Source organism: Lagenorhynchus albirostris, chromosome 18 (genome assembly GCF_949774975.1).
Source record: "Lagenorhynchus albirostris chromosome 18, mLagAlb1.1, whole genome shotgun sequence".
NCBI lineage: Eukaryota > Metazoa > Chordata > Mammalia > Artiodactyla > Delphinidae > Lagenorhynchus > Lagenorhynchus albirostris.
Genome location: NC_083112.1, coordinates 78,146,956 through 78,419,783, shown reverse-complemented (window position 1 = coordinate 78,419,783; position 272,828 = coordinate 78,146,956). Strand labels below are relative to the sequence as shown.

The window sequence follows — 272,828 nt, the reverse complement described above, 5'->3', positions numbered from 1 at the left end:
TGTGTGTGCACCCGGAGGAAAGGGGCTGGGGGTGTGTATGCATGTGTAGGCACACGGGGAACAGGGGCAAGGTGTGCAGGTCAGTGTGTATGCACACGGGGGCCAAGCGATGGGTGTGCACGTACGTGTGTGCATAGCCAGGGGCAAGGTATACATGTGCACACGGAGGACAGGGGTCGAATGTGTGTGTGTGTGTGTGCGTGCACGTGCAGATGTGCGGACTTGGAGGAGCAGGGTTCCAGTGTGTGCGCAGCGTGTATGTGTACTCGCGGAGGAGAAAAGCAGGCTGGGTTTGTGCCCGTGGGCGTGTATGGGCGGGTGCATGTGTACGTGCACAGGAGGGAGAGGAGGCCAGGCGTGTGCCTGTGCAGGTGCACGGAGAAGACCGGGTGTGTGCGCACGCCGCGTGGAGGGCCCTGTCCACTGGGTGCTCTCCTGCTCCTGCCTTGCCGGTGGGCTCCACGCCCACGCCCGGCCTCTGGCCAGATTCCATGTCCTCGGGGCAGAAGGGTGCGGGTTTGCTCCTTATCGCCGGGTGGACTGGACCTAGTGGATACTGAGCCCTGGACACTTGTCCCTCCTGTAGCCCACCACCGGCAGGGCCAAGGGCATGGGGCCGGCTGCCGGAGACCCAGCAGAGGGTGGGCGGGGCCTGGGAGCCAGTGCAAAGGTCAGCGCCTAGTCAGAGGACTGGAGGGTGGATAGAAGGCCCCTTCCCTGCACCTAGGGTGTCGCTGCCCCCACCCAGGACTGGGAGCGTTTCACGATTAACCACTGTTACGCTGATTATGCCCACACCAGCTGGCAAAGCCACTCCAGTCTTTTTTTTTTTTATTTATATGATTGCACGGGGTCTTGGTTGAGGCTGGGCTCCTTAGTCGGGGCACGTGAACTCAGCTGCGGCATGCGTGTGGGATCTAGTTCCCTGACCAGGGATCGAACCCCGGCCCCCTGCATTGGGAGCGTGGAGTCCTATCCCCTGCGCCACCAGGGAAGTCCCACCGCTCCAGTCTTGAACTGTTAATGCCCTGGTTAGCGTTGGTTTCTTGAAGAGCAGAAATCTTCCCATTCTTTCTGCTGATTAGTACACTGCACTTAGAGAAACAGGGATGGAGAGGAGAAGGGGGGAATAAAAGGCTTCAGAGGGACAGTCCTGCTTTCCTGCGGGCAGAGCACCTCGCTTCCCTGTGGTGAAATGTACACAGCTCCCCAACGGTCACCAGGGCCCCATGGTGTCGGAACCTACAGCCCTCCGTTCTGTTCCTCAAGTGGTCATGTGTTACTAGCCCCACAGTTCTTTCCCAGGAATTCTTTCTTGTTTACTATATTGGAATCTTCCCCCCCAGATGGCAGGTGGAAGCCCACTCCCAGCCCTTGGACCCAAGTGCACAGCCAGCAAGCCTCTTGGTGACGGCTGGGGGCTCAGAGTGAGAAAGAAACGCTGGGCCAGAGTACGACTCTTAGACCTCTCCCTACAGAGTCAAGATTCCAGGAATTCAGCCACATTGACACGGATAACTAGCTCTCATATTCAAAATAATTTCTGCGCAGAAGTCACTAGTGAAACATTCTGAACTCGCAGGAGCTAGCGCAGCACTAAGTCTGCTGAGGCTGGTCCGTGTGGAACCTCCCTGCCTCCATAGTCAGGTGCCCCACAGAGCCCCTGTGCCTGTGTTAAAAGGTAACAGAATACAATTAGGGGTTGAGCATCCAAAGGCTTTTTGCCACTGCCTCACCTTAAACCCCTAGGCTGGCAGAACAGTAACCTTGGTGTGCGGTGAGCCGCACGCCCGTGTTCATCTGATCGCTCCACGTCCAGTCTGCGTCGGGGGGTGTACAGAAGCACAGCCCGTAGGGCCGCTTCCGTTCAGTGCTGACTCGCTCCTCCTCCCAGGGGCTGTATCACTGCTGTGTCGTGCAGGACACCACAGGAAAATGGTGCTATTCTGTGTTTTATTAGAAGGAAGTGACCCGTCCTTCCCAGGAAAACGGCTCACCTCTCACAAGCTTCCTCTTTCTTTGGGCACCTGCTCTGTTGAGTCTCGGAGTGTGATATAAAGCCTTCCCCCACCCCCCACTAAACTCTCCTTTAAAGAGAGAGAAAGTTTTCTAATCCCTTGAAAATCTGAATTCTAAATCTGTCTGTTAGATATCCAGTTTGTCTTCGGTTCCCTTCTCAATGACTGGCCTTTTCTCCAGCAGTTTTCTGTTTTCCACCTTCTTGGGTAACCATGGCAATGGTGACATCAAGAGGTGGGAAGACAGGGAGGGGGGCAGGGGCTCATGGGACTTACGGGCGGGGTTCTGCATATGGACAAGTGACATTTTCTCTTTCTTTGGCCAAATATCAATAACGGCATCTTTAGAAAATTTTTCTCTACTTATTTGTGTGTAACATGAAATGTAAGTGAATTGGGTGACTTGTTTGCAAACCTCAGGAAAAATCCCCTGGTCCTCTCCCCACGGAGGTCGCCACTTCTGAGCCCCACCCACCGCCCAGACACACGAAGACGTCCGTGTTTCTCCCTTCCTTACATCACGACTCCTTTTGAAAATTTCTGGTCAAAGCCAAGTCCCCCTCTGGGAAGGAGGGTCAGTCCTCGGCCTTCTGGCATTACTATGTCCTTAGCACCTTAAACACCTGCACAACCACTTACAGGTTGAAGCCATGGTCCTTCGAAGAGCTCCCCTTGGATCCGACAAATTTTAGAAGATCACGGCATCCAATCTGACTCAAGCCCCTTTCATTCCTTTGCCCATTAATTCCGCAATTCACCCCAGTGTTCCTTCTGGGTGACTCGGTGTTGCTCCGGCTAAGATGACATCCAGGTTGTTTTCCACGGAATCCGACGATGTAAGGTTGGAGGCCCACCTCTCCTATGTCATGTCCTTCCTCGACAGAATCCATTACCATCAGCCAGGAGGAAAAGCGCCAGAGCCCACAGCACAACTTTAGGGAACTTCACTTTGCGTAGAACCAAAAGCCTTTGCTCATTTCCCCACTGCTGTCCGCTTACCTTGCTGATTCAGAGAAGGGCCCTACAGCCCAACCTGCTACGATGGGCTGAGATGAAGGGAAGTCAAAGGACCCTGGACAAGTAATCTCAGCCTCTCCGATGCTCAGATTCCTTTAGCTGAGAAAGAAGTAGATAAAAATATAGTTCTTTGATAAGAAGACAAGCCACAATTTCAGAAGCTTTACCTGTCCTTCATTCCTCACTCACCTAACAGTTCTGAGGCCTGAACATGTGCCAGGTAGTAACTGAGTGCTGACACTGCACAGATTAATAAGACACGATTAGAAATTCCCTGGCGCTCCAGTGATTAGGATTCCGTGCTTCCATTGCAGGGGTGGGCGGGGGAAGAGTTCAATCCCTGGTTGGGGAACTAAGATCTCTCAAGCTGCACGGCACGGCCAAAAAAGAAAGAAAGAAGATACAGGATTGCTGAGAGTCGAACGGGAGAGACAGACTGCCACAAATGAAATACAACGTTCGGGGGCAAGGCTCCCTTCATGATTGGAAACTGGAATTGTGGAAGCACAGAGCGAGGAGCGATTATGTCCCCTGCAGGCAGTCAGGGAGTGCTTCGCAGCAAAGGTGACACTGAGATGGGCTATGACCAGCTGAGGTGTGTGTGCGAGCGTGCATGTGCACACATGAGTACGTGTGTGTTCCTGCACATGCAGAAAAGGACACATCTTGGAAAATGCCTGTAGCTGCTTACATCTGTGTCTCAGGCAGGGCAGCTACAACCAGACACGACAGACTGGTGGCTTATAGGCAACAGAAGTTATTTCTCATGGTTACGGAGGCCGGAAGTCCAGAATCGGGGCGCCAGCCTGTGCCGTTCTGGTGGGACCCTCTTCCTGGCTCACAGACGGCTGCCTCGTTACCCTCACAGGGCAGACAAGGTGAGCTGGCTCCCTGGCCTCTTCTAACACGGGCACTAATCCCATCTGTAGGGCTCTGCCCCATGACCTCCTTACCCCCTAAAGACCCCCACCGCCAAACACCGCCTGTAGCAGAAGAAAAATAAGTTCCCCTCTATTCTAAGTTCTAGGCTGTGGCCCTTAGATCAACAAGAGAAAAGCAGAAGGTGAACGTGTGTACCTCGTGTGTACAGGGGAGCACCTAGCGGAAGATGAGTAACTCCCAGAGTGGCTTAGAACTCAGGCTTAAAGACCACGTCCAGCTAAAGACAAAAGAAAGAAGGGTGCGCAGGAGGTGACAGGGAAATGCAGAAGACAAGTAAGGTGCCTGTGCAGGTTACACCCCAGTCCCCTTCACTGACACACATTTCTCCTGACTTCCTCACCTACGTCCTCCTGGGACAGAGTTCCTTTACACATGTAGCTTTCCCAGGTGAAAGGGTAAGCCTCTGCCCTGTTCCCAGAGCTTCTCCCGAAGGAGTGGCATGTCCTGTCACCTTTCACACCTCACTGGGGCTGCAAACATTCAGACCATAACAGTCCTACTGGCTTAGCTGGGGCCACACCTGGCTGTACGTGATGCTAGAAATGCAGTCATCATTCTGGGTCCTTTACCTGCCAAGCATTTCAAGCTCTATAAAAAAAGGGGGCAGAGAGTGGGCGTGAGGAGACAATTATCAGTTTGTTCTGAACGATGAAGAGAGATTTGTGTTTCAGAGAAGTAAGGCACGTGGTGGGCAGAGGAGAGGTTGCAGAGCACAGCTCTAGGGACTGACCGAGAAGGGCCACAGAGTCAGGGGTCACTTGAGGTCTGGACTCAGAAATAACAACAAGGGCCGAGGAAGCTGGGCGCCCTCGGACGCCCACCCAGCAGCACCGGCGCACAGATGGGGCCGCGGAGGCTGGAAGGGCTTTGGAGGCACCCAGCCAGAGCTCCTGATCCAGAGTCAGAACTGTGCACATGTGCCTCAGCCTGGGTGGGCCTCCTCTACTCTCCAGCTCCTGGTGGCGGTACCTCTCGGGCTCCCAGGGTGGGACGTGGCACCCGCCTCCTGCCAGTGTTAATGAGGGCACATTTCCTCACTATAGGGAGTTGCTTCAGACACCAACAGCCTCCAAAACGCAGGTGTTTGCTACCAAGAGCTGCACCGGTGGATGCTGAGGCAAGGGGTAGGGGCAGCCCCCGGCCCAGATTCACAGGCGCCAGGCGAGGACCGGGAAGGTGGATGTGGGCAGGCTGGGCAGCTGGACAGACGGGATGGGTTAGGGAGGTCGGGGCAAGCATTCCTGACGGTCGAGTTGCAGAGGAACATGACAGTGAGACACGGACAGACGTTCAGGGCACAAGACCAGCACCCGGACACGCTCGGGTTGAAAACGTGCCCGCGCCGTGGGCGGCGTGCAGGGGCTGGGGTGCTCTGGGAGCTCAGTCCCCAGAGGAAGACAGGACGCACTCCCAGGACGGAAGACCTGCTGGTCCTGCCCCATCCCCACCTGGTCCCTGGAGGGCTCTTCCCACCCCTCCCCCACCCCGACCTGTCGCCCTGCGGTCACTGGACCCTCTTCCTCCCTGGCCACACTGGCTGGTGGCTGCAACCCCCTCTGTCCATGGCTCCTGCAGGGCCCCTCAGCTGTGCCTCTTCCACGGGCCCAGGCCGGGTGAGTAACCTCCTCCAGGTACCCACCACCTCCTACTGCAGTCAGTACCACCACCCACACCTCTGTGCACCTGCCCTCGCCCCTCACTACAGACAACGGAAAGTAGATCATGACACTTCCTGCTTAAAATTCTCCAGTGGACTGCCCCTGCTTCTGAGCTGGTGAGAAACTAGGGGCGCCTGAGTAAACAGACTCCGAGTACGACGCATTCTTTAACGCACTGTCGTCTCACAAAGTGGAGGTGACGTCTCCAAGGCCCCAACTCTGGTGAATGTTCCACGTGCACTTGGGAAAAATGTGTATTCTGCTCTTGTTGGGGGGGGTGTTCTACGTATGTCAGTGGGGTCGCAGTGCTCTATAGCGCCGTGCTAGTCCGCTGCTTCCGTGCTGACCTTCTTTCTGGGTGTTCTATGCACTATCAAAAGTGGGGTGTTAAAATCCCCTATATTATGGTATGCTGCCTATACTCCAATTTTGTCAGTGTTTGCTTCATATATTTAGAAGCTCTGATGTTTAGCATATGTACATTTATAACTGTTATATCTTCTTGGCGAATTTACCCTTTTGTCATTGTGACAAGTGACAAGAGATTATATTACCATTATTATAATCATATAATGTTCTTCGTCTCTTGTAACAATTTTTTACTTAAAATCTCTTTTGTGTGATATTAGTACAGCTACCCCTTCTCTCTTTCGGTTACAAATTGCAGGTAAAGTCTTCCATCCTTTCCCTTTCAACCTGTGTGTCCTTAGGTTGAGAGTCAGTCTTTTGTAGACAGCATATAGTTGTATTCTACTTTTTATCCATCTGCCAATCTATGTATTGTGATATGGGAATTTAATTCATATTAATACATATTTATACATTATTTTTTCAATAACATTTATATTTATGCATTTGCCATTTAAGTCATGTAGGAAAAATAAAAAGTGGAGTTGAGAATCAAAAATACAACAATATTGGCTTTTACATTAGCCTGTGTATTTACCCTTCACGTAGGTCTTTACTTCTTCCTATGGCCTCTGGTTATTGTCTAGTGTCCTTACATTTCAACCTGAAAGACTCCCTATAGCATCTTTTGTAGAATGGGTCTAGTGGAAATGAACTCCCACTGCTTTTGTCTACCTGGGAATAGCTTACTTTCTCCCTTATTTTTGAAGCACAGTTTTGCTGGATATAGAATTTTTGATTGGCAGGTTATTTTTTTTTTCTTTCACTACTTCAAATACGTTATTCTACTGCCTTCTGACTTCCATGGCTTCTAATGAGAAACTGGCTATTAATCTTACTGAGAATCCCTTGTAAGTGATAAGTCACATCTCATTGCTTTCAAGATTCTCAGTCTTTGTCTTTTGAGTTTGATTGTAATGTGTTTCAGTGTGGATCTCTTTGACTTTACCCTACTTTGAATTCATTGAGCTTCCTGGATTTGTAGATTCATATTTTTCAACGTATACACCATGACCAAGGGGAATTTACTCCAGGAATGCAAAGATAGTTCAACATAAGAAAATCAATCGATGTAATGTATCACATCAATAGAACAATATATATACACACACACAAGTAAATCTGTTAGGTACTTGCATGCTCTGACCTGTACACTGGACTCCAGTCTGTGCTTTCTCTACTGAGGGCCATGGGGTATAGAGGCGTTCTCAGGTCGTGCCTTAGCTGTTTGCCTACATATCCATGCAGACTATCCCAGACGGTTATGTTAAAGCTGATGGCATATCAGTGCCCTCAACAAGGTAAAAACTTCTCTCTTCCGTGTGGGAGTCTGGCCAGACTGCTAAGGGCTGGTATGATGCTACATGGTCACACCTTCCCCCCTGATCTAAGTGCTCATCACTCCTGGGGATCCTGCCGCAGCTAGTCTTTGTTCTGTGGTGTGGTTGTTGTCTTATTGAACACCACGATGTTAGTTCCAGGTGCACAAATAGTGACTTGGTATTTGTGTGCATTATGAATTCATCACCACTATAAGTCTAGTTACAACCTGTCACCAAAGGTATTACATAGTTATGGACTATATTCCCCACCCTGTACATTTCATCCCTGTGACTCACTTATTTTATAATGAGAAGTTTGCTCCTCTTAATTTCCATCACCTATTTCACTCATTCCCTCACGCTCCTCCCCTCTGGCAACCTGTTTGTTCCCTGTATTTATGACTCTGTTTCAGTTTTGTCATGTTTGTTCATTTTTAAAGTCCACATATAAGTAAAACCATACAGTGTGGGTTTATTTCTGGGCTCTATTCTGCTCCACTGACCTATGTGTCTGTTTTTGTGCCAGTACCATAGTGTTTATTGTAGCTTTGTAGTATAGTTTGAAATCAGGGAGCATGACACCTCCAGCTTCGTTCTTCCTTTTCAAGATAGCTTTGGCTATTTGGAGTCTTTATGTTTCCACAAGTTTTAGAATCATTTGTTCTAGTTCTGTAAAAAAAAAAAAAATGCCATTGGTATTTTGATAGGGATTGCATTTAATCTGTAGATTAACTTGGGTAGAATGAGTATTTTAATATTAATTCTTCCAATCTATGAGCATGGAATATCTATTTGTGTGTTGTCTTCAATCTCTTTCATCAATGTCTTATAGTTTTTCAAGTACAGGTCTTTTATTTCCTTAGTGAGATTAATTCCTAGGTATGTTATTCTTTTTTTGATGTAATTGTAAATAGGATTGTTTTCTTAATTTCTCTTTCTGGTAGTTCACTGTTAATGTACAGAAATGCAACAGATTCTGTATATTAATTTTGTATCTTTCCATTTTAGTGAATTTGTGTATTAGTTCCAATAGGTTTTTGGTGGAATCTTTAGGATTTTCTACATATAGTATCATGTCATTTGCAAACAGTGAGAGCTTTCCTTCTTCCTTTCCAATTTGGATGCCTTTTATTTCTTTTCCTTGTCTGATTGCTGTGGCTAGTACTTCCAATAATACATTGAATAAAAATGACAAAAGTGGGCATCCTTGTCTTGTTCCTGATCTTACTAGAAATGCTTCCAGCTTTCACCGTTGAGTATATTAGCTATGGGCTTGTCATATATGGTGTTTGTTCTGTTGAGGTATGCTCAATCTATAACCGCTTTGTTGAGAGTTTTTATCATAAATGGATATTGAATTTTGTCGAAAGCTTCTTCTACATCTATTGAGATGATCATGTTTTGTGTTTTTTTTTATTCTTCAATTTGTTAATGCGGTATATCACATTAATTGATTTAGATATTGAACCATTCTTGCATCCCTGGGATAAATCCCACTTGATCATGGTGTATGATCCTCTTAATGTGTTGTTGAATTCATTTGCAAATATTTTGTCCAGGATTTTGCAAATTCATTTGCAAATATTTTGTACGGGATTTTGCATCTATGCTCATCCGTGATATTGGCCTGTAATTTTCTTTTTTTGGAATATTGTTGTCTGGTTTTGGAATCAGGGTGATGCTGGCCTCACAGAATAAGTTTGGAAGTGTTCCTCTCTCTCCAGTATTTTGGAATAGTTTCAGAAGAATATGTGTTCTTCTTTAAATGTTTGTTAGAATTCACCCATGAGGTCATCTGGTCCTGGATTTTGTTTCCTGTGGGCTTTCTGATTACTGATTCAATTTCATTACTGGTCATCTGTCTTTTCATATTTTCTATTTCTTCCTGATTCAGTCTTGGGAGAGTGTACATTTCTAGGAATCTATCCATTTCTTCTAGGTTGTCCTTTTTATTGGTGTATCATCATTTATAGTCATCTCTTACAATCTTTTGTATTTCTGTGGTGTTGGCTGTAACTTCTTTTCCATTTCTGATTTTATTTGGGCCTCCTCTCTTTTCTTCATCTTTTCTTCTCTCTTTCTGCTCTTTTTCTTTCCTTCTACTAGCTCTGGGGTTTGTTTGCTCTTTTTTCTAGTTCCTTTAGATGTAAGGTTAGATTGTTTATTTGAGATTGTTCTTGTTTCCAGAGGTGGGCTTGTATCACTTTAAACTTCCCTCTTAGAACTGCATTTGCGGCATCTCATAGATTTTTGGATCATTGTGTTTCCACTTTCATTTGTCTTCAGGTATTTTTTTTTAATTTCCTTTTTGATTTCTCCAGTGACCCACTGGTTTTTTAGTAGCACATTGTTTAGCGTCCATGTGTTTGTGTTTTTGCAGTTTTTATTCTCATGGTTGCTTTCTAGTCACATACTGTTGTGGTTGGAAAAGATGCTTGATATGATTTCAATTTTCTTAAATTTTGGCAGACTTGTTTTGTGGCCTAGCATGTGATCTAAATTGGAGAATGTCTTGATTATCTGCAAAACTTCATTTCTCCTTCAAATCTGAATAACAGCGTTACCAAGTAGAGTATTCTGAGTTGTACGTTTTTTCCTTTCATCACTGCTGGGCCACACACAGGCCCAGAGGAAATGGTGATGGGTCAATGCTGGTATCTGGGAGGCAGGTGGTCTGCAGCCCCAGGTGCGGGGGTTAGAAGGGCTCTGAGCCTTCTGCGAGTCTGCAGGTGAGGGGAGAGAGAGGACAGGGGTTGACAGAGGGCTCTGTGAGTTCACCATGGGGGCAGACTGGAGCAAGTTTACAGATGGTAAGGACCAAGAGAGGTGAGGGCGAAGACACCGGTGAGTAAAAGGTGGCGAGGCCAATCCTGGGGCTGGAGCAGAGTGGGCCTGGTGGGGTAAGCCCCCACGGCTTTGGGGAGTCCTGATGGTCTAGACCTCTCCAAGGAGCAGGCTGGAGCAGAGTGGGCCTGGTGGGGTAAGCCCCCATGGCTCTGGGGCGTCCTGATGGTCTAGACCTCTCCAAGGAGCAGGGCTTTTCTAACAGCATTTCCTCTTGTCACGAAGTTGCATCTTTATTAATTACTTCAGTCTCACAGAGTGATGTTAGTTCCACATTTCAGGGAGAACTTTATGTCAGCACATCAGATAGGTTTCATTCAACAAAATTTAAGAGGTCCCAGCTCTGCTGTGGGTGCTGGAGATACAAGAGAAAACAGAACAACGCCGGAGGGAGAGGCACACGGACAGACACGGTGCAGGGTTACAGGCAAGGCAGGAGGGCTTGGTGCCTCAGCTAACACCTCCCACTCCGCCCAAGGATCCCGAGGGAATGGCTCCGTGTGGAATGATTTAAAAATGAATAGAACCAATGCTAGTTTCTAAAAATAAGCACGTTTACATCATTTCTCCATTGATTTACTTCAGACTAGATACAATTTACTTCACCTTAATGTGTTTTAGTTAGTATTACTGCAACCCATAATTTACATCTGCGATCCGTAATCACACCTAACATCTCTGTCCCTCTACACCAAGTGTTCTGGACAAATCATTGGGCCCTTAAAGGCAGTATTTATAGGAAAACTCAACTTAGGTGCCCCTTAGGGAAATGTGTGTAAGGATCAGATCTTCAGCTGTGTGGTTTTCTAAAATGGGGCACACTTTGGCCGCAGCTGTGGCTGTCTTGCCGCTCTGTCTCGTCAGAGCTGGGAGACAAGGAGGCTGTTGTAATTGCTGACCCCACTGTGAGCATGTGAGACTGGATAATATATGGAATGAAAAAAAAAATCATCAAAAGTAAAAAAAAAAAAAAAAAAAAAGGGCACGTAATCACCAACACACTTTTTGAATTCAAAGTCAGAACTCAGCCTGTACAAGCAGCTCTGCGTTCATTTAGCCTCTATAAAAGTGAGGTAATAGATGACACACCTTAATTTTCTTTTTCTTTTGTTTTTTTTTGGCCACACCATGCTGCAAGCGGGATCTTAGTTCCCTGACCAGGAATCGAACCTCCACCCCCTGCAGGGGAAGCATGAAGTCTTAACCACTGGACCGCCAGGGAAGCTCCCGCCCACCTTTTTTTTGCATCTTAATTTTAAAATCTGACAAAGATTAGTTCAACATAAAAATCTAATTAAAAAGACAGGTTTTCAATAAATTTCAATTAATTATACTGATCATAAATGATATTTATTAAGGAATGCATAGTCTTGTGATTCAAAACCAAATATTTTAAAAGAATGATTTACCTGATAAAAACTGACATGAAAGTATTGTTTAAAATTGTAATAAAAAGCAAAAGACATTTAGAAGAACTTGTCTCCTTTTAGAAAACATAGACTTTAAGGATTAAAAGTAACTTTCCAAACACATTCTGAGAATTAAAAGCTCACGTCACAGAAACATTTAATAACAAACATCGACCAACGGTTTACAAGTTGTACAATAAATAAAAAAGCCTCCTAGTTTTTTTCCTTACCAAAAAAACATGAACTGATGAAATAACAATAGAAAGTTGACATTAATTTCTGAAGAAAAGGCACATCCAGGCAAAGGAGTCAAGGCGATTTGTAAAACGCAGAGTTACATGTACACGGTGCATAATCACTGCGCGCAGAGGCGGGCTCCGGGAGCCTCTGAGGTCCGGGAACGCGGTGCCAGTTCCGGCCGGTCGCCTGGCTGCGGTCCTCAGAGGCTGGACCTTCTCTCGGGCCGCGGCGCACACCTGGCGACGGCCGCTCGCCAAAGCAGCGGGGCCAGGAGGAGGCTGAGCGTGGTCACACTCAGGATGAGGAGGTACACCTGCCGGGGGCGGGGCGTCAGCGCGGCCGGGGGCGTGTCTCCGCATCACGGCGTGCGAGCCTCTGGTGCCCGGCCTGGACGAGGGCGCCCCCTTCCCCAAGAGGTCCCGGGGACTGGGGCGCCCCCCCACCCCAGCCCTACTGCCCCTAACAACCCCGCTCCACCAGCCGGGCAGAGACTCACCTCCCGAGAGATGATACGTGCTCTGCGCGCCCGGCTCCCCAGGACCAGAGAGAACTCGCTGACCTGGGCCAGCCCCGCGGCCACGATCCACTTGACGTACTGGCTGGTCTTGGGCAGCAGCAGAGACAGGACCAGGGCTGCCAGGGCGAACTGGCAGAGCGGCAGGTCACGCTCTGCCAGGCCGGGCCCGGAGCACCGCCCGCAGGAAGCAGGGCGGGTCCGGGGTGGGGGGAGGCCGCCCCAGCACCGCGTGGGAGGACGCACGGAGACACCCCGGGGAAAACCAAGGCCCTCCCGCCAAACGAGTATCGTGCAGCCTTCAGAATGGAAACTTTGTTTTCAACGCAACGTAAAGAAAGCGGAGGAAAGCAGCCTGCGGCGGGCAGCGCAGTTCAGCCGCCATCGGGGCACCGCCCCTTCTCATCCGCCAAGCCAGCGGCCACTACCCAGGCCACGCCCACTCCCAGAATCCCACGCTGACACGGGCACCTCAACAATTTGTAGTCACAGAGATCAGACAAGTGGAAAGTGGCGAAATAGTTCTCAGTGGCAGTGAAAAGGTACGTTTGCGTCACCAGAGCCGGGTTGCGGTTCTTTAGACTCACTTAGAAGTCAAATTACAGAGCAAGGGTGTCACTGGAGGATCCAGAGAGCGGTTTCTCCAGTCCCAGCTTCTGAAACCCCCGTTTTCAACACAAACTGAGCCGAAGGGCCATCCCGATCCAAGACGCCCCAGCTGCCGGGCTGCGCTGGGCGGGGGGCACACACAGGCAGGAAGCGGGGCACGTGGTGTGACAGGGGAAAGCAAAGGCAGGGCGGACTCGCAAGCAGGGGCCCTACCTTCATGGCCACCACCGAGAGCGTGAGGGCCAGCAGCACGGCGAGCTCGCGCAGCACGAAGGTGGGGAACACGTGAAGGCCTGGGGGACAGGCACCGGCGATCGTCTGGGCTGGGCGGCCGGCCTCCCTGCCGCCCCTACATCCACAGGCTCCTCCGCCAGGACGGGAAGGGGCAGGGTGTCTCCCACCCACTCCACCCCGAGACCCTGAGCAGAGGGCCGGGTGACTCGGTGCTCCCCGCCCTGTTTCCACGGGCTTCAGAACCTGCCCCTCGAGGCACCCAGAGTCTCTGGGGCTCTTGGACCCACCGAGCGGTGCAGGGTGTGAGCGAGAGGCCAGATGGCCGTGCTGTGACCGCGAGTGGGACCGCCCCCCTCCACGGGGACATTCCCAGGGCAGCAGCCTCGACACACTAGTTTGATTTTTTGTATTAAAATTAGAATTTCTTCCTGCACTTGATGTGGACGTGCTGAAGTGGGCCTGCCACCCTGCTGAGCGGTGGACCCTCAGGACCACCAGTCAGGAGCCCCCGTCCCTCAGCTCAAACCTTCCCTCCTTCTAAGGTAGAGTCCCTCAGACCCTAGTCGCCATGGGGACTGTTTTTGCGGCACACGCTAAGTAGAAACACGTGTGAGCAGATGAGACCCAGTGGGAGTGTCACCCCTGGAGGAGGAGGGTCACCTATGGACGCGAAGAACACGATGGCCAGGAAGTCGCGGACGGGCTCCACGCAGGACACGACCTCCTCAGCGACCACGTGGCCCTGGGAGGACACCAGGGCTCCGGCCAGGAAGCAGCCCAGCTCCATAGACACGTCCAGGAGCTCGGTGACCTGAGGGGAGGAGGACACAGGTCACGCCAGGTGCACCCGCCAGTGACTCTGCTGAGGACACACGAGAGGGCCTCTCGGACGCGGCGGGATGTCCCCATAAAACTGCGACAAGCCAGCTTCCCTGCCCCCGCCCAGGCCCCTGCGGCGTCCCAGGAGAACCCCACAGAAGGCACAGCAGGGGACGTCAGCTCACTGACCACGAGCGAGAGGAAACGGTCATACAACAGTTGCAACCATCGTTCGTGTAGACTGCTGCAGACGTTTTGAGTGGGACTATTTCCCAAGATCTAAGAATTTGTGACACACTTTCTTTACCCTGAATCAATAAACAGCCCAACTCCCCTGGCATTAAACACGTGGCACACAAAACTATTCCCCCACCCCCACCCTGGCCAGCACCTAGAGGAAGGAAGCGGACACGGTGTTTAACTCGGGGAGGTAAATCCAGTGACGAGAGCAGCAAAGACAGATGGACGATGTTCCAGGAAGCCCTGCTGACGACCGTGTCAGAGCCCATCAGATGCCTGGGAGCGGATCCGACACAGCGCTCGCTGCCGCCGCACACATGACACAACGCCGGGCAGCGCGGACACGGACGCGGGGAACCAAGGGCGCCTAGCGTTACGGAAGCAGTCACAGAACTCCCTGTGCCTGGAAGCCGACCAGCTGAACCCATCCCCGTGACCCAGAAGACCACGACCAGACAGCCTGCAGAGAGGGGGCCGGGCTGGCCGCCCGCCCACCTGGGGACAGCAGGGCGTCTGGGCCACCCATGCTCGGCCACGCGGCTTCTGTGCTATGACCTTCGACTTCGACTTCACGGGGGTGAGGAGACGCTCGTGGAGAACAGGTCCTGACCACGGCCATCCACCCCGCGCTAACTCGCCTCCCGTGGATGGCAGGTCTCAGTGAGAAAAGAAAGCAGTGCGTTTCCAGAGGACAACACACAGCATCTCCGTGACCTGGAGCCGGAAAACACATGTCACGCAGGACCCTGAAGTGCTGCCCTTAAAGAACGATCACAGCACCACGCTACAATTAGGAACTTCCGTTCAAAAACACGTCGTCAAGAGAGTGAAAGGCAAGTCACAAACCGCAAGACATTAGCAAAACTGTATCTGACAAGGAATACCATTCAGCCGTGGGAAGGAATGAAGCACTGGCATGGGCTACAGCTTGGGGTCAGCCTCTGAAACGTGCTGGGCAGGGAGAAGGGCACGGCCACCCGGGGAAACCAGCTGCGGTCACGCAGGCCCACACGGCCCGGGCCTAGACCCGCACGTCCAGCCTCACTCCCACGGCCCGGAACGTCTAAGCACAGACGGCACGAGTGAGCGGCGGCCTCGGGCGCTAGATGCCTCCCCCAGCGCCCGGAACCCGCGCAGGCGCTCGGGACACACGGGCCGCAGAGCGAGGCTGCTTCGGCTCAAGTGCCGCTGGGCAGCAGCACGGAGCGCCGGGTCAGAGCGCTCTGCTGGGTGCCATTCCAGAGGACACTCCAGATGGGGCGGAGCAACGCACAAAACCCAAGTCGGTCACATACGTGAACGGCTCTGAGCAAAAGCAAACCTCAGTCTTCTCCCAAGATTACGAGACACTAGCAGGCAACGCAACTGTGTAAGGAAGTTCTTTTCCTCAGTGTCCTTTATAGGATTAAACTTTTCTCTTGACCTAACTGTAGGCTCATGTGCAGTTCTACGAAGTCATCCAGAGACCCCGGTACCTTCCCCCGGGCTCCCCCACGGCAGCATCTTCCCAAGTCACAGCACGAGTCCCGTGGATGTGACACCGTGGAGCCACGTGGGCCGCCCATGACCTCCGGGGTCCTCCCCACCGCCCTCCCTCCTCAGCACCCGGCCAGCGGCCTTCCCCCATCTCTGATCTGTCTTCACGAACTGCACGGAAGTGGAGTGACATAGCTCCTGACCTTGGGGACTGGCTTTTCGAGTCAGCACAGCTCTCGGGCGACTCACAGACCCACGGTTCAAAGCTGGGTGGCTGCCCTGGCGTGGAGGGCCATGGCTGGCTGAACTACGCGCCTGAGGAAGGCCATCTGGGCGGTCTGGGCCGATGGGAGCACAGCTGTTGTCACGCTCACACGTCAGTTTCCACGTGAACACGGGTCTTCACTTCTCCGGCGCACGTCGAGGGGCGCAGCTCTTCCGTGCAGGTGATGCCCCCAGAGCTGGGACTGTTTACGGGGTCTCCGGCCCCTCCCCTGCTCTCCCATGAGAAGCCTGTCCCTTAACTGGGACGGCCGCCTCCCAAACAAGCCTCTATGGTGAGCTTTTCACGTTACAGTGAAAGAAGTTACGCTGCTCACTAGCTTGTTCTCATCAAACAGAACAAAAAGTCGTTTTAAACTGTGATTCTTGCTTCGGATGCAAAGCGTCTAAGACACACTCGCACGGTTTCACACTCACAAACACCATCCCAGCAGAGAGCCTAGAGCGCGGGCAGAAGCGCCAGGCAGCACGACTGTGCGCGGATAAAACACCCACAAGCGTCTCACGGATGCCAACTGTTAGTAAAATGAAAGAGAAAGGACCGATCACAAGCTCTCGGTGAACAGAGGATGAGTCAGGCGATGTAAGCGGCGGGCATTTGGGGCCTTACCGTCAGCATGAGGAAGGTGAAAGCGGAGATTCCCAGGATGAGGACCTCCTTGTTCCCCTTGCTCTCCGCGTGCAGCCTCCGGCAGTACGGTCCCACGAGGTAGGTCCTCACGACAAGACAGAAGAGGAGAACCGCAGCAAGCGAGAAGAGGACCTGCCCGACCAGGCCCAGGACCCGCAGGATCTCCATGGCGACGCTGGGAAAGAGAGGGAGACGCATGATTCTCCTCAGAATACGCTCAAGTCCAACGAAATGACCTTTCATTCCTTTTTAGCATTACAAAATAAATGACCCAAATCGCAGACGTTTTCATTTCTAAATGTTAGAATAAAATCCATCAAACATTAACCTCAGAAATTAAGTTACTTGAACATAGAATCTGAATTGTGTTGCAATTAATACTTTGGAGTAAGTACATTTTATAGGATGTAATGACTCGTGACTGACAGCTCATGTGTCTCCATCGATGACAGATGATAAAAGTCCTCACTAGGAATTAACCCTCATTTGAAATTCTTTGTAAGGCAACAGTCGCTCTGTAACACGACACTGCAGGCTCCCCACCCAAAGCGTGACTGGGGGATGCCAGCGACTTTCAGAAAAGCCTTCCCCTTATCCCAAGCCAGAACTCTGAATTTTCTGCTACTTAGTCACGGAGAAAAGGCTTCTGCACGAAGCCCTTTTTAGAATATGCTACTCAGATCTCAATATATTGTTAAGATCTCAACCTAATGACCTTCACAAGATAGGCATTATTGTGCATCTGTCGTGTTCATGGTAACATACACAGTTTTTAACCCCAGTTCCCCATCACATTTAGGAAACCCTTCAGTCCAAAATTCAGGTTTAAGAGCTCTTGATGGAAGAATATAAATCAGGTGGTAAGAGAGGACTCGCCCCTGCAGCCAGGCCTAGACCAGCAGCCCAGACACGTCCCAGGGTGTGTGATGCCTCAGGGCGTCACAGCAGAGCCTCTGTGAACACCCATGGCTAAGGCTCAGGATGACAGCCCAGGGGAGAAGGCGGGGTCTGTGGCCTCGGCAGGAAGAGAAACCTGCGCGAAGTCCCAGCCAGGCCCCCAGAGCCCGGCAGCTGACGCCGAACTCCTCACCCACCGCCCGCGACCCGGACCCTCAGGGCTGGCACCGGGCACCCCTTCCCCCTGTACCCCAGTGACCCCTGACTCATCCCATTCAGTGGGCTGCAGAGGCCAAAGCAACACGTGGGGATGCGGTCTGACGTCTGTGACCCGAGGGCCGGGGCCACGTCTCCTGGGCTGGACCCGGGAATGGGTCGTCCAGGCTCAGCCACACTGGGGGCGGCGTGTGGGGGAGCTCGTGCCCGTCCACGTCCACCCTTGACAGACGGCCCTGCCCAACAGGGAGAGGCGCCCCCGGACTTCCTTCCGTGGGGGGCAGGGGGCGGGGTGCTCTCCCACTCGCTTGTTGCTGAGTTAGCCGCTCTCAGCGCTCACCTGTCTGTTAACTGCGTTAGTCTCGTTTTTCTCATTGATTTGTAGATCTTCATGAAATGAGAAACTTAACCCTGTCTTAAAATCAACTATACTTCGATTTTAAACAATAAGACAGAACGTGTACACACATCTCTTTCCCATTTGTCTTTGGCCTGCTTACCTAATGTGTTCGTGTACATGTATGTGCACGTATACGTGTGTGCACACATGTATGTGTGTATATGTATGTGTGCAGGCCTGTGTGTATCCATGCGTGTGCGTGGGTGGATGTGTGTTTGTGTGTACACAGACATGTGCATGTATTTAAACATTCAAAGTATGAAACTTCAGTGACACTGATCGCATTTCTTGTCCTTTATGGCTTCTGGAATTTGTGTTCTGCTTGAACATCTTCAATATTTGGTAATGCATTCATCCATACTTTCTTCTAGAACTTTCATGTTTTTGCAAGATTTTAATTCTAGTAAAATTTGAATTACTTTATAATTTTATCATAGTCTCTGTGTTCTGTCCTTTACCTGTGAAATATTTGGAGGGAAGAAGACAATTCTTTCCTTTAGGAAAGATCAAGACGAGTTCTGAATAAAGCTGAATTAAGAGGCAAAGCTTATATGAACATTACTATTGATTTTATTTAATATTTTTTACTATAAATTTTCCCTGGTTATCAAAATTGGAAAAGAGGTTTTCCCAAATTATACAGAAAAGTAAATAAAGTAAACAGTAAACTCACCATAATCTACTCCTCTACTGGACACTCTAATACACATTTCTAGCCCCCATCTTCTCCTTTATGCAGTTAAAATAATATTGTATGTAATTTTAACAGCTTTTTTGATACATGTCTCATTTCACACAATTCCCCCATTTGAAGTCTACAATTCAACGGCTTCTAGTCACAGAGTTGTGCCACCACCACAGTCTCAGAATGTATTTCATCCCCGAGAGAGCCTGCGCCCCTTACACTCACTCCCCAAGCCCAGCCCCCAGCCCCACCAGCCTGCTGTCTCCGTGGACCTGCCTGTTCTGGACGTTTCATATAAACAGAATCGTTTGTGGGAACCACGGTGTGGGCTTTGGCGTCTGTGCTCAGGGCTCATCCGCGCCGTAGTGTGTGTCAGCGCGTCATTCCTTTTTATGGCTGAGTGACATTTCCCTGTATGTTTTATTCACCTGTCTGTTAGCTAATGGACATTTGAGTTGTTTCCACGTCTTAGCCATCACGACGAATGCTGCCATGAACATTCACGCACAGGTTTTTTTTATTGTGGTAAAATATTCGTAACATAAAATTTACCACCTTCCCCATTAGTGTGTAACTCATGGCATGAGGGGCATTCACGTGGCTGTGCCGCCTTCGCCCCCCCAAAGGTGACACCTGTGGACAGGTGTTCCCATTCCTGTGGGGTACACACCCTGGAGCAGAAGAGCTGAGTCACGTGGCAGCTCCATGTTTCTCCTTCTGAGAAATACTATATGTGGTCTTGACTCTTTTTTACAACCTAACACAATGCAGGGCACTTTTCCACGTCATTAAAATTCTCGGTAAACATGGCTTCTCATGACAAAACAGGAATTACGTCAACAGGACCAGTACCAGTACTGGATGAAATTTTAAATTAGGAAGATAAAAAGAAAAGCTTTCCAAGTCTTCTGCCTGAGCCGTACCTGTCTACCTGGCAGGGGGCCTGGTTCCCAGGTGATACCCGTAGTTCCCAGGGGGCCCGGACACTCTTGGCCGCGGTTCGGATTCTGCCTGGGAAAGGGGGTTCCCGCCTCTCCCGGGAAGGACTTACTGCACAGCCCAAGCAGAACTCAAACGACTTTCAGCTAAAGTTACAAATCCTTTTTCTGTCTAAATGTTTTTTCAGTTACTTACCCTGAAAATCTGTAGCCAGAAGGACTAATGCAACAAAGGTCGCTTTTCTGACAGTTAAAGACCTTTGGATCAAAGAAAAATGACAGACAAAGGGCCTTCCTGACAAACGGCCTTTAACAGCTGCACATACGAGGGGCGTGTCAGGTGCCTTACGAGTCTCTCCTGTTGACAGCCAGCACACTGTCCAGGTTCCACCTTGTTCCCATCCTACAGGTGAGAACACAGCCCGCAGGGTTGGCAAATGGAGAGCTGGGGCTCCAGGGTGGCCACACACCAGGGCCGGAGCCTTCACCTCTGGGAATCTCAGTTAAAAACCACTCCCTCCTTCTACTTTCCCCACCAGGCTGAGCTTCCTGAGAGCAGAGAAGAGATCTTGATCACTTTGGATTGCTGAAACTTATTACAATATCTGGCAAAAGGCAAATACTAAAAATACAAAACGCTTCCACTCCGCCGGTCAGCAATGAGGCAGGCTGTCCACGCTCCCCGGACGGGGCTCAGCAGGAAGATGAACACACACCCACCCTCAACCACGCCTCAACATGGGGCTGCTGGCTTTAAAAAATAATGAAAGGATCCAGAGACTTATGTTATCAGATATAAAATGTCCAGGATACGACTGGAAATCACTCAGCACACCAAGAATCAGGAAAACCACAACCTGAATGAGACTCCAACATCAAGACCCGTCATCATTAGGGTTATCTGACAAAGATTTTAAAGCAGCCATATCGTAAAAATGATTCAATAGCACTTAAAAAATTCTCTTGAAACAAATGAAAAAATAGAAAATCTCAGCAAGAAACAGAAGTTATAAAAAGAAGAATCAAATGGAAATTATACCACTAAACAGTATAATAACGCGAGCAAAAATCTTGCTGGATGGGCTGAACAGTAGAGAGATGACAGAGGATGGGACCAGTGGACGTGAGGACAAACGGACAGAATCTACCCAGTCTGAACAACAGGCAGAAAACAGACCGAAAAAGAAGTGTCTCAGAGCCCCGTGGGACAACAGAAGAGCCACGTGCGCATCACTGGGGTCCCACGAGGAGGGGGCAATCGGGACTGAAAAAACACACCTGAGGAAACAATGGCCGAAATTCCTAAACTAGGAATAGACAAGAGACATAGAGCTACAGCTTCGAGGAGATGAACGAACGCCACACAGAACAAACCCAAAGGTATTACGGGCCGGAGGTGTGTGTCCCCCCAGAGTCATCTGGAGGTGGGGCCGGTGCTGGGACTAATGGCCTCTATAAGAGAGACCGGAGGGCTCTGCAGCCTCTCCACCTCCCCTACCGTGGAGACACAGGAGAAGACAGCTGCCTGAGAGGGCACCAGCACCCTAATCTCCGGCGCCCAGCCCCCGAGGCTAAACGTCTGCTGTGTAAGCTGCCGCATCTGTGGTGTCTGCTGAAGAGCCCAAGCTAAGACACCAAGACAGCGTAATTCAATTTCTGAAAACTAAAGGCAAAGTCTTGAAAGCAGCCAGAGAGCAGCCTTGCGTTACTTGTGGAGAAACACAGATCTGAACGACAGCCGGTTTATCACTGAAGCCGTCGGAGGCCAGGGAGAAGCAGCACAGCACTGCCAGGCACTGGAAGAAAGAAACGTCTGCTGCGGACCAACACCCGGTGGCCACGTCCTCCAGCGGGAAGGGAGATAAGACTCAGAGGAGGAAACCGAGAGAACCTGCCATCAGCAGCAGACTAACCATGAAAGAATGCCCAGAGCCCTCCAACAGAAACTGGAAACAGAGCAGAAGAAACCTTGTACTTGAGAAGGAAAGGAAGGTCGGTATTTCGATAAACAAATGATCTGAAGCCAGAAAAACAGACCGTGAACTGAAGTACGGCAGCAACCCTACCTGGCGTGTGCGCCGGCTCCCGCCTGGATGAGCGTGGGCAGGACAGCCATGAACAGTCCCAGCTGCACATCCTGCGTCACCAGCATCCCCAGCAGCACCGCGCCGTAGTCGATGTCGCCTGCTTGGGGAAAAGTCACTAAGAGCGTGTGGACTCAAGTCGGTTAACCCTGACACACGCTCAGAACGCGCGGCCACCTACCTTCCTTGTCGCTGCGAGCGCTGCCCACAAGGAACTTGGACACCAGGGGTGTGCTCGACAAGGAGAGGCAGGTGGAGATAAAGACGCTCTGGGTGGGTCTGATCTGCAGAAGGTGGCCCCAGAGCAAGCCAAAGGCCACCACGAGCAGAGTCATGTAGCAGGGCCCCTGCAGGGAGACCTTCCACACCTGGGAGAGAGCACGGGGGAGCGCACACCTCAGTGCCCGCGGCCCCGCAGAGCGCGGGCACGCCTGCCCAGGAACCGGCCGGCCCCGCGGCAAACACACCAGCGCGACACCACGGAAAGCGGGGGCGGGCACACGCGTCGCCGAGCGCTGGGCGTGGTTAGGGACGAAGCACGCCCTCCACACTCTCCGCGTCGTGCACCGCCATCCTCAGAACACACCTGGAGCTGGGGACCCCTCCGCCCCCTCTTCCAGCGGAAACGGGACACACCTGAGCGGCCCAGGTGATTCACAGATAAACGACAGACAGTCGAGGGCGCGAGCATCCTCGGTGACAAGGCCCGGGAAGGATCTCGCAGACTCGGGCGTCTCTGAACTGTCTCTAATCAGGCCTCTAGGAGATTTCACAGAAGACTGAGAGGGGCCTGCCAGCAACTGCTGACACTTCAAAACCCCGCCAAGTAACCTCCCACCGTGACAGGGCCACACGGGTACCCCACAAGGCAGGAGAGCCACCAGTACCTCAGGGTGCGCTAAAGCTGTCAGTCACTTATCGCTGAGAAATAAAAGTGGACTTACTAGCATAGTTATCAATGGATATAAACTTTCTGCACGCCGAGCCCATGGGCCTGCCTACGAAGGGGCGGGATGCCCCTTCAGGTGCAGGCGCTCCAGGTGCAGGTCAAGGGTCAGGGCCGCCAGGCGGGGAGCAGCCAGGCTCGGTGGCGCTCAGGGACATCGGAGCTAGGGGACATTAGAGACCCCAGCTCGCCCCAGACCCAAAGGCATCCAATAAGGCCGGTCCCCGCCCAAGCCCCTGCCCTGACTTACGACACACACCTGCTCCCACGAGCCCTGCCTCAGGCTGCATCCCCAGGCGCAAAATCCCTAAAGCATCACAAAAACGTATCACACTGATGCGGGCACGCAAACATCATGGTGAATGACGTTACTTCCTTGTTTAATCCTGAACACCACAGTGCTGGGGAAGACAGCTATGAGACTCTGGACCCAGAGGACACCTGACTCTTCCCAACCCCTCCCAGCCCAGGTGAGAACGCGCCAGCTGACGGCTGCACCAGGGACGCGGGGGGACCAGACGCCCTCCCTCCGCACTCCTAACCGCAAGGTAACACCGCTGCTTGCTGTGAACGTCTGAACGCACGTGAACACCGAGGGGTGCAGGCTGCGCTTTCACAGGACTGCCTGGGAAGACCCTCCCGCTCCCGGGAGACCCCACAGGTCCTCGCCAGGCCCCTCTGGCCCAGCCACAACACACACCTCAACGGAATTCACAGGAAGAATTCGGCCACTTCCCTTAGGACCAAGAGAAGTGGCCGATCTTCTTCACACTTTAGACTCAGACGTTGACACGCGGAGGCGACTGTGCCAGAAGGATGAGAAGGGCACCAGGAGGGCTGGCTCGGGGCACGGGGGCGGGCCGCCTGCGGGCGGGCACGTGGAGCCTTAGGAGGAGAGAGGGGGCGGGCTTCCCGGGTGGCACGGCGGCTAGGAATCCGCCTGCCAGTGCAGGGGACACGGTTCGAGCCCTGGTCTGGGAGGATCCCACACACCGTGGGGCAACTCAGCCCGCGCGCCACAACTACTGAGCCTGTGCTCTAGAGCCCGCGCGCCACAACTACTGAGCCCGCGCGCCACAACTACTGAGCCCGCGCGCCACAACTACTGAGCCCGCGAGCCACAACTACTGAGCCCGTGCTCTAGAGCCCGCGCGCCACAACTACTGAGCCCGCGCGCCACAACTACTGAGCCTGTGCTCTAGAGCCCGCGCGCCACAACTACTGAGCCCGCGCGCCACAACTACTGAGCCCGCGCGCCACAACTACTGAGCCCGCGAGCCACAACTACTGAGCCCGTGCTCTAGAGCCCGCGCGCCACAACTACTGAGCCCGCGCGCCACAACTACTGAGCCTGTGCTCTAGAGCCCGCGCGCCACAACTACTGAGCCCGCGCGCCACAACTACTGAGCCCGCGCGCCACAACTACTGAGCCCGCGAGCCACAACTACTGAGCCCGTGCTCTAGAGCCCGCGCGCCACAACTACTGAGCCCGCGCGCCACAACTACTGAGCCTGTGCTCTAGAGCCCGCGCGCCACAACTACTGAGCCCGCGCGCCACAACTACTGAGCCCGCGCGCCACAACTACTGAGCCCGCGAGCCACAACTACTGAGCCCGTGCTCTAGAGCCCGCGAGCCACAACTACTGAGCCCACGAGCCACAACTACTGAGCCCGCGCGCCACAACTACTGAGCCCGCGCGCCACAACTACTGAGCCCACGCGCCACAACTACTGAGCCTGTGCTCTAGAGCCCGCGCGCCACAACTACTGAGCCCGCGCGCCACAACTACTGAGCCTGTGCTCTAGAGCCCGCGCGCCACAACTACTGAGCCCACGCGCCTAGAGCCTGTGCTCCGCAACAAGAGAAGCCACCGCAATGAGAAGCCTGCGCACCACAACAGAGTAGCCCCTGCTCGCCGCAACTAGAGAAAGCCCGCGCGCAGCAACAAAGACCCAACATGGCCAAAAATAAAAATAAGTAAATAAATTTATTAAAAAACAGAAAGAAAGAAGAAAAGGAGGAACTGGGGAGAGGGGTGGGCAGGGCCGGGCACAGCTGCTCCTACGGCAGCGCAGGCTCAGGCCGAGCTCACTTCCCTTCCTGCAGGAAGCACGCTGGTGGTCAGAGAGGACTTGGAGAGCAGCACCCACGGGTGTTTGGCGCTTCTGGGCTCCTTCTGTGTCGCCACAGTCACACTATACGCTCACTTTTTCTTCTGAAGTTCAGCATTTAACATTTTTCTCTTTGTTACTGCACATTCTTATAACACTTTTAATGGCTACGTAAGAGTCCACCCAGCAGCTACATCCCAGCTTAGCCTCAGACACTCAGCCTGCTGTGGATCTTCCATAAAAATGCTACAGTGAGGAGCTGAGTACCTTTTAGGGGCTAATTTTAAAAACAAAAACCAAAACTTGGGCTTGACTCTTCCCTTTGCCTAGAAACCCAGGAGCAGAACCACAAGTGAAGGACGTGAACCTGGCAAGGCTCTCGAATCCAACTGCCGGACTGCTCCCCAGAAGGGGCACGAGCTGTCACTCTCATCAGCCTGGTGGGAGGGCGCCCAGTGACCACCCACAAAGTCACTGAGACCCCTGCTGGCTCGACACTAGTGTCCTGTTAAGCTGGTGGCAAACGGGGCCTGGATGGAGCTGCCCCTTCCTGTAACCAGCAGCCTCCCTGTCATTTCCCACACACCCCCATCTGCTTTCTCATCAGCTTTCTCCTCTTCTGTGAGCTGTCTGTTCAAACACAAAGTAGCTTTTCATGAATTCACTTCCAACCTAACTCCGTTTCCATTCTCGAATATTCCGGCTTTCAAAGTAATCATTCTAAAAGTCAACAAATTTAGGAGGAACTGTTGCTTCCACTATTTTAACATTTATTCATACATATGGTCTTAAATACTATTAACCTTTCAGATATTTTCATCTTACAGTGACACAGCAATAATCAAAATTTGCCACTTATTTAGGAAAACGAGGAGTTTTTCCCCAGAGTAACACACTGAATGTTCCATCCCTATGATATTTCGGCCTCTACCAGCGTTGGACCCTCTTGGAGGGACTCAAAAATCAGTAAGTTTGAACACAGCACTTCTCAGACCCGGTTTGGAATTAGCCACTGAAAGCTAATTCCATTTATTCACTGAATTTTCACTCTTTTTTTTTAAACATTTTATCTTCTGGAGTTTATGTTCCAGAAATAACATCAAACTACAACACCATATTCTACTCTAAACAGACCTCATCTGCTGGGCAAGTCTCCAACGTGGACGGTGGTTGCAGGGCACGTTAATCTCAGTGGGGCAACGACACAAGCACACTGGTGGACTCACCTTTCTCAGCTTCTCTGGGGAAAATTCTAAGCCAACGAGGAAGAGAGTAAAGAACACGCCAAATTCTCCCAACGTCTCCACCTGCACAACTGACTGAGAAACAAGAAAGTTTTAAAACCGTAAAACTGAACGTATTTAAGATATCACGTGTACTTCACAGAACCATCTTGTCCTAACATACTCAGTGGGACTCCACCAAAAAGCCCAGTATTTAAAACAACAAACAAACAACGATCTGAATTTCCTCTATATCTGAGATACTCTGAACTTCCTGACGGTAGTGCCTTTTTTCCTTTTTCTTGATTAGCTGGAGGAATATTTTTATTTATTTTCTAGGAAACAACTCATGAATTCACCCAAAGTTCATTAATTTCCACTGGTACTTCCTTCCATTAGCTTCCTTTGGGGACGGGGAGGCATTAAACCTGAGTTTAACACTTAACTAACAGGAGTGCTTTACTTTCCTTGGGTCTGGGTGAGACTGAGTGTGGGATTTTCTCCTGGACCCCATCTGGCCACTCCCCACAGGTCCTGACGTACAGTGCCCCTCATTTGCTTTTTACCATCAACGTTCCTGCACTACAGCAGACAGTGTTGTTCGTACCAGTACATTTGGTACTACTTATATTATTTACAGTTGAGGTTTGCATTATGGCCACTAACTTTTTGATTTTTTCAACGTTCCCTGAATACGTGAAAACAGAGTCCAGGCCTTCGTGTGTCGGTGTGCCACCCAGGCCCCGCCGTGCACCTCCTCTGTCTGCTGGCTGTGAACACCACCGATTTGCCCTCTTTCTATCAGCGCATTTCCTCCTTTCACTCTCAACCTTTTAGTCACTTTATTTTTATTCAATCTCATTTGCTGTACTTTTTTTCCTGACACCATCTGCAAACCTGTCTCTTTTCATACAGAAGTTTATTCCACATATATTTGCTATAAAACAACGTTTGCTCTCAATTCTTTTATGTCTTCTGCTTTTTATGCTTCCTTACTGCTACTATTTATTTTCCCTTTTGAAAATTAGGCTGCAACCTGACTTCAAAGTAACATACTTAAACCTATACTTCTTGACTTAGAAAATGAAAGCCTGTTAACTCCCTACTATGAAAAGATAAATACTGAAGTACAATTATATACAATTAGACTCTCTCCATTAACCACTCCCACTTTCGGCTAGTATGATCTTGCATTTTTAATTTGGTAATTTTATCTTGGTATTTTTGCTCGTTTGTTTGGGGTTTTGTTTTTGTTTATGTTTTTTGTTTCTGGCCACACCATGTGGCATGCAGATCTAGTTCCCCGACCAGGGATGGAACCTGGGCCCCCTGCATTGGGAGCGCAGAGTCGTAACCACTGGACCGCCAGGGAAGTCCTGATCTTGGTATTTTTATCTACTGTAATTATATTACTTTTCCATGGTATAGGTAATTTATTAAGAAATGCAATATTCATAGTATCCAGTTGGATCTATTACCTAGTTATTTAGCCTTAATTCTTTGCTTATGAGCTATCTTTGCTGTTAAGTAAAAAGGAAAAGGAAGATACATTTGTGTCTTCCAGTGTTTGCAAATGTTCTGGAAAGGGAGGGATGGGACAAGGTCAGGCAAAGATTTTTCACCTACAGCTTTTTATACTGTTTCAATCACATAAAAACTACCTATTTAAAAAGCTGAGAGAAAACCATAATTGAAAAAGAGTCATGTACCACAATGTTCATTTCAGCACTATTTACAATAGACAGGACACGGAAGCAACCTAAGTGTCCATCGACAGATGAATGGATAAAGAAGATGTGGCACATATATACAATGGAATATTACTCAGCCATAAAAAGAAATGAAATTGAGTTATCTGTAGTGAGATGGATGGACCTAGAGTCTGTCATACAGAGTGAGGTAAGTCAGAAAGAGAAAAACAAATACCATATGCTAACACATATATATGGAATCTAAAAAAGAATAGTTCTGAAGAACCTAGGGGCAGGAGAGGAATAAAGACGCAGATGTAGAGAATGGACGTGAGGACACAGGGAGGGGGAAGGGTAAGCTGGGACGAAGTGAGAGGGTGGCATGGACATATATACACTCCCAAATGTAAAACAGATGGCTAGTGGGAAGCAGCCGCATAGCACAGGGAGATCAGCTCAGTGCTTTGTGACCACCTAGAGGGGTGGGATAGGGAGGGTGGGAGGGAGACGCAAGAGGGAAGAGATACGGGGATATATATATATGTATAGCTGATTCACTTTGTTATACAGCAGCAACTAACACACCATTTTAAAGCAATTATACTCCAATAAAGATGTTAAAAAAAAAAAAAGTTGAATTAAAACCAGGCTTCCCAGAAGCCACCCTGCTGGGTAGCGGCTACACTCATCTCCTCACCAAGGTCCAGGCTCTCAGCCGGCAGCATCCAGGTACTTCTCACCTGGCAACACAGTCTGCTGTGAGGATCAGTCAGTGTGAAGGCCGCCTCGACCCCCCCCGTGTTGTCCAGCGGGGGGATCCCTCAGGACCCTCCAGACCCGGTGCGGGTGGGCTACGCCGAGGAGGGGATGAGGCTGCAGGTGGAGCCCCCGCTTCACCGACTCCCATGCTACCCAAAGGGAAGCATCAGGCAGGGCGGGGCACACCGTGGCCCCTTCCCACACCCTGCACTGCAGGTTCCGCTGGGGTGGGACCCGGACACCTCTACATGGCACTCTCTTTCCCTTTGTCCACATTGCGTTTTCTTTTCAAGGACCCAGCTTGAAGCCCACAAGGCTTGGGACTCTTTCCTCACCGTCAAAAGCGCCACCAACACAGGACAATGTTCCCCTCAATCTGCTCAGCAAACAGCCTTCAGCAGGAGCAGCCTCAGCACCCGCATCCTCCCGGGCCTCCAGACACCCACAGCCAGGCTGGGTCACTGCTCACTACTTTACCAGCTTCTCAGGGTGTTAAGCGTGGTTTTTGGTTTTTTGGTTTTTTTAATTTTTATTTATTTTCTTGCTGCACTGGGTCTTCGTCGCTGTGCGCGGGCTTTCTCTAGTTGCAGCGAGCAGGGGCTACTCTTCGTTGCAGTGCACGGGCTCCTCATTGTGGTGGCTTCTCTTGTTGCGGAGCACAGGCTCTAGGTGCGCAGGCTTCAGTAGATGCGGCGCGTGGGCTCAGTAGTTGTGGCACGCGGGCTCAGTAGTCGTGGCACGCGGGCTCAGTAGTCGTGGCACGCGGGCTTAGTCACTCCGCAGCACGCGGGATCTTCCCAGACCAGGGCTCGAAGCTGTGTCCCCTGCCTTGGCAGGCGGATTCTTAACCACTGCACCACCAGGGAAGTCCCAAGCATGTTGTTTTTTTTTTTTTTACGCGGGCCTCTCACTGTTGTGGCCTCTCCCGTCGTGGAGCAAAGGCTCCGGACGCGCAGGCTCAGCAGCCATGGCTCACGGGCCCAGCCACTCCGCGGCATGTGGGATCCTCCTGGACCGGGGCACGAACCCGTGTCCCCTGCATCGGCAGGTGGACTCTCAACCACTGCACCACCAGGGAAGCCCTCCAAGCATGTTTTAAAAATACATTTAATCCAGGATTTTTAGTTCCTTTCAGTGTCCGAATAATCCAGCCCATAATATTACTGCAAATAGAATCTTTAAAACTAATATAATTTTAAAGACACGAAGAGGATCATTTGTCTGGTCAAGCTGCTCATTCATTAATGAACAAAATGACTTTCTTACACTTTAGAGATTCCTCAGTTAACTTTAAAAGACATCTTCTTTGATATGATTTATAAGAAACTGCTATCTTCATTAATTCAAGTTCAACAGACACTAAACAGTTCAATTTTGTTCTTACCTTAATACTGTTGAGTCCGGAGGGCCCCAGAAGCACGCCACAGATGATGTAACCAAACATGGTCGGCAGTCCTATCGTTGTACAGAGCCAGCCGCATGGTAAGGACAACATCCCTATGGTGACGATGTCCTAACAGAAGGATAAACAGACAAGAAACACACACATAAGAACAGGCAGCAAGAGAAAGGAGAAGGTAGGGTGGGACGGTACCCTGGCCTCACTGAGGGGGCAGAAAGGCAAGTGCGGGAGCCGAGGGAGGCTTCTGGGAGCAGGTTAGGCTCGCTCCTCAGCGTCTAATGATTACAGCGATGTGTCTGTCTCGCGTGGACCCCGTGACAGTCCTCTGAGAACTGTGAGTACGAGGACTCCTCTCAGGGCTCGAGTCCGGGAGCCCTTCCCCACTGTGCTCCCACGGCACGAAGGCGACCTAACCTTCAGGGTATGAACCGGTCCAGAAGAGACTCGTGGACGGTGCTAAGGCTGCTGGCCCGAGGGTGGCGAGGAATGGGGTATTCACGTGGCCTCAAGATGCCGCCCCAGAAGCTACGCTACGTACAAAGGGGAAGGGGGGCAACTGCGCAGTGGAGAGACCCTGCCCCTCGCCAAGGGCACAAAGTCGCGTTCTCAGACTCAGCCCCTCCCAGTCCCCACGTGGTCAAAACCAAGGAAGGCCACACACGTGCTGTCTTTCACCTCTGGATTCGAGACAGCAGTTCAGGGATCAGCCCCTCACACGGGACAAGCCCGTGGGGACCGCATGTCTACCTGCCCCTCGGCTGTCTGTCCTGGCAGCACCTTGAAGGCTGAGTTCTTTGCCTCGGTCTCTTCTCCTGAACAGATTCCAGCGTCAGGGAGTTTAGCTGGAGACCCAGCGACTGATGTGGCCCTGCGCAGGCTGCACTCCCTCACTCTCACACCTGTCACTCACACGGTCCAAGTCCAAACAGTGATCCCGAACCACAACCCTGTCGACCTCGAGTCTAAAGAATTCCACGTCCCCCCACTAGACCGGCTCCCTCCAAGGGTGCAGGTGTGCACCTCAGGCCGCCCCCACGTCGACACAGGCCACACGTGAAACCACGGCCAGGCCCTCTCTGCCCCTCGAGAAGGAGCTATTCTAGCGAAGGCAGCTTTTAGGCAGCGGACGTGGGTGCCAGGCGGAGGTGCGGGCTACCTTGATGAGGTGGGGGTCTGCCCGCGGGATGGTGGCGTCCCTGGGCTTGGTCAGGATGTACTGGTTATTCTGGGAGTCGATGAGCATGCTCAGGCCCAGGTCCTCCTCGACCTCCCGGTTCGTGAGGTTCTGCTTGGAGCCGGCCTCGTCCTCTTCCACCCGCAGAACTGCCTCAAAGTTGACCCCTCTGACCTGTAACAATGACAGTGTTGTGTCACTACAACCAATTAGACGTGTTTAAGTTCAAGGTCAAATGTTAGAGAGTAAGTCCCACACAGAAGAACGACAGGAACGTTCTCAGCATTCTGTCAAGTGTGACCGAAGACCGATAAATTAGAAAATTCGAAAAAGCCTTTCAATTGAAAAGCGATTTAAGGATGGAAGTGTTCAGGATTTCTATTACTTCCAAACACCTACTCTACCTGATTCAGGGCGTGGCGCTGTGATCTGTAACAAGAAACACATATTTGGTCTTAGACCCCTTTCCTGCCCACAGCCCCCAAACCCGCAGGACTTCCTGAGTGATAAAGAGCGATGCAAACATCTTGCCCTATATTGGGTCTTTTGGCCTCGGTTCCCGAATCGCTCCAGAGCAGCAGAGGTGAAAGGAGTGTGCTGTCCTTCATAATAAGCCCCTCGCGACCTCACCTGCCCTCGGGTGAGCGAGGGGTGGTGGAGAGCCCCCGGGTACCCACGGGAGGGGCTGGTCACCAGAGGAGCCGGCCACATGATGAGGGCTGAACTCGCAGCTCCACCACGGCCTCTGGGAGGGCAGAGGGGCTCAAGGCCGAGTTTGTCAGGAGCCTAAATAACGAAGCCTCCGTGAAGACCCTTCAGTCACGAGCTTCCGAGAGCTTCCAGGCTGCTGAACGTGTGGAGGTGTTTGGGGGAGGCTGCCAGGCCCGGAGCGGGCCGGGGAGCGGCCACCGTCCCCCACACCCTGCCCCTGTACCTCTTCCGTCTGAGCTGTGTCCTTCGTGCCAATCTGCCAACCTAGCAAACAGACTGAGCTCTGTGGGCAGCACAGCAAACGCCAGAGGGAGGGGCGTTGGCATTTGGAGTAGGGGCCGTCTTGGGCTGGGCCTGTCCCCACGGGGTCCGCGCCAGCCCCACGGGGACGGTGCCAGGCTGAACTGAACCACGGGAGGACCGGGGGAGGGCCAGTGTGGAAGAGCCCGGAGCCGCGGAGGGCAGAGTGCCTGGTGAGCGGGGTAAAAGCAAGGACACTTTCCCCAGGCGCACGGCCCTCACACACCCAGAGCCTCCCCCGCCCCGGGGTCACTGCGGGCCCCACTCCCCTTCCCTCTCCAGCCTTGCTCTGGTTTGCTGTCATTACCTAACCCTTTCCTGAGTCCGTCCCAGGACTCACTCTGACATGCTGCTTGGGACCCAAAGGTGGTTTCCTGTAAGGAGCGAGCCTCTCCCGGGCAGATCTGCACTGAAACGTGGCCATCCAGGGCCAGCTTCCTGAGACCGGAGCCAAGGCCGGGGAGACAGACGAGCTGCTGGGCGCGGAGCAGTCGGGGCATGGGGTGGGGGGGGCGCTGACCAAACACGGGGCCGGGCGGGAAGCAGAGGAAACGGGGCCCGTCTTCAGGGCCACACGAGTGCGTCAGCCTCATCTTCGTTTTCAGCCTGCACTACCGTACACCCGCAAACAGTCCCAAGTGCACGTCCTCTCAGCGGCTCGGCAGGCGGAGGGGACCTTGCTGGGGACGCTACTCACCGACCTATTGTCGTCGAAAGCGCGTTCCTCCGTCTCCTTCTCCAGACGGTCTGCCGCCTTCCTCACGTCCTCAAGGATCTCATCCAGGAGGGATAAACTTTTGTTCCGATGCTGCATGCTTTTAAGAACTTCAGCCTGATGTTTTTCTGCTGCCAGAAGTTCCACATACTCCGTCTCTTCCTATTCATTTGCAAGAAATGAAGGGTGGTGTTTATGACGAAGGAAACCTGGACGACCTGCCCGCTGCGGACACTGCAGTGGAGGCAGGTGCCCCAGGGCACTGCAAACCCCGCAGGAAGGCTACTTACACACGGATGTAACACACCAGCGTAAAGAGACGCCGAAGGTCCTCTCTTCACACGAAAACCACCCGCCGACCCTGATGCGGTTGCAGCCACTGTGCCGACTGCATGTGAAGCCCAGCTGCGCACCTGACTATTTAGCTAGACATTTCTGAGCGGAATACAGTGGACTTCCAAGTTACGAAGGGGAGATGTTCCAGGAGAATCTGACAGCATTAGTTACGTGCACAGTTGATGGGTGGTGCTGGGAACAGAGTTTAACACGTGTAGAGCACACAGCCATGCTCAAGCTCGAGCTTGAGCTCAAATCAAATCCCTCTACTTGCTCACGTTCGAGGCGGAGTGGGCGCCGAGCGGAGGGCGGCCCCAGGCACAGGCTCGGCCGTTTCACAGCCTCTACTCAGCGCCTGGACCGCCTCAGACCCGTGAGGCCAGAACCAGCAGAGAGCAGGCGGGTGGGGTCAGCGCCACTCAAACTCATGTTTGTTCTCTGTTCTACCGTTAAACTACCGCAAACCGACACCCCTGCGACTCCCTCTTTAACGCCAAGGAGTTTAATGTCCCACCCGTGCGAAGGACCTGGTGAGACGGTGATCCCGCTGGGAGGGGGCGGTCTGTTTCCAACAACAGGCAGGACGCCCGAGTCCAGGGGGCTACTTACCCCATCACCACATTCCTACCCAAACTACCACACTTGGGCAAAACAAAGTTTAATAATTTGTATCTTCTTTACTTTTTAAGCTGTATAATATTGCCATAGCCTTTCCATGAAGACGAAATGATACTTCGTATATTTAAAGTGCCTGGCACACAATAGATGGCTTAAATGACAGCTTTAAAGTATTATATAACTATCACATCTGACGTAATAATAGTTTCTTCTCATCATTTTAAAAGTATCCTTCAGGGTAGGGCTTCCCTGGTGGCGCAGTGGTTGAGAGTCCGCCTGCCAATGCAGGGAACACGGGTTCGTGCCCCGGTCCGGGAAGATCCCACATGCCACAGAGCAGTTGGGCCCGTGAGCCATGGCCGGTGACCCTGCGCGTCCGGAGCCTGGGCTCCGCAACGAGAGAGGCCACAACAGCGAGAGGCCTGCGTACCACAAAAAAAAAAAAAAAAAAAAAGTATCCTTCAGGGGCTTCCCTGGTGGCGCAGTGGTTAAGAATCTACCTGCCAATGCAGGAGACACAGGTTCGAGCCCTGGTCCGGGAAGATCCCACATACCGCGGAGCAGCTAAGCCCGTGCGCCACAGCTACTGAGGCTGTGCTCTAGAGCTGGCAAGCCACAACTACTGAGCCCACGCGCCGCATCTACTAAAGTCTGTGCACCTAGAGCCTGTGCTCCACAACAAGAGAAACCACTGCAACGAGAAGCCCGCGCACCGCAACAAAGAGTAGCCCCAGCTCGCCGCAACTAGAGAAAGCCTGTGCGCAGCAACAAAGACCCAACGCAGCCAAAAAACAAAAATAAATTTATTTAAAAAATAATAAAAATTTAAAAATAAAATAAAAGTATCCTTCATCAAAATCCTTAATTCAAATGTATACATTTGTTTAAAACTACCTTTAATATTTTTGTTTTCAGTATGTGGGCCTTGAAGAAAGTCAGCCTTCACACTAAAAGTGATTCTTATCAGAAGCTCAAAACCCCGACGGCAATTACAATGGGCTTATTTCCACGTCAGTTCACTGGGGGAACATGAGTAACTCTTTTCAATACCCAGGGATCTCCACCATGGAGAAAGCATGAGAGACCCCTAGAAGTGCTCAAATGTGGCTCTGCTAAGTGACTGTGCCAAGGGAGCGGCTCTCCTGCACCTGCTGGGTCAGATCGGAGCCCCCTCCGCGGGCGCCCCGCCCCGCCTTGGACCCACCTTGATGGCTGCCTTCCGCAGGGCCTCCAGGCGCTGCCGGCTGCTCTCCTTCACGTTGGCCACGTCCCTGTAGTCGCCCTGCAGGGCTCTCTGGAGTCCATGGACGGCCTGGAAGACTGAGTTTTCACTTTCATTCAGCTCTTTCTGGAAAATTTCAAACATGTGCACCTGAAACAGCTTCTCTTCATCCGAAAGGCTGGCGTCTTTTTCCACTGCTCTGACTGCACTTTTCAGTTTGTTAAGAACCACAGCCTTTTGGCGAAGAAGCCCAGAGAGCTTTCTGCAACCGTCCAGGACCCACTGTCTCCTCTGGGTGACGGCCGCCCCTTGGCGCCGGTGCAACTCGATGGCGTGTCTCACCGCTTCTTCGTGCTCCGCGCCGCTGGCCAGCAGGTGAAGGAACGGGAGCCACACCCACAGGTGGCTTCTCCCCAGCACCTTCATGATCCGACTTTAGGGACAGGGCAAGGCAGTCCAAAGACTCCTGCTAAGTCGGGCTTGCATTTGAGATACGCATTTTCAGCTGAAAAAGAGATTTATTGACACATATATTTGAACGATGACTCATTGCTATGGAGATTAAAGTTTTAAATAATTACTAAAAACTATCACTTCTCCGAGGAAAATGTTATTTTTCGTAGAACAACATCTGAACTATCTGCTGCACTTAGATCACAATCAAACACTGAATTTAAGGTATGGTGCCTGATGAAGAGCTGAGATTAAAGATTACATCTGAATTTAAAAGCAACTTTTTAAAGTGAAACTCAGCCTCATATACCTACTAAATCTACCACGTACAAAAGACAAAAACCAATTCCATTTCATACGGTTCACATATCAAAGGCCAGGAAACACCACCTGCTACCCCCATCACACATGAGGGGCCCTGGAACCAGGTCCGAGGGGCTGGGAAATGGAGCCGAGCTGGCTGAGCCGTACCGTGTGCTTTCCTGAGTCACCTGGAATTCCGTCAAATTTCCAATGTCAGCCTACCTTTACGTGCTAACAAGATGTCAAGGAGAGAAAAAAAATTACAAACTACAACCACACTCATACACTTTCTATCATGCAGATTCAGGTTCCTCCTCTTCTCCCTTAAGGAAGACTTCAAGCAGCGCCTGGGAGCTCATCCTGGCAGCAGGGCGCAGACAGGACCCCGGCCCCAGTAGCGGGGGGAGCTGCAGCTGTGTCGCCCAGAGGAGGGCTGATCCAGGCGCAGATGGAGGCCGGGTCAGCAGGGTCACCAAGAAAGAATGACCTCGGAGGCAGGAAGATAGAGAACAAAGACGAAAGAGGTGACAAATGCAGGAGAGCCCAGTAAGACGCACCCTGAAATACACCCACTGAGCCTGGCAACTAGGCCCAAGTCCTTATGCCAAAAAGAAAAGGAAACAAAACAAAACCCACCATTTCCAAGGAATCATATTATTCTAGAATATATATTTTTTCATTTCACTGGTAATCCCAATTCTAACGAGTTTAATCTGGTTTCCCAGGTAAAGTAGATTAGCAAAACTAAGAGTGTGCACTTCTAGAGATAGAATGCTGACCAAACCAAGGAATGACAGCCAACAGAAAGTGGACACCAACAGAGCTTACAGAGACACACATGGGAACGCAGCGAAGAGCCCCAGCCGGAGGTCTGGGGGGCCGACTGCTCCATGCACCTCAGCAGACCCTGCAGAGGCGACCGCTGAGGGCAGAAGAGCCACCGTGTTCAGAATGACAATCAGAAGTCACCCATTACAGACTGCACACCGGCTCACTATTCTGGGTAAAAAGTCAGGAAACTGTGCGATTTCAATACTTGTTTAGATACTCTGGGTCCCAGCATCTCCCAGAGGATCCACGGACGCAGGACAGCGCGCTTCCTAACGAGGTGGGGTAATCGCGTGGGGCGGGCCGAGTTCCTGAGTTCACGGGCACAGGTTTAATACCACCTTAAGTAAACGTTACCACCTTAAGCAAACAAACCACTCATCAATCCCACAGACAGCCGGCACTATCACTGGTCTGTTATTTTATTGACTCAGTTGCTAAGCTCCTACTGTTTCAAGGGAAAGAAAGAATTCAAGCACTACTTCAGACATGCACACATGTAGTATTCTTCAGAACCAAGACACAAATTCCAGGTGCTTTGTTAACTGCACAGACCTAGACATGCACATTTTCTCCAAAAGATCTCAGAAAGTGATTCTTCTACAGATTTCAAACTTCAGGAAGATAAACTGCTGCGCAGCTGGTATGTAACACCCCTCCGTCCATCTCGGGCCCCTCCCTCAGACAAGCTCCTGAAGTTAGCTATCCCTCTCCCCAAAACACCGAAGACAGCTATTCACTTTTATGAAAAACCTCTGAGAATTTTAGCTGTAGTCACACTAATATTTCCACTGAAAAGAGCTTTTACCGTGAACATGAAGTTATTTACAGACCTTAAGATATGAACCACTCCTTTTTCATAAACACCTCATTTTACCTTAAAACTCGGCTACCAAATCCTACAGACTACTAAACTGTAACATGTTTTTTTCAGTAAATAGTGTTATTTTGTTATTGTTATTCTTAATTATAAAAAAAGACACTCTGGATTTGTTGTGGTTTTATAATGAATTCTTAAAATTTCCACATCTTGAACGACTGATGCAGTAACCCGGGTGACCTCAAGGCCGAGAAGAGCCTGCCACGCTCACGCATGATGCCATTTACACAACTTCTTTTCTTTCTTCTTCTTTTTTTTGGCCGCGAGGCTTATGGGATCTCAGTTCCCAGACCAGGGACTGAACCTGGGCCCTGGCAGTGAGAGTCTGGAATCCTAACCACTAGGCCACCAGGAACTCCCTACACAACATTCTTAAAATGACAAACTGCAGAGACGGGGAAGGGACAGTGGGGGTCAGGGCCCAGGGAAGGGGGAGGCGATGGCTGTGGACGTAACAAGGCAGCAGGAGGGACCCTGTGGGGTGGACGTGTTCTGTGCCCTGACAGTGGTGGTGGCCACACGCGCGTGCACGTGTGACAGAATCACACAGATCTACACACACACGAGTGCGTGCATGTGCCCTGGTGCACCCGGATTGGGCAATGGGCTGTATCTCTCCCAGCTCCTGCTTAGGATACAGTTTTGCAAGAGCTCCCGCTGGGGATACTGGCGGAAGGGTCTATAGGATTTCTCTGTATTTTCTGAATTTATCTAATTCTTTTATTTAATTATTGGAGTATAATTGCTTTACAACGTTGTGTTACTTTGTGCTGCACAATGAAGTGAATCAGCCATATGTATACCTATATCTCCCTACCTTGGACGTCCCTCCCACCCCCACCATCCCACCCTTCTAGGTCATCACAGAGCACCGCACTGAGCTCCCTGTGCTTTATAGCAGGTTCCCACTAGCCGTCTATTTCACACATGGTAGTGTATTTATGTCAAACCTAATCTCCCAATTCGTCCCACCCTCCCCTTCTCCCGCTGTGTCCACATGTCCGTTCTCTACATCTCTATTCCTGCCCTGCAAATAGGTTCATCTGTACCATTTTACTAGATTCCACATATATGCATTAATATACGATACTTGTTTTTCTCTTTCTGGCTTACTTCACTCTGTATGACAGACTCTAGGTCCATCCACATCTCTCATAATGACCCAATTTCGTTCCTTCCTATGGCTGAGTAATATTCCATTGTATACATGTGCCACATCTTCTTTATCCAGTCATCTATCATTTGACATTTAGGTTGTTCCCGTGTCCTGGCTATTGCAAATAGTGCTCCAATGAATACTGTGGCACATGCCTTTTTCTTTTTTTTTTTTTTTTTTTTTTTGCGGTACGCGGGCCTCTCACTGTTGTGGCCTCTCCCGTTGTGGAACACAGGCTCCGGACGCACAGGCTCAGCGACCACGGCTCACAGGCCCAGCCTCTCTGCGGCATGTGGGATCTTCCCGGACCAGGGCACGAACCCGTGTCCCCTGCATCGGCAGGTGGACTCTCAACCACTGCGCCACCAGGGAAGCCCTACATGACTCTTTTTGAATTATGGTTTTCTCAGGGTATATGCCCAGTAGTGGGATTGCTAGGTTATATGGTAGGTCTATTTTTAGTTTTTTAAGGACCCTCCATACTGTTCTCCATAGTGGCTGTATCAATTTACATTCCCAGAAACAGTGCAAGAGGGTTCCCTTTTCTCCACACCCTCTCCAGCATTTATTGTTTGTAGATTTTTTGATGATGGCCATTCTGACCAATGTGAGGTGATACCTCATTGGAGTTTTGATTTGCATTTCTCTAATGATTAGTGATGTTGAGCAGCTTTTTATGTGTCTCTTGGCCATCTGTACGTCTTCTTTGGTGAAATGTCTATTTAGGTCTTCTGCCCATTTTTTAATTGGGTTGTTTGTTTTTTTGATATTGAGCTCCATGAGCTCTTTGTATATTTTGGAGATTAATCCTTTGTTCGTTGCTTCATTTGCAAATATTTTCTCCCATTCTGAGGGTTGTCTTTCCATCTTGTTTATGGTTTGCTGTGCAAAAGCTTTTACGTTTCATTAGGTCCCATTTGTTTATTCTCGTTTTTATTTTCATTACTCTAGAAGGTGGGTCAAAAAAGATCTTGCTGTGGTTTATGTCAGAGTGTTTTTCTTATGTCTTCCTCTAAGAGTTTTATAGTGTCCGGTCTTAACATTTAGGTCTTTAATCCATTTTGAGTTTATTTTTCTGTATGGTGTTAGGGAGTGTTCTAATTTCATTCTTTCACAGGTAGCTGTCCAGTTTTCCCAGCACCACTTATTGGAGAGGCTGTCTTTCTCCATTGTATGTTCTTGCCTCCTTTGTCATAGATTAGATGACCACATGTGGGTGGGTTTATCTCTGGGCTTTCTATCCTGTACCATTGATCTATATTTCTGTTTTTGTGCCAATACCACACTGTCTTGATTACTGTAGCTTTGTAGTATAGCCTGAAGTCAGCGAGCCTGATTCTTCCAGCTCTATTTTTTTCTCAAGATTGATTTGGCTATTTGGGGTCTTTTGTGTTTCCATACGAATTGTAAAATTTTTTGTTGTAATTCTATAAAGAATGCCATTGGTAATTTGACAGGGATTGCACTGAATCTGTATATTGCTTTGGGTAACATAGTCATTTTCACAATAATGATTGTATATTTCTCCATCTGTTTATGTCATCTTTGATTTCTTTCATCAGTGTCTTATAGTTTTCTGAGTACAGGTCTTTTATCTCCTTAGGTAGGCTTATTCCTAGGTATTTTATTCTTTTTGTTGCAATGGTAAATGGGATTGTTTCCTTAATTTCTCTTTCTGATTTTTCATTGTTAGTGTATAGGAATGCCAGAGATTTGTGTGCATTAATTTTGTATCCTGCAACCTTACCAAATTCATTGATAAGTTCTAGTAGTTTTCTGGTGGCATCTTCAGGATTTTCTATGTATATTCTATAGGATTTCTCTGTATTATTTTTTAAAACTTTATGTGACTCTATAATCATCTCAAAATAAAGTTTTTAAAACTCTATATAAGTGCTTCCTGTTTCCCACTACACCCTTATTGTGTGTAATGTGCACCGTTTACACTGCAGAGCATGGCAAACATGCCTATGACATTTTAATATTTTAAAGTAGGAAACGCCCTAAAACCAAAGGTTTTCAGTATGACTCAACTAAAGTGAAACCCAAGGTTACTTTTCATTTAGTGTGATAGCAAAAATCAATACTTTGAGTACAAACCTTCCCTCCTACAACTTTCTGTTTATACATATTCCAATATTAATTAAAATATATCTCCCCAACTTTGCCAAATTTCTAGGAGGTTTTGCTTGTTTTTATAAAGGCAGAACAGGAATCCCAAAACTAACTTTAAAATCGATGAGATTATTTGATTAAGAAAAAAAATTTGTAATAAATGATTCAGAATAAAAAGGCATATGGGTTCATTATTAAGCCTACTCAAAAACAAAGAAACTTCCAATAATTTTACATAAAAAGTCCAAGATCTGGGGCTTCCCTGGTGGCGCAGTGGTTAAGAATCCTCCTGCCAATGCAGGGGACACAGGTTTGAGCCCTGGCCCAGGAAGATCCCACATGCTGCAGAGCAACTAAGCCCATGAGCCACAACTACCAATGCCTGCACGCCTAGAGCCCATGCTCCACAGCAAGAGAAGCCACCGCAATGAGAAGCCCACGCACCACAAGGAAGAGTAGCCCCCGCTCGCTGCAACCAGAGAAAGCTCGTGCGCAGCAGCACAGCAGCAAAGACTCAACACAGCCAAAAAAAATGTAAAAATAAAGTCCAAGACCAGGTTTTTTCAGAGCAAAGTCACCAGGTTAAGATTTCTCTCTCGCCTCCACTCTGAGTTCTATCAAGACTGCAGGGTGTGCAGCACTCTCCTGGGACACCCGCTGCTGGACCACAGAGCCCTAGACCATTGCTGGAGGCCCTCCGGAGAATGGGGGGCGGGGAGGCAGCGCCCCTGTTTTTCTACTTTACACACTAGGCTAAAATAAAATGCGAGAACCTGGCAGCCCTGCCCCCCAGCCTCCTGCACACGTGTAGCCAGAGGCCCCTCCGTCTCTCTTCCTCAGGACCTTCCAGACCCACCACCTCAGATTTAGCAGGTCCAACTGCTGAAAGTCAGTGTGGTTTATTGACAGCAGCCTGTCTGTGGGCAGAGGCCATCAGGACCAGGTGGGACACAGCTCCCGGGACAGCCCACCCTAGGGGCCAGCCGTCTACCCAGCTGAACCCAGACCCTAAAGCGGGGAGGGTGGCTGACCTGGTATGGGAGCTCCAGGCAGGAATTCCAGAGCGAGTCGCTTGGATGGGGCAGGATCAGGGTTAGCGGGTGCAGGACCTCTGGAAAAAGGAAAGCAGGAGGGTTGTTTGCAGTATCTCTTCCTGATGCCGACAGAACTTCCAGGCCAGGCACAAAACGGGAAACAAAGGGGGGAACTTGTGGAAAGATCCAAGGAAGCAAAGAAACCCCCAGTGGAAGCGATCTACCTCAATGTAATCTGTGGAGGAGTTTACCTGAAAAGCCTATTTCACACTTTAACAAGTTAGATGACGTAAAGTCTATTTCTTAAAAGATAAAGCACTTATAACCACTTATAAGCACTTATAATACAATTTATGGTTCACTCTTCTAATCAGTAAAATGGGAGAATGAGTTAAAAAAAGGGGGAGAGGAAGGAAAGAAGAAAATTCTTACTGACAATAAAAAGTTTTAAAGTATTTAATGTTAATTAAGCTGTACAAAAATCCAGTATTCCGTTAATAATCCAATCACTGAGACACTGTCTTTTCAAAAATTTATATTATAAAAGAAATTTGGGATCAGTAAGACAGTATGCCGCTCTGGCCGAAAAAATGATCAGAAAAACGTATAAAAAGGCTGTGAACTCAGTTACGTTATTCGCCATCCGTTCCCCCATGGGGTGCCGGGCGCACACAGCGCAGCCCGAGGGGAGCGCAGACCCAGAACGGAATGAGGCCTGGCGCTTTGGGAAAACAGGCCCTTCGACGGTTACACTTTAGGAACAACATTTACAGACCGGATCCTTGCATCTTCCCACCCTTAGGAAAGCGCTAGAGGCATTCACGGGGATACTTGTCCCCGTGACAGGCAGCGACCCTCCACGAGGCCCCCCCTCCTCGTAGCGGCTCCCCGGAGCTGGATGACGGGCTGTCCCCGAATCACGCGGAAACTCGGGGCTCACGTCGTGCGTTCTTTTCCCAGGGGACCTGGAACCTGGCGGGGCCGCCTGACACCTGGACGACAGCGTGAACGGGGACCACGGGTGAGGTCCGACGGGAACTAGGGAGCGGCTCGCAGAGCCAGGACCCCCAGGGGCTCGTGGAGGGCCGGCTCCTCCGCAGATCTGACCCGAGGATCAGGCGCCGGGAGAGTGTAGACGGTCCAACCGAGTGGCCCGCGGTGTCTGAAGCCTCGCCAGCTCCCGCCCGCACCCCCATCGGCCCTCCCCGCAACCCCGGGGCCGCCGCCAGGTGCGGGGTCCGGTAAAGGGTGCTCAGGCAGCACCGCTCTCGGCGCAAAGCCCGGAGGAGGAGAGAGCGGGCGGGGGCTGAGTGAGGCCAAGAGGACGGAACCTCGAGAGAAGGCGGAGAGACCCCTGGAAAGGAGGAGGGGAGACCTCTAGGGAGGGGAAGGAGAGACCAGACACCGCCCTCCCAGGGAGGGGGAGAAGACATCCTCGGGAAGGGGACACCCCCGGGGAGGGGAGACCCGGGAGGGGGATGGGAGACCAGACTCCCGGGGAGGGGGAGAAGGGACTCCCAGGAAGAGGAGACCTTGGGAGGAGAGACCCCGAGGGGAGACCAGACCCCGGGGAGGAGAAGAACTGACACCCCCGGGAAGGGGAGACCCCAGGGGAAGGGAGGGGAGGAGAGGGAAGCCCCGAGGGCCGCGCTTCAGGCCGGACCCGGGGCCCCGCGCCGAACGCTCACCTAGACGTTCCGGCCGCGCCGCGTCCTGGGCCCGGCTTTCCAGAGGGGAAGACCTTATCCGGCTTATCCGCATCCCTTTCCGGGAGGCGGGGACGAGGACGGGGACGAGGTCGGGCACGGGGAGGGCCCAGGAGGCCCGCAGTGCTCTCTCGAACGCCCTCTGAGCCGACGCGGCTCAAAGGCAGTCGCGGCCCCTTTAAGGAGGCGGGGTGTGGGTTCCGTCCACCCCAGGGCGGCGCGGTGCACGCCGGGAGTCGGAGGCGCCGCAGGGCCTGCATCCCGGCGGCCCCGGGCGGCGCAGTGCACGCCGGGAATTGGAGTCCCGCCGGCCCGGACTGACCTGTTGCCGGCTTCCTGGGCGGGTGTCCCGGGGGCTGAGGACGGTGACGGGGATGGCGCGGCCGGGCCGGGGCGCCTGCGCAGACGGCCGGGGCCGGCGACAAGCTGGGGAGCGCGGGGAGTATGGTAGGTGGCCCGCGGCTCGCCTTCCTCTCGGCTGCTCCCGGGCATCCGGGACTGGGGGGCGGCGAGGCGCTGCTGGGGCCGAGGGTTGGGGTCGGAGGTCGTGGGTCGGGGACTGGCGGTCGGGGCGCAGGGCCGGGCGCGGAGTCCTTAGGCGCGGCGGGGAGCACGCAGGTGGGACCGGACCGGTGACCCAAGTGCGGCGGTGCTGCTTGACGAGACGAAGGCACAGAGCGGGCCGGGGACTCCGAGCACTGCCTCCTCGGGAGCGCGAGCAGCCGGGTGACCCCGGAGGGAGGACGTTCCGGGCAGGCGGGCGTCCTGCCGGGAGATGCGGTGGACCGGATCGCGCCTGAGCCTTGCCGCTGGTTCAGAGCGGCCGGAACGTGGACTTCAGGGTCGACAATGGCAGGGCTCCCGAGCAGGGTCTCGTGTTCCCCGTCGAGGAGGGCAGAGTCTCCCAGGAGAGAGCGGGAGCCTGGAAGGTCTTTGAGAAGGAGGAGTGTGTGCGAAGCGATCGCCTTTTGTCCGGAGAACAAGACTTGGATGGGAGGGGGTCAGGACTGCGGGTCGGGGAGGCCAGCTAGGAAGCGGCGGTAATAGCTCGGCAAGAAGAGAAGACTTGAACGAAGACTGTCGGTAGGAACAAGGGGCATGAGAGGAGGGAAAGGTGGGGAATTTCACAGAGCCGTTCAGAAAAGGAGGAAAAGGAGAGGAAGGGCTGTGCAGGCCTGGCTGGGGCGTCTGAGCAGACGGTCATGGTATTGACCAAACTAGGGATTGTAGAAGGAAGCGCAGGTTTGTACGGAAAGATGATGCTGTGAGGAGGGGGAGATAGCGGGATCTAGTTGGTTAGAGACGTAGATCTGGAGACTAGGAGAGGGCGGGCTTTCTGGAAACGTACAGTTACTTTGAAACGTCGTGGAAACCATGGTAGTTGAAGGGTTTCAGTGTTCATTCAGTACATTCAGTGGCTTCTGCGTGCAAGCGAGGTGGTGTGCAAGGTGCCGGGGCTTCGACGCTGAGCAAGCGGACGTGGGTTTGGTACTGATGGAGACGATGTCCCAGCAGGAGAGACGGGCACTGAACACGCAGCTACATTATTACAGGTGGGATAAGTGCCAGGGAGAGGCACCGGTTCCAGGCACCCGCAGGGTGGGGTGTGGGGTGTCAGATGCCCAGCCAGTGAAGGCTTGACCGCGGCAGCACGGTGTGAGCTGAGCTGAACTCTCGAGAATGAGTGGGAGTAGGGCAGCCAGATGTGCGCGGCGCACGTGTGGGGTGGGAGGGACAGGAATGGGAAGAGGGCCCCGCGGAGCCCAGAGAGCCAGGGGGCAGCCGCGGCGGGAGGCTGTGATGGGCACTCATCTGGTCACAGGGAGGAATGGCAGCCTTTGTCCTCGTGGTAGTGGGAGGCCGGGGAGAGATGGTCCAGGAGGAATGTGCCAGGAAGAGGGGAGGCGTGAGAACCAACCTTCTGGGTGGGAAGAGCAGGCAAGAAAGCAGATGGAGAAGCGCCGGTCAGAGGAACGTGAGGGCTCGAGAAGGTCGTCCCAGAAACCAGGAGCGGGCTGTCCGCAGTGCAGCCGGGAGGCTCGTGCCGGCCCCGGGGCAGCAGCTGCACTGCCCGGCCGAGTGCGCCCGCCTTAGCCGGTGAGACCACACGCCCCAGCTCTTAAGGGGAAGGTGCTGGGTGGGCAGGAGCCTGACTTGCTGAAGAGGTTGGAGAGGAAGGAGAGTGAAAGGGGGCACTTTGGTGTGACTCCATGCACCACCCCCGCCTGCTGTACCTGAAACCGTCAAGGCGACTGAACTGATGGCACGAACTGGGTCAGTGTGGTTGCCCTGGCAGCCCCTTGTAAGTTGACCCTAAGAGGAGATTTTGTTGTATTCAGTGTCTCTGGAAGGGCATTTTAAGGATAACATTTTCATTTTGTATGTGGTCAGTTTTGGTGCCCAGATCACATGGGTGATTTTTTACAAGGTCACAATTAAAATGTTTGAGACTTTTTCCAGAGGTAGAGAATTTATCTGATGTTTTTCCTGGAGTGTCCAGATTTTTTTTTTTCCTTTTTTTTTTTTGTGGTACGCGGGCCTCTCACTGTCGTGGCCTCTCCCGTTGCAGAGCACAGGCTCCGGATGCGCAGGCTCAGTGGCCATGGCTCATGGGCCCAGCCGCTCCGCGGCATGTGGGATCTTCCCGGACCGGGGCACGAACCCGTGTCCCCTGCATCGGCAGGCAGACTCTCAACCACTGCGCCACCAGGGAAGCCCATGGGTCCCTTTTTTTACAAATTGCAACTTGAATCTCTTTGTCCCTTTTGGGCATGAAGCACATATAGTCTTTAGATTTAGCTCTTGGTTGTTGTTCTAATCACCGTAGGGGTAACATTGAATCATTGGAACTTTACTGACCATCCCCTCCCCTTTCATCCTGGCCAGAGACCTGCTCTGGGCTCGGCTTGGACCCACGGCTGCGGTTGCTCATGCAGAACCGGCACCTTTGTGCCACTTCACGGTTCCAGGGGGTAGGATCTGTCTTGGGATAGACAGGTCCTACCACCTGGAATAGATTGATCATCTGCACTTCCCCCACTTTGTAACTCACACGGTGACAATTCAGAGCGCTCTGGGTGGCCTGGGGCCACGTGCTCCTCCTGCCTCCCTCCTCCTAGGCTTCCCGGAAAGCACTCCCCGTTATACTGTCGTGTAGCCGCTTGGCCGCGGTTTAGGAGGGGCTGCGGGCGGCTGCTGTCAGGAGAGGGACCTCGAGATGGGACCTCGTCCTGTCCTCCAGGTGCTGGGCAGCGTCTCCTTGGCGGGGATCTGCCGACTGAATGGTTGTCACCTGAGCAACCGTTGCTCTGTTGGCTCATCTTGGAGAGTCTCAGGGTGCTGAGGTGGATTCTTTTGAGGTGGAATCACGTACCATAAAGTTAACTGTTTAGAAGTGTACAGTCCAGTGGTGCGTAGGACCTTCACCGCGTTGTGCTACCGCTGCCTGTGTCTAGTTCCAGAACACTTTCATCCCCTGAAGGAAGGCCCACACCTGTCAGCAGTGCCTCCCTCCCCCAGCCCCTGGCCACACCGCCCGCCCTCCGTCTCAGGACTTGCCTGTGCTGCACGTTTCACGCGAATGGAACCTCACAGCGTGTGACCGTTTGTGTCCGACTTCCTTTGCTCAGCATGATGTTTTCGAGGCCCACCCACATCGTAGCATATATCAGTACTCCATGATTTTTTGTGGCTGAATTTCATTGTATGTATGTACCGCATTCTGCCTTCACAAGCCTGACAGAATGTTAAAATCTAGCATTGATCGCAGTTTCCATAGTGAACATGTCATGGGTCTTCTGAACGGTGCACCATTTTGGGGTCGAACACCTGTCACTGTCTTAAGGTGTCTGAGGTAAGCCTTGGCTTTGCCCACCTCCCTTGGGGAAGCCATCGGTGTCATCAAAGATGCCAGCATTGTCTTTTGTCAGTTTACTGTCAAAGCCGTTGGCATCTGACCGCACTGAGCAAAATTTAATCTTCCCAGAGAACAGAACCTTGAACTCTTCGGTTTTTCTCAAAGGCTCAATTTCAGGAAATAAGGTAGAGAATATGCACTCTATGTGTGCCCCTGGAACCCGGACTGTAGGCTGCAGTCGCTGGGTAGCTGCAGGTTTGTAAATGCAGCCGCGTGGAGCACAGTTCGCCCACCTGTCTGCGCGGTGCTCTCACCGCGGCAGAGACCAGCACCTCCTGACCTAGCTCCGGGGTTCTTAGCCCGAGTTCCACCTTCCCCCAGCCTCTGAGAAGCCAGGATGGTCCTAAAAGGTCCATGAAAACCCTGAATTTCTGTGCCAAACCATATGCCCACATGTGTACCGCATACGTTTTCCAGGAGAAAGGATCCATGCTGTCATCAGATTCCAGAAGGGACCCAGGACCCCAAATGATCAACAGTCATTGTTCTAAGTAGCCAAAATATTAATTCCCTGGGTTACTCTAGATCAGTGTTTCTCAAACTTCTAAGTCCCAGCCCCCCTATACACTTTAAAAAGTTATTGGGATTGTAGCCATTGGTATTTACCATATTAGAAATTAAAATGGAAAGTTTAAAAATATCTGTGTTTAAAAATAACAATAGTAAACCCGTTATATATTCACATTACATTTTTGCAAACATCTTTAATCAAAGTTAGGTTCTCCAGTCTTCTGTGTTCAGTCTGTTGTGATGTCGCCAGTCAGGCAGCCTCTGGAAGCCTCTGCTGTGCCCCAGTGAGAGTGAGAAAGTGGGTAATGGCTGGAGGCACTTGGAGATACCTTTGTGACCGCGGAACCCCTGAAAGGTCTTAGGCCCCCGGTGTCCCCAGCCACACTTGGGGAGCAGTGTGTGTGGACTGCAGTGGCGTAACTTCCGCTCAGTTGTCCCTGCTCTTCTGGCACCAGCAGGCACTGAGGGAGGCCTTAGCAAAAAGCGTTGCAAGCTTGCTCTGCTGTTCACTGGTGGCATTTGGTGAGGAGCTGGTCTGGTACAAAGGGGACATTTCATGTCTCCAATTCCTTCCAGTCTCAGCGCCAGGAGGGGCTGGGCCACTTTTGGGCCACTGGTGGGTCTTTAAATCTTATGAAAACAGATTTTCCTCTTTTCTTCTTCACGTTGGCAACTGAGAAGCTCAGAGCCTAATTTTCAGCTCACTTTCAACTCATATATATGGGGTGCGTGTCTGTGTCTTATCTCTGGCTTTCTTTTTCCTTATTTCCTCTGCTTGATTTCCTCATCTACAGTTTGTTTTCCAGTTACATATTTCTGTAAATTATAATTTATTCTGTGTGCTTCTATAAACTCATCTTTTTTTTGAACAAGACTGGGTATAAATCATTTTAAGTAAAACTTTTCCCCTTATCATATTATTGTGTAAAGTATCTTTTAAAGTATTAGCACCCAGTAGACTACAGTCTGTTTTGATTTACAGAAATTAATGAATGACTGTCATTTCTGCTGTTGTTTTCATCAGGCTACCTTAGATAAATAAAACCTTAACCATCCGATACCTGGAAACATGAAAATGCTATTCGGTTTCATTATATGCTATATATAGTACTGTTACATGGCAGTTTTGTTATTTACTACCTACCGACAGCCTCTGCCCTGTCTTTCCGTCTTATTTCTGTCTCATGTACACAGACATTCTCATTATTAGTATCATCTTCATTTAACCATAACAGGCTTTTTGCGCCTGCTTCTGGAACTTGTATAAGTTATTTTTCACACAATTCTTTGTTATGTGTGTTTGTTTTCATCAGTGTTCTGCTAATTTTAAACGGAGAAAAACTTAAAATAATGATGTTTCCAACCATGAGGTCCTCCTTCTGGCCGTTAGGGCCTGAAATTAATTGAAGCCAAGGAGGACCCCCAGGTGGGCTGTGGTGATGTGGTCAGGCCTCGGGTTAGCCGCATTTCATCAGAGGGTACATATGTGTTATAAAGAGGGATTTCACTGAGACTTAGAAAAAAATTAACATCCTACTTCTTGCAAAGTGAACCAGATAGAGATCAAAATGTATTTTGTATAAAACATTGATTCTTCTAATTCGGGGGAGATGAGACTTTGTATATTTGTTACTGTGTAGATGCTGTCGTTTGAATTTTCAGAAGGCTGTGCAGTCTTTTTAACTGATGAAAAACAAGGCTTTGTCTTCCTGTAATTCTGAAGTGAAGTCCGGTCACCCAAGGAAAAGTTAAGTCCAGTTACAATATAGGAGTTAGTGATAGAGCTGAAACAGCTCTCTGGACTGGCCTCATTGGCTTTCCTGCTTCTTTTGCTTCCCACAGCATAAGCTTAAATCATCTCAGAAGGACGAGGTCCTCCAGCTCATGGCATTCACTCAGGCTGGTGAGAGAACTGTCATCCAGCGCTCAGCCCAAAGTGAGTGGAAACTGGACGCGCCACGGACAGCTTCTTCCAGAACCCGGCCTCGTTCCACAAGGACTCCATGCGAACCTCCGTGGACAGGAAGATGCTGGAGCCGCTGTATAACCGGTACAAAGGTAGGGGCGCAGTGGCGAGTGCGTGCGTCTCCAGGGAGCAGGGTGGCTGTGCTGGAGTCTCCGTGCTGTGTCCCAGGGCCCCCGACGTGCATTCCCTTCCCGTGCAGATGTTCAGCTGCACAAAAGTCTGAGGACTGATGAGCAGCGAGCCCTCCTGCACGTGGCCTGGGCGGAGGCTCGTGTGCCCACGGTTGGCTGCGCACGGTCACTGCTCGGAGGCTTGGTGTCCAGGCCAGGTGGCTACACTTGTTAAGACAGTACTTCTCCCCAGCGCTTGCACGTAGGCAGGAATACGTGGTGAGAAGGCCATTCCAGAACGATACCGACTCGTAAGAGTAATTCTGATGCGAGGGTACAGGTATCCTGCCCTTAACACCGTGTGCTGGTGTTGGAGCCCTGGAACAGCTCCAGCTGCAGAAGCTTCTGGAAAAACTCTTGGCAAAAAAACCTTTGTGTTGTCAGCTGGGGACAGTTGTTATTTTCATTGAAATTGGCACTTAGAGTGGAGCTTTCCCTATCAAAATGCAGTCATGCGGCAAAAATAAGTCTGCGTGATGAGTCTGTGCAGATCCAGGCTGCTCAGCAGGCTCTAGATTCCACATCAAATGTCAGGTCTGTGCTGTAATGGGAGAGGCGGCAACGATTCAAGAGCTGATTTTTTTTTTTTCCTAGCAGTTTCTAAGGTTAATCTTATCTTTCCAAAACTTAAAAAATAAAATCCCTCATTTAAACAAGTATTAACACAAACAGAGTAACTCCCTTGGCTTTAAGTTCTTGTTTATTTATTATTTTCATTTTTCACTTTTGAAAATACTGTGTATAATCTGTCTATCTAGATCCAAAAAATCAATTGAAAATTGCATTCCATTAAAAAGAAAAAAATCTTGGTTCAGAAACATGTTCTGTGGTTTAAAAAACAGATTTGTACTTGTTGTAGTTCTCCAAAAATGAACATTGTTTTCAGTGTGCTTTAAATTTTTTTGGCTAAGTTAATTACTGAGCTAATTTTGTAAGTCATATGCTATGCAGATTCTAAAAGTTATTCAGATATGTGCAGCTGCCTTTGGAAAAATATTTTTATGTGAAAATTATCTTTAGTCTTTAAGCTTCATCCCTTATCATTTAATTTTATTCATGCAATTCTAGTCATTTAAAGTAGACATATGGTACAGTCATTTTGGCCCCTAAACATAGATGTATAGTTCAAAGCCAATTGACAAATAGAACAACTGTTGTTACGCAATGTATACAAATGAATGAGTGCTTCCAGACTACTTTAAAGCATTCTAAATTATTATATATGAAGTTTATCAGGACGGTTATCAGGTGAGGGCATCGTAGACCCATTTTTCTGTTATCCTGAAGGTCTGTTGTGTTAGGAGTGCAGGCTTGAGTCAGGAGGTGTGTGGGAACCTCTGTCCTATGAGCCCACGGCGGCAGGTTCTCACGGACACAGGAGCGTAGAGTTGGAAGGGTCTGTGTGATTCTGCTCATTTAAGGTAGGTCAGCAGTTCTTCTTTGGTAACAACATATGTATATATAAACGTGGCGTTGAGCACTTAAGAGTTCGATCTCGTGTGATGGAAGAAGAGTTTGTTGCACTTAACCTTCCTTTGCGGGAAGGTGCCGCAGGCCTGCTTCTCCCACCTTCTACGGCAGCAGGTGGGCTGTCATTGTGATGCCGGTCAGGAGACACAGGCCGAGGTCACAGGGCCTCGCTTGGTGAGGCCTTGCTGATTCTTTTAATGGATTTCACGGTTTGATTTTCCCATGGAGAAATGCTAAGTTCCTTAATTTTATGTCTAAACTAGAAATTGCCGGGGGGGGGGGATGGGGGGGCGGGGGGAACCTGAATTTCTAAGCTGTTAAACGTGGATGCATAAACTAAACAACTGAAGAATGAATATTGTGCAGTAGTATTAGCACTGTAGCAAATGAAATCACTTTTAAAAGAAAAACATCTTTCTTTTGCTTTGACAAGGTGGTGATAAAAACTTAAAATATTTTGAATGCTTTACAGTGTTTTTCGTCGCAGTTTGCCTTTGGGCAAGGTAAAATTCTGTAAACTTGAAATTTTATTTTACTTTAGGGAGATTAATTAATTTTTTCTTAATGATGAAGTCTTCAAAGAAGTTTCAATGATTTCCCCCCCCCCTAAAAACCCAGGAACCTAGATTTTAAAAATAAAGAATATTTTCTGGATAAATCATTATTTATTGCTATTTCTTTCACATATGGTAGAAAATTGCAGTGCATTGATTGATGTATTTGAAACACACTTGCCAAAACTATGTAGTAGAGGTATGATTCTTACCACCCATTTTAGTAATGCTTTTCAAAATATCCAAATTTTTAACTTGTTTTCCCCTTAACTTTAACTACAGACCCACAAGATGAAAATAAAATTGGAATTGATGGAATTCAGAAGTTTTGTGATGATTTAAGCCTAGATTTAAGCCTAGTATCACCGTTTTGGGTATAGTGTGGAAATTCAGGGCCACGACTCTATGTGAATTTAGCAAAAAGAATTTGTAGATGGCATGACAGAGCTTGGGTAAGTAAATTGGTCTCAGTTTAAACTTTTTCAGAAAGGAAAGTACTTTCAACATTAATTATGTTTCAGCAACCTGTAAACTTCATATCAATTATGTCCTTTGAATAGTTTACGAATTTCTTATGCATTTGTACTATTAAACCTTTGGTTTTCTTTTAAATTCCAGTTAAAGTTTTGTTCAGTGTTTTTATTCAGATTAATTTCTTTTGTAACACTTTCTCCTTTTAATTTTTTTCCTTCCAGTTTTGAATTGACGGTAGACATCCAGGTGTTTTTGCTGGTTTGTTTTCAGCCATTTAATTTATCTCATAATACTGTGTGCTCCATGTATAATTTGTTGTGTTGCTGTATTAAGCATTAATAAAATGTCATTCTGTCTTTTTGCTTGTAACACCTCCCTGTTCTACCTACAGGGTTGGGATAAAAGCTTCATCCATACCGTAACGTGTTTCTGACTTGCTGGATGAGTCGGAGAGGTAAATGAAAGTACATAAACTTCTTCTAATCACTGAGCTTATTACTGTTTCAGGAGGTGTGTAAAAGCTGACTTGCTGCTACTCTGATAGCTCAGTGTTGACAACCTAAACTCACTTATTTTTAGCCCCGGAAGGAGCTCAAAAGCCTTAGGTAAACATGTTGTGAGGCTGTGCTGACAGCGTGCTTGTTTTCACTAAACCCATGTGTCTGTTGTGACGTTAAACTCTATGAGACTTTATTTCTAATATCTCACCACATTCCTGGTATTGAATAAAACCAACCAAACGAAAGGTATCATTGTAACAATTTGTAACAGCATATGTGTTCCGTGTTCTTTTCACCTAGGAAAGCCTAGATGAGTTACCAGTAGTTTTAGAATAGGAAAGACCTCTTAAAGAAGCGTTCCCTTGGCATTGGACTACAGGTTGTCCCGCCTGTTAAAGTCTCCCCAAAATGGGACATTTTGGAAAGAAGTGCTTCTTATAGAGACGGTTGATGGCATTTCTTAGACGTTGTCTAGAAATATGCTGTACAAGTAAAAATTTTTCTTTTTTTTTTTGGCAGTAGGCGGGCCTCTCACTGCTGTGGCCTCTCCCATCGCGGAGCACAGGCTCCAGACGCGCAGGCTCAGCGGCCATGGCTCACGGGCCCAGCCGCTCCGCGGCATGTGGGATCCTCCCGGACCAGGGCACGAACCCGCGTCCCCTGCATCGGCAGGCGGGCTCTCAACCACTGCGCCACCAGGGAAGCCCACAAGTAAAATTTTTAATTCCTATTATCCTATAAAGTATCATAACTTAAAAAGTATATTTTAAAGATTTTGAGAGTGAATCTTCCCAAAATGTTTTAGATCATCTCACGCCCTCTTATCTGGAGTATACAGAACATAACTTTAGCTTACAAGTTAATGATGGTTGGTGGACTGCTCTCTCTCTACACCGCAAGGAGCAGTTAAAGGTGAAACTATTTTTCAAAATATTAAACAAAAGTATTATGAATGTATTAGTGAACTATATTGTGGAGATAACCTTGTTTTTAGAGATGTGAAGGACTTTGCTTCTAGTCTGAACAGCACTAACCTCTAGAAACACTTTGGCTTTCGTGTCTGCTCTGCTGTGATTTCTTCACATGTTTTCCTGCCTGCTAACCCCTGACTGGTTAGAACACCTGCCTTTAACAGTTAATTCTACATCCTTTCTTGGGGGGCTGCAGGATTCTTAGGTAAACTGAGTAAACTTTATGAAATACCTTGACATCTTTTTAAAGACAAAACACTGTGTGGATCTTCTCTCCTGTATTCCGTGGGTCTTTTTATCTGTCTTTAACCCAACACCACATATTCTTAATTGCTGTAGCCTTAGAGTAAGTCTTGAAATGAATTAGTGAAGTCTTACTACTTTGTTCATCTACTGCAAGATTGTTAGTCAGCTTTTATTATTTCAATGGGGGGAAAAAAGAGCCTTGTCAACAAATGATGCCAAAGCAACTGGGTAAAGGTGAAAAAATTTAACCTCGGTCCCTCTTTCACATCATATATAAAAATTAATTGGGGCTAGATTGTAGACCTGTACAAGATACTGACAACCATAAAGTTTGAGACAAAACATTAAGAGACTATCTTTGTAACCTTGGGTTAAGCAACACTTTTTCAGGGAAGACATAAAATGCACTAGCCATAAGGAAAAAATTGATAAACCGGACTCCATCAAAGTTAAAAACTTCTGCTTATCAAAAGATGCTTTTAGGAGAATGAAAAGGGTAAAACAGTGGGAAAATATTTGTTCGCTCTTTGTATATGTTATAATGACTATAAAAACAGTAGGAGAATTATAATTTATATATAATTCCTAAATAAGAGAGCAAGGAGTAAAGTTATTTTAAAATTCAATCCAAAAGAATCCAAGAAAAAAAAAAGCACACAAGGAAAATTAGTTTATGGCAGGACAAATAGCACATGATAAAATGGAGGATTTAAGCCTGAAAATGTCAGCATTTACATAATTATATTAAGTGTAAGTGACTTAAATGTTAGATGGATTGCTTAAAATCAACTACCGTGGGGCTTCCCTGGTGGTGCAGTGGATAAGAATCTGCCTGCCAATGCAGGGGACATGGATTTGATCCCTGGTCCGGGAAGATCCCACATGCCTCGGAGCAACTAAGCCCGTGCACCACAACTACTGAGCCTGCGCTCTAGAGCCCGCGAGCCACAACTACTGAAGCCCACGTGCCACAACTACTGAAGCCCACATGCCTACAGCCCGTGCTCCACAACAATAGAAGCCACCGCAATGAGAAGCCTGCACACCGAAACGAATAGTAGCCCCTGCTTGCTGCAACTAGAGAAAGCCCACGCGCAGCAACGAAAACCCAACGCAGCCAAAAATAAATAAATAAAATTTAAAAATTTTTTTTAAAAAGTCAACTACCATGTGTACTGTCTACAGTAGATACAACTAAGACATAAGGGCACAGAACAATTTGAAGGACAGAAGCTGATACATTATGCAAACATTAACCAAAAAAAGGCTGACATGGCTGTTAATATTAAAACAAACTTTGAAGCAAATAGTAATTCTAGAGATAATGAAGGGCATATCCTTTTCTTTCTTTTTTTTTTTTTTTTGAAAAAATAAAAGGTGCTTTATTCAGGAAGCCAGCAACCTGGGAAGATGGTGGACTAGTGTCCTCAGACCATCTCCAAGTTGCTGGTTAGGGAACAAAGATTTTAAAAGGGAGTCTCAGGTGTATACAGGCTGGGAGGGGGGGCTACATGCAGAACAGCACAGTCAGCTCCAATAATCATCTCAGACTGGTCCTGCAATGGTCTGGTCAGCATCATCTCCATGGTTTTATGCACAATTAATCTTCTATTCCAGGGTGGGTCTGCTTCCACCTTCTTAAGGCCCTGGAATTCTGTGTTCCTGGTCATTTTCAGCTGTGGATGCACATCCCCTGAGTTCTCAGTTCCCCCAACTCCAGCCCAAGGCAGGCAGAGCAGGATGGTATTTAGCAACGGGTATCACATTTCCAGAAGACCTCACATCATGTCTCAACTAGAGACATTTTGACAAAGAGGAACCAACCAGTATATACATGGAGGAGACAACAAGGAGGAGAAAGTTATGTGTTAATGAATTAAAGAGCAGAGGAGAGGGGGAAGGAAGGAAGGAAGGAGGAAGGACAGGAAGGAAGGAGGGAAGGAAGCGAGGAGGGAGGGAAAGAAGGAAGGAGGGAGGGATGGAGGAAAGAAGGAGAAGCAGGAGAGGAAGGGAGGGAGGGAGGGGGAATCTGAAGGACATTTCTTAATGATAAAAGTTTTATTTCACCAAGAGGGTAATAGTTTATTTAAAGCAGAAGTTAACACTCTAAAGAGAAAGAGACAAACTCCAAGCAAAGTGGGGAATTCTCACATCTTACCAACTGGTAGAATAAGTAGATGAAAAATCAGTAAGGAAATAGAAGATTTGGAAAAGGAGATAGAACTTGGCCCTTGATGTTGAAGAATACATATTCTTTTCAAAAAGACATAGAACATTTATAAACATTGACCATAAACTGGGCCGTAAAGTAAGTTGAACAAATTTCAAAGACTTGAAATGATACAGAGCATGTTTTCTGACCACAATAGAATTAAACGAGGAATATAACAAAAAGATAGATTGAAATAAGTGTGGATATTACACCTCTGAATAACCCTTGGGTTGAGAAAAGTTACAGTGGAAATTAGAAAGTATTTTGAATGATAAAACACTGCATATGAAAACTTGCAGGATCCAGCTTCTTAAATGCATATTTTAGAAAGAAAAGTTGAAAAGCAGTAAGGAAAGCATCCATCTTAACAAGTAGAGAAAAGAGCAGGAAGGTAGAGTGTTGACAGAAGGAATTAATTTTTTTAAACAGGCAGTCATTTCATGAAATTTTTTAAAAGTTGTAAGTAGAAAGGATTTGTAAAGCCAAAAGCTTGTTATGTGAACACTTGTAAAGTAATGAATAACAAATAACCAATATAGAGTGAAAGGGGGACATCACTATAGACCCTACAGATTAAAGGATGAGAGTATTATGAACAACTTTATGTTAGTAAATTTGAAAACCTGAATGAAATAGAGATGTTCTTTTAAAAATGACAACTTACTGAAATGGGCACATGAAGAAATAGTTCCATAACTCTTACAGAGTCTAAACCCATAATTTAAAATCTTTTCAAAGAGAAACCTCTTGGCCAGGATTGGTTCACTGGCACATCCTACCAAGCTTTTAATAAAGAGAATAGCACCAATTTCACACCACCTCCTCCAGAGAATAGTACAGGAGGAAGCACTCCGCAATATGTTTTGAGGCCAGCACAACCTAGATAATAAGGCCTAGAGAGGACATTTTGAGAATGGAAAATTATAGGCCACTCCCAGTCATAAGAATCAAAAGATGCTTATGATGAACATAAGATCCAAAAATCCTAAACAAATTTTCAGCAAAATAAGTTAAGCCCCCAAAACAAATCAACCAAAACACCAGGCTAATTTGTCATGACAACGTTTGTTGTAGTCCAGGAATGCGAGATTTTTTTAACATTACAAAGTAGATCAATGTAATTGATCACAGTAACAGAAAAGTGAGCGGGTGGATATTATCTCAGAGCATAACATGGGACTTTTCAAGCTACAGTAATTAAGAGTACATGACATTGGGGGCCAGATTAGATGAATAGGCCAGTGGAGCAGAATGGAGAGCCCAGAAACAAATCCGTGTTTACAGGAACACTTGATTTATGGGAAAGGTGGCCCTTTGGAGAAGCGGAGAAGGGACAGCTTTTCAGCAGATGGTCCTGGGAGAATGGTCTGGTCGTATGGAAAAAATGCATCTTGATCTCTGCCTCACACCATACATGAAAGTCAGTTCAGGTGGGTTGTAGATCTCAGTGTGAAAGGCCAAAGGCAGAAACCTTTAGAAAATAATGGAGGAGAATATCCTTATGGCCACGCAGTAGGACGGGTTGTAAAACGCATGAAAAATCACTGTAGAGAAGACTGTAGAGTGTGCTACGCTAAAATAAGAACTTCTGACCAAGAAACAGCATCGAGAAGTGAAGAGGCTTCCACGTGAGGGGTGGGAGCCATGAGATACTCAACTGACAAAGGCCTGTGTCCCTGATATGTAGAGAATTCCCGCAGAACAACAAGAAAAAGATAACCTAACTGAGAATGGGCAAGAGACCTGACCAAGGCCTTCACGAAAGATGCATTCCATATGGCCAGTGAAAATACAGGCAGGCGCTCAGCCTCATTCATGGCAGTGTGCACATGAGAATACACAGCTCACTCTTCCAGGACAGCTCCAGAACGGCGCTGGTGGGCAGTCAGCGTGGAGAACTGTTTAACAAGACTCATGAAATCATGGGTGGGTGTCTGCCTCAACACGTTCACTTGTGTGCCAGGATACATGTCCGGAAACCATCTAACAACATTCTTTGTGACCAGAAAACAAGAAACAGCCCGAACATTTACCGTCAGCAGCGCATAGAAGTTATAAAATATGAATACGGTGGAGTGCTGCGTGACAGTCTCAATTCATTACCTAATTGAAAGTTTTAAAATTTACTTTCTTTCTGCATGAATAATTTCAAAGAAATTCAGTATGAGGGTACGGAGCATTTTGAAACACTTTGGCAATACGGAGCCTAGTACGTTTAGCCTCTATTTTAAATAGATCTGCCGTAGCATGAGGCAGCACAAAAGGTGAAATTTATAGTTTATCCTGTAATTCCTTTACTGAGGAAAAAATCATTGTCTTATTTATTTTTATGCCTATAGACACTTAAATAACATGTTTATAAAAAATCATTCACTAGGGACTTCCCTGGTGGCGCACTGGTTAAGAATCCTCCTGCCAATGCTAGAGGACACGGGTTCGAGCCCTGGTCCAGGAAGATCCCACATGCCATGGAGCAACTAAGCCCGTGCGCCACATCTACCGAGCCTGCGCTCTAGAGCCCTCGAGCCACAACTACTGAAGCCCGTGTGCCTAGAGCCCACGCTCCGCACCAAGAAAAGCCACCGCAATGAGAAGCCCATGCACCGCAGCAAAGATTAGTCCCCACTCACTGCAACTAGAGAAAAGCCCGCATGCGGCAATGAAGACCCAACGCAGCCAAAAATAAATAAATAAATTTATTTTAAAAAATCATTCACTAGAGAATTAGAGCAGTTACTGATTTTGTTTCTTTGCTTCGTGAGACTAACTGAAGGAATATAAAATGGTTAGATACCTGGACATTTCACATACATTTTATTTCATAAGGTTTTCTGAGGGCTTTTTTAACAAAAATAAAGCAAGATGAGGAACTTTATGGCTGCAAACCCCAAATGGAACAATTGATTTTACAATTTCCAAAGTATATTACATGGTCTGTCCTCTGAAGGGTTAAATATAAATTAAAGAGATTGATACAAGTGTTCCTATAATTCCTAGAAAAAGCATGGACAGCAGTGGAAAGGGGTAATCAAAAAAAAACCCACAGATGAACCCTTCCTTTCCTTCAGGTTTCTGTGTCTGCTTATGTGTGTGTTAAGATGTGCATGTGCTGTATGGTTTTGTGTGTGATGATTCCTTAGCCTGTGCTTAACTGATAGGCTAAAAGAGGAGATAATTAAAGCTTGACTCCGTGTTTTGAGGTAAGAAGCCTAGCATGGTTTTATACTGGCTAGAGTCTGGAATCAGTTGGCTTTGAAAAATCATAATTTTTGAGGAAGTAAAATTTCATGATTATTAGCTAATTTTTACATTGGCCCAAAGACCCTTTTTTGACAGAAGGAACATCTTTATGATCTAATTCTAAAGGGAGTATCACAGATAAAAATTTTAAGTAGGAGTACCTTCTAAACATTTTCTTACTCAGGAGGTAGGATTTTAAGAGGTTATTGGAAAGAATATAGGTGCTGTGAAGATTCCTTTTATGGTCACTGGAGTAGCTTTTATTCTTGATTTCAGCTCTCAAGTTCTGTAATTTTGAGTTTTGTTGTTGTTGTTCTGCAAATGGCCAGGTCCATCAGGACAGCACTCGGCGTGTTTACGTAAGTGATGCTAGGTCTCTGAAAATGCACACTTCTACTTTAGTTGTGTGGTTTGCAAACATACAAATCGGGAACTTTATAAGAAGGGTTTCTCGGACCAAACGAACCTAAAAGTAACTAGATTTAATATCTGCCAAAAAACTTATTTTTCTTTCTCCCCCAGGTTTACCTCCATTTCTCAATGTGACACTTTTCATCATTAAGATGCGTTGAGTATAGATTTCCTAAGTGATAAGGATGCGGACTTAGCAGGACGGGACTAATCATCTAGGCGTAAATGCCGAGGGCCCCGTAGGTAAGGTCCAGCCAGCCTTCCCTTCTACCAGCTCCTGCAATTTCCTGACCATTGCTTTCTTTCTGATTAAGACTCCAGGTTATTTCAGACTGAGAACATCTCATGCACTTTAAACACACAGGGAACAGAGGCATTTTATTTAAACTTGGCTGCTACTCATAGATTCTTTTGCTCATCCAGTGTTAACGATTGACCCTGGAAAGCTCAGGTCAGAGCTTTAATAGTTTTTTGTCCAGGTGGAACCAAACCAGATTTAGGTAAAAATCTGAAAAGTGTTTAGCTGAGTATTTTGCATTTAAAGGAAGTTGTTACCTTAAATGTTTACTCATCAGCTTTTCACATTAATCTAACTGGTGTGCACCCGTAAGCATTACTGCAGTATGACTGTTTGGTCATCCGACAGTGATGAGCGCTCGCCGACATGGTTAACTGTTGTCAGCTTTAGGAAGTAACCTTCTCAGCCCCTTGATGTACTTGTGTATCAATCATATAGAAAGAAATCAGTACTAACCTTGCAGTGAGCAGAGAATGAGTCTGTATTCCAAGCACGGTGGGTCGGGGAGCATCCTCTACTGCAGCCCTGAAATGGCGTTCACGTTGCATTAAGACACCATCTTATGATCGAGCCCCACAGCGTCGCGTTCATGTTGCATTAAGACACCATCTTACGATCGAGCCCCACAGCGTCGGTCTGTATAGAAGTTGTGAAATCATCGCTACCTTCCAGCCAAGGAAAAATGAAAACTGAGGACGTTGAATTTGACTAGTGACCAAATAAACATGCTTAATTGTCTTGACTTTAAATTCCAAGTCTTTTTTTTTTTAAGCTTGTTGGGTTTTTTTAATAAATTTATTTATTTACTTTTGGCTGTGTTGGGTCTTCATGGCTGCGCACGGGCTTTCTCTAGTTGCGGCGAGTCGGGGCTACTCTTCATTGTGGTGCGTGGGCTTCTCATCAGGTGGCTTCTCTTGTTGTGGAGCACGGGCTCCAGGAATGCAGGCTTCAGTAGTTGTGGGCTTGGTAGTTGTGGCTCGCGGGCTCTAGAGCACAGGCTCAGTAGTTGTGGTGCACGGGCTTAGTTGCTCCAAGGCACGTGGGATCTTCCCGGTCCAGGGCTCAAACCCGTGTCCCCTGCATTGGCAGGCAGATTCTTAACCACTGCGCCACCAGGGAAGTCCCAAGAAGTTCCAAGTCTTTATGGTACTTATATGATCGACTTTTGAATCAGATTCTGTTTTAGTTCTTAAGTGGCAAGACAGGTCTATTTGGAAAGCACTGTGTCCCTTCCTTTCTAAATGAGTTTTTAACTTGTAGTTCATCACTTAGAAAGTGCATTGGGCTATTTTTTAAAAATAAATGATATGTGTTGATAGTATCCAGGTCGGTTCAGCTTTCAAGGAAGCCCAATACATAAGAAAATGAGAGTCTTTGAAATGGTTTAATTAGGGGATACTTACTTACATGTCCAAATAACATAGTACACAAATCCTTTTTTTTTTTGGCTGTGCTGCGTGGCTTGCGGGATCTTAGTTCCCTTACCAGGGATTGAACCTGGGCCACCGCAGTGAAAGTGTCAAGTCCTAACCACTGGACCGCCAGGGAATTCGCAACAAATCCTTTTTAAGAGACATTTCCCCGGAGTTACAAAATTAGATTACACACAACTTCAGGAACACTTCTGAACGCATTAGCCCTCGTGTCACTCCTGGGTAAGGTTGCTGATGGTTATTGAGTAAGTGAACACCAGCGCGCTGAGAAGTGGTCACTGTGCAGCGGAAAAAGAAACTGGGATTCACTAACTGCTCTTTCCCTTTTTTTGTCAGACTTAGAAATGGCCGTCGCATATTGGAATTTGGTATTTTCCGGAAGGCTTAAGTTTTTAGATCTTTGGAACATCCTTTTGTTGGTAAGTGGCTTCCTGCTTGCCGGGGCCCCGCGGGAGGGCTCAGTGGGTGCGGTGGCCTCCGTACTAACTGAGGGCCTGACCGCGGGCACTGTGGGGCCAGGGCCTCGCGCAGAAGTCACCAAGCAGCAGACCCGCGGCCACGCTCTGCCACCAGCTGAAAGCGGCACCCAGGGGCTCTGCCCCGGCTGCTCCGAGGCTGCGTCCTCTGGACTGCCCACCAGCGGCCCCCCCCCAGCTGTGTTCACGGGCTGGGGCCACCCCGGATGTCCTGTGCATCGCTCGGGAGGAGTGGGGGGCTCAGCTGGCCCCGGGGGGGCGGGTCCTTCGGGCCGGGGTCTCGGCTGCGGCTGCGGGGAGCGTGCAGGGTGCGGGCCGCCCTGACCTCGGGCGGTGGCCGTGCTGTCCTGCTCAGGCGCCCACTGCGTGCGAGGAGCAGCCCTTCCACCGGGTGGTGGGGTGGGGGCTGTGTGGGAAAGCCCTCCTGGAGCAGCCTGGGGAAGGACCCCAGAACGCCACGCGGCAGAGGGACACAGGGCTCACGTGGGACGGCAGGTGCAGAAGAGCACACTGTGCTGGTCACGCACGTGTTCTGAGGTGTGAGACGAGCTGGCAAGCCGTCTGTGAACCGTGTGCCTGTGACGTGTGCAGACGGGCCCACAGCGGCACCTGCTGCCTTATGAGCTGGGAGCCTCTGGGAGATAAAGGGGAGGCCGGGCCGGGGCCGGGGCTGCCCGTTGAGCTGCGGGCGGGTACCCTGCACGTGTTCGCTGCACCTGAAGTACCGAGGAACTACCGAGGCATTTCCGGAAAAGTGTCCCATACCACTTCAAAGAACTCCCCGGTATTTAGGAAAATAAATGTATCAAAATACTACTTGCCCGCCCTGTTTCTGAATTGGTTTGGGGCTTAGGTGAAGAGATTAAAAGTGCTGCCTCTTGATTTGAAATAAGTTTATAATTTTTGTATTTTTAAAGTTTTATTTTAATTTGTGTTTAAATAAGTCTGCTTTCTACATCTGCACATTGGCATTATGTAGCTCGTAGCGTTTACCCAAAGCGCTATTATTATTTTAACTTTTGACAATATTGTTCCGGTACTTATTCCTTATCAAATTCTGTTCTGAGATAACCAGGCCAGTAGAACTCCTGAGAGCTAAGTCTGTACCGTAAGTCTGGTGGGTTTTTTCTCTTGTGTATTAGGAGCATCGCAAAAGACCAATCCCAAGAAACACTTGGAACCTTCTGCTAGATTTTGGAAATATGATTGCAGATGACATGTCCAGCTATGATGAAGAAGGTACGAGAAGTAGTCGGAACTCAGGCGATGGCCAGAGGCACTGACGCGGGTGCGCACGTCTCTGCCCCCGGACCACGGGTCAGTGATGGCAGCGCAGGCCCCGGGGCGGACAGCACCTGCTGACTCCTGGCCCGACCCCGTCCGGAGACGGGGGTGGTGATCATAGTGACTAGTAGTCACTTTATTATGTCTTGTAAATCACACAAAAGAAAATACAGCTTCATATTTAGGTAGAGTCAGGAAGACAGTTGTCCGAGCTGAGCCGTTTCAGAGTGGACGTGCAGAGGCCCTGAGGCAGACCTCAACAGGACAGTCGCCGGGGCCCGCTGCCCCGCGTGTGGGTGCAGCGGCTGCTCCGTCGCACGGCCGGAGCTCACGGAAGACCGCAGCCTCCATTTGCTCACCTGAGCACGCGCGCCTGCTGCGGCCCCCACCCCGAACATCTCAGGACTCGGGGAGCGTTCGCCTGCCTGCTGAGCGTGGGCGCTGCCCCGTTAGGGAAGCATGCCCGCCCCCGGCCCCGCCCACCGTCGGCTCCCTCTGCCCGGCCAGGAGGTGGCTGTGCACACTCCCGGCGGGGTCAAGGGTGGGCGGTCCTCACAGGGCCGGCTCCACACAAGCACACCAGCGCTTGCCAACCCTGGTCTGGCTAGAGCAGAAGAGGGTCACTTTAGCCGATTCTTTAAGTGGAGCACAGGCTATAGAAAGTTAAAATCATTTGAGTTCTTGAAATACAAAAGCTGGATTGTGAAAAAATGCTTTGAATGTAAAAATACTGCTCTAAGTCGTTGATTTTTTAAAAAAATCTATTTGCTCTCCTTCAGGAGTGGGGCCTGTTCTTATAGATGATTTCGTAGAATGTGCACGGCCAGTGGTCACGGGTGGTTAAGGCAGCCCTCTCTAGGCAGAAGATCGAGATGGATTAAGGTGAAAAGGGAGCTGCCCTGCAGGAGACACTGGCCAGCCATGCCCGTTGCCCATTTTGGAAGTCATCCTGACCAGTCGTGAGACTGGAGACCCTCTCCTGCTGCTTAGAGAAGACGCCGCTGACTGTGGACGCCGCACGGAGACCCTCTGAGCTCGCTGCTGGGGCGCCCAGAGACCCAATCATAAGAGACCTCCGCATGATTTCCGCGTTTACGGAGGAGCTGGGGCCTGTCTGCAGGCTGCAAGGTCGCTGTTGATCATGACCCAAAGCGAAGCTGTGCTCACCACACTCGCTGATTTGTCCGTAACCGCCCCGAGAAACTCCAAGTCAGGCTGCTGGAAACGTGCCCCAAAGAGGACGCGTGTCGTGGATGCTGGCGGTTTTGAACTTGGTGCCAGGGTTAAGATTTATATTTTTTGAATCATCAAGTGTCTGGATTTATCAGCTCTATTTTCATTTCACTTTTCTCTGGATGCTCATCTGGGAATCATTTTACAGGTTAACGCACCGTTGCAGTTTGCACAGCGATGGTGTCATCGTGATTCCAGAAAAGTGTTCTTTTAAATTGCCTGCAAGTCAGTGGGTCTGCTTTACTTATGATAACGTCAGCTGAGCTTCCTAAGAAGCGTCATAAAGTATGCTTTTAAAAAATGTAGTTAAGGGCTTCCCTGGTGGCACAGTGGTTGAGAGTCCGCCTGCCGATGCAGGGGACACGGGTTCGTGCCCCGGTCCGGGAGGATCCCACATGCCGCGGAGCGGCTGGGCCCGTGAGCCATGGCCGCTGAGCCTGCGCGTCCGGAGCCTGCGCTCCGCGACGGGAGAGGCCATGACAGTGAGAGGCCCACGTACCGCAAAAAAAAAAAGTATCTAAAAGGACATTTTTCCGTGAAAAATTATTTCTTTCATGATAAATTATAGATTTAAACATCAGCGTTCTCTCCTTTCAGCCGTCTGTAATATGAGTGCTGTTCACCCACCCGCCCTCCTACGGTTGTCACATTTGGGAGGCAAAATACACATTGTTGTCCCAAAACCCCACACCGGAAGCCACGTCACGTGCAGGTGGACGTGTGTGTCCGCGTCTCGTTGCCCGGCCTCCTGGTGCCCCCCTGTCGGGGGGACGCTGTCCAGAATCGCTGTGTGGACCCCACCTCGTACTGGGAACGATCTTCACGCCACAGGCGTGCTTGCTGCCCAGCCCGCAACCCCGTTCGTGAGACAGATAAATCGGGGTAATTTCACAGGAGAGGGGAATTCACTCAGATTTCCAGAAAGTGTGCCTAAAATGTGTAGTTGGTTTGGCGTTCAAAAATGTGACCCACTCAGGTCTGGGGCCTGGAGACCCAGTCTGGGCAGGGTCGGCCCGTCACAAGGTGCAGGGCCAGGGAAGTCACCTGATCTCTCCCAGGCCCCGCTGCCCCGTCCTCTACCTGTAAGACTGGAGTTCTAAGAGGCTTTAATAGAAACTTCACCAACTGTAACACGTCGTTCAAGGCCTCGTGGGTTCTGACATGTAAGAGTTCTGTTCAGAGAGGTTATGGAACTCGGACGGGCCTGTGAGAATCATGAGATCTGTGGCACTGTTTCATTCTTGAGGTTTAAAGTTATGTAGAGAAAAGGTGTTCTGTGGAGTTGTTTATCAACAGATATCAACAGATACCAAAACAGTGACAAAGGCTCTTCCAACACTTGTAGGTTTCCCTTCTATAATACACGTTTAAGTCGTGCGTGCTGTGAAAGTGCTGAGGACTCTGGAAACACTAAAATTCTCTTCCTGGTGTCATGGTGCCTCTCAGGTCTGTCCTCGGACGCTCGGCCCTGGATGTCAGGGTCCTGGATGTCAGGGTCCTGGATGCCAGGGTCCTGGATGCCAGGGTCCTGGATGTCAGGGTCCTGGATGTCAGGGTCCTGGATGCGAGGGTCCTGGATGCCAGGGCCCTGGATGTCAGGGTTCTGGATGTCAAGGCCCTGGATGTCAGGGTCCTGGATGTCAGGGTCCTGGTCCCACGTCAGGGGAGTGGCCACCACACTTGGGACCCTCCCAACCTGTGTCCCTGCCGCCTTGTTACAGGATCACGTCCCACACGGACGGCCTGGGTCACATACTTTCCTTTCTAGGTATCACATAGTATCTGCTAAATACACCTGTTCCACGTGGGCGGTCACAGATCTCATAATACACGAATTTCCTTGAACTGGCGGGAGTTACGTACCTAACTGATCCACTGAAACGCAAACTATACATACAGTGAAGACATGCGGGTTAACCAAATGTGGGAGGTTTAACACACGTGGCCTCCCCGTGCCTGCCGGGAGTTCCTGGGCTGGACAGCATCACCTCCTTCCATGTTGGTGACATCGCACGTGTCAGTGTGTTCTTTTACCTTAGTAAACGCTTAAGTGGGATATTACATATGTCTCCAGCTCCAGGCTCTGTGGGGACAACCATACCCACGACTCGTGGCACACGGCCGGGGTTTGGCAAACACTGCAGGAACGATGCAGTGGGCTCGCCTCACCTCGTCCTCTCGCTGACGTCGGCCAGATAGTGTGGGATTGCTCTTAGCGTCTTGACGACAGTGTCTGCTGCCTCAGATTCAGCAAAAGAGACCAGCCGAAGACGGTACCTCTGCCTAGCGATAGCCGGCTTCTGCCCCAGGGTGCCTTCCTCCCCCCGTGGGTGGCTGTCTGAGGGGCTGCCCTCGGGGAGGGAGCCTGCACCCTGGCAACCCGGGCCAGCTGCCCTGGTCGTAAAGGACTTCTGCTCTAGGACCTCTCGGACTGCGCCGGCCAGAGTCGGGGTCCAGAGCTCTCTTTTAGGCAGTGCTGTGATGACACTACCCATTCATTTGCCTTTTCCTGCCACGCCACGCGGCGTGCGGGATCTCAGCTCCCCAACCAGGGATCCAACCCGTGTGGGGTTGTAACCACTGGACTGCCAGGGAACTGCGACCCGTTCATTTAAAGGCATCTTAGTATCTTGTTATCGAAAGAAACTTAAGTTTTATCAGACGTGTTTCTTACATCCCGGCGTGACGCCCTCCTGCTTGTCCTGGTCTGACGTGGGACCAGAACCTGGGGGACAAGGGGCCTGGGGACAGAGGTGGTAGCTCTCCTGACCCCTCTTTTCAAGTCAAGGTCCCTGGTTTGCAGGGCTTCCCCCCACTCTCAGCCTCAGCACGGCCGTGAACATCCTCCCCGTGGAACGGGATCGGTGGGAGGACGCTTAAGGTGCGTGAGCCTTCACGGGGCGCCCTCGCCGGCCCCTCGGGGCTCCGGGCTCTGCGCACGCACGGAGCGGCCGGGAGGCTGGCTGTCGGGGAGCCTTCGCTGACGCTGGGCCGCGGGGACGCCCGTGATCACGCACGCGGCGGCTCCACGTGCTTTCCCCCTTCGCACGTGGCAGTTTTCTACCATAAACACGCTTTATAATCAACGAGTCCTCCGGAAAACAGAGCCGTGCGTGTGACAGCCGAGTCGCAGCGTGGAGGCCGCCGAGCGCGATCCCGTGTAATTGAAAGTCCCGGAAAGGCAGAGCTACAGAGACCAAGTGGGTGGGTGGAGGCCCAGGGAGCAGAGGGGCCGCGGCTCGGGCGGGCTCTCCGCCTGGGCCGCGTGACTGGACCGAACGCAGTGAGCCCGACGGTGCGCGAATTACACCTGGAAGCTCTAGAAACGTGTGCATCTCCCCAGCGCGCCGTGCAGACCTCCCTCTGAAGCGGCGCTCTGAGCCGCAGGTGCCCCCACTGAAGAGCCAGCCCTGGGCAGACGGCTTCCTCATTGGTGCCGACCGCCCGCCCGGGACAGAAGAGGGCGCCTGGCCGATCGGGGAGGCTCCCGACGGCGACGCGGCGACCAGAACAGGGGCCGGCGGGGCAGGCTGAAGGCTGGGCACCCGGCAGCTGCCGGCAGAGATGGAGAAGTTTCAGGCTGCGATGCTGCTGGGGGCCGTGGGCGATGCACTCGGGCACGGACACGCCTTCGGGGAGGACAGCGCCTCGGGCCCCAAGGTCCAGAAGGAGCCGGGAAAGGTGGGGGGACTGGACCACCTGGTGCTCTCTCCAGAGAGGTGGCCGGTGAGCGACAACACCATCATGCACATGGCGACGGCAGGGGCCCTGGTCACAGGTGAGGCTCAGCCCCAGCGTGCCGGCGGGCGGGAGTGCGGGATCCCGCGGTGAGGGGGGGCCCGGGGGTCACCCGCTGCCGCTGCTGAAACCAGCTTGTCACACCCGGGTCCCCAGCAAACCGGACGTGCCGTGGGTTGTGTTCCCACGCAGCCTCTCGGGTGACAGTATCACTCTCTGCTCATCTGCAGCCCCAGGTTCTTAAACCGGGACTTTCACTGTTTTGTAAACATTCACTCGGCCGAGCCTCTGTCTCTAGGGTTAAAACCAACCGAACGGCTCGCTTCGGGGTCTGGAATGAGGGCTCAGCTTTTCACTGCGGGTAGTAAGCCTGCTTCTGAGTTTATTTCAACAATACATAAAATAATAAGCCAGTTTGAAGTTTGGACCCACTACGATGAGATTTGGGGGAATTACTTCTAAATTCCAATGAACTGTGGTTAAAACGCCACCTACCAAAATAGGATTTAGCTCGGAGAGTTGCTGCAGTTTCCCAGTTGTCCTAAAAAGATGCTATGACTTGAGGGGAGACACGCTTCCTTAAGGAGCAGGTTGATTTTCGGAGCAGGTCTTCACTGAGTTTCAGAGAAGCAGCGGGTGTCTGTGAGGCACACCTTCCCCACAGGTATCGAGTGGTGAGCTCGTCACTGCAAAATTAGAGCTTACGGCAGCTCTGAAGTGGCTGGAGCATGCGCGTCACCCTGTGCTCACCCCGCGGGCCGGTACCAGCAGCCGGGTTTAGCTCTGCCGTCGCCACGCAGGAATGCCGTCTGCTCCGCCGGGTCCCAAGTAGCCGGGGGGGGCCTAAGGCACCTCAGATAGGACAGCGCCACGGCAAGCTGGTACAGCAAGTGTCTTTCTGAGTCTGCAAACTCCGCAACCGGGGGCAGCGGGGGCTGATTGTGAGGCTTTCAGGCAGGTTCCCGTGTCCCTCCGTGTCAGTCCGTGTGCCCTTGTGTTGGTCCTCACCTGGCAGAGCCCACGGCGTGTCTCGTCCTGTGCGGCGGCCCCAGGACAGCTCCCGGCTCGGCCCCCGACGAGAACGTGCTCCCCCAGGTTGGATCAAGTCCTGTCCCCTTGGCAGGAATAGGGCGGAATCCGCCCCGGGTGAGGACGGTGGCAGTGGGCCCAGTTCCGATGGCTGCGGGCGCAGCTGGACAGACGCACGCCCTCTGGCCAGCAGGTCACCAGGGCGCGCTCGGGCAGGCCTGCGCCCCCAGAAACTCGGCAAGCGAATGTGTTTTCAGCTCCCTAAACATACAAGTTGGAATTTCATTTACGTTTAGTTTTCAAACAGCCCAGCTTTTTTCTTTAATAACTTTGGAGGGTGTGTGGCCTCTGTACACCACGCTGTGGATTCATTTAATGGCAGAAGTGCTCAGGCTTTGCGATTAAAATCCATTGGCCAGCTCTGGCCTCGGCAAGTGACCGCCCCTCGCTGAGCCTTGTCTGGGAGGAAACAGTAGACAGACAGGAGCCTGACCCTGCAGTGATGGGCGCGTTGTGGGGGGGGGGCGTCACGTGAGGTCACCCAGTACAGGTCAGCCAAACCCAGTGCCACCCAGGTGACAGCCTGGGCGCCCCTGTCCTGTGGCCCATGGTCTCCGAGGGACTCGAGACCACGCTTGTCCCCAGAACGCCTTCCCACGAGGAGGCAGTGGGGACGGTGGGCAGCGGGCCCTTGGCCGCTTCGCTGACAGGGAGATGGGAGAGGGTCAGCTCCCTGTACCCTGCACGTGGGTCCCCGAGGGCCCGAGGAACAGCAGGTTTCGGGCCAGTTGGGCGTCACGGATAGAACCGCGAGCCGTGTGTGAGGATCCTGGGTTTTCCTAGATTCTGGTGTGTAGCTAGAAGAGGCACAGCAGCAAACCACAGCATCTGAAATTCAATGAGATCCACAGCGCATCGTTCGTCTGCGGTCAGGTTTCTCCGGGGAGCCAGGGTCCTGTGAGCCGACCCCAGACTCTCCCTCCTCCTGGGGGGATGGGGCCGGACGGCGGTCGTCGCTTCCCTTGTCGCTGCCTTCCACCCGCCCCTTGTCTGACCCTGCCCCCCACACACACCCCCTTCCGCCCCAGACTTCTGGTGCCTGGACGACCTGTACCGTGAGATGGTGCGACGCTACGTGGACGTGCTCGAGAAGCTCCCGGGGCAGCGGGTAGACCCGGCCACCGTCGAGGGCTGCTCGCAGCTGAAGCCCGACAACTATCTCCTGGCCTGGCATACGCCCTTCAATGAGAAAGGTCAGAGCATGAGTTCCTCTCCCTCCAAGGCCACGGGGCTACAGGGCCCCGCGACACTACCCTGCCTGTCACCCCACTGACCGGTCGCCCAGGGAGCCAGCCAGCCTGGGCGCCGGCTTCAGAGTCACTAGGATGCCCAGCTCCTCTGTCACCATCCCTGGTTTAGGAACATTTTCCCACTGCTTTCCCTTTAAATGTGTTATTTTTAGCCAGTGCATCAGGGAAAGCATACACCACCTGCATAAATGTCTGTCTCTGTGATGCTCTCATGTGTCCTCGGGGTGATGTTATCAGGCAGCTGCAGTCTCTGCCCCCAGGGCCTCTGCTCCTGGGGTCCTGGACATGCCCTCCGGGTTGACTCTGAGGGCATACCTGTCCTTCTGGGTTTACCTTGAAGGATGCCATCAAATCAAATGCCATCAAATCAAACGCCATCAAATCAAACGCCATCAAATCAAACGCCATCAAATCGAACGCCATCAAATCGAACGCCATCAAATCGAACGCCATCAAATCGAACGCCATCAAATCGAACGCCATCAAATCGAACGCCATCAAATCGAACGCCATCAAATCGAACGCCATCAAATCGAACGCCATCAAATCGAACGCCATCAAATCGAACGCCATCAAATCGAACGCCATCAAGTTACTGGCACATAAAGAAGCAGGAGCCGTGGTCCATAACAGAGACACAGCAGTAAATCAGAACTGACGAACCCTGACGCAGTCACTAAAGTTACCAGGTAAGGATAGAAAATAGCGTGGATTCGATATTTCTGCAAAAGGTTAAATAGAGACACGTAGGTGTAAAAAAGAGCTACGTCACAGTTCCAGAGAAAAACAGTGCAATGTCTGAGTTTAAAAAGCCACTGACGGAGGGGCTTCCCTGGCGGCACAGTGGTTGAGGGTCCGCCTGCCGATGCGGGGGACACGGGTTCGTGCCCTGGTCCGGGAAGATCCCACATGCCGCGGAGCGGCTGGGCCCGTGAGCCATGGCCGCTGAGCCTGCGCGTCCGGAGCCTGTGCTCCGCAATGGGAGAGGCCACAGCAGTGAGAGGCCCGCATACCGCAAAAAAAAAAAAAAAAAGAAAGAAAAAAATTCACTGACTGAGATTAACAGCAGATTAGACATTTCAGAAGAAAAGGTTAGTGAGTTCAAAGGCACAGCGATAGAAACTATCCAAAATGGGACATACAGAAAACAAAAAGAAGCGCAGAATGTGGAAAGGGCACCAGGGAGCCAAAGCGCAAGTCAAGGCACTCACGCACCTACAGCTGGAGCCCTTAAAGGGGGGGGGGACAAAAACGATGTGGAGAGATGGTGGCCAAATGTTTCCAAATTTGACGCAGAACGTAAACTCACATGCCCAAGAATCTCAATAAATTCCAAGCACAAGAAACACAAAGCAAACGACACCAAGGCACATGGCAATCAAACCGCTCCAAACTAATAATAAAGACAGGAACACGCCTGCAGTGCCGACCACCAAGGCAGAGACGGCAGGTTCTCGCCAGAGGCAGAGCCATCCGGGTGCAGAGAAAGCACCAGCCAGACCGACACCCAGAGGACGCCTTCCCGAGTGAAGGCCAAGTGGCCTTCGCAGACAAACGAACTGAGGAGTTCATGCCGGGCAGGTGCCCAGGGAGAGATGCCCAGGACGTCCTTCGGGCAGGAGGACACCACCAGTGGGGCAGGGAGGCGGTGGAAACGGTGAGGACGCGGGTGCTGACTTATTATTTAACCCTCTCTAAAAGATGTGGCATTAAAAGGAATAACGATGTGGGCTTCCCTGGTGGCGCAGTGGTTGAGAGTCCGCCTGCCGATGCAGGGGACACGGGTTCGTGCCCCGGTCCGGGAGGATCCCACATGCCACGGAGCGGCTGGGCCCGTGAGCCGTGGCCGCTGAGCCTGCGCGTCCGGAGCCTGTGCTCCGCAGCGGGAGAGGCCACAGCAGTGAGAGGCCCGCGTACCGCAAGAAAAAAAAAAAAAAGAGGAAACATATCGTTGAAAGCATACTGTGCGTGCAGTTCTCTCTCCTACGTTTCCCAGAAGGAGCATTTCCTCATCCCGTCAAAAATCCTGTTTTTAGTGGCTGCTTTGCAACTTCTTTCCTCTCTTTTCTTTGTCAGGAATGTGGGCAATTTCCCTACTTCTGACTCATTTAAATGACCCTGTGATAATCATGGTAGCACATAGTTTTTGTACATCTTCATCTGGTTTGTGAGAGCTAGACTTCCAGAGCCGGCGTCCCTGGCACAGAGGTCTAAGACCAGGTATCCCACGTTCCACGCAGGCTCCGGGTTTGGCGCTGCCACCAAGGCGATGTGCGTGGGCATGCGGTACTGGCAGCCGGGGCGGCTGGAGACGCTCCTCGAGGTCAGCGTGGAGTGTGGCCGGATGACACACAACCATCCCACAGGTGAGGCAGCCGCGGGCTGCAGGGAGGCGTGGGGAGGCCGGACGGGAAGGCCTTCTCCCCACTTCAAAGTCGGTCACGTCACAAGAAAAGCAGGACGGCACCGGTTCCGAACGAGCCTGGGGTCTGGCTGGAGCCCCGGGAGCCGGCACTTCGGCTGGGCTGTCCAGCGGGGAGCCGGCGCCGCCGTCGGGCCCCGTGGGCGCTGTGCGCCGCGCCCTGGCCGGGTCCGGTGGCTGTGGCGGCAGAAGCCGCTCTCCCCGTGTGTCAGGACAAAGCGCTCGGGGTGCGCAGGGGGCCCACACTCGGGCTGGCCCCCAGGGTCGGGCTCCAGAGGGAGGGCGGGCCTGCCGACCCAGCGCCTGCCCGTGAGACGTGACCGGGGAGCAGCCAGCTCAGCTTCAGGAAAGGAGAACCCTCCTGAGTTCTGGCTGAGCTCGGCTCCTGGCCCCCGGGGTCGAGGGTGTCAGCTGCTCTCGGTGACTCTGCTCCTTTCAAGGTCACCTGCAGGGTCCGGGCTTACTGGTGTTGCCCCCGAGCCGCGAGGGCCACCCTGTGCCCTCCAGGAAGCAGCCGACGCGGGCGCCGTGGCACCTGAGTCCACAGCAGGCGCGGCCGCTGAGCCACGGACCCCACGGATGAGCCCGTCAGATCTCTGAGCACAAAGCCATGTAACTCAGCTGGGCGGCAACGTCCGGGTGGTGGAGAGGAGTTTGCTAACCCCCGACTCAGCAGAAGTGAATTAAACATAAACAGCCTTCCAACAGGAAAATGTTGAACGTTTGGAAACAATGCCATGAGTACGAGAGCCTGGGGTGAGAGTTTAAACATCTATAACATTGGTTAATTTATTGCCCACTCTTGTTGTGGCCTCTCCCGTTGCGGAGCACGGGCTCCGGACGCGCAGGCTCAGCGGCCATGGCTCACAGGCCCAGTCGCTCCGCGGCATGTGGGATCTTCCCGGACGGGGGCACGAACCCGTGTCCCCTGCATCGGCAGGAGGACGCTCAACCACTGCGCCACCAGGGAAGCCCTGCCCACTCTTATTAAAGAAATGTTGTTTCACATGTTTAAGAGCTGGGTAATTTATCTATTACTAGGCTGGTGACTAGGGTCGGACAGCACACACTTAATACCGGGAAGCACGTTTTAACTCCGCTCTCCTTTGCAATTTTTGAACTGCCTTTGGAGGCAAGTGTCAGTTTTTCTTACCTTTACTGCCTGGGAGCGTGCGTCCCAGATCTGGAGCTGAAGCACCCCATGACGGGAGGTGGGCTGTGGCAGGTGGTCAGGACGGCAGCTGGACCCCGGGCGCGAGAACCAGACGCTCGTCCCTGCCCCAGAAGTGGTTGCGGCTGACGCCTCCCTGGGGTCCCGCTTCCCGTGGCCACTCGTGGGGCAGCTCTGCAGGGGCTCACCCGGGCTTGGATCCCGTGCCCACAGCAGCACTTAGAGGTGGGGATCGTGCTCTCCCCACCCCGCCTCTGCCCCCTTGCAGACGGTAACTGAAGGTCAAATTGGCAAAGCCCAGGGACACAGCGTGTCCAGCACCTGGGAGGGGGCGTGGCTGGTGCCAACTTTGACCCTCTCTCCTGCCACCCCAGGCTTCCTCGGGTCCCTGTGCACGGCCCTGTTCGCGTCGTATGCCGTTCAGGGCAAACGGCTGGAGCAGTGGGGACGAGACATGCTGAGGACAGTCCCGCTGGCCGAGGAGTATTGTAAAAGGACCATCCGGCACCTGGCAGGTGAGTCCAGCCTCCCTCCTGACACCCTCCCCCAGCACCTTAGAAGGAGGTGGGCTCCAGACACACCCAGAGCAGACTTGGACAGACTGGGGGGGCCGTGTGACAGGCTGACCCCGCAAAGAAGGTCTGCAGTATTGCCTGGCCAGAGGGCGGAGGGTCAGGCGAGCACGGGGACCCCCTCTGGGTTCTCGAGACGCGGGCACCCCCCCGACACACACACCCGTCATCCACGAGCCGTTGCAGCTGCTGCTGCAGACTTTGCAGCAGCGTCCTCCTAAAATGACTTCAGAAAAGTCGCTTCAGCGCCTCTGGAGCTTGGAGGTCAAGCTGCTAGTTAGGGATAACGAACGTCCTCTCTCCTGACTTCGCAGGCACAGTGTTGAGTTAATAAAAATACACAGGTTCAGGGCTCCCCTGGTGGCACAGTGGTTAAGAATCCACCTGCCAAGGCAGGGTACACAGGTTCGAGCCCCGGTCCGGGAAGATTTCACATGCCGCAGAGCAACTAAGCCCGTGCGCCACAACTACTGAGCCTGTGCACCACAACTACTGAGGCCACGCGCCTACAGCCCGTGCTCCGCAACAAGAGAAGCCACCACAGTGAGAAGCACGCTCACCACAACAAAGAGTAGCCCCCACTCAGCAACAAAGACCCAACGCAGCCAAACATAAATAAAATTAATTTTGAAAAATACACAGGTTCAGAATTTTCAAGAGAAGCCACTTAAAAATAAAAATACTGCGATCGCTGCCTTAGTTCAGCGCATTGTCAAGCAATTCTTTGGGCTGGTTTCGATCTCCATCTTCCTTGCTGGTATTTCAAAGTAGCTACAATGTGAGCATTTTCGAATTTCCCGAGCCTTAGCCGAGGCGGAGGGCGTGGGCTCTGCCTCCTCCCTCCCGCCCGCTGCCCACGGCGCCCAGCTGGACGGCCGCCACAGCCCGCTCACCTGGCCTCTGTGTTTAGAATACCAGGAGCACTGGTTTTACTTCGAAGCTAAATGGCAGTTTTACTTGGAGGAGAGAAAAATCAGTGAGGACACGGAGAACGAGGCCAGCTTTCCCGACCGCTACAGCGCGGAGGAGAGGGACAAGGTAGGTCTGCCGGCGACGTGGGTGGCGAGCAGGAGCTGTCGGGGCCACCGCCTGCCGCCCCCGGCTGTACGGGACCCCGCGGTGGAGGTGGGCTGAGGGAGCAGCTGGCAGGCGGGGCCGTGGAAGGCTTTTCGAAGGAAGCCCATTGCAAATGGATGGTGCTTTTATCTTTTCATTTTCTCTGATTATAAGCACGATTTGTGCTAGAAAAGTTGAAAATGTGAAAATAGTCCATCTCACTTCATCTCTTCTAGGGACTGGGGATAGAAGGATGAATAAGTCTGTGCAAGCCACCGGCATTCCCCATGCTGAGAAACCCCCCCAAGTGGCTGAAATTGTCAGGATCGTGTTTGGTAGCATAAGAGAAACCGCTGTAACTGCGGTTTAACCAAGACAGAAGTTCATTATCCTCACGTCAAGGGAATCAGAGCTGAGTCAGAAGCCCCTTGCAGTGAGGAGCTGAGGATCCTCTGTCTGGCTGCTCTGCTGTTCTGCGAGCACGCCTCATAGTCCAAACTGGCTGCTCCCACTCCAGCCAGCACATCTGCATTCCAGGTGTCAGGAAGGAGCAGGGGGAGAGGAAGGGTCCACCCTTCCCTTTTTAGGTGCTTCCTACCACCCTTTCATTTATCTCTCATGGGCCCCCCGACGCAGAAAGACTCAGAAACACCGTTCTTCTTCCTGTGGAGATGCTGTTGCCCCAGACCGACACTGACTCTGCTGCTAAGGCACAGGGGTGTGACCTGCCTGCGTCCACCTCCCCGGCCCAATCTGGCCCCTGCCCCTCGTCAGCCTTCGCCACAGACCCACAGGGACCTGCTCTGAGCCACCAGCTGCTCAAACCACCATGGCCTCCCCAACCATGTCCTCCAGCCGGCCTGCGGCCCTGACCACACGCGGCATCCCTGCCCGGCCTCGCGTATCCCTGTGCCCCACGCAGACCTCACATCACGCAGTGGCGCCCAGCTGTGCTGTCACAGCAGCCCCATCACAGCGCTCCAGACCCCCTGATGGCTGTCGCTGCCCGGCAGCTGGCATGTTTGCTTATCTGCGGCACGGCTGGCGTGAGGCACACGGGAAGCCAGTGCCCACCCGCAGCCCTGGGGCTGTGCACGGTACACAGGGGCGCCACGTCGGCGCACAGATGAACCCAGAAGCTCGTGCCCTAGCGCACGGGACGTGGTTCCTGGCGGCCTCTGACCTGTGGCGCTTTCTCCAGACCTACAGGAAATGGAGCTCGGAAGGTCGAGGGGGCCGGCGGGGCCACGACGCCCCCATGATTGCCTACGATGCCCTTTTAGGAGCCAAGGGCAGCTGGACGGAGCTCTGCCACCGGGCCATGTTCCACGGAGGTGAGATGCGCCTTCTCGTGAGTGTGAAGTAAGAGGCCACCAGCCAGGCCCTCCTGCCGGGCCCCGGGCTCCCCACCTACACTGCTGGGACCTCCGGGTGCCCAGGTGTGGAGACGCGACACCTCCCGGGGCGGGGGAGTGGAGAAGGGGCAGCGGGTCAGGGCCGCCGGCGGACGGGGTGGGCAGGAGGCTGAGAGCCTGAAGCGGGGGCGGCGGGGGTGGTGCGCGGCGCGTGCGCAGGACCCGCGGGAGGTGCTCACCGAGCGCACCAGGGTGTGCGGCTGTCCCAGGAGGGGAGGGGACCCCCCGCCCCCGTGCCCGGCACCTCCCAGAGCAAACCTGGGCTTCGACTGAGGCCAAGGGCAGAGGCTGAGGTGGCCCGGCCTCCTGGCGAGGGGGCAAGGGGGCCAGGGGGCCAGGGACCGCCGTGCAGCCCTGAGGGCCGTGCATCGTTCTAGGTGAGAGCGGGGCCACGGGGGCCATCGCCGGCTGCCTGTTTGGGCTGCTGCACGGCCTGGACGCCGTCCCCGCGGGCCTGTACCGCGAGCTGGAGCTCAAGGAGCAGCTGCGGCGCCTGGGCGAGGAGCTCTACCGCCTGTCCACGGAGGAGAAGTAAAGCCCCTTCCCCCCCCAGCCCCTGGCGGCCCGCTGGTGCCTCTGGGGCCCCGGGGGGCCCCCCGCAGCTCGTGTGACATCTTAACTTTCCTCCCGATTTCAGAGGCCTAACTGCTGTATAAAACACATCGTTTGTCCTATGAGAATAGTCTTCCCGCCCTGGCCAAGCCTAGTGCCTCACTGACGTCCCTCTGGACGCAGCAGCCCCACCTCCAAACGCGAGGCCACGGAGGGCCTCTGGGACACTCGGTGTATTTTATCCTGTCGCAAAACTAACGCATCTGCTCACTGATTCCAATAGCACCCATAAGCACGATGGCTCTGCTCGGACGGCCTCCTCTGTCTGCAGGGCGCCCAGCACGGTCTCTTTCTAGCTCTTAGGCGTGCGGTCCGACACCTGCACACCTCGGGCCCCCAGCCTCACGGGGCCGCACCTGGCGCTGCGTCTGCGTCCTCGCCGCCGCGTGCCCAGAGCAGCTGGAAGAGTGGCCAGCGCCTGCGCCTGCGGGGCCGCGCGCTGTGTTTAAGCTCCAGCCACGTGTGTCATCTCACTAGATTTAACGCCAGCCTCTCTCAGAACGACTAACTGATGCAGCCAGGAAACGGGGGCCTCGTGCGGCCCGCATCCTCCCACGTGCCGCCCTGCCCCGGGCTCGCTGACGAGGACAGAGCTGGCCCTGTTCCCCGTGGCCGGGGCTTCTCCACACTTGCTCTTGTTAAAAGTAACCCTGGACACAAATCTCTTTGAAGTAGTCTCTGGTGTGAGTAAAGTAGCGGTTGGTGATTGACGTGTAACATGTGCTTTGGTGGCTTGGCTGGGCCCGTCTTGTGACCGCAGGCCCCGCGTGCTGAAGGCTTGCCTTGGCGCACAGCCGGGCCCGTCCCTGCCGGACACGCAGACACTCAGCCCCGAGGCACCTCCCGGCGTCCTGGGCGAGGGGACGGGATGGGCATGTTTTCCACAGAATCCATCACTTTGCACTCCTTGGGCAAGGGAGGCTCTCAGCTGTGCTGGACAGAAACCTTGGGCCATCCTGTACATGGTAACACAGTGGGCTCCACGCCGTGTTTCTGAATAACTGGACTAACCTTTGCTGCTCAAGATGCTTTGCAGTCAGAAGAGGCAGAGGGGGGGACGCTCCACCACGCGGGGTCCAGATAGGTTTAGGGGGGCTGGGAGATTAATGACAATTGTCTTCCAGGAACAGAACCCAATTAAGGTAAGTCGACACTTTCCCAGACACACACGACAGGCTGGGCTTCCTGTGTGGAGTCTGTCCTGTGTCCCCGGCTTTCCCTAAAAGTGGCCCTTCACGATCTGCTGCGCGGAAGGGAAGTGATCAGAGGAATGGGGGTGGCTGCATTGGAGGCCACTTGGTCTCCACCTTTAGTGACGATGTAGGAGAATTAAACCCATCCTGAGAATCAGGGAGTGAGTCTCCTTATAGACTGATTAAATTAAAACACATGAATAGAAATTCATCAGCATCATAACGTAAGAGTGGAACTATCTCCCCATTTCCTTTTCCTGTTCCAGAGAAAGGCAACAGTTGAAAAGAAAAACAAAACCATAAGAAGTACTGACGAGAATTCCATACCTACTCAAATTGTTTTAAAATTTAACACCTGCTGATTTCATTTTTATTAGAAAAGTGATAACCTGCACACGGCTTCAGAAACTCAACCCCGTAAACGGGGCATGTGGGGAACAGGGTTCCTCCAAACCCTCACCCGACTCACATCACCAGGCACCAGAGAAACCATGGGTCACGATCCCTTCCTGTCCTTCCAGAAAGTTCTCTACACATACGGCCGGGAAGGGGGGGTGTTTGCATACATGCGTTTGTGTTATACACACACACACACACACACACGACTTCCCTCCACAAATAGGAATGACCCATTACCTGTGATTTGCTTTGGGAATTTTTCACTTGACGGCTTTCTGGATACTTTTCTGTGTAGTCACACGTGTGCCCCTCGGGATTTTTAACTCTTGCCTGGAATTCCGTTGTTGACGCGTGAGCTATCATGCTGTTTTCCTCCTGCACCTGTGGCCACGCCCCCGCCTTAGCGGCGCCCGGCGGGAAGGGTTTGCGTCCCCAGGGACAGGTGCACGGCCCTGCCCTGTGGCGAGCTTCCAGACTTCAGGCCGATTTCAATTAATTCCTGTCCCCAGACTCTTTGCTTAGAGATTGTGCATTAGATTTCCCAGCGTTTTCATGTCTGGAAGCCAGATGATGTCCCCCCCAGCCCCCCCCAGTCGGGGGAGCCACTCGGGGCTGAATCGCGGGGCAGGACCAGAAGGGCCCCCTCGGAGGGTGCAGCGGCCCCACCACCAGGTCTGCCCCTGAACCCGGGCCTCCTTAGCGGGGGGCTCCGCGGCGGCGCTTGACCGCCCCGTGCTGTGGGTTCAGGGGTGGGAGAGGCCGTCCGACAAGGCACTCCCTGAACGCCCCGCCGGCCTCCCGGACCCATCGAGGCTTCACCACAGCCCCGAATCTGCAGGCAGAGCCCTCGGTGAGCTATGAACCCAGCACCCGGAGCAGACGGGATGGGAAAAACGGACCAGATGCCACGTGATGGAGCAGGAAATACCTAACTTGACGTTTCACCCAAACACGGGGTTTAAAAACCTCATCACCGAAATTCACCCCAAAGGTGGGAGTAACTCTTAGGTAAGAGCGCGGACACCGTGACCACTTGAGTTAAAATCTCTCCCGTGTTGGCTCATCTCCAGTTAAGAAGTAGAAATATAAGGCGAGCACCCCTGATGTTACAGGGAAAGACCAGCGTGGGGGAAATGGCAGCCTCGAGGCTTTCGGGGCTCCACGCGCCCCCGTCACTAAGGGCGGCTCCGGCGCGGGGCCACACACTAGGCCGTGCCTCCCCTGGCCGGCGCTCAGGCTCTGGAGCCCGGTGACACCCAGCCAGAGCCCACGCCTGGCCCCAGGGGCATCTCCCCTCAACTGCCAGGCCCCCGGGGACACAAACGAGGAAACGCTTGCTAGCTGGAGCCTGACCACAGGGCCCTCAGAACTGCACCCCCCCTGGGGGCACAGGACCAGGGGAAACCCAGAGACACCCCCCCAGGGTCCCAAGTGTCCCCACTGGCCCAGGGCCATCTGTGCTTTCAGGCTGGCTTTGCTGCATCCCTGTCCCATCTTAACCGTTTGTTTTCAAGTACTTCAAACACACAAACTCACAAAACAGCTCAAAGAATCCGTATACCCTTCATCCAGTTTTACCCACTGTTGCTGTACTGGGCCCCGTTTGCTGCATTGCTTTCTCCCCCCTCACTACACGCAGACACACAGAGACACACAGACACGCACAGACACAAAGACACGCACAGACACATAGACACACAGAGACACACACACAGAGACACATAGACACACAGAGACATGCACAGACACACACAGACATGCACAGACACACACAGACACACACACAGAGACACAAATAGAGAGACACACACAGACACACATACACACACATACACACAGAGACAAAGACACGCACAGAGACATGCACAGACACACACACACAGAGACACATAGACACACAGAGACACAGACACACGCACAGACACACAGAGACAAAGATACACACACAGACACACAGAGACATGCACAGACACATAGACACACAGAGACACACACACACAGAGAAGAGACACAGAGACACAGAGATACAGACACACACAGACATGCACAGACACACAAAGACACACACACAGAGACACAAATAGACACACAGACACACATAGACACACATACACACAGAGACAAAGACACACGCACAGACACACAGAGACACAGACACACACACAGACACATACACACACACACATAGACATGCACAGACACACAGAGATACAGACACACGCACAGACACACAGACACAGAGACACAGACACACACACAGACACACATAGACACGCACAGACACACAGGAACACACACACACAGACACACAGGAACACACACACACAGACACACAGACACACATAGACATGCACACACACATACACACAGAGACACAAATAGAGACACACAGAGACACAGACACAGACACACAGACATGCACAGACACACACACACACACAGACACAAATAGACACACACAGAGACACGCACACCCAGCAGTAGTTGTCACTAGACATGAGGGGAGTGTCCGCAGAACACTCTGCTATTTAAATCCCGGGTCCTGAAATAGCATCCAACCCCCAGGGCCTCAGGCAGCCCGGTTGGATGGATGGCCCTCTGTCCACCATGACCAGGGCCAGGCGGGAAGGAGCGGGACCGTGGGCCCCGGCCCAGAGGACGCCCACCAGCCTTTATCCAGGTTTATTTCCAGGAAACACAGAGGTTCAGGTTGTCAGGCTCTGATGCGTTGGCAAGTTTCAGCCGGTAGCTCCCTGGCCACTAAAATGTACAGCGCAGTCGACCCATGTGCATTTGTGCTTCGGTGGGGGAACGGCTACTGATGAGGGATGCGCAAGCCGGAGCCTGCAGTCAGCGTGAGAGCCGCCCGCCAGCTCCCCGCCAACGGCCTGCAGAGACGGGGGACGACAGCCTCTCCTCCTTCCCGTCTCTTCCGAGGGGAGGCGAGGCACTTACGGAGCACCTGCTGCGCGCAGCCCCACTTGGCGCTGGGGGAGGGGTGGCTCGGAAGGTCGCTGTGTCCTCCTGGCCTTCGCGGCTCCACGGGGACGCGGGAGGAACCGCAGCTGGAAGGACAGAGTGCGCGGTGCGTGCCCCTTCCGCACCCCGAGTGAGCGGCCACCATCTCTGCCCCAGGCCGGGAGGACGAGGGGGTGACGTGTCCCTGTCTCTGCCCCCTGACCCCCAGGCCCACAGCTGGGGGAAGAGTGTTCGTGAGACGACGGTAGATAGCATGGCCGCGTGGCAGATGTGAACTCACTGTGTGTCCTGGGGCAGCACACGTGCTCTCGGGGCACAGGGGATCGGCCTGGAGGGAGGTCACGGCCGAGAGTGGGGAAGGGGGTCTCAGTGCCGCAGAGAGTGCCCCTGCCAGGGCGGCGGGACGGCCAGACCTGTGCCCCAGGAGACCCCGTACCTCAGTGGGGACACGGGGGCCGGGGGACATCCAGTCGCTGCCCCAGGACATGTGCTGACGCGTGGTAGAGCAGGCCCAGGCCAACCAGGCCCTCGATGAAGCAGGACAGGCTGCCCCCGTGGAGGGGACAGGCCCCCAGAGGTGCTGGACGCTGCTCCCGTTTTAGGACAAGGATGGAGTGGAGGACCTCTGCTGGGAACGCAGGGTCTGCGTCCTGCCCCATCTGTGACTGCCAAGGGGGTCCGGTTGGTGACCGGGGGTGGGAAGGGGTGTGTTACCAACAGTGACTCTGATGTCCCTGTATTTTCAAGTGACCTCTCGGGAGCCAGAGTTACTGACGGGACTAAATGAGGAACCTTTGCTGCAGCGCTACTGTTTAGATTGGCCCCTAATGTTCCACTCCTGTCCCGGGATGGGCTCGGTCACGTCCATGCCGCCAGGGGCTGGACATGAAGCCACGGGCCCACCGGTCCTCCAGGCGGTGCTGACCAGGCCGAGATGGGCTGGGCCGACCCCCCGTGATGGGCAGGAACTCTCACCCAGGCCCGAGGTGCCTTGGGAGCAGGGAGGTCCCAAAAGAATGTGCTGGGCCTGCCTTCAAGTCTGGCCGGACAGGCAGACTTGAAGTCTGGACAGAAGGACCTCGCCTCCCCAGGGGAGCTCGCCTGCCGTCCACTCTCAGTGACTTCGGGGTGCAGAGGTCAGGACTGTCACCCTGCAGGAGGCACTAAGAGGCCTCACAGGACCAGTGGGGACAAGGCATCCGGGCCACCGGGAAAGCAGGGTCCTGAGGGATGGATAGGAGCTCGTCAGGAGCGTGGCTGTGCCGGGCCGGAAGGCTCAGCGCGGGGAGAGTGTAGAGCTGGAACAGAGCCCAGCACAGCCAGAGTTTGAGGGGAGTGGAAGACGGCAGGGCAGAGAGGCTGGCGGGCGTGCGCAAGGTGCAGCGTGGAGAGGCGCTCAGGGGCGCACCCGGCGGCCAGGGCCCTTCCACAGGTGCTGCTGTGAGCCCTGGGAAAGCAGGGAAGGGACGGTCTCCCCGCGCAGAGGCTGTGTGCCACTGGGGGCCACGCAAAGCCACACTCCGCGTGCTCTGTGCTGCACCCGGGCCTCTGGCAAGGATGAGACGTGCACAGCGGGAGGCACCCCAGGGACGTGCTAGGGGCGGCGCCTGGGAGCTGTGTGCTCAGGCAGGGACCCCAGCAGGGGACACGAGACGCCCCGCGCGCAGGCTGCTCAGGCCCTGGGGTGGGAATGAGCTGGGACCAGTCGAGGGCCAGTGCACCGGAGCCTGGCTGCCCAGCGAGCCCAGGGCACATCCCCCTCTCGCCAGGGCTCAGCACAGCCCGACCCCTCAGATGCTCGGCGCGGCCCCAGATTCAGCGGTCATGTGTTTTCGGCTGTGGCCATCCGGCAGCCGTGCCGGCCCTGCAACCTCAGAGCTCAGTGGGTTCAGGTCTGGGTTTGTTTGCGGAGCCTCGTCCGCCACGTCAGGGTCAAACCCACAGTGGTCTGAGGCTGGAAAGTTCTCGCTCCATGCCAGCCATTCTCAAAGTGGCTCCCAGGGCCAGTAGCTACGGCCACTTAGGGGACTTGCTGCAAATGCAGGTCTTGGGTCCCTGAGACGTCCGAGCTGGGGCTTCTGGTGGGGTCACCTCACTGGGCGTCCAGGTCCTCCGGCATCTGAGGATAATGGGAGCAGCTGCATTCTGCGTGGGTTCACTGCGTAGGAGTGAATTTGGGGTTCTACAGAAAATTCTGCGGTTACATTCACTCCCCTTCGCTCCTTGAAAGGAGTAATTGTCCGTCCGGGATCCACTCCCAGGCAGTGGACGGGCGCCCGGCTCACCCAAGGGGCTCACCCGTCAGGGGGTGAGGCCAGCAGGGGCCCCATTGCTGTCCTCCCATCACGGAAGCGCTCCTAACGGCTCTTAAAAGAAGTTTGTGTGCAGCTTCCAGAAACAGAGCTCTCTCTCCTGCGAAGTACAGAAAGAAAAGTATGTTCGCACGTTCCCTTCCAGCCTGCTTTCGGTCTGTGTCTCCGCCGGCTGCGTCCTGAGCACTTTCCTGCTGTAGATTGCCTTCCCTCAAACTCAGACGTGACGTTTCTTGAGGCCCCTGCCCCGTGTCAGGCACTTAGGATGTGTCCCGTTTTCAGTGTCACATGCAGCACACTAATCTTTGCTCTGCGACCTGATCGTCTCTTTGGGATGAACAGCAAGCCGTGCTGATGGCTGGGCTGCAATTCTGGGCACGTCTTTGCCAAACTACCGTCTGGAGAGGTGGAAGCCCCAGCTGGGAGGAGGCTCCGGCTTTGCCAGTGCTGGGCAGACGCGCCCTCAGGGGACAGCCTCTCGGCCTGGACCCGCTGGGCTGGGGCGAAGGGGTCTGGGGACAGGGCCGTGGAGGGTGAGGGCTCAGGCCCCTCAGCCTCGGGGTTTCCCTGAGAGCATTCCCGAGGGGGCTCAGCAGGGCAGGTCCCGGCCGGTGCCCCCAGCCCTCTTCCCCTCTGCTGGGCAGTGAAGCCCGCGCCCTCCTGCTCCGGGGGCCGCGCCCCAGCTCCCGCCCCACAGCTGAGTCTCCCGCTGCCTGACCCGCCCAGGGCCTGGGTGGGGACGGTGCCCTTGGGACTGAATCAGAATATAATGCAGTACAGTTAGAGGAAAGCAGAGAACACACAGAGAAGGTGAAGCCTTTATGCTTTTCTCCTAATTTATGCAAGAAAAACATGCCCACTACAAAAAAAAAAAATGTAAATACCTTACGCTCTCCAAAGCCCTGCAGAGGGTACAGTTTAGAAAACATGGCCAGTTAACAGAAAAGGAAATAGTGACCCAAAGTTCTAGGCGGTGGGCAACCCTGACTCTCCGAGGCTGCCACAGGGATACCCTAGAACCCAAGCCGCTTGGCGCCCAGGCTTCTGTTCCTGGACTTCTTGGGCTATTTTAAATGGGATTGTCCCATAAGAAATGTTCCAAGGAGCCGCCTTGGAAAAAACGATGATAAAATCTGTGACGATTTTCTTTTCCCTACAGCCCCAGGAGCGGCAGGATTTGCAGCAATGAGACGCCCATCGATGTCCAAGCCCTAAAGAAGAAGGTCAGCAGGGTGACATGCGGCCCCGCGGCCCGAGCCATCCTCAGCAGTTTGCTGCTCTACACCACCGAGCGCGAGGACGGGCCCCAGGGGCCTCCTCCCGCCAGGAGGGCAGAAGGCGGGCTGAGCAAGACCGGCCCGGTGCCGGAGCCCCAGGATGCCCCGCGGCGACCCACACGCTTCCAGCTCCTCAAGGCCAAGTTCATGGGCACCGGCCGGGAGCCGCGCCTCAAGAGGACCCGGGAGGTGGGGCGGCTGATCTTCAAGGACAGGCAGGGCCCCGGCAGGAGCCTGGTGACGGCCACTATCCACAAGCTCCTGGAGAAGACCAGGGAGGGAGCCGACCGCCCCCCACGGGACCGGGAGCCGCTGGGTCGCGAGAGGCCCCGGGGGCTCCCCGCCGGGAGGGGCTCCGTGAAGAGCATCCTGAAGGTGTTCTTGGCCGCGGAGGAGAAGGAGGCCGCGGAGAAGCCTCCCGCGGAGCTGCCCAAAGCCGCCAGGGGCCCTCCGCCCAAGGCGGGCGGCAGGCGGAGCGCCGCGCTGGCCAAGCTGCGGGAGACGTTTGAGCGGAGCGGCTGCCGCTGTGCGGAGACCGGCCTCCTGCCGCTGCGCGCGCACGAGCACAGGACGAAGCGCCTGCCGCGGGGCCCGCTGCACCGGCCCGAGCGCCGCGTGCTCCGCTTGGCCACCTTGGCCAGCACCTGCATCCGGGCGCCCCCCGCCCGCTTCCTGGCCGGCTCGGCCGAGCCCCTGCTGCCCTTCAGCATCGCCACCGTCGTCTGCGGCCCCCGCAGCTGGATGTCCCACGGCGCCAGAGTCACCCACGCGGATCTGCGCCGCGCGCCCAGAGGAGAAACGGGCACGGCCCCCCGCGCGCGAGAGACGCCCGGTGGGAGCCAAGCGCCAGGGTGGGGGCAGCCCCGGCAGCCCTCCGCGCCCCGGGCGACCGCCCCCAGGGACGGCCCGGAAACACTGCTCCCAGGTACGGGGCCCGAGTGTGTCCCCAGGGCAGTCCCCTCTCCCGTCTCCCCCTGGGGTGAAGTCCTTCTTGGCTGCGAGCCCGAGCTGAGCCCACGGGGACCAGCCAGCCCGGGGGGCACGGCGGCATTGAGAGGCGACAGGACGGGGGCTGCCCAGGGGAAGAGGGGAGCAAGGCTGGGCCCCCCGCCGGGGCTCGTGGGGGGCAGAGCAGGGGCTGCCCCCGAAGTCACCCTGACCGTCTGCAGTTCAGAGGATGAAACGGAAAGAATGACTGCAGACTCGGAGCCAGACCCCCTCTTCGCTGTCCAGGAGAATTGCCCAGAAGAGAGAGCGCCAGGACAATTCCCTCCACTCGCGGCGCACGCAGCCCAGGCCGCGCAGCGCACACAGCCAGCCATGGAGCCTCCGCAGGTCGCGGCCAGACTGCCAGCTGTCCACAGGGTGCCGCCCCCTCCTGTCACCCTGCAGAGGGCAGCGGTCCCTGAAGACCAAGGCTGGCGTCTTCTGGGAGGAGAGGGTGTGACTGGAAATACAGGAGCTTCACCTCCCACTATGGCCGAGGGTGGAAGCAGGGGCGCCCCGTCGAGGGCAGGACGGAGCCCGGCAGGTCTGAGCCCACCCACCCTGCCACAGCAGGGCCCAGGGGCAGAGCCAACGCTCACAGCGCCTCCGCAGGATGCTGCCTGCCATGGTCCAGACGTCCCCGAGGCAGTTCCCACGACGAAACCGCAGAAAAGTTCCCCCGGAGGAAAGGAAACCAGACGCAGCCCTGGGACTTCACACAGGCTCCAGAAGCACCAGGACACCTGGGGAGAGGACGCTTCCCAGCTAAGTTCTAAGACGCCTCTGCTGCGGGGACGGGAGGAAAGGCCTGTTGATGACGCCAGCACCTCATCACATCGGTCCGCGGCCTCGGAAAACCGATGGAGGGGACTCACTGGCTGTGCCCCCGGCGGTCAGCAAGTGCTGGCGCCCAGGGTTCCCAGGAGGAGCGAGGTGAGTGTCTCCATGAGGCCAGAAGCACCGGCCCAGGACGGGAGGAGGCCTGAGAATCTGCCCTCGGTGGACAAGAGCCCCCCTCGTGAGCAGGAAGGACACAGGGGGCCCCCGTCGTCCCCGGAGCCAGCCCGGCCCCCGCTGACGGCTGAAGGGAGCGCCAGCCGTGATCCTGGTGAGAACAGAGCGAGCTCCTTAACTGAACGAACACAGCCGAGGAGTGTCAACGCCCCCGGGCGGGTGATGGCTGCAGGGGCCTCCAAAAGCCCCCCAGCCCTGGTGCCAGGTGACGCCCTGAGCCCCGGAAACAGGGCGGCCAAGGAGCAGGAGGAAAGGGGCGCCGCCCGGCCCGCAGGCCCAGGTCTCGCGGCCGAGGAGCCTGATCGCCAGCCCGGGGGCGGCAGCGCGTGCAGAGCCTCGGGGTCCCCACCCGCCCCGCCTCGGGAGGCCGCCGGCACCCACACCCTGCCTGTCGAGCCCCGCGTGGCAGCTCCAGGTGAACTGGCCGCAGGCGAAAGGAAGGTGGCAGCTAGGGGCAGAATCTCGGGCGCTGTGTGGCAGAGCCCTCGGGGGGGCAGCCCAAAGCCCCCGACTCCAGCCCCAGATCTCCCGGTGCCACAGGGGAGCCACGTGGCGGGGACTCCAAGCCGCGCTTTGGGCACTGGGCCACCGCCTTCTGGGGACCAGCAGGCCAAGGGCGGGACGTGCGTCTTACCCGGGGAACAGCTTCCTCCCAGTACTGGGCCTTCCCGCCAACCTCCCCCCACGTCCACAGCAGCGGATGGGCCAAGGGCGGACCGGGTGGCCCAGAAGCGCCTCGACCTCCAGGCCCCCAGGGAAGTCGCGGGCGGGGAGAGGGCCAGCCTGGGCGGCGGAAGAAGTCACCGTGCGCAAGAGGAGGGGCCCCCGGGGGCTGCGAGGCTGGGCGGTCCTGGAAGGAAGGGAGAAGGCCTTTGGGGCGAGAAGGCCCACTCGAGTGGGGCCGAAGAGGCTGTGGACGGCGACCCGGCGGCCCCGGTGGAAGCTCCCGCCCGGCGCACTGGGAAGAGGCCAGAGTGGCCGCAGAGGCAGCAGGCGAGGCACACAGAGGGCCCTCCCCGGGGACATGGGGCCCCGGCTGCAAAGACCCCAGCTCCTCCCCACCCAGGGAGCCCGGCACACCCTGCCCAGGCCCAGGCTGGCAGGACGGCCCCCCCTGACTCGGCTCAGCCTGAGAGCAAGGCAGCAGAGGTGGCGCCCCCCGCAGGCAAAAATGAGGCATCCCGGAGACCAGCAGCCTCCAGGGGTGGTCAGGGGGCTCGCGGAGAGCCATGCGGGCAGGGCGAGAGCCCGACGGCCCCTGGCCCCCGGCCAGCACCAGGCTCTGCAGTGCCCTCGGCCGCGCTAGGGGGCTGCCACACGGCCCGCGCCCCCGCCCCGGGGGGGCCCCCGGACACCCCCGGGGCAGGGAGGGGCACACAGGGACGCGGACGCGGCGGCAGGGGCGCGCACCTGTCCAAGTACAGAGCCCAGAGCTTCAGAGACCAGAGGTCCTTCGAGCTGTCCTTTAGACCAGCCATCCTCAGGGCCAACGACACGTTCACGCTTCCAAAGTGAGGCCCTCACGGGAGCCAGCGGCCCGAGGCCTCACTCCCTTTCCTTCCTCCCGGTGACCCTCGGCTCTGAGCGCCGGCGCCCGGTCTGCGGGGTCGTGTCCTCTGTCGTGAGTGGCCCTGGGAGGACGGGAGCCCTGCGGCCAGTACACTCCGCCCACACCTGGCGTCTTCACGGGCGTCAGGCTCACGCCCGTCTCTGCACAGGAAGTTCTGACCTTCGGTGCTGGACTTCCCGTGCATCTGTCCCGTCCCCTCCTGGGGCGTGGCCTTGGGTTTTGAGGGCACTCTGCCTCTTGCGGGGTCACCAGCAGGTGCCGACATGACCCCTCCCGGCTCAGACACGGCCAGGGTGGTGAGTGGCCCCGACTGGCCCTGCCGGTCCTGGAAACAGTCAGAGGGCTTCAGTTCGACATGGCGACCACCGGGGGGCGGGGGGCTGCGTCCATGACCCCACAGCCGCCTGACAGTCAGGGAGCCACTGGGATCCGGGTGTGGCCTCTCTGTCCACCCAAGCCTGGCCGGAGCCAGCGAACCAGGGGGAGTCGACTCCAGAGAACAGCGACCGTCAGAGCCGCGAAAAGGCTGTTTTCAGGTGCACGATTCCCAGGACGGTTTCATTCAGAAACTGGTGAGAAAAGTAACCCAGTCTCGTCTGACCCGCCATCATCACAGCAGCCTCTTCGGGGTCTGCAGGGCCTGCAAGGCCCTGGACGGGGCGCAGGTCGGTGACGGAGTGCACACTCCAGCCCCGCCGCCCTCCCGCACAGCGTCCGAGTGTTTCCCGCCAGAGACGTTGCTCAATTGCAGCCCTTTCCGTCACTTAGACGATGCGCTTTCTGTCTAGAATATTTGAACACTGTACAGAAGGACAGGGACGGAAATAAAAACCACTGGTCGGGCATCACACGGCCTGGAGGTGACTTTGTCGCTGTCTTGCTGTTAGTTCTCCGAGCGGTTCCCTCAGCCTCTGTCCTGAGGCACAGACACAGGGTCACACCGTGTGCAGCTGAAACCTTAGTCGCAGCCATGAGGCAGACTGAAACCTGGCGTGGGGGGCGCTTAGGGGCCCCGGGGGTCCAGGCCGAGCCGGGTGGGACTCCCCCAGCGCCCAGGCTGCTTTTGATGACATCCCTCTGCGGAAAGCACGCCCTGCTCTTGAGGCTCCGCGATGCTTGCGGCCCTCACAGCTGAGTGACTCCCCGGAGGATCCTGCTCGTCCTGGAGCAGCTCCCCTGACGGGCGCCCACCCTCCCTTGCTCTCCGATTTGAAGGTTCACTTGCAGAGACAAGGCTTCTGACCTGAGCTTTCATAGGCACTGAGTAAGAACCGGCTCTGTCCCATCTCCTCCCAGGACAGGTCTGCCTAGGGTATGAACGGGCGTGGTGGCCCGAGTGGCCCTGAGCTCGGCAGGGGGCCAGGTGGAGGCAGGAGGTGTGCAGCCAGCTGTGCTCTGTCCAGGGAGGGGCTCACCCCTGCCGCCCCCCCTTCTCCAACCAGGCCATTAACTTAACATCCAGCAGACTGGAAACGTCCTCAGCATCAACACTGGGCACGTTTGAGGGTCGCAGCTCCAGGGGGCCTCCCTCGGTCACCCCTCCAGGTATGCGTCCCCCCCTCTATAGAGCAGGCAGTGCTCGGGGCCCAGCCAGGGGTGTCTGCAGCCTGAGAGTTACCTGCACCCACAGTGCTGCCCCGTGTCCAGTGTCTGGGCAACTGGATGAGGACCCCAACTTCTGGGATGGGGACCCTGGGGTGGGCGTCTCACCTGCTGAGTTTCACTCCCACCAGTTGAGAGCTGGAGTGGACAGGACCGAGGTCTCTGGCTCGGGGGCCGGCCCACCTCCAGGAGGGTGGTCAGCACGTGGGCTGCGGGGGTCCAGACTGCCCCCACCCCAGGAGTCTCGGGAAGCCTACACCAGGCTTGGGGTCGGCCGCTGGAGCTGCAGAACCCAGGATGCTCCTTGGACAAAGCACAGGGAAGGGTCCCAGCAGAGGCCCGGACCCTGGGCTTTTCCGTCGTCCCTCGACCACACCTGCTCACAGCCGGCATCTCTGCTGGAGCTGGAGTTTCCCTTCCCGCTACCTACTGCACCTGGCGGCCCCATCTGGTTTATTCTTTTTATTTATTTCTACTTTGTGGAACAAAGTATTTGAGGCAATGTTTGGCAAAGAACGTGATGACAGATGGAGGAGATAAAAGTACTATATTCGCTGGGTGTTCCCTTTTTAAATAGACCAGAACGTCCACGGGAGATGCAGCCGGTGGTCTCACTTCAAGTGGTGGAAACATGACCAGAATCCACCCGGGTCGCAGCCTCGGAAAAGGTGTACACGGAGCTCCCCTCGACGTTGGCAGGCACAGGGCGAGTTTGCAGCCCCAGGGGCCAGGTTCCATGATCGCGGCTGCAGGTTACACCGCCCTCCGCTTGCCCACGCCTGGCGACCCCCACAGGAAAGAACCGAGAGCGATTTTTCCTGAGGATTTACTGGGAGGTCAGCGTGCGTCACATTGTCCTAGACCGTAAAGTCGGAGAGTGACAGTCTTCTCTACAAAAGAAAGGTCCTCGAGCCCCCCGGGTTGAAACAACTGTTGCAGAAGTGGGTGGGCTGATGTCTATATCAGCGTTTTAGTGGACGTTCACTTTCGCGTATTTGAGTCGCTCGTTGACCTTCCCCTCGATTCAGTGCTTTACAGCTCCGACTGTTTACAGACCCGTCCGCGAGCCCCGCCTGTACACACGTGCAGCTCACAGAGGAGACACCATCGCCGGAATCACAAGAGTGCGTTTTATTTCAGACGCTCCATCGGGAACAGCATCGTTCGGAAGTTTACAAACTCAGCATCACTTCTTATTTTTGTAATGAGGGCGTCTTTGCCATTTGGTCAAGGTCTTTTAATCATTTGATTACGTATAAACCCTCGGCTGTTGATTCAGTGTTCCTTGTTTTATCCTCCTGTGTGTGCAAATAACTCTACAATGATTCATTAGACAAAAATTACTAAATATATTTTGTGGTATTCTCTCCTTTGAGAATTCAGCTGGAAATAATTTCAAGATAGGAAGTAAAATGTGTTGCTCATCGCACACCTCGTCCTTGCCTCTTTGAGGGCTGCACGAAGCGGGCAGAATTTCCCGTCAGGAAGCAGCCGTAGGGCCAGGAGCTGCGTGCAGCGAGATTCGGTCAGAGGCCTGCGGGGAGAGCCCCTTGGGTGGGCTTGGGGCGAAGCCAGCGGCCTCCCAGGACGCGTAGGTGCCCGGTGGGTGGGAGCAGAGCTCCCCGGGGAGACGCGGGGCCGCCACGCGGACAGGAGGCGGGGAGGCAGGGCCCCAGCACGGCCACCCCCGGTGCCCGCTGCCCCCAGGACGTCCAGGGAAGCTGCAGCAGGGCCTGAGCGTCCGGAGAGGCGAGCGCCTTGGCCTCCGGGAAGGGCAGGGAGGCCGCCGGCGGGGGAGCCACGCCCCCAGAGCAGCGCCGCTCGTGGGGGCGGGGCTGGGGCGGTCCAGGCTCCTCTCCTCCTGACACGCTGCTTGGCGTACGGAGACCCAGGAGATGAGGTCACCGTGTCCCCTCCTTCTGCCCAGGAAGGACTTCTCAGAAGAGCAGAAGGGCCGATCCCGAGCCCACAGCCGTGTGTTTCCTTTACTGCGAGGACTGGTCGGGCTCAGGTGGGCGTCGCTGGATACGGGTTTGTGGATCCCCCTTCGACCTGTGAAAGCATCGGGCATTTTCCCTGAGAGAACTAAGAGCCTAAGGAAATTGCCTTTTCTTATGTCGACAAAAAACCTATTCAGTTATTGATCCAAGAAAGAAATGGAAAATTCTGTGTGAGCCAACCCAGGGGAGAGTCTCAGAAAATTCTAAAGACTGTTTCACCCGTTCGAGGTCAAAGCGCAGTTAGGTTCGTTTTTGAGACGAAGGGTTAGAGTCGAATGACATATTGACGGTTCACACAGTCCAGGTCTGCACGTCCAAAGTGAGTAGTGGGTTATTGTGGTCCCCGCACACAGTCAAGAGGGAAGGTTCTCTCCTAGGAGGTCTGGTCAATGCAGATGCACAGCACAGACTAAAGAGGAGGGAGGAGGCCCAAACGGGCAAAGAAAAATGTTATCTTTAAAGTTTTCTTGTCTTGCCATAAAATATGAATTCCATTATATTTCATCACTTCTCACAACACTCTGACAGCGGACGTGCCCCCTGTTTCCCTGGACACCAGCCGGGTCCTACGACTGTAGGACCAGTTCAGTTCGGACACACCATCCACCCCACAGATACAGGCTCAGCCCCAATCGCAGTGGTGGGTCCCCAGGTCGCCCCCACTTCTATCTGATGTGGCTATAAATCGGGGTTCCCACAACCCCTCCTCGGGTTTGATAATTTGCTATAACTGCTCCCAGCACTCAGAGAAACACATCCCTACTGCTACCAGCTTATTACAAAGCTTACAGATGAACAGCCGGGTGAAGAGGTCTGTAGAGTGAGGTCCCGACAGGTCCTGACACGGGGGCTTCTGTCCCTACGGGGCTGGGGTGCGCCACCGTCTGGCACCCCGATGTGTCCACCAACGCAGACGCTCACTAAACCCTGTGTCTAGGGTTTTCATGGCGAGCCCCTTACCAGGCAGGGCTGATTGAATCACTGGCCATGGGTGGTTAACTCAGCCTCCAGCTTCCCCCCGCTCCCCGAGGTCGGCGCTGAAGCTAAAGGTTCCAACGCCCTGATGAAAGAAACGTTCACATGCTAGGCGTGGGGAGGTCATCCTGGCTTAGCTGTGAGTTAACGCGAATTTTATGCAACTAAAGTAGCCTGTTTTTGGCCTATCAAACATACATTGTACATTTGTTTAATTATTAGAGAAAAGGGCACAGCGACCGGAAGTCAGGAATGTCCACGTTAAAAATAAAGATGAAATGCCTCCCTTCCCGGTCCTCCTTGGAGGGTGAGTCCCTTCCCAGGTGCCAAGGCCACGCTGACTTGATGTGCACGTGCTGGTCTGTTGTTTCGGGTTTTTCCAGACGTGAAGGAAGGGATCCCTGACTTGTTTGATGTCCTTTGTCCGGACAAGACATAAAACCGTGCTGGCAACCCTGCTTCTCCGGAGCAGATCCTCAGAGTAACCTGCGAAGCTGTGTTCTGGGCCACAGTCCTCAGTTTGGCTCGCGGGAAACTCTCTTCTGTTCCTCTTACAGATTGTGTGTTGGTTATTTTCGACACCGCTGACCACGGGGTTGGTCTCCCTGGCAATCAGCCCTCAGCTCTCAAGTTGCCGCCTCGAGGTCCAAAGGGGCTTCTCACGAACGACAAGAGCAAAGTCCGCTCAGAGCCAGGAACTCGGACCAAATACGCGTGTGTCGCGGGCCATGTGGGGTCGTGTTTTAACCCCAAACCTGCAGGAAGTGTGGACCTGCCAGGAACCCACAGCCAGAGGAGAATTTTAAACCTTTCAGAGACAAGGCTGAAGAAATCAGCCGACCAATGCTGTTCCCGTGCTCGCCCCGAGGGTGGATGACAGCAAGTAATGAAATAAGCAAGTCCTGACGCCTGTGGGCGCTGGCGGCTGCAGCAGCGGCGACAGTAGAGAATTGCAGGTACTTTTCTTGTTCTCGTTTTTATGTGTCACTGTTTCCTAAGTTAATCTAAACGCATCTGAGACACTTTTATTCCTGTTTCCAAGCGCCAGGGGACAGGGGAGGAGCTGCCCTGCTCGAGTCCTGGGAACCTGGCCCCAGTTCCCACACATCCGGGCCGCGTTTGCCCGTCCCCGAGTCGCGAGGCCGAGGTCACCGGCTGGAGGGCTCCAAGCCGTTTGGGCACAGACTCGCTCAGTCCTGGGAGTGACGGCCGGCGTCACCGGGGCCACCAGAGGGCACTGCGGGCCCGGGAACCCGGCGCCGGGATCTGCGCGTGCCCGAGGTGTGCAGACCCGGGCCGGGAGAACGGGGATGGGCGCGTGGCTCAGCTGCTCATCACGCCGAGGCACCCCCCCGTGTGCCAGGCGGGAACGCGGGGCCCCCAACCTTCCCGCACCAGGGCCCGGGTCCGACCCTCCCCTCGGAACCAGGATCGGCTCCCGCCTGGGCAGGGTCCTCTCCTGGGTGGCCGCGGGGCGGGGGGTGCGGGCGCGGGCGGGGCTGGAGGGTGCGCACAGGGAGGCGGAGCCGGGGGCGTACAAGGCCGCCTCGGCCGTCTCCACCCCAAAGGGAGCGTCGCGGCACCTGCCCCTCCACAGGTAGCACAGAGTTACTGCTCCCCTTTCAGTCACTGTGGATTCGATTCTTGTCCTTAATCGTCACGTAGATGAACCGTGCAGGATGAACTCTCGGGTGGGGTCCTCTTATCGAGCACCATGTGTTCAACTGCAGGTTTTAACTAAGGTACAAGGGAAGCAGCTTACCTAGCAACATGTATTCCTGCTCTTAGAGGTGATAGAAAGGGCAGGACTGGGTCACCGAGTGAGGGTGGGTTGAGGATTCAAGGAAGGCTCCAAGGTTACGTGGAACGAGAGCCTTAAAGAGTGTGTGTGTGCGCGCGCGGTGTGTGTGCACACGTGTGTAGGTGTGCATGTGTGTGCACTGCATGTGTGCACACGTGTGTGCACACGTGTGGTGTATGTGTGTACATGTGTGCGCTGTATTGTGGGGTGTGCACACGTGTATAGGTGTGTGTGTACATACGTACATGTGTGTGCACGCATGCGTGCTGTTCTATTGCCTACACAGGTTAGAAGGTCTGGAAGGAGATGTGCACAAAAGTGTAACCCGTCGGAGCCCCTGGAAAGCAGGAGTAAGAAAGCGTTGTAGAAAACGCAGGACCAGAGCCCACAAAGGGCTGGGGTCTGGGCGTCGGCAGGTATTGGAAGAAGGAAGGTGGTCTCAGAGCTACTGGAAGCTTTAGGCAGAGGCATCGCTCCCCTTGGACCGCGAGTCTGTGCTCCCCAGTGGGGCCGCCTCCACCCAAATCCCCAAGCGGCACGCCAGCCTCACAACAAAATGAACAACCAAGCGTCTTCTAGCCCAGAAAACCTGTCCAGAAAGGCGGAAGGCAAAAAAAAACAGTTCTCCCCTCCAACGAGCTTTGGGCAGAACGTACACCTCCCTGTAATCCACTGAGCTCTGGGAAGCAGACCCCAGACGGCACCCTCGACGCGTGGCAGGAGAAGTGAAACTCCTGTCTTCTCCACAAGAGGAAGTGGCATCTCGCAAACCTGCTCCTGGCTGATGTTCCCCAGAGGGGACTCTCCTCCACATCCACACTTCAGAGACCGCCGGCCGCAGCCCAAGAAAGACGTTGCGGGTGCAAACCTGCCTGGAGGCTTTAGAGTTTTAATCACATCAAAGAGGGAAGGGGCGCACCCTCTTTGCACTAGGGAAATTTTATCTCATTTATTTTTTATTTAAAAAATTTATTTTAGGGCTTCCCTGGTGGCGCAGTGGTTGAGAGTCTGCCTGCTGATGCAGGGGACGCAGGTTCGTGCCCCGGTCCGGGAGGATCCCACATGCCGTGGAGCAGCTGGGCCTGTGAGCCATGGCCGCTGAGCCTGCGCGTCCGGAGCCTGTGCTCCGCAGCGGGAGAGGCCGCAACAGTGAGAGGCCCGTGTACCACCAAAAAAAAAAAAAAAAAAATTATTTTATTGAAGCATAGTTGATTTACAATGTTGTATTAATTTCTGCTGTACAGCAAAGTGTTTCATGTATACACACACACACACACACACACACACACACACATTCTTTTTCATATTCTTTTCCATTGTGGTTTATCCCAGGATATTGAATAGAGTTCCCTGGGCTCTACAGTAGGACCATATTGTTTATCCATCCTATACATACTAGTTTGCATCTGCTCATCCCAAACTCCCAGTCCATCCCTCCCCCACAGGGAAAATTTTAAATTAAAATTTATGGTTTAGATTTGCATTCACCTTACAGTGATCACAGTGTCTTGGATGAAACTGGGTGAGCGACGCGCTGCACACAGAGATCCCTCAGCAGTCTGCTCATGCTTGAATAGGATCAAACATGACACCGTTCCGGGTCTGGCCTCCGGTATTTACCTTAAAGTTAATATTGTAAAAAGCGGCCTCCTAGGGTGGGCTGTTGACGGGCATCTTTGTATATTCAGAACATTTCCCACGGTCTCGAGATCCTACGCCTCACCACTTCCTGACCTGGGCAGTCCTGAGGCCTCACCCTGAGCCCCGGTTGCAGAGCAGAATGGAACCCGCCTTGCATCGAAGGCGGAGGTGCTGTCAACTCTGTGGGCGACAGAAGCTGTGCTCAGACTGTCAGAAACAAAGGACGCGATTGTTCTTCCTGGGAGGACAGCCTCGAGAAAAATTCTCAAGGGGAAAAGATCTCCCTACCTCTTGTTCAAAGGAAAGCAGGTCACAGTTTCATAGGATTTTGGGACAGCGTTGCCAGCTGGAACGCCGGTCACAACTGAAGTGCAGACACACGTGAACACGTACACGTAAGTGTAAGCATGTCCCACACTGGGTGCCCCGAGTGTGTATTTTATTTGCGGAATCTGTCAGCCCTGTTTCGGGCGGAAGTGAAGTGGGTTTCTCTGGATGTGTAACCTTTGGAACGTTTTCTCTTTATTTTATTCTCTTAAATCCCAAAGTTGAGAGTGCTGTTATTTTTCAAGACTAGAAATATTTTTGAACGTGACCATATTTGGAGACGGGGCCTTTAAAGAGGTGATTGAGGTCAGATGAGGTCACTAGGGTGGCCCTAATCCCACATGTCCTAATAAGAAGAGGAGATCAGGACACAGACACGCACAGGGGATGACCACGTGGGGACACGGGGAGGAGACGGCCGAGTACGGCCCAGACATAGAAGAATCTGTCGCCACTGTGGCCTTGGGCCTCCAGCCTCCAGGACGGGGAGAAATCAACTTCTGTTGTTTCAGCCACCAGCTGGTGCTGGGAGGTGGGGCTTCTGTTACAGAGGAAGGGGACAACTGCCCAGCCTGGCATCCTCCAGTCCTTCTGCCTGTCTGCCTGTCAGTCCCCTCAGGACAGGCTCCCAGCTGCCCCCGGGGGCCTCCTGCCCCTGCTGTCTGTCCTGTGTCACGGCGTCTCCTAGGAAACCTTGTTGTGGGGAATTCACTGGCCGTCCAGCCAGTGGTTGGGACTTTGTGCCGTCACGGTGAGGGCCCAGGTTTGATCCCTGGTCGGGGAACAAGACGCCACAAGCCACACGGCGCGGCCGGAAAAACAAACACAGGAACTTATTGTGGCCTCTGTACACGCCCGGTGGCTTCACAGCCCTTGTTCCGCAAGAGGCTCATTTCATCTTATGATAAAAATGTGTCTTATTTACAGGTTACACTCTCATAAAACTGTCTCCTGAAGCAGACCATAAGCTTCCTCCGATCCCAGAGCCTGCAAAGCGCCTGACGCTTGAAGTCGGTATTCAAGGAGTGGGGAGGCCAGACACACAGCAGGCGTGTGAGGACAAGCGGCCCTGACTGCCTTCGTGCTCTAGCTCCACGCCCTCCCCACGGGGTAATCCGTAATCACCCCGCCCCGAGCGGGAGACTTTGGACCTGCCGTCCCCCTAGACCTGTTTTCTTCTTCAAAGGACAGGGATGTGACTTCCTGCGGGGCACACGGGGCCCCCGGGGGTGGGGGTCCTCTCAGCACTGGCCAGCAACCCCAGCACCAGCTGAGCCCGAGGTTTTCTCCCTGAGCCCTTCTGTGCACTAGGTGGCACAGCCCGGCCAGGCTCGCCCACCTACGGGGCGAGCCTCCAGGACCCGATGCCCACCCCTGCAGGCATGGGGAGGCCCACATAGGGTGATCATGTGGCCTGGTGTTCCTGGGACTGTCTGGTACCAGCTGTGGCCCCTGCCCGGACCTCACCCAAAGGGGTAAGGGAAGGGCAGGGCGATGGAGGGGACATGATGATGGAACCGCCCCGAGACCCAGGCCTCCTGCACTCGCTGCTGGCCTGCGTGGGAGACGTGGGCATCTGGCGGGGTCACTAGAAACCTCAAGACCTCCCCACGTGGGTCATTTCTATGCCCCGCCCCCCCAGGTCCTTAATTGTGTACCCATGACTCTGCACGTGGCCCTGCTTGCTTTCCGGGAAGGGTAGGAGCCGTGTAGGAGTGGATGGCCTTGTGAGGACCCTCTGAGCACATTAATCCCGCTGTGCGCATGGTGGCCCCTGACCAGGAGCCCAGGCGGCGCACAGCGGGCGGACTGTGCGCCATTTAAAACTAATTATCGGGCTTCCCTCGTGGTGCAGTGGTTGAGAGTCCACCTGCCGATGCAGGGGGCGCGGGTTCGTGCCCCGGTCTGGGAGGATCCCACATGCCGCGGAGCGGCTGGGCCCGTGAGCCATGGCCACTGAGCCTGCACGTCCGGAGCCTGTGCTCCGCAACGGGAGAGGCCACAGCAGTGAGAGGCCTGCACACCGCAAAAACAAAACAAAACAAAACAAAACAAAACAAACTGGGCTTAGTACTTCACTGGAAACGATGTGAGCAGTTCTGCTGCAATTCGGACCGTCCATCTGACTTCCCCGTGGCGAGGCCGCAGTGCCTGGAGGCCGGCCCACCCTGACCCTCAGTGGCCACCAGGTTTGGATGTTGTTACCATGGTCCTTTCATTACCCTCAGGTCTTCACAGTGATAGATGACGTTGCCTGGACTTTGCATTAGTCTTGGGGGGGACCGGCACCCCCAGAACTGAAGAGTTCTGACGGCACGTCTTACTTCAAACGGCAGCAGCTCTTACAATCAGGCGACGAGAACGGGGAGTCCCTGCAGGAAGAGGGGCGTCCGATGGGTGCTGAGTGGACACTGGGCTGGGGGTGGCCAGCCCCCCCCGAGGAGCCGGGGCCCCTGGGCGGGTAGCTTTAGTGCTGCAGAGCAGGCTCCTCTAGCGGCCTGACGGGGGGCAGCGGGGCACCAGGAGCGGCGGCACCCCAGACCGGGCCTGCCCTCGCCCTGAGGGGCCGTGCCCAATTTGGTTCCCTTCCTCTGGGTGTGCCCTGCCTGTGTGGACACCCACAGGCTGTGGGGGAAGGGCATCTGGCCGGTGAGGGTGCCCGGGACGCTCAGGGCACCGGGCGTCTGGAGGTGGATGGAGGGGCACCGAGGACACAGGGGTCCGGCTGCCTCTTGCTCCCAGGTGGGGGGCTTGGCAGACGCTGCGAGGCGGGGGCCAGCAGCCCTCAAACCGCCCTCTGGCTGCGGACCCTCCTGGCCACCTCGGACACGGGTGCTTTCTCCCTGGATCGTCACTTCCACTTTCCTGGAGGGCGGCCCCCTCTTATCTAACGCTCGCCCTCGTTTCATGTGGCCCCAAATGCCCTCGGTCGGGGGTACGGCTAGCACACTCAAGTCCAAGTGCCCGTATCCGTGCTCTGTGTTTCCTGTTGGGGCCGGGACCAGGGAGCTGTGAGGACACAGTGGGAGACGGAGGCTGGAAAGCGCCTGAGAAGGGCAGGAGTTAGGAAACGAGGCCGTGGGGGAGCAGGGAGTACCCGCCAGGCCCGCCAGGCCAGGGGAGCTGCTGGGCTGGGCCAGCGGGGCTGCGCGCTGGGCTACTCTGGGGCACGAGAGGAGTGAGGGCAGCCGTACCGGACATGCTCTTGGAGACAGGGAGTAGGAAATGTGGTTTGGGCCCCAGAGAAAGGCCGGAACGGGTGGGGAAGTCACTTGCCGAAACTGGGAGCAGCCCTGTCCAGGGTGGCAGAGGCGGCTGCCAGGGAAAGGGGCGGGGCAGAGACAGGAGGGCGGGGCGCCGGGGGCGGGGCAGAGACAGGAGGGCGGGGCGCCGGGGGCGGGGCAGGGCTGGTGCTTGATGATTTGTAAGACCGGCACCGCGTGGTCACCGCGTGGGCCGAGGGCCACCCCCGCGCTGGTGGGAGGGTAAGTCACCCTGCCTGCGGACTGGAGTCTGCAGAAGGAGGCGCCCTGTTGGCAGGAGGGCCAAGGAGGTGGATCTTGAAAGGGATACTGTGAACTGAGCCGAGGGCTTGGAAAGTCTCCCCAGAACCAGCAAATGGGGGGCATTTGGGCTCATGTTCAGTGGAACACTAATTTCCTACAGACTTCCATGGAAATGGACAGACAGACGTCCCCAGCTTAGGGACAGGTATGTTCCTCAAATTACTTTCCAGGCTCCTTGCTTAGCCCTCAGATGGAATGTTCCGGAAAAACCAGTGTTAAGGGCCAGGCTGGTTCACAACAGCCCAGGTAGATTTGCAGCGGATGCTGGCAATCCCGTTTCCACCACGCCCAGCCGCGGCTTATAGGCACTTGTCACGAGAAAGTACATCTAGATCCCCAGTAAGACACTGTCTCCGAAGTTGCCAGGCCCTGGTGGAGTGGGCCCTGCACAGCCGGGTGGCCACGTGACGTCTGCAGAGATGGTGTCTTTTCTGATTTGCCTGATCTGCCTACGGTCTGAACTCACTTCTTATAAAGGACCCTTGGCGCGTGGAGGGTTGAGGCTAAAAAAGGGCCGTAAATCTTAACTTTAAAGAATCTTAAATCCCCTTTTACCTCACCACGTTTCCAAGGCAAAATTCAAAATGACAGTTTGGGCAAATCCTCGATGGCCTCCCAAATACGAAAAGCGGTTTAGACATGGTTTTCACGCCACGATATTGAAATGTGGGGACAGTGCAGTGGTGAACAGGGACCTAGAAAGATGCTGTCCTAAACCAGGGCTGTCCTGCAGTATCAAGGGGAACAGTGGACACTCAACATGGTAACCACGGTGCTCACATCTGCTGGTGTTTCCCTCAAAGTAAAAGGCACGCAAGGCTGGGATCGCATTTCTGTTCAATCGCGGGCGGCGCACAGAGGTGACTCATGCGGCCAAGATGTGCGCAGAAGTGGAAAGAGGCAGTGGGAGGAGGGAGCCCCTTTGGGGAGCAGAGCAGACGTGTGGGCTGTTAACCCCAGGTCACCCCAGATGGCAATTCTGCAGGGCCCAGCCCACCCTCCATCAACTGGGCTGGAGGAGCCCCAGCCAGCCAGCTCTTTGGACGTTGTGGTCCCGGCAGGGCTTGGCCCAGGGACAGGGTTGGAGGCAGGTGTCTGTGGAGGGGCTGGACCTCCTCCCCTAGTCTGGTTTGGGGAGGCGGGGAGGGACAGGGCAGATTTCCCTGGGGGTGGGGCTGCAGGGATGAAGATCCACTTACTTGGGGCTTCTCTGGTGGCGCAGTGGTTAAGAATCCACCTGCCAATGCAGAGGACGCGGGTTCGATCCCCGGCCTGGGAAGATCCCACATGCCGCAGAGCAACTAAGCCCGTGCGCCACAACTGCTGAGCCTGTGCTCTAGAGCCCGCAAGCCACAACTACTGAGCCCGCGAATCACAACTACTGAAGCCCGTGCGCCTACAGCCCGTGCTCCGCAACAAGAGAAGCCACTGCAATGAGAAGCCCACGCACCACAAGGAAGAGTAGCGCCCGCTCACAGCAACTAGAGAAAGCCCGCGCGCAGCAACAAAGACCCAACACAGCCAAAAGAATAAATTAAAAAAAATCCACTTGTTTATGTGTTGCTCTCAGGTCTTAAGTGTAGGTTGAAAAAGACCAAGTAAAAAATAAGACGACCTTTTTCTGCAAAAAGAACATTAAAATAGCAGTCATAGGTCAGAACGCCGGCCTTTGGACCTGCGGGTCACTGAGGTTTGGAGTGCTGTCGGAAGAATCCAAACTGGATTGATCTCCTCCAACCTCTGCTCCAGGCCCGAAAGGTCAGGGGGTGGGGGATGAGGGGTGGTACCCGCCGCACCTGTCCGGCCAGCCTTGCCAGGTTGAGTCCCCAGTCCCGCCCCAGGTGCCGCAAATCCCACCCACCCCGGTCTCCCCATCCCGCCCCCGGTCCACCATCCCCCATCCCGTGCCTCCTCCCTCCCGGCCTCGGGCTCCTCCCGGCCTCCTCCCTCCCAGGCTCCGGGCTCCAGCTGCTCCTGGCGCAGGAGCAGGTGCAGCCCCTCCCGCCCCCTCATCCCTTCGGGCCCCGCCCCGTCCCTCCCGCGCCAGCCGCGCCCCCGCCCTCCCCCCCCCTGACATTCCCATTCCTCCCCCCCGCCCTCCTTCCCCGCCCCTCCCCCGCCGCCAGCCCCGCCTCCCGGCGCCCGCGGCCCGGCGGAAAGACCGGAGGCGCCCCGAGTCCCGGGAGGTGGACTTGGCACCCCCGGCCCCGCGGCCCGGGCGCCCCCTCCCGCCCCTTTCGGCATGGAGTCTGCGGGGCGCACGCAGGCGGCGCGGGACCGCGTCCCCAGGTAGGCGCACGAGGCCCGGGCGCTCCTGGCCCAGCCCGGGGTAGCGGGCGCGGGTGCCGGTGGCGTGGAGCCGGCGGGGGCGGTGGTGCCCGGCGCCTGCGCGCCCCTGGGCGGCCCCTGCGCTGCGCACGCGCCCGCGCTCGGCCCGCCGCCCCTTCCTGCACCCGGGAGGGTGGGGGGGAACACGGGCCCCCCACGGGGGGCCCCGGGCGCCGGGCGCCGCAGGTCCCACGTTCCACGTGCGCGCGGAACTTTACTCTGGGTCTTTTTGTGTCGTAGGATCGATCCGTACGGGTTTGAAAGGCCTGAGGACTTTGATTATGCAGCTTATGAAGAGTTTTTTTCCACCTATCTGGCGATACTCACCAGAAGAGCCATAAAATGGTCCAGACTGCTAAAGGGAGGCGCTGGTGTCCAGAAGAGTGTGACACGTGAGTTCGGAGCCTGATCCTCCAGGCGCGCAACAAGTGACCCGACCGACGGGTGACGGGCGCGCCAGGGGGGGGTCAGGGCTTGGGGTTCCTTCGGGTCTCGGATCTCGGGGGGAAGGTTGCCGCGAGCCCGGCTCGTATCCCGCGCAGGCTCGCAGGTGAGGGCGCTGCACGGTCAAGGTGCAGGCCCTCCTTTCTTCCCTCCGGCATGAGGCCTGCTTGTCCTTTGAGATGGATGGAGACCATGGCCTTCTTTCCAGAAGAAGGTGGATTTCCTGCTCCTCCAAATGAGAGTGGCCAGGGCTGTGCCCTCGCGCGGTTCTGGGCAGAGCTCTCCCTGACCCCCGCAGAGTGAAAGCGGGGTCCTTCCTGCACCCCCCCACCTCTTCCCCTGCTCTCCTTGGGGTTCTTCCCCAGCCCCAGGCTGTGCCCTCGCCTCCTTCAGGTCTGGATTGGAATGCCACCTCCAGGAGGCTTTCCCGTCTCACCCCACAGCCCCACACTTCCTGTCCTTTCTTTGCCTATTTTCTGTTCCTCCCTGTCTTATGCGGTGTGGGTCCTACTTATTTTATCCTTTGTTTCCCCTGCTGGGATCAAAGACCCCTCCCTGCCGGCTGGCTTGAATGGATGATTGCTTCAGTGTTTGTTGAATGAATGAATGGAGTGTTTGGCTGCAGTGTTCCTCGCGCTGTGGATAGAGGGTAGACCGTGGGTACCTGCGGGCAGGTGGTGAGGGGTGGATGGGAATGTGCCCCGGGGAGCTAAGGAAACTCAAGTATGTGGGGCAGAGGGGCTGCTGGGGCTTCCTGACCTGGGACATTAATGACAATTAAGGGGTGAGGGTGGGGGTCCCAGCCACCAGGTACTGAGTTGTGACCAGAGTATTAGGGGTGTGGTGAGGAGGGCCCGGCGGTGGAACAGGGGCCCTGCACCAGGTCACAGGTGGGCACACGTTGCACCACCAGGCAGAGAGAAGTCAGTGTTTAAGCAAGGGGGTGACAGGTCAATTTTTGCCTTTAAAGGGGCCCCCAGAGGGGCCCCAGTACACAGGAGATGCTTGGGAAATACTAGTGGGATTAACACGGGGGGGTGGGGTGGAGGCAGGTGGACCTGGACCTCGGCCTCACCCTGGGCTTCACCCTCAACCAGGCCCTCCCTCCTCAAGCCTGTTACTGGTGGGCAGTGTTTAGTAAAAACATGGGTAAACTAGTGTTTCATATAATCATCAGCCTGAAGGGACCTCAAAGGTTGACCCTTCTTGCTTTCCAGACCCCGAAGCTAATATCCTGCATGATTGTACGCCGAGGTCCATCCCTGCGTTGCTGCTGGTGTTAACGTGTTTCCAGCAGACCTCGGCTTCATTTTTTCCCTTTTGATTTGTTTTTAAACATTACACACAAATATATAAAAATAAACTTAATTTTTGCACATGGGAAAACATCATAATCACACTAAAAGATGCGAATTGAATTGAGTTTCTCTGCTGCCCAGGCCCCAGTCTCCCGTAGAGGTGACCGTTGGCGACTGTCCCACGTCCCCCCAGGAACAGGGCGCACTCTCGGGCTGTCGTTTGCTTTTTAATGCAGGAGAAGACTTCCTGTCCAACCTAGACCCAGGGGTCCAGCTGACCCACAGGTCAGTTAACGCAGAGAATCATGGCAAGATGTACATGTGCGCATGAGCCTTTGTTTTTATATGAAACACACGTGCATGTTTATTCCTCTTTGATTTTGTCATTTGATTCTATCCTGTCATCTTTTCTTTGAACAGGGAGGGTCCACCAATTCTGTATCTTTCCTGCCGGAGCCGTACTTAACGCGTTGTATCTATTTTCCAGTGTCGGGGTCTTTTTTTCCAGGTGGATCGGGAGTAACAGCACTCTGAGTGCAGAATCCTTCCAGATCTCTAGTCTTTTCCTCGACTTTTGAGGTTGTCTGATTCAAAGGTTTTGTTTTGTTTTTGCTTTTGCCTTTTGGAGCACTTATCAACTTTTTCTGAAAATTTAACTTGCTTTTATTGAAGTAACAATTATTTCTTTTTCTGCTTTAATATTTTTTTTTTTTTTTTTTTTTGTGGTACGCGGGCCTCTCACTGTTGTGGCCTCTCCCGTTGCGGAGCACAGGCTCCGGACGCGCAGGCTCAGCGGCCATGGCTCACGGGCCCAGCCGCTCCGCGGCATGTGGGATCTTCCCGGACCGGGGCACGAACCCGCGTCCCCTGCATCGGCAGGCGGACTCTCAACCACTGCGCCACCAGGGAAGCCCTTTTGCTTTAATTTTTAAAAAATATATGCAACCTTCGTTAAACTGTCTGATCATGGCGGCGAGTATACTTGGCGTGCAGGTTTAGGAGCAAATATACTTGATTCCTGGTGAGCCTTTGGCCTGGGGACGGGGTTCACCGTCGAGCTGAACCGGAGAGCATAGTGACCTGAAGTTCTTTCAGGAAATCCAGCGAGAGGCATGTGGGCTCGCAGGGTTCTGTGGGCCAGGGCGTTGCCACTGGAGCTGGTGTGGCTTCCGGGTGTGACGGCCGGGGAGGCTGCAGCACCCACAGGGCTCCGAGGGAGGGGCAGTCGGCGTAGACAGCAGTGGACGTGTGATCCAGGAAATGGACATACAGTTTTTTCCTGCCAGACGTTCCGGGCTGGCCGTAGTGTCGTCGGGGGTGTGGCATCCCAGGGAGGGGAGGCCGTGTGAGGGCTGTGGGACCCAGCTTACGCGGTCAGAGCCAGGCAGCCGCGTTTGGAGCCCTGCCCCTGACACCAGCAAGCACGCCCGAAGACCACCTTTACTCTCGTGCCTTCACCGTTTCTGGCTTTTTGGGTCCTACTGTGTTCGTTCTCTTTTTTTGAGAGGACTTTGGTCTTGTCTCCAGTCACACGATTACCCACGAATCCTGGCATTCAGCAAGTCTTCAGATGACAGCTGAAACTCACCCTGCTTGAGGACGCTAGCTATGGATACGATGAAGCTTTTCTTCTTCTTTTTCTTTGTCTGTGGCGAGTATCCACCGGGAGCCTGAGATCGCTTGCTCTCAGTGCTCGACCTGGAAGCTGCCTTTACTTTCCTTTCCGCCTTGGTGTAAAGGCACTTGGTGAGGGAAAAGCTCTGTCCCGTTTGCTTCTTCTATGTCTCCTGCCTGGTGGGCTAGGGTATTAGCACCATCTAAATGAGAATGAAGTTGCAAAACATATTTTAAAGACAAATATAAAAAACCTGGGAATCTGCTTAACTTTTTGGGGGCAGACGGCTGGGAGTTAATTCTTTGCGGTTTTTACCATATATTTTACACTTCTCCAAATGGCCAGGAGGATGCATGGGTTAGCCCTGCCCTTGGGGAAGCGTCAGTCCCTGAGGATGGGAAAACCGTTTTCTTTCTCTTCCAAAGAAACTTAGTAAATTCAGATAACAAACAACGAAAATAACAGAAGCCTTTATTCTCTGAAACTTCTGGGTGTTGTTCCTGCTCTTAAGGCAGCCGAGAGCCCCGAGTCCTGACTGTGTTTCAGGCACTGGGCTGTGCTTTGTTCCCATTTCACAGGTTAAGAGACTGAGGCCTACTCAGGGTTGGGGCTGGTGAGGCACAGTGTGAGGGGTTTAACCAGTGTGCGCTTTCCTTTTTATACTTTATATTAATTTTTAAAACTTTGCAGTGACATTCGCTCTTCTTGGCGTACAGGTCTGTGAGCGTAGACAACTGCACAGTTAGGTAATCCCCGCCGCAGGTGAGGTTCAGAACAGTCGGTCGCCTTCAGGAGCCCCTCCTGCGCGATCCTGGGCAGCTGACCTGCAGGCCTGGACGTCGGCAGAGGCCTGGGTGGGTGTGGCGGCAGCTACAGGGCAGCGGGAGGGACCCTGAAGGTGTATTGGCGTCTCTCTCCGTTGATGTAGTTCTCTGATTTCTCTTTGCAGATGTTTTGTTAGATTTATACCTAAATATTTCTCCTTTCATTTTTGGTGCTATCGTAAGTGATACTGTCTCAGTGTTTTTATTTCAGCGGTTTGCTGTTCATACGTGGAGTTACTGTTGATTTCTGCGTGTCCTTTCCTTTTGCTCCGTCTCAGTGGGAATGGCCCCTTCCCAAGTTAGGCCTGACCTGTCCGTCCCCTTGCTGTTGCGTGAAGAGGATTAATTCACTCTGGGTGCGGCTGGTCACGCTGACCCCTGAGGGCTCCTGTAAATCGTACTAAGTTGGAGGGTAGACTTCAAAACGTCCCGTCCCCATAACAGAATGACCAGACCAAGCCACGCTGGCCAAGACGTTCTGGCCCAGACGCGATCCTACGACATGCTTCTAAACTGGCAAAGGGTTTCTCGAGTTTTCTTTGCCTTTGGCGGATGTTGTTAAAATCTGTCCTTTCCTTCCTCCGGGCATCCCTCGTCATCCCGCATCCTTCTGCACACGCTTGCCGTGCGTTTCCTGTCCCACACGCCCTCCCAGGAGCAGGCAGTGCTCGAGGCATGGCCTCCGGGAAGCCTCTTTTCAGGTGCTCCCGTACAGGTGACCGTCAGTTTGAGTGACAAGATTTTAGCGATACTGCTTTTCTTGACCACAGCCTATAACCTTTTTCTGTTAAATACGGCTGGTGCCTCAGCGTCCGGCACAGGCCGAGGAGTGGGCAGGGTGGGGAACGGAGGTGACCCTCACAGCCCGTATTCTTGTGCTGACAGCGAGCTAGAGGTAGCAGGGCTGCTGCAGCCTCCGGACTGTGCTTAGCTTGGGGACGGAGAACGGAATTCTGTAACGAGCGCATGTATCAATTTGGTGGAGGTGCGTGACGTTTTGCACCTTTTTTTTTTTTTTTTTTTTTTTTTTTTTGCGGTACGCGGGCCTCTCACTGTCGTGGCCTCTCCCGTTGCGGAGCACAGGCTCCGGACGCGCAGGCTCAGCGGCCATGGCTCACGGGCCCAGCCGCTCCGCGGCATGTGGGATCTTCCCGGACCGGGGCACGAACCCGTGTCCCCTGCATTGTCAGGTGGACTCGCAACCACTGCGCCACCAGGGAAGCCTTGCACCTTTTTTTATGTCTGATTGAATGATTTCGGCGAGAGCCAGAAGCAAACTCTGTGGTTTCTGGCCTCGGGAAGCGCCCAGCGGTCTGGGTAAAGCTGCCCCTTCCCTCCGTTTCAGTGAAGCGCTACATCCGGAAGGGCGTCCCGCTGGAGCACCGGGCCCGCGTCTGGATGGGGGTGAGCGGAGCCCAGGCCCAGATGGACCAGAACCCCGGCTACTACCTCCATCTCCTCCAGGGAGAGAAGGATGACAGCCTGGAGGAGGCCATCAGGACAGGTGACGCACGGGGTCCGTCCCCCGGGATATGGGGGCTGGGCGCCACCCCCAGAAGGAAACTGTGTTAGCACCCGGTGATGCTGTGATGTTGATGAGGAAAGTTACGTGGTTAAAGCTGATTTCAGTTTTCTGGAAGGAAAATCAAAACTCGGGCATTCACGAGGGGAGGAGAGTGATTTGAACCGGCTCAGGAAATATTTGTGTGTCTAGCTAGGTGGTAAGGAAAATGGTACCAGAAAGACCACATTTCTGAGAAGAATCCCTCCAGGAACGCGAGGCCGCTGAGCTAGCAGTCAGTACAGGAGGGACGTGGGCTGGGTGACCCCCGCGGACTCGCAGACACAGCTGCGCGCGTGCAGGAAGCCACACACCAGAGACCTCTCTTTATGTCACACTCTGAGTGTCCAGGCTCTTCAGAGTTCAAAGTACTCAAAGAAATGTTTAACCTGGATTGAATAATTAGATTTTTAGGAAATACATCTGCCTTTCTGACTGTAACAGCTTTTGAGAACTACAGATTTAAACACAAATACTTCATTTAAAAAATTTGATTACTTTAAATGTCAGAGAGGTTGGACTGACTTGTAACGTTGAGAAAGTGGTGTGTCCCCAGTGTGAGAGCTGGAGACGGGGTGGGGGGCACTGGGGCGCTGAGCCTGCTGGCTGCGCCCTGATGCCACGGCAAACCCCGGCCTAAGGGCTCAGAACAGACGCTGCCGTGGCCCTGCGGGCACACGTGCGGGGGTCCCTCCGCAGGGCCAGACGTGCTGATTCAGGGCGGGAAGAGACCTCAGGTCCAAGCGAAGGCCGATCGTGTTAAATAAGGTAGAATGTGGCTGTTTGTTTGAAAAATGAATTTTAAAGGATCTATTTAGTGCAGAGTTTTTGGATACATAAAATTGACCTTTCTGTCTTTCCAAACTGAACCTCTGTCCCCATTAAACACTAACTCCCCATCCCCTCCCCCGCCTCCCACCGTCCACTCTCTGTCTCTATTGACGCCTCTAGGGACTTCATATGGCTGGAATGACACAGTATTTGTCCTTTTGCGTCCGGCTTATTTCACTGAGCGTAATGGCCTCGAGGTTTGGCCTCAAGGTTCACCCACGTTGAGCGTGTGTCGGGATTCCCTTCCTTTCTGAGGCTGAACAACGTTCTGTTACGTGTAGAGACTGCGCTATGTTTATCCGTCATCTGTCCACGGGCACTTGGTCTGCTTCCCCCCTCTGGCCACTGTGAGTTATGCTGCATGAACGGGGGTGTGCAAGTGATTCTTTGAGACCCTGCTTTCCGTGTTTTGGGTACATGCGCAGAAGGGGAATTGCCGGGTCCTGTGACGATTCGAGGTCTACTTTTGAAGGGTCTGGATCAGTCGTTTTATAGGGACAGTAGAGCGGGTGCTTCGTGCCACGGAAGTGCAGACCAAACGTCCCGCTGCGTCTGCCTCTAGCATGGCAGTGGGGTAGGCGCAGAGAGATTTCAAAACACGGAGAAACGTCTCATCATAGAAGACGTTACGTGGCCACGAGCACTGATCACTCGAGTCTGAATTAGTGAAAAGCACACAATTCCCTGTGGTGGATGCCAGTTTTTGGAAGGTTCAGAATTCCAGGAAAAAACTCTTCTTTGTAAAAAACATACAATGAAAACTTACGTGCTTTGAGGCAGGCAGTGTGCTGTTCAGCTCAGAGCTGGTTTTCGTGGGCAGAGACCAGGCCTGGGCCAGAGCCCGGGGGCAGAATTCCTGCAGCGGTGGGGAGGCCTCCAGCCGTCAGCTGTGTCCGAGAGTCCCGCTGTCACGTGGACACCATTGCTCTGATCCAAGCAGGGCCAGCGGTTGTTAGTTGACCCCCGCCCTCCTTGCTCTGCCCGCGTCCTCGCTTCACAGGATCGCAGCTCCTTAAGGCAGGCGTCCGGCCCGGGCGGGGAGGGGGGCCAAGCAGCAGCAAGAGGCGGCCGGACTGTCCTGCAGACAGAAGCCGGCGGCGATGAGCTTATCTCGGGCTCAGTTTTCCCTTTTGTCTGTTTCTCTCTAAACGGGAATCTCAGGGTGTCCTGCCTCCTTATGTGTTCAGTCTTCAGAACTGGGAAAATTCTCCGAAGTTTTATGTAACCTGTTCACCTGTCACCCCACCTCATCCCCGGCTAAGCGGGGGGCGCGGGGATGGCAGGAACCGCCAGGGCCCGAGCAGCCCGGCCTTATCCAAGGATCCCGCTCTGTCGTCCTTGCTGACTCCAGAGGAAGGGCTGCTGTGCCCACCTGTGTCCCCGGGCCGGGCTGCCGTGGGACAGGGGCCCCGGGGGGCCGCCTCTGCGCCCCCGAGGCCGGCTGATGGTGGAGGTCAGGAAGGCTCCGGGTCCGTCGCAGAGCCGTCTCTGTCCCCAGCCCTGAGTGGCCTGCGCCGCGGATTTCCTCACAGACATGAACAGGACCTTCCCTGACAACGTGCGGTTCCGGAAGGGCTCGGACCCCTGCTTGCAGAGGACCCTGTACAACGTGCTGCTGGCCTACGGGCACCACAACCGTGGCGTGGGCTACTGCCAGGTGAGCCCCCGGCGCCCGCAGCCCCGGCAGGGACGTCAGCCTGGTCCTGGGCTGCCAGGTCCTCCCCGACACAGGCTGGGACTTCACCGTCTCCCAGCAGTGCCAGCCCGTGGAGACGGGGCGGGGGGAAGGGGAAGCAGCTGAGTGAACACGGGCTGCGGTGACCAGCATCCTCTCGTCCTGGTGCAGATGCTGGGCACGTGTGTGTGTGTCTGAGCGTGCACGCGTGCGGTGGGCCAGCCCTTCGAGGCTGTTTCCGGAAGCTGGATCAGCCGGCACTAGGAGGTGACGGGTCGTGCTTCCTGCTGCGCGGAGCTGCCCGTCAGGTGGCAGGAATCAGTTCTCGTTCCTCCCTGGAGACTCTCCTTCTGGAGCATCGAAGGGACAGTGTTCACGGCCTGGAAAGCGAGGGGAGCTGGGTCGGGAGGCGAAGGGACCGCGCCCTCCTGCCGTGCACCCCGGAGGGTGCCGGGTCCCGGCGGGTGTGGGCAGGGGCCAGGGGCTGCGGCTGGGGGCTCCTGTCCCTGCGTGTGAGGCCTCTGTGCCCCCCGAGCCGGAGGTCAGGCCAAAGCGTCCCCGAGAGGAAGACAGGCCCTGGGCGGTAGCACCTACGGCCCCCGCTGGCTCCAGGGCTGGGACCATGAGCGCCGGGCCGGGGGCAGGGGACACGGATGCCTACTCGGGGCGGCCCCGGCAGCTCGTGTCCCATGTGGACGGCACGTGGTGTGGCCTCGGCTCCGGGGGGACGGGGGGTCGCGGGAAGGAGTGAGGCAGGAGCTTTGAAAAGACCAGCAGCAAAGACACGTGAGGACGCCGTTCACAGAGCGGCCGGTGTGATCCCCAGGTTGTTTTCAGGCCGCTGTTCCGCAGCGGGTACATGCGGGAAAGACGCAGCTGGGCGGATCTGTTCTTCCGAGGTAATCCCTGTCGCTGTCACTTGTTACGACTGCCCTTAACATCCTGTCCTGGGGCAGGAGCTGGCCTTCAGGAGTCGGGGAGACAGGGCAGCTGAGAAACTGTCCTTAGATTATTCTAGCTGCTGTTCTTGTGGGTCTTAAAAATAGGGTTAAAAAATAACCCACACAATTTTAAACATGAGCCTGGTGCCAAAACTCTGCTGGCTTTTGGGAAATACACGCATGTATGTACACACACACACACACACACGTATGAGCTTCCTGTGGGTGCCGTGACATCGTGCCGCCGGCTGAGAGGCGCACAGGACAGGAGTCGATCGTCTCTTAAGCCCCGCAGGCAGGAGTCCGAGGGGCGGGGATCGGGGAGCTGGCTTCTCCGTGGCTGTCTCGCTGGTGACCCGTAGCCTCTGTGGGGGGTGTGTCTGGGTCCAAATTCAACTCGTTGGTTGACGAGAGCTGGATTTTCCCCTTATTGGTAGAGAAATACGTGTTTATTTTAGAAGTTGTAGAGAAGCAGCAAAGAAGAAAGTGGAAGTCACCCGAAACCCAGTCTGGCAGGAGGGGCGCTGACTCGGCGCTCAGCCACCGCTGCTACTTTCCGGGTCCGCCCGCCCCTGGCGGCTGAGGGTCCTGAACTGTGTGTACATGGCAGCGTCTGCCCCCTTGGCGCTGTGCACCCTGAATTTCCCCAAATGGGCTCTATCACGAGATTCCACTTCAACGTCCCCGAGCGTCAGACCACGCGCCTTACCGCTCTTAGGAAGTGTGGTCACTGGTGTAGTTTCCCCCCAATAGTTTAATGCACACGAGGCCCTGGCCTGCTCTAAGTCAGGAGTCGTGGGCCCAGCTACACGTGTCGCTAGACGGCAGAGCCTCGGACGCCGTCGCTCCACTGAAGGGTCGTTCCAGAACCAGGCAAGCTTTAGGGAAGAGCCAGGGACACGGAAAGTTAGCCGTTAGCCGGGCGATTACAGAGTCTGCGGGTGGTCCCGACCTCAGTGAGTTCCTTTGGTTCTTTCGTCTAATTTCAGGGAATGAACTTTCTAGCGGGCTATCTGATTCTGGTGACAAGAAGTGAAGAGGAGTCCTTTTGGCTGTTGGACGCCCTCATTGGCAGAATACTCCCGGGTACGTTGAGTCCTTGCGGTAAGAGCGGAACTGTCGCTTTCTGGTGTTGCCGAGACGATGTCACTGACAAGTCAAGACGTGACGAAACGGAAGGAACTGTCTGAGAGTCGAGGTCGAAAACCTTCTTGCAGTTGAGTTGAGATAGGAGCGCGATAGCTGCAGGTCCCAGCAGGCGGCGATGCGTCTCGGGGCCCGGACGTGGCCGAGCGGGCTCTGAGCTCCTCGTCCGGGTCTGCGCCTGGACCGTGGGGACTGTGGCGGCCGTGGTGAGCAGGCCGGCGAGCGGCCGGGCTTCTGTAGCCTTCGTTGCTGGGCTCGTGAATGGCCGTGGGCGCAGTGGCCGCCAGCTCTTGAAGCTGCTGCCTTCGAGGTGAAGATCACCCTCGCGTGCATTTCTACTTTTCTGTTTATTACTGAATGTCAGTCGTTTTAGTGAATAAACCACCACCGGTTTCTGTGATGCGCCGCGTAGACGGTGAGCTGCAGAGTAGGGTCCCTTTGGGACAAGAAGTGGCCGGAGCCGTCTGGGGTGGGAGAGGACTTGGGCAGATGTGACCCCCACAGCCGCTGGCAAAGTCCTGGTGACTGTGGACGGGCTCCGGCTGCCCACGCGACGAGCCCTGGAGGTCTTGTCTGCTGTGCCCGCCTCCCCCAGGACCACCCGGGAGAGCAGCCGCCCGTCCTGGAGGCTGCGTGTTCGGATGCGAGGGCGGCCGGGGCCCGTCCAGGCTCCAGGCTCGCCTGCACCCGCTCTCGTCCGGTCCGTGGAGCAGCCACACCACACATGCCAACCACCGAGTCCCCTTCACGGACGGCAGCACGGAGGCCTGGGCTCAGATCCACAGCTCTGGGCCCCCGGGAGGTGAGCCTGGGCGGTGCCGTGAAGAGGGGCCCTCTCCTCGGGCCTGTGCCGCTGTTAGCAAGGGCTGGGGGGATGCCGCCCGCGGGGACGGAGGACGGAGAGGGGCAGCTGCCCCGGCTTCATGGCGGAGCCTGAACAGCTGTCGGGGAGAAGATGGACAGGCTTCCAGACAAAACGCCAGCACAGCTCCGTGGTCGCCGTTTGCTCAGTTAGGCCAGAGGCTGCATTTTGATGAACGTTCCCACCGTGACCGATCCCAGGGGCTCTTCGGGGGTTTGGGGAAGCCTGGTGGCGACACAGCAGCGGGACCGAGATCAACAGAGGCCGTAAGGGCCGACCTAGAGGAACAGAAACGCAACAGTGGCCCCCGGGGTGGTGCGTCGCACAGGCTTATTTTAAGGCCATAAAGTGTCATTTCTGATGATTATTAGGTTCAGTCAACTAAACTACAATGGAAATAGGCCCATCCTTCTGCAAGGACAGGGCATCGTGGCCGGGCTTAGATCACAGGATGGCCCAGACCGAAAATGGCTTCTTTTACGTCAAGATAGTTATGTCTGGGTCTCTTCCTCGGGGGAACCCCTACCCTATCTGCCCTCAGACTGCCGAGCCTGCAGAGAAGGGACGGGGGGTGGGATGGGCTGGGCCAGCTTGGGATGTCACATTGGTGATGAGTCAGCCCACTTATGAACGAACACGCTTGCGTCCTGAGAGCTGGTCTGACCTGTTTCCCCTTGAGACACAGGGGAGCCGGGCGACGATTGCCCCTCCCGGGAGCAGCCCTGCTGAAGCCAGAAGGCGTGGCCCAGACAAGGGCGGGCAGGGCTCATTGTGGGGGCGACAGTACCCGGGCCCCCCGGGCCCACCTGCCCCTGCAGCAGTGCTCCCCTCTCCACGTGCTGACACAGCCATTGGGCTGTTTGCAAAGTGAGGCGACCCCGGGAGAAGGCCTGGCTTCGGGGAGAAGGCTCAGGCCTGTGGCGGGTGTGGGGTGTGACCTTGACTATTTTGGGAGCTGCCCTAAGCCTGTCTGTAACCGAGAACGAGGCCGTGCTGTGCTCACGGCTCCGCAAATCCGCTGTCTCTGCCGCGCTCTCCTGAGACGGCTCAGCACCTGCAGGACGGGAAGCGGAGCCTGCCCCTTGCCCCCGGGACCAGAGCCAGAGCGCTGCTAGTTGAGAGGACAGGACAGCCAGCGGCCCTAGGGTTTAGGAACAGAAGTGAGAGGAGGGTATGGGAGGGAAGGAAGCTTCAGTCCCAGGTATTTATAACTGAACAGGCTTCTAGTAACTGATTTCTGGGGTCTTTAGTACTGAGCATGGTTTAGTGTGTGCACGCGCTCTGAAAACCGGTGGTGTGACTGATGTCGTGTCGATACTCATAATGATTCTATTTTAACCCAAATACTTAATTAACAAGAACGTCTTTCCCTTTGCTGTGGTGAATGACCAAACTGTGTGGGCAGCGGGCACAGAACGCGTACCAAGTTTTCCTATTTTATTATTTTTTAAAATTATTTATTTTATTTATTTATTTTTGGCTGTGTTGGGTCTCCGTTGCTGCGCGTGGGCTTTTCTCTAGTTGCGGCGAGCAGGGGCTACTCTTCGTTGCGGTGCGCGGGCTTCTCATTGCGGTGGCTTCTCTTGTTGTGAAGCACGGGCTCTAGGCACGTGGGCTTCAGTAGTGTGGCCTGCGGGCTCAGTAGTTGTGGCTCGCGGGCTCTAGAGCACAGGCTCAGTAGTTGTGGCATGTGGGCTCAGTAGTTGTGGCTCATGGGCTCTAGAGCACAGGCTCAGTAGTTGTGGCACGTGGGCTCAGTAGTTGTGGCTCACGGGCTGTAGAGTGCAGGCTCAATAGTTGTGACACACGGGCTTAGTTGCTCCACAGCATGTGGGATCTTCCCGGGCAGGGCTCGAACCCGTGTCCCCTGCCTTGGCAGGTGGATTCTTAACCTCTGCGCCACCAGGAAAGACCCCCTGTTTTATTATTTTATTTTATTCCTGTTTTTACAGCAAAGTTTAAGCTGTCATGTATTATAATACATGACATTAAGCTAGAAAATTCCTTGGCAAGAAAGTGTCCATTCAAAAGACAGTCACGCAGTTGGAAGCATTGGTCTGTCTGATGCTCTCCTGTAACGTTCACCTGCATCTTCTCCATGAGAGGAAAATAGGACACGTGACACAAGAGTGTGGGGGGGTGCCCAGGACACTCTGGGGGGGGGGTGCCGGGACGCTCACACGTTCGGTTTTCCCGTCCATCCGTCAGCGGACACTTGGTTGCCCCCACTGTTGGCTGCCTGATCTTGGGTTGCAAACGTCCCTGCTTCCCATCAGGTTGTGACGGATGCCCAGCGGGGCACTGCTGTCCAGAGTGCTGGGACCTGGGGCCCCACTCTGGGCATTGCTCCCAGGAGTTCCTGCATCCCTGTGGCTGGGACCTTGCCCTGGGTCACCCTCTGGAAAGGGTCGCTGGGCGTGGCCCCCCTCATGGCTAAGGGGGAACGAGGGTCACGGGTGTCAGGGGCTGTGGTTTGTGGGGTCCACGTCCCCGCTTCTCCCCTGTCCCCGTGCAGATTACTACAGCCCCTCGATGCTGGGCCTGAAGACGGACCAGGAGGTCCTCGGGGAGCTGGTAAGGACCAAGCTGCCGGCGGTGGCGGCCCTGATGGACAGTCACGGCCTGCTGTGGACCCTGGTCGTGTCGCGCTGGTTCATCTGCCTGTTTGTGGACGTCCTGCCCGTGGAGGTGAGGGCGCCTGGCTCGGACTGGGGCCGACTAGGCGGCCACGCACTGACCCGCTGTCTCTGCCTCTGCAGACCGTGCTTCGCATCTGGGATTGTCTGTTCAACGAGGGCTCTAAGATCATCTTCCGGGTGGCACTGACCCTCATCAAGGAACATCAGGCCTTGATCTTGGAAGCCACCAGCGTCCCCGACATCTGCGAGAAGTTCAAGGACATCACCAGAGGGAGCTTCGTGACTGAATGCCACACCTTCATGCGGGTGGGTGTCAGCGCCCTGCCGCCTCCCTGCGCGGGCTGCCCGGCCCTCCCCCCTAAGCAGCCCAGGGAGGGGCTCCAGCCCTTCCAGGCCAGCTTCTCCTGGAGCCCGGGGTGCCCAGCAGACCCAGGGTGGTCACCCTTGCTCCCCTCCTGCGCTGTCAGCCCAGGGGTGGGGCCGGGTGCCACCTGGGGCCCCCCAGGGAGCCCCGTCACATCCACACCTTGGTTTCCCCCGGGCCTGGGAGGTGACCGCCCCCATCCCAGGCTTTCCCGATGACCCGGTCTACACCGGGCCCCCCATTTCTGTTCAGCCCTACGCCTGTTGACTTCTCTCCGGCCTTGGTGGGGTCATGCCTGTCTGTCCCTCCCCGCTGGGTCCCGGGCCTGGCGCAGGCTGTGTGGACAGCTCAGATCACCTGAGTGAACGAAGTGGATGCTGCGTCCCGCAGGCCCAGGGGGGCGGGGTTTACAGGGACACTGGGATCGGGGGCGAAGCCCAGGCCTGGAGTGACCCTGGGAGGGGGGAGCGCCGACCCAGACGCCCGGCCCGTCGTGTTCTTCAGCTTCCAGTTTGAAACAGCTGCACTGATGGCGTGCCCCCTCCCCCACCCCCCAGGGTACGAGGCCCTGGCGAGGAGGTCCCGCAGCCTAGGGCTGTGAGGTGTTTGGTTTCAGTGAGTGAAGGCCCCGGTACAAGTCACCCGTTACCTGGAGATTTCAGAGCTCTTCAGTGCCTTCCACTCAGCGGTGGTGCAGCTGCGTCCCTGGGCCCGGGCGTTTTCTTCTCCCCAAAGGGCGCCCCAGCCCCAGCTAATGCCCTGCTCTGTCCCCGTGGCTCGGCCTCCTGGACTTTGGCGCAAATAGAGTCAGACAGTGCAACTCTGGCGTCCGGCCCTTGGGCTCGGGCTGATGCTTCCGAGGTGGTGCGAGTCTGTCTGTGGAGCAGGGCCCCCGCACGCAGTAGGTGCTCAGTTAGTGCGAGTCTGTGTGGAGCAGGGCCCCTCACGCAGTAGGTGCTCAGTTAGTGCGGGCGCCTGGCCTGCTTGTGTGATGGCTGCGGGCGGACGTGTGTCCACGGCGGGTGTGGCCGGTGTTCCAGCCCAAAGGTGTTCTGGGCCCTGTGAGCTGAGTGGACGCAGAGGACTGGCGGGGTGGTCTCCCCACACGGCAGAAAAGCCACTGCGTAAAGACATGTGTCTGCCCACGACAGGTGTGGCCATCATGGGACGCTGGCGGGGAGGTGGCCCTGGTCTTATTTTCTCAGGGGTCGCTACAAAAGTGTATATGCATTTCAGCAAAACTGCAGTTCATAGGTCAAACCTCTCTGAAATCCTGTGTGAGAACATCTAGAATTTCCTTGAGAATGAAAGCCGTGATCTCATTGGCAGCTGAGAGCAACATAACGGGAAGAGGACAGCTGAGCGCATCTGAAGAGTCTGTTCTCAAGGCATCGCCCGCTCAGAACTTGCTCCCAGGTGCTCCCACCCCGCCCCCCAGGCGCCTTCTCTCCTCCTCGTTGTGAAGCAGTTTCTCTGTTACTGGAAGCAAGTCTGAGTCCCTTCCTGCTTCCACTTCTCAAATCTGGTTTCTTCCTTGCTTAGTCTGCTCACCGATGGCCCTGACCGGCTTCCGAGCTGCTGCGGGCAGAGTCAAAACGAAAAGAGCCCACGCAGGAAGGGCATAAGCAAAATCAGGGCTTCTGTGCAGCAACGGACACCAGCAGCAGAGTGAAGAGGGAACTCACAGAACAGGAGAGACTGTGCAAACCACAGCTGCTAAGGGGTCAACATCCAGACACACAGAGACCACAGCACAACAAGGAGCCAAGGAATTACATTTAAAAATGGGCAGAGCGGATTTCTCTGGTGGCGCAGTGGTCAGGGGACACAGGTTCGAGCCCTGGTCTGGGAAGATCCCACATGCCGCAGAGCAGCTAAGCCCATGCGCCACAACTACTGAGCCTGTGCTCTAGAGCCTGTGAGCCACAACTACTGAGCCCACATACCACAACTACTGAAGCCCGCATACCTAGAGCTCGTGCTCCACAACAAGATAAGCCCACGCACCGCAACGAAGACCCAACACAGCCATAAATTTTTAAAAAAGAAAAAGAAAAATGGGCAGAGGGACTTCACTGGCGGTCCAGTGCTTAAAACTCCACGCTTCTAATGCAGGGGGCACAGGTTTGATCCCTGGTCAGGGAGCTAAGATCCCACATGCCGTGCAGCGTGGCCAAAATGTTTTAAAAAAAGTTTTAAATGGGCAGAGGGCCTGAGTAGATCCTATCCAAAAAAGACATACAGGTAGCCAACAGGTACACGAAAAGATGCTCAGTATCGCTCGTCATCAGGGAAATGCAAGTCAAAAACCACAGTGAGCTATCGCCTCACACCTGGCAGAATGGCCATCATCAAAAAGACCACAAATAACAAATGTTGGTGAGGATGTGGAGAAAAGGGAACCCTATTCATACATTGTTGGTGGGAATGTAAATTGGTGCAGGCACTGTGAAAAACAGTATGGAGGTCCTCAAAAGACTAAAAATAGAACTACCATAAGATCCAGCAATCCCACTACTGGGCACTTATCCAAAGGAAATGAAATCAGGGTCTCTAAGAGACCCCAGCCCGCCCACGTTCACTGCAGCATCACAGTAGCCAAGGCATGGAAACAACCTGAATGCCCATACAGATGCATGGATAAACAAGACATGGTCCATCCATGCAGCGGGGTTTTATCCAGCCTCGAAAAGGAAGGTCCTGATACCTGCTACCACGTGGATGAACCTGGAGGACATTATGCTTGGTAATTTGTCACAAAAGGACAAAAACTGTCTGATTCCACATATGTGAGGCCCCTGGAGGAGTCAGATTCATAGAGACAGAAGCGGGGTGCTGGGGACAGAGTTGGGTTTGGGAAGATGAGAAGGTTCTGGAGATCTGATGCCCAACATGTGAACATAGCTTACACCACCCAGCCACACACCTGGAGTGGCTAGGATGTAAATTATTGGGTGGGCCAAGAGGTTCGTCGTTTTCTCTGTAAGATGGCCCTAGTAGCACTTAGTTGTCTTTAACTTCATTCAAAACAATTTTGTTCAACAGAGTTTTGGAAGTCCTAGCCACAGCAATTAGAGAAGAGAAAGAAAGAAAAGGAATACAAATTGGAAAAGAAGTAAAACTGTCACTGTTTGCAGATGACATGATACTATACATAGAGAATCCTAAAGATGCCACCAGAAAACTACTAGAACTAATCAATGAATTCGGTAAGGTTGCAGGATACAAAATTAATGCACAGAAATCTCTGGCATTCCTATACACTAATAATGAAAAATAAGAAAGAGAAATTAAGGAAACAACCCCATTTACCATCGCAACAAAAAGAATAAAATACCTAGGAATAAACCTACCTAAGGAGGCGAAAGATTTGTACTCAGAAAACTTTATAAAACACTGATGAAAGAAATCAAAGATGACATAAACAGGTGGAGAAATATACAGTGTTCTTGGATTGGAAGAATCAATATTGTGAAAATGACTATGCTATCCAAAGCAATCTGCAGATTCAGTGCAGTCCCTATCAAATTACCAATGGCATTCTTTACAGAATTAGAACAAAAAATTTTACAATTCGTATGGAAACACAAAAGACCCTGAATTACCAAAGCGATCTTGAGAACGAAAAACGGAGCTGGAGGAATCAGGCTCCCTGACTTCAGACCATACTACAAAGCTACAGTAATCAAGACAGTATGGTACTGGCACAGAAACAGAAATACAGATCAATGGTACAGGATAGAAAGCCCAGAGATAAACCCACGCACATATGGGCACCTAATTTACGGCAAAGGAGGCAAGAACATACAATGGAGAAAAGACAGCCTCTTCAATAAGTGGCGCTGGGAAAACTGGACAGCTACATGTAAAAGAATGAAATTAGAACACTCCCTAACACCATACACAAAAATAAACTTCAAATGGATTAAAGACCTAAATGTAAGACCAGACACTATAAAACTCTTAGAGGAAAACATAGGAAAAACACTCTCTGATATAAACCACAGCAAGATCTTTTTTGACCCACCTCCTAGAGTAATGAAAATAAAACCAAAAATAAACAAATGGGACTGAATTAAAAGCTTTTGCACAGCAAAGGAAACCATAAACAAGACGAAAAGACAACCCTCAGAATGGGAGAAAACATTGGCAAACGAAACAACGGACAAAGGATTAATCTCCAAAATATATAAACAGCTCATGGAGCTCAATTTCAGAAAAACAAACAACCCAATTAAAAATTGGGCAGAAGACCTAAATAGACATTTCACCAAAGAAGACGTATAGATGGCCAAAAGACACATGAAAAGATGCTCAACATCACTAATTATTAGAGAAATGCAAATCAAAACTACAATGAGGTATCACCTCACACCAGTCAGAATGGCCATCGTCAAAAAATCTAGAAACAGTAAATGCTGGAGAGGGTGAGGAGAAAAGGGAACCCTCCTGCACTGTTGGTGGGAATGTAAATTGATATAGTCACTATGGAGAACAGTATGGAGGTTCCTTAAAAAACTAAAAATAGAACTACGATATGATGCAGCAATTCCACTACTGGGCATATACCCTGAGAAAACCATAATTCAAAAAGAGTCATGTACCACAATGTTCACTGCAGCTCTATTTACAATAGCCAGGACATGGAACCAACCTAAATGTCCATCGACGGATGAATGGATAAAGAAGATGTGTCACATATATACAATGGAATATTACTCAGCCATAAAAAGAATGAAATTGAGTTATTTGTAGTGAGGTGGGTGCACCTAGAGTCTGTCACACAGAGTGAAGTAAGTCAGAAAGAAAAACAAATACCGTACGCTAACGCATGTATATGGAATCTAAAAAAAAAAAAATGGTGTTGATGAATCTAATGGCAGAGCAGGAATAAAGATGTAGACAGAGAGAATGGACTTGAGGACAAGGCGGGGGATGGGGAGGGGACGCTGGGGCAAAGTGAGAGAGTGCCATGGACATATATACACTACTAAATGTAAACCAGACAGCTAGTGGGGAGCAGCCGCATAGCACAGGGAGATCAGCTCGGTGCTTTTTGACCACATCGAGGGGTGGGATAGGGAGGGTGGGAGGGAGACGCAAGAGGGAGGGGATATGGGGATGTATGTATGCATATGGCTGATTCATTTTGTTGTGCGACAGAGGCTAGCGCAGTATTGTGAAGCAGTTATACTCCAATAAAGACATGTTTAAAAAAAAACAATTTTGTTAGATTGTATTGTGACTGCTGTCATATCAGCATCCTTTTAAGAAGACATCAAAATTGGTGAATTTTTGTGTAACCATTTTAATATTGAAGATGGAACGAAAAAAGCAACATTTTCAGCATATTATGCTTTATTATTTCAATAAAGGTAAAAACGCAACCAAAATGCAAAGAGATTTGTGCAGTGTATGGAGAAGGTGCTGTGACTGCTGGAACGTGCCAAAAGTGGTTTGAGAAGTTCGTGCTGGAGATTTCTCGCTGGACGAGGCTCCACAGTCGAGTAGACCAGTTGAAGCTGATAGCGATCAAATCGAGACATTGTGAACAGTCAATGTTATACCACGTGGAAGATAGCAGACATACTCAAAATCTCCAAATCAAACGTAAATCATTTGAACGAGCTTGGTTATGTTAATTGCTTTGATGTTTGGGTTCCACATAAGTTAAGCGAAAAAAAACCTTCCTGACCATATTTCCACATGCAATTCTCTATGGAAACGTAATGAAAACGTTCCGTTTTTAAAACAAATTGTGATGGGCGATGAAAAGTGGATACTGTACAATAATGTGGAATGGAAGAGATTGTGGGGCAAGTGAAATGAACCATCACCAACCACTCGAAAGGCCAGTGTTCATCCAAAGAAGGTGATGCTGTGTATATAGTGGGATTGGAAGGGAGTCCTCTATTATGAGCTCCTTCCAGGAAACCAAACGATTAATTCCAACAAGTACTGCTCCCAATGAGACCAACTGAAAGCAGCACTCGATGAAAAGCGTCCAGAATTAGTCAACAGAAAACAACACATAATCTTCCATCAGGATAACGCAAGACCGCATGTTTCTTTAATGACCAGGCAAAAGCTGTTACAGCTTGTTACAGTTTGTAAGTTCTGATTCATCCTCGGTATTCACCAGATGTTACATCTTCGGATTTCCATTTATTTTGGTCTTCACAAAATTCTCTTAATGGAAAAAAATTCAATTCCCTGAAAGCCTGTAAGAGGCACCTGGGACAGTTCTTTGCTCAGAAAGGTAAAAGTTTGGGGAAGAAGGAATTATGAAGTTGCCTGGAAAATGGCAGAAGGTAGTGGAACAAAAGGGTGAATACATTGTTCAATAAAGTTCTTGGTGAACATGAAAAACGTCTTTTATTTTTACTTAAAAACCGAAGGCACTTTTTGGCCAACCCAATATGTGGGTTTTACCACAAAAACAAAGAAACACCAAAAGAATGAAAATTGGACAAGACGTTACCGAATTTTAATTCCAGGAGCTCAGAGCCTCAGACTTCAGAATCTGAGACATTTTATGGATTGGATTCAAAATTTTTGAAGTGCTAAACGTGACCCAAGTGTAACGAAGCGAGACCCTGTGGGCCTTCCCGGGGCAGAGCCCTCCCCCATCTCCTCTGCTGTGGCTCCTCTGAAGTACCCAGACAGTCGTATCTCACTATCTCACGCACGTTTCCTGAGTTTTTCAGATGCTAAAACCACCAAGGAGTGTCGCCCCCAGCCCTTGTGGCGCCTGAGGATTGATAATGTGACTCTGTGACCTCACCGTCAACCAGAGAACTGCGCAGAGCTGATCACACACCCTGGGACCCCTCCCCCTCTGGTCTTGAAAATGCTTTGCTGAGACCCTTCCGGGAGTTTGGGCCTTTGGGGGGCACAAGCCGCCCATTCTGCTTGCTCGGCCCCGCAGTAAACCCTTCTCTGCTCCAAACTCCAGCCGCCCCACCGGGCTCCCCAGGCCCCTGCCCTCCTGGGGTGAAGGTCAAAGGGGCTGTGCGTTCCCAGCGCCGCGGCTGGCCGACTGGCCGCATGGGGAAGCCGCAGACTCTTCGGGCAGTGTCTGGGCTGATGGTTGAGTTATTCTGTCACTAACATCCTTTCGGTTTTAAAAAGTGATGGAAACAGGTGACCTTCCTTCGCTCACTGACCAACGGGCCTCAGCCCAGCCTTTACCAGGGGCAGGAAGGGGAAACGCATTGCGGGATCTAAACTAATCCCTTTCTGTTCCAGAAAATCTTCTCGGAGCCTGGGAGCCTGTCCAGGGCCAGCATCGCCAGGCTGAGGGAGCGTTGCCGGGCCCGGCTGCTGGCGCAGGGCTGACCAGCCTTCAGGGCATCGGGCCGCCACCCTCCACACTCCAGCCGGGAGCAATTTAATTGTCATTCTGTAACGTAGCTCTTCAAGTCTAGCTCCTCGTGTTTCTAAATATATATTTTTACCTGAGACACTGATGATAGATACGTAACGTGTGCGATTGTGTTTATTCCATCGGCACCCGTCAGTCTGCATCGGCTCACCAGCCACTGAAAACTAACCCCTAGCAGTGACTTTTGCATCAGTGTCACTGGTACCAGTACTTACCGTCCTTCCTGCAGGAGAGCAGTGGCCTCCAGGGGAGGTTTGGGCACGTGAGACCTCACTGTAGCAGGTAAGTTTTTCAAATGATTTTGTAAAATTATCGTGTTACGTGAAGAATAAACCAGATGCACGTGTGTGAGATTTAAGGCCTGCAAGTCAGATCTGGGCTGCGTCATCCCGGACCCCTGGAGGGAGAAGATGCCCCCAGCGAAACCCCTCCGCTCAGGGCTGGAGGCCCTGGACCTCCACCCTGGCCCCGCCTCCCTCCCTCTGCGGCCTCCTCCTCTGGCTGAGAAACCCACAGCCCGGGCAGGCTGTCCTGCACAGGACACATGGGGACAGGTGGGCTTTTCCTGGAAGGAACCACGCCACGGGTTCCCCTCCGTGGGAGCTCACCAGCAGCACTGCTAGGGCCTGGGGGGCGTCACTGCCCGGGGCTCCACGAAGGCAGACGCACCACCTCCACATGGGCTGGGTTTAACTTAACGTGTTCCTACTGTGTGTGATGCTACAAATCCCACCACGCCTGCCAAGACGTGACCCTGCAGGACGGGCCAGCTGCTGGTCTCTCCAGGCTCAGGCCTGTACCACCCACACCGCAGAAAAGCGGAGATGGACATGTGGGATGATGACGCAGCTCACGCCACTTGCGGCTGGGCTGCTGCTGGGCGGCCGCGTCCTACCCCACCTCAGCGTCCCTCACGGGCCCTGCTCCGCTGAGCCTGGTCTCAAGGGACGGCTGCACAGTACAGGCCGCACAGGGCCACCCGCAGGCAGGCTGTACTCGGCCTCAGCAAGGCCTGTGGGTCCTCCGAGGGCGCGGGTCTCTTCTAACTGGGGCCCCAGCTCCCCCTCGGTGGCCGCTGACCCGGGGAACAGGTAAGGGCCTATCTCCCATAGGGTGATCTGTCCCCTGAGCCACTGAAGACTGGCCTTTCCTCAAGTTGCCCCCCAGGCACACCCTGCCCGCCGCACGCCCATCACGACCTCTCGCCGGGAGCTGACAAAAGCATGAGGCCCAGACAGACAAACAAAGAGACATTTTATTAGCATCGTTACGGCAACGCGTCCCAGGAGGGGACGGTCCTCAGCACACAGCCCACCGAGCTGCAAGCGATGAATCAGAGTGAAACGATTACTGTACACAGTGCAGACAGAGGATCACCCCAACCTCCAACAGAAGACGGAAAATCACTTCACGAGAACGTAGGCGCCCCCTGTTCTGTCTTAAGCGCCAGCTGAGTGGCGGCGCGTGGGGAGCCCCGGGCCCGGCGCCGCGAGCCCTGGCGCCTGCCCTGCGATCCTCGTTCCTACGCGTCTCTTCGCGTCAGGCTCCCAGCCGCCAGCCTTCCTCAAAGCATTAAGACCAGAGACTCCCTTTGTAAGGCTTACGTCTGAGTAAAGAGCGAAGACACCAAACACCGGACTCTGAAAAAGCCGAGTGACAGCGGAGCCAGTGCCCATCTAGAAAAGCTCTTACCCCCCACCCCCTTAGAGTCCTACTTTGGTAAATATTAACGTTTAACCAGTCAGCAAAATACTTAACCCAGTTAGCAAAATGAACACCGCCATTTCCATAGTTACTCTTTGTGCATAGTAAATGTGGCCGGATGAGCTTCACACTGGACGAAGCAGATTTGAAAACCAGTTTGCAAGGAAGGGTGCCCCCTTGGCAGCAACCTAAGCCCAGGGAAGGGCCCGAGGCTGCGCAGCTGCTGCTGGCCCGCGGCGGGCGCGGGTGGCCGGCCGGCTAGATGGTCTGGTAGCCGGCGTGGCTCCTCTTCCGGCCAATGAGGTAGGCGATGAGGACGACGAGAACCAGCGCTGCCAGGGCACCGCCCACGGCCACGGGGACCAGCATGCTGCGCGCGTCCCACTGGCACTCCTCCACTGTGGAGACACACGGCCCAGCTGCCCACACGCTCCCTCTGTTCAGAGGGCGGCGTGAGCACACCCGCAGGCGGGCTGGAGCGCGCAGAGGCCAGGTGGCGCGGGCAGCGGAACTGGCGCTAACATCTCAGACTTGAAAGGGGTCCCCCAGCCGTCAGCTACCACGCCCTCGCCTACTCACCAGGCCCAAACCTGTCCCCGTCCACGTGGAACGCCTGGACCCACACTCTGAATATGTTGAGGAAGAACGCCTCGGTGACCTGCACGCGCTCCTCGGCGTTGCACTTGTAGGAGTTCCCGGCGGCGGCCTGCAGCGCCCTCAGCGAGCTGTTGGTGGCCCAGAAGGTGGGCTCTGCAAAGGCAGCAGGGGTGAGTCGTTGGGGCACCCGCACAGGCATGCCGGCTGGGGGGGGGTGTGGTCTTACCTCTGGCATCGGGCAGAGTCATATTAAGCTGGACTCCCTGCAGGAAAACCCGGCTGGAACTTGCATTCTAGGGAGAAGGCGACAATCACACGGTCACCGTCAGGCCCGGGGAGGTGGGGGGGCCGGTGATAAAGGTGGCCTCCCGCGCCCGTAGCTTCAGAAGGAAACTGCAGCGCGCCCAGCCCATAAAAGGCAGCCTGTCGTCTCGGGAACATGAATCCTGATCAGCTCCTTACAGACCTTGTTACAGAATCAGACTCTGATAAGATGCAGACTGAAGGAGCTACGTTCCAGAAAAGTCAACATCTAACTTCCTAGGAAAGTTGAACTTCATCAGGAGAAACCTAGCAGTTCACCTGCAGAGTGTACCACAAACACCCACCAGGGGCTCTTACTCCTTTGCTAACTGCACACGCAGCCCTTCCCAGGCAGGCATGAAGAGCAGAGGACGCAGAGACGCTGCCCCCAGGACAGGCGGAGGACAGCACCTGAGGCCCCGGGTCGCCCCTGCCCCGTCTGCGGGATAAGCGCAAGGCGTCTGCTGACAGACGCGGGTGGGGCCGAGGGTCCAGGAGGCAGGCCGGGGGGCCCTCACCATCGCAAACTGCAGCACCAGGAGCAGGTTCCCGCTGTGGAGCTCCAGGGTCACCAGCTGGGCCGCACAGCTCCCCCCGAAGGTGGTCTTGTTGGGGTCGATGTTGAACTCTCTGGTCACCGTCTAGTTAGAAGAGCCAAGAGGTCGGCTTCCCCTCCCCCGGGCCTGCGCTCCTGAGGGGACACAGGCAGCCCCGAAGCAGCGGCTTCAAAGCCACGTTCACGTGAACCAAACCCAGAAGAAAACATGGCAAGTTCCCACGGGCAGAGTGTGGATGCCAGACGGTCCTCCTGGTACTTCCGGCTGCTTTCACGTCCCCGCAGCAGCAGGTGGCCCGTCTCCATCCCCAGACTCTCACCCTCAGGGAGAAACGTCATCTCAAGGGAAGAGTAGAAAGACAACCCAAGTGTCTGAGCAGTAAAGCGTCCAAGAAAATCCCACCACCTCCCAGGCCAGCACACCCGTCCTGTGGTGGCAACACACTTGAGGCTTTGGGGCCGCACAACAGCCTGGGTTGGGAGACTCAACCCTGCCGTTGCACACGCAGTGGCCCAGGTGGGACGGGGGTCCAGCTGAGCAGCTCAGGACACGCAGCACCCGCGACCCACCCCGGGACGCCCGGTCCGCAAGGCTTAGGGCGGGGAGAAGGGCTCCGGCCGGCCTACCGTGTTGCCCCTTGTCCTGTAGGTGATGTTCAGCTGCAGTCCCATGCTGGCCAGCAGGCAGGTCCCGTTGGTGCCACTCACGTTGTACTTGGACACCGAGGGGCTCTCGGGTGCCGGAGTGGGCGAGGGCCGGGGTGGTGCCGTCGGGGTGGGCGGCGAGGGCCCGTCTTGCTCGCAGTGTGTCTCTGTGGGGACGGTGGGGTGAGTCGTGCCGCCGCCTCAGGACCTCCCGGAACCCTGGACCCCAAGCCCACCCTGGGCCCCAGCTGACGTTCTCAAGGGGCCCCGCCCCACAGAACACAACCTCCAGGCCTCCAGGCAGACGCGGGCTAACTAACGCTGCTCTGGAACCCTGGACGGGAGCAGGTCACCTCAGCGACGCTCGACCTGGTCCCTCGTCCGCAAGGACACCCTCCCTTGCAGGACAAACCTTCCCCCCGTAAGGTCAGAACAAAACCTCAACTCCATCCCGTGCTTTGGGGACCCAGGCCACTTGCAACGGCAACAATTCACATATATGTTCTCCGAGCTCCTGTGCCAGGCGCTGGGCTGGAAATGGTCCCAGAGACAGCAGCAGAGCGGCCCCAAGTGCCTGGCCTCCGCGGGGACGGACACTGGACACACACACCATCGCCAGCCCGGACCATCAGCGTGGTGCCCCCAGGAGAATTGACAGCAGCCCCGGGAAGGACGGGCACCAGACGGCCCTACTGGTCAAGGACGGAGCCGAGTCTCCATGCCCGGGGGCAGCCAACTGCTGTGGGCGCTCACCCGGGGCGGGCGGAGGGCCCAGCGAGGGGGTGAGTGGGAGCCCAGTGGCAAGAGACACAATCAGGAGATGGGGGTGGCCCCGGCCACACAGGTCCGACAGGGGAGGGCACAGGGTGCCCCCGGAGGACACACTGAGGGTGTGCACACGACCCCGTCCCTCAGAATCTGACCCACCATGACTGCTTACGACAAAAATTTATATTCAAAGTCAAAGCTGACTAAGGCAAAAGCTGAAAAGTAACTGTACGTGTTCCACAGGGGCTGACGGGCCAGACACGCCTTCTCTGAAGGTTAGCGAACATCCTGAACCCCAGGGCATCCGGCACCCCCAACCCAGGCTCTTCCTTTTTTTGTCTTTTTTTTGCGGTACGCGGGCCTCTCACTGCTGTGGCGCCTCCCGTTGCGGAGCACAGGCTCCGGACGCGCAGGCTCAGCGGCCATGGCCCACGGGCCCAGCCGCTCCGCGGCACGTGGGATCCTCCCGGACCGGTGCACGAACCCGTGTCCCCTGCATCGGCAGGCGGACTCTCAACCACTGCGCCACCAGGGAAGCCCAAGGCTCTTCCTTTTACCACCTTGTTTCCGTGGACAGTGGGCAAGCTTAGCACTAACGGTCATACACGATCTCCATCCAACTCTGACCCTTCCCACCGGTCTCCTAGGCCAAGCCACGGAAGCCCGCCCAAACCTCCAGGGTGGGAGCCGCTCGGGAAGCGGCTGGAACCCGTCCACCAGCAGAAGCTCAAGTCCAGCTTGCACTCCTTTCCAGCTGCGGACTCCACGTCCACCCCAGAGGACCGGGACACGGGTAACTCAGCCCACCCTGAGGGTCACCTTGCCCCGCCGGCCTTCACACAACTTGTAGAGGAAAGTGCATTATTCTAGAGAAGAAAGAGGGCAAAAAAGGGAAACAAAACCCAAGCTCTGGGAGGTGGGCTCGGCTGGGTGAGCACCCGCGAGATGCCTGGCCCCAGGGGCCCCGGCTGGCACTGCTGCCTCCCTCCTGGAGCTAAGCTGCAGGTAGACGTTGGGACACCGGTGCTTTTAAAAGCAGTTTTATCAGTTACTTATCAATTGTCACAGGACACAAATGACTAAATGCACAAACCACGTTAAGACAAACGAAGAGAACAGGCCAGTCTCCAAGTCCTTGTCTACCCGACCACTGAGCCATTGTAACGTGTGACCTGCTGTCTCCACAAAGCTCTTACTAACCGCCAGTCAGAAAAACTCAGGAGTTTAGAATGTGTGTGGGTGACAGCCCTCTCCCTTCTACCTGTTAACCAGCCTGACACCTACGGCAGATACCAAAGTCCCTCCCACAGAGGGCTCACAACCTGAGAGGATCACTTGGGGACGTGCGTGCTCCCCCGGGAAGGCCTCTGGGAGGCGTGGAGCCCAGGGGTGGTGGCAGGGGAGGAGGGGGAGGGGCGGGGCTGTGCGCCCTCCCAGTGCCCTTCTCACAGCTCTCAGAAGCTCGTGTACCCTGAAGGCCCCTGCTGGTCTCCCGGCAGCTGCAGATACTCAGATAAACCTGCACGTTGCACTGACGAAGTTTCAAGTGGAAAGAGACGTTCTAGCACGGCCCGCACCTGAGCTAGACTGGGAGTGAGACTCAAGGTTCCCAAGGAATGAAACCGTTAGTAAGGCCAAGCTGGGCAGGAGGTGAGACGTGATAAACTTCACTGAAAAGCAATTTCTGTTTTGAACTTCTAACTCTCTCAGAAGAGCTGACAAGAATCCACACATCAAACATGAAAGACGGGAAGATGAATACACGTCAATCCTGTGGCGGGCCCGGGGCTGGCATCCGTTCCTGCCGGACACGGGGGCTGCAGCGCCCGTCCCAACCTGGCTCTGCCACGTGAGGGTGAGAGAGCAGCCACAGGAACGGGTGAGCGGGTGGTCACGGCTGTGTCCCAATAAAGTGTCGCTTCTGATCAGCAAAACTTAATTTTACATCATTTTCATGTGTTGTGAAACGTTATTTTTTAACGTTAATCTATAAGCAAAAACACCATTTTTAGTTGTTGGCTGTACAGAGCCCAGAGGCCCTTGCCCAAGCCCAGGGCTGCAGCTGGCCGCACGGAGGGCCGTGGGGTCAGCAGGCACCCCAGCTGCTTCCGAGCCACCAGGGAAGGCCGCGGGGCAAGGCTTAAACACAGAGAACGACAGTGGGGACACCTCCCCCCCCGAAGGAAATGACAGTGAGCTGCCGGGCAGGATGTGGGGAACTGCAGTCAGAAAACGACACCCTCTACCACAGACTCCGGCCGGCACCCAGAGGAGCACTCGGCAGGAGCTTCCTGCGAGTCCTCACACCCTCCGCAGACAGGTGAGCATCCTCACTTCACAGGTGAGGAAACAAGTGGTCGACTACCTCACCCGAGACCACTGGGTCTGGTGGGTGCACCCCTGAAAGGCCCCCCTGGTCGCTCCCACCCCTGCCCCAGGCCTGCCCAAGCTGGACTGAGGTTAGGTGAGGTCTCTGTGTAGAGACAGTGGCTTGAGCTGAAGCAGAGCCTACAACCCTGACCCCATTAGCTCTGTAACAAGGGAAGAGAGAGGGTTTGAACTGCTTTGCCCCTTTAGCCTGTTTTAATCCACCCTCACCGAAAGGGGTAACCTTCTCTGAAGACCGAGGGCAGGGGCAGCTCTCCGAGGACGCGCAGGGCTCCCCGGGCACCCAGGGGGCTGGGCCGGGGCGGTCCTCACCCTCCCTGCTGAAGCTGCCGTTGGAGAGGTAGGCCTGAATGGTGGCGTCGCGGAGCGTGACGGTCACGTTGCGCAGGCTGATCTGCTTGCCGCTCACACACCTGTACTTCTTATTTATGTCTGCCTTGATGTCGGTTACGGATTCCACAGTCTTGGTTTCTACACGAAAAAAAAAAATCGATCTTTAACTCCTGGAAGTGTTTAGAAGCAATTTTAGATACTCCCCCAACCCAGTTTTTTCCACCCCATAATTGGTCCATATTGGTTCTTACCCTTGGAGCTCGAATCGGGGAAAATCCCTGTATCTGACAAGTTATAAACAAAACGCATCAGCTGGACACTGTAACGTGTTGCATTTCTTGTGAAATTGAGGGTCAGCGTATGGCCTCTTCCAAAAGCAATCACGAGACTGGAGTCAGAAGCATCTCCTTTGCCACAAGAGCTGCTATTTAATACTTCTGCACTGGCCGGCAGCTCAAAGGTCACGCTCTGGAACAAACATGATGACAGTGGAACACAATTAGGGTGTAGGCTACTAAAGGGGTTCAGAAACACCAAAGATCTGACACATGCCCCAACCCCAGCTCCATCTCAGATGTCACTATTAATGCATTCATTTTCAATAAAAACAAAAACCATGAAAGTCAGTATTACATGTCAAGTAATAGACCAGAAAGTAACTCAAGTGCAAGGCAAGGATGACCTAATTATGCACTAATTTAAAACTGTTCTTCATTAATATGATTTTCATTTACAAGAGTAGTAAAACTACAGTTATCTCAAAAGTGAAATAATTCACGCTGGGCTTCAGGATGAGCTGATACTTTTATCTGAAAAAAGCCATTACCTCATGTTTGCCACAGAAAAGTGTACTTAAAGAATATGTCTCTCTAAACAAAGAGAAGAGGGAGTTTACTGCCGAATTGTCTGAATTAACTATTATAAGCAAAACAAACAACTACAAAACCACCAAAGCTCATCTCGATGAACCGGACTGGGTGAAGGACCCGTGGGAAGCTGTCCTAGCACTGTCCTGATGAACAGACCACGCCTGTGACAAAGACACACTGTGTGAAGTGGGAAGGCACATTACAGCAAACGCATGTTCCCATTTGTGTACGCGATTAGTATATAATGAAACAATGTTTTAAAAAATCCAAACAAAAAGAAGTGAAGTAGAAATTAGAATAAAAGGTGCCTAGGGGACTTCCCTGGTGGTCCAGTGGTTAAAGACTTCGCCTTCCAATGCAGGGAGTGCGGGTTCAATCCCTGGTTGGGAAGCTAAGATCCCACATGCCTTGTGGCCAAGAAACCAAAACATAAAACAGAAGCAATATTGTAACAAATTCAATAAAGACTTCAAAAATGGTCCACGTTAAAAAAAATAATTAAAAAAAAAATTAAAAATAAATAAAAGGTGTTTGGACAAATCTTTACAATTGGAGACATTTCCGTGGAATGAAGTTTTCCCTGCTTTCTCCTGTTCCGATAGAGACCACATTTATATCAAGACAGGGCCAATGAACTGAGGAGGCCAGGCAGCCGGCGTGTCCAGAAGCTCTGAAGAAGCCACTCATCCTCCCAGCGGCCCTGGGCCCCCACTGCCCTCCAAGTGCTGGAAAACAGATATGGTGCCTTGGATGTGGAGACGGGTAAGGAAAAACACTGCTTCAACAAAGCACTGAAAACAAAATATAAGAGTATGTTTACAAGAACAAATGTTAAATGGAAAGAGAAAGTGAGAAGTCCACTAACAGGTAATTCACGGAGGAAGACTTAACAAAGAAATGCTGTTTATTTGCTAGGGATCTGGTAAATGCAAAAGGCTTTCTCATCCTGCAGAGGCGCAAAGCTGTTCTAACAAAACCGAAAGGGACATTCTAATCCAACTAGTACAGTGGCACTGCACCTTGAGCACCTGTTCCCACACGATTCTTGGAGTGTAAGTTTACCTAAAGCAGATTCAACAGATCAAAAAAGCTATATTCACAGAGCTGTACACCAGGCATAAAAAGAACATAAGAAAACTTAGTTACAGGGGATGGGTTAGTAAATTAGCGTGATTAACATGATGAAGTACTACGTTGTGATTACAAAAGATAATCAAGAAGAAAACTGGAAAAATGCTCACAATAAAATAGTGAGCATGAAATGGTTCGTATAATATGACTGCATCCTCAGTATATAAAATGCATAGACTATCACAGGCACTAACAGCATGTGAGACACAGCACTGTATAACATACAAGAAACACACACACGTGTAAGACTGTCAAGGCAGGTTAAATGATCACACACACAAGCAAGGCATGAAGGGCCCTGCTGTTTCCTACCTTAGAACCGTTCTGGGTGTCATAGCTGGTCAGGAAGGCAGCAGAGAAGTCGGCCATGATACAAGCTGTCCCGTTGCCATCTTTCACCACAAACACAGCTGACACACCATGCACGAGGCCTGCTAACTCCAGGAAAGACAGAAATGACCAAACACCTTTTAGAAAATTTTGGTTGTCTACAGCTGCGGCAATACAGTTGTTATTATTACAGTTGTTATTAAAACTACTTAAATCGCTGAAGAACTAGACACACAGGTCCCGCAGGTGGGGCTCAGCTGGGCTTCTGTCCCTCCTGGAGACTGGTCTGAAAATGTTCTCTCTAAACCCATCCCATCAGTTTGCCAACCTGTCATTAGCTCTTCAATGCTTTTCTTCAAAATACGTACCGGGAAGTCACAGGTCAATTTCTGAGTCACCCCGGGCCCAGGCTGCCCACGCTCGTTCCTCAGAGGATCTTGGGGACGCGGGGTGGAGTCCTGAGGGCAGGACTCAACATAAACTAAATGCTGACCTTCTACAGAAACCCCGTGGACCCAAATCGCTACTTAATAAGAGTCGGCTCTGCTCTTGCCTCTCGTGGACTGGCGACGTGGCAAGAAAAGCCGCAGACCCAAAGACCAGAGCTCTTTGCCCGTATCCAGAAGGTCCTCAAAATACAGTAATTCCACTGGACCTGGCTGTGTGACCTTAGGACACCACTACGCCTCTGTAGGTATAGCCGCCAAGCGCCTGAGGGAAGGGGCGGAAGGCAGCTGTCACAGGTCCCCCAGCCTGGGAGTGGCCACCACTCTGAGCTAGTTCTCAGGCCCAGGGCCACAGCCCGAAACCCCGAGCAGGCAGCTTAGCAGCAAATGCACTCCGATCTGAGTCAGAGAAGGTAAGTGACAGCCACACACCTTAGCACAGGGTTCTTCACAGACGGGCAGGCGTCCTGACCACCCTGAAGCCAAGCAGCCACCCACCAGCACCGGCACCGCCACACTCCCAGGAACACACCTCCTGGTTCTGCAGCTAAGACCCCTGCACGCCCCTCGTCAAGCAGCGGCACCTCTGGCTCTGACGGCTCTAAGGGTACGTGTGACCCAGGCAGCAGGCTCCGAGGCAGCCAACTAGCTTCCATTCTCAAGTCCCTGTCGCTGACGTGGTGAAATGACTCCAGTGAACCCAGTTCACTTCACCCTTGGGACCGTCACCAAATAAAACCTTCAGAGCAACTACTAATTAAGCCTAAAGCAAACAGTATAGACAGAAACCCTGCATACCCTCCTGTAAGCCTCAGGTAAAGGAAATACCAAAATCTGTGTTCATAAAGACAAACTGCTACAAACGAAGCAAACTAGGGCAGACAAGAAAAATGCTGTCTGTTGTGCTTCGCAAATTTTAACCTCCGCCCACCCCCCGAATACTGCGGCAAGATTCCACTGAAGTCATTTCCAATGAATGAACGTTCCTTTTAAAAACCTAGAGAAAATCCCACAACTCATTTTTTAAAACAGTGAAGTTTTTTTTCTTTATTAATTAATTAATTTTTATTTTTTTGGCTGCATTGGGTCTTCGTTGCTGCGCGCAGGCTTTCTCTAGTTGCGGCGAGCGGGGGCTACTCTTGGTTGTGGTGCGTGGGCTTCTCATCACGGTGGCTTCTCTTGTTGCGGAGCACAGGCTCTAGGCGTGCGGGTTTCAGTGGTTGTGGCTCATGGGCTCAGTAGTTGTGGCGCACGGGCTTAGTTGCTCCGCGGCACGTGGGATCTTCCCAGACCAGGGCTCGAACCTGTGTCCCCTGCACTGGCAGGGGGATTCTTAACCACTGCGCCACCAGGGAAGCCCTACAGTGAAGGTTTTTAAAGACATATCTCTGAGAGTGATGGAGTAAGTACACAAGAGCTATAGAGATGCCAGCCAGGCAAACGCAGGTTCAGCAGCAGAAGCAAAAGCCTGGGCGCTGAGGCCAGAGAAACACCGGACAACGACCAGCTCACAGTGCACATGGGCGCCCCCAGGCCTGAGCTGCCCTCCACGGCCCGGGCGCTGGAGCCGCAGGCTGTCCCACGTGCCACAGCACCGCAGGTCAGGTAGCCACCTCCCACAAGGGCCCGCACAGGCCAGCTCCTACCAAGCCACCCTCCTATAAAATAGGTCCCTAAGTCACCAAAAAACGTTCTACTGACTCAAAGCACTTCACTAGAAAACACTTCATAAATAACTTCTCAATTTTTTCATTTAGTAAACATGCTGAAGGTCTGAGCTTTCAAAGGACAACAAACTAGTATTACTAAAACAAACTTAAAATAAGCATCAAGGACTTATCTGGCGGTCCAGTGGTTAGGACTCTGCGCTTCCACTGCAGGGGGCGCAGGTTCAATCCCTAGTCGGGGAACCAAGATCCCACATGCCGAAAGGCGTGGCCAAAAAACCCCCAGAAACACAAAACAAACAGCATCGGCAGCACTAGAGGCCCCCAAATTTTCCACTATTAAAACAAGAAACCAGAGCCAATTTTGGTCACGAGAAAACCGTCTACAAGAGCGTTACAGCAAAACACTGTAAGAGAAACACGTAACGAGAAAAACGTCTACAAGAGCATTACAGCAAAAAACGGTAAGAGAAACACGCATGCTAAGAGTCAGAAATTAGTGTTTAACTCTATAAAAGACAACCCCCATCTCAAATTAGCTAGGATATGTGCAGTAATTTGAGGGGTGTCCCTCCCGAAAGCCAGAACCCGCACCACCGGGAGCTGCTCCCCTTCGGCACGGGCGCCAGACTCACGCCAACCTCTCTCCAGGGGTCCCGCAGAGGAACGAGTGGCTTATTCTTTCAAAACACTCCCACCTGGAGACACTCCAGTCTCTAAAACAGGTGCAGCTGTGGGAGCACGCCCGCCTGAGATGAGAGATCTCAGTCTCCGACAGACTCCATCACTGGCTGACTGTGACCCCGGGCCCAGAGGGAGCACCACGCCCCTCGGTTTAGGACCTGTGAGACGGAAATGAGCACCAAGGGAGCCAAAGCAAGGGGAGCGCTGGGTACAAGGCATCAGCCTGCTTTCAGTGTTAGCTGTTACTATTGACGTGTTCAGTGCCACACGGCCCTCATCTATTGTTGAATCCTTGGTACCTGACACAAACCGTCAAATAAGCGTTTCATTTAACTAGCACCTGTAGCGCACCTTGCAGGTAACTATAAACTATGGTGACAACTTTAACAGGCGGACACTGTGACGATTTCCTTTCACAGATGTGGAGTCCAAAGCACAAAGTTAACTGCTGTGCTCGAGGTCACACAGCCAGTGATGGTGCAGAGCCAGATCTGGAACTGGCTCTGCTGACTCACAGCACGTGCCCGCCGAGCTTGCCATGGGCCGGCGGCACAGCGAGGTCCACACCTGAACCACACTTTCTCTCCAGCACTTGGTAAGCAAGTGAATATGCTTCAAATTACGACACACTCACTTGCATGTGAGAGAAGCTGCCACCTAGAGGAACAAGTCAATACGTTCTTTGCTGAACCGTTTAGTAGAAATCACTTTCTAATTTCTCTTGGCTCGATTTTCTTGAAGCCAGGATTTTTATTCTTCTTAACCAGTGATACATAATCACCTGTAAAAATGTAAAGGAAAAAAAGAAAGACCACGGCTCCATCCCAGACACGGAGTCCCAGACTCTAGAGACCAGAAGGTACGCTTCTGAACAGCTCATGTGCACATTCAGTTAGGGACCACTGGACATCTCTTCCTGTACGTGCTGAGCACTGACTGTATGTGAGGCACGAGGCAGGCTGTAACATAAGGAAGACACAGGTGTGAAAATAATCACAACACAGCAGAACCAACGCTCCAGCAGAAGCATGTGCTGTACATGCACACAGTCAAGTCTTCCGGACGCAGAGAGGAGAAAGGACTAATACAGCCTGGGATGGATCTAACAATATAAATTCAAAATTATGGACCCAAAACATCTGACCTCAAATCTAGTGAAAAATTAGGTCGCCAACCTGGGCAACTGGCAAACTCCCACAAGCGAGGGTAACATTAATCGGTATACAACATTTTTTCAAACTTCCTAAGCAACAGTTCTTCATTCGGAAAGGGGAAGGAGGTCATCCCGGTGACAGCAACAGTCAAGAGCTCTGTTATGCAATATACTTAATCATATGCATGAAGAAATTTCAGTTCACACTTGTCTATGCTTTCTACCAAGTATTAAAACACAAAGGAAACTTTACTTTCTAATTATCAAAGCAGGATGAATTTGTGACTCAGAAGTTTGAAATATTTTTAGAAAAGATGCTTTTTGGTGAAATTGTGCATTAAAATAGACATTTTAAACAGACCTAAATACAGGCTCTTAACAGAACTTTTTAAAAGTTGGATTTTTAACTGAACATAAAACTTAAAAGATATGATGGAATGGACATTAAAAAGCTAATTATGGGAACTCCCTGGCTGTCCAGTGGTTAGGACTCCGCACTTTCACTGCTGGGGACCCAGGTTCAATCCCTGATCGGGGGAACAAAGATCCTGCAAGCCTCGTGGCATGGCCATAAAAAAAAAGAGAAAAAGCTAATTGCATGCTTACTCCAAGCTATCAATGTAGAGAAGTATGGATTTTTCTCTTCATTCAGGTGAGTTTTTAAAACATGAAACAAAATGTGACAGTTCTAATGCACGCGAGCTCTTCTAATAAAGAACAATGAGCCGCCCTGACACGACAAGGCTTGTCCCAGCAGGCCCTCTCAAAACTCATGACACCTGCGGGGGAGAGCAAGGCTCCGGGTCTGCGGCTGGGATAAGAGCACGCCCCCGCGCGGGTCCTGGAGCTCTAAGAACTCATTTTACGCAACAGGCAAAACAAAATCCTGAAACCAAAATTCATTCTGTCACAATAAAAGAACTTCAGAGTACGTATTTCGAGAATTCTCGGCAGGTACTTGGGAGACTGCTTCTGTGTCTGCTGAACTCAAGGGAGCGCCCACCAGTGAGCTCCGGTACCTCTTTTCAGTTCCTGGCACTTTAATCTTCCCGTATCATGGGGACCAGGTGAGAAAGTGCCGCAGAGGGAGCTCCCAGTAGCCACAAAAATCAAACCACGCAGTGACTCTTGTTTAAGTCAGCACAATCCCTTTCTCCTTAGGACAGATAAATGACAGCAAAATTCCTCAATGGATAAAACACCGGCGCCCACGGGCAGCTCCCGAGTTCCGTGGGCCCAGCGCGCGCACACACACACACACACACGCGCGCGCGCGCGCGCGCGCACACACACACACAGAGGCAGCGCTCCTGACTCACTAGAAATGGAGACGACCCTTGGGAGGCCAGGCCTAGCCCCCCGCTCCTTCTGTCCACTGTGGGCTCCCCGAAACTCTCAAGGGCAACTTTAAGTCATTATAACGTAATTAAAATTCACAACGACATAAACACACGCGTCAGCGCTCTGTGCCATGCTGCTGGGGGCGAAGGTTAAAAGCCCGAAGGACGAACTCTCAAGGCCGGGGTCGCCGCCCGCCTTATTCTCCTGCGCGGACATCCGCGTCGGGCGCAAGCCGAGTCCCATGCGGTCCCGCGTCTCCGGCTGCAGCCGCACGCAGCCCTCCGGGGCCACCCGTGCCCCCAAATAAGGGCGCGAACCACGCCGCTCAGAAACCACCAAGTCACTGCCGACTGACCCCACAACCCGAGGGCTGGGACCCGAGGGCCGCGCAGGGCCCTCCCTCCGTCGTCCACTTCTGGACACCTGGACCGACCCCTCCCCCCGCAGCCGCCTCGGCCGGTGCGGGACGACTCGCCAGGAGTCCCCGGGCCCGGCCCGACCCCAGCCCCGCAGCTCCCGGCCCCCGAGCAGCCCCCCGCCCCTCACGCCGCCCCACATCCCTCTGGGCCCGCGCAAGGCCGCACACCTGCCCGACCCCTCACCCCGCAGCCCCTGAGCCCTCAGCCCCCAGCCCGGCCTCTCACCGAACAGCAGCAGGAGCAGCGGCCATCGCCGGGAGCCGCCGGGGGCCGCCATGGGCGCGAGCGGGAGCCGGGCGGGGTCGTGGGCGGTTGGGCCGGGGCGGGCGGGCCGGGGTCTGACCCGGCCGGCGTGATGGTAGCTGGTCCCGATGTTGCGCCCGCTGCACGAAACAAACCCCGCGAGCGGCGGCGCCTTGTCACGTGATGCCGCGCCGCGCCCGCCCCGCCCCGTTCCCCCCCGTCCCGTCACGTGACCACCGTGCATCTCGCGAGAGTGAGAGAGCTCAGGCGTGCGACCTGCTCCCGCCTCACACGTTACCTGGGGCTGACACGTGACCGCGACGCCACGTGACTCGGGTCTCGCCTCCGACCCCCGCCCGGTCTCCGGCCGGCGGAAGCGGAAGGCGGGCGGTGGGTGCGGCTGGTCACCTCCTGGAGGGGCCTCTGGGTCCCGCCTGGGGCTGCCGGATGAAAAGAGGGGTTGGGACCGGACGTGCGGCTCTCCACCGCGGGCCGAGGGTGGGAGGCCCACGGCGGCCGCCCCACGGGAGACGAGAGGGCATTTCCGCAGGGACGCTGATGCTAACGCGTCTCTCGGCCTCGGGGCCCGTGGAGAATCCGGGCTGGGGGGCAGGAAGGAGGGGGATGTGAACACGCGTACTGAGTGTTACCCCTCGTGCTGGAAAAACACACAAGGCACAGGATGTAAAGCTAGACACAATCTTGATTGAAGGGGCTTCAGAGGGTTCGGTGGCTCCCGGCTGTCACCTCGTCCTGGAGGCCGTGGGGGAGTGGCGGCCTTTCCCGGAAGGTTCAGAAGGGCCCCAAGCTGCCCAGGGAAGGAAATCGCAGCCTCGCTGCTTCCAGAACCTTCCTGAAGTGCCTCTCACTCACTCCCCAGTTCCTGATTTGCTTCTAGGCTCTGCCCGGTTCTTCTCTTTCTCGACTGCTGCCCGCGCTCTGGCCACACGGGCCCTTTGCAGAGAGCGGTGACGCCCCCCTGCCCTGCTGCTTCGTTGAGCACTTCCAACCCCACCCCCTGGGGAAACGTGCTTCCAGTTCACCTTCAGGGCAGGTGTGTTGGTTACTACCTGTCACAGGCTTTGATTTTTGTGACTTTTTTTGTTGTTGTTCTTACATTTGTTTGCTTTTTGTAGATTTTGTCTTCCTTGTTCTTTCTTCCTGTCCAGTTTCCCTTCCCCGCCACCTTCTAATACCATCAGCTGAACAAGTCGTGACACTGAAGGATTTCAAGTAAGAGGAAAGCAAAGAGGCCGAGGGAGCCCCAGGCTTGTTGGGTTTTGTCGACTGAAAGTTGAGAGCTGTGTTTTTTTCAGGGATCGTTCTTAGGACTTCAAGCCGGGTCACCTCAACCCCGAGAATCCGAGGGGGGAGCCAGGATATATAGGAGTTTTTGCAACAAAGGGTAGGTAGTCGGAATGTCAAAAGATTATCGTTAATTAAGGAAAACCAGGTATCTCAAGTTAAGGAATTTAGTGCTTTTCTATGTATGGAGAAATGCAAGAGTCTGGGCTCACTGAAATCATTCCTTTGATCTGCACCTCAGCTCTCTGGGGCCAGCGTCCTGTGCTCTCTCATCCTGAGTCCCCTCAGGGCTCACCGTCTGGGGTAGTTGCAGTGTGATGACTCCGTGATGGCAGGCATTCCTTGTTTCCTTCGTGAGTCTTCTCAGGCTGCAGGGTGGGGAGTGGCTGCAGTTACTGATGACTGATGGCTGCAGTGTCCTTCCTTACTGACATGGCAGGCAGCATTCTTAGTCCACAGGTTGTTCAGCTCTTTGGGGCAGAAATCTACTGTTACTACAGAGTTGATTTGCTGATGTCTTGTTTAGGTGTTTAGGGATCTTTCTGGATTTTTTGTTTGTTGCTGTTCCAAATGAGGAAGAGTCTCAGCGGGATCCCATTTGAGAGAAGTGCTGTCTGTTGAAGTGTGCCGTGGGAAAGAGGAGGTGTTGGATCTGCGGTCTCTATGCTTTCACTGTGAGGTCCCTTATCAGCAGCAGGTTGTTAACATGATGTTTGTACAGTAGGTTATTATCTGAGCCTGAGCTGTCCCTATGAAGTAGAGTGTTCAGTTCAGATGTAACTGGAAAATTCTGAAATATTTCCCTTTTCTCTTGAACTTTCTGATGGTGAGAAACTACCAAAAAATCTTGAGTATGGAAACAAAAGACCTATACATTTTGTGCTTCTCAGCCTTGGAAGCCCCTTCCTCTGTTGAGAGAACGCCTTACCCTCTGAATATGGTTGGCAGACAGAGCACCCAGCAGAAGTTGAAAAAACCAGATGGTCACTTTCCCAGCCTTCCTAGCGGCTAAGGTGCGAGCTCAGCCCAAGTTCAGCCCATTAGACTGGATCAGGAGCTAGCGGTTGCCCCTGAACGTGGTGTTTGCTGGTGACGGCAGCTGTAGCCGCAGCAAAGTGGCATTTCTCCAGGCGGTGGTGAAGGGTCTTCACCGGGTTGTTTGTAGTGTCTTCAGCCGTGGCCCTTGCTGCCCCCTCGCGCCTGCTATTTCCCTAGCGTCATTCTGCATTCCTTTTGGAAATTCTGTGAGCTACTCAGAGGCCTTTCAACAGGGGATTTTTCTGCTTAGACCCATCAGAGCACATTTCTACTGTGTCCAACTGCCCAATACACGCTGTGTTTGAAATCTTCTCTTTTTAAAGACCAAAAAGGAGTTTGTGTGAGCAAAAGAACAGGGTGTAAAAAAAACAGCAGAAAAATGAAAGGTTTAGCAAAAATTCTATGAAGTTACATTTTAATAGAGTATAGAAAAGTAATATGGTGGGATTTTCTTGTTTGGTATTCTTTTTGTTTGAATTCTTAATGAAGGCTGGGTCTGATCTGTTTTTTTTTTTCTTCTTGGCCGCGCCACGCGGCTTGTGGGATCTTAGTTCCCTGACCAGGGATCAAACCCATGCCCCCTGCAATGGAAGCACAGAGTCCTAACCAGTGGACCGCCAGGGAAGTCCTGGATCTGAACTATTCTGATTGAAGGAAAGATGGGGAAAACCAAGCACAGTGAAGGACTCCACACCTTCTGAATTCTTTTGGAGACTTTTTTAAAGCCTTTTAAAAACAAAGCAGTGAGGGCAGTGAGTGGAGAGGCCTCTGCGGAGCTGAGCAGGGACTGGGGACCCTGCTTTGGTAATAATGAGCGGGCGAGTTCACAGGTGAAAGGTGGGGCCTTTTACCTGTGAAATGACCTCGTGCCGCTAGGAGGGTGTGGGCTCAGTAGCTAAGGAGATAAGTGATGGCTGATGGAAGGTGAAATCTAGAGGAACGGACTAGCAGGCAGTCTGTGCTTTTTTTCCTCTTTTGCTCTAAGTTACGCTTTTTCTTGAGACTTGGTAAGCAAAACTAGTAATGTCGCATAGTGCTGTCATTTTTAAAGCTTGTTTTATGAAATTTCTAAAAGGGAAATTTTGAATAAAATTAGGATAATCCAGTGAGTGCTGTTGTACCGTTACTTTTACCATTTTCCCTCCCCCCTCACTTGTTTTGTGTTTTGGTTGGTTTGGGGGCTTGAGTGTTATAAAACAAACCTCAGACATTATATTTTTCATGTAAATCTTTTACATAAACAGAATGCCACTATTGTAGCTAATATAAAAACAAAACCTAAGAATTCCTTAGTAACTAATTTCCAGTTTATGTTCACATGTCTCCAGTTGTCCAGAAAACACCTTTTTACAGCCAGTGTGCTCCCTGTGGCTCTGGCGAGGTCTGCACGCTGCCCTTGATGGCGTGTCTCAAGTCCCTGTGTTGGGGAAGGGGAAACGAGGCCACTTGTCCTGTAGGACACCCACACTTTGGGTTGACCTGGTGAGTCCTTGAACGGCCATGTCTTCCTCTGCTCCGGTAACCGGGTGGTCTGATTGAGGCTTGATTGAATCAGGCTCATCTCCCCCAGGTACCACGCTCCACACGTGGTGCTGGACCCTCCCCACGCAGTGTGGAGTGCGGGTCTGCAACATTGGCTGCGTCTGGGGCTGGTTAGCAGTGCAGAGCCTCGGGCCCCTCCGTGGACCCACGGAATCAGAACCTGCGTTTCAGCCAGGGCCTCGGGCCACTAGTGTGCATGGAGACCTGAGAAGCACTCTGCCCTTTTCTTCAGGCTGTGGGGCCGCATTGGGGTGGCCCCAGTGGCCCCATCCACTGCAGAGTCCCTGTCAGCCTTTGACCTCTGACCCCACGGCTTCGCATACATCCCTGGTGAGTCAGTAGGTCCGTACTCCAGCGGGCTTGGCGATATCTTTGCTTTGCTTTTTTGGCCACGCTGCGCAGCACGCAGGATCTTAGTTCCCCGACCAGGGGTCGAACCCAGGCCCCTACAGTGGAAGCGCAGAGTCCTAACCGCTGGACCACCAGGGAAGTCCCTGGCAATTTCTAATTCTATCTTTCCTATTGTGCTGTCAGCTGGAGCAGACCTGTAAGGAAGAATTTTCCATCGTGGACCAGTTGGTTACTCCAGAGTACCGTCCCTACAGGAAAGCTGGGATCCGTGCCTGATTCGAGATCCTTTTGTCTGGCTTCAGAGTAAGAACTCAGTGCCGAAGCAGCTTCCAGAAGTGAACTGCCGCACCCGCGTGAGCCGTGCGCTCTGGGGGGTGATGACCTGTCGGTGCGGGTTCCTCAGCGGTGACCGGCACCCCACCTGGTGCGGACACTGATGGTGGGGGAGGCCATGTGTGGCGGGGAGGTAGCAGAGGAGCTGTGGGAACTCTGTACTTTCAATTTTGCTATGAACCTGAAGCTGCTCTAAAAAATCCAGTTTATTAGAAAACAAAGTGAACATCACATTTTAAAAAATGTGATGTTAAAGTGCTGTGTCACCATGGATTTCTGTATAGTTGATATGTCTTCAGTCTTTGTAGTTATTATCATTTTCAGGTTAAAATTGTGTGGTCTTGGTAGTGCAGCCTCCTAGATGTGAGTAACTGTGATATTCCTCTCCACGTGGGCTGCCCCTGTTGCTGTCCCACCAGCGATGCATCAGCAGAGAGCCTGTGTGCCCACAGCCTGACCCTGACCTGTACGAAATTATGTCCCTGCAGTTTTCATTTGCATTTTCCTTATGAGTGGGGCACCTGCCTTTTTGCCCATCTTTCTATCAGATTATAGAGATATTTGCAATACGAGTCACATTTTTAAAGTCAGTGTATCATTTTTAGAATCATTTTGTTTGCTTATGGCATGTCTTTGTGGAAGTTCTTTTGTTTAAACGTGGGTGAATTGATCACTCTTCCGTAGCATTTGGGTTTTAAGTCCTTCCTAGTCCTAGGTTAGAAGACTCTGTCTCTTCTGCCAATGCATGTGTAGTTTCATTTCTGCATTTGTATCTCTGATTCAGGATGCCAACGGGCAGGGCAGAGAAGGGGTCCATGTCACCCTTCCCATGCAGGTCTCTAGGTATCCTCCTTCCACTTATCGAAAGCTCCCCTTTTGTGCACTGATTTGAGATTCCACCTCATCCTGTGCTGACGTGAGAACATACTTGACTTGATTTTTGGAGCTGCCCCAGCACCACTCTTTTGAAGTTATAGGTGCTGTATCTGCGGGGCCAGCTCCACTCTTGAAGTTATAGGTGCTGTATCTGCGGGGCCAGCTCCCTCACTTTTCTCCTTCAGGGTTTTTCTGACTGTTGTTGTCTATTTGGCCATGTGATCTTTTGCAATCAAGTTGTCTTTGAAGATAAAGTTAACGTTCACCCGAGAGAAATTCTGACTTAGGTTGGCAGTGTTCACGGCAGCTGTAGCCATCATTGCCCCAGGCTGCGTGCAGGCGGTGGCGGGGATCCTCCGGGCACTTGGGAAGTGCAGGACACTCTGGAAAGGGCAAAACTGTTGGGATTGGCGGGGCTGGGGCAGCCCGAGGGGGTCTGGGCTGACGGTGACGAGGGGGTGGGGATGGGACTTTGAAGGTTTGCCAAACCCATAGGAACGTGCACCCCGAAGACTGGACTTCATGTTAATTTTAAAGCTACCAAGCAGGATGTGGGGGTGCAGTCCGTGACAAAGGTGACTGTCCTGGTGGTCCTGTGGCCACACCCCAACCCCAGGAACTCCGTGTGTGGACCGGAGATCTGTGTGGACACTGTCCTCTGGCTGGTCAGCTCATTCTCCCTGGGGTAGGTTAGCGGTTCTGAAGCTGTACGTTTACCGGTGTTGAACAAATAAGGAGATATTTTGCAGATAATGAGAACTGGCAGGTTCCTTGCTGTGGGAGCGAGAAGCCGCGGGGGGAAGAGGGGACCCTGTGAGCTGGAGCTCATATGTGTGTTTAGAACACAGATCGACGGAGAATCACGGAAATCCACAGAGCCGGGCGTTTGCGCGCGTCGGACTGTCTCCTGAGTGCCCGCTGAGGGCCGAGAAGCACAGCCCTGCAGGTGAGGGTCCTGAGGACGCTCCCTGGGAAAGGAGCCAGGCGGTGCCCACCCGGGGCCTCGGGGACGCAGGTGCCAACCTGAGCTGCCAGCAGCCCCGGGCGCTGGATGAGGAGGTGATGCTGACAGCATTGGGGCGGAATCCAAAGGGTGGGGTAAATGTCGCTGAGAAGTGAGGGAACACAGGGCATGTCCTCCTCACAGAGCCTCCAGCACGGAGGGCCGTGGGCAGTGACCGCTGCGACCGCTGCCGGCGCCCCGGGGGACCGGTGCTCGAAGCTCAAGGGCAGACGGCGTCCGTATGGTCTCAGAGACGTCTCCAAATAGCTCTTTCTTAACTACAAAGAAAAAAGGAGTCATTGTGCAGTGGAGACGCCACCTGCCTCAGCTGTGAGGGTCCCTGTCCCTGGTGACACCGCTGTGCCCTCCTGTCCTTCCTGGTGACCTGTGCCCCAGGCCAGTCCTCAGAGAGTATGGAGCAGGTGGTGGGGCGGCTGGCGACGGCTGACCCTGCTCCTCAGAAGCCTCCAGGTCACGGAGACAGGGACCAAGGGGACTGTCCCAGGTGGGGGCCTGAGGATCCAGGGTCAGCTCCCAGGACAGAGATGGGCATTTGCAGAAATACTGGTGACGTCCTTGTCCACCGCGTGGCGTAGCCAGTAGCGTCGGAGCAGGGCCACCCTCGTTGCAGATGGTACATGCTTTCCTTCCCAGAGGGGCTCATGTCCCAGGAAGTGTGGAGACCGGGGGAGGGGACTCTGGTGCCCCTGCAGCTCTTCTGTGAGTCCCAAACTGAAAGAATCTTTTTTTTTTTTTTTTTTTTTTTTTTTTTGCGGTACGCGGGCCTCTCACTGTTGTGGCCTCTCCCGTTGCGGAACACAGGCTCCGGACGCACAGGCTCAGTGGCCATGGCTCACGGGCCCAGCCGCTCCGCGGCATGTGGGATCTTCCCGGACAGGGTCACGAACTTGCGTCCCCTGCATTGGCAGGCGGACTCTCAACCACTGCACCACCAGGGAAGCCCCCGAAAGAATCTTTACTGGGATCACGTGGTGGTTATCAGTCAGCTGTGGGGATGTGATGTCTTTGTGGTGTCCCTGTCGTCCCCTGAAAAGGACGCACGACGTGAGCCCCGAGTTTCCGCGTGATTCGGGGACAGCCCCTCATCCAGCTCTGGGGAGCCGCTCCAAGGAGGGGGGCCTCGTGGAGGGTCGCTGCCTGTCATGGGGACAGGTGTACCCGTGAATGACTCTAGCGCTTTCCTGAGGGTGGGAAGATGCAAAGATCCGGTCTGTAAATGTTGTTCCTAAAGTGTAACCTTGGAAGGGCCTGTTTTCCCAAAGCGCCAGGCCTCATTCCGTCCTGGGTCTGCGCTCCCCTCGGGCTGCGCTGTGTGCGCCCGGCGCCCCATGGCTTGATCCTCGGGGAACCAGATGGTGGGGACGTCCTTTGTTTTACACTATAATTAATTGAAGTCTAGCTTATGCTGCTTTTGAAGAGTTTACTGTCTTACTGTGTGAAGATAACAGGTGCTGTGATAGGCAAATTGGAACAAAAGGGGGAAATTCAATGTTCACGTCAACCAGCTATGTATTGTGATATTTAAAGGCTCTTTTCCATGTATTTGTGCTTTTTAAAAAAATTATTGTTGCATTTTGTATCCTCCTCTTTTCACTTGTAACAAATATTTTCCCATGCTATTACAAACTCTATAAATACACTGTTAATAGTATCTGTTATTACATCATTTGGCTGCAGTGTTTTATTCGATGATGCCTCTCTCCCCCAGTATAAGTGACGCTGCTTAGGAAAAGCCTCATGGCTCCTGTGTCTCCGCTCCGATACCTGCCACACTCACAGCGCCCCTGACGCCAGACGGTGCTGCAGCTCCAGCCAGCTGTCCTACCAGGGAACTCAGTCCCGACACTACCTGAGGTCTCCAGGTCAAGGGCTCAGCCCCACCCTTCAGATGCCAGTCAATCACCAGTGGCAGGTCCCCAGGTTACCCACAACCTCTGTCCGACTTGTTACAAACCGATTGTCCCCGCCCCCGACTCGGCCTCCGTTAATTTACTGGAAGGGCTCACAGAGCTCGGGGGGAGCGCTCCTCAGGTTTCCTGGTTTATCCCGGAGGAGAGGACACAGATGAACAGCCGGATGAAGAGGCACAGGGGGCGAGGCCCAGAAGGGTCCCAGGCGCGGGAGATTCTGTCCCCGTGGAGTTGGGGTGCCACCTTCCTGGCACGTAGGTGTGTTCCCCGACCTGGAAGCTCTCTGAACCCCACGCTGTTGGGATTGTACGGAGGTTTCATCACAGAGGCATGAGTGATGGTTAACTCAGTCTCCAGCCCTCTTGCCTCCCCGAGAATGGGGCGGGGCTGGAAGCTCCGAGCTTCTAATCACGGCTTGGTCGTTGTGGTGACCAGGAGCCACCCAGAAGCCCCCCTGGAGTCGCCTCATGAGAACAAAGGACGCCCCTGTCACCCAGGAAACTCCAGGGGGTTTAGGGACTGTGTGTCAGGAACAGGGTCAGAGACCCAGTGTTAGAACAGAAGATGCTCCCAGCGGCCTCGTCAGGAGTTCCGAGGGCTTCAGGAGCCTCGTGCCAGGAACCGGGGCAGAGACCAAATGGACATTTTCTGTTACCTCACAAATACTATGATAAATATTTTGAGGATAAATTATTTGTTTATGATTTTTCTTTGAGATTCATTTCCCCTGTAGATTAAACTGACTAGGTTAGAAGCAATGGTGTTTAATACACTCCTGCCGGTGTACGCGCCCAGCGACCATAAAAGGGCTTGAGGGTTCATCCTTCCCTTTGCCCTTCCTCACGGGCTGAGTAGTGTGCTGGTGTTTCTGTTTCACTCAAGTTACCCGTCGTTCTTGCTTTGCCCAAGAACTCCCCTTGGAAGGGACCACTGTTTGCAGACGTTAGAGTCCCCAGCCCTGGACCTGGGGGATGTGGGTGCCACAGGGCTGCCCGGCGTGGAGCCCCGACCTGTGAGTCCAGGGGGCCCCTGGCGCTCAGTAGGCACAGCTCACAGCAGACGTGGGCCTGCACCACACTCCCGGGGACCGTGATTTCTCACTTCTCTTTTCCAGTTCTGTTGCCCACTTAGCTCAAAAATATTTACTTTTAGTCCAGTAATGAAACAAAAGGCAAGAGGATGATGGCTGGTAAGTGTAAGACTAGTATTAATGAATAACATGTCAGAAAAATAGAAAACAGTGTGCTTTCAAGTGACATGTACGCTAATAAGTGGGGGAAGAAGCAAGACTCCCATCATGCAACGTTTTTAAAAACTCAGCCTCCCCTCCAGGTGGCTAACACCTTTTCCGCTGCTTAACGTAAGGCCATTGAGAACATCTTTTATACACGTCCCATGCACCTCTCGGAGAACTCCCTTTTGTTAGTTTCCTCAAAATTCTTCAACCACAGTAGGCTTCCTTTTAGAAGGTTACAAAAAAGGAACCCTCATAAAAAAGAACCAAAACTTTTTGCTTTCTTAGAAAGCAGGTTAAATCCAGTAGTTCCAAGTCACCTGCAGCACGAGAACTTGTGTGACTTCAGTCACGTGGAGTTTCCAGTTGCAACGCCCTGGACGCCGTCTGGGCCCCTGGTCTGAGCTGGTGTGACTCGGGCCTGAGCTGGTTTGAGAAACGAGATGTGGCCAGCAAGGCTTCTTCCTAGTCGTGGGCAACGCAGGGCAGGAACTGAAGTCCCCATGAAGCTACTTCCACGTTTGTAACTCATGATTGTAATTCACAGTGGTTCTGTGTGGCCAGCGAACCCACAAGTCCGCAGCAGTAAGGCTGGGAAGGCTGACAGCGAGAGAGGGTGTAACCGCAGAGCTCCAGGGAGAGCTTCTGTTCCAGACAGATAAGACTGGACTATTAATCAGTTAATCTGGGCGTTGTCTGTTCTTAACTACAAAAAAAAGTTTAGGACCAAGATAGAAACATTAAGAAAGCTCACAATGACCACGAGCCCAACTGCCTAAGACCAGTCTCCTCTTGCCTTTTCGTTTCTCCAGCTAGAGCCAGGGAAAGGTGCCCCATTCATTTTCTTTTTTTCTTGTACCTTTTACCTTGTCAAATCCACTTTTTAAAGGTTAGTTTATATAAAATACACATACCATGTTAGGTGTACAGTTTGATGAATTTTGACAAACGTAGTGTGAGAGGAAAATCAAACTGGCGCCAGTGTTGCCGAGAGAGCCTCTAACTGGACCAGAGGCCGCTGAGGAAGTGGGGTTTGTACGCATCTCAGTCTGGATGGAATCGGAACTCTGACCACTTATCGTCTTGACGCAGGTGTCCGGAACATCTGCACAACGTTCCAGAAACTCAAGACACTTATCGGACCCCTGGCCTAATTAACTTGTGACAGCCTCTCCCTTACGGACAGGTATCTCCTTTCTTGTGTCAGAGTCGATGGACTCTAACAACCTCACGGGGCCTTCCCTGGCGGGCCCAGCGGGTGAGACTCCGCGCTCCCGGTGCAGGGCTCACGGGTTTGATCCCTGGTCGGGGAGCTGGATCCTGCATGCAGGCGGCAACTAAGAGTCCGCAGGCCGCAAGGAAGACCCGGAGCAGCCTAAATAAATAAATAAACAAATATGTTTAAAATGGTTAGGATGGTAAATTAACAAACACGAGCTCATGGCGTTCGCCTTTGTAAACCCCCGACGCTTTCTCTTCTATTGAACACTCTTTCAGCTTTACCCAAATCTGCGTTTCCCAAGTTGAAATTCTCGAAGATCCCAAAGAAGCTCTTTCTTATATGCAGCCTTCTGCGTTTTCTTAGTCAACAGCAAACACCCACGAAACCACCACCCCAATCAAGGGAGAAAACATCGTCTTCAATCCCAAAGGGCCCCTCGTGCCGCTCTGTGCTTCTCCCCCATCCCTAGCCCCAGGCAGCCGTGGATCTGGTCGCTACAGGTTAGTTTTTCATGTTACAGAATTTCACACAGATGGAACGGCATGGTATATACTTCTTTGTATCTGGATTCATCCATGCCGTGTGAACCGCTAGTTCATGCCTTTGCATTGCTGATAGCAGCTTATTCCAGTGTGGCTCTGCCACACCTGTTTACCCATTCACCTGTTGAAGGACTTTTGGTTACTTCCAGTATTTTGGTGGTTACAAATAAAGCTGCTATAAATACTCGACACCAAATCGTGGTGTGGACAGATGCTTTCATTTCTCTTGGGTAGATACCTAGGAGTGGGATGTCTGGGTCATATGGTAGGTGCATGTTTAGCTTTAAAAAGAAACTGTCAAACGCCTTTCCAAAGTGGTTGTACCATTGTAAGTTCCCCCCAGCAGTAGCTCCACATCCTGGCCAATACTTGGTATCATTAGTCTTTTACATTTAAAAAATGACGGTAGCTCTCTAATGGTGTCTCATTGTGATTGTAATCTGCATTTTCTTGATGACTGTCGAGGTCGAAGATCTTTTCCTGTGCCTAATAATTCAGGTATCTTCTTCGGGTAAGTGTTCGAACTTTGTCCTATTTTTAAAAATAGGTGACTAGTTTTCTTGTTATTGAATTCTAAGCGTTTCTATATATTTTGGATACAGATACTCGGATGTATTGTAAATATTTTTCACCATTATGTGGCTTGCCTTTCTATTTCTTAATAGTACCTTTTAAAAAGCCAACTTTAAATTTAATGAAAATCCCGTTTATTGGTATTTTTTATGCTTCATACTTTTTCTATCCTAAGAAATCTTTGCATATCCCAACACCATAAAGATTTTTCTCCTGTGGTTTTTTTCTTTTTTTCTAGAAAGTATATGGTTTTAGCTTCTACAACTAGGCCTATGATCAAATTAAATTTAAATTTTGCAGATGGTGTGAGATAAGAGTCAATGTTCATTCCTCCCCCTGCCCCAATACGGATAGCTATTTGATGAAAAGACTTTTCTTAACCTATTAAATTACCTTGACATCTTTGTCAAAAATAAGTTGGCCCCAAATAAGTGGATATATTGTGATGCTCCCTGTTCCATTCAGTTGATGTACATGTCCATCATTTCACCAATACTATAATGTATTCATTACTGTAGGCTTATATAATAAGTCTTGAAAGTCTTGAAAGCTAAAGTTCTCCAACTGTTCTTGTAAAGACTGCTTTGGCTTTTTGGATTTCCATAGGCATTTTAGACTCAGTTGATCATTTTTCTATAAAGTAAAAAGCCTGCTGGAATTTTGGTGGGCATTGGAGAAAACCAACGTCTTAACAATATTGGGTCTTGGGACTTCCCTGGGGGTCCAGTGGTAAAGAATCCAATGCAGGGGATGCAGGTTCGATCCCAGTCAGGGAACTAAGATCCCCCATACTGCAGGGCAACTAAGCCCGTGTGCCACAACTACTGAGCTCAGCTACCTCAACGAGAAAGCCCGTGCGCTCTGGAGCCCGCACACCTCAACTAGAGAGAGAAAAACCCACACGCCACAACTAGGGAGAAGCCTGCATGCCGTGATAAAAGGTCCCTCGTGCCTCAATGAAGATCCCACGTGCCGCAACTAAGACCCAATGCAGCCCCCCAAAATAAAATAAATTTAAAACAAAAATAAACAAAAAACAACCCCCATATTGGGTCTTCCAATGACACGCTGTTGTTCTCCATTTATTTTGGTGTTCTTTAAATTTTTTTCAGCAATGCTTGATAGTTTTGTGTGTTCATCTTTTTGTATAGTTTGTAGTTTATCCCCAGGTATTTCACACATTTCTGGATACTATTTCAAATGGAACTGTACTTTAAAATTTTATTTTCCAATTGTTTGTTGCTAGAATGTAGAAATACAGTCGATCTTTGTTTAGTGACCTTGCATCTTCTGACCATGCTAAACTGGCTTATTCTAGTAGCATTTTTTGTAGATTTTTTCATATGTTCTACCTATATGATAACGTCATGTGTAAATAAAGACTATTTTAGGGCTTCCCTGGTGGCGCAGTGGTTGAGAGTCCGCCTGCCGATGCAGGGGACGCTGGTTCATGTCCCGGTCCGGGAGGATCCCACATGCCGCGGAGCGGCTGGGCCCGTGAGCCATGGCCGCTGAGCCTGCGCGTCTGGAGGCTGTGCTCCGCAACGGGAGAGGCCACAACAGTGAGAGGCCCGCGTACTGCAAACAAAAAAAATAAATAAAATAAAAAATAAAGACTATTTTACTTCTTCACTCTTTTCTATACGCCTTTCACTTCTTTTTTTATTGCAGTGGCTAAGATCTTCAACACAATACTGAATAAAGGTTGCCTTGTCCCAGCCTTAGGGGGAAAGCTTTCAGTCTGTTACTCTTAAGCATAATGTTAGCTTAAATCTTATGTAAATGTCCTTTCTCATGTTACGGAAGTTCCCTTCTATTCCCAGTTTTCTGAGAGTTGTTTTTAAAATCTAGGAGTGTTGGGACTCCCCTGGTGGTCCAGTGGTTAAGACTCCATGCTCCCAATGCAGGGCCTGGGTTCAATCCCTGGTCAGGAAACTAGATCCTGCATGCTGCAACTAAAGATCCCACACGTGGCAATGAAGATCCCTCGTGCCGCAAATAAGACCTGGAGCAGCCAAATAAATAAGTATTAAAAAAAATAAAATCAACGAGTGTTGAATTTCATCAAAATCTTCTTAATCTATTGAGATGATTACGTTTTTCTTTTCTTTCTTTTCTTTTTTAGATTTTCAAATGATAAACCAACCTTGCATTCTTGAGGAAAACTTCACTTGGTTTTGGTATATTATTGATTCTATATATTGGTGTATTCAAATTGCTAATATTTGGTTAAGGGACATTGGTCGGTGTTGTGATATCTTTGTCTTATCTTTTAATCGAGGTAATGCTGGACTCATAATTTTAGTTGTGAACTATTCCCTCCTGTTTCTGAAAGACCGTGTAAAGTTTTTATTTTGTTTCCTCTTGTGTCCATTTTGATAATTTGCAAATTTTGTGGAATTTGACCATGTGATCTAAGTTATAGAATTTATTGGCATAAACTGATTCATAATATTCTCTGTAGGATCTGTTGTCATGTCCTTTCATTCCTAATATTGATAATTTTTGTTTCTTTTTTTTTTTTTTTTTTTTTTGTGGTACGCAGGCCTCTCACTGTTGTGGCCTCTCCCGCTGCGGAGCACAGGCTCCGGACACGCAGGCTCAGCGGCTGTGGCTCACGGGCCCAGCCACTCCGCAGCATGTGGGATCTTCCCGGACCGGGGCACGAACCTGCGTCCCCTGCGTCGGCAGGCGGACTCTCAACCACTGCGCCACCAGGGAAGCCCCGGTTATTTATTTAAAAGTGTGTTATTTATGCTAGCTATTTATATTAGAATTATTGGATTATTTATTTAGAAGTGTATTGCTTAATTTCCATTTAGTCATTTACCAATTATCTTTGTTACATTTCTACTTTAATTTCATTGTGATCTAGGCCACATTCTGTATAGTTTCAGCCCTTTAAAGTGCAGTGAGACTTGTTTTATGACACATCACATGCTTACCTTGGTTAGAGTCCCCACGAACTGGGAAGAACGTTGTTGAGTGTACTATTCTGTAATTATCCACGAGGTCAGGTCGGTTGATAATGTTTCATGTCCTTCCTGTTTTTCTGTCTACTTATCAGCTACTGAGAGCGCTGAAATCTCCGACTACAATCATGGATTTGTCTGCTGCTTCTAATTGCTCTTTTCAGCCATCAGTTTTTGCTTCATTAATTTGGAAGCTCTGTTATAGAGGTCTGTACATTTAGGGTTGGCTCTGATGAGTACCTCTTTTATCTTTATGAAATGCCCTCTACCTCTGCAAATACTCCCTGTCGTGAAGTCCACTAGATGCTAATATAGCCACACAGCTTTCTGTGTGTAATTTCCTATGATTAGTTTTCATGCTAAAGCTTTTTTCATCTTTTACTTTAGACCCGTCTGTGTCTTTATGTGTAAAACGACTTTCTTGTAGATGACGTATACCTACCTGGGTCTTAATTTTCTATCCAGTCTGAAAGTCTTTGCCTTTTAGTTGGAGTGTTTCGATCATTTTATTTCTGTTCTTTATTCCCATTCCCCCACTTTCCTGCCCCCCTTTTCCTGCTCTGCAACGGTTTAACCCCTTTGGGCAGGTTTAAGATTTATACCGAATCAGAACAGGCCCCCGTTTGTCACATGTGCTGGCCTGTGGCACTGTCTTAAGTACCTTTGTATTAACTCAGAACAACCCCACAGCTAAGGAGCATTATTATCTTCTTTTAAAAGATAAGAAAACCAAGGTTTAGAGAGTGTAATTTTCTTAAGGGCACCCAGATGGCGACAGAGCCAGGCTTTGACCCCTGGGCCACCTGACCGTGAAGCTCCAGCCCTAACCCTTTCTGTCTGCCAGCCCAGGGGCCTCCAAGGTGTGAGAAGCTTACAGCAAGTCTGCTCTAAGATGCAGCACCATCTCCGTTTACAGAGCAGTCGACCTTGATTCTTAGGGACCCGTAAAAACCTTCTCAGCTTTTTATGTCGCTGCTTCACGTTTATCTACATCTGCACCTCCCATTCTATGCTGTCCTCCTGTCTTTGTAAGAACACACAGGTGCACACACAGACACACAAATCACACGCACCCCAGCAACCAAGAGAATGTGGGGCATCCTGTGCTGGGGACCGGGGGGCAGAGAACCCCCGACCCCTGATCCTCGAGGGGATCTGAGAAGCCAAAGCTCGTGGCTGGTGTGAGAGGACTAAGGATGGTTTTTACGTAACGTTGTTGGAAAGTAATAGAGAACACCTAACAGCGACTCTGTGGGGCTCACAAAGGAGGAAGTGTTTACTGTCTGGCTCTTTACAGGAAAGGTTTACAACCCTGCCCTAGACGTGCGGAAAGAGAAAAGAACTTCAAAAATTTGAATTAGTGCCCTCAGAACTTCAAGAACATACTGTAGCCATAAAAACAAAACAAAGCAACAGTCTCCTATTAAAATTGGGGGTAATCAGGAAACAGGAAGTGACAGACTGATCTAGAGGCCACTGCGCTGGGGAAGAACTGACCAGAAACAGAAATGGAAAGTTTACGGCGGGGCAGGGAGGGGAGGGGGCTGTGGGTTTCCATTCAAGATCGTCTGGCCTATTTTCGTCACAAAATTCCTCTTAAAGTAAGTGAGAGCTGGAGGATCAGAGGGGAAGATGCCCTGAGGAAGTGAGTGGAGAAAGGACAGAGGGAGTCACTAGTCTTCTGAAGAGGCAGTTTCACTGGGTCCTGTCAGGACAAATGAAAATGGGCCCCATGTCACAATATTGTGAAATACGAAAACCTGGGACTAGATTTCAAACATTCTGTGGGAAAAAAACAAACAAACCAGGTTAGTTACACAACGGCAGCCAACTTCAGAGCTGGAAATCAGAGGCTGGGGAGCGAGTCCTTCCGAGTTCTGGGCCGGGACGTGAACCTAGAACTTCATTTATTTATTTATTTGGCTGTGTCGGGTCTTAGTTGTGGCATGCGGGATCTTTCACCGCGGCGCGCCAGCTCGGTAGTTGCGGCGCGAGGGCTTCGTTGCCCCGCGTGGCTTGCGGGATCTTAGTTCCCCGACCAGGGATCGAACCCGCGTCCCCTGCATCGGAAGGCGGATTCTTTAACACTGGACCGCCAGCGAAGTCCCGAACCTAGAACTTCACATGCAGCCAAACTACTAACACGAAGGCAAAGTAAGTCAGACAAGCAAGGATTCAGAACGTTTTCCTCCCGTGCCTTTCTGCCGAGGAAGTCATGTGAGGATCACTTTAGTAAAAACGCATCAGGAAAATAAGTGAAATGAAGGCTGGGGGCTGGGGAGCAGGGGACGCCAGCCACGCCGCCGGTCGGAAGGCATCAGGTTCTGAGGAAAAGGTCTTTGAGAAGAAATTGGATTCGTGCAGAGTTTAATAAGAAAACTGCAGATCGTAGTGATAAGACAAAGGTTTGTGTGGGTTTTTTTGTCAATAGCATTAAAAATTGCTATATTTTTACTTAAAATTTTTATTTTAAAATGTCCAGGGAAGACAAAAAGCTGGACCAGAGTCCAAATATAAAGCAAGTTAAAATATGACATGAACTTTGAGCGTTTGATGGCGTTTGGAAGAAGAGAGCTTATTCATCCCTGTGCTCAGACTCCGAGCGGCCCAGGTACAGACAGAATCACACTTCACTCCGGGGTTCCAGGGTGAGTTAACAGATGATCGTAAATGCCTTTTGGGAGTTTGCAACGTTTAGACAAAACATGCAAAGCTTAATATGTATAAATATATAAACATGATATGACAAAAGCTGTCAGAAACTGGAAGGGGGAGGAATCATGGGGAAGAATATGGGCCTTCATTTCCTCATTTTCATACTAGACGCTCTTGAGAAAAGTTGAGCCAGGTACATGGAGGCTGGAATGTGTGACTTACTATGAAGGAACTGAAGAGGACACAACTGACTAGAGGAGGAAGAGGGGCGAGGGGCGCTGGGCCTCCTCTGGGTGGGCTGACCACGCCCTCCACGGTAGGGGCAGGATGCTATGGGTGTGGTATGCGGGGCCATTTTGTTTTTCTTAACAATTTGGATGAATTTTATTTACAAACTTTTTGTTTTGACAAATATTCAAGCAGTACAGTATGCAATGAACAGTTCCCCGTGGCCCTGGAAGTCCACCGTGAGGGGACAGCTGTGTGCTGTTGTGCACCTGCGCGCACGCACACATACACACACGCGTGCACAGGGGTGGTGCTCTGCCCCCCACCGTGGCCACACCTCTCCCTCCCATGCGACAACCGCTCCATCAGCGTCTGGATCTCACTCTGGGGAAGGCCTGGGGGACCCAGCGTCACACACGTTTGGACAGACACCACCTAAGTCCTGTCCAAGGACATTCAGGATTTTTTCTATGCGTGCTGTTCCGGTACCAGGCTTCCCTCCCCACGAGCGGCAGGACATCAAAAGGGATGTGGACTTTGGTGGGTCAAGGGTACAGGCATTTTCGAACATTCAAACAATGTGCTTGTAAGTTTAGCTGAGGGACCACCGTTCCACGCTGCAACTGAGGGGTCACGTCCTGAGGGTCCGCGGGTCTGAGCCCGGCGCTCCGCATCCTACCCTGATGGCCCGGTCCCCCTAGCCCTCTCTGCTGACCCCTCGACCCTCCGTCTCTTGACGGGCAGGTTCCACTTCCAGGCCAGAGCTGGACCAGGGTCGACCTCATCAGAGGGTCACCCCCCACCCCAGGGAGGGAACGGGGGGACAGGGTGTTGGGCAGCAGAGCTCCTGCCTGGCCTAACAGCTCGCCCACCCTAACCTGTCACCGGGAACGGCTCCCTGGGGCCTGAGGCAGGGGGCGTGGCCGCCCTGGCATCACAACCACTCGCTGCTTCTTCTGACCCACCGCTCTGTCCTCCAGCTCTGATCCTACCTCAGCCCCTCCCGCCCCCAGCCCAGCCCCAGCCCCGCCCCAGCCCCAGCAAGCGCCCTTCCCGACCCACCACCTCCTGGGCCAGGGACCACGGCGCCCCTCACCCCCAGCTGCTCTGGGCTCAGACTCACTGAGAGCACAGCCGAGAGCACAGCCACGGCCGGCTGGCTGGCAGTTCTGTGCACACGAAATGCTCAGCACTGCCTTATTCTGACCCCCAAATTTGCCAGTTTTTATTTAAAAACGTTCCCACCCCCCCCCCGATTTTTTAGAATGTCAATTATCTTTGTCTTTTAACAAAGGGATCTTAATTCGTTTTTGACTTTTTGCCACTCCAAAAGAGACGCATCTCAAGTTTTTTTCTTCTATTTAGTTTCATTTCTTGGACCCTTGGCGACACGCCTGTCCCCAGCCCCGCCCCGCTGCAGCTCCGCGGGCGCGGTTTCCGCAGGGACCGCTCTGCCCCGACACTGCCCTGCGTCAGGAGAGGCCTGAAACAACGCTCCACTCCTCCTGCCTGTTTCTTTCCCGCTGTTACTGTAGAGTCACCGGGTCTGTTTTAAAGGGGACGTTTGACACCGTCCCACGCTGCCCCGACCTCCTGCCTGAGGCTCAGGGCTTCCCCGTGAAAGGCCTCAAAGCATCTCACCTTCTTCCTTCCAATTTAGTAGCTTTTCGCCTACATGTCTTTTCCTTTTCAATCATTCCTCGACTGCGTTTCCCACGCTGACCTTTAACTGTAATGAGACGTGAGTGACGTGACCCTGAAGGAAGCGCACAGGTGAAACACAGTGAGGCCAGGGCGGGGGGCCGGGGGCTGACGTCTGCCATGCTAAAGGGTGAGGAGGAACGTGTTGTTTGCGCCACAGTTGCAGTAATGTAATTTTAAGGCCAATTAAACTAATTTTATTCAGGGTAAGTCTACATTCAGTTACAATGTCAACAATCAAGAGATAATGAACTTAAAGTCTAAGAAGTAGAATCTATCTGGTCTCTTACCAACCACCTGTTACTGAACTCACAAATGAAACTTTACAAATATAGAAATAAGGATGGTACTTAAAGAGTGAGGATTTTCATATGGAAACCCATAAGATGTCATATTTTAAACACACATGTTTCAAAAAGGGAGAATCTTTTAATAATTTAGCACAAAAATCAAATTATATAAACTTGGTATATTCCAGAAAATATTGCTTTCAACACTTACACCATGATCAAAATTCCTTTGGTAGCTTTGAATCAAAATGTAGCCTGCTATTGTGTAAAATATAAGCGCTTTTAAATGCTCTCAGCGAAGTGTCTGTTGTAGGTGCCACACGAACGTCACCGTCCGCCGCGCAGCCTCGGCTGCGCGCACACAGCAATGAAAGCAGGTGCCGCCGAGGTCACCCCTGCTCACAACGTCAAGTCTCCTCCGAAACGTTTACAGTGGTTACAGCAGAGGACAGCCACCCTGCCCAGGGCCGTGAAAACAAAACCAAACTTTATTGTCGCAATCGTACAAACACTGCAATTAGAAAAAATCAAACAGCAGTTCCCCAATGCAGAGAACGGGGCTGCTAGACTCAATCTTAGAACAGCAAACACACACACACTGCCCCCCTCTAAACCCTCAAACAGAAAATCCACGAGGGACGCAGTGGAAGTAAAAGTGAAGGCGCTGACGGGCTCGCGGCATCACACACGTCGGACGTGGCGTCCTCCTGGTGCGTCAGAGGTCTCGCCAAGGAGCCCCATCCTGAAAGCCACTCCTCAGAGGTTAACCCTTGTTGAAAGACCTGGAACAGATGCTACTATCCAGGCTGCATAATCGACCAGCCAGCTTTAACAGTGACTGTTTCTTCCTAAGTTCACCAGTAAGGGTTCTTGTTTTGGGTCTAAGAGCTTGTGTCCCTGCAGCTACAGAAGGGCAGCACGGAGGGTCTCACACACACACACCGAACATCAGCTTCTGCCACGAGAACACAGCTTACAAAGGAGCCTCTTTTAAGAAACCAGGATCTGCTTGTCTGACCTCAGAGTCACTCTGCAGAGCCACGGAACCATCCAAACGCCTAACAGAACAGGAGGAAGAACTGGAGGGAAGGTACACAAGCCACCTGCAAATCCTTGAGCCTGTGAAGGAGGAGCCAAGGACCCCCTTTCCTGCTAGTCCCAAAGCAGCCATGCTGCTGAGTACCAGAAAGTCCTGGAAACAGCACAGAAGTGTTTCTGCCCTAAAGATACATTCTAGTGTCTCACGGGAGGAGCCGCCACGAGCCTCAGGCCACGTAGCGGTACTGGTTGGGACTGTCCTGGTCTCTCTCCATGTAGTCTCTGTCTATGAGAGATTCGATTCTCTTTTTCAAATCTCCAGGCTGGAAAAGAAGAACAAAAGCCCCAATTATAGTGGCGTTAAAGCTACAACCATAGGGGAATATAAGATACCACGCTCGAGGCACGGGATTGCAGTTATATGCATATACCACGTACCAACACACCCATCTACAAAGAACTGTTTATAATCAGAGGCCAATTATAAAACGCTAGACCAAAACTGCCTGCTTCCAAAGACAATGTTAATGTCACATCGTGAGCAAAGCACTTCCTTCCGTGTGGAGGCGTCCGAGCAGGGCTGCCCATTGGGGGTGTGAGGCTGTGAACGGTGAGCACGGCACCAGGGTCGCAGGCACCGAGGTCGCTGCCCGGGGTGTGTCCTTCCTTCGTGAGGACAATGCCCGATGCTGCCTGCCATCACCGTGTGCTACTTACACATGCTCCACGTGGGCAGTGCCCCTGGGAAGGGGACGCACCAGGCACGCCTGCATTTGGAGGCGTGTCTGCGCGGTCGCCTCCGAGCCCGAGTGGACCCTCCACCCCAAGTGATGGGCCGATACCAGCACCTGTCGGAGCAGAGCTGGCGCTTCTGCAGCCTCTGTTGAACCGCCGGGTCCCTCCTGTACAGGGGCAGGGACTCCGGCCCCACGGGGTGCAGAGCATGGCGGGGCACAGGACTCCCTGGGGACAGGAGGGCCCACTGGCCCGTCCAGTGTCCGACCACTCCCCGGTCCGCCCGGGCTGGACGGCACGGCCTCAGAGAACTTCTGCCCAGGCGCACAGGTGGTACTGGGACGCCTGCCGGAAGGCTTTAGGGCAGACGTCCTCGGGCAGAGGCAACGTGACAACAGCGGGAGGAGAGAGAGCCGGGCCCTAGTGTCCCTCCAGCGGTGACCGGGGGTCAGGTGGAGCCCCACTCTCACACACACATGGAGATTTCTGTAGTGTGTGACCAGCTATAACGGAGGACAGATGGTCCGATGCTAAAGGTCGTGAGACTCGTAAGCGCTTTGCCAAGGGTGCAACGGGTGCTGCGACCTAAGCTGACACCCACTCACCTTGACGGGAAACTTCAGCTGATTATACAATTCGGAAACGAGCAGGTTGTGGCCCAGTGTCTTTCTCATCTTCATTATCCTGACGATGGCGGCATCGATCTGGTACTGCCGGTCCTGGAACACGCGCTCTGTGGTGCTGGCCTGCTCTTCAACCTGCACGGGAGAAGCCGGAGCGAGAGTGTATTTCAGTGCTGATTATCTCCGACTGTGGAGTCTGATAAGCTTCTGTTGAAAGAAAGGCCACACTGCGGGTGGATCCTGTCCTGTGCTGCAGTTTTGTTCTAGTGAAACTGTTTAACTTCAGGACCAAAATAAGTACATTTACAGGAATAGGTACATTAATTAAAAGACTTTCGGTGCTGGCTATGAAATAGATCAACAGAACTTGTAGAACAGAAATGAGAAACTACCCCATAATGTGAGAATCTGATTATAATAACGGTGACAGTTCCAATAGGTTATCAGAGAATCAACTCACTTTTTAAAGTAGGGAGGGTGGTTACAATGTTTTCTGATACTAAAATAATTTCTACACTGCCCACAGAAAGATTTAAATGTATAAACTACTAGAAAAATAGAGGTAAATGTTTTTTAAAATTTGGGTTAGAGGAAGGTCTTTCTTAGGATGACCCCCAAGTCAGAAACTGGAAGAAAAGACTCTACTTCCCACCGTAGTCATGTGGGAAACGCTCTCAGAACGACAAAATCATGTGCACAAAAGACAAAGGTTAATGTCCTCAATATAAACAGGATACCCACAAGTCAGAGGTGGAATATTACAATAAATGTACCAGTGACTTGAATTCAAGCAGTTAATTAAAAAGCGAAAACTGCAAACGGCCGCCCACGAAGAGCCGGACCAGCATCTATAAGGTGCTTCCAGGCGCTCGGCCAAGAGCCTTAAGCAGAAGCATTTTCACTGAAATCTCACACCCTGAGATGGTGTTACACTTATTCTAAAAGATGAAGAACTGAGGACTAGAAAGGTTACCTACTTCGTACGAGCTCCTAAATGGCAAAGAGATGCTCAGAGGAACCAAAGGAAGTCACACTAACACGGCAGTGAACTACTTCGGTGCCTGAGAACAGGGTGGGCAAAGGCCGGGGACGGAGGTCAGGACCCCCGTGAGCCAGAGACTGGAATCTGGCTGAGGGGTCAAGTCAACAAAGTTCACCTTCTCTGACGCAGCGATTCCAGGGCAAGGAGTTTACGCTCAAGAAACAACCCCGCCAGGGAAACAGGAGTGTTTTGAACAGGATGGTCAGCATAACCCGATTTCCAGGAATGGAAACATCCTGACTGCCTTTCGGCAGGGGCACTGCCAGGCCCTGCAGATGGGCCCCACGGATTCTCGGATTCGAGCCACACAACGGATTACTCTGCACCCTTAAAAACCAAGTCTTGACATGGAAAGAGGCCCAGGGTGAAGAATAGGAACAGCTTACAAAATGGTGCATGTAAATGGCACGTGGAGCGATCCCATTAAGACAAGTTTACACATGTACATCAGAGAAAAGCCGCAAACTCAAGTGGCAGGAGAGGTCACCTCTGGAGGAAAAGAGGTGACAGACAGGCCCACTTGGGAATTATAAGTCCAGAATCTTATACCCTTTAGTCACTGTGGTATAAATTCCTAATAGTAAGAAAGATGGAACACAGGCTACGTGCATTAAACCTTCAACATATATGTCGAATTACCCACTAAAAACACTGTGCCAATCCAAACATCTCAAAAAATAAAAATTCCCGTTTTCTCATATTCTTGCCAACTCCCGATACTATCAAACCTTTAAACATTTCCCAAATTGATAGCCAAAAAATAGAATATTATTTTAATTTGAATTGAAAAAACTACTGATGAGACTAAATACCTTTCACGCATTTATTGATCTATTTCTTTTGCGCGATCTGAACATACTTCCCAACTGGGCAACACCGAGCTCCTGGGGGAAGGGCAGCAGGCCTCAGACCCGCTGCAGGTGTAGGAGCGTCTGTGATGCCACCTCAGACCTTCAGAGCTGCCCGTGCATCATCTGGACTACCTCCCTCCCCACGAGGCCGTCTCGCTCATCCACACGTACAAGGGGGCGGCCGACACCTGCTCTGTAGATGGGCACCAGGGTGCATCTGCCCGCCTGGCCCACACGCTGACCACAGCCCTGCGGCACCAGGGCTTCTGCATCAGGAAGGCCCGAGGGCAGGTCCAGAACCTGCTCCGGACACGTGACACTCGAGAGCCTGATCAAAGCTACAGATGCTCCACCTGTACATGGATCCCAGAGGTGCTGCTGGTGGGTCCACAACTCCCAGGACCCTCACCACTTCCACCCCAGGACCTGGTGGAGGCGAGGCCGAGAGAATGGCTGAGTGCTGTGCAGAAATCAAGAGACCAGTCACCAGGTTTGGAAATGACGCGCTCTCCACGCTAACAGCATGCGGTCACCAGGTTTGGAAATGACGTGCTCTCCACGCTAACAGCACGTGGTCACCAGGCTTTGGAAATGACGTGCTCTCCAAGCTAACAGCATGCGGTCTGGGAAGATCTGATTTACCCACCACTTCTGTGAATAGGAACCATAACTGTTAAATGCATTTCTTTCTGATTTTTGCCCCTGTCGTGAGTATAAAGTAATGAAAGTTACGTTAAAATAAGCCCTCTCCTAGACATGACGTATGTAATTAGACACTTTAGAACATGCTCTGGAACCCTAGAGTCGAGAAATTACTCTAAACCTAGTGACTCCCTGGTGAGTGCCGTGTAACGGAAGAGAAAGTGGGTACACGTACGGTTTCCTTCATCTGGATTTGATTGATCTTGATCCGAAACAACTTGTGCTTGAACTCTCCATTGAAGACGAATCTGTCTCCGTCTTCGACCTCCCTCCCTCTGGGACTTTTGATGAGCACGCGCGCCCTCCCGCAGGCCAGGGACTGCAACGTCCTCCGCAGCTCGCTGCCCTCTGAGTGGGAGAAAGCGCACAGGTCAGGACCCCGGGCAGCCGCGACCTCGGGTGCAGCCAGCAGGGGCCGCGCCTCCACGTCCTCTTCCCCGAAGCCACCCGCGCTGCGGAGGCGTGCCTACCTATCCCAGTGGCCATCTTTATGTCCTCAAAGCTGAATCCGTCGCCTTCGTTGAACATGAGGAGCACCAGCGTCTGGAGCAGCGACACCTGCAGCTCCTTCTTCCCCTTGAAGAGAAGGACAGCTCACGTGGGACGCCGCGTTTGCGCACCCCGCAGACCTCTTTAAGAGGCTGCTCTTTGCTCTCAAACTTTGTGTGCGCGGGGAATCTAAGAATTACTAATTGAACACCAAATAAGAAGAAATTAAGTTACGAGTTATACAAGAATAAAATGACTCAGGATTGCACTTAAGTCTTCTCTTGAAATAACTCTGGACAGAGCATGAGAAGGCACGGTGACGAGGCCGGGCTGGAGGGGAAGCTGGCAGGAGACGCAGCTGATGCTGCATGAAGAGAACAAGGACCCTGCGAACAGGCGCACACGTCACACCTCGCTCGACTGCAGGTCTGCGTGTCTGTCGGCTCCCTTTCCAAGCACCTGCTCCTTCCGTGCCGTGTCCCATGTCGGTGACTCAGTATTTCAAACCCGCCACCAGAAAAGGATTAGGACTTGCTGAAGGCTCACACGACAGTTAGCATTTTCTTGGCAATAAAGTATTAAGTTAAGGTATATAATGGCTTCTCAGACGTAGCGCTGTCACACGCACAAAGCCATGTGACCCGCCTTATCGCGATACTCCCTCCACTGCAGCAGCTGACATGGGCCCCACCTCCTGTCACCCAGCCCCTGCCACGGACACTCGCCACGTGGTCACTGTGGGGAGGGGCACCCCGTGCAAGTGCTTCCTCTGGGCCCAGCCGGGGGTGTGGACAGTAAGGGGACCGTGGGATTTAACTCTCACGACACCTTAAAGAACTGTATGTGAGGTCTTCCCTGGTGGCGCAGTGGTTAAGAATCCGCCTGCCAATGCAGGGGACACGGGTTCGAGCCCTGGTCCGGGAAGATCCCACATGCTGCGGAGCAACTAAGCCCGGGCGCCACAACTACTGAGCCTGCGCTCTAGAGCCTGCAAGCCACAACTACTGAGCCAACGAGCCACAACTACTGAAGCCTGCACGCCTAGAGCCCATGCTCCGTAACAAGAGAAGCCACCGTGATGAGAAACCCATGCACCGCAATGAAGAGTAGCCCCCGCTCGCCACAACTAGAGAAAGCCCGCACACAGCAACGAAGACCCAACGCAGCCAAAAAAGAAACAAATCAATTTATTAAAAAAAAAGAAAAAATAAGAACTATATGTAGCGTGTGTGGTTTTGTGTATATGACCCTGTACAATAACACACAATGAAATGTGTACAAATAATTTATGTGTAATTGTATATTTAATTTATATGAAAATGCATAGTTAACGTAGTACAACTGCAAAACAGTAATTCTGTAATTTTTTGGCTCAGTATACATAATTGAATTTTGTTTACAAAATTGAAGTTAAGTTCGAATATGGACTGTTTTGTGACATGTTTCTTTCACTTATCAATACACTGTATGCATTTTCCCTTCCTAAATTATCACTTTTAATAACAGCACTGAAACAAATATTCTTACTCATTAATCTGTGAAAATGTTTTATGAAGACGAATTCCCAGAGTTGGAACTACTTGCAACCAAGCCCGTGATTGCAGGTTCTGAGACGCAGCACCACTGCCCTCTGCAGGGCTCACGGGCTCCTTCCCGCAGGGGGCGAGGCTGCTGCTCTTTTAGTTGTAGCCTGTCAGTTTCCTAGTCAGAGTTTCAGTCTCACTTTTATGAACTGCCTCTTCACAGCCTTAGCTCTTTTTTTTTTTTTTTTTTTTTTTTGCGGTACACGGGCCTCTCGCTGTTGTGGCCTCTCCCGTTGCGGAGCACAGGCTCCGGACGCGCAGGCTCAGCAGCCATGGCTCACGGGCCCAGCCGCTCCGCGGCATGTGGGATCTTCCCAGACCAGGGCACGAATCCGCGTCCCCTGCATCGGCAGGCGGACTCTCAACCACTGCGCCACCAGGGAAGCCCAGCTCTATTTTTAATTAGGTAAATGCTTCTCTATTCTAATTAATTTTTATTGATTAGAATAGTAATCCTTCGACTGTTTCATTTTATTGACCTTTGAAAAGCCAGTGTTGAGTTATATTGAGTAAACGCTTCCTTTCTTTGATACCAAAGTTCAATCACAATCAAAAAACATTCTATTAACATACTTCAGAAAAATAAAAAGTGGAGGAGACACAGGACTTACCTCTTTAAACTCTGCTTTCAACACAGCGTGACCCAGTGTAGTTTGCCACTGAAGCTTTCGACCGCTGTGCTTTCCAAGATAAAACGTCTTGAATACTTCCTGAAGTTTAATCATCTGTCAAGCCAAGGAAACAGCAAATTTAATTATGCTAAACACCTTTAACCTGAAGAACCACATACTGTTCAGTGTTCACGGCTGAATGAAAAGTCAGTTCTGTGTTTTGACAGCTGCCGCCACCTGCTCGGGCCCTGAGGTTGTTGCGATTTCAGTGGTACTTTCTGGGAGGGCTCCTGACGCCGTCCAGGACGTGAGGCTGGGACCTCCCTCCCGAGCCCCCGGGGGCTTCCTCGGCCCCTCCCACAGCCTCTGTGCCCTGGAGCACCCGCGGCTCTCATCAGGCTTCACCTGGTGAGCCGACCCCTCTCGACAGCCTCCCTCTGCAGCCTCCCCCTGCCCCCGGGCGCCCGACACCCTCATCACGAGGATTCCCGTCTCCAACTGGCGACCACGCCTTCTGGGTCTTTTTGGGTTTGTCTTCTCGCCCTGGAGCCCCAGGGCCCGCACTCCACTCGGCCCTGGCAGTGTCAAGAGCCGAGGCCCAGGTCCTAGGAGGGGGTTCAGTCCTCCCCTGGGCCCGGCCCCCCCGACTCCACAGCGTGCACCTCCTCTTCCCACCCCTCTGCCAGGTCCGGAGCTGCTTGCCGGCACAGTCACCAGCCCACTGGACGGGGTGCTAAGGGAGCGGGACCTGGACCTGAGCTACTGCAAAGCAGGGCCGAGGGATGAGGGCCTGGGCCCGCAGCCTCGCAGCTGCCTGGCAACTCCTCTTCACGCTTCCAAGCTCAGCTCCTAGTCACCCCACAGACCCATGACCCAGCTTCAATACATCAAGTCCCAGGCATGATGTCACTGCATGTCTAAGTATTTCAGAACACAGCTAACAGACAAGGACTCTTCTAGAAAACGGGTCTACTGTACCATCTCACACCTAAAAAAAAGTCAACAGTGTGATAATCCTTCCAATGCAGACGTCTCTTAAAATTATTTCCTGGAGATTAATTCCCAGGAGTGGAAATAATAATAATGATTATAGTAAGGTAGCAGCAGCTAACACTGGGTGCTTACTAGCTAGTTAACTGTTCTAGGCTCAACAAAGATCAAAGACCTAAATATAATTAAAACTACAAAGCTCTTAGAAGAAAACATAGGCACAAATTTTCGTGACCTTGGATTTGGCAATAGTTTTTTAGATACGACCAAAAGTACAAGTAACAACAGAAAAAAACAGATTAAGTGGACTTCATCAAAATTAAAAACTTTTATGCAGAGGACACTATCAAGAAAATAAAAAAACTCACAGAAGATATCTGCAAGTCACATGTCTGATAAGGATCTAATGTCTGGAACACAGAAAGAACTCTCACCACTTAACAGACAGAAAACACAATTAAAAAATGGGCAGACAACTGAATAAATAAATGTAACAGGATTAATAGACGAGTAATAAACCTTTTGAATTAAAAAACAAAAATGGGCAGAGGACTTGAATAGACAATTCTCCAAAGAAGGTCTACAAATAGCCAATAAGCACATGGCAAGATGCTCCACGTCATCAGTCACCAGGCAAAAGCAAGTCTAACCAAAATGAGACACCGATTCCTACCAAGATGGCTATGTCATAAAAAATGAAAAATAACAAACGCTGGTGAGGAGGTGTGGAAATTGGAACCCCTGTGAGTTGCTGATGGGAACGTAAAATGGCGTAGGTGCTATGAAAAATGGTGGTAGTTCGTCAAAAAAGTTGAACAGTTATCACATGAACCAGCAATTCTACTCCTAGGGATAGACCCCAAAAAGCCGACAATGGGTAATCAAACACGGCACACGCATGTTCACAGGAGCATCGTTCACGACAGTCAGAAGGTGGAAATAGCCCACATGCCCATCGATGGATGGATAAACGAAGGTGGTCCATGTACCCAGTGGAGCGTGATTCAGCCTTAAATTGGCATGAAGATGCCACACGCGACGGCGTGGATGAACCCTGAGGACATGATGCTTAGTGAGAGAAGCCCAACCGAAAAGGCCACACAACGTACGATCTCATTTATAGCAAACGTCTAGAACAAGTAGATCCAGAACAAGTAGATCAGTGGTTGCCTAAGTCTGGGATGGAGAGAGAGAGGGGAGAGGGGAGAGAGGGGAGAGAGGGGAGAGAGGGGAGAGAGAGGAGAGAGAGGAGAGAGAGGAGAGAGAGGGGAGAGAGGAGAGAGAGGGGAGAGAGGGGAGAGAGGGGAGAGAGGGGAGAGAGGGGAGAGAGGGGAGAGAGGGGAGAGAGGGGAGAGAGGGGAGAGAGAGAGAGGAGAGAGAGGAGAGAGAGGAGAGAGAGGAGAGAGAGGAGAGGAGAGAGAGGAGAGGAGAGAGAGGAGAGAGAGGAGAGAGGAGAGAGAGAGAGAGAGAGAGAGAGAGAGAGAGAGAGAGAGAGAGAGAGAGAGAGAGAGAGAGAGAGAGAGAGTGTGTGTGTGTGTGTGTGTGTGTGTGTGTGTGTGTGTGTGTGTGTGTGTGTGTGTGTGTGTGTGTGTGTGTGTGTGTGTGTAGTGGGGATGGGGGATGGGAGGGACTGCATACTGGGTCAGGGCTTCTGTTTGGGATAATGGGAAAGTTCTGAACTTTCCATAACTTAATGCCACTGAGCTGTACACAAAACTGTAGGTGTATTTTACCAAGTACGAGTATTTGGTAAGCCCCAAACACCTTTTGCTAGAAGACCAAGGTTCTCAAGAGTGCAGGGGTTCATGCTGAAGCACAGGAGCTAGGAGAGCCCCCGCAAGCCAGAGGTGGGGTAATCTCAGCATCAAATAGGTAAGAATCCAGGAGTGCACACTGACAGAGACGGAGGAAAAATAAGTAAATTCGTGGGGCAGAGGGGAAGGCTCGTCCTAGGAAGAGGATGCCAACTTCTAAATAGAGAGAAATGGGAGATGGGACGGGATCACTACTTGTAGGTGAGCATGGACCCGGGCAAGTGAGTCTGATGGGGATTAAGAGGTTCACATCGTCCTCGCATTCTCCCCACAAGTTATTTGATAACTACAAACCGGCTGACACCTTAACCAGGTGAGCACAGGTATCATCATCACCAGGGGCAAAGGAACAGTGTGTGGCCCTGGCCCAGGGACCGAGAAGACTGCGGCGGGACCTGCACGGCCGGCGTCTAACCCGCCAGCAAGCCAGGAGCCTGTGAGAGCCACCTGCAGTTCCAAAAGGGCTGCGTCGTGAGGGAGAAGGAAGGGGGTTCTGCTGCCCCCGCTGAAGGGGACTGCAGACACGGTTGCGGGCGACGTGGGGGCCTGGGCTGGGCCTGGCAACCAGAGAAAACGCCACGCGGGACGTGGCTGGGACACTGACAAAATCGGAATATGGCGACATGCAGGATGGGGGCGGAACATCCACGTCAACTCTCTGCACTTGGCAGTGTCCTCTGGTTCTATTCCCAGGAAATCCCCTCTAACGTACTGTGATTAAAGGACATGATGCAACCTACTCTCAAGTGGATCAGGAAACAACGCACATTATGGGGAGTGTGATGGGCACGCCTGGCGGCGCTAGGGAGTGGTGGAGGGTACTGGGAACCCTGAACTGTTCTTGCAAATTCCTCTAAGCCTGAATTGTTTGGCGATTTTTTTTTTAAATTTTTGAAGTTTATTTATTTTTATACAGCAGGTTCTTATTATCCATTTTATACACACTGGTGTATACATGTCAATCCCAATCTCCCAGTTCATCACACCACCACCCCAACCCCCTGCTGCTTTCCCCCTTTGGTGTCCATACGTTTGTTCTCTACATCTGTGTCTACTTCTGCCCTGCAAACTGGTTCATCTGTACCATTCTTCTAGGTTCCACATATATGCGTTAACATACGATATTTTTCTCTTTCTGACTTACTTCACTCTGCATGACAGTCTCTAGAGCCATCCACGTCTCTACAAATGACCCAATTTTGTTCCTTTTTATGTCTGAGTAATATTCCATTGTATACATGTACCGCATCTTCTTTATCCATTCATCTGTCGATGGGCATTTAGGTTGCTTCCATGCCATGGCTATTGTAAATAGTGCTGCAATGAACATTGGGGTGCATGTGCCTTTTTGAATTACGGTTTTCTCTGGGTATATGCCCAGTAGTGGGATTGCTGGGTCATATGGTAGTTCTATTTTTAGTTTTTTAAGGAACCTCCATACTGTTCTCCATAGTGACTGTATCGATTTACATTCCCACCAACAGTGCAAGAGGGTTCCCTTTTCTCCACATCCTCTCCAGCATTTGTTGTTTGTAGATTTTCTGATGATGCCCATTCTAACTGGCGTGAGGCGATATCTCATTGTAGTTTTGATTTGCATTTCCCTAATAATTAGTGATGTTGAGCAGCTTTTCATGTGCCTCTTGGCCATCTGTATGTCATCTTGGGAGAAATGTCTGTTTAGGTCTTCTGCCCATTTTTGGATTGGGTTGTTCGTTTTTTAATATTGAGCTGCATGAGCTGTTTATATATTTTGGAGATTAATCCTTTGTCCATTGATTCGCTTGCAAATATTTTCTCCCATCCTGAGGGTTGTCTTTTCGTCTTGTTTGTAGTTTCCTTTGCTTTGCAAAAGCTTTAAAGTATCATTAGGTCCAATTTGTTTATTCTTGTTTTTATTTCCATTACTCTAGGAGGTGGATCAAAAAAGATCTTGCTGTGATTTATGTCAAAGAGTGTTCTTCCTATGTTTTCTTCTAAGAGTTCTCTAGTGCCCGGTCTTACATTTAGGTCTCTAATCCATTTTGAGTTTACTTTTGTGTATGGTGTTAGGGAGTGTTCTAATTTCATTCTTTCACATGTAGCTGTCCCGTTTTCCCAGCACCGCTTATTGAAGAGACTGTCTTTTCTCCACTGTATATCCTTGCCTCCTTTGTCATAGACTAGGTGACCACAGGTGCGTGGGTTTGTCTCTGGGCTTTCCATCCTGCTCCATTGATCTGTGTTTCTGTTTCTGTGCCAGTACCACACTGTCTTGATTACTGTAGCTTTGTAGGAGAGTCTGAGGTCAGGGAGTCTGATTCCTCCAGCTCCGTTTTTTTCCTCTAAAGATTGCTTTGGCTATTTGGGGTCTTTTGTGTCTCCACACAAATTTTAAGATTTTTTGTTCTAGTTCTGTAAAAAAATGCCACTGGTAATTTGTTAGGGATTGCACTGAATCTGTAGATTGCTTTGGGTAGTATAGTCATTTTCACAATATTGATTCTTCCAATCCAAGAACATGGCATATCTCTCCATCTGTTTGTGTCATCTTTGATTTCTTTCATCAGTGTCAGTTTTCTGAGTACAGGTCTTTTATCTCCTTAGGTAGGTTTATTCCTAGGTATTTTATTCTTTTTGTTGCATTGGTGAATGGGACTGTTTCCTTAATTTCTCTTTCTGATTTTTCGTTGTTAGTGTATAGGAATGCAAGAGATTTCTGTGCATTAATTTTGTATCCTGCAAACTTACCAAATTCATTGATTAGCTCTAGGAGTTTTCTGGTGGCATCTTTAGGATTCTCTATGCATAGTATCATGTAATCTGCAAATAGTGACAGTTTTACTTCTTCTTTTCCAACTTGTATGCCTTTTCTTTTTCTTCTCTGATTGCCATGGGTAGGACTTCCAAAACTATGTTGCATAATAGTGGTGAGTGGACATCCTTGTCTTGTTCCTGATCTTAGAGGAAATGCTTTCAGTTTTTCACCATTGAGAATGATGTTTGCTGTGGGTTTGTCGTATATGGCCTTTATTATGTTGAGGTGGGTTCCCTCTATGCCCACTTTCTGGAGAGTGTTTATCCTAAATGGGTGTTGAATTCTGTCAAAAGCTTTTTCTGCATCTATTGAGATGATCATATGGTATTTATTCTTCAATTTGTTAATATGGTGTATCACTTGATTGATTTGCGTATATTGGAGAATCCTTGCATCCCTGGGATAAATCCCACTTGATCATGGTATACGATCCTTTTAATGTGTTGTTGGATTCTGTTTGCTAGTATTTTGTTGAGGATTTCTGCATGTATAATTCATCAGTGATACTGATCTGTAATTTTCTCTTTTTGTAGTACGTTTGCCTGGTGTTGGTATCAGGGTGATGGTGGCCTCATAGAATGAGTTTGGGAGTGTTCCTTCCTCTGCAATTTTTTGGAAGAGTTTGAGAAGGATGGGTGTTAGCTCTTCTTTAAATGTTTGACAGAATTCACCTGTGAAGCCACCTGGTCCTGGACTTTTGTTTGTTGGGAGATTTTTAATCACAGTTTCAATTTCATTACTTGTGACTGATCTGTTCATATTTTCTATTTCTTCCTGGTTCAGTCTTAGAAGGTTATACCTTTCTAAGAATTTGTCCATTTCTTCCAGGTTATCCATTTTATTGGCACAGAGCTGCCTGTAGTAGTCTCTTATGATGCTTTATATTTCTGCGGTGTCCATTGTAACTTCTCCTTTTTAATTTCTAATTTTATTGATTTGCGTCCTCTCCCTCTTTTTCCTTTTTGTTTTTATTTTATTTACTTATTTATGGCTGCACTGGGTCTTCGTTGCTGCACACGGGCTTTGTCTAGTTGTGGCGAGCGGAGGCTACCCTTTGTTGCGGTGTGCATGCTTCTCATCGCGGTGGCTTCTCTCATTGCGGAGCACAGGCTCTAGGCACACGGGCTTCAATAGTTGTGGCACGCGGGTTCTAGAGTGCAGGCTCAGTAGTTGTGGCGCATGGGCTTAGTTGCTCCACGGCATGTGGGATCTTCCCGGACCAGGACTCGCACCTGTGACCCCTGCATTGGCAGGCGGATTCTTAACCACTGCACCACCAGGGAAGTCCCGCTCCCTCTTTTCCTTGGTGAGTCTGGCTAAAGGTTTAGCAATTTTGTTTATCTTCTCAGAGAACCAGCTTTTAGTTCTACTGATCTTTGCTATCGTTTTCTTTGTTTCTATTTCATTTCTTTCTGCTCTGATCTTTATGATTTCTTTCCTTCTGCTAACTTCAGGGTTTTTTAGTTCCTCTTTCTCTAGTTCCTTTAGGTGTAAGGTTAGGTTGTTTATTTGAGATTTTTCTTCTTTCTTGAGGTAGGCTTGTATTGCTATAAACTTCTCTCTTAGAACTGCTTTTGCTGCATCCCATAGGTTTTGGATCGGCATGTTTTCATTGTCATTTGTCTCTAGGTAGTTTCTGATTTCCTCTTTGATTTCTTCAGTGATCTCCTGGTTATTTAGTAATGCATTGTTTAGCCTCCATGTGTTTGTGATTTTTACTTTTTTTTCCCTGTAACTGATTCCTAATCTCAGAGCGCTGTGGTCAGAAAAGATGCTTGACATGATTTTGATTTTCTTAAATTTACCAAAGATTGATTTATGATCCAAGATGTGATCTATCCTGGAGAACGATCCATGTGCACTTGAGAAGAAAGTGTACTCTGCCGTTTTTGGATGAAATGTCCTATAAATATCAATTAAATCTATCTGGTCTATTGTGTCATTTAAAGCTTGTGTTTCCTTATTAATTTTCTGTCTGGATGGTGTAGGTGAGGTGTTAAAGTCCCCCACTATTCTTGTGTTACTGTTGATTTCCTCTTTTACAGCTGTTAGCAGTTACCTTACGTATTGAGGTGCTCCTATGTTGGGTGCATATATAATTGTTATATCTTCTTGGATTGATCCCTTGATCATTATGTAGTGTCCTTCCCTGTCTCTTGTAACATTCTTTATTTTAAAGTCTATTTCATTTGATACGAGTATTGCTACTCCAGCTTTCTTTTGATTTCCATTTTCATAGAATCTTTCTCCATCCCCCCATTTTCAGTCTGTATGTGTCCCTAGGTCTGAAGTGGGTCTCTTGCAGACAGCATATATATGGGTCTTGTTTTCGTATGCATTCAGCGAGCCTGTGTCCTTTGGTTGGAGCATTTAATCCATTCATGTTTAAGGTAATTATTAATACATATGTTCCTGTGACCATTTTCTTAATTCCTATGGGTTTGTTTTTGTAGGTCTTTTTCTTCTCTTGTGTTTCCCACTTACAGAAGTTCCTTTAGCATTTGTTGTAGAGCTGGTTTGGTGGTGCTGAATTCTCTTAGCTTTTGCTTGTCTGTGAAACTTTTGATTTCTCCATCGAATCTGAATGAGATCCTTGCTGGGTAGAGTAATCTTGGTTGTAGGTTCTTCCCTTTCATCGCTCTAAATATGTCATGCCACTCCCTTCTGGCTTGTAGAGTTTCTGCTGAGAAATCAGCTGTTAACCTTATGGGAGTTCCCTTGTATGTTATTTGTCGTTTTTCCCTTGCTGCTTTCAATAATTTTTCTTTGTCTTTAATTTTTGCCAATTTGATTACTATGTGTCTTGTCGTGTTTCTCCTTGGGTTTATCCTGTAGGGGACTCTCTGTGCTTCCTGGACTTGGGTGGCTATTTCCTTTCCCATGTTAGGGAAGTTTTCGACTATAATCTCTTCAAATATTTTCTCTGGTCCTTTCTCTCTCTCTTCTCCTTCTGGGACCCCTATAATGTGAATGTTGTTGCATTTAATATTGTCCCAGAGGGCTCTTAGGTTGTCTTCATTTCTTTTCATTCTTTTTTCTTTATTCTGTTCCATGACAGTGAATTCCACCATTCTGTCTTCCAGGTCACTTATCTGTTCTTCTGCCTCAGTTATTCTGCTATTGATTCCTTCTAGTGTATTTTTCATTTCAGTTATTGTATTGTTCATCTCTGTTTGTTTGTTCTTTAATTCTTCTAGGTCTTTGTTAAACATTTCTTGCATCTTCTCAATCTTTGCCTCCATTCTTTTTCCAAGGTCCTGGATCATCTTCACTATCATTATTCTGAATTCTTTTTCTGGAAGGCTGCCTACCTCCACTTCATTTAGTTGTTTCTCTGGGGTTTTATCTTGTTCCTTCATCTGGTACAAAGTCCTCTGCCTTTTCATTTTGTCTACCTTTCTGTGCATGTGGTCTTCCTTCCGCAGGCTGCAGAACTGTAGTTCTTCTTGCTTCTGCTGTCTGCCCTCTGGTGGATGAGGCTCTCTCAGCCTGAACTATTTTGATACAACTGAACAGACCTGCAGCACCATGAGTGGGGTACGCCTGGGGGGAGGAGGTAAGGGGTGTCTTCTGGCGAAGGTGACTGGGGAGACAAGTGTCTCCCAGATGGTGGGGGGGCATGGTGGTTTTCTGCAGAAGAGGTTCCACTGGGAGGGTCACACCTGGGCCCGGGAGCACGAGAGAACCGGGTGCGTGTGGCGTGCCTCAGAGTCTTCCATCGGGTGGAGAGATTCAGGGAGGGAGGGCCGAGCCCATGGCTGTGGAGGTCCCTTGGGGCAAGCGGACACATAGGCTGGAGGCTGAGTGGGGCATGTGCGCAAGGGGAAGGAAGCGGAGGGGGCTTCCAGAGAACATCAGCATTCAGGATGGAGGGAAGGGAAAGAAGAGAAGAAAACCACAAAGGCAACTGACTAGTGGGGTCAGAAACAGAAGAACAGCCAAGGAAAGATACTGTCTTGAAAACAGGAAGAAGGGCTCCAAGAGGCAGTGCTCTGCCCCGGATCCCAGGGTCCAGGGCTCCATGCCCAGCTCTCTTCCTGGAGGCCTGGCACCAGCCAGCTGGCGCCCTGACCAGCGGTCCAGGTGCTGCTTCCTTTTCTGCACGTTCCGTGCCCGAGCCCAGGGTTCTCCCCAGTACCCTCACGTCCCCAGAGAACCAGAGGGATGGCCGGCACACGCACCATCCCCTGCCCCTCGCGGGACCCTGGCACTGTCTACAGCGGCGGGAGGGACAGCCAGACAAGGAGGCCCACGGCTCCGCGTGCAGGAACTGTTGTAAAGAGCGCCTGTGCCAGCACCTCCTGCACGGGTGGCCGGTGGCCACGGAAACACAAAGCGTCTACTGCGAACACTGTTTACACAGAGACGACGGGGGTTTTGACCAAGTGCGTGATTTAAACACCCCTTGAAAGAGAGCACATCTGTGCTGGCATGGGTGCTACAAGGGGGAGGTCCGTGGGGCTCTGGAGCACCAGTATATGAATAACAAAGGGCATTCGGGCTTTAAAACGCTTACCTCTGGAGTTAGATGTACTTCCATGGGGGTGTATGTCGGCCAGTATCCCATCGTAAGTATGTTCACTGTCAGGTCTATAGAGCCTGGGTCACTTTGATTCTGCATATACTAAAAATAAAGAAAATCAGGACAGAATGATTACTTTAGAATATCACCAAAAAGAATTAAGTCATTAAAAAGTAAATGGTGTCATTTTCAAAGTACAGTTTACCTTGTGTTTTCATTTATTTTAGTCCCTGGAACATATTTCACCAAAACCACACACCCTGTTCTAAAGTCACTAGAAATGTTTTCTCTTCTTTAGTCAAATAAGGATCATTAAAATCATTTAAGTCAAATTTTTAGTGTGCAATTTTAGGGATTATTTTCCCTTTTTCTTTTTTTGGCTATACTGCACAGCTCGCGGGATCTTAGTTCCCCAACCAGGGACTGAACGTGGGCCCTTGGCGGTGAAAGAGTGGAGTCTTAACCACTGGACTGCCAGGGAATTCCCAGGGATTATTTTTCTTTTTCATTTTGAATTTAAGTTTTTTGAATATGTGAGATGTTAACGGTGTAATTTTTAAGGACGAGGATTCTACACAATTCACACACTTATGTACATAATTTACATAATCATTTCTCACAATTTAAAATAGGATACTTTTTAAAAAGCTGTTTTACTTGACAAGAACACAACTTGCCTGCTTGAAATGAACCATGATGTCCTTAGAGAGCTCCATGTCCTTGAACATGCCTTCCAGCTTGCTGGTGAAAGCAGCCCCACACTCTGGACACAAGCGGACTGCAGGTGAGCATCCTGGGAGAACACCCATGGGGCACCAAGCCCCAGCCCCGCCCCCCGCGCTCACCGTGCTTCAGCTTCGACAGCATAGACTTTTCAGCATCAACGGAGGCACTTTTTCCAACGAGGAGTCTTTTTGCTAAATCTTTCTTATAAAATGCCTCAAAGACATCTTTACCTATTTATGAGCAAGTGAGGACAACGTTAAGTCATTAGATAGCTACCATGCAAACGTTCACCTCGACAGCTGAGACAGCCGGAGGGGCGTCCACCCTGACGCCAGCCAGCTCTACCCACTGAATCCCCACAAACACCTCACGCAGTTCGTGGCAGCCGTCACCCTAGTCCCTGTGGTAACAGGGAAGTGGACACATTCCTGTTTTTCTCAACAGAAGACGGGGCCCGACTACAGACGCTCTGTGGACACCGTGTCCTCTGTGCCCGGCGGTGAGGAGATGCCGCGAGCCCCGCTCACCGTGAATGAACCGGAATAGGATCATGATCTTGTCCAGGATCCTCTCCAGCTCCTCGTCCGTTGCTTCCTTATTACCTGCTCTCAATTTTGAATCAACGTGCTTTGCTGTAAGAGATTCAATTATTTGAAAAACAAGCATTCTTTATATAATACATATTCTAAATAGATGAAGGAAGACATTTGATTTCTCCACATAAAAACTGAACAGTAACACTCTGGAACCTTTCCCAAATGACATTACTATGAGATAAAAAGGTAAACACCTGATTTTCTAAGATCTGTACTTTCAGGGCACCGAGAACAAACACTTTGATCCCATACTGGGGCTCATGACACATGAGTGCTCCAGAAATTGCAGTACCCCATCTTCAAGATGTGCTGTGATACATCCGGGTGAGACTTTCTCAAGAGAAAGCACTCTTCTCAGGGCTGACAATGCAGGGACAGAGCAGTTCTGCTTGGGCTTCTTGTTTCTGAGATACACAAACCCACCATGACCTGGCTTAAGGAAGGCAGAACCCAAGCTCCCAAGAGTCTGAAACCATCTTTAGAGAAATCGCAATCCATAAAGTGGTTCAAAGGCTAAATTAAATTGCCTTTAAACTTCTCCTCTTGTTGCTTTTTTCCCCTTATCATTCTTTATTATGAAATATTCTGAACATACACAGAAGTAGTCACTTGTACAGTGAACCCCATGTTCCCACCACACATTTTCAACAACCCTCAACAGAGCCCAAGTCTGCATCACGCCTTCCCTGCCCTTTGCCTCCTGTCAATCTCAAAAAAAAAAAAAAAAATTTACTCACTAATGAAATTCTGTGAATCCTAAAATATTTTGATATTATCATGAAATAATTATATAAAGTGATAATTTAAAACCTGTTTCATCTTAAAATATGCTATCTCCTGAGATGTCATTCAATATTACCGTACTTTAATACTGACTGGAGGATACAAAGATAGTGACTAAATAGCATCTCCTGTTAAGTATTATCTAGAGATTGATAGTTATCCTCATAACCTCATGACGTTCATATGTAACAAACCTCAATCCAATTTCTGAGCAGAAATCACTGGCTTGTAGTCGACATAGAGAATCAGGGCTCATCCTTACAAAAACAACTCTGGAGCTGTGAGTAGTACAAACTAGGATAAATCTTTATGTCCCTTCCTCTCTTATGATGTCACGCTCCATTTCCTTACAAAATCACAACTACATTCACCCTTATGCAAGTACCACGCACTTACATATGTATCTAATACACCTATAAGCACACACCTGTGTGCGTGTTTTTTTGGGAAGGTGTGTCCTGTTAAGGCATGTGCCCTGCCCTCCCCATACGGAGGCTGAACCTTTGGGAAACAATCTACTGGAGTTCTGCTTTATCCCCTTTTAAGAAAAGGATAGAAGCATGTGTTTCTACCGATCAGCTCTGCAGGTTTGTTTGGCCTCTTGTTGATGAACGATTCGAAGGACTCCTTCATCAGGTTGATGAACTTCTCGTTCCTCTGGAAGCACACTTCTATCACGTGGTCTACTCGGTCCTTGAAATCCAGCAGGTCCTGCACCATATCTTTATCTTTTTCAGGATTGATAACAATTGTTGTCCCAAAAGTCTGCAAAAACATACCCCAAGTCATCAACAGGTTTCTGATACAACACAATTTTTCTCCTGCTATCAAACAATCATGATAGTTTTATATAAATTAATCACTCCTGGTGTTAAACACTAAATAGTTTCAAAAGTTTCACAAATTTAGTCCACCTTCTAAAAATTAAGTGGATATGCAACTAATGCTTTAGGGTTACAATTCTGCTTCTGGAAGAATTATCAATTACTGGGGAAATGTCTGTTGCTTTCTGAAGAAAAAACTTTTACTTATAAATTCCTCAAATAGAAAGTAACCCCCTTAACCTGATACACCTATTTGGACTTCCTGACTATAGTTTTCTTTCCCCTTCACTTCTAACCGTGGGTGGTTTAGAGCCTGGTTTTTAGCCTGTATTTTTAATTTAAAGATGCTATTTAAACATTACTAAAAGTCTGTGCGTGACAACAACAGTTCGCTATCTGATGAAAAACTACCAGCTGAAGAGACGCTGAACACAACCGTGGTTCAATGTAAGACACGTCTTCACAGGAAACACACACAGTTGCACGTCAAAGGTGCCCGTGGAGGCTGATCGCTGGTGACAAGGTACAAATGACGTGGCATAAAGACCTTCTGGAGAGGGACAGGGCATGACCAGCAGGGGCAGGAGGGACTCACTCTTCACTCTGTACCCTTTCACACTGACAGGATTTTAAAATAATGTACATAAGACCACGACACATTAGGGTCAGCTTTATTTTGTGAGGAAACACTGTGCTGTCACGGCGTAACTGCTTATCATTAGTGGACCCTCGGAACCGTGTTCACACACTGACTTTTCCTGCCGAGAATGGACACTGCAAAGGTGAACTCCTGTGTTCAGCACCTGTTCCTGTTCTCTCAGGACTACTGGTCAGCAAAACCCTAAATCTCCACTGGCCTTTCTTAACATAAAGCTCCAGCGCTGACCCAGCGTGAGTCGCTTATGCCTTTCAGCTCAATGCAACCGCACAAAATCCTGGGGGCATGTGTGCGTGCATGCGTGTGTGCGTGTGTCCAAGCTGGCCACATGCAGACCAACATGCGACTTCAGGTCTGATTATTTCCTTTATCTTTTTCCTCAGCTGAATTTTCCCTGTGACAGTCACAGATTCACGTGCAGCAGAAACAGTGGCGATGTCCTCGCACACTAAGCCTCGTCTCCCCGACGGTGCCCTGTGGGAAGCTACTGATCAGCGCCCCAGCCAGGACACTGGCCTTGACACAGCCCACCCGTCCCACCCCGACGGGTCGCGGTGTTCGCCTGTAGCTCCCTGTGTGTGCGTCGCCTGGGCAGGCATCACCTGTGTGTGTCATCTATACCCACGGCCAAGAGGACAAGCAGTCAGCACCACAAGGGTCTCTCCTGTTGCCTTTTGATAACCATACACACACGCACATGCACGCATACACACGCAGAAACCCGCAAGCACATGCTTACATAATAAATCCTGGATTTCTAGGAAACAAAGTAGCATACACACCCACCTGACATACCAAAATACGTGAGAGTTCCCACTGAGCAAAGGCATGAGATCACGTTTATACAGTAGATTCACAAAAACAACTTCTGAAAATCTCAATTGTAGAACTCAGCTAGTATCGGGTTGGCCAAAAGGTTCGCTCAGTTTCTTCTGCAAGATGGCTCTAGTAGCGCTTAGCTGTCTTTAACTTCATTCAAAACAGTTTTGTTAGACTGTATTGTGACAGCTGTCACATCAGCGTGCATTTAAAAAACGACATCACAATTGGTGAATCTCTGTGCAGCCCTTTTAATACTGAAGATGGAAGAAAAACAACATTCTCGGCATACTATGCTTTGTTATTTCAAGAAAGGTAAAAACGCAACTGAAGCACAAAAAAAGAGTTGTGCAGTGTATGGAGAAGGTGCTGTGACGGATAGAACGTGTCGAAAGTGGTTTGCGAAGTTCTATGCTGGAGATTTCTCGCTGGACGATGCTCCGGTCGAGTAGACCAGTTCAAGCTGATAGCGATCAAATCGAGACATTCATTGAGAACAGTCAATGTTATACCACGGGGTAGAGAGCCAAAATACTCAAACTCTCCAAATCAAGCACTGAACGTCATGTGCACCAGCTTGGTTATGTTCATCGCTTTGATGTTTGCGTTCCACGTAAGTTAAGCGAAGAAAACCTACTTGATGGTATTTCCACAGATAATTCTCTACTTAAACATTCCGTTTTTAAAACAAATTGTGACGGGCGATGCAAAGTGGATACTGTACAGTAATGAGTGGATACTGTACAGTAAAGAGATCGTGGGGCAAGTGAAATGGACCACCACCAACCACACCAAAGGCCAGTCTTCATCCAAAAAAGGTGATGTTGTGTGTGGGGTGGGATTGGAAGGGAGTCCTCTATTATGAGCTCCTTCCGGAAAACCAAACGATTAATTCCAACAGGGACTGCTCCCAATGAGACCAACTGAAAGCAGCACTCGATGAAAAGTGTCTGGAATTAGTCAACAGAAAACACATAATCTTCCATTAGGATAACGCAAGATCGTATGTTTCTATGATGACCAGGCAAAAACTGTTACAGCTTGGCTGGGAAGTTCTGATTCATCCACCGTATCGCCAGACATTGAACCTTCAGATTTCCATTTATTTCAGTCTTTACAAAATTCTCTTAATGAAAAAAAATGCAATTCCCTGGAAGACAGTGAAAGGCACCTGAACAGTTCTCTGCTGAAAAAGGTAAAAAGTTTTGGGACGACGGAATTATGAAGTTGCCTGAAAAATGGCAGAAGGTAGTGGAACAAAACAGTGAATAAATTGTTCAATAAAGTTCTTGGTGAAAATGAAAAATGTGTCTTTTATTTCTACTTGAAAACCGAAGGAACTTTTTGGCCAACCCAATACTTACGCTGACGACAAACAGCCAAATGGCAGCTTTTAAAACGTGTTTACACCCGGACGGTATTCATCCCTCAAACTCCTGTGCACGGGGGACCTGGAGGGAGATGTGTGATGCTGGCCCCACGCCCGTCCCTCACAGAGCCCGACCGATGGCCACGCACCTTGATATACTCGCTCCAGTGCTGCAGCAGCGCCTGCTGGCCGCCCCGCACACGGCTGAACAGCTGGTACATCTGAGTGAGGTCAGGCACTCTGTTCTCATCCAACAGGTGGTCCAGCCCTGAGATCACACGGCAATGTTAGCTCGGCACGGCGGGCAGGACGGCGGCACGAGCAAAAGCTAGGCTGGGCTGGGGCTCGCGGCACACAGGGCCCCCGCGGATGCGGAAACCCAGGGGTCGGCTGGTTCCTAGGCGGGCAAGGCCCCGTGATGCAGCCCAGCAGGCGAGTCTGGTCCCCTGAGCACCACGCTGGGAGGTGTAGTCCCCACTCCTTCCCCGCACGGAGGCCCCTTATTTGGCCACTGCAGCAAAGGTCCGAAGAACGCTCACACCAACTCTCTGACCTGGGAGCTTTACGACCCCAAATCACTTCTGATTTAGTCCATCAGCCAGAACGTATATCTGCCTAAGATAAGCTACCAAATCTAATCTTTTAGTTGACTTATTTTATTCACCTGTATAATAAATTGTGGAAGGAAAACATGTATTGTTTATCAGATACTTGGAGGTGCTTAACAGCATTTTTTTAGGTCTTTACTATTTCAGGTTTTAACAACGATTTACAAAGATTTTCTAAAACCACCACAGCCAGAGAGCTTCGTGAAGGACGCTCTAACCACCTGCTTTCTGGTAACTGTGGGGAGGCAGTGAGGTTAGAGCGGAGAAGCTGTGAGCCAGTCACGTGACTGCAGCCTCAGCTTCGGCTGTGAATCAGGCACCGTCCACACGTCAAAGACTCACAAACACGTAGGCTGTGTTGACGGACCCTGAGCAAGGCTCTAAATGTCTGTATTTCTCTCAATTACAATTTGATCTACTGAGCAGATAACTTATTCTACAACTGATCTACTGAAACGCTGAATGATGACTTAAAAATTCAAAAATTATAGCTTTTAATTTTTAAAATGCCTTTAATAAAATTTAGACTATACTCTTACATATATATAATTTACCATTTTCTTGAAATCATTTTGCTTATCAAAATACACACTGAAACGATTCATCCAAATTTCTACTGTCTACTTGAAGTTCCCTTTTCTTCTAAAAGTGACTCCTTTTTGGACCGCCCTGGTGGTCCAGTGGTTAAGACCCTGTGCTTCCACTGCAGGGGACGAGGGTTCGATCCCTGGTCAGGGAACTAAGATCCCTCATGCCGTACGGCGTGGCGCCCCCGCCCCCCCAAAAAAAGTGACTCCTTTTTAATAAACACCTAGTATGAAATCGGAGGACACTTGTTTCAGGTGGACAGTAAATCGAGGCTCCATCCACGTGGAAACGTACCAGTGTGTGGGCTCCAGTGTGATGTGAGCAGGAGACACCAGATTCGCACCCTGGCCCTTGGCTTTCAGGCTGTGATCTGAGGCACTAGTGTCTCGCTCGGTTTTCCTGTAAACTGGGGCTGTTCTAGGACCAGAAGGCATTTACATGAAGTACAGCAGATGCTCACGAACACTAATTCTCTCCTTTTGGCTTCATTCTGCTTTCACTTGGAAGCCCCATGTTTAGTGTCTCATTAGAGACAATATTACCGTCTGGCAAAGCAGACCCCAACCAGACGCATTTGGGGGCTATTGGGCCTTCCCAAAATTAGACTTTAAGGTTTCCAATAGCTTGAAACAGATCCCGTGGCTCCAAAATGACTTTCAAGCACAACACTAAATGCTATAAAAAGCAGCACCAAGCACTAAAGTGTGCAAGGTTAGACTGTGCTCATTACAGTGAGGGTGGGAGTGGAAACGTCACATCACCTCTAACAGCACGGCGCTGAAACTGCACCGTCAGCCGCGTGCCGAGCTGGCCTGGTCCGCCTCTGTCCTGGGGCCATGGCGCCAGCAGCTCATCTGCCGCAGAGCCGCACGCAGGGCAGGGATGCAGCCCGCGGGCGCCCCCGGCCCGTCGGACCGCGCGTGTCCACACCTGCGGGTCAGTGCCCAGGAAGGACGTCCCCGTACAGGATGGGGCCTGTGAGCACAGCCCAGGCCGTCTGCCGGCCAGAGGGCCTCTCGCAACCAACCTCTCAGCCTGGATAGGACTTCACGTGATTTTAGCTTAAACCGTGGTTCTTACGGGCGCCTTTCACTATTGCGTGTAATCAATTTTCCCCTCAAGGGCTAATGTCCATCATTCTTCCGATGATTTTAGTGCCTGTCTTCTTACAACAACAAGTGTCCTCGCGTGCTTACAATGCTCCGCTAACTCTCTTAGCAAATCAGGGACGAGCAATCAGTGCAGAGACACAGAGCTGGGAAAACCTACCTTTCTGCAGAATCGCTGTTAAATGTTCTCCTAACAGCTGCTTCTCCACACAGGCAATCAGTGGTTTCCTGGGAAGTAAACAGAGGCGTGTCAGGAAGGAAGTACAGGGGAGAGCCTGTCGGCTGTGGAGGACGGGGACCCCCGTCCACGCAGCTGAGCCCAAGTCAGCACACGCCCAGCCATCGCCGACGCCGACACAGACTCAGGTCACCAGGGCCCCGGGAGAGGCGGACAGCAGCGGAAGGCAGGCACCCTCGCCCACCGCACCTGGGGACGACCCGGGCGGGCTGCCCGCGACCCTGCCCTGCCTGGGTCCCACAGACGGCCTCCTGCACCCACAGCTGCCCCTCTGCCCTCACTTCTTCCTGCCTGTTTTCCCCCAGGACCATCTTCAAAATCTGACTTCTCAGAGCGGCCGCGAGAATGTCCCGCAGGACACATAGCTGTCACTCCTCACCCATCGCCCCTGCTCGCTCAGCTCTTCTTTTAGGAGATCAGAGCCCCCACTTCGCTCCCAGGGGTATTGACCTTGGCCTTCATTTTGAGGAATTTTTCACCGCACCACCTCAGGTGAACCTCAGGGCGACCCCAGAGGGAGGCACGGCAGGCACTCGGGCTCCGGGCATGGAGGGCCCAGAGGTGTGGCCTGCACCGACACCCGCAGCGCCCGTCCCGAGGGTAGCGGCGTGCACGGGCGAGGCGGGAAGGGGCGCCTGGAGCGCAGCCCGTAGGCTGCCGCGGCTCCTTACCTGCGCCACCTCCCTCCTGTTTCTCCGAAAACCGTTTCTCACTCTGTGACCTTTGAATCGCCCGACACCACAGGAGCCACCTCGGGCAGCGCCCCTCGAAACCCTAACCCGAGGGGGGCCGCCCTCTGCTCTGCTTAACTCTCAGACACTCCTAAGCAAGACTGGGGAAGGGGCAGTTATAACACAGCATCTACACACCGGAGGCCGGGGAGGAGGGGCCGAGGGGCCCGGCGCCACCAGGCGCTGCACACAGTCTCCTCCACCCCCCCCGCCCACTCCCACCCCCGTGGACCCCGCTTCGGCCCGACGGCACCGCACCTCCAGCGCCAGGTGTCTGACAGCAGCCTCACCTCTGCTTCACGACCCTCTATTTTCCATGTTCTCAAGCTGTCACATCCTGTCCCTTTCTTTCATCCTGCCTGGCCCCTCCCCCCACCTCCGGGAGTCACCACGTTCTGCACGTTTTAGCACTTTCCCTCTTAAAAACATCTCTCTTTTCTGTCTCTCACATTTCTGCTCTAATCTTCCTCACTTGAATAAATATTATGTGCCTGACGCAGACATTCGCAAAACCTGCCCTTGTACTTTTCCCTAGTTACATAATGACCTCAGGTTTAGAGGAAAAAAAAAAAATTGGATGAAAAGAGAAGGGACAAGTTACTTCCCTGGTGGTCCAGTGGTTAAAAATCCGCCTTCCAACACAGGGGGCACAGGTTTGATCCCTGGTCGGGGAACTAAGATCCCACGTGCCGCAGGGCAACTAAGTCCGTGGGCCACAACTACTGAGCCCGGGCACCACAACTACAGAGCCCACGTGCTCTGGAGCCTGCGCACCGCAACTAGAGAGAAGCCTGCATGCTGCGACAAAAGATCCTGCATACCACAACTAAGACCCGACGCAACCAAAGATAAATATAATAAGTAAACATTAAAAGAAAAAATAATGTGACTGAGTACTATAAGGAAAAATTACAGCTATATCAGATGTCCAACAAAACTTTACAACCGAAATTGCCTATACTCAATGATACCTCATTAACATAAACTTCTATAAATTTATTATACATTTATAACATAAACTATAAACTGTCTATAAGAAGATACCAAGTATCTCAGCCTGAATCACTCCCTTTGGACGCTAACTCACCACAGGCCACAAGTCAGTGTGACTTACAAGTGCTGAGTAATCACAGACAACAAGCAAACTGTCCCAGGAGCAGAATACGTTCAGGTTTAGAGAGCAGCGAGTGAGTCTACAAGACGCTGCGGGTCACGGAGCTGAGCGCGGGAGTGGTACTCACTGTGTGCTGTGGTCTAGATACGTGATCACGCGGTCACCCTCCTCCCCCAGGCGCTTACTCACATGGTTCAGGTACTCCGGAACCTTCCAAACACAACATTTAAACACATCAGCAACAAAAACCTTCATGTTACCCAAGAAGTTGAAATACTGTTTTCCTTATTTAAGAAAAAAAAGCAGACAGTACATTCAGGCCCAAACATTAATGGAGTACCAGGAGCAGGGGTGCTGAGGAGGGGGAGGGAGATACACGGCAGGAGGCTTCCCTCAGCCCCATCCTGGAGACTGAAGGTAACGTCTGGAATGGGGGCAGGCAGCACGGCACCCCCCAGCCCACGCTTGGCGGGGTCGGCAAACGCCAAGCAACAGGCTGTTCCTCCGAGGCCCCAAAGAGAGTGGCTGCAGGAGATCTCAAAACACACTCTCTCTGAGTTTCCAGGGGTGAAGGGTCACCTGCCTGTACAGCAAAGGCCCCATGACAGGGGTCGCTGAGGCTCTGACCCGGGGGCAGCAGCCAGGCCGGTCTCCGACTCCCCCTCCTGTGACGGTCCCGAGGGGCTTCCTGCTGAGCTGGGCTCTGATACCTGAGAAACCAGCTATCAAGTTTTTGGGTTCTTATTACTACTAAATACATGGTTTTTTCCAGTGGCTTTTTGGGTAATCTTTTCAATGCCTCACAGAGATGAAAATTTTTAACATGTCAGGTTTCTCTTCCATATTTAAGAATTATCTTTTAAACTCTGGTTTCAGCTTGAGTTTCTTTATGTATTTTAGAAGCTATTTCACTAGGTTTTTTTTGCTGGGGGCAGGGGGCAATAGAAGGGTTTCTAAATAAAAAAAAAAATTAAGCCCTTAATAAACTCACAAAGAAGCTCATCACTGGAATTTAAACTAGATTGTAACTTTCAGAAGATTTTCAGTGAGATGTTTGCCAGCGTGAAGAGACAAACATTTAGAAATCACACTTAGATGCACATCTATGAAAATGAAATAAGGCAATTCAGAAACATTTCGTTGTCTCACCTCTCTTTCTTGCATTAACCTTTGGCCTTCTGCAGCATATAAACAATTAGTTTCTTCCAAAAATTTCAGTTCAAATGAATCTTTATACACCTAAAAAATGAGCAGGGTTAACGACCAATTACAACGAAGAAACCTAGCTCTCAGCTTGAAGTGCTGGTGCAGCCCCACGTTGAGGGCGCACGGCTGCCGTGACCTGTGCCCGTGACAAGCTGCCTGGGCCCGCCCAGCCCCCCTGCTCTGCCCAGGGTGCTCCCAGGCCCCGGCCGCCTCCGGGTGAGTGCCAGTCGAGTCATTCCCCTCCCATACTTGCACCAATACCCTAACGGCGTCAGTTCCGACACCGACGTCGTGGCCACCTCATCGCCCGGGTGCAGCGCCGCCCTCACGGGCTGTGAGGACGCGCGGGGCCCACCTGGAGGTCGGACAGCATGCCCAGCAGGCCCCGCAGCAGGCTGCGGTCCACGGCCTCCCCGCTCCGCTCCCGCTTGATCAGCAGCAGGATGCCGTCGATGGTCTTTGTCTGAACCATTTTATCACTAATAATATGGTTTCTGAATAGTTCTAATCCCATATCCCTGTACAAACAGAGAAGACAAGACTGTTTTAGTTTCACTTCTTAGAAGTTCTGGGTGAAGCTCCAGCTACACTATGAATATCACCTCCAAGCTACTGACTTGCTAACTCTCTGGTCCGGGTGTCAAGAACTCCTTTATTTAAAAAATTTTCCTTCTTGACAGTCTGGTGTGCCTTCTATTTCTTTCCTCATCAATGCTGCCTGTTTCCTGCATGGGTCAGTGGGCTTCCACCGTCCTGCCCGGGAGCCCTGGGACCCTCCGCCTGCCCTGCTCCCATCCTCCAGCTGCGCCTCCCGTGTGGCCCTGGCCACAGGACGACGGAACTGAGAGTGCAAACCAGAGTCCATCGCACTCCCTCAGCCCGCTCCCTCCCGATTCAGCACGCTGTGCCCTCTCACCACCTCTAAGCCCCGTCCTGTAAAGCCGCTTCCTTTCCTAGCTTCCTGGCCGTCTGTTCACTCTGACCCAGGGCGGTGCGATTTCTCCTTCTACCACCGGGAAACCGCTTGTCTTTGTTTACCGTAACCCACGCGTGGGGCGGCTGGGGCCCTCTCTCCTCTCCGTGATCCCACGTCCCCTCTGCTCCTCTGTCCTCAGGGCTTCAGCACCTCCTGACTGACTCCATCCTTAGAGCAGCTCCATGAGGGATGACCGTCCTCCAGATGGAGAAACCGAGGCAGAGATTACCAGGAGCTTGCTGTGCCCAGCTGCCAGGCTCCAGAGTCTAAACGCAGTTTATAACGCGACCCTGCTGTCTAAGCCGGAGGCCCTGCCCAGAGTGTGAAGCCTACCAGCCCCCGTCCACTGCAGCAGGCAGGGAAGCAAGTGTGCTCGTGCAGGACGGCAGGGATCGCTGTGAGGGTGCGTGAGAAACTTGGGTGTGCGGTGGAGCCCAGGCCTGAGCTTTGCAGAGTCCGTGGGAGCGGCCCACTGAGACGGGAGGAGGTGGGGAGAGGAAGCCTGCTGCGCCCAGGCGCGCCGGGGGCGGAGGAAGCCGCGGGCACATCCTGGTGGCTTTGCTGGAGCCTGAGCTGAGAGTGCGGCTTCAGAAGAAGGTCCTGCGGCGGCAGCCGCGCTGCCTCAGTTTCTCCATCTGGAGGACAGTCATCCCTCATGGAGCTGCTCTAAGGATGGAGTCAGTCAGGGGGTGCTGAAGCCCTGAGGACAGAGCCCCGCACAGAGGAGGAGCTCTGTGACTTCCTGTCATCATCAGCTTTTCCAAACTGATTGTTTCTCTGAGTAACGACGATCTGTCCTGCAGAGGTTCGAGGGTGTCTAGTAAGAGGCGTGCAGGAGTCGGGGCTGAGAGGACAGAGGAGCAGAGGGGACATGGGATCACGTGGGAGAGAGGGCCCCAGCCGCCCCACACGTGGGTTACAGGAAACAAAGACAAGCGGTTTCCCGGTGGTAGAAGGAGAAATCGCACCGCCCTGGGTCAGAGTGAACGGACGGCCAGGAAGCTAGAAAAGGAAGCGACTTTACAGGACGGGGCTTAGAGGTGGCGAGAGGGCACAGCGTGCTGAATCGGGAGGGAATGTCCACGTGGGCACAGGCCAGGAGGACCGAGGGCGAGACCACAGACAGGCCCTGTCACCAAGGCTGAGCTGCTCGGGGACGACACTGGAAGTCGGGGACCAGGGACCCAGGGCAACGTGGGCACAGGGTTTCCGACTCACACTGCCCCGAGCAGATGGAAGCCAACGCCCTGTGCCCGGCCCATCAGCAGAGTACCGGGGGGCGCCATCAGAGAGTGACCGGCTCCCCAGCCTTTCCCAGAGCAGAGGTGGAAGAGGTGACAGAAACCGACTTCACAAGGCACTTCCGTGCCCACAGGAGAACGTGCTGCACCGGCGGCTGCCGGCTCGGCGGCTGCCCCTCATGGTGACAGACACTTCCGGGCCGAGAGCCACTGAGGGGCAGGCCTGCGTGCCAGCGACCCTGGCCAACACAGAGGGCCACAGACAGACGGTCGGGCACGTGTCATCAAATCAACCATCGGAGACGCAGGTCGGCCGCAGCCTCAGCCACAGACCAGGACGGGGGACACTCACCAGATGGAAGGAAGCATGGAATTCTGAAGCACGTAAGTACGATCCAGAAACAGGAAGATACTCCTGATCATGATCTGGAGGGCAAGAGGAGGACCTGACTTATTACGTACCTTACCGACAAAACATCCAACCCTGGCTGTCTCAAGTCTAACACGATTGCTTCTCAATGAAAAGATGTTTGTATCTTCAAGACCCTCATGGTTGATTTTTCCCTGAATTTACATGTTCCCCTTGGTGTTTGCTTTTCATCTCTTTTATCCAGAAAATCTGACTGGAGGGATTGTACAGCACTTCGCCTCAAAGATGCCTTTGAAATTCAGTCATTTCCTGACTGATGTGGTGAAACCTCCTTAGACTGGGAGATGCTCTAAGCTGAATTCTTCCAGCATTCCAGCTCGTTACGCTGGCATGAGGCTCTCAGCCACGTGTGTGTATACGACTTTACTTTGCAGGCTCACGTGGTGCGCGGTGGCCCCGGGGCTCTCTCAGGGAGCACCGCAGACTGTGTCGTGGAGGTGTGCTTACACACGTAGAGAGAACCCTCCCGACACATTCACCTGTTTCTACTGTCCCCCGGTGCCTGGCCCAAGAGAGACTCATTCGTTGTCGCCTACTCACCTCAGTCAGGAAACCAAAGAATTCAACCTAGTTAGGGAAGCTATTGATACTATCTCTTCTCTCACTTACATAATTTTCAGCCAGGTCACCCTGAAAACTCATATATATAAAATCAAATTAGAATCAATATATCTACTAAATCTAAGCCTGGTTGTCTAGTTACAGTAAACTCCTGGGATTCAGGCTTGATTCTCAGGCATAAACTGAGATCAAGGAAAACTTCAGAGACCCACGGGGAATCACAGGCACCACGAGTCGCCTGTGCGGTCGGCCTGAAGGCCAAGCTCGCAGCCAGCCCCACCCTAGAAGAGCAGGCCGTCCCCACTCTTCTCCAGCCACTGTCCAGCTCGGTCGGAGCTGGATGGCAGCACCTGACCTGAACAGAACTCCCCATCCCAGCTCCCAACCGGGCCCTGCCTTCCTTGGGGGCTGAGGGAAGATGGATGGGGCCACGCTTTGGTTAAAAAGAAAAACAAACAACACAGCTGGATGCAAAGGGGGCACAGACTCCCAGCTACTCGGATCTGCCTTCCGTCCAGCTGAGCCAGAGGTTGGAGGAAAAGACCCAAGAGGGCGTGTGCACTGAGACCCACTCAGGGAGCATGTCAGCAGGCTTACCATTTGTCTGCAGTGGTCCTGCCAGCACGTGTTAATCTTCTTTAAAAATAAAACACTATCTAGCGAGTCTGTGCAGACCTGCTAAGGAAACCTTCAGAAACACCGGCCAATTTACTTGTTGCAATGTTTACCCCTTACTTTCCGCTCTCCTCGCCTCCGAGTCAGGCACGTTGCTTAGTGATCAGAATACTGAAAGGGCAGAAGCTCAGAAGCCACACAGGTGGTTTCCAGCCTCCGTGTCTCCCTGCCTACCTGTGATGAACCTGCCTGCACTCCCCTGCCTCCATCTCTTCCTGCCCCTCCCCGTTTCCCTTTCACCCCACTGCCCGTTGAGGCTTCGTGGGATGGGGGTTGGACCAAAGGCCCCGCCTCAAAGGGCAGCTCTGGAGATGCTGTCCCAGAGGCGAGGAAGCCAGCCACTATGAACAGCACCAGGGGACGGGCAGACGGAGGACAACGGCTGAGGGCCAATGGTCACTTCTGGTCGCACAGAGACGTACGTCACGTCTCATCCGTGCACCACGTGCACGACCTGACTTTCAGGACGCTGTTTACAGCAAAAGACACCTGGTGCGGGCTCCTAGGGAAAACCTCGCCAAGCACCCGGGCACTGCGTGCACAGGTTAATTGAAGCCCCACGGTCACAACGTCTACACCGCCTACAGACCACACAGCACCCTCACACCCAGCCGCACAGCGCACCGTTACTCCCTTTGGACGGGTGCGCAGGCAGCTGGCGGAGGCAAGGACCCGGCCTCCCGGGCCTCAGCCCTGCTCCAGCCTGTCTCAGCTCCACGGCACCAGACACGGGGGCAGCCCTCAGTGCGGCCCCTCGGCCGAGGTGCAGCAGGCGCGCGGCTTGGCACGGCTGCAAGGTTCCATGCAACACTCCGAGCACAGAGAGAGGAGGCAACACACAGCAGCCCGTTTCTGGCGTGTGAAATCGGAAGGCGCTGGGGGCGCACTGACCACAGCCACAGGGGTCCCAGCCAAGCGCCTCACTCATTTTCTCGAGGGTCCGCTCCTAACTCAGAAACAGAGCGAGTCACAGCAAAGACCAAATAGTTGAAGGGTTAACAAGTAATTCTGGAAGAACCGTTACAACTGCTCACAGCTACAATGGCCCATGGGATCAGACCTTCCGCGAACAGTCTGAAAAAGCCTGCGTCGTAAGCACACGGAGGCAGGTGCCACCTCGGCAGCGGCCCGGCAGCTCCGGTGCCCAGTGCTGAGCCGAGGCGCTCATCGCGCGGCGACGCCCTGACCGGTCTCCGTGGCCAGCGGGGGCCGGCAAGGCTGCACAGGGTCAAGCCCACGCCAGCCAACCTGAGGCGCTGGGAGGCCTGGGGGCTGCGGCCAGGTGCGGCCCCATCCGGGGCAACCAAAGGTCCGGCGTGATCTGGGCTGGCGAGGCCCAGAGCCGAGAGCCCCTGAGCCCAGCGCGAGCCAACCTGCAGAGCACAGGCCAACAGGCCGGGGTTGGTTCACGCGGCCAACTCTGTGGGAATTGGTTATAATCACAGCAAACTAACACAGATCTTTAAAAAACAAGAATAAAGAACCGCAGCACTCCAACCTTAAGGTGTTTTTCAGACTCTTCCTAAACGCTTCCAAATGGACTAGAGAAACGGACACTGACTTCAATCAGGTCAGCCAAGTAATTTAAACAGTGAAAACTCCACCAGAAACATCTGCTACGTTGGGTTATATGATACAAACGTGAGGTTTTGTTTCTATAAAGCTTTTGCTTTAATATTAAGAATACTCATTAGTTCTTTATCCTATTAATGTTCAGTTTCAAAAGATTTAGGTAATAAATAGGAACTTCCCAAGCCAAAAAAAGGATATTCTCTAAACTGAAGGATTTGTGCTTGGACGTGGCCTTCACAGACCTGGCGCAGCTGCTGGTAGAGCACTGGGGAAACTTTGTGAGAACAAAGATTTTCAACAGCCTGAAAACAAAAGGGATAAATGAGTTATTCACTGTGAAAGACAAATTTGTTCTTTAAAAGCAACCTATCTGTACAAACAGCTCGAATCGTAACACAAAGCCACGCCCACACTTACGTAATCCACAAATAAGTTATCATGGTCAAGGGCAATTATCCCTGCAACGCCGGAATCCAGTAGAAGTTTGGCAAAAATGGTCCCTAACAACAATGAACCTGGAGCGCAGATGGGATGGTGCCGCGCTGGCAGCCCCAGGACACCCAGGCCCCAGGCTGGGCTGCTCACGATACTCGCAAGCTTCCCTCTTCAACAGCCCCTCAAGCTGGCTGCACACCGTCCCCCGAGGACTCAAAAGCAGCTTGAGCCCCCGGCCTGTGTCGGGATGACTCCTTAGTCTGAGGTGGAGCCACGGGAAGGTGTGTGAATTGACCCTGACGATCGCCAACGTGAAACCAGAGCCGGAAATCCCTGCTCCAGACCCTGGTGACCACCCTCCAGTGGGGGGAGAACGACAGGAATTCCAGTTCCTTTCACGCTCATGAGTTTGATAATTCTGTCCCAAATAAGCTGAAGGAGCACGGGCCAAATCTGCCTCAAATTAATGCAGAAACAAGGTTTTGAGGCAGAAATATTTTTCATTAGCTGTTTTGATCCACATCAAAGGAATAATGTTTGTATATTTGTACCAGTTCTAATAAAATTTTCTTTCAAATCTCATGTACAAAATCAGCATCTGATTCAATCCAAATACGAAATATTATAAACAAAAATGTAGTTTTTCTACTGCCTATTTTAAAATACATGGGGGATATACAGAACGGAGACACTTTGGAATCTTAACTCAAATACTATATTCCCGAGGGGAAAAAAGGGTAACTTAAATTTTTATAGATGTTAAGAAAATAATTACGTAAAGAAATATATAATACATAAAACACATGCATATTTATAAAGGTCAAAGAGAGGGCTTCCCTGGTGGCGCAGTGGTTGAGAGTCCGCCTGCCGATGCAGGGGACGCGGGTTCGTGCCCCGGTCCGGGAGGATCCCACATGCCGCAGAGCGGCTGGGCCCGTGAGCCATGGCCGCTGAGCCTGCGCGTCTGGAGGCTGTGCTCCGCAACGGGAGAGGCCACAGCAGTGAGAGGCCCGCGTACCGCAAAAAAAACCCCAAAAAGGTCAAAGAAAATATGGACTAATGACAATAATTAAAGGAATAAAAATACCTTTCCCTTACATTCTGCCTTACTTAGAACAAGGGATTCCCAACCACATTTTGTTTTTACATCCTTCAATTCCTTTCCCCAAAGCTTCATGTTTTCATAATTCAGTCCAAGATCCACTGTCTCTTTCTCTCTTAAAAAAAAAAAAAAACCAAGATAACCTCCTAACAAAGGCCTTTGCACCAGTAGTTAATCATTACAAACAATTATTACCAAGTAAATTTTTAATATAATATACGAAGAAAACATGTTTCTTTGGTAAAAATCAAGATAAGCTCAGTGGTACGTGTCCTTCATCAAAGGACATCTTAGAACCATTTTCTGAATGCTCCGATTCACGAACCAGGTGTCACTGTCCTCAAAACAATCTCTCCCCAGCTGTGACTTTTTTGGGTGAATGCTAGAGCCAACTCTCCCTCGTATGTATGTCCTGTTGAGCACATGCTTACTATTCACGTGAAGCCCACTGAGATTTCTTTTCTGAGAATCTGGAGGCCCCTTAAAACCACCAGCCAAGCCCTGGGGCACCCAGGCGTGCTGGGGGCGCCGGCACGTCTTGGGTCTTTGCTGAGTCACTGCTGGCGTCTTCATGTTACAGGCACCTTGTCACCGGCTCGCTCCCTGCGGTGGGGCGGGGGCAGGGATGCCGTGGGCTCTTCGGGGCTGCGGGAGCGGCCCAACACAGGAGGCCCTCCCCAGAACACGTTCAGGAGATTCAGTCACACTTGGACGCTTAGAAATGCCTCCTCGTGGTGTATGAAGCACCTCACGTGACCAGCACCGGTACTGGTACCGAGCACACCTCTGGATCCAGGCATTGGAGGTGGGGAGCGGCAGGACCTGGGCCCTCCTAGCACTGGGACACAGGTTTTCCTCACGCCGGCGTAGCCAAGGGGAAACACCCGCTCGTCCCAGCCTCCCAGCCCTGCCACCACGCCCGCTCTGCACACGCTTATCTGCCTCAGGACAGACGAGTGTCCCAGCAAAACACCCATGCCTGCGAGGGCGCTCCCCTCAGCGGGCATCCCCCGCCAGGGCCTTAAGGGAGCAAAACAGCCAAGCGGCACCTACAACTACGCACTTCGGGTGCCAGGAGCTAAGGCGACAGCTGACGTCAGGGCAGAGTGGGACGTTTCAGAGTGAGAAATCGTAAGGGAAAGAGCGGGCAAGTACTCTGAGTTACTTAGGTAAATGAAGGGGAAAAATGAAAAGCAAACCCCCACCCCTACCCCGGGAAACCACGCCCCTGTGGACTCTCCTGAGGAGCCAGGCCCCAGGTCACCCTACTCGGTGGCAGGCCTGTGTAAACGCGACAAGCACACCACACAGAAGCTGCCACCAGGACGCTGCGGTTCCCAGCCACAGGAAACGAGGAAAGGGCAACGTAAAAAGGAGACAAGGACTTGGTCCTGAGCATGGGACGAAGAATGAAGGGGGGGCGGTGTCCCAGGAAGACATCCACCCTCCCGGCCCCCATTGTGAATGCCGGACATGATGCCCTCGTACAAATGACTGATTTCGCCGAGTGACCAAAGCCGCTGAATTAACAAAATCCTTCCTATGAGGCCTAAGATATTTGAACCTGAACATTCTCTGTTTCTGAATAACTTACGCATTGAATTCACTCTTGATTAATTTACATTCTCAAATTGGTCCATCAAATAAAGTGTCCACTTGTTTCCCATTTTCTGGGCTTCCTCACCCGCTTGCATCACTTTCAACCACCCTATCAATCCATCAGGACCTGACTCCACTCCATTCTCCTTCACCGAGCTCTCACCAGGCACAGGGTTTCCTGGAGACATCTACCCCGTGACTCAAGGTCAGCAGCACAGCTTTTCTCAAGCGCAAGTTCTCTGTGACAGGTTTGATTCTGTGCATCAAAACTAGTCTGAAATCCATAGAGATCAGACTTGTGGCTGCGGAGGGGGAGGGGGAGGGAGAGGTCTGTACTGGGAGTTCGGGGTTGGTAGATGCAAACTACCACATTTACAATGGATAAACAACAAGGTCCTACTGTATAACACAGGGAACTGTATCCCATCTCTTGGGACAAATGGTAATGGAAAAGCATATTTAAAAAAGAATGTCTCTATGTGTGTAACTGAGTCACTGCTGTACAGCAGAGATTGCCACAGCATTGGAAATCAACTGTTCTTCAGTAATAAAAAAACCAAAACCAAAACAAACAAAAAACTAGTCTGAAATCAACACCTAGCCTTCCCCGAAACCATTCCCGAAAATGCAGTCTTCAGTTTTCTGTTGTCTCATTGAGACAAATAGGACTAAAACACACAGACCTAAGACACACAAGATACGCTTTCTTCAGCAAGTTGAGATTTCAGATCTAAATTCAGAAAAGATGGATGCACTCAACATCTCCTCCTCCTCGCATTACAACAAGAGAATGACTCTCAGCACGATGTGTATCTACTACGACTTTTTCATGTAATCTGAATATCCCTTTCTACCAAACAAAAACAAAGTAAGAAACTGCAGGCAGGCTGTGCAGACAGGCTGGAGGTGACCTTTCCCTCCACCGAGGCCTCCTCAGACCTGGCACGGGGAGATGCCAGACCCCACTTTTGGGAAACTGATCAACATCAAAACAAGAGGTTCTCCCTCAAATAATCCTGAAAACCTCCTCAAAAACAAACAAACAAAAAACCTTTCCAGCTTTGGTGAGAACTGTTACTTGCACATAAGATTCTTTGGCAAATTATATACCACACCACCTCAGCAGAAACTCAGGCTTTATTCTGAAACACCAGGTCCAGTGCACTGTCCACTCTACTGGAGACCAGGATAGTTTCACCGTGACATCACTTACTATCTCCACCCCATTCGCTCCACAAGATGTGAGCGGCTCACTCTGCAGAGATGTACTTAGACTTGCTGGAACTTCTGAGTGGCCAGGAACCTGCCCGCACACCCGCGTCCAAAAGCCCATCCACTGCCCCCCACACGGGCCCTCCTGAGATGTTCCCTGGAATGAATGGTGCCACTTTGGGGGTAAGCAGCCCTAGCCCTCAGGGTCTCACATACACCCACACCGACACCCACGATACCCAGGGCATCTGGAAACACTGTTTACAATAATATCTATGGTGACGATTATGAAACACATCCGGGGTAAAGGGTCCAGCAAAGTCATTCTACTAAGGAAAATGATGGGCAATTGATACCAGACAGTCAAATCTCCAGGGAAAGAGCAATAACGAAGCCTCGCTGGAAGACACAATATTTCACTAAAGCAAAAGCCTCTGAGTCTGGGCACTCGGTGGGACTCTTGCTCCGGGTCCAGACGAAGTAAAGGAAGCGGACTCAGCCTTCGCTGAAGGAATCCACGAAGCAGCAGTTTCCGAAGCGCTGCACACTGGGCTCTGAGAGGCCGTGGCCGTGGCAGACAGGAGACACAAGCGCCAGCCACTCTGCTTCTGGCATCCAGCGTCCAGGCCACACAGCGGTCGTCCTGGGCTGAGGCCTCAGTCTGCAGGGCGAAGGCCCCGAGGGCAGGGGACCCCAGGGTCCAATTTGAGGGCTCAGCAGAGCGCTGTCCAGCACGTATGTGCGAGGAGACCGCCGAGGTGAGGGAAGGAACCACCGAAAGTTTAGAGACCTTGGGCTCTGGTGCTCACACACTTCCCACCAGCTAGGCGGGAACACAGCAGGACGCCGGGCAGAGGATTCAGGAAGGTTTGTCTCAGCAGCAGGGCAATTAGCCCTGGACGAAACACTGCTCTAGTCCTGCCTAGCAACGCTTAAAGGCAACAGTCTAAAAGGTCAAACTGATTCTAAATAATTTAACCGAGTCTGGAACAAAGCTCAAGAATATTCAGAGAAATACAGGGCTTCCCTGGTGGCGCAGTGGTTGAGAGTCCGCCTGCCGACGCAGGGGACACGGGTTCGTGCCCTGGTCCGGGAGCATCCCACATGCCGCGGAGCGGCTGGGCCCGTAAGCCATGGCCGCTGAGCCTGCGCGTCCAGAGCCTGTGCTGCGCAGCAGGAGAGGCCACAGCAGTGAGAGGCCCGCATACCGCAAAAAAAACAAAACAAAACAAAACAAAAGCATCTACCACACAAGTCAAAATTCGCAATGTCTGGCATCCAATCAAAGCTATCAAACATGCGAAGAAGTAGGAAAACCACCTTCATTGGGGAGAAAAGTCAATCAAAGCAAACCTGGAATTGAAGAGCCAGCAGACAAGGACACAGAAGAGCTGGAACTGTGCTCCACGCGTTAAAGAAAGTTAAGCAAAGAGAAGATACAAAACAAGATTCAAATCGAACACCTAGAGAGGAAGACAATGCAGAGGTGAAAATTATACCAGATGGTATTAATGGCAGACTAGACATCGCAGAAGATGAGTGAACTTAAAGAAATGGATAAACTGAATAGTTCTGTATCTACTAATGACATTTGTAGTTGAAAATCTTTCCACAAAGAAAGCCAAGATGGCTTCACTGGGGAATTCTCTCAAACATTTAAGGAAAAAATAATACCAATTCTGGACTTCCCTTTAAGAATCTACCTGCCAATGCAGGGAACACGGGTTCGAGCCCTGGTCCGGGAAGATCTCACGTGCCGCAGAGCAACTAAGCCCGTGAACCACAACTACTGAACCTGTGCTCTGGAGCCCATGAGCCACAACTACTGAGCCTGTGTGCCACAACTACTGAGCCTGTGCTCTAGAGCCCGCAAGCCACAACTACTGAGCCCAAGTGCCACAACTACTGAAGCCCACGCGCCTAGAGCCTGTGCTCCACAACGAGAAGCCATCGCAATGAGAAGCCCGCGCACCGCAACGAAGACCCAACACAGCCAAAAATAAATAAATAAATTTATTAAAAAAAAAAAACAAAAAAGAAATAATACCAATTCTACACAAAGTCTTCTAGACAATGAAAAGAAGAGAACATTTCCAACTCATTTTATGAGGCCAGCATTACTCTGATACTAAAACCAGACACAGACATTACACGAGAATAATACAATATCCTTTGTGATCACAGATGTAAAAATTAACAAAATGTCAGGAAACTGAGTCCAACAGTACATTGAAAAGATAATACATCATGGCCAAGTAGGATTTATACCAGAATGAAAGACTGGTTTAACATATGAAAAAAATCAATCCGTGTAATTAACAAACTAAAAAACAAAAATCACATGACCACCTCAACAGTCACAGAAGAATTTGTCAAAATCCAACACGTATTTCTGATAAAAACTCTCAACAACCTAGGAACAGAAAGGAACTTCCTCAACCTGATAATGGGTATTTTTGAAAAACCCACAGCTAGCATCGTATGGTGTTCAATGATGAAAGACTGAAAGCTTTCTCCCCTAAGACCAGGAACAAAACAAGGATGTCTGCTTTTTCCGTTTCTATTAACCATCGTACTAACCACCAGAGGTTCTATATAGTTCAATGAGGCAAGAAAGGAAATAACAGGCATGCAGATTAGAAAGGGAGGAGTAAAGTCATCTCTGTGTATAGGCGACATGACTGTCTACACAGAAAATCCAATGGGATCTACGAAAAAGCTACTAGAGATAAGTGCGGTTAGCAAGACAGCAACGTACAACATACATGTATAAACATGAGTTGTATTTGTATGTACTATCAACAACCAGAAATTAAAATTTATTCTACCTTTTACAATACCATAAAAACATGAAATGCTTCAGGGATAAATTTCACAGAAGATGTACAAGACCCGCACAGCGGAACTAGAAAACATTGCTGAGACCTAACTAAGCGAGAGCTGCCCCTTGTGGTCAACTGGGGGGTTCAGTGTTGTCACGATAGCAGCTCTCCCCACGCTCACCTACAATGACACATAATCCAAACCAAAATCTTAGGAGGCTTCTTTGCAGAAATTGGCAAACAGATTCTAAAATTCATATGGAAATATAATGGACCTAGAATACCCAAAACAAGTTTACCCAAAAAAGGATAAACCTGCAGGGCCAGCGCTCCAGACTTTGAGACTTAGGACACCCACACTCACAGGGACAAGGACTTGACACAGGAGCAAAGGCAGTTTGCTGGAGAAGACAGACGCCTCAACACATGGCATTGGACCAACTGGACCTCCACAGGGAAGACAGTGAACTTGGATTTATACCTCACAGCAAATACAAAAATTCACCTCAAAACAGATAACAGACCTAAATGTAAAACCTAAAACGCTGCAAGAAGGAAATGCAAGGGAGAATCTTTACCACCTTAGATTCGGCAAAGACTTCTCAGAGAGACACTAAAAGCACAATCCATAAAAGACCAGACTGATACGAAGACTTCATCAAAATTTCAAACGCCTGCTCTCTGAAAGCCATAGTTACGAGAATCAAAAGACAAGCTGCAAACTGGGAGAACATATTTGCAAGGCAAACACCTGGTACAGGATGCATGCTCAGAACACATAATAAACTCAAACACTCGATAATAAGAAAATAAACACCACCATAAAAAACGAGCAGAAGATCTGAACACACACTTCATTAAAGAAGGTGTATGGAATGGCAACGGGCACAAGAAAAGATACCTAATATCGTTAGGGAAATGCAAATTAAAACCGTAGTGAAATTCCACTACTCACCTACTAGAATAGCAAAAATTAAAAAGACTGACAATACCCAATGCCAACAAGCACACGGAGCAGCTGGAACGCTCACATACCACTGGCAGAGAGGCAACACGGTGAAGCCATCTGAAAAAGTTAGGAAACGTCTTGTAAAGTTAAACACACACTTTCCATTTTACTCTGAGAACCTACTTCTAGATGTTCATCCGAGAGAAATGAGAATTTCTGTCCACACAGACTTACCCATGAATGCCTGCAGCAGCCTTATTCATAACCCAAAACCAGACACCCAGACGTCCATTACCTCAGGATAACTAACTGGTGGTCCCCAGAGTACTCAGCAACAAAGAAATGAATTACTGTCACGACGCATGCATGTGCCCAACTCACGAGCCCTACCCTAAGCGAAAGGAGCTAGGCACAATTGCACGGTTCCACTGACATGAGACTCTGAAGATGGCAAAGCATACCGACACAAGGCACAGCAGTGACTGCCAAGGACTGGGGGTTAGGGCACAGGACAGGACCCACTGCAAAGGGGCCTCAGGGAACTTTTCGGGGTGACAGAAACATTCTGTATCTTGATTGTGTGGTGGTTATACAATTGGATACATTTGTTAAAACTTGTTGAAGTACATACTCTACACTGTAATTAAGTCGATTAAACAATACAACAACCTCACACAAACTTAAGACAAAGAAGGGACAGGTGTCCGTCGAACTGTCCATGGTAGTCTTCTTTGGGTGGTAGGAATATAGGTGATTTTTATTTTCTTCTTTGTACTTTTTGTAGTTTCCATAATTTTTCACTTATGTAAACAGAAAAAAATTTAAGTCTCTTAGTAGAAATTGTGCTATCATATTGCCTAAAATGTAGATAATATTAGACCAGTTAGCGAATGTCATTCTTTAAAAACAAGATATCAGGAAAACCAGTCTGTGTGTAACTGAAATATCCCAAAAGTGAAACCTACTTTTGATCATTTCTTCTGGTGTTAGAAAAGGAACATCGTTATCTCAAATTAAATGTAACAAAACCAGTCTGCACATTTTAACTGCAACAATTAATCACAAAACACAACTAAAAGGGGAAAATCCACATTAACAAGTCAAACTGTAATAAGAGTTTCATATATAACATAATGGAATTACAATAATAGTTTGCTGCACATTTGGAAAATATTAGAAGTCATGTGACTCTTAGAAACGCATTTCTCTCCTGTAATGGGTTAACTTTAAAATACCCTTCTAGAGGGCTTCCCTGGTGGCGCAGTGGTTGAGAGTCCGCCTGCCGATGCAGGGGACACGGGTTCGTGCCCTGGTCCGGGAAGATCCCACGTGCTGCGGAGCGGCTGGGCCCGTGAGCCATGGCCGCTGAGCCTGTGTGTCCGGAGCCTGTGCTCCGCAATGGGAGAGGCCACAATAGTGAGAGGCCCGCGTACAGCAAAAAAAAAAAAAAAAAAAAAAAAAAAAAAATACCCTTCTAGACAGCTGAGGCCTGAAAATGAAATAAAAATCCCACAACCACCAGAAACGGAAAACACTCCTCGACTTGGGACACGCTGCCACCGAACTCCTACTGTTCTTGTTGCAGGCAAGAGTCGATTTCTATTATCCCCTTCGTTACTGACTCTGAAACAACACCGAGGAGCACAAGATCCACGTCTGGGTCCCATTTCACAGGAGTTGGATAATTGTGCTATTTAGACACTATAAAACAATCAGGTAAGTGCAAAACCGGACCCTGGCCCCCTCAGGTCTAAAAGTTCTCCCTAAGAAAACTGCGCGCTTACATCTCAGTGAGAATTCTAACGAGCTCTGCTTTCTGCACAGGTGGAGCCTTACCTGGTAGAGCTCTTCCAGGTTATATCTGATGGACGTACTACTCTGTATGGCTCTCACTGCTTCATGAAGTTTCTGCCAGGTGTCCTGAGTGTAGTTGTCAGGCAATTTAGGTCTGTCTGTAAATGCAGATGGAGTCAGTGGGTAACGGCATCCATGCTAAGAATCACACATCTTTAAAAAAACTATTCCACAAAAAAAGTCCTTAAAAGACACACAGGTAAGGAGCGCAAAAATTAGGTTTTCCCAATACAAGTACCACATTTATAAATTTCTTGGGTTACAGACTATGCAACCATTCCATCTTCGTTTGGCTAAACAAATACGTCTAGTACTGATACCTAGAATAAGCACATGTAGGAAATCATACAAATCTTAACAGTATTCCTTTACTTAACAAGTGGGTTTCACAAACGTATAAACGTGGAATAGTTAAGCTCTCTACAACATTTAAAGTTGACTGAAACTACTCCAAGCTGGGAGGAAGGTGAAGAATAAGCTTGTAACTGGTGTGTCTGCATCGAAGACGCCTGCTTTGAGACGGTGACAGCGACAGAGCTGGTGAGAAGTGGAGCAAGTAATTAAATTACATCACGAAGAGCTTCAGTCCTGCTACTCGGTCCGGCTCGGCCGTGTGAACCGGGACACCTGAGTTGCCTGGCGTCACTCAATGCCATTGGACCAACTATACAGACCAAGGGGAAGCCGCCGCTGGCCCGCGCCGCCCCGCCGACGTCGCAGCCCGAGCGGCCAAGGGGAGGGACCCCCGCCCCGCCCGCCCCGCACCCACCTCGGAAATTCTTGATCACGAGCTTCTTGGAGCCGCCGGCGGCTCCGGGCTTGGAGGTGACGGCGGCCGCGGCGAGAGACGCGGGCTTGGTGAGGCCGTTGGTGTGTCCGACAAGCGCCGAGAAGCTGCCCTTCCGAGGGGTCTCGTCGGCCATGGCCGCGGCCGCAGCGCCCCGCCCGCCGCCCGCCCGGCCTCCGCCTCGGCCTCGGCCTCGGTCTCCGCCGCCCGGCCTCGCCCTCCCTCCGCTGCGCTCCCTCAGCCCCACCCGGCCCAGCCCAACCGTCGCCCGACCCGGCCCGACCAGAGCCGGTGCCGCAGGCCTCAGGAGCACTCCAGACCCCGACCCGACCCAGCCCCGAGCTCGCGGGCGCCGCAGTCCGCGTCCGCCGCGGTCCGTGTGGAACCCGCAACAGCCGAGGGCCCGAAAGGCCCGGGCACCGGGGCGCCGACTAGGCGGCCTCGTGCGGGAGGCAGGGAGTCGCAGCGCAGCCCCCGACCTTCCTCAGCCCGGGCGCGCCGCCATACCGGCCCGGGGCTCGCACTCCCGCGCACACGCTGCCTCCGGAACCAACGTGCGCGGAAGGCGGGGCCGGCGGCGCGGGGCCGGGACCGGACCGCGGCCCGGAAGTGACGCGACGGCGGCGACGGGGCGCGCAGCTCCGCGGGGCGGCGGCGGTAGCGGCCATGGCGCACATCACCATCAACCAGTACCTGCAGCAGGTAACTTTCCTCGGCCAACGGGCATCCTGCCAGCTGTCCTCCCGCTGTCTTGGCCTGCGGGCCAGAGCTGGATCCCGGGCGAGTCTGTCCACCAGCTGCGCTGGAGCCCCTGGCCGCGCTCTCAGTTTAGGGGCGTGTGGGGAGGGGGGACAAAGTGGTGGAAGTAACGGGGGGACAGAGCAAGTGGTCCGGCTGCGAGCCGGTCTGTGTTAGCGATCCGCTGCTTACATCCTTTGGGAAGTGTGGCTCTCAGGGTTTTGTCCATACAGGCTGTGAACGCAGCAGCACAGCGCAAACATAGGTATTTATGGATTCAAGGCTTGTAGTCTTTCCTCTGAGCTGTGCTAATTCGCAGAACTAGAACCGTGGTAATAGGGATAAGGAAAGGGCGAGTGGGCTTTTTAGAATTTATGAAGGGGACTTCACCAGGGCTTTGCTGAATGAGGATGTGCGGCTGGGGAACGGGGAGGAGGCAAGAACGATTCCTAGGTTTCTAGTTGGGCAACAGATGAGCAGGACAGATTTAGAGGGAAAGACAAATGTAGTCTTGGACGTGTCAAGTTGGAGGTGTCTGTTGACAAGCAGGCCAAGATATCTAGTTGGCAGTTGAATATAGTCTAACAAGATTGGAACCATTAGTTGTTTGGTTAGTTGAGAAAGTTGGTTAAAACGGGAATCATGAAAAAACAGATACATGCTTTAATCTTAACTTAAAGGATAAGTCCACCTTGGCCTTATCTTTGCAGAGTTAACATTTTTAAATATCAGTTTTTATTTAAAGTTGAACAAGTACGTAGACATTTGAGAACCAATGTGAATATAGAGTCTCTCCAGAATTTTATGCTTTCTTATAACTTTTATCTTCTATGTACTTGTATCTTTTGTATATTTCTAAGTCTCTTACAGTTTTCTTGCCCACACCTAATCCCAGGGTTTGGGGGGAGGGGCACCATGTGTGCCTTGAACAGTGTCTGAGCCACGCAGTGTGCAGTACAGTTTGTGGGCTGGATAGATGCAGGCAGGTGGAGGGGTGTGAGGCCGAGTGATATACCAGTGATCGGACCTCCACGTTCTAGTAAGCAGTGAGTTAGAACTCGTACTGGTCTGTCTGTCTCAGTTTCCTATGCCTCTGTTTCTCCAGACTACCGCTCGGTCCTGTTCCCTGCGTTCCCAGAGGAGCACTCTGAGAATCTCCTTTAATTGTCTGTCTTCTCTGTTCCACCCCACGGAACAGCGGGGTGGCTGAGAAGAACAGGCATGATGAGTGCTTGGTGAAGGCTTACCGAGAACCAGGCGCTGTGGTACACGGCAGCTCATCATCGTCACTGTTTTCCTAGGAGGTTGGTCCATTGCAAGCCCCATTTTACAGAGGATGTTAAGTGACTTTCCAAGGTCACTGGGCTAGTAAGTGGCACATTCAGACTGGGAGTCCTGGCCCCAGAATCCGTGCTGTGACACCAAGCTCACTACCTCTGCCAGCCCAAGCTTCAGCCATTTCCTGTCCGAATCAGAACCTGCCTATTCCTCAGCTTCCAAAGTTTATTGTTGCTTGAATCTCAGTGACCCTGTCAGCTTGGACTTATTTCTCACCTTTGCAGCATCCTCGGCCAGCAGTCACCTGTGGACAAGTCGCCTGTCGTTCATTTCCCGTGGTCTCTGTGATAACTTCCATTAGCTGTTGGGTCTGGGATTTGATTTTACCCTCAGTAGCCCATGAGGTGTCTTGTTAGCTTCTTGGATGCTGGCAGAACACATGCGGTTCCTGGGTCAGAGACCAGGGACCTTGTTACTCTGTGTGGCTCCCTGGGCCCGAAGTCCCACAGACGGTGTGACAGGCCCAGAAGGGTGGCTGCACATGTACCTGAGAGAGACAGAACCTGGGGAATCTACCTGGTCTAGCAGGCAGTAAGCAAGTCTGGTTTTTGTCTAGGGTTGGGATGGGGGAGACATTATCTCATTTCTCAAGGTAACTCGTCACATGAACAGCCCTGAGTAACGGCCCTAGTGAAAGAGCCAGTGGTCCGAGTCTTGTAGTGTGGGACCCCCAGCATGAGGGCCCAGGAGGGCTGTCTTTCACCAACCGGCCCGCGGCAACACCCGCTTTCCGCTCAGCACGCGAGTTTTCGCAGGCATTCCATTAGGTTTCTTTTTGAATTAATTTACCTTACATTTCCCCATGTATTTTACTTTAAAGATTTGTTGTTCTCCTTAGAAAAAGATCAGTTTGCATGCTTCTTCCCGAGGTGGATCTCTCCGTCACTTCTAGTATCTCTCTGAGGGCTGGTATTATTTTTTTTAGTGTGTTTTATTTCATTCTTTTGTCCGTTACACAAACTCTTATTTCACACGGCAGGTTACTTTTTAAAAGCTGTGTCTACATTAAAATTTTTTTCCTCCAGCTTTTTTCCTGAAAAATTTCAAACCTACAGAAAAGTTGAAAGCATAGAATGGAGAGGTGTGTACCTCTCACCCGGGCGTGTACCCACCATGCTCGCCCGTCCTTCCCTCCGGGCCCGTGCGCTTCTTCCCGGCGATCCCGTGGCCTTCACCTTCCTGAGCGTGCGCCTGAGACCCAGGCCGTCCGCTGTGTAACTGCAGCGCCTTTGGTGCATCCGAGAAACTGAACATCAGTATTTTCCAATGTAGAAGCCATAGTTTAATCCCCACCCCCCACCCCCAATCTTCTCTGGAACCTCTTTTTTGAAACCCAGGGTCCAGTCAGATCACATGGCATTGGGGTGCTTTGCCCTTTAGTCTTCTAGAAGAGTCCTCTGGCCTCTTGGGGAACGGGGCTTTTATGACCCGTGACCTTGTTTACATGTCCAGGCCCACGGCCACACGTGTACATGCCTCACCAGCTGCCTTTATGTGGCTGTTCCTGGGATTAGATGCGGCTTCAGTCGGCTAGTGTGGGTTTCCCGTGGCCTCTCCCAGCGCTGGGGATGCTGACGGCATCACTTGGTTAGAGAGGCGTCTGCCCATCAGATCACTCCACTGTTGAGGTACCTTTTTGCATTGCGATGAACCTGTAGGCTGTTGGACGGACCCTGAAAACCACTGAGCGTCCTGTTCTCTACACCCTCTCACAAAATGGTTTTCCCAAGTCAGTTATTACGTTATTACGTTAGTGGTTGCCAAGTGGTGATTTCCTATTGTTCTTTCTACATTTACTAGCTAGTATTTCATCAGTTAAACAATGCTTTCCTCTATGCCCCTCTTTTTGAAAGTATCATTATAGATTACTTTTAATACCTAGTTATAATCCAGGACCAATAGTGAGAATGTTATTATTCTTTTTGAAGCTCAAATTGTCCCAGATTTGACCACTGAGAGTCCATTCAAACTGGTTTCTGTGGCTTTTTTTTAGCATCTTTATTGGAGCATAATTGCTTTACAATTGTGGGTTAGCTCCTGCTCTATAACGAAGTGAATCATTATGCGTGTGTCCCCGTCCTGTGGCGCTTCGGCGTGTCTCTGTCCTTTCTGAGCCCGGCCTTGCTTTCTGGTACAATAATATACACTCCAGGCTCGCCTAGTTCTTTCCCTGTCCCAGTGCTGGATTTGCCCTTTCCCCAGGGAGCTCTGGTTCCTTTTAGTGGGGAATAGAATTTAGAAAACAAACCTGAGTGCTAGGTGTGCCCATTGCTACTGGGGAGCCATTAATTCTATGCCTTTTCAGTGGCTGGAGCTAGAAAATGTATTTTTAAGGAATCATGAGTTCGTGAGTAGATGATCCCCCCTGTGGACCAGCTCGGAACCTGGAGAATGCACGGTGGCCAGCAGCATCCTGGGAAGAGAATTGCCCCCTGGGAGCACGCAGAGCTAGTGAGCTTCACTTGGTGAGGTCTGCAGTCCCTGGTCCAGGCCCACAGGGACCGCTCAACAGGCTGACCTGGGGTCCGGCTGCAGGGTCCAGTGCGGGTGTTAAGTGAAAGGGCCGAAGGTTCTGGGGCGTGACACATTAACAGTGACCGGATCGGGTGACTGGCCTGTTTGCGATTCTAGTGTCTGCTGAGCAGTGCATCGGTACTTTCAGACTTGCCCATAGTCTGTCGCCAGCCTCCTGTTTTCCGTCACACCCCCTGTGACGGGAACGTCGTGGGCTATATCAGCTTCTCGGAGGCAGGGGCACTGATGTTGTGTATTTTGTGATGACTCATTATAATACATCAGCAAGTAAGCCTGCACGAATATCTTGTTCCTTGTTGTAAGGTAAATCCCCAGAAGTGGGATTGCTGGCTCAGAATGTAAGTGCATATGTAGTTTGTTGAGTAGTCAAGTGGCAAATTCTTTATTTTGTGAATTGCCTTAGAATTCACAGAATTTCACTGGTGAAACTTTCCCAGTCGATGCTGAGTGTGCAACCGACGAGGAGCTGGGTCCTGGAGGTGTCCAGGCCGCATGGGCCTCCATGCCTCCTGGCCGTCGGGTCACCGGGTGGGAGGGTCGCATGCCTCGCCGTTTCCGCAGGCAGCTGCACCCCTTCACCCTCCCACCAGCGGTGGCTGGGGTTCCAGTTGCTTTGTGTTCTCAGCAGCGCTCAGGGTGGTTGGCCTTTCAGTGTTAACCCTGCTGGTGGGCGGTGATGTGAGCACCCCTCGTGGGTGTGCATTTGTGTGTCCTCTGGTGTCGCCCCTGCATGTATTTTCCACACCTGACTTTCTGTGGGTAAATGATGCTGTAGTTCGTGCAGCTTTACGCTTGGCTTTGTCTTCACTTATGTGGTTAGGATTTTTATGTCATTTTTTGCTAAATATAAGTTTAAAATATCATTTGGTTTTCTAATTACAAAATTTCTGCTGTAACACAGGCCTCCAGTATAGAAATATATAAAATAAAAGTCTCCTCGACCCCCCCTGGCTCCCACTCCACTGGCCAGGGGTCAGCTGGTGCGGCCTGGGGCCCCGCATTTCTTCCTGTGCTTACACGTCATATCAATAATTAGTTTTTCTTTTTCTCCAAGATCAAGTTACACAGTTTTTCTGCAACTAATTTTTTTGGAATTAACAGTAAGTATGTTGTGGACACTTTTCCATGTTATTACAAGTAGATCTATTTGATTCTCTTTCACAACACCCAGGCATCCTATTGTGTGACTGTGACATTTATTTGGTCATTGCCTTCCCATTTTTATTTTAAATTTAGGTTGAGTGGAAGTGCTTTGAATTTTGGACATATGCGATTTTCAAGATCTTTTTTCTTTTTCGTAAGCTGTATAAGTGGATTTTCAAATGTTTCTTAGTATGACTGAGTAAAATTGACTACTTCACCTTCATTAATAAGCAGATAATAAACTGATGGCTTATTCTGCTTTTTCGTGGTTTTTAGCGGTAAGTCACCTGTTCGCCTCCAGGATGTCTCATTTTCAAATGCAGTGATTATCTGCTGGCTAAGGAGAGTACTGATTGTTATATTTTGACTCCTTTCAAAGTAGGGAAAGTGAAGTTTAGGGGTGTGCAATGTGCTGTCTAGGTTCCACTAGGACAGAGTGTTTTATTTTCCACTTAGCTCTTCTCTTTCCAAACGCTTCAGGTCTATGAAGCAATTGACACCAGAGACGGGTCATCCCTTGCAGAGCTGGTGTCTTTCAAGCACCCTCATGTTGCCAACCCACGGCTTCAGGTAGGTGGTGGGACCACGCACACAGGTGTCTGAGAGGGTTACAGGGTCACCACCTTCCTAAGAAAAGTTTAGACTTTGAGTAGGAAGGAAACTAATATTGCCACTCTTGTTTGAAAATTGCCAAGTTCCTTCACGATTTATCTAATTCCAATTCATTTATTGAGCATTAATTGAGCACCGTGTCTCAGAGTCTGTCCTGAGATCTGTGCTCGTTTTCCTTCATTTAATTCCCACACGACTTTCTGGGGTTCAGAGAAGTGCAGTAGCGGGGCCAGGTCATCCAAGGTCATCCAGCGGACAGGCAGTGGGGCTCGGGCTCTGCCCAGGCCTGGCTCTCCCTGGAGCCCAAAACCGTGTCCTGTTGCTGCCAGTGCGATTTTGTTGGCGTGCGGCCGCTTGTGTTGCGCGCTGGCTGCCGCAGAGGCACGTGGGCCTTGCAGAGCCTGCAGCATTTCCTGGCTGGCCGTTTACGTGAGCATCTGCCAGCCCCTGCTCTAAATATAAGCATTCTTCTTTTTTTTTTTAATTAATTAATTTATTTATTTATTTTTGGCCGTGTTGGGTCTTTGTTTCTGTGCGAGGGCTTTCTCCAGTTGCGGCGAGCGGGGGCCACTCTTCATCGCGGTGTGCGGGCCTCTCACTGTCACGGCCTCTCTTGTTGAGGAGCGCAGGCTCAGTAGTTGTGGCTCACGGGCCTAGTTGCTCCGTGGCATGTGGGATCTTCCCGGACCAGGGCTCGAACCCGTGTCCCCTGCATTAGCAGGCAGATTCTCAACCACTGCGCCACCAGGGAAGCCCTGAACTATAAGCGTTCTTGATTCAGATGATAAATGCTCTCCAAGCAATAGCTTCTGTGGAATATATTGTTGATATTTTGTAATGCCCATTTCCTCGCTGATGGCCGTCACGGTGTCGGAGTGTCCTATCAGGGACCTAAATTTTTCTTTCGAAAGAAAGTGCCCTGGGCTTCCCTGGTGGCGCAGTGGTTAAGAGTCCGCCTGCCAATGCAGGGGACACGGGTTCGAGCCCTGGTCCGGGAAGATCCCACATGCCGCGGAGCAATGAAGCCCGTGCGCCACAACTACTGAGTCTGTGCCCTAGAGCCCGTGGGCCACAACTACTGAAGCCCACATGCCTAGAGCCCGTGCTCCGCAACAAGAGAAGCCACTGCAATGAGAAGCCCACGTGCCGCAACAAAGAGTAGCCCCCACTCGCTGCAACTAGAGAAAGCCTGCGTGCAGCAACGAAGACCCAACGCAGCCAAAGATAGATAGATAGATAGATAAAATTAAATTAAATTAAATTAAATTAAAAAAAAATAAAGTGCTCGGGGTCCTGATGGGACTCGGGTTCAGCTTGCTGGCAGGTTGTCCCTGATACACGTCTGCTCGCCCATTTGTGACCTGAGGCTGATTCCTTCGCTCCAAAACTCCACGTCCTTCCACGTGACAGCTGCCTCGCTGGGCCCGTTGTCTGCCTGGTTGTTTCGTCAGGGACTGTGGGGTGGTGATCTTTCCCATGCTGTCATTCTCGCTCTCTCATTTATAGAGCTGTATCAGTGTGGATTCACTGAGTCCCTTTCTTTTAAATTCAGTGCACTGCATAATCCACTGCGATGCTTGTGTTATCCAGAATTTGGCCACTGGGAGGCGAGGGCAAGTTCGAGGTGAATGTCTGCTGTCTCCCAGGACCCCGAGTGGGCAGTCCTGTCAGCAGGAAGTGGGCAGGAGCGATTGCTGGCTGCCCGACCCCCTTGCCCCCAGGCACTGTCTCCAGCTCCTTCGACCTCACACGAGGCACATAGTAGCTGCTTAATAAATAGATTAAGAGGTACATGAACATGCCTAGAGTATTTCCTGGCCTGTGGTAGACAAAGCAAATTGTGTTCATCTCCTGCCCTGTACGTAGGTCGTGCTTGATAAATATGTGTGGAAGAAATGAACCTTTTTTTTTGAAGTGCTAAAGTGTGAAGAGTTACTGTCAGCTGTAAAGTGTAAATTCTTTTGAAACAAAGGTTTGTCTAAATCTCTTCCTACATGTTGCATTCTTTCTGTCCCAGTTAATTTTATTTTTACTATTTTTCTTATGATCATTTAGATGGCCTCTCCAGAAGAGAAGTGTCAACAAGTTTTGGAACCCCCTTATGACGAAATGTTTGCAGCTCATTTAAGGTAATCCATGAGTGAGGAAGAAAAACAAGCAAATCTGAAAATTGCTGAACTGACTCTAGGGGTTTTATTTAACATTTTATGCTTGAAGCAGTGAAAAATTTCCTTTGAAAAAGTAGAAAAGTGTGTTTGTAATTTCACTTTGGTAACACCTATGAAAATCTTGTGAAGTTTAAAATACTTTTAAAAAAATGAAATACTTTTGAATTTTAATAAATGTTTTATTCAGGGACCACGTATGTTTTGAAAAGTTAACATGAAATGGTAATCGTGGATGTGTGTGTGTCTTCTGTGTAATGCTCTGAAAAGCATTTGGTATCCGTCCTACTGGTCGCGTAGCGGTCTCTTGTGTGTGTATGTGTCTTCTGTGTAACGCTCTGAAAAGCATTTGGTGTCCGTCCTACTGGCTGCATTGGTCTTTTGTGCAGCAGGCTGTGGCGCCCACTATTGACTTGCGTTTTTCATGGAAACGCCCAGTTTTTAACCTTTTGGCCTTACTGGGGAAGAAACTGGAGCAGAGCAGAGCAGTGGAAATTCTGCTTTTTATTCACATGTCATGTCTACTGTTTTCACCTCTAAAGCCTCGATTCGGGCAAGCTCCAGGTGTTACAGTGTGTGGGATTTGGTTGTCCTCCTGCCTGCCCTCTTCTCCGGCGTCCTGAGCAGGCTGGGGTGTGGGGGCAGGGTGGGGCAGACCTGCGGGGCCCCTGAGATCTCTGGAAAAGTTGGAGTGCCACTGTGTTTCTTGTAGCAACTTCCTAGCTCTGTGCAGCATGCGACGAGGCGCCAGGTTTGGGGACGGACTGACTGGTAGTGACACTGCCAGCCGGGCGTCTGGGTAGAGTGTCCTTGCCCATTGATGCCCGAGAAGGGCCATTTGCGTGTTGTTAGTGGAACCTCTGCAGCTGGGCTTCTCCTTCTGGGACTTGAAAGAACAGGCCCAGCATGTAGCGGGGGATTTCCTCCTGTACCCGGTGGTCTCTCGTGAGCCTCCTTGTAATCTGCTGGGTCAGTTGAGAGCAGGGCGTTTGTGCTGGGAGCGAGCAGTGCGGTCCACGTGGTCCGTGCCGGCTCTCAGCGAGTGCGCGCTTGCTGCCCCTCCGCCCTCAGTGCCCACCACTTCCTTTCCAGGTGCACGTACGCGGTGGGGAACCACGACTTCATAGAGGCGTACAAGTGCCAGACCGTCATTGTCCAATATCTTTTGTCGTGGGTGTTACTGTTCAGTGTCTAACAGGTACAGCGGGTTACTTGGGGGCTAAGATCCTGAAACGTCAGGCCAGTTTTAGTCCCGCCTTTAGTTAGAAAGCAGGAGAAGCTCACTTAGCCCTTCCACTCAGGTCCTTAAATGTAGCCTGGCCTTCAGACTGCGTCCAGCCACCTACGTGGTAGGAAGAACACTGGTTATGATTAAGGATTTTAGCATGGCCTTCAGACTGTGTCCAGTCACCTACATGGTGGGGAAGAACACTGGTTATGATTAAGGATTTTATTTAATTCTGTTGTGAAGAATAATACTTTGTTGCCTTTCCAACATTCAGTATAGTTACAGGGATGGGTTAGTCCCCTTGGAGAAATAGAAGAACTTCCAGATCCGGGCACAGATGGAAGAGTGGACGCAGCACACAGCATCATTGAATTGTGGTCACTGAGGGCCTTAATCCAGCCAATTCTGATTTAAGTCGTTTAAGTGCTATCTTACGGCTAAGGCCCTGGTCAGTGAGTGTTCTAGTACTGTTTATATGTATCTCCAGACTTTAGTGGCTTTTTTTTTTTTTTCGGCCGAGCCGCACAGCTTGTGGAACCTGGCAGTGAAGGTGCTGAGTCCTAACCACTGGACCTCCAGGGAATTCCCTTTAGCTGCTAATTTTTTAACCATCTTGCTTAATATACACGGAAGAGAATTGGTTACTGACCAGCCAAGTCTCCTCTGAATTCAAGAATTCTGTAATCAGTGAAATAAACTTTATACCACAGATTCTAAAGCACATTATATATAAGTTGTGATCATCTGAGCTCAGAGAAGCCAAATAAGCCAGTTTTAAAAATCTTATAACAACCTTTTTCTTACTTTGGGGAAAGTATGTCTGAAATAAATGTATTTACGTATACCTAATGATACTCAGATGTTTGTAATGTGGGCTCATGTATTTTTTCCCTTCAAGAACCTGCTGCTGTGATACATAATCTTTTAAGTGGTGAGCTATAGCCCTTACAGTTTAGAACCCTTGTTGTTCTTTAGTCTTTCAATTGTAGCATGACTTGAACTTTTTCTGTCGGACCTTCCTTAATATACTACATCATTCCTACGGGCATTTCAGGCCCACAAAGAAGAAAACTGGTAAGTACAAACAGAAACAGCTGGAAATTAGCAAATGGCTTTTTTCTTTTTTAAAAGCAGAAGTTTTAATTGTGTTTTCGGTGTTGGTATTTAATGTTGTGTGTTGACGTGATAATATCAACACAGGTAATGGAGTTTTAATAGTCAGTATAAACTTAAATGGCAGGTCAGCCAGATTATTTGCAGTGTTTTTCTGTAAATATGAAGTATTTCAGCCATTCCATGCCCCCAAATATTTATTAAATATTATTTTTTCCATTTAATTGTCAATTTTGAACTTACTTTGGGTTTTAAACTTGGATAAAAGATGTAGATCAGTTACAGTTCATTTGGGATGATGGAATACATAGTAACTGGGTTATTTTAAATTCCTTGGTAAGCTATTTTATGATTTATTAAAAATCTGGGTAAATACTGAAATTCTGTTTATACTAAGATAACTGAAGGCTTGCAAATACCTTTTACTAAAAAAAAAAGAAAACAAAACCCTTTTTAAGTGAAGATCTCTCTTACACATAAAATTAACACTGCCAGCTCGATTTTGAAAAGTCGTTTTGTGACATTGGTCTGTTGCATACCTTGGACCCTGTTAGGAGATCGTTGTGAACCACGTCTTGTTTTAATGGAGCTGTTGGCTGGTGGTAGGGGCTGAGGGGAAGGAGACTTCCTGTCCCAGCGTAGGGGGAGAGAGCTGCCAGGGCTGAGCCCCTCGACTCCCCAGGACTCGTGCAGATGGGGAGGGGCTGCCACCTGCCCGGGAGGAGGGTGAGGGAAAGCATAGCAGCCCCTGGGCGTGGGCTGGTGACCCCTTTCTGGATGGTAGCCCTGGCCTCCCCGCCTCTGGCAATGGAACCTCTGGCCTCAGAGCATCTTCAGACGTGCTTGTTTTTGCCCCGTAGGGCTCTGCCTGTCATGTATGCAGTGGCACTTGACCTTCGAATATTTGCCAATAACGTAAGTTCAGTTTCTGTCACTGTGCTTTTAAACCCAAACTCGTTCTCTATCTGTTGCTTAATTTCATATCATCTTCCCACAAATTTTGAGGAACACGTTGGGTTGGTGAATGTGGTGTGGAGAGAGCACGGGGGTGGCTTGGCTCGCGCGTGAGGGCCTGTGCTCTCCCAGCTGTGGAGATGCGCCCCGTCCCGTCCCTAGTGTAGATTCAGGGAGTGCAGAGGGTTCTCTGGAACAAGGAGGATTTTATGAGTCCATTTCCCCTTGGGGTCAGCATAGCCATTTTGGGAGCAGCAGTTCTTAACTTTTTGGTCCTGACACCCCTTTACAGTTTTAAAAACCATCCATAACGTCTGGTTCTGGACAAGACACAGTAGGCACGTGCTTCTCTCCCTCCTGCTGGGAGTTTTAAGGCCAGCGTGGCTCTGAGAGGTGGAGAGAAGAAGGGGCAGAGCAGCGAGTTCCCCGCGTTTGTTTCCTTCTCATCTCCTGGGCGTCCTGGTTCGGTCCGGCACCCGGGGACACTGACAGTAGGCAGAGACGACGCGGCTCCCTCCCCTGCATCCCACCTCTGGGCGGGCAGCATCCCAGCTGCCTCCGCCCTGGCCTGCAGGCCCAGCCCTGTCCGCAGTGGGTGGCTGGTGTGAGCGCAGGCCTGGCTGAAACAAGGAGAGCCACAGTCTTATGACACCCCGGGCATCCAGGATATAATCGAGAGTCCCTTGTCATACCAGGAATTGGGACTCTTGGCCTTTGAGACTCTGAATGGGGGAGATAGTCAGCAAGCACCCGACACCGAGGATGGGGTGGGGATTCCACCCCCGCCGCCATAAAACCCTGGGAGCAGGTGCGAACGCGCTTGAAGCGGGTGGAGACATCTCAGCAAAGAAATGCACGATATAAAGCAGCACCAAATGGAAATTTTAGAACTGAAAAATATAATAACTTACATAGAAATTATTGAGGACCCCCAGAAGCTTCTGTTCATGTGGGTTATATCAGTACTTACTGTATTAGAAATTTTAACTGGGGAAATTTTTAATATTGTTCACCTAAAATAATAAACCTTTTATGTGGTAACATAATTGACTTTCTAAATTAAAAAAATATATATATTCAAAGTGAACAAAATGTACAAAAAAGTGGCATTTTTATCCGTTTTGATCTCTTTAATGTATGGCTCAGCGGAAGCCGCTCAGATTCTTAGGTCTGCTTCTGTCACTCTTGGCAGTACCTCGTTTTGGTTGAATGTATGAAGAAGTGTGGCCTCACGTAGATGTACATGGAAGTGGGAGGACTGTTCTAGGAGCCTTTTCAGGTGATCGTAGATGCCCTTCTCCGAGCTACACCTTTTAAAACTACAAGAGCAGTTCGTAAGGTTCGTTACAGTGTGGCCTCTGAAGCTTAGCAGTGCCGTTTCCTGCTACATCCGAAGCCACTGGTGTGTCCTGCACGGCGCGTGGACCTTTCACCCCTGTAGGATTTTGTAACGTTGTACATTGATCATTTGGAGAGTTCTGGTTCACTGAGTTACCCAGACGTTCCAAATGTGACGTGGCGCATGGACCTTTCACCCCTGTAGGATTTTGTAACGTTGTACATTGATCATTTGGAGAGTTCTGGTTCACTGAGTTACCCAGACGTTCCAAATGTGACGTATTTCATTACGTGAAAAAACAAAAACCAGGAAAACTCTACATTTGTTAATATCTCCAGTGACCTCCTCAGAGAAGTCGTGAAGCAATGGAAAGCCGCCAGGCTCTTGGTGGTCAATACAAGTTTCCCAGAGTTCTAAGTTTTTCTTGAAAGTGCAGATGTCATCGGCAGCAGATAACAGTCAGTGTTTGCCTGGGAGTGATAGGCTTGCTTCATTCACTTTCCAGAGCCCCGCGCTGGCCAGTGGCCCATGCTGGCTGGCCAGGCTTTGAGGTTGTTTGTTCCACGGTCCAGCTTGAGGCCTCGAGAGTGGCCCCAGTGCTTTTCCTTAAAAACAGACGTGCTGTAGGCAGACTTCCCGCTTCATCGCAAAGAACGCTAAAAATACATGTATTCAAGGCCTAAGACTTACTAATAGTGTTAATATTTACTGCATCCTCACTGACCCTCTGAAGTGAAGTTAGCTGTATTGGTTGGTTGATGGGAGGACGCGGGTGCGCGAGGTTCAGGACAGAGTGGCTGCAAGTTCGGTTGGGGCCGCCGGGCAGGCGCCGGTCCTGTCCATTGCCGTCCTCTGCACCGTCCATGCAAACGTCACGCGCGTGGGAGATGGGGCTTCGCGGCCAAGTAAGAAAAGGCTAGTTAGCAGCGCGTGGCACAGGTCGCGCAGGCTCAGGGAGTCCGTGACCGACTTACTGGCTTGAATTGGTTGAAGAGCGATTTGATTTGTGGAAGAGCTGGAACACGCTGTGGACGCTTCCGTTTTGTAAACATAGTAGCACAGGCTAGATGGTCTCGCCAGAACCTTTGGGGACGACCCTCCGCTGTGCGTTTTTGCTTCTAGCTGTGCCGTGATCTTCTGTTTAACCGAGGTGTCTAGAGGAGATGAAAAGTGAAGGTTTTTATCTTCTATCAGGCAGATCAGCAGCTGGTAAAGAAAGGGAAGAGCAAAGTTGGGGACATGCTGGAGAAGGCGGCCGAGCTGTTGATGAGCTGCTTCCGCGTCTGCGCCAGCGACACGTGAGCGCCCCGCCGCCCTGCCCGCCCTGCTGGGCGCTGGCCTTGACCCCACGATCGCTGTTAGCTTTTGCTTCAAATAGTCCACTGTCTCACAAGGAAATAAGAGAACAGAACCACCTCTTATGCTGCCGCACACATTTAGCACTTCTGGGCCCACGTGGCCTGCGCTCTGGGTCTCACGCTTTCCGAGGTCCCTCTGTGTCGCCGTGTGTTTCGGTGGCTGTGACAATAACAGAAGGTCCTTTTTCCTTTTCCCCAAGCGCTTTATCGCAGTCAGCTTTTACACATCGCTGCAGACTGAGCGGTTTTCGTCCGCTGTGGCAAGGCGCTGTATCCCCCGAGTACCCACGGTGTTAGAGAAGACGTCTTCTTTCGTGGCGTTGTAGTCTTCCGTGCACGTGACTCGAGCCGCGGGGCTCTAAAGACGCTAATTTGTTGCGGAAGCTGAGTTTGCGGTTGACACGTGACATCTTTACTTCCGGGCAGCGTTAACATAACCGTTCTCCCCGTAGCCGTGCAGGCATAGAGGACTCCAAGAAGTGGGGCATGCTGTTTCTGGTGAATCAGTTATTCAAGATCTATTTTAAGGTAAGAGAGCGCTGCGTCTCTTTGTTGGGTCTGCTTTCCGCCTGTCTTCCCAGACAGCCCTTCTATTCACTGTCAGCCATGCTCCCGGGCAAGCGGTCCCCCCGCTCGCCCCCGGCTGCGCACATAATCCTGGGGGCTGGTGTGCGCCCAGGGGCTGCCCGGCGCGAGGGCTGCTGTCAGCGCTTCACGCCCGTGTCCTCTTTAGCCTCCGCCCGGCGAGGCGCGCGCTCGGCTCCAGGGCAAGTGAGGTTCCAGCGCCTCACACCAGTGTCGGTGCGGGGCCGGCCAGGCGAGGGGCGCCAGCCCGGCCCCTGTGCGGGTGGGCCCTCCGCGGTGGGCGTGGTCGGGCTGTGCAGCTGTGGTGCGGTGTTAGCGTCAAGGCTTCGGTTTTGATGATGTGAATCCCACCGCAAGGAGGCGTGTACTTCGTAACCAGAAGTTTATGTTGGTTCTGCCTATTTATTTAAAATACTGTTTAGGGTAGATTGTTACTCGTTATAGATCAACAAGCTCCATTTGTGTAAACCGCTCATCCGAGCCATCGACAGCTCAAACCTGAAGGACGACTACAGCACTGCGCAGAGGGTGACGTACAGGTACTACGTGGGGCGGAAGGCCATGTTCGACAGCGACTTCAAGCAAGGTGTGTCACTGCTTCTGAGCAGCTGGGGCTGGGTTCGGGGGACGTGGTCACTGCCTCCTGTTACTGCTGAAGGTAGACCGTGGGTGTTGGCTGCATCCAAGCTGTGTTTATTTTTGACACTAAGTTGGTTCCACAAGGGAAAGTCCCACGTGAAGTTCCTCGCTCCACGCCAGGTCTCTGAGACGGGCGCCAGCATGTCCTTTTCTGGGCACCGGTGTTCCGGCGCAGGCTACAGTCGGTGTTTCCCTATGGCCTCTGCTGGTCCCGTTGGCCCAGGACGTGGAGATGGGGCAGCGCGTAGCTCAGCTCCAGCCGCGGTGGACGAGCCTTTGCGCAGGTGCCATCTTTGGTGCTTGTGGCCGTGCGTGGCGGACCGGTGCCGCGCCAGAGCTGCGCTCTCGTGAAATCGCGTTATGTGGCTCGTGTCACTAGCTTTCTCAAGAACGGGAAGCCACGTTTTTTCTTCTGAGCTTTTGGAGTAGCTGGCATGTGGTGGTCCTTTATGATTCTTCTCTCGTCCTCAGACCAGACTTTCTAAACTCACTTCTCTGACAGTTATTTGCACGTGAAGCCATGTGACTTCAGGCAACACACCGGATGTAAGGAGCACCTCCTCTCCGTGTGTCAACGGCCATGGATGCTCCGATAACAAAAATAACAGCTCTCGGGCTTCCCTGGTGGCGCAGTGGTTGGGAGTCTGCCTGCCGATGCAGGGGACGCGGGTTCGTGCCCCGGTCCGGGAGGATCCCACATGCCGCGGAGCGGCTGGGCCCGTGAGCCATGGCCGCTGAGCCTGTGCCTCCGGAGCCTGTGCTCCACAGCGGGAGAGGCCACAGCAGTGAGAGGCCCGTGTACTACAAATAATAATAATAATAACAGCTCTCTCATAATAAGTGCTTTGTGTTTTTACTCTGTAGGGTCATGTAGACCAACTTTTCATTTTCTTTCACGAAATCTTTATACATCTACAGCTTTCGAAAGAGGGCTTTTCTTGGTTAGTTCCCCCATCTTTTTCTTTTCCTTTAAATATCAAGCATAAGAAGATAAGTTTTTATTTTTTACTTTTTTTTATTATTATTTTTTACTTTTTTAAAATAAATTTATTTATCTATTTATTTATTTTTTGGCCACATTGGGTCTTCGTTGCTGTGCGCGAGCTTTCTCTAGCTGCAGCGAGCAGGGGCTACTCTTCCCTGTGGTGCGCGGGCTTCTTATTGCGGCGGCTTCTCTTGTTGCGGAGCACGGGCTCTAGAGTGCAGGCTCAGTAGTTGTGGCTCGCAGGCTCAGTAGTTGTGGCTCGCGGGCTGAGTTGCTCCGTGGGATCTTCCTGGACCAGGGCTCGAACCCCTGTCCCCTGCGTTGGCAGGCGGATTCTTAACCACCGCGCCACGGGGGAAGTCCAAGAAGAGAAGCTTTTAAATGACAGTTTACCCCTGAACAACGAGGGGGTTAAGCCCCGTGTGACTCACAGGCAGCCCTGTGCCCACGGTTCCTCCACATCCATGGATCAGCCAGCCGCAGACCACGTGGTAACGTAGTGTTTACCGTTGCAAGTACCTGTGTACAGGTAGACCCGCACAGCTCGGACTGCCTTGTTCAGGGGTCACCTGTACTCTCAGCTGAAGTCTCTGAAGGTATTGCTGTGCTTTTCCTCTGAATATGCCCTGAGTGGTATTTTTGAATACCTAACACAGCAGGAAATAATTTGTTAATATTGACGGTAGATATTTGCAGTTCCTGAAGCCTTTCGGGCCTTCATGTGAGGGTGGGTGGTAGCATCAGGCACAGGGTGGGGACCGTGGGGACCATGTCTGTGTCTGACTCTGCAGCTGAGGAGTACCTGTCCTTTGCTTTTGAGCACTGCCACCGTTTGAGCCAGAAGAACAAAAGGATGGTCCTCATTTATCTCCTTCCTGTGAAGATGCTCCTGGTAAGTGATCTCAGCAGCTCTCACGGGTCCTGTTGTCTACGAGAAGTGGGCAGGTGTCTTACGGTGCGGCCAGTGTGTGTGATGGGTCACAGTCTGAGCTGCACGTGAGCGCACCCCAAAACTGAGGAGGAAGAGCCTTGGGTGTGACCCGGACTGCTCTTTCCGTGACTGGCGCTTCCAGATCCTTCTGGAAAGGCTTGCCTGTGTTTCCTTTCTCTTGAAGTTCCCTAACTCAAAAGTTTATCATATATAAGACAAGTAAAATAAGTGCATATTATTTTTGTTTACCCTAAAAATCTAAATTTATAGAAATGGGTTAACGAAGAAAGAAAAAGGTCATTCCAGCCTGTCTGTAGGTATCTTACTTGGTCACTGAAAATTATTTTTGATATTTGTAAAGAAATGACAAATAGCTAGCAAGTTATTTGACTAAAACATCCTCAAAGTAATAGATAGGGCTTCCTTTCCTCCCATTTAAAAATTTTTTAAAATTATCAAAACAACACACACATACTTACCTAGTTCAGGGCGACTTGTAGTGGGAAAGAGACAGTGTCACACCTCCCTCCCCACTGCTAACCCGACTTCACGGGAACAACCAGTTTTAGATTTTTCAGCTGGTTCTTCTAGAAGCTGTTTCTGAATTCCTAAATTGTAGCCTAGTATTGCTTCAGGTGTCACCCGCCTCCTATGATACAGTAATGAGAAGGTCGAGATCGAGGTCAGACGTCACTGATGACAAAACCATGTTTTGGCTAGGTTTTCTGATTTCCAGACCAGCATTGTTTTTTTTTTTTTTTTTTTCCAGTAGACTAGGATGCTTTCAGTTCTTGTTCAGCGACTTAGGAAGAAAGCCTAAGAAACGCAGGTTGCAAGTTTTTCCTTGACAAGAGTTTTATCAGACAATTTGGTTAAAAGTGAAAGCGTTCTTATTCTGGAAATTTACTCTTAGGGTCACATGCCAACCATTGAGCTCCTGAGGAAGTACCATCTCATGCAGTTTGCGGAGGTGACCAAAGCTGTGAGGTAGAGTATTTTTCCTTTTCCATTTGAGACCTATATAGAAGGTGAAATCAGCACACACGTCCTCGTGTTGTGACAGAACTAATGGCGTTTCGACGCACTCTCGTCCCGGACGTTGTTCTGACTGTGTCTGTGCGTCTGTCCCACCGCCCAGCGAAGGCAACCTCCTCCTCCTGAACGAGGCTCTGGCCAAGCACGAGACCTTCTTCATCCGGTGCGGCATTTTCCTCATCCTCGAGAAGCTGAAGATTATCACCTACAGGAACCTCTTTAAGAAAGTGTAAGCAGAGTCCATCCTTTTCATTCCGGGGGTAAAATCCGCCTTCCGCGGCCCGCGCACTGCCCTGGGCCTGGGCGCTACGGCTGCGCGGGTGGGGGAGCAGAGGTCTGCCCGCCCTTGCAGGAGGAACAACTCGGGTTGCGGTGGAGACCTTGTAACAGACGTTTTAGCGCCGGCCCTGAGAACCAGGCGTTTCCCATTGTGCCGGAGAGTGTGGGACCCGTTGCCCATGTCCTCCGTTGGTGACCCGCTGACCCTCCCCACCACCCCTGTCCATCAGGAGGTTGTTCTTTTCTTCCGTGTCACTCTGGAAGTTGACTCTTCTCTGAGGCCTGGTCCCAGCAGGATCTCAGTTAAACTTCAGTTAAAGTCAGACTTTTCCTGGCTGTGAGGAATATATCAAAATTAGCAAGGACCGCAGTTCATCACACCTGAGACACTGTCCATCGTAAGGTGCTTCTCGATTATAAGGATGTTAAAATGTGAAAACACGTGCATCTGAGATTCAAGCAAATAGTCAGTAAACGTAAAGTATATTTGTACTAGTGGCTTTTTAAAATTGGAAAGTCAGAATTAAAAGCTCTTATTTTTCAAGTGTATCTGGCGGGTGGGAGATGCTTTGTTCCTCTTGAACAGAGGTTTCTCAGCAGATGTTTCTCCTGCTGACTTCGTCCTCACATCCCGTCCCTGATGAGCGTGAGCTCTGTCCCTCTTGCAGGTACCTGTTACTCAAGACACACCAGCTGTCTCTGGATGCGTTCCTGGTTGCCTTGAAGTTCATGCAGGTGGAGGACGTGGACATCGCCGAGGTCCAGTGCATCCTGGCCAACCTGATCTACATGGTGTGTGGCCGCGCCTCCCCCAGGCCCCGCCTTCACTGGGAGCTCTGATGCCTTCCTTGTTCCCAGAGGGCTCTGGGCGGGGGGGGGTGGGGGGTGGATGCACACGGCACGTATTTCTCTGTTCTCTCCTGTGCGTGTTCACTCGTCCTCCCAGGGAGCTGACTGCACGGTGACTGGGTGGGGGGATACCTGTGCCACAGCGCCAGGTCCTTCACCCCCGCAGGCTTGACGAGACCCAGGCCCAGAAACACGCCGCCTCTGCTCTTCTCCCACAGGGTCACATTAAAGGCTACATCTCGCACCAGCACCAGAAGCTGGTTGTCAGCAAGCAGAACCCGTTCCCCCCGCTGTCCACGGTGTGCTGACCCCGCCCCCCGCCCCGGGGACAGGGAGTCGGGCCATCCTGGTTCGTATCCTGCCGAGAACTCGTCCTCTGCGGCTGGAGTCTCTCGGGTCTTTCCCGGGGGAGGCTGAGACCTCAGTGTCTCTGCCATCACGGCTGACGGATATGCACCTCACAGAGGCCTGGCATCCCCTTCTCAGAAAGCGCAGCCGTCTCCGCTGGCCCTGGGGTGCTGGTGACACTCAGGCGAGGGGCACGGCCTCCGAGACAGCTTCTGTTTACTTCTCATGAGTGTTCTTCACGAAGGCATCTTTTAACTCTTTCTGTAAAAAAGGTGATCTGAATTTATACAAAAAGGTGTCTTCTCTACCGTATCTTCTGGGATACGTCTTTTTATGTTAAATTTGAACATTCTGTGTGATCAAAATGCTGGGTTAACTTAGTGCTTCTTTTTACAAGCTGAATTTACTTTGATTTAAATTTCCCAGGTGTCATAGCTGTTTTTTCAGAGTGTGCGCGTCTCCTTTGTCTGTGCAGAACTTACTAAAGAAGGAAACGTCACGGACTGTAGTTGCTCATCGCTGCAAAGGCGCATGCCCTTTGCGTGGAGAAGAGCCACTGTGGGACGTGGAGACACACACACACACACACACACACACACACACACACACACCCCGCCCCCCCGCCCCCCCCCCCCGCCGAGGCCTCCCATCTGTCCCCCCCCCGCGTCAGCTGCTCCAGCTGCCAGACCGACTGTCCCAGTTGGCTCAGAAGTGTGCAGTGTGCTCCTGGCTTCTGCTCCACGTGGCTCATCTGCAGGGCTCTCCCGGGCTGCACAAGTGACCCACCCTGAAGGCACATCGTCCCAGGGCTCTGACGCGCTCAGCCGGGCTCCACGTGGGCCTCTCCAGTCGGATGGAGCCGCATTCCGAGAGCGAGGACCCCGGAGAAGAGGTGGAGCTGGATCCACTTCTGTGAGCTGGGCTTCCGAGTCAACAGTGTGACCTCCACCCTGGGCATGTCCAGACTTGGGCGTGGGGACGGGCAGCGCGGAGGGGACAGCCTGCCGTGGGTGTCAGGCCCTCAGCCGCCTCCCCCCACCAGTTCCCTGAGCAGGAGAGCGTGGCCTGGGGGAGGCGCAGACGGCCATGGTGAGACAGTCCGTGTTTCCTGGGGCACTGCTGTCACGGCATCGCTGCTCCGCGGGGCCGGGCACACCCTCACGGATGAGAGCTGCGTCCTCGCTGCGGGGTGAGCGCTGGACTTCGGGGAGCGTGCCTGGATTTCATAGCGTAGAGAGCTGGGCATTTTCAACACTTTCAGGTATTTTCTTGAACAGGAGAAAATCAGGGACTGACCGTGAACCATAACACGGGGTTGTACTTGGCAATGAAAGAAGCAGAACCTCGGGCACGAGCATCCCGCATTCCCACTGGTCTGGAGGCCTGTGTGTGGAGCGGCCGGCCTGGCCTCGTCAACACAGGCCTGGCGGCGTTGTTCGCGCTGCCCCCAAACTTGGAAGCAGACAGCCTGTACCCGGGCGTGAATGGGTGTGGCCATCTAATCAAGTTCCCTTTTTTTGCGTTTTATTGTTTTGATTTGCTTACCTCGTGTGGTTTCTAACCACTTATTAAGTTATACACGTGACTAGAGCAGTTTTCATTTTGCATGGCCCTCTGCGTCTCAGCTGCGTTGCAGGCCTGTATCTTTCTCTGCCGTGGTCCTTGTTTTTAGAGCCTGTAAATGGTGTAGGGAGATTCTTACCTCTGCCTGTGCTGTGTGTGTTTGTCATAATTTCCAGGTAGGGTTTCTACTCTAGCAAATCCAGATTTGTAGGGCAAATTAATGCCATCCGCGAGGTTGCAGGTACCTTTACAGAACTATTTATGTAGAAGTTGCAGTGCGCATCCGCTGGATTTTAAATCCTTGGTAGCCGTTCAGAGCAGTGGCCCGATGACCTCATGAGAGTTTGAAGATAACACAGCCACATTCAGTAAGACGTCAGAGTCCTCTCCTGTTCCTCCACTGCCCTGCCCCTTAGTTCGCGTCAGATTCACACATTTATTTTTGCCAAGGTCCTTTCAGAGAAATGGGCCAGCGCTGCTGCAGACTGGCCAATAAAAGGCTAACTCTGGGGTTGCAGTATAATGTCAGAAGTGAAACAAGCATCGTGTTTGTTTAAGGGTTGTTACTTAAAAATCTGAATTGTGTTTAAGCTCCGTTCTCCGGTGAGGAGTGTGTGTAAGTCACAGTTTTAACCCCTTAAAACAGCCCTCCGCTCCCCAGCAGCGCGTCAGGAAGGAGCCCGCCCCCGCCTGTGCCTTTGGCGGGAGCTGCCTTTAGGCCCTGCCGTGGTGGCCGCGGAGCTGTCAGCCAGGAGAGCCCTTCCTTCCCTCGGGGGAACTGGGCACCTCCGGCTTAGACATTAACGGGGAAATAGACGTGATGTGCACCCACGCGCTCTCGCCTGCCGGTCGGGCACCGGCCGCCCCGCCCCGCCCCCCGGGTCGGGTCTGCGGGAAGCGCCGTTCGGGCTGGGCTGGACTCGCGGCCCGTCGGCGTGGGTGGAGGCGGCGGCGTCACGGGGCCGCGGGGCTGTCGCCGCGCGGTCCCTGCGCCGCCCTCGTCGTGGGGCTGCGGCCTTTCGGCCCAGCCGCTCCGCTGCTCCCGCCCCGGGGTCGGGCCCGCGCGGAGGCCCGCGGTTTGCCTTCCAGCCCCTCGCGCTGCCCGCTCCTTCTGCCCTCCCGGGGCAGGCGGGGAGGTCGCTGCGACGCCGCCGCCCCCGCGACCGCTGTTGGACTGAACCCCTCTGTTCCCTGGCGTTTCAGGAAAGCGCCTTTCGGTGCCGGCAGCTCTGCTTTTATTGCTGGACGCGCTCCCTTTCCCCTCCTCCCCGGGGTTCTGCTCAGACGAGGGGTCCTGGGGGAGGGGCTGAGGGCGCTGTCACCCCAGCACCGGCTCCTCGTCGCCTCTGTGACCGTGGTCGCCTCTCTGGCTGGCGGAGCTCGGCTGCTGCGTGACTCGCTGGAGCCAGAGCGCGTATCGGGGGACCTTGATGAGCAGGAGCGGCCCGGGGCCCTCGGGGGGCGCAGCGCTCAAGAGGCCGGTGAGAAACCAGGCGCCGCGGTGCTCCCGGGCCACCGCGCCGCCCGCCGCCCACCGCGCCGACCCGGCCGCCGCGCCCCGCTCGCAGGCCGTCCGCGTGGTCACCGTGGCGTTGAGGGCCCGGCCGCACTCCCCGGGGTCCACGTGCTTGACCAGCAGCCGCGCGGGCTCCAGCTCGGGGCCACGGAGGGTCCAGCCGCCCAGCACGCCCGGCCGCGGGATGAGGACGCGCTCGGCGAAGTCGGCCTCGGCAGTGCAGACGGGCCGCCCGGCGTCGGGGCAGCGCACGGGCTGCGCCAGCTCCAACAGGGCCACGTCATTGTCCCCCGTGTCCTCCTCGAATCTCGTGTGCACGTGGACGCCCTTCACCTCCACCGCCGGCGGGGCCTCGCGCGCCCGGCAGCGGGAACCTAGAAGGAGGCGGGGGGTCAAGGTGACAACGTGCGCCCCGCCGCCCGGCTCCTGCGCGCAGGGGACAGGGGCTACCCCACAGAGGGGCCTCTCCCACACTCTCCTCTAGGAAACCCAGTGAGGTGTTCGGGGGGGGCGGGGGCGGGGGCGCGGGCGCAGAGCGCAGTGCGGGTTGCTGAACCGGTCAAAAGACTAGGAAGAAATTAGGAGGAACCTCTCCAAGCCAATCAGAGCTTGGCTTTTCGGATGTCATTTTCTAGGCCGACGTTCTGTTGACTGAAAAGTGTCTGGGGCTGGAGCGTATATTTGCGGGTCCTGGGAATCGCTGTGGAGCAGCTCACAGCACAGCCCAGGCCCCGGGGTGGACAGGGATCCGAGCTGCCCCACGTCAGTATCAGTGCCTCGCAGTGACAGTTTCACCAGCTGTGATTTCCTCCTTAGACTAAACATTCCGCATTTGTCTGCCTGCTGTGCCCAGAGTTCCACTAGGTGTCCCCGTTGCTTTATGACTTTGTGAGGAAGATAAGCTCAGTCTGTATTGCATTAGAAACAAAAATTCTGGATTAAAATTTTTGTTTCTACATAGGATAGTTTTTACTTCCAATGTGATCTTATAAAAATGAATGACAGGGCTTCCCTGGTGGCGCAGTGGTTAAGAATCTGCCTGCCAATGCAAAGGGACACGGGTTCGAGCCCTGGCCCGGGAAGATCCCACATGCCGTGGAGCAACTAAGCCTGTGCGCCACAACTACAGAGCCTGCGCTCTAGAGCCCGTGAGCCACAACTACTGAGCCCACGTGCCACAACTACTGAAGCCTGCGCACCTAGAGCCCGTGCTCCGCAACAAGAGAGGCCACCGCAATGAGAAGCCCGCGCACCACAATGAAGAGTAGCCCTGGCTCACCGCAACTCGAGAAAGCCTGCGTGCAGCAATGAAGAACCAATGCAGCCGAAACTTAAAAGATAAATAAATAAATAAATCTATTTTAAAAAGAATGATAAAATACTTACTTGTTTTCACACTAATGTTTCTGTACAAGAGTGAACATTTTGCTGTTGTCAGTACAAAATTGTCCTGTATTAGAACACCTCCACAGAAGTCTTCTCCTTCAGAATTTGTTAGTTTTACCTTTAAAAACCAAACAGACAATAAAGAGCTGGTGCCAGTTTTCAGGATTCGGGTCAGTATAGTGTCGTGGTTAGGAAGATGGGCGCACACCCCTCCAGCGAGCCCAGCCCGGCCCACCCACTGCTGAGGCCGCCTCAGCGCACGGAGTGGAGGGGCGAGAAGGGGTGAGTGATGGACACCTGGAAGATGGACGCTCAGGAGGACAGGCAGCAAAGGTACGGTCCCGCTGGGGACAGATCCCCACCTCCACCCCGCCTCTCACTTGATGTCCCCTCCCTCGGTCCTTTCGGGTCCGGTGGTCACTGAGCTCTGTCCGTTGTCTGGCCAGGCCTCCACCCAGCAGCCGAACGCTTCTGCCCCGCTCCACCTGCTTGCGAGCAGCAGGGCGAAGTAGACGCGTTCCGCACATGGGCACACGTCCGCACACGCGCACGCACGTGGGGCTGAGGCAGCCCCTTCACCAAAGGGCCCTGTACAGCTCTCTGTCGACCATGGTGGTCGCTGTGGTTACTGGGCACTTGAGATTGACTGGTCCAAGCCAGGATGTGCTCCAAGAGTAAAAGGCTGTACACCCCAGAGGGCAAAGGCTTAGTTGAAAGAGAAAATGTGAGTGTCTCTCATTGTTTACTATTCATTACATGTTGAGATAATATTTAGATGTATTGAGGTAAGTAAAACACACCATCAAAATTAATTGCACCTGCTTTTACTTTTATGCACGTGGCTACTAGAAAATTTAAGTTACGTCTGTGGCCGATATTGTGTTTCTATCGACAGGGCTGTTCTAAAGGACAGACGAGACAGAAGGGGATGATCTGCATTAAGGGCCTGGGTTGCAAGGAAAATGCAAAATGTAGGTAAATCCAAACCCATGTTGGCGGTATGATTAAAAATAATACTTAGTTTGTGGAGTTACTAAAAAAGCAAGAAAAGGATAAAATATTGGTCAAAATAGCAGATGAGCCTAGTGGGAGGTGCTTGAAATAATTTGGGAGAAGGGTAAACATTATAACTTCAGGTATTGCTAAGTTAGATATGAAAGTTTCCGTGTCAAGGGTGGTCACTGGATGAAGAGAAATAGAATATTTAGCTTCCAAACCAGGCAAGGGAGAAACAGGAAATAACAGAAATGGTGCCGAAGAAGAGACGTTTCCCGAACATGGCAGCGGAGCTGGACTCCGCCAGCTGGTTGTGAGCAGGGCCCAGGCCTTGCTCTGGCTCTGGACCCACCGTGTCCACCCGAGCGCCGCCAGGATGCCTATCTTCCGAGAGCAGCGACATTGGAAACGGTTTTTGGACTCTAAGAAAGGCCTTGGATGGCTGTAAATAAAACTATGTTTTTATTTGGTGCAAATAATGAAGACACTGAAGCTGTGAGTTCAGAATGAGAAAGTGCTTTGAAGTGTGATGTTGAGATTGTAAGTAGTTCACCTAAATCAAAGAAGGTGGAGATGACAAATAGGATGAAATTTGTAACAAAAGATTAAAACACATTTATAAAATGTTTCTGTTACCTGCCACGGGAAAGTCGGAGAGTCCTGCTCGCATCCCTGTGACGCCAGGAGGCCGTCAGAGATGAGGGCTCCGCACGCACACCTGTCTTCATTGTGGCCACATGAAAAGAAAAGTCAGTGCCTCCCAGGGCAGACGTCGGGTTTATCTGTGGCGCTGACCCTTCAGCCTATTCCTGGATGCCCACTAGGTTGAGATAATTCACAGAGCAGGTGAGATTAAACGACCTGCTCTCAGGGACTGAGAAGGCCCCGGGCAAGCCCAGCAGGGGACTGGGAACCCCCGGCCCAGCCACAGTGGAGGAGAACCCCGCGCCCAGCCACGGAGGAGGAGGACCCCCCCGCCCAGCCACGGAGGAGGAGGACCCCATGCCCAGCCACAGAGGAGGAGGACCCCGCGCCCAGCCACGGGGGAGGAGAACCCCCCCACCCAGCCACGGGGGAGGAGGACCCCGCGCCCAGCCACGGAGGAGGAGGACCCCGTGCCCAGCCACGGAGGAGGACCCCCCCCGCCCAGCCACGGGGGAGGAGAACCCCCCACCCAGCCACAGAGGAGGCGGACCCCACGCCCAGCCATGGAGGAGGAGGACCCCCGTGCCCAGCCACGGAGGAGGAGGACCCCCCGCCCAGCCACGGAGGAGGAGGACCCCCCCCCAGCCACGGGGGAGGAGGTGGCCTGTCAGAGGTCCCTGCAGGAGGAGGCCCAGCGGAGGGGACTCACCGTGGGGGATGCAGGATTTGTGGTCCTGGCCCAGCTTATGCCCCTTCGCACAGCTGCACGTGTAAGACCCCGGCCCCGGGTGGCAGAAGTGCTGACACCCATCCGTCCTCAAAGGGTGACATTCATTTTTAGCTGAAAAGGGAAGAAGGGAAAACCAGACATGTTACCCTGGACATAGCCACTCTGAAATCTCCTTGCGCACTGGGACTCTGGCTTTTCCTTCCAAACGTCGCCAGGCGAGCGTTTCGACTCCCGCGTCAAGAAGGGGCGAGGAGCAGTCAGGGCTCCGTCCTCAGAGCAGCAGCTCGGTTGCGGGGGGGCAGGTCTGCAAGTCCCTCGCAAGGATCCTCGTTTCCCGGCCGTGGGCTCACTTCCCGCCGCAGCAGCCGCTCCCTTTAAGGGGCTTCTTCCAGGTGGGCATTGGGATGAAGCTGGAAGCCCTGCTTTGGCGCGAGTTGCACTTGGGGCGTCCACACAGCACTGGGCGGGGCGCTCAGGAGGCAGCTGGAGTCCGGGGATCCAGGCTGGACGTAACGTTCGTCCCGGAAACGGGCTCCGCGTTGGCCCTCGGGAGCATTACGCGAGTTTACTGCCGCACGAACGACCACTGACAGGAATTGGCGCCGCCCACCCCCCACGGATAGTCTCACGATGTTGAAGGGACATCAGCTGATGAGGCTGCAGGCCGGGTCACGCACCCACGACCCAGAGAGCCGGGTGCGGTCCCCTCATAGGCTGACCACCCCAGACCCATCACCCCCAGCGGGGTCAGCCGGGCCCCGGGAGAAAGGAGAGTAGATCGCGAATGGTCTGGACGGGGCGGGGGGCTGGGAGGAAGTGGAGGGGACCCCACGGGGGAAACAGGGGCCGTTCACAAGGTGTGATTCCCAGCGGAAAGCCGGGTTACCACGGGCCTCCTCCTGCTCATCCCCGGGGCGGGGCTCGGTGTGGCGGAGGCCGGGGGCGGGGGTCCGGGGGCGGGGGCGGAGGCCGGGGCGGGGGCGGGGCAGGAGGCCGGGGGCGGGGCGGAGGCCAGGCGTGGGGGGGGGGGCGGTGCTCACCGAAGGCGCAGTCCCGGCCGTCGTAGCCCGGGGCGCAGGTACAGGTGTAGCCGCGGATGATGTCCTGGCAGGACCCGTTGTTGAGGCAGGGCCGGGAGACGCACGGGGAGCCGCCTGCCGATAGGGACGTGAGGACAGCCTGCGGGTAACACCCTCCGACGTCCCTCCAGGACCCCCTTTCCTTGCTGGGCGGCCACGTGACCAGCGCCGGCGCCTCCTCGAGCTCTCCTGTCACTGTGGTCCCCGCAGGGACGCCCAGCATCCCCCAAGCCTCGCCTTCCTCAACCGGGTCTGACCCTTCAGCACGAGGCCCAAGGGAGCCCGGGAGGCCGCTCCAGCTTCCCCCTGATCCCGGCGGGACCTCGGGGCCTTTCCCACCCTCGTCCTCGGGCAGTGCCAGGCCCTTCCTTTGGGTCAGGGGTTCCAGGAGCCCAAGGCTCGAAATCTGGAATCCACTGGCCTCAAATTAGCAGCCCTCGTGAGCCAACTGCCTCCCCTGACCTTAAAGGGAGGAGAAGAGGAAAGAATCCTGGAGTAGGTGGAGGAGACACTTACCCAGATACGTCTTCCAAAATTCATCCTGTACAAGAGAAACATAAAAGTGTTACAAATGGGACATCTGTGTTCCGTGTTTTCTCCTGTGGCCGGGCTTGAAAATAAGAAAATGTTGATTTTATTCACTTCATAGGAAAATACTGGTTGAAACAAAGAATGTAAAATTCTTTACATCTACTTAATATCATCTTTAATACACCCATGTCCCATGTCCCATTCAGTATTTATTTACGGTGACCCATTTGAGGAAGGGAAAACAGTCTAAGACGTGGCACAAACACCACGGCCTCGCGAGGCCCTTTCCCCTCCCGGGCCTGTCTCCATGGCCCCACTCCGCAGAGTGCCTGAGGCAGATGTAGAAAATTCACATCACTTTTTCTGTTTTTATAAGCCAATTCAACAAGGATTAAAAATGTGGGGGGAATGTTAACTTGGGGTGGCGGTATCTAAAATTAGGAGAATTACTCAGACTTAAGGCCTGGAGGGTAAACATATAAGTAATTGCATCTCCCCAAATCATACTCGGACTTCTAACAACTCAAGCACAACTTTACCAAGAAGTTTTAATTTCTCTTAGTTTGATTAAAGATCATTTTCTTATACATGGGCATTTAAGAAATTATGATTTTAAAATACTTTAAAAATATATTAGAGAAACGGGTCAACATTTTGTTCAGAATCACCTTTAAATATTGCTGCTTTAATATGTAGAACTGTGAAGTCTTTATTACGTATTTTACTATTCTGAAATATTTACACACAAATATTCAGGCCCTCTGTTTACTGATTGATAAGCTTATGAGTAACTGAGAATGGCAAGTTCTCAGTTGTATTATTCAGAGTGTATGTGTTGTCCCAAGTTATAGATTATGAGAGATGTTCTTACCACGTAGGCATCCTAGGGAGGATCTTTGCGTTGCTGACACATTGAAACAATTACATCTTTATTAAAAATACTAAATTCCGTCAGAGTCCTGTCAAGCTGAGTGACCTCTGTGAGGAGTCCGGCTACTCAATGTGCTAATTTGCTTAATCTGAAGAGTTTAGGTGGTGGGACTGAGCTGCCATCCCGGGTGCCCCACTAACTGGCTGGGGAAAGTGATTTCACTTCTGTGTCTCTGTTTCCTCATCTGTACAATTAGGATTAGATCAACCTCCCAGGTAAGTAAATAGGTTAATTAATTTAGTTCAGCCTCTTTGAGAAAATATGTCCTCTAAGGCAGCGGAATAATCAGAAAGCGTGTGAGTCTGTGGCAGGGGGGATACATACAGTGGATGCGTCATTTTCAAATACTTCTCGTGCTTCCTCGTAGACACAGATTTCTTCGTAACATTCCTTTTCTAAATTTCCCTCAAAGAGCTCTTCCAAAAGGTAGGAGCTGGCTCGTTTCCGTCTCACCAGAATTTCATTTGCTTTTGAGGTGGGAAGAAACACTGCAGAACAAGACAGGCGTGTAGGCGCCTCAGCGTGGGCGGGCAACCCAAGAACTCCCACCCGCATCCTGAGGGCCAGGCTCTGCGGTGCTGGGAGGAGCAGACCCAACGGTTGACCCTCAGACCCGGGAAGAAGTTTACCTCCTGCTCACCACGACGTTGGGCCCCGGGCCCCTTACGTGCAGCCAGGTGAGTAGGAGTGAGCTTAGAACAGGAGGGTGGGAGCCCGCGAGGAAGGGGTGGAGACCGGGTTTGAGAGGCTGCCCCCTGGGCAGTCCTCTGCCAGGACAAGAGCCCCCGATTTCTAGCTGGGCACACGGCTGCGCGGACAGACTCCCCTGGTGCTAAGGGTGGCCGCATGGCTGAGCGCTGGCCACCAAGATGCAAACAGAAGGGCTAGGCAGCAGGTTCCTGGGAACCTTCTTGAAAAAGACAACTGGCGTGGCCCCTGGCCGTTTCTTTGTCCCTCTCTCCATCCTGCTACCTGGGACACAGATGTGATGGCTGGAGCTCTAAGCGTCATTCTGGAATATGAGGATGAGGATCACAGCGGGGAGGACTGAGTAGAGCCACCTCATAAGGACACCAGTCATTGGATTTAGGGCCCACCCTAACTGAGGATGATCTCCTCTTAATTAATACACCTGCAAAGACCCTATATGCAACTAAGGTCACAGTCTGAGGTTCTGGGTAAACATGAAGTTTGGGGGACACTGCATAGATGGTGTCCACAGATTTCTCCACCGTGAGGAAGATGTTTTGGGATAGGAATGTCCTGTCCCCCAACAGTCTTTAGCCGAGTGTTTTCAGCGTCAATGAAGTAGTTTTTCCTGAATCGGTTATTACCATTTTAATTGCAGAAGAGTGACTTTACACCCCTCTTTCCTTCTGCACTTACTAATCGGCATTCTGCTGTAAAGGAGAATCTTTTCCCTGAATGCTTTGTGTTGATTCATTTATTGAATGGATTTTAAAATTCCAATGAATATTTTTTCCATTTCAGAAGTTCTGTTCGATTTTTCACATCTGTTTGGGCATCTTAATGTCTCCTGTTTTCTTGCCGTATCTCTATCACATGTCCTGTGTTCTGTGTCTGGGTATCAAGGTTTCTGTGAGTCTGATTCTACTCTTTTTCCTGCAAGTTTCTGGTTGTCTTCTTTCCTTGTGTGTTTGGGTTTTTCTTTTACCATGAGACGCCCCAGGTTGAGAAGGGAGCCCGAGGCAACGAGGACCCATGTCTCCCCCCGACGTGACCCTGGATCGTTGGGGTGTCACTGCAGTCACCAACAGTCGCCACAGACCCCTGGGCCGACTGCAGTGACTGCTTCTCCGGAGAGGTTTCTCTTTCTCCACCCAGCACCAGCATCCCGCCGCGGAGCTTGTCTCTTTCCCCCACGTGGTGCCAAGCGTGGTCTGAGCTGGGGTGGGGCCTCCTCCTGGGTCCCCTCGCGCCGTGTAGGCTCTGCGCCTGGGGCTGCGGGGAGCCGAGGGTGGTGGGCGCTCCACTGCCTCGTTCATTCTTTTGCTCCCGTCGGTCTTTCCCCTTGTGCCAGGCAGGGGCATGTAGCAAACATGGGATAAAATACTTACTCTGCTTTCAGCGTTACCGGGAGGGTTTTTCTGGGTATCTCATCTGTGGCCCCTCCAGGACAGCGTTTCACGAGTCCTCGTTTATTTAGGCTGCTTCGGCCGTTTACCTCGTACACGACTGTGCACAGTTGTACGCGGCTGTGAGCTGTGTGCTGCCGGGGGCGGCGGGGGGGGGGTGTCTCTTACTGAGGCCTCATTCCGAGCTTTGGGTTTTATTCTAAAGGTTCGACTGACTGTAAGAGGTATCTGATGTCACCCTGTCTGCTGCGTGGAGGGAGGGAGGGAGGGAGGGGGGCGGCGGCTGGAGCCTTGGCCGAGGTGGGCAGCGCAGCCGAGAGAAGCGGTTGCAGGCCCTGTGGTCACGAGTGTCCCCGGACATTTAGGACATCGAAGGAAAGAGGTTATGATCATTTTAATAATATACTTATTTAACCCAATAGATCCAAAATACTTCTGTTTCAACACACAACAATTGTTAAAAAAACTATTAATTTGAGTTTGCATTCTGATTTCTGTGCTAAACCTCTGCAGTCTGGTGTGTTTTGAGCTCCTGGCGACCTGACCTTGGCCGCCGGTTGGGTGCGGGGGCGCGTTGGCCGCGTGGGCGGCAGGGCTCCAGGGCCCCCCATCTGCGGTCGCTGGTTTGGGTCTGAATGTGAAGGAAGGTTGAGGACGGGGAGAGGCCCGCGGGCGGGGGGCATGAGGGGCTGGGGTGCCCTCCCGGCTCCCCCAGAAGCCGTGCCCTACCCAGTCCTGAGCCCCGGACCCGGCGGCCGGCTCCACCTGGGCCCCCGGGGCCCCCGAGGGACACGGTCGCTTCCAACATACTCGTCACGAGCGGCGAAGAGACGGGAGCTGGGCTCAGATCATGCTGGTCCCGCGGGGGCCCTCGGCTCCCAGAAAAAGCCCCCGACCCACCCACCCGCAAGCCTGAGTCAGAAAGGATGCCCAACGTGGCGCCTACCTGCGGGCTGGGCGCCGCGCGGCGCGAGGAGGGCGAGGAGGGCGAGGAGGGCGAGCGGCGGCCCGCGGCCGGCCATGCTCAGCCCGCGGCCAGAGCGCCGCCCGGCTCGGCTCGGAGCGGGTGCGGACGGGAAAGCAGCCCCGCAGAGGAAGGCCGCCCGCGGAGGCCGGCGGGCAATGCAGTGTCCTAGAGGCTTCAGTCCTGTCTTTTTCCGTTTAAGGCGAAGAGAGGGCAAGACGGAGAAATGAAAGGCCGAGGCCGACAGGGGCGGAGCTGGGGCGGCTCCTCGGGAGGAGGTCGGAGGTCGGAGGTCGGAGGTCGGGGGTCGGGGGTCGGGAGCCGAGGCGTCCCACGGGAACCGGGCCTGCGCCGCGGGGGCGGGGAGACACAGTGGCACATTTCGCCGACACGGAAAGCCGAGCTGATAAGGCGGCACAGCGCGGTGGGCCGCCTTGGACAAGCCGGTCACAGAGGCTCCCTGTGGGGGTGTAGCCCGAACAGAGCGGGGCAACGACCCCCTGCCCGGGGTGGGGGTTAAGGCAGACCCTCGAGGGCGGGCGCCCTCCAGGCCGGTCCAGCGGGGCTCCCGTGAAGGGCTGGGGAGCCCAGCACCTCCCGGCGAGACCAGCTCTCCTGGGGCACCAAGTGCCAGGGGAAGCGGGCCTGGGGGGCGCTCGGGAAGAGCCTCGCGCAGCGCCACGAGGGGGTAGATACTCTGACCTCCGTCTGAGGGGACAGCAAACTCATCCCCCCTCACCGAGCGGGTCAGCACGGGGCCCCCCGGGGGCGCTCTGCCTCTGTCCCTCTCGGTCTCTGACTCTGGCTCTGGCTCTGTGACTCTGTCTGTCTTGTCTCTCTCCCTCCCTCCGCCGGCAGCCCGCACACCGGGCTTCCCTCCTGTTAAGGGGCCCCTGACGAGCACCCGCACGGTGCCCACTCTCCCCGCATCCTCTTGGTTTCCTTCAAAGGCTCGTGTAGTGTGTTTTTCCCAGCTGTTTTGTTCTTTCTGACGTGGGCACCTCGGCGACCAGGGCTGAACCCCGTTCTTGTCAGGAGCCCTGCTTCCCGTCCGCATCGTCGGTGAGGACACACCCCCACTCGGTGATGCGCCCCGGGCTCTCCTGATGCAGAGCTACCCCGTCCTGTTTGTAATTCAAGTCCGATGCTCGGGATGACTTTCCCCAGGGCTCTGGTACCTCCATCAGGGTCTCATGGTGGCTGTGAGGATCATTCTAGAACGGAAACATCACCCTCCAGCCCCAAGGGCCGGGGGCTGCACCTGCAGCAGGCGGAGGCCTCCAGGGACCCTGTGTCTGCAGGTCTCCGGCTCTCTAAGCCCGCCCCCTCCCCCTGCCACCCGGCCGCCATACAGCCGCTCTGCCCTCCCCGCTCCAAACGCGGCTCTGTCCCAGGCATGTCTTTACCCTGCCCCTCAGGGACCGCGGGTGCCGATGAGCGGTCCCTCACTCTCGGGAGGGACAGTCAGACCCTGACCGCCACCGCCCCCCGTGGTTCCTCACGGTCGGCTTCCTGCTCACGTCTGTCCCCGGAGGAGACTTTCTAGGGGACATGCAGTGGAGCGGGACCGACTGTGCCCACAGGGCACAGGCCTGGTTCAGGTCCACCTGGAGACGAGCTTTGAGGCCCATGGTCCCAGGGCCCACGGAACCAGCATTGTGCGAACCAGACAAGAGGCCTCCCTACCACGCTGCCCGAATTCCCTCTGGAACCTCACTGAGTCCAGCTCTGTTTCCCAACGGGGAAGGTTCAGCGCCTTGGGCGGTGGGGACCCCTCTGCCCTCCACTCCCAGGTGCCCAGCTGCCCTTGCTCTCTGACCTGTGGGCTCGGCCCCGCTGGTGAGAGATGCCAGCCTGGTGGGAAGGAGGGCTCCCCCAGAGCTCTCTCCGGACCCCAGGCAACCTGTGGGCTGACAGCCCATCCAGGTTTGCTCTGGACAGAGACCCCCGTCCCCAGCATGCAGGGCCTGGCCGTCCGAGGCCTTCTCTGCGGGACGGTTCCCTTTGAGGAGGTCAAGGCGGGACGCGCAGAAACGGACCCTCCGGCTTGACCGTTTCTGGGAAGCCCGTTCGCGTTGATTTTTGCAAACGTGCAGATCTCCTGTTTACGCAACTGCCCAGCCAGTGACCTTGGGAGCTCTCGTACTGGAACTTTGAAAGTTTGCTTAGCCAAGTTACGCAAAATGCAAACGGTACCGGGAAACACGGCACGTCCCGTCTGAGGTGACTGCTTTTTCTAGAAGCATGTCTGCTTTTCCTGGCTGTTTGGCTTGAGGGCCTGGAGCTGGTGCGGCCGGGAGGGCTCGACCTGGGCTGTGACCACTGGAGGAGGGGCGGCCCTCCTGCAGCCCCCCAGCACACACCTCGCTAGCAGGGTAGCAGGGGGGTGGCAGGGGCTAGCCAGAGCTGGGTTCATGCTCTGGGCTGTGGCCTAGAGGCAGACTCCAGAGCCCCGGCCTGGCGACAGTCACACCCAGGGGTGTGCCCGTGGCTCTGGAGCCCATGTGGCTGGGCCCCCAGGGACGCAGCCGTGAAGCCACGTAGAGAGTCGGTCTTTAGGTCAACATTAAAATGTCCCTGCCGACGAGACCTGCTGGGCCCTTCCTTCCCAGGGAGCCTGCCTCTCCTGGGAGGTGACTGGGGGCCAGGAGGGCACGCGTGGGGAAGCCCCACCCGACCCTGGGGAGGGGGGCTGGCCCTGGCGCCCCTGTGCTCCCAGAACCCTGCTGGTTTACTCAGCACTGTTGTGAGCAGCCAGGGGGGCAGCTGGCGGCCTCCAGGACAGAGAAACGCGCTGTGAACAGAAAAGGCCCCTCAGTTTTAAGACTTGGTCTGGGAGCCCTGGCCCATCCTATGTGGGTAGCACTTCCCGAATCCTGAAACCTCCCAGCTGGTGACGGGAAGGCAGGGTCCCAGGTTCCAAATGGACCTTCATTTCCCACTTCGGTGGAGCAAAAACAGAAGCAGGATAAGGAATCAACCCAGCTCTAATCACGGCAGGGAGGGAGGCCGGCTCAGAGCCCCGGTGCTGAGAGGAGGGAGAGGCAGGGGCTGCGAGGGGCAGTGGGGGCTTCACTGGGGGCGCGGCTCCCCCCTGTCCCCTGTCCCCAGCCCGGCTTTCATGGACTTGTCAATCCACTTGAGGAAGTTGGTGACCTTGGTGTAGACGCCGTACTTCCCCTTCCGCGCGCACCCTTCGCCCCAGCTGACGATGCCAGTGATGAAGTAGGTGTCCCTGAAGCGGGTGACGTGGGGGCCGCCGCTGTCGCCCTGGCAGGCGTCCTCGGGCTGCGCATCGTAGCCGGCGCAGAACATGTTGGAGGTGATGGTGAAGCTGCTGGACAGCTTGCAGGTGGTCCTGTCCACGTAGGGCACCTCCAGCATCTTGAGCGTGGACGACAGGCGGCCCCGCTCGTGCGTGCGCCCGAAGCCGCTGACGACGCCCGTCTTCTGGGTCAGCAGCGTGGCCTCGGCCCAGTCCTTCTCCGGCAGGCAGGCGGGCGCCACGTTCCTGCGGAACTTGATGGGCGTCTTGAGCCGCAGCACCGCGATGTCGAAGTCGTAAGTCTCCTTGACGAACCGGCTGTGCTTCACGGTCACCTCCACCTCGTGTGCCATCTCGTTGCCCTCCTCCTTCTCCGTGTCCCGGTCGCCTGCGGACGGGGATGTGGCCGTCAGCTGGGGGCCGCCAGGCCCTGCACGTCACTGACGCTTTAAAGCAGTCCCACTTTTTTTCTGCTTAGAGATTGGCACGTGGTCACTAGGAAATGTGAAATACAGGCGACTAGAGCGAGGCCAGTGTGACAGCCTACGGCTTCCCCGCTGGGGGCAGCGGCCACCCTCCCCTGGTCTGCCCGCGGGTGGGGCTGGGCACCGGGTCCGGCCTGCCGGACCTGCCCCCAGCCACGGGACCAAGTGGGCACTGAGCAGAACCCACATGTGCCATGAGTGCCAAATCTCAGAATGAAAAACTAACTCAAAATACCTCAAGAGGACTTTACAAGCCAATTACAGGTCAAACTGACACTACTTTGGCTATACTGGGTAATGAGGTGTGTTACCGAAATGAGTATCACCTGTGGACTTTAAAACTAGACGACGTAAGGTAACTAGGAAGCTAGACAGTACAGCCGTGGCTCGGGCACGTGGCTCGCCCTGGACTGTCGTGGAGCAGCTCTAGGGTGTGGTGAGAAGGGGGACGTTAGGAAATAGTCCCCCAGATGCAAATGTGGGGCAGTGGTGGCGGCTGCTCAGACGGCTGGGGGCTCTGGGGGACTTCCCGGAGGAGAGGGCACGGCGGACCCTGCGTGCAGGGGGCAGGGGCGCCCCTCGTCCCCCGGCCTCCTTCTCCCCCTCAGGACCTCAGTATTTGAACTAGCGTTTCCGGCCAGCCTGTCAGTCCTAGTGCCTCTGAAACCCGGGGGCCCCGCATGGTGTGAGCGGCACTCACCTACCCTCACTGTGAACCGCTTGGCCTGCAGAAGACAGTGGGCCGCGGTGAGGACGCAGAACTCGCTCAGGATGGTGCCCCCGCAGAAGCCCTCGTTCTCCTCATTGACGAGCAGAGCCTGCGATGGGAGGGCCAGAGGTGCCAGGTGGAGCCTGACTTTGAGACCGTTAGCCCAAGCCTCCTCCCCATCTCCCCACCACAGTGGGCCTGCCCCCCGGGAGGACTCGTGGGGTCTTCGAGCTGGAACGAGGACCAGGCCAGCGCAGCCCCACGCCCACCCCCAGGGGCCGTGCTGCCCAGCGCCGCCCGTTCTTGGAGCGGGCCCACCGTGGACCCCACGGCCCTGCCGAGGGCCCAGCGCTACGGCTGAGGGGCTTCTCCCCACCCAGATCCAGCCCCTACCCGTCTGTATTTCCCTGCTCCGGAAGGCCCCTCAGCAGCTCTATGTGCAGAAGAACTGCTGTCTGTTGTCTCTGGTGTGAATTAGGCCCCAGACCAGGCAGACACCAGGCTCTGGACGAGACACTTGCTACGCTGGGCCTGGGGACGCTTCCACCGTCCGGACCCCCTCCCGCGGCTGCGGGTGCTACCATTCAAGGCCGGTTCCTGGGATCCACATGGCTGCTCCTGACAGGACATGGGGCGGGGAACACTCCACCGGGATGGGGTGCTGACTGGGCGAGTGAGAGCACAGACCCTTCCCCTATTTTCCTTCTCCCCAAAGGGCTGGGCCGGCAGATGCCGAGAGAGCGTTTTCTGCTTTCCCTTCTCTGGGGACTCGCTAAGCAACAGCCATGGGTTGAGAGGGGGCAGGTTAATGAAACTCTCAACAATGTCAAGTTCTAAAAGAACTTTGGAGGACGTTCATGACTGGCATGAAGTCGTGATGTTTTGTTTTTGTTTTTGCATAATCTATCAACTCATAACCCCACTTGTGGGACAAGTGAGGAGGGTCAGTCTTCCTAAGACTTGGGACACTGACCGTCCTTCCTGGAGACGGACATGAGGCAACTGGCCAAGTCTGGGGACCCTCCCGTGAGGCTCTTCCTGTCCGCTCCCCGGAGAGCCCCATGCGAGCCCCTCAGAGCCCCGTGTCCGCCCCCGCCCTGTGGGGAGCCGCCCTCCTTTCCCAGTGGGAATTCACATGCTCCACGGGTACCACGTTCCTGGCCCTCTCACGCAGCAACTGGAATTGTGGGGATTTGGGGGGGGGCTCACCTCCCTTCCTAGGTCGTGATGCCACACGTGAGAGAAGAGGCCCTGGCGCTTTCAGACCCACACGCACAACACCCAGGCAGCCCTGACCCGCGACACACTCTCCGGGTCAGGTGGATGGTGACTAGGTTTTGGCGTGTCCTTGCTCAGGCTCGTGATAATTCAGATAAACGCACACCTGCCTTGTAGCCGGTGGGGGCCAGCTGACGTCATTCCTAAGGGTTGTCGGCAGCTCTGGGAATATTACTTGCAGGAGAAGGCATTTTGGCTTTGGACGCTTAAAGGCCAAGTGAGGGTTCTGGGTAGGCCCCCAGTTAAATCTGACTCAAGTAAATAGCAAATAATTTTCAGTGTGTGTCCCGTGTGATATTTGGGACATACATTAAAACTTATTTATTGTTTATCTGAAATTCAAATTTAAGTGGAAACCTGTGTTTTTATTTGCTAAGTCTGGCAACTTTAGTCCAAATCAACAACCAAACAGTGAGTTTTTACCTTTGAAAACAGATGGATATACTTTTTGCTAAGGTACCGTCTGCCTCATTAGGACTTGGGTGTTTGGGTAAAAAAAATCTACCAAATTAGAAATGAAACAGGGAGAGCAACTCTTTCCGCCTCCCGTCGAACCAAAGAGCAAGCAGAGGCCTCAGGGGAGCCGTCCTCCGCCTGCGCCCCCCACCCCCCCGCTGCCGCCCGAGCTGGAGCCCCTTCTCTGCCTGGGCGGGAGGCGGGGCCGGGCAGAGAGGGCAGAGGCCCGGCCTCTTCGACCTCGGCTCCTTCCGCCGCCGCCCACTCAAGTCTGCTGCGGGCCCGCGTGGGCCGGGCGCCCGGCGGGGCAGCCCCCACCCAGCTCACCGGCCGCTGAGCTGCGCGCGGTTACCTGCCAGGGGCACTCCCCGTCTTCGCAGTCCCTCCCGCCCACTATCCGGACCAGGTGGCTCTCGTCCTCCTTGGGGCTGGGCTCTGTCCCATTGAGGCCCAGCAGGTGGAGGGAGCTCTCGGTGGGGCCCAGGTCTCCGCGGTCGTACTGCTCCGGCACGCCTGCTTCGGGGGCCTCCCCGCTGCCGTGGGTGGCCGACCGCCTGCCGCGTCCCGGGGTGAGCTTCCCGCAGGGGAAGGGCTCTGGAAGAAGAGCAGTCGGGCCTCAGCCTCGCGGAGGCCTCCCTGCAGGGCCCACGCAGGCCACTCCGAGGAGGAGCCCGAGAAGCGGGCCCTGGGGGAGTGGGGCGCCCTGTGTCCTGCTAGGGCTGGGCTGCGGGTGGGAGCCCTGACCTCTGGCCGGCCAGCGTGCAGACGCGTGTAAGGGGCTCTGTGTCTACTGGGACGCCTGTGGAAGTCGGGTGGCTGTGGCTGGACGGAGGACCGTGGGGCTGCGGGGGACACGACTGGTACATGGAGACCAGGATGGCAGACGGGGGGCTGGGGCGCTCAAGCCCCAAAGTTCTCTTAGCCCCGCTGTGTGTTGGAAACATTTCCTAATGAAACGCTGAAGAGAAAGAAGTGTTCTGGGCAGGACGAATGGCAGGCGGAGCTTTGTCAGGGACAGCTGAAGGATGACAGCGACCCTTACAAGCGCCAAGCAAGGGAGGGGCCAGGAAAGACCGAAAAGCGCCCTTTCGTATCCTTACCAACTAGGCAACCGAGGCAGAGCGGGGGCGAAGCAGAACAGAGGCAGGGGAGCTGGGGGCCGCACATCTGAGGCCGTCCCCCGTGTGTGTTCCTGGTGGAACTTGCCCCGCAGGGCCCGCGGGTGCACTGGGAGTGTGCTCGCTCCCTCGCGGAGGAGAGCTCTTCCCACGCCAGCCGCCTCTGCCTTAACATTTGTGATCACTTGAAGTTCTGCATCAGCTCGTCCATGACTTAGAACAGAACTTTCTGCACCAGGAAGTAGTTTACCTGATTTTATTTTCAAACATCAAACTTTATTTTAAATTGATCTGTAATTATTCCTGGAATTAAAAAAATTTTGCAAGCATGACAAGCAACAACTTCAATTAAAATATTTTTGGGGGGGGCTTCCCTGGTGGCACAGTGGTTGAGAGTCCACCTGCCAATGCAGGGGACACGGGTTTGTACCCCGGTCCAGGAAGATCCCACATGCCGCGGAGCAGCTGGGCCCGTGAGCCATGACCGCTGAGCCTGCGCGTCCGGAGCCTGTGCTCCGCAACGGGAGAGGCCACAACAGTGAGAGGCCCGCGTACCGTAAAAAAAAAAAAAAAAAAAAAAAAAAAAATCTCATTACCAATAGAAATGTAAATCTCACTGTCCTCTACCTGTTGAGAGATTTAATTTTACACAATTGCCACTGCCCTGGAATATGCCCACCTCTACAGTGGGCCCGGGACTCTGCATTCCTCACCACCCCAGGTAATGCCAAGGCTGCGGGCCAGCTGGGGCCTGCTGGGGGAGGAGCTGGGGTCACCCCAAGAAGGAGCCCGAGTTGAGAGGGGCACGGCCGGCCCCCGCCCCACACCAGAGGAGTCCCGGTCAGGCAGGACTCCCCATGGGGTGTGAGACGGGGCCTCTCCCACCACCAGGACCCCCAGAACCCAGGCCCTCACTCAGCCCTCCGTGAGCTTCTGGGCCAGATGCATGGCATCTGGCTTTTATCACGGAAAAAATCTTCTGTTAACATCGGGACCCACACAACCCAAAACGGTGCTGGAGGGCCCTGGGTTCCCCTTCTGGCCCCTGCCCCCCCTCCCCGGCTCCTCGGCCGGCCCACGGCTCCGGCCCTTGAAACTCCAGCCTCCCAAGCCCCCGCCCTTCCGAGAGGGACGGGGACGCCATCGTGGCAGCTGCGAAGTGGCCACTTGGGATTCGCTGCAAGCCGGGCACTGGGCAAAGAGACCTCCACGCGTTACCCTCACGCTCCACGTGCGCCCAAGAGAGCTGACGGCACTGGCCCGTTTCTCGCGCGGTTCACAGAAACAGTGGGTCTGTCTCCAAACCACGAGCCCCACCGGGAGCCCAGCCTGCGCCCCTCCTACCTGTGGAGACGCAGGACTTGCCGTCGTCGCCCAGGTCGTACCCGCTGGCGCACGAGCACAGCACCGCGCTCCGCTCCTCCCTGCAGAACTGGTCGCAGCCCCCGTTGTCCAGGCTGCAGAGCTCACGCGTGGCTGCGGAAGAGCCGGGAAGCTGAGGGTGCGGCCCGCCAGGGACGTGCCGTCACTCGCCGGTGCCACGGTGCCCACCAGCCGGCGCCCCGGGCAGGCCCCTCCCCCGCCCACGCGGGGCCCCGGGGGCCAGGGAGCCCACACAAGCCCAGGGAAGGCCTGGAGGCTGGAGGGTCTCAAGTTCAGCCCTAAGAAGGGCGTGGCGGCGCTGGTCAGCGAGGTGGGAGCTCAGGCCGAGCCGAGAGTAGACCACGGCGTCCACTCTGAGGCCTCAGTCCCCCGCGGCATAAAGCAGCGGGGTCCGTCCCCAGACGGGGGTCTGGCTCCCGTGCGGCGGGAAGGAGGGGTGGTAGCCACGTCCCGGACTCAGGCCGGCTCCCAGTTGGCCGTCGGTCTCCAGCTGTGCGATTTGGGCACGCTATTTAAACCCCACGCACGGCCTGTCGCGTCCCTTGTAAAGGGGTGGAGACCACCCAGCCCCCAGGAGAGCTGTCCAGGTCCCGCGAGGCGCCGGGCACAGGGGCCCTCACCGCCGGACCGTGCCAACGTGCACCGGACATCAGACCCCAGACTCATCAGTCATGCCGCCTGGCAGCTGACTTTACATTTCGCCACTGGGTTTTGATGAAAGACTAGTTACGGGGCAAACATTGAAGAAATTTTAGAAAACATTCCTGACAGCCCCAGCGTCAGCAGAACGGTATTTGGGGAAGCTGCTCTGGACGGTGGATGGAAGGGTGCCCGACTGATACTCCCACTGGGGAAAACTCAGAAGTATCCAATCGAAAAGCATGCTCTGAAGATTAAAGATTAAGAAATTAAAAAAGCTTGAATTTTTCTCCTCAGGGAGAAACTGGCCTAATTCTAACCTAATTTTTATTAAAAGTTAATCACTGTATTAGGAAAACTCAGTGATTTTTCCATGCAGAATTAATTGTACCAAATGTTTATATAATAATGTTATATAATTGGACAATCCCGATCATTCAGCACTGACATTCGCACGAATTTCCAGGATCCTGACAAGCAGGAGAAACATCCTCCTCCGAGGAAAGAAACGTCGGTTCTCGTTTCCAGGTGAAGGGGCCCCACCCTTCGGGAACGTTCGTTCCACAGCCGCTCCTCAGAGGGGCAGAGGAGTGCCCGGTATCCCGTCCTCCACACTGGGGACTCTGACTCGTGTTCCACTGCCTGCAGCGGCACAGCCTCACGGAGCACAGGCTGAAGCCCACGTGACCAGAGACGGTTTCCCTGGGCCTCTAGCTTCTTCCCGCATTCCCACCTGGCCTCGGCAGGGGGCTCTGACCTGAAGGTCCACCAAGAAGAGGAACTCACGTAATTCACAGTTTTGGCCTTCAAATCCTTCCAAACAGGTGCATGTGTATTCCCCGAGGCCATCTTTACATATGCCCTGATTCAGGCAAGGACGGCTTTCACACTGGTCACCATCTGCGCAGAAAACATTTGGAAACCACAGCTTGCAGGCAATTCCCCTCATCGTGGAAACGATTTTGCTGGTCGATTCTGGTGCCCAGTTCTCAGCTAACTTGAATGAACCTGGGATTCTTCCTGTTTTCCTGTAAACAAGCTGTCCTGTCTGGACTTCGTTACCACTGCCCCCCCCGCCCCCCCCCCCGCCCCAGCTTTGTGGCTACGTGCACGTGATGCCTCTATCTAGCTGGATTGCTGACTGAGTTTTCCAATTTTTGCTGAGACCTCTGACCGTGTTTTTACAATCACTGACAACTTTTTTCCATCACGGAGCGGAGCCCTGTGCTGGTGACCACATGGGGTCAGCTGGAAGGAGGGAGGATAAGTGATTGCTGGACACTTGTTTCTGGGCTGGGCATCGACAAGACGGTTCCTATTTCCAATGGTTTGGGTGTAAAAGGAGAAGGAAAAGTTCCTGTACAGCACTAACATGGGACTTCACATTTCTTGGGGCATTTGTACAATACAATTTAGAGACAGGTCCAGTTGTCATTTTGAGAAACCTGAATACTATTACCAGAATGAAAACATTAGTTATGATAAATACCATTTTAGACGCTATAAGCATTAAATCAACGTGGTTACCTTATGAGAGGACCCAGTGTTTCAGACTCTTATGTTCTGTTTCTACCTAGTATACTTGGGTTTAAAAAAATTATCATGGAATTTGGTATCCTCAAATGGGAATGAACCGATTTAAATGTATATAAGTAACAAAACTAGAATTAGTATAAAGCTACTATAAAAAACTATTTTATGATCACTATTATGGAAACACTCAGAGGGGAAAAGTCTTAAATAAGTAAAACTTAAACAGGAGCAGAAAGGAAATTCAGGAAAATCTTCAAAGTTTGAATACAATCTCTCCCGATTTAAATACCCTGATGAACCCCTCTCACTCAAGACTGAAACAGAAAATATCTCACCTTTGTATATATTCCAGAATTCATTCTAAAAGGGAAAAAAAATTTTAAATGCATTATGGAAAAGAGACATTTTACACCAATAACAGCGACAATCTAGTAACTCAAGCGAATAGGCTATTTCCCAGACAGAGGTCATTTTCTGGAACAAAATGCCCTAGAACTATTCAACCTGAAGGGGAAATGTTTTCAGATCCCCTGCATTTGTAAAGCTGTGGCTTCATTCATCTTTTTTTTTAATACATGTTTGTGTAATAAATGATCATACCCCAATACGGCCTAGCGTCCATTTTCTTGCCTGCTCACACAGTTGAACATGGCATCTGGGAAACATTTTGTAATATTAAATGTACTTTTCTAACTTTCATCCTAGCAAAATCACTAACGATATGATCACAATCAAGATTTTCACATTATTTGCTTCAACTGTTAAGTAATTCGAAATTGGATTACTTTTCTTGAACCACAGAAGTTTCTATATAGGTTTTATTTGTTTGTTTTTCACTAATCTCAGTTTGGAGAAACTGTGCTGAGACAACAGCAACTGAAGTAAAATCTCTAAAGTGATTGCTTAGATTCAGAAGCAAACTGTACACTTTATGTATCACATGCAAACACTGTAACAAATTCATAATGACAAATAATTGTAATTCTAAGACAGAATGTTTAAATTTCATCATATACAACATTATCATATAATTTTTTACTATCTCTTAAATCAATACCTATATCCAAGCTTTTATATGAAGAATCAGTGTTATACTTCACACATATTACATCTAGACCTACATGTATATCAATTTAAGATTAACATGAATCATTTAATATTACAAAATGTTTCCCAGATGCCATGCTCGATCATCTTAATTGCACAACTTTGTTAAATATTGAAAATTTATTTTCAAATTAATTACCAAGAAACGGATTGTACCAAAAATGGTTTGCTCTATTTGCTACCCCCAAGCCAATCAATAAGTGGTTTTACATTAAGATACCTGGGTCAAGATTCAAAACACGATCAGATGCTTGGAGAATAATCATTATGATACTTGAAAACAAAGATAATTGGTAATTAGCTTAAAATAGGGCATCAAGAGCCTATGTAACACTGAAAAGAAATGTTCGTAGTCTTAAAACAAGTTTTTTCTATCTATAGTAGGTTAATTAGTGTCTCCCCTACTCCCCGGCCCCAACTTAGGTGCAACCTCAGAATCTGACCTTAATGGAAAGAGGGTCTTTGCAGATGTAATTAAGTTATGGATCGAGAACAGCTCGTACTGGATTAGAGTGGACCCCCAATCAATGAGAGTGTCCTTATAAGAGACATAAAATATCACACAGGCCACACAGAGAGAAGGCTGTGTGAAGGTGCAGGCAGAGAGTGGCGTGATGTATCTACCGGCCAAGGAACAGCAAGGGCTGCTGGTCGCCCCCAGAAGCTGGGCGAGAGGATGGAACAGATCCTCCCTCAGACCTTCCAGAAGGAACCAAGCCTGGTGACACTTTGGTTTCGACTTGTGGTCTCCAGAACTGTGAGAGAGTAAATTTCTGTTGTTTTGAGACACCCAATTTGGGGTGCTTTGTTACAGAAGGCCTAAGAAATGACTACACTTTTAAATTTTTTATTTAAAAATTTATCGCACAGTAAAACTTTTTTTGGTGTACAATTCTATAAAAGCCAACACATGTATAGATTTGTATAATCACCGCCACAACCGAGACACAGAACAGCTCCATCTCCCCCAACCTTGCCAGCCACTGGCCACCCCCGCTCCGAATGCCCAGCACGAGTCTGCTCTGCGTCACTACAGTCATGACTTCTTGAGAATGTCCTGTAAATGGACTCATACGTGATATAACCTTGTGAAACTAGCTTCCTTCACTCAGCATAGTGCCTCTGAAACTGAAATTCATTCGAGTTACTGTGCATGTCGATGTTTGTGCTCTTTTACTGATGAGCAGTGTTCCACTGTGTGGCGTACCACGCTTTGTTTATCCATTCACCCAACAAAGGACATCTGTACTATTTCTAGTTTTCGGCAATTATGAATAGAGTTGCTATAAACATTTATGTACAGGTTTTGTTGAAAAAGTCTTCAATTCTCCACAGTAAATACCCAAGAATGGGATTGCTGAGTCACATGGTAACTTTATATGAAACTGTCAAACTGCTTTTCAGACTGGCTGTACCGTTTTGCGTGCCCACAGCAGTGTATGAGCTGTGGTCGCTCCACATCTTCACCAGCACTTGGTTTTTATTCTAGGTGTGTAGTGGCATCTCATTGTGTTTTGTTTTGTTTTGGGGGGGGGGCGCACCTTGCGGCACGTGGGACCTCAGTTCCTTGGCCAGGGATCGAACTCATGCCCCCTGCAGTGGAAGCATGGAGTCTTAACCACTGGACCCAGGGAAGCCCCTCATCGTGGTTTTAATCTGCATTTCTGTAATGGCTAATAATGTTGAATATCTTCTCGCATGCTTATTTGCCATCCATGTATCCTCTTTGGTGAAGTGTCTGTTCAAATCTTTTGCTCACTGTATTTAATTGGGTTGTTTATTTTCTTCTGTTGACTTGTGAGAGTTCTTTATATTCTGACCACAAAACTTTTGGCAGATATGTGATTTGCAAATATTTTCTTAGTCAATAGCTTGTATTTTCATTCTCTTAATGTTTTTCACAGAGCAAAAGTTTTAAATTTAGAATAAGTCTAATTTATCTATATACTTTTTATGGATTATGCTTTTGGTGTCACGTCTAAGAATTTTTGCCTAACTTAACTTTGTGTCATGAAAATTTTCTCCTAAAAGTTTCCTGTTTTATCTTTAGAGCTATATGGTCCATTTTGAGATATTTGTATAGTTGTGACGTTTAGGTCAAAGCTGACCTTTTTTTGCATATAGATGTAGAATTATTCCAATACCATTTATTGAAAAAGAGAATTCTTTTTCTATTGAAATGCTTATGCACCTTTGTCAAAATCAATTGGCCAAGGACTTCCCCAGTGGTCCAGTGGGTAAGACTCTGTGCTCCCAATGCAGGGGGCTCAGGTTTGATCCCTGGTAGGGGAACTAGATCCCGCATGCATGCCACAACTAAAGATCCCGCATGCATACCGCAACTAAAGATCCCGCATGTGGCAATGAAGATCCCACGTGCTGCAATAAGACCCGGCACAGCCTAAATAAATAAATATTAAAAAAAAAATCAACTGGCCATATTTGCATGGGTCTATTTATGGACTTTCTATTCTGTTCTTTTGATCTATGTGTTTCTCCCTTTACCAACAGCACACATCAGTATCGCTACGATTTTATTTTTTAATTTATTTATGGCTGCGTTGGGTCTTCATTGCTGTGCGCGGGCTTTCTCTAGTTGTGGCGAGCAGGGGCTACTCTTCGTTGAGGTGCATGGGCTTCTCACTGCAGTGGCTTCTCTTGTTGCGGCGCATGGACTCTAGGCACGCGGGCTAGTTGCAGCACTTGGGCTCAGTAGTTGTGGTGCACGGGCTTAGTTGCTCCACGGCATGTGGGATCATCTGGGACCAGGGATTGAACCTGTGTCCCCTGCACTGGCAGGCGGACTCTTAACCACTGCGCCACCAAGCAAGTCCCTTATCTCTGTGATTAATGTAGATTTACAGTAAGTCTTTAAATCAGGCAGTGTGATTCCTCCAATTTTATCTTCTTTCTCAAAATTGTTTTAGCTATTCTAATTCCTTTGTTTTTCCATATTACAAATATTGAATCAACTTGTCTTTATCTGATGGAAGTTTGGCACTGCATTAAATCTATATATCAAATAGGGAAGAGTCAATATTTTAATATGTTAAGTCTTTCAAACCATGAACATTCTATGTCTATTCATGTAGGTCCTCTTCCTTTCGTTAGCATTTTGCAGATTTCAGCATACAGGTCGTGCACATGTTTTATTAGATTTACACATAGATATTTTTCTTTGGAGCAACAGTAAGTGGCATTAATTATTTGTTTGTTTCTAACTACACATTACTACTACACAGAAATACAATTAATATTTGTGTGCTGACCTTGTATTCTGTGACCTTGCTAGACACATACATTTTAGGAGTATTTTTTCCAGATTCCATGGGATTTTCTATGTAGATAATCATGTTACTTGCAAATAGGGAGTTTCATTTCTTTATCTTGGCTTATTGTTAAACCTTCCTTATGGCTAGGGTTTCCAGTACAATGCTGAATTGGGTGTATTAGAACTGGACATCCTTGCCTTTTTCCCAGTATTAGAGGGCAAGCATTCAGTTTTCACCACGATATCAGCTGTAGGTTCCTTGTTAATAATCTTTATCATGTTGAAGAAGTTCCCTTTTAATTGTAGTTTGCTGAAAGGTTTTTTTTTAATAATTGTTTTATTTACTTATTTAAAAATATTTATTTCTGGCTGCTCTGGGTCTTCGCTGCGGCATGCGGGATCTTTTAGTTGCAGCATGCGTGCAGGATCTCATAACCCTACCAGGGATCAAACCCCTGCCCCCTGCATTGGGAGCACAGAGTCTTACTCACTGGACCACCAGGGAAATCACTGAAAGGTTTTTTATCATGAATGGATGTTGAATCTTTTCAGGTGCTTTTTCTCTATCAGTTGATATGATTATGTGGATTTTTCTTCTTTAAACTGGTGGATTACACTATTGATTTTCAAATACTGAGCCAGCCTTGTGTACCCCAGATAAACCCACTTGGTCATTGTGTATTCTTCTTTTTTTTTTTTTTTAACATATATTGCTTTATTCAATTTGCTAATCATTTGTTGAGAATATTTATAAGAGGTTCATGAGAAATGTTGTTATATAGCTTGCTTTCTTTCTACCTTCCTCCCTCCCTCCTTCCCTCTTTTTCTCTTTCTTCTGTTTTTGTGGGTTTTGGCATCAGGGTAATGCTGATAGAAAACAAACTTACAAGTGTTCCCTTTTCGTTTCTAGAAGAGATTACACAGAATTGGTGTTATTTCTTCTATAAATGTTTGGTAAAACTCACCAGTGACACAGTCTGGACCTGGACATTTCCTTTACAGAAGGTTTTTAACTAAGAAGTTGAATTTGCAGATATCTCTGTCGTACTACGTGTTTTGATAGTTCATGGTTTTGAGGAATTGGTCCATTTCATCCAAATTGTAAAATTCCATCCAAATTTGTGCATGGAGTTGTTCATAGTATTCTCTTATTATCCTTTTAACATATGCAGGGTCTGTAGTAATATCTCTTCTTTCATTCCTGATACAATTCATGTGCTCTTTTTTGTCAATCTTGTTAAATCTTATCAGTTTTACTGATTTTCTCTATTATTTCAAATTATTTCTTCAATTTTATTGATTTCTCCTCTTTTGGGTTTATTTTGCCTTTTTGTGTGTGTGTGTCTTAAGGTGGAAGCTTAGATTATCAATTTGAAAACTTCTTTTCCTATAAAAACATTTCATGCTATAAATTTCCCGATAAGCACTGTTTAGCTGCATCCCACGAGATTTTGTATGTTATGTATTCATTTTTGTTCAGCTGAGAGTATTTTCTTTTCTTTTTTCAAAAAATTTATTTATATATATTTTTATTTTTGGCTGTGTCGGGTCTTACTTGCGGCATCCTTGTCACAGCACGCGGGATCTTTTGTTGCGGTGCACGGGCTTCTCTCTAGTTGTGTCATGTGGGTTTTCTCTCTCTAGTTGTGGCGCACGGGCTCCAGAGCATGTGGGCTCTGTAGTTTACAGCACGTGGGCTCTCTAGTTGAGGCGCGTGGGCTCAGTAGTTGAGGCGCATGGGCTTAGCTGGCCCATAGCGTAGGGACCTTAGTTCCCCAACCAGGGATCAAACCCACGTCCCCTGCACTGAAAGGTGGATTCTTTACCACTGCGCCACCAGGGAAGTCCTGAAAGTATTTTCTAGCTTCCCTTGAGACTTCTTCTTTGACACGTGAATTATTTAGAGAATTCCCTGGCAGTCTGGTGGTTAGGACTCTGAACTTTCACTGCTGAGTGCGTGGGTTCAAGCCCTGTTTGGGGAACTAAGATCCCACAAGCTGTGCAGCATGGCCAAAACAAACAAACAACTTAGCTCTTTAAAATTATAAGTACGGTAGTTCTAAGGAAGTAAGGCAGAGTGTTTGGGAAATGATGCTGAGGAAAAAGGCAGAACATGAACTTGGCACTACAATTATTTTTATAATCTAAAAAACTGTTAAGTGTATGTGAATTAAAGGAACAGTTAAAAATAAAAACAGTTCCTGAAATTATGAATAACTTTTTAAAAGAGAGAAATCGTTCACTTGGTAACAAGGAGTAAAAATGAATTCTTAATTCCTCTTCTCTCTTCTGGTGGCTGAAATGAACCACGGTAGTCAAATGGATAGCAACACAAGAATTCCCTTGCAGACCTTGACCTTTTGCAGGAATGCAAAGATGTCTGAGTCATACAACTTACCAATTATTATTTTCTAGACAGAAGTGCCAACTATTGTGCTTTTCAATGTATCAGTGGTTGCCACATTCTCCTTACCTTCAGGTTTCATGGCAGGAAACAGAAGTACCTCCTTGATGTTACCGTAGGCTGTGAGAAACATGGTGATGCAGCCAATGTCCATGCCACAGCCAGGTGGGGGGCAGCCTGGATTCCAGGCGGTACAGAAGTTTTCATCTATGAACATCATCCTCGTTGGTGGCTCTGGCCTGTTGTTTAAAAGCCTCTGGCTGCTGTATGGGACTATTTAACCCAGTGTAAGCACTGCACACTTCCCTCCTCATGACAAGTAACTCAACCTGCTCAGTGAGACCCAGAGCAGTCTGTCTGGCCGTTATCTGTGGGCGATCACCGATGAGTGGGTCGCTGCTGCAAGCCACTTTCAGAGACTCTGACAAGCTCAGCAAGGAGTCTACCTGTGGTCTGAGGCGGAGGACATTCAGCAGTTTTTGCGACACAGATGTGATCAATAATTTTTTCGGTCTCTTCTGTTCTGAAGAGGTTAGTTTCCGGCAGCTTCACTCCCAGGTTTTTCTTGAGCCCTTCTATTGTGCTCATTCTCCAGAAGGGTGGGGTGGAGTCCATCTCATGGGTTTGGCCTGCTGGGCTGACTGGATGGTGGGTGGTCTTGTAACTGCCCATAACATGTTCAGCATCCCTGATATGATATCCATGATTTCACGAGATCATAATCGGCCAGGTAAAACTCACGAGTGGTGAGTTCGAGTCAAACCGTCTGGAACTGGCATCCAACATCACAAATGCAGTCAATGCCACCAACTACCAGCATTTTACAGTTGGAGTTCTGGAGCAGTTCTTACACGTGGTTCATGTCCAAGTTGCCGTGCTAGGTGATGGAAAGCTTGGTCACAGCTCCCCGTGAGGCGGCATTCAGCATGGGAAGTTCATCTAGGAACCCCAACTCTTCCAAGAAACTTATTCTACACGTGATCATCTTGGCGTGTGGGATACACTTCTTCCTCACAGAGTCCCTCTGGCTGGAGTCAGAATCTCCGATGATACCGCCTTTCCTCACCTTTCGGCCAAAGGGGGATGCGGTGCCCATGGAAGCAAGAAGACAGTAATGCGAGTCTGTGGAGCTGAGGGACTCTCGGCTCTGCTCCTCGGTTTTCCCAGGCTTCTCTGGACTCCACAAGGCAGTCTGCTATAGACTTGAGTAAATTCTTCTTCCGACTTAACACTTCTCCACTCAGCCATGACTTGCAACTGGACCTGTCCTCCAAGGGCACAGCTCTTCTGCCACCTTTAAGGTGAGCCAGGCCGGGGGCGTCCAGGCTGCCGCGAGCAGGCGGGAGTCTACACGAGCCTGTGTGGCACGGGTCCCCCAGGGCCCAGACTCCGCTGGACGCTCCACTGCGGGCCTGTGGTGTGGATGGGCCCGCTGTCCGAGGTGTGGACAGGTCCGCCATCTGCGGCCAGGCTGTCTCTCGTGGGCTCCTGCTTGGCCTCCTTCTCCGCCACTTTCTCCTCAGCCTTCAGGCGTCTTCAGCTCTCGGTTGCTCAGTTTTGGCTCGCGGCCGTCCACCTCCACCTCGGCCCCTGCCCCGCAGCCGCCCCACGGCCTGACGCAAAGCGCCACACGACAGCACGACGCGAGGTGGCTAACGGACCTCAGGGACTTCCGGGGCAGCATCGGAGGCCCCACCTCTTCCGGGGGAGGGGCGGGTGCTTTCGCGCCGCCGCCGCCGCGCAGGCACGGAACGGGGCCTCGACGCCGCGTTCGTCCTGCGCCTGCGCACCGACCCACCCTGCGGTCTCAGGACCAGAACCCGTTGGCTAGTATGGCGGCGGCTGAGTGTCTGGGCGAAAAGCCGGGGCCTGGGGTCCTTGTGCACTGCCGAGGCCGACAGCGCGTTCTTAGATAAACATTTTGAGTTTTAAGGTGGACCTGACAGCGCTTCAGAAGCCCCCGCAGCCCTGTAAGTGCGTCCTGGCCGCGCCGCCCCTTACCGTCTTCTCCGTGTCTTCGAAGACCTCGCGGGCCTCCTCATACGAGCAGGCCTCCTCTAGGCACTCCCTTTCCAGGTTTCCCTTCTTCACCTCCTCCCAAAACGAGTTGGCCCTGCGGACTCTCTGCAGGACGCTGTGGGCCTGGTCCCGGGGCAGGAACACTGTGGTGGGGAACGCGGCTGTCACGTGCTCGCCCACATGCGGTCCCGTCCCCGGGCCACCCCCGCCCCCGCGAGTGACGGGTCAGACGCCTGCCCTGGGCCTGCGTGCCCACCACTGACCTGCCCTGTCCTGCACGCGCACACCCGGCCCCGCGCTGAGACCCGAGCCCTCCTTCTGGAACTCGCCCTTCGGTCCCTCTTGCCTCCCCCGGCCCTCCACTCCGTTCTGTGGCTCAGCTGTTCCCCTCCGCGCCCCCTCCCCACCCTTCAAGGTCTCAGCTCTGCGTTAGGTGGGGAGGTGACACGGTTTTGCACGATCTACAATTAGAAGTATGATTTGTTTCAAGTCCCAGGACACACGTACACAAGAGTAAAACAAAAGTTTCAAGAAATAGTGCTTACTATTATTTTCTACAAAATAGTACTTGTGACAAAATTTTCTACTTCTTTCCTGTCTCATTAAAAAAAAAAAAGCCCACTAAATTGATCTGCCAGTTCAAGTGTGCTGGCTCAGAGATCTCCCCCATCAGGGATCTCTCCCCTCTCCCCTCAGTAGTCCCTTCCGAGCTGCCTGGGTCTCCCCGGTCTCACCCACTCCTCTTCCCCTTTTCACTGTGCTGTGGGAGGCCCTCAGGTCCTTTTCTTGGCGCTCTGCCCAGCTCTCTGCCTCTTTTCTGCTGGGGAATTGAGAGTCTCACCATAAGGAAGATGACTCTCCAAGTTGGTATTTCTAGTCCCAACTTCCATCGTGAGCTCTGTGTTTTCAGCTCTCTCACAGCGATGGATGTCTGCCCTCACATCAGAGCTCCAGACTCCCCATGTCCGAAACTAAAAAACAGGGCTGCGGAATCGAACTGTCTTGAGTGGCAAATGCATCTTGGTCACCTACTGCTGAATACTGGCAAGTGGGAACGAGATACCTCCTTCTTAGGGTTGTTTTAAAGAGTGTCTAGAACTCCGAGTGTGCACTCGATCCTACCTCAAATTACCTTCCCTTCCAAATTCCCCATTTCTTTTAGTGACACCTATGTTTTCCCGGCAAGGCCAGGCCCACGTTTGTTCTGTGTGGGCCCATCCTCCATTACTCCAAACATCTGCTCCTCCAGGGACCGCTTGCTTTGAAATACAAGCCACACACCCATTCCTCCCCTCCCTCCTTCCCCTACCTGGTCCCCGCCCCCCCCACCCCCGCTCCTGTTTGGTTTGTTGTTTCTCTTTCTCACTTTTCACCCTTTCCTTCTCCCACGCGCCTGGGCCCCTGAACTTCCACGTCACCCAGAGTGCAAACATGCAGACAGGCCCCCGGGGCTGCCTCCACTCTGCTCTGTCCTTTCTGGCTTCCTCTCTTGGCCAGGTCTGGAGTCCCAGAAAGCCTAGAGCCCCCTGGCGGAACCAGCCTGTGGGTGGTGGCACTGGCTGTCATCCTCTTCCCTGCCATGGAAGCTCCTCTCTGCCTGTGAGCCCCTAGCCTCTGTGCTCGCAGTTTGCTCCGGCAGAGGAAGGGGGCTTCTCTCTGTCTCTGCCACTGCCCCCCCCCATCTCCCTCCGTCTCTGGCTCTGTCTCTCTCCCTCCTTCTCTGCCCATGTTTCTGTCTTTGTGATCTGTGATCTGCTGTCTGACTCTCCACCCACAGGGAGGCACACCTGGCCCTAAGATACGCCTGGCTGGAACCACCCCGCCAGGCCCTCGTGCCAGCCTCCCACAGGGGATGGGCACCCACTCTCCACACTGTGGAAGTTCCGGGGCATCGCCCTGACCCCTCGCCCTCCTCCTCCCCAGGGCCACCCCTGCAGTCTGCAGGGTGAGGGGCACTTACCACTTGCCCCCGGCAGCAGGAGGCCAGCCAGGGAGGCGCCGAGAAGGAAGAGGCACAGCCCGCCCGCCATGGTGCGGCCGAGGACAGCGCTCGTCCCCGCTGTGACAGGCCTCTGGAGCAAGGTTCACTCCCCCTGGCCGGAGGGTGGCTGGGTGTCCTGCTGTTTATCTCAGCCTCCTGATTGGAGCCTGGGCCTGCCCGGTGGCAGGGGAGGCGGGGGGAGGGTAGGGGCAGGCGACTGCACTGAGGGCATGGTCCCCCTGGCCTGTGTAGCGTGGGGAGGTCCTGGCCCAACGGTCCTTGTCAGGAACCGTGTCCGGGGGGCCTGCTGTGGGCACAGGAGCTCTTTGTTCTGAGAGAGAAAAAAACGTCATTGTATAGTTTTCAGACATTTATGTTAGCTCTGTTTTTGTTCTCACAACCACGATAAAAGCCAAGTATCATTTGCCCATCTTTTCTCTAGGACAGGTTTAGAGAGAGGTGGAGCGTTAGTCCGTGGCCGTGTGTGGTGGACGCGCGGTTAGGACCCGGGGCGTTCTGCCCACGCTGGGTGGGGGGTGTGCGTACCACACGGGCCCCTGGGCCGATCTGCCAGCCAGGAACCTCCCCTCCCTGGAGTGGCAGGTGTGGGACATGGCCCGAGCTTCTCAGCTGACCGGGGCTCTGCAGCAGAGTCCAGGCTCTGGAGGAAGAGGCCTGGGAACTGCTGGTGGGGCGAGTGCTTGTGCTGGGAGATGAGGGGGCTGTGCTGTGTCCCACGCGCCGAGCACACCTGATGCTTCCCGCATATGACACCCTGGTGGCTTGTTCGCTGCTCTGTCCAGCACGGAGAGGCACGTCTGGTACACAGTAGGTGGCCAGTAAACGCCAGTGGCCTGAACGAATCGGTGATGTCCCAGAACGCTCCTGCTGGGCGCCCAGGCCAGGCTGGTCTTTCGCAGGGTGGTCAGTGTGATGTGCAGAGCCTGGTCCCTGGGCCTGGCTCGCCTGATCTCTGTGCTGCCCTGTCTCTGCACTGCTGGGCGTGTGGGGCGAGACTGGATTCCGCGCGCCTGGCGAGGGGAGATGGTCCATGCGGGTGATGCACTGTGGCGTGGCCTGGCACTGCGCCCACCACAGCAGTGAGGCCGGGGAAAGCAGGGCAGAGCCAGCAGCCCACCCACGACCTGCTGAACCCCTGTGGGTCTGAGTGGGCTCCTGGCTTGGCCCCTTGAACCCCACATCCCCTTTTCTTCCCAGGAAGAGGAGTCCAGCCAGTTTTCATTTCCAGGAAGAAACAAGAGGCCCACTGGGCTCAGGGCCTCCGGAGACCTCGGGCATTTTGGTTGCAGAATTCCTCGAGTGTCTGCAGCCTGAGCTGTGAGCTGGGGGCACCTGGACATTTGCATATCGGCTTTCCTGGCCTTGGCCAGGTGGCCTGTCCTCCCAGTGCCTCATTTTACCTGTACCAGTTTCATCCTCATGACAAGCATGGCAGCGGGCCTCATCTTGTAGACGAAACGAGGGGCGGAGAGGGTTGGTGGTGCCTCTGAGGGGGCCAGAGCCACCCCAGGAGGTCTGGCCCAAGGTCGGAGCTCTCGACGTGTGCCCGGCGAGAACCCCAGAAACCACCACCTGATGGGGCAGCAAAGTGCTTCTGTAAAGGCTCAGATGGTGAGCACGTGGCCAGGCTTGCAGAGCCCTGGTTACTCAACAGGCTGGACTGTCCGCCAGAGCACGTCTGGCACTTTAAGCACAGCATCCCAGGCCGGGACGGGCGAGTCCTGAGGAGGTGGGCGCCCGCCGGGGTGGCCTTGCCCGCCTGGCTGGCTTCAGGTGGGGTCAGGCGCTCCCCTCCCTGGTCCCTGGTTCCTCATTCTTCCCAACATGAGGCCTGTGTGCCCATCACCTGAGGGACTCGATAAGAAGGTAGGTCAAGGGGCCTCACCCCTATCCCACTGAGCTGGGCAGGACCTGGGAACCTGCATTTTTGCAACATCCCTGCTGGTCCCCAGGCAGGGGTCATCTGCTGGGGCCTCAGCTGGAAGAGACACCCAGTCCTCAGGGTTGGGGACTATAGCCTCCAAATCCATGAGAGCTGTTGTGTTTGGAAACAGCCTCGTGCAAGGTTCACTTTAGTGAAGCTGGCGATTGTGAAGGCGACCTGCTCAGAGATAAGCACGAGGGTCTCCGTGAAATGCCTCTGGACAGTTCGGGGAGGGCAGGCAGCCACGGGGGCTTGGAGGAGGCTCAGCTGCTTGCTGTCAGTGGGGGAGCAGGTGTGCAGAGCATGAGGCCGCGTGTTACCGTAAAGTTCGCACACTTAGAAAAGATCTGGGACTTCCCTGGTGGCGCAATGGTTAAGAATCCGCCTGCCAATGCAGGGGACATGGGTTCGAGCCCTGGTCCGGGAAGATCCCACATGCCACAGAGCAACTAAGCCCATGCTCCACAACTACTGAGCCTGCGCTCTAGAGCCTGTGAGCCACAACTACTGAGCCGGTGTGCCACAACTACTGAGCCTGCGCTCTAGAGCCCGTGAGCCACAACTACTGAGCCGCGAGCCACAACTACTGAGCCTGCACTCTGGAGCCCGTGAACCACAACAACAGCCCACGTGCCGCAACTACTGAAGCTCGTGCGCCTAGAGCCCATGCTCTGCAACAAGAGAAGCCACCGCAGTGAGAAGCCCACGCACCGCAACGAAGAGTAGCCCCCGCTCGGCTCAACTAGAGAAAGCCTGCGCGCAGCAACGAAGACCCAATGCAGCCAAAAATAAATAAATTTATAAAAAGAAAAGAAAAGATCCGGAAGGATATTCAGCACAGTGAGTGGCGGATGCTAACAGTTTATCTGCAATGAAGATGAAACGCTTGAGTGAGAGACGAACGTGTGGGGAAGCGGCACCGTCACCACGGGTGGACACGTCACTGGGGGTGGACACTCGCGCCCCTGCTGCTGGCCTGGCGCACCCAGCCCCCGCGTGCTCTGCCCAGTGTGCCACCTTCTGTCGTTACCCCCCCCCCCCCGCCCCGTCTGCCTCTTTGACACTCAGTCTCTCTTTCTGTCCAGCTGCTCAGAATCTCCCTCAGGTTTCTCTCTGTCTCTCCATCCCTCAGTCTCTCTCTGTCTGTCAGTCTCCCTGTCTTCCTCTCTGTGTCTCTCTGTCTCTCCGTCTCTGTTTCCGCTTCCCCCTCCCCCGCCCCAAGAACCACAGGAGAATTTCCGGCTTTGGCGCGGGAAGACCGGGCACACACGACGGCTTTATTTGCGGGGCGGGTGCTAGGGCAGCAGCGGGGCCCGGACGAGGCCCCCCGAGGGTGGTGGGGAGCCCATGAGACGGCGGAGCCAGGCCGTGTACTGGGAGACCCGGGTGTAGACGCCGAAGTGGCCGGCGGCTGCGCAGCCCTCGCCCCAGCTGACGACACCCGTCAGGTACCAGGTGCCCTGGAAGTGGGTGGCGTGCGGGCCCCCGCTGTCCCCCTTGCAGGCATCCTTGCTGCCGTCCGTGTAGCCGGCGCAGAACATGTTGTCAGTGACGACGGGGCCTCCGGGCCTCCGGCGCGACAGCTGCCGGCAGTCCTGGGTCAGGAGCCGGGGCACGTGCACGGCCATGAGCCGGAGGGCCGTGGCGCCGCGCTCCAGGAGCTGGCCCCAGCCGCTGACGGCCGAGAAGCGCACAAAGGCCAGCGTCCGCTCCGCGAAGGCCCGCTCGGGCAGGCAGAGGGGCGCCACGTGGTCGCCGAGGGCCACGGGCCGCGCCAGGCGCAGCAGGGCCAGGTCGTGGTCCGTCTTGCCCCGGACGTACTTGTCGGGAATGATGACCTGTGCCACCTGCCTCTCCTGCTCGTCACCTTCGTCTTGGCTGAGGTCGTGCTCGCCTGCGGCGGGGGCGGGGGCGGACCGTCCACTCACTCCCCGCCTCGCCTCCCGGGCCAGTGTCTCCTGTCGGGCAGGAGGGGCCCTGCGTCCCCCACCCCCGGTGGGCGAGCAGCCTCCTGGGGCTGCCGGGGGGTCGGCGTGGGTGTGAGTCGGGGCGGATATGGCCCCGAGGTGCTGGAGGCAGGTGAGGGGGTCGGGCGGGCAGCCGTGGCTGGGTGAGGAGAGGGTGCCCCGATCGCCTGGTTCTTCCAGACGGGGCCTGGCCCTCCTGGGGTCCTCGTCGTCCCCTAAACCCACCGGGCAGCGCAGCCTTGGGTGGGGCACCCCTTCGGGGACCTTGGCGGGAGCAGCGTCACCCCAGGGCCGCATCTGGGTGGCAGAGAGGCTGAGGGGGTGGCCACAGTGGCGCTGTGGGTATGGGGTCTGCCCAGACGCTGCCACTTCTCTTTGTGGGGAAGGTCACTGGTCGTGGAAGCCCCAAATCTTGGCCCCGCGGTTATCATTCAAGGATCGTCTCCCGGCAGAAGGAGGCGCCCCGCAACCTACCCAGCACCACTGTCAGGTTCCTCCAGCTTCTGAGTCTGTCGAAACAGTGGGCTGCGGAGACCACCCAGACGGTGTCGAGCAGGGAGCCCCCGCACAGCAGCGCCCCATTCAGCTTCAGCATGGCCTGACAAGGGCACAGCAGATGCTGGAAGCTCGCGTTCCCGTCGTGGCTGCCTGGGGGGCCCCCCTTTCCCGTGCACCCCGGATGGGGGGCCCCCCTTTCCCGTGCACCCCGGATGGGGGCTGCTTTACAGGCCGTTTCCATCCAGCTAAGGGAGTGGCCAGACGGTGGGCCCGCCGGGGCTGGACTGCTCTGTGCATGCCCGGGATCGTCACCCACGTTCGACCCAGTGCTCCTGGAGCCTTACCTGCCAGGGGCACTCCCCTTTGGGGCAGACGTGACCACCCACGATTCGGCCTTGGGGGTTGCTGTCGTTTCTTTTTTGCAGAACAGGTATTTTTCCGCACGGATATTCAACTGTGTAAAACAAATCCAGCAAGACGTGGGGATGTGTGGGGTGCTGGTGAGAAAGGCCAGGGGCCCTGCGGACGGGCGGCTGCGCCTCTGGTCCTGCCCGGGGCTGCGGCAGGCCCTTGAGGGAGCTGCCGGGGAAGCAGATGGCCCAGGGTCCTGGAGACTGGGTCCCGCGCATTTTCCAAGGGGGGAAGACGTGCAGCTTGAGGTCACTAAAGGTGTAAAGGATAAGCTGTGTAAGGTGACCGGCATCTCAGACAATCGGGCTGCTCTTCTGACGGGCTCTAAGTTTTCCTTCCTGCTCCAGGAAAGCCCCAGGCCAGAAAAGAAAGACTTTAGAGGCGACAGCTGAGTTTCAGGCTTCCTAGACAAGGCTGGGTCCATCCACCTCTGGAGAGACGCAGGGCTGGGGGTGGGGTCAGCTTTGGGGGCTGCAGCCCCGTCGCCTTTAGGCTGGTTTGGAGACGTTTTCCATTTTCCCAGAAGTGCTTGCCGTTGAAGAGACTTGGAATCCAGAACCGTGCTGCCGTCAGTACAGACACTGGGTGTGGTGCTGCGCGGGGAGCGGGGGTGGGCGGCGAGCGCCCGCCTTCTGCACCTCCCCCCCGGCTCCGGGGCTCCGCCCCGCCCACCGTGGCCCCTCTCTGCTCTGGGGGCGGGACGGCCGCCTCCACCCCAGCTTCTCCTCTGCCGCGACGCGCAGAGCGCGCCGGCAGTGCCTGGTAGATGCTCAGCGATGCTATGCTTCCCTGCACCCCATCTTGTAGCCAACGGGGAGACGTGTATCAGGACAATGAAACCACCAGCCCTAGACCTGGTCCCCGAGGACCTGTTACCTGTGGCCGTGCAGGACACCCCGTCCGCCTGGAGCGCGTACCCCTCGTGGCACCAGCAGGTGCGCCCAGCCTCCGCGTCATCCCTGCAGTACTGCTCACAGCCACCGTTGTCATTCGGGCAGATCAGCTGGCTGTTCTTGTCTGAGGGCAGAGGGCGTGGCCGACAGGGGGCCCCGGTCAGGGCAAGCAGGCCTGGGCCAGGGGCTGTGTTCTGCACGAAGGTGGCGCCCAGCTTCCGGCTCCAGGGACAGCCTGGCACCAGCCCACTCGGCAGACCGACCCAGAAGGGCACGACCTGGAGCTTGGGGCAGGGTCCCAGGTCCGAGCAGCTTCGCCAGTGGGCATGCGGGGCAGGCACGCTGTGGCCTCCACAGCGTCATCCCTCCCGGGCTGGGGAAAGCAGAGGCCCCTGGGGACGGTGGACGAGTCCGACTCAATCGGAGGCCTGCCCGCAAGCAGTCAGAGCCAGGAGGCTGGTCTGCAGCCGGGGCCTGGTGCCCCGGGGAGCTGCCCGGGCTGGCCGCTGGCCAACCTGCCTCTGGAAAAGGGAGCTTTGTTGTGGACACGGGCTTGGCTCGCTCTGCAAGTCCAGGGCCTGTCCTGGAGGTGAATTCACACCAGGACCGCTGAGCACCCAAGCCCCAGGTGACCGGCGGGGACCCTCCTCCCTGGCCGTTGCCCTCCCTCTTCGACCGTGGTCCTTTGAGGCGAGCTAGGCGGCATCAGAATGTTCACAGGTGGGGCGGGGTCCCAGGAAGTGACTGCCCCTCTGATGAAGTCGTCCACTTTGATTTGAGCTGCCTGATACGTGTGTTGTTTTCCTGGGGGCCTGGGGCCACCTGGCATCAGCGCGACCCCTGGAAGGGCTGGACATGGGGGTCAGCCACATCCTTGTGCCTGAGCCCCAGTGGGACCTCAGGACACTGGGGCTTGTGGGCGCGTCCCTGGCGGGTGAGTCTCTGTAAGTTCTGTCCCACATGGTCTCGGAGAACAGAACACCATCCACAGGGCTCCCGGGAAGAAGCCGCTGGGAGCTCACACTGGCCCCTCGGCTGTTTGAACCCATATCCTTTCCGTGTGGTAACTGTAACCGTGCCTGTGTCGGCCTTCAGAGCACGCTGGCCTAGCAGATGACTGACGCTGAGGGTGGTCTGGGGAGCCCTGAGCTGTGTGATGCTGTAATACTGGGCCTACCCTTGTGACAGCAAGTAGGGAAGGCCGAGCTTCCCCAACCACCTCGCCATGGGGATGTGTGGAGCTGACGGAGATGCAGTGATTCCCCGGGCCCCTCCGGGTGCGTCAGAATTTCCCAGTGCCGGGAGCCCAGAAGGGGACAGGGCATCACAAGTGGAAGAATTAGCACCTGAGAACCCCAGATCCGAGACTCTCAGGTTGAGGCCCTTCCAGGTCACGGAGGCCAACCTCCCCCCAGGCCGTGCTCAGCAGCCCCCCCGGGGGCCCCGGTTGTCCTCACCTGTCTCACAGTTCCGGCCCTCGAAGCCATCCAGGCAGAAGCAGAGGTAGGACTGCAGCTGGTCCTCGCAGGAGCCCCCGTTTTGACAGGGCCTGGAGGCGCACTGGTCCCCGTCTGTGGGCAAGTCAGAGTTAGGATGCCGAGAGGGGCTGGCGGGCAGATCACGTCGGCCGGGCACGTACTCACCGTTGTAAGAAATCCAGAACTGATTCTGAGGGAGCAAAGGGGGAGGTGCGTGGCGCAGGCGCATGCCAGAGGCAGTGCGCGCGGCCCCGCGGAAGCGGCTGGCGGGCTGGGCCTTCGGACCTGGGCCTCGCGTGGGCTCTGAAAGCCAGACTTTCTCCTCTGGAGGCGAGGCGGGCGCATCCAGGGGAAGCGAGTTTTGTCCTAACATCCACCCGCCATCGCTAAGGCCACCAGAGGTCACAGGTTTCCTCGCCCAAGTCAGGATCCCCAGGCTTTAGCTGTGCCACGTCCGAGCTGTGAACGCGGACAAGACACCCCCGCTCCCTGAGCCCCCAGTTCCTCCTCGGATGCTGCATCGACTGTCCAGTCACCCGCTGAGCGGGACCGGCCGCAGAGGCTCTGCCGACCACAGAGGCCCTGTCAGTGAAAGGGATTCCCGCGGAATCTTTTGGCCAATGAAGTAAAACTTGCAGGGTTGTCGTGAGAATCAAAGCAGGCTTCACAACCACGGGGTGGCCGCCGCACGCCCGCGGGCCCCAGGCGAGCTCACCGTCCTCTCCTTGCTCTGGAAGATCTCCCGGGCCTCCTCGAAGGAGCAGAACTCCTCCCTGCACTCGCGCTCCAGGGATCCAGGCCACAGTTCCTCCAGCAACCAGTTGGCGCGCCGGGGCCTGTGCAGGACACTGTGGGCTTGCTCCTGGGAGACAAAGACTGGAGGGCGGGCCGTGAGACGCTGGACGCCCGGGGGGGCCCACAGCCTCCCGTCCCCCACCCCGCCCTCCACAGGAAGTGTTCCCACCATCCCTTCTGCTAGGTAATGGGAGTCAGAGGGCTCCTGTCCACAGGCCTGGCTGAGTTTGCAATGGGAGCACTGCACAGCTTTATGTGCCGGAGGAAGGCAATGTGCTCAGTGAGTCATCGCAACACGTTCACGCCCTTGACCTGGTCCCTTCGCTTCTAGGAGTTTATCCCAAGGAAATGCTCTGAGACCTGCAGAGACCCAGCCATCAGGAAAGCTGGAGACAACCTGAAGCATAAACGATGGTGCCCCGTGATGCTTAAGAAGGTGCGATATTAAGTGAAAAAAGAAGACAAGCAGGAGGGACCACGACGGCACCACGGCACCACGGCGGTCTGCCTCTCGGACCCCAGAGTCTGGCCGTGGGATCTGAGGGACGACGTGAGCGGACTTTACGGGACAGTGTCGGTGCCTGGTTCCCACCTCGGCCGCCCCTCGGGGCTGGAGAGTCACGATGACAGCTCACAGAGCCGTCCCCGTGTTAACCGGCTCAGGCCTCCCAGCGTCTGTGAGGACGGGGTGCAGGGGTCACTGGCGTGGTGGCAGATCATCACGGTCCGGCGTCCCCACACCGTCCCTCGCACCAGCCCCCCACCGAGAGGCCGAGAGAGCAGAGTGAGAGAGGCACCCCTGAGCCCCAGATCCTGTGCCAGGGGGTGGGGGGGTGTTGGCGGCAGGCGGGGGGTGCCCACTGTGGCCGGCGGACGCCACGGCTCCCAAAAGTCTGGAAAAGAATTCCCCGAAGCCTTTCCTCCAAATGCTGGGCGAGGCCCTGGGCACCGTTTGCCTTTCGGAAGGAGAGCAGATCAGAGCAGAGCTGCCAGCAAACAGGAGCGCCCAGCACATGGGCCGGCTTTGGGGGTCGGCTGCCCTTCCGCTGGGTGAATGGGGAAACCTCCCTCACGTACCTGCCACCAGGGAACCCCGCAGGCCCAGCAGAAGGCAGAGGAGGGCCAGCCCCCGGAGCCGAGGAGCCATGGCGAGGCCCTGGGTCGCTTTGTCTGTTGACTTTCCAGGTGGGGAGGCGGGCAAAGTTCTCCAAGAGCCCGAGAGGGTGGGGGAGGGAGGCCTCGCCTCCCAAGCACTTGGGCGTGCGGTCCCCCGCCCAGTGCCTGCTGAGCGGACAGACGGGCCGCCCCAGGGCACGGGCCTGGGGAGTCAGGCTCCTTGTCCGAGAGGAGACTCGGGTGTCGGGATGCGTGTCCCGTGGCGTGTGCAGCTCAAATGCAGCTCAGAAGCCTGCAGCCCGAGGACCTAGGACGGCAAGCTGGGAAACAGAACTAAAGTGCGGGTGGAGAGCCGTCCCCCGCAGTGATGGTACTGGGAAAGGGGAGCAGGTTTGGGGCGTGAATGTGAATATCTTGTCACAGGGGAGGCCTGGTTTCTCAGCCGAAGGGCCCCTCTGGGAGCGCGAGGGGGAGGGGTGCGCGCCCCCCGCGGAGCCCCTGCCCCCGTCTCAGCCCTGGGGCGCCCGGGTCTTGTCCCTCATGCCCTCCTGGGCCCAGGCCACCAGCTGGGGTGACCAGCTATCCTGGCCGCCAGGCACGAAAGGGTTTCTCAGGACGCTGGACTTTCCAGACTTAACTGGTACTGTCCTGGGCCCGTTGGGCTGGCGGTCACCCTGCAAGCCTCACTCAGGCGTCCAGCCGCCTCTCCATAAACAGGTGGAGGCTGGGGACACCAGCTCTGCCATTTATCTTCAGAGGGGCAGCAGGGAGACCCAGCTGTTCCAGGCTGGTCCGGCGCTACTCCCTCCCCAGATGGAAGGCAGTCCTTAGAGGACAACATTTTACTTATCACCTCTGGAATTTCTATTTGTCACTGTCAACAATTGTTTAGGAATTCAGTTATACAGGAATTTATTTGTGAAGGGGGGAGGGGGAGAGGAGGGGGCGGGGAGGGACTCTCACAGCCCTTCGTGGCGCCGCCTGGGCCCAGTGGGCGCAGCAGCTCTGGAGTCAGACCACCTGGCAGGGTGCTGTCAGGTCCGTCTCCTCCCAGCTTGGGGAGGAGGGGGCTCATTCCTCTGAGCCCTACTTCCTTTGCGGGGCAGCGGGGCTGCTCGTCCTGCCGAGAGCCTGGGGGCGCGCACTGTCCTGCGAGGGCCCCAGAAGCGCCACCTGCCACCCCTGCGGGTGCGGCCACTGCCCGGGGCTTCCTCCGGCTCCAGGGCTGCGCGCGCGCCTTCTGAGATCGAGTACAGCGCGGTCACTGCTCACTGACTCAGTGCTCCTTTCCAGCCGCCTGACCCAGCACCGCCCCCAGGGGCTCCAGCGACAGGAATCTATCCAGTCCCAGGTCTGGGCAGGTGTCCCAGGGCCAAGCTCCCTCCAGAGGCTCTGTGGAGGGTCCTTCCGGCCTCTTCCAGCTCCTGGGGCTCTGGTGGCCCTTGGTACCCCTGACATGCTGAGCCAGCCCTCCAGCTCCCGCCTGGTGTGTGTGTGTGTGTCCAAATTTCCTGCTCCTTATAAGGACACCAGTCATTGGACTAGGGGCCACCATGACCCCATCTTAACCAACTGCACCCGCAGTGACCCTATATCCAAGCAGGATCACCTTCTGGGGTCCAGGCGGACAGGGATCCTAGGGGGTGCTCTCAGCCCGGTGCCCCTGGCTTCCCTCGAACGGAGCTGAGCTGCACCTGTGTTTGGAGCCACGTGAGGGGCATCCTGACCACAGGCCCAGTAGGGACAAGGCTCGGGGGTGAAGAAAAGACTCTGCTCCTTCTAGGGCTTCTCAGAGCATCACCACTGAACCGGGTTTCCGCAGACAAATGACCTGCCAGGCATAGGGCATCAGCGTGAATTAGGGCAATGCGAAGGACAGAGGCCCTCAGGTCCAGGGTGACGGGGGTCCCCGCAGAGGTGGAGGGGACGCTGCAGGCTTCGAGGAGCCACTACGCCCACTGACACTTGTACTATTTCTCCCAGCCGGCCGAGCACAGGTACAGAGTTCACCCTATCTTATTCCTGCAGGAGAAGCCCTGACAGAGGGGGGAGGGGAGGGGGCTCAGGGGTCAGGAGGCCCCACTCGCCCTGGGCCCCTCCGGCGCACGCTGGCATCTGGGGGGGGGCGTTCCAGTGAGGGCCACCCAGTTCCAGATCCTGTGCCTTTACAGAGGACGGCCGACAGCAAGAGGTGCTGATGTTTATTCAAACACCAGCCATACAGTAAAGAACTCGGATTTTTAAATTTCACTTACATCAGCAGTTAAAAAAAAAAGGAACAGTGACTGAAACATGAGGTTTTAAAGTGCTTTTATGAGGAAGAGATCACAAAAGTGGTGGTCAGTCCCAGGCTGGGATGGCAGGAACGGTGCCTGAACAATCAATATATTCAGTAAATTACGTGAAGCATCATTTTCCAAATAACTTATACACGGAGGAAAGCTGCCGCGCTTGTACGCCGCCCACTACGCGCTCAGAGAGGCCTGGCCCTGCACAAGGACGCGGAGCCCGTGGGCTGGGCTGCAGGGGCCTGGGGCTCGGGGGGCTGTAAAGCGACACATCGCCAGCAGCTTGGAGGCTATAAATACACCCCTCACAGTGGGGACGTATGTACACACATCGACATATATACACGCACATAAAAATATCTGCCCCAATCAGACCCAGAAAGAAGCGTTTCCAGGGAACAGAATTTGTTTCTGAAACACAAAACACAGTAAAACAGAAGAGTTTTCTTTCCAGTTCTGCCTTGATTTGAATAAGATAAACTCTGCTGTGCTCAGGACAGCTCCACACAGGACATGCCAGGCGGGGGGGGGGGGGCAGGGGGGGCCGGGAGCTCAGGTTTTCCCTGGGCTCCTGTGACAGCATCGGTTCAGGTGACACCTGCAAAAACTGCAT

General features: G+C 52.8%; 10 protein-coding genes, 1 long non-coding RNA gene and 1 pseudogene across 47 annotated transcripts; 5 read left to right on the top strand and 7 right to left on the bottom strand.

Annotated features, from left to right (window-relative positions):
* Nucleotides 1-11,917: 11,917 nt before the first annotated feature.
* On the bottom strand, nt 11,918-43,653 carry TMCO3 (transmembrane and coiled-coil domains 3). 4 transcript variants are annotated; one of them, XM_060129363.1, is made up of 14 exons: nt 43,550-43,653; nt 41,859-41,938; nt 35,075-35,597; nt 32,899-33,078; nt 31,173-31,364; nt 29,999-30,127; nt 26,168-26,260; nt 22,065-22,251; nt 21,866-21,986; nt 16,643-16,838; nt 13,876-14,026; nt 13,195-13,274; nt 12,355-12,504; nt 11,918-12,171 (listed from the first exon to the last, which is right to left on the bottom strand). In XM_060129363.1, exons 3-14 carry the CDS (start codon nt 35,516-35,518, stop codon nt 12,058-12,060), a joined length of 2,037 nt encoding a protein of 678 aa, XP_059985346.1. In that variant the 5' UTR covers nt 35,519-35,597; nt 41,859-41,938; nt 43,550-43,653; the 3' UTR covers nt 11,918-12,057. The 4 variants fall into 4 exon arrangements, with proteins under 4 accessions (XP_059985346.1, XP_059985348.1, XP_059985347.1 ...); XM_060129365.1 differs by having other exon boundaries at nt 21,866-21,983; XM_060129364.1 differs by lacking the exon at nt 43,550-43,653 and adding an exon at nt 42,802-43,538.
* A 216-nt stretch (nt 43,654-43,869) lies between these two features.
* DCUN1D2 (defective in cullin neddylation 1 domain containing 2) lies at nt 43,870-65,226 on the top strand. 18 transcript variants are annotated; one of them, XR_009536639.1, is made up of 8 exons: nt 43,870-44,014; nt 49,836-50,663; nt 53,019-53,081; nt 53,647-53,838; nt 53,933-54,039; nt 60,319-60,450; nt 62,275-62,357; nt 64,478-65,226. XR_009536639.1 is itself a non-coding variant. In XM_060128749.1 (7 exons), exons 5-7 carry the CDS (start codon nt 53,069-53,071, stop codon nt 63,265-63,267), a joined length of 906 nt encoding a protein of 301 aa, XP_059984732.1. In that variant the 5' UTR covers nt 43,870-44,014; nt 49,836-50,051; nt 52,436-52,605; nt 52,849-52,885; nt 53,019-53,068; the 3' UTR covers nt 63,268-65,226. The 18 variants fall into 18 exon arrangements, 9 of the variants coding, with proteins under 9 accessions (XP_059984732.1, XP_059984726.1, XP_059984730.1 ...); XR_009536637.1 differs by lacking the exon at nt 60,319-60,450; XR_009536644.1 differs by lacking the exon at nt 60,319-60,450 and having other exon boundaries at nt 63,627-65,226.
* Nucleotides 65,227-68,374: 3,148 nt separating this feature from the next.
* ADPRHL1 (ADP-ribosylhydrolase like 1) lies at nt 68,375-90,832 on the top strand. Of its 3 annotated transcripts, XM_060129500.1 has the most exons (8): nt 68,375-68,709; nt 70,787-70,951; nt 73,249-73,374; nt 74,976-75,116; nt 76,084-76,211; nt 77,431-77,563; nt 78,022-78,175; nt 86,299-90,832. In XM_060129500.1, exons 1-8 carry the CDS (start codon nt 68,496-68,498, stop codon nt 89,930-89,932), a joined length of 4,695 nt encoding a protein of 1,564 aa, XP_059985483.1. In that variant the 5' UTR covers nt 68,375-68,495; the 3' UTR covers nt 89,933-90,832. The 3 variants fall into 3 exon arrangements, with proteins under 3 accessions (XP_059985483.1, XP_059985485.1, XP_059985484.1); XM_060129502.1 differs by lacking the exon at nt 86,299-90,832 and having other exon boundaries at nt 68,377-68,709; nt 78,022-78,962; XM_060129501.1 differs by lacking the exons at nt 68,375-68,709; nt 70,787-70,951; nt 73,249-73,374 and adding an exon at nt 74,022-74,186.
* Nucleotides 90,833-104,026: 13,194 nt separating this feature from the next.
* Nucleotides 104,027-125,905, top strand: GRTP1 (growth hormone regulated TBC protein 1). Of its 2 annotated transcripts, XM_060128729.1 has the most exons (8): nt 104,027-104,188; nt 104,468-104,619; nt 109,754-109,912; nt 112,333-112,457; nt 114,406-114,502; nt 117,940-118,112; nt 118,184-118,369; nt 125,676-125,905. In XM_060128729.1, the coding sequence occupies exons 1-8, from the start codon at nt 104,142-104,144 to the stop codon at nt 125,763-125,765; spliced, it is 1,029 nt and encodes a 342-aa protein (XP_059984712.1). In that variant the 5' UTR covers nt 104,027-104,141; the 3' UTR covers nt 125,766-125,905. The 2 variants fall into 2 exon arrangements, with proteins under 2 accessions (XP_059984712.1, XP_059984713.1); XM_060128730.1 differs by lacking the exons at nt 112,333-112,457; nt 114,406-114,502; nt 125,676-125,905 and adding an exon at nt 123,803-125,669.
* Nucleotides 125,906-127,048: 1,143 nt separating this feature from the next.
* Nucleotides 127,049-141,748, bottom strand: LAMP1 (lysosomal associated membrane protein 1). 3 transcript variants are annotated; one of them, XM_060129446.1, is made up of 10 exons: nt 141,687-141,748; nt 141,371-141,528; nt 135,418-135,539; nt 133,357-133,573; nt 133,085-133,243; nt 129,599-129,783; nt 128,934-129,056; nt 128,339-128,405; nt 128,095-128,265; nt 127,049-127,417 (listed from the first exon to the last, which is right to left on the bottom strand). In XM_060129446.1, exons 2-10 carry the CDS (start codon nt 141,420-141,422, stop codon nt 127,251-127,253), a joined length of 1,263 nt encoding a protein of 420 aa, XP_059985429.1. In that variant the 5' UTR covers nt 141,423-141,528; nt 141,687-141,748; the 3' UTR covers nt 127,049-127,250. The 3 variants fall into 3 exon arrangements, with proteins under 3 accessions (XP_059985429.1, XP_059985430.1, XP_059985431.1); XM_060129447.1 differs by lacking the exon at nt 141,687-141,748 and having other exon boundaries at nt 135,418-135,536; nt 141,371-141,482; XM_060129448.1 differs by lacking the exon at nt 141,687-141,748 and having other exon boundaries at nt 127,283-127,913.
* Nucleotides 141,691-149,518, top strand: LOC132508948 (uncharacterized). 8 transcript variants are annotated; one of them, XR_009536840.1, is made up of 5 exons: nt 141,691-142,442; nt 142,558-142,621; nt 142,705-142,797; nt 145,039-145,213; nt 145,808-149,518. It is a non-coding gene; the product is annotated as an uncharacterized LOC132508948 (long non-coding RNA). The 8 variants fall into 8 exon arrangements; XR_009536838.1 differs by having other exon boundaries at nt 142,705-145,213; nt 145,808-147,892; nt 147,981-149,518; XR_009536842.1 differs by lacking the exon at nt 142,705-142,797 and having other exon boundaries at nt 145,085-145,213.
* Nucleotides 149,519-161,068: 11,550 nt separating this feature from the next.
* Nucleotides 161,069-206,766, bottom strand: CUL4A (cullin 4A). 2 transcript variants are annotated; one of them, XM_060129254.1, is made up of 20 exons: nt 206,548-206,766; nt 205,761-205,876; nt 196,004-196,107; nt 194,156-194,225; nt 192,920-192,993; nt 190,706-190,868; nt 190,294-190,383; nt 189,272-189,354; nt 187,222-187,289; nt 184,906-185,024; nt 181,659-181,851; nt 180,235-180,339; nt 179,827-179,937; nt 179,659-179,744; nt 178,976-179,083; nt 168,859-168,972; nt 166,646-166,751; nt 166,351-166,523; nt 163,563-163,715; nt 161,069-162,545 (listed from the first exon to the last, which is right to left on the bottom strand). In XM_060129254.1, exons 1-20 carry the CDS (start codon nt 206,699-206,701, stop codon nt 162,450-162,452), a joined length of 2,286 nt encoding a protein of 761 aa, XP_059985237.1. In that variant the 5' UTR covers nt 206,702-206,766; the 3' UTR covers nt 161,069-162,449. The 2 variants fall into 2 exon arrangements, with proteins under 2 accessions (XP_059985237.1, XP_059985238.1); XM_060129255.1 differs by lacking the exons at nt 196,004-196,107; nt 205,761-205,876; nt 206,548-206,766 and adding an exon at nt 195,921-195,939 and having other exon boundaries at nt 194,156-194,223.
* A 391-nt stretch (nt 206,767-207,157) lies between these two features.
* Nucleotides 207,158-227,161, top strand: PCID2 (PCI domain containing 2). 4 transcript variants are annotated; one of them, XM_060129258.1, is made up of 15 exons: nt 207,239-207,267; nt 212,800-212,889; nt 214,798-214,903; nt 214,987-215,060; nt 216,189-216,256; nt 217,359-217,398; nt 218,298-218,352; nt 220,925-221,028; nt 221,541-221,616; nt 222,118-222,259; nt 224,089-224,189; nt 225,142-225,215; nt 225,367-225,492; nt 226,211-226,334; nt 226,610-227,161. In XM_060129258.1, the coding sequence occupies exons 4-15, from the start codon at nt 214,987-214,989 to the stop codon at nt 226,697-226,699; spliced, it is 1,074 nt and encodes a 357-aa protein (XP_059985241.1). In that variant the 5' UTR covers nt 207,239-207,267; nt 212,800-212,889; nt 214,798-214,903; the 3' UTR covers nt 226,700-227,161. The 4 variants fall into 4 exon arrangements, with proteins under 4 accessions (XP_059985240.1, XP_059985239.1, XP_059985241.1 ...); XM_060129257.1 differs by lacking the exon at nt 214,798-214,903 and having other exon boundaries at nt 207,158-207,267; XM_060129256.1 differs by lacking the exon at nt 214,798-214,903 and having other exon boundaries at nt 207,196-207,267; nt 212,776-212,889.
* A 2,359-nt stretch (nt 227,162-229,520) lies between these two features.
* PROZ (protein Z, vitamin K dependent plasma glycoprotein) lies at nt 229,521-239,449 on the bottom strand. The gene is made up of 8 exons (XM_060128833.1): nt 239,159-239,449; nt 236,441-236,604; nt 235,171-235,195; nt 234,616-234,729; nt 233,555-233,686; nt 232,837-232,922; nt 231,205-231,322; nt 229,521-230,192 (listed from the first exon to the last, which is right to left on the bottom strand). The coding sequence occupies exons 1-8, from the start codon at nt 239,232-239,234 to the stop codon at nt 229,621-229,623; spliced, it is 1,287 nt and encodes a 428-aa protein (XP_059984816.1). The 5' UTR covers nt 239,235-239,449; the 3' UTR covers nt 229,521-229,620.
* Nucleotides 239,450-242,181: 2,732 nt separating this feature from the next.
* On the bottom strand, nt 242,182-260,873 carry F10 (coagulation factor X). Its single transcript, XM_060129095.1, has 8 exons — nt 260,804-260,873; nt 258,826-258,986; nt 250,378-250,402; nt 249,296-249,409; nt 247,832-247,963; nt 245,722-245,963; nt 243,627-243,744; nt 242,182-242,829 (listed from the first exon to the last, which is right to left on the bottom strand). The coding sequence occupies exons 1-8, from the start codon at nt 260,871-260,873 to the stop codon at nt 242,249-242,251; spliced, it is 1,443 nt and encodes a 480-aa protein (XP_059985078.1). The 3' UTR covers nt 242,182-242,248.
* On the bottom strand, nt 256,832-257,439 carry LOC132508981 (lysine--tRNA ligase-like; annotated as a pseudogene).
* Nucleotides 260,874-264,020: 3,147 nt separating the features above from the next.
* On the bottom strand, nt 264,021-269,958 carry F7 (coagulation factor VII). Its single transcript, XM_060128941.1, has 8 exons — nt 269,889-269,958; nt 268,732-268,892; nt 268,182-268,206; nt 267,996-268,109; nt 266,522-266,662; nt 265,579-265,688; nt 265,211-265,334; nt 264,021-264,663 (listed from the first exon to the last, which is right to left on the bottom strand). Exons 1-8 carry the CDS (start codon nt 269,956-269,958, stop codon nt 264,065-264,067), a joined length of 1,344 nt encoding a protein of 447 aa, XP_059984924.1. The 3' UTR covers nt 264,021-264,064.
* Between the last annotated feature and the right edge of the window lie 2,870 nt (nt 269,959-272,828).

Bases quoted from the DNA above. Each gene is read 5' to 3' on its own strand.
- TMCO3 (XM_060129363.1), bottom strand. From the start codon at position 35,518: ATGAAGGTGCTGGGGAGAAGCCACCTGTGGGTGTGGCTCCCGTTCCTT. The intron at 33,079-35,074 runs GTGGGTCCAAGG...GCAAATGAATAG, and splicing joins TGCGGAAGGCAGCCATCAAG to GAAGAGACGGAGTATGTGGA. The intron at 12,172-12,354 runs GTGAGTCTCTGC...CGCCCCCGGCAG, and splicing joins CACGTATCATCTCTCGGGAG to GTGTACCTCCTCATCCTGAG.
- DCUN1D2 (XM_060128747.1), top strand. The intron at 53,839-62,274 runs GTAAAATTTTTA...TTTTTTTGTCAG, and splicing joins GCCACCAGGGAAGCCCACAA to ACTTAGAAATGGCCGTCGCA. The intron at 62,358-62,457 runs GTAAGTGGCTTC...CTGTGGGGCCAG, and splicing joins TTTGGAACATCCTTTTGTTG to GGCCTCGCGCAGAAGTCACC.
- LAMP1 (XM_060129446.1), bottom strand. From the start codon at position 141,422: ATGGCGGCCCCCGGCGGCTCCCGGCGATGGCCGCTGCTCCTGCTGCTG. The intron at 133,574-135,417 runs GTAGGAAACAGC...TGTTTGTTCCAG, and splicing joins ACACCCAGAACGGTTCTAAG to AGCGTGACCTTTGAGCTGCC. The intron at 133,244-133,356 runs GTAAGAACCAAT...TTTTTCGTGTAG, and splicing joins CCCCGATTCGAGCTCCAAGG to AAACCAAGACTGTGGAATCC.
- PROZ (XM_060128833.1), bottom strand. From the start codon at position 239,234: ATGGCCGGCCGCGGGCCGCCGCTCGCCCTCCTCGCCCTCCTCGCCCTC. The intron at 235,196-236,440 runs GTATGTATCCCC...TCTCTTGTACAG, and splicing joins TTGAAAATGACGCATCCACT to GATGAATTTTGGAAGACGTA. The intron at 230,193-231,204 runs GTAAGTATTTTA...GCCTCCTTCTAG, and splicing joins AAACATTAGTGTGAAAACAA to GTTCCCGCTGCCGGGCGCGC.
- CUL4A (XM_060129254.1), bottom strand. From the start codon at position 206,701: ATGGCCGACGAGACCCCTCGGAAGGGCAGCTTCTCGGCGCTTGTCGGA. The intron at 190,869-192,919 runs GTGAGTGTCCCC...CTGTTTGTACAG, and splicing joins TCCATGCTTCCTTCCATCTG to GGATATGGGATTAGAACTAT. The intron at 190,384-190,705 runs GTGGGCCCCGCG...CTCATTTTTTAG, and splicing joins GCATGCTGTCCGACCTCCAG to GTGTATAAAGATTCATTTGA.
- ADPRHL1 (XM_060129500.1), top strand. From the start codon at position 68,496: ATGGAGAAGTTTCAGGCTGCGATGCTGCTGGGGGCCGTGGGCGATGCA. The intron at 73,375-74,975 runs GTGAGGCAGCCG...CTGCCACCCCAG, and splicing joins GACACACAACCATCCCACAG to GCTTCCTCGGGTCCCTGTGC. The intron at 78,176-86,298 runs GTAAAGCCCCTT...TTTTCCCTACAG, and splicing joins CGCCTGTCCACGGAGGAGAA to CCCCAGGAGCGGCAGGATTT.
- F10 (XM_060129095.1), bottom strand. From the start codon at position 260,873: ATGGCGGGCGGGCTGTGCCTCTTCCTTCTCGGCGCCTCCCTGGCTGGC. The intron at 258,987-260,803 runs GTAAGTGCCCCT...TCCCCACCACAG, and splicing joins CCTGCTGCCGGGGGCAAGTG to TGTTCCTGCCCCGGGACCAG. The intron at 243,745-245,721 runs GTAACCGCGCGC...CTCCCATCGCAG, and splicing joins ACGGGGAGTGCCCCTGGCAG to GCTCTGCTCGTCAATGAGGA.
- PCID2 (XM_060129256.1), top strand. From the start codon at position 207,232: ATGGCGCACATCACCATCAACCAGTACCTGCAGCAG. The intron at 215,061-216,188 runs GTAATCCATGAG...CTTCCTTTCCAG, and splicing joins ATGTTTGCAGCTCATTTAAG to GTGCACGTACGCGGTGGGGA. The intron at 225,493-226,210 runs GTAAGCAGAGTC...TCCCTCTTGCAG, and splicing joins AGGAACCTCTTTAAGAAAGT to GTACCTGTTACTCAAGACAC.
- F7 (XM_060128941.1), bottom strand. From the start codon at position 269,958: ATGGCTCCTCGGCTCCGGGGGCTGGCCCTCCTCTGCCTTCTGCTGGGC. The intron at 266,663-267,995 runs GTGAGGACAACC...CTCTGCCCTCAG, and splicing joins GGGCCGGAACTGTGAGACAG to ACAAGAACAGCCAGCTGATC. The intron at 265,689-266,521 runs GTAACAGGTCCT...TGTTTTACACAG, and splicing joins GGTGTCCTGCACGGCCACAG to TTGAATATCCGTGCGGAAAA.
- GRTP1 (XM_060128729.1), top strand. From the start codon at position 104,142: ATGGAGTCTGCGGGGCGCACGCAGGCGGCGCGGGACCGCGTCCCCAG. The intron at 112,458-114,405 runs GTGAGCCCCCGG...GTCTAATTTCAG, and splicing joins GTGGCGTGGGCTACTGCCAG to GGAATGAACTTTCTAGCGGG. The intron at 118,113-118,183 runs GTGAGGGCGCCT...CTGCCTCTGCAG, and splicing joins TGGACGTCCTGCCCGTGGAG to ACCGTGCTTCGCATCTGGGA.